The sequence below is a fragment of the Eucalyptus grandis genome, chromosome 7 (genome assembly GCF_016545825.1).
Source record: "Eucalyptus grandis isolate ANBG69807.140 chromosome 7, ASM1654582v1, whole genome shotgun sequence".
Taxonomy (NCBI): domain Eukaryota; kingdom Viridiplantae; phylum Streptophyta; class Magnoliopsida; order Myrtales; family Myrtaceae; genus Eucalyptus; species Eucalyptus grandis.
In genome coordinates, this window is record NC_052618.1 from 58,510,602 (window position 1) to 58,786,109 (window position 275,508).

At 40.0% G+C, this 275,508-nt stretch overlaps 36 protein-coding genes, 3 long non-coding RNA genes and 1 pseudogene across 65 annotated transcripts; 23 read left to right on the forward strand and 17 right to left on the reverse strand.

The window, feature by feature from the left end:
- The first annotated feature begins 1,245 nt into the window (after positions 1–1,245).
- LOC104454550 (translation initiation factor eIF-2B subunit beta) lies at positions 1,246–8,481 on the forward strand. The gene is made up of 11 exons (XM_039318134.1): positions 1,246–1,442; positions 2,453–2,540; positions 2,625–2,779; positions 3,444–3,731; positions 4,015–4,144; positions 5,259–5,366; positions 5,448–5,550; positions 5,633–5,758; positions 6,105–6,298; positions 6,681–6,799; positions 8,011–8,481. Exons 2-10 carry the CDS (start codon positions 2,479–2,481, stop codon positions 6,775–6,777), a joined length of 1,263 nt encoding a protein of 420 aa, XP_039174068.1. The 5' UTR covers positions 1,246–1,442; positions 2,453–2,478; the 3' UTR covers positions 6,778–6,799; positions 8,011–8,481.
- A 1,540-nt stretch (positions 8,482–10,021) lies between these two features.
- On the reverse strand, positions 10,022–13,339 carry LOC104454551 (F-box protein SKIP5). The gene is given in 6 exon segments (XM_010069442.3): positions 10,022–10,556; positions 10,907–10,965; positions 11,673–11,751; positions 11,829–11,884; positions 11,886–11,974; positions 13,080–13,339. Coding segments are annotated over 6 exon segments (774 nt in total). The 5' UTR covers positions 13,219–13,339; the 3' UTR covers positions 10,022–10,204.
- A 590-nt stretch (positions 13,340–13,929) lies between these two features.
- On the reverse strand, positions 13,930–19,864 carry LOC104454552 (protein LNK2). Of its 7 annotated transcripts, none has more exons than XM_039316310.1 (10): positions 19,735–19,864; positions 19,486–19,593; positions 18,369–18,705; positions 18,143–18,269; positions 17,465–17,753; positions 17,276–17,365; positions 16,248–16,946; positions 16,015–16,172; positions 14,860–15,231; positions 13,930–14,223 (listed from the first exon to the last, which is right to left on the reverse strand). In XM_039316310.1, exons 2-9 carry the CDS (start codon positions 19,507–19,509, stop codon positions 14,871–14,873), a joined length of 2,085 nt encoding a protein of 694 aa, XP_039172244.1. In that variant the 5' UTR covers positions 19,510–19,593; positions 19,735–19,864; the 3' UTR covers positions 13,930–14,223; positions 14,860–14,870. The 7 variants fall into 7 exon arrangements, with proteins under 7 accessions (XP_039172244.1, XP_039172243.1, XP_039172246.1 ...); XM_039316309.1 differs by having other exon boundaries at positions 19,702–19,861; XM_039316312.1 differs by lacking the exon at positions 19,486–19,593 and having other exon boundaries at positions 18,143–18,266; positions 19,702–19,852.
- A 1,675-nt stretch (positions 19,865–21,539) lies between these two features.
- On the forward strand, positions 21,540–29,315 carry LOC104455944 (CSC1-like protein At3g54510). Its single transcript, XM_039316566.1, is given in 10 exon segments — positions 21,540–21,823; positions 21,925–22,095; positions 22,650–22,713; positions 22,902–23,114; positions 23,765–23,959; positions 24,714–25,012; positions 25,802–26,081; positions 26,507–26,785; positions 27,634–27,867; positions 28,716–29,315. Coding segments are annotated over 10 exon segments (2,187 nt in total). The 3' UTR covers positions 28,884–29,315.
- Positions 29,316–29,746: 431 nt separating this feature from the next.
- On the reverse strand, positions 29,747–32,938 carry LOC104454553 (annexin D3). Its single transcript, XM_010069449.3, has 6 exons — positions 32,569–32,938; positions 31,947–32,092; positions 31,547–31,774; positions 30,679–30,891; positions 30,495–30,584; positions 29,747–30,086 (listed from the first exon to the last, which is right to left on the reverse strand). Exons 1-6 carry the CDS (start codon positions 32,642–32,644, stop codon positions 29,883–29,885), a joined length of 957 nt encoding a protein of 318 aa, XP_010067751.2. The 5' UTR covers positions 32,645–32,938; the 3' UTR covers positions 29,747–29,882.
- Positions 32,939–36,586: 3,648 nt separating this feature from the next.
- Positions 36,587–38,620, forward strand: LOC104454554 (annexin D4). The gene is given in 7 exon segments (XM_010069450.3): positions 36,587–36,710; positions 36,860–37,032; positions 37,400–37,618; positions 37,711–37,819; positions 37,822–37,928; positions 38,020–38,091; positions 38,185–38,620. Coding segments are annotated over 7 exon segments (987 nt in total). The 5' UTR covers positions 36,587–36,613; the 3' UTR covers positions 38,395–38,620.
- A 5,650-nt stretch (positions 38,621–44,270) lies between these two features.
- On the reverse strand, positions 44,271–45,450 carry LOC108954671. Its single transcript, XR_005552917.1, has 3 exons — positions 45,299–45,450; positions 45,066–45,155; positions 44,271–44,557 (listed from the first exon to the last, which is right to left on the reverse strand). It is a non-coding gene; the product is annotated as an uncharacterized LOC108954671 (long non-coding RNA).
- A 9,232-nt stretch (positions 45,451–54,682) lies between these two features.
- Positions 54,683–58,810, forward strand: LOC104454555 (U-box domain-containing protein 44). Its single transcript, XM_010069451.3, has 3 exons — positions 54,683–56,025; positions 56,131–56,431; positions 57,009–58,810. Exons 1-3 carry the CDS (start codon positions 55,255–55,257, stop codon positions 58,463–58,465), a joined length of 2,529 nt encoding a protein of 842 aa, XP_010067753.2. The 5' UTR covers positions 54,683–55,254; the 3' UTR covers positions 58,466–58,810.
- Positions 58,811–59,950: 1,140 nt separating this feature from the next.
- Positions 59,951–64,583, forward strand: LOC104454557 (U3 small nucleolar ribonucleoprotein protein IMP4). The gene is made up of 9 exons (XM_010069452.3): positions 59,951–60,204; positions 60,312–60,395; positions 60,797–60,906; positions 61,035–61,085; positions 61,386–61,529; positions 61,619–61,708; positions 62,314–62,420; positions 63,573–63,657; positions 64,047–64,583. Exons 1-9 carry the CDS (start codon positions 60,093–60,095, stop codon positions 64,143–64,145), a joined length of 882 nt encoding a protein of 293 aa, XP_010067754.1. The 5' UTR covers positions 59,951–60,092; the 3' UTR covers positions 64,146–64,583.
- Positions 64,584–66,745: 2,162 nt separating this feature from the next.
- Positions 66,746–76,429, reverse strand: LOC104454558 (RNA helicase aquarius). The gene is made up of 14 exons (XM_010069453.3): positions 75,914–76,429; positions 75,276–75,365; positions 75,007–75,069; positions 74,744–74,830; positions 74,446–74,598; positions 74,167–74,327; positions 73,578–73,812; positions 73,329–73,439; positions 71,109–72,167; positions 70,758–71,018; positions 70,485–70,670; positions 68,993–70,147; positions 68,051–68,401; positions 66,746–67,515 (listed from the first exon to the last, which is right to left on the reverse strand). Exons 1-14 carry the CDS (start codon positions 76,358–76,360, stop codon positions 67,180–67,182), a joined length of 4,695 nt encoding a protein of 1,564 aa, XP_010067755.2. The 5' UTR covers positions 76,361–76,429; the 3' UTR covers positions 66,746–67,179.
- A 1,009-nt stretch (positions 76,430–77,438) lies between these two features.
- Positions 77,439–80,077, forward strand: LOC104454559 (xanthoxin dehydrogenase). Its single transcript, XM_010069454.3, has 2 exons — positions 77,439–77,646; positions 78,959–80,077. Exons 1-2 carry the CDS (start codon positions 77,603–77,605, stop codon positions 79,755–79,757), a joined length of 843 nt encoding a protein of 280 aa, XP_010067756.1. The 5' UTR covers positions 77,439–77,602; the 3' UTR covers positions 79,758–80,077.
- A 3,860-nt stretch (positions 80,078–83,937) lies between these two features.
- Positions 83,938–87,367, forward strand: LOC104454560 (calmodulin binding protein PICBP). The gene is made up of 2 exons (XM_010069456.3): positions 83,938–86,874; positions 86,963–87,367. The coding sequence occupies exon 1, from the start codon at positions 84,294–84,296 to the stop codon at positions 86,853–86,855; it is 2,562 nt and encodes an 853-aa protein (XP_010067758.2). The 5' UTR covers positions 83,938–84,293; the 3' UTR covers positions 86,856–86,874; positions 86,963–87,367.
- Positions 87,368–87,805: 438 nt separating this feature from the next.
- Positions 87,806–89,664, reverse strand: LOC104454561. The gene is made up of 5 exons (XM_010069457.3): positions 89,534–89,664; positions 88,985–89,087; positions 88,688–88,809; positions 88,487–88,608; positions 87,806–88,348 (listed from the first exon to the last, which is right to left on the reverse strand). Exons 2-5 carry the CDS (start codon positions 89,085–89,087, stop codon positions 88,039–88,041), a joined length of 657 nt encoding a protein of 218 aa, XP_010067759.2. The 5' UTR covers positions 89,534–89,664; the 3' UTR covers positions 87,806–88,038.
- A 1,764-nt stretch (positions 89,665–91,428) lies between these two features.
- LOC104455945 (protein trichome birefringence-like 38) lies at positions 91,429–94,456 on the forward strand. Of its 2 annotated transcripts, XM_018877843.2 has the most exons (6): positions 91,429–91,783; positions 91,896–92,634; positions 93,236–93,407; positions 93,538–93,713; positions 93,798–93,956; positions 94,041–94,456. In XM_018877843.2, exons 2-6 carry the CDS (start codon positions 92,321–92,323, stop codon positions 94,330–94,332), a joined length of 1,113 nt encoding a protein of 370 aa, XP_018733388.2. In that variant the 5' UTR covers positions 91,429–91,783; positions 91,896–92,320; the 3' UTR covers positions 94,333–94,456. The 2 variants fall into 2 exon arrangements, with proteins under 2 accessions (XP_018733388.2, XP_039173054.1); XM_039317120.1 differs by lacking the exons at positions 91,429–91,783; positions 91,896–92,634 and adding an exon at positions 92,703–93,148.
- LOC104454562 (scarecrow-like protein 3) lies at positions 93,841–98,149 on the reverse strand. Of its 8 annotated transcripts, none has more exons than XR_005553034.1 (4): positions 97,611–98,147; positions 95,505–96,933; positions 94,240–94,324; positions 93,841–94,129 (listed from the first exon to the last, which is right to left on the reverse strand). XR_005553034.1 is itself a non-coding variant. In XM_039317119.1 (4 exons), the coding sequence occupies exons 2-4, from the start codon at positions 96,902–96,904 to the stop codon at positions 94,786–94,788; spliced, it is 1,275 nt and encodes a 424-aa protein (XP_039173053.1). In that variant the 5' UTR covers positions 96,905–96,933; positions 97,611–98,149; the 3' UTR covers positions 94,626–94,785. The 8 variants fall into 8 exon arrangements, 7 of the variants coding, with proteins under 7 accessions (XP_039173049.1, XP_039173050.1, XP_039173053.1 ...); XM_039317119.1 differs by lacking the exons at positions 93,841–94,129; positions 94,240–94,324 and adding an exon at positions 94,626–94,849 and having other exon boundaries at positions 95,505–96,708; positions 96,898–96,933; positions 97,611–98,149; XM_039317118.1 differs by lacking the exons at positions 93,841–94,129; positions 94,240–94,324 and adding an exon at positions 94,626–94,849 and having other exon boundaries at positions 95,505–96,708; positions 96,898–96,941; positions 97,611–98,149.
- Positions 98,150–101,918: 3,769 nt separating this feature from the next.
- LOC104454563 (crossover junction endonuclease MUS81) lies at positions 101,919–110,778 on the reverse strand. 2 transcript variants are annotated; one of them, XM_010069461.3, is made up of 15 exons: positions 110,372–110,778; positions 110,116–110,204; positions 109,767–109,845; positions 109,604–109,690; positions 109,393–109,518; positions 108,366–108,591; positions 107,324–107,525; positions 107,062–107,204; positions 106,484–106,632; positions 105,950–106,007; positions 105,040–105,198; positions 104,332–104,411; positions 103,423–103,660; positions 103,110–103,196; positions 101,919–102,599 (listed from the first exon to the last, which is right to left on the reverse strand). In XM_010069461.3, the coding sequence occupies exons 1-15, from the start codon at positions 110,566–110,568 to the stop codon at positions 102,495–102,497; spliced, it is 2,025 nt and encodes a 674-aa protein (XP_010067763.2). In that variant the 5' UTR covers positions 110,569–110,778; the 3' UTR covers positions 101,919–102,494. The 2 variants fall into 2 exon arrangements, with proteins under 2 accessions (XP_010067763.2, XP_018733384.2); XM_018877839.2 differs by having other exon boundaries at positions 107,077–107,204; positions 110,372–110,685.
- A 1,546-nt stretch (positions 110,779–112,324) lies between these two features.
- LOC104455946 (hypothetical protein) lies at positions 112,325–112,780 on the forward strand. Its single transcript, XM_010070651.2, has 2 exons — positions 112,325–112,658; positions 112,764–112,780. The coding sequence occupies exons 1-2, from the start codon at positions 112,325–112,327 to the stop codon at positions 112,778–112,780; spliced, it is 351 nt and encodes a 116-aa protein (XP_010068953.2).
- A 1,852-nt stretch (positions 112,781–114,632) lies between these two features.
- On the forward strand, positions 114,633–117,657 carry LOC104454564 (protein ARV 2). Of its 2 annotated transcripts, XM_010069466.3 has the most exons (12): positions 114,633–114,739; positions 114,952–115,050; positions 115,141–115,188; positions 115,287–115,376; positions 115,476–115,521; positions 115,635–115,717; positions 115,802–115,896; positions 116,404–116,470; positions 116,610–116,685; positions 116,829–116,905; positions 117,021–117,056; positions 117,131–117,657. In XM_010069466.3, exons 2-11 carry the CDS (start codon positions 114,964–114,966, stop codon positions 117,042–117,044), a joined length of 693 nt encoding a protein of 230 aa, XP_010067768.2. In that variant the 5' UTR covers positions 114,633–114,739; positions 114,952–114,963; the 3' UTR covers positions 117,045–117,056; positions 117,131–117,657. The 2 variants fall into 2 exon arrangements, with proteins under 2 accessions (XP_010067768.2, XP_039172301.1); XM_039316367.1 differs by lacking the exons at positions 114,633–114,739; positions 117,021–117,056; positions 117,131–117,657 and having other exon boundaries at positions 114,752–115,050; positions 116,783–116,905.
- Positions 117,658–120,322: 2,665 nt separating this feature from the next.
- LOC104454565 (protein JINGUBANG) lies at positions 120,323–122,158 on the forward strand. The gene has a single exon (XM_010069467.3). The coding sequence runs from the start codon at positions 120,435–120,437 to the stop codon at positions 121,752–121,754; it is 1,320 nt and encodes a 439-aa protein (XP_010067769.2). The 5' UTR covers positions 120,323–120,434; the 3' UTR covers positions 121,755–122,158.
- Positions 122,159–124,236: 2,078 nt separating this feature from the next.
- On the reverse strand, positions 124,237–129,157 carry LOC104454566 (ubiquitin carboxyl-terminal hydrolase 24). The gene is made up of 7 exons (XM_010069468.3): positions 128,728–129,157; positions 127,472–128,134; positions 127,140–127,327; positions 126,351–126,598; positions 125,823–125,968; positions 125,191–125,367; positions 124,237–124,750 (listed from the first exon to the last, which is right to left on the reverse strand). The coding sequence occupies exons 1-7, from the start codon at positions 128,740–128,742 to the stop codon at positions 124,562–124,564; spliced, it is 1,626 nt and encodes a 541-aa protein (XP_010067770.2). The 5' UTR covers positions 128,743–129,157; the 3' UTR covers positions 124,237–124,561.
- A 1,666-nt stretch (positions 129,158–130,823) lies between these two features.
- On the forward strand, positions 130,824–136,851 carry LOC104454567 (glycosyltransferase-like KOBITO 1). The gene is made up of 11 exons (XM_010069469.3): positions 130,824–131,293; positions 132,329–132,478; positions 132,773–132,825; positions 133,146–133,254; positions 133,330–133,464; positions 133,714–133,758; positions 134,339–134,526; positions 134,840–134,981; positions 135,551–135,597; positions 135,744–135,831; positions 136,179–136,851. Exons 1-11 carry the CDS (start codon positions 130,904–130,906, stop codon positions 136,467–136,469), a joined length of 1,638 nt encoding a protein of 545 aa, XP_010067771.2. The 5' UTR covers positions 130,824–130,903; the 3' UTR covers positions 136,470–136,851.
- Positions 136,852–138,020: 1,169 nt separating this feature from the next.
- Positions 138,021–142,709, forward strand: LOC104455947 (putative disease resistance RPP13-like protein 1). The gene is made up of 2 exons (XM_018876885.2): positions 138,021–138,099; positions 138,227–142,709. The coding sequence occupies exon 2, from the start codon at positions 138,271–138,273 to the stop codon at positions 142,282–142,284; it is 4,014 nt and encodes a 1,337-aa protein (XP_018732430.2). The 5' UTR covers positions 138,021–138,099; positions 138,227–138,270; the 3' UTR covers positions 142,285–142,709.
- A 1,212-nt stretch (positions 142,710–143,921) lies between these two features.
- LOC104454568 lies at positions 143,922–146,007 on the forward strand (the record flags this gene model as incomplete). The annotated part of the gene is given in 3 exon segments (XM_010069470.3): positions 143,922–144,223; positions 144,225–144,297; positions 145,579–146,007. Coding segments are annotated over 3 exon segments (489 nt in total), but the record flags the coding sequence as incomplete, so codon positions are not given.
- Positions 146,008–147,688: 1,681 nt separating this feature from the next.
- Positions 147,689–149,410, reverse strand: LOC104454569 (annotated as a pseudogene).
- Positions 149,411–150,832: 1,422 nt separating this feature from the next.
- On the reverse strand, positions 150,833–154,134 carry LOC104454570 (bifunctional endo-1,4-beta-xylanase XylA). The gene is made up of 2 exons (XM_010069471.3): positions 153,766–154,134; positions 150,833–152,181 (listed from the first exon to the last, which is right to left on the reverse strand). The coding sequence occupies exons 1-2, from the start codon at positions 153,869–153,871 to the stop codon at positions 151,163–151,165; spliced, it is 1,125 nt and encodes a 374-aa protein (XP_010067773.2). The 5' UTR covers positions 153,872–154,134; the 3' UTR covers positions 150,833–151,162.
- Positions 154,135–159,534: 5,400 nt separating this feature from the next.
- On the reverse strand, positions 159,535–167,340 carry LOC104454572. Of its 2 annotated transcripts, XR_005552776.1 has the most exons (7): positions 167,240–167,340; positions 166,202–166,259; positions 164,489–166,106; positions 162,566–163,890; positions 160,441–162,446; positions 160,116–160,319; positions 159,535–159,987 (listed from the first exon to the last, which is right to left on the reverse strand). It is a non-coding gene; the product is annotated as an uncharacterized LOC104454572 (long non-coding RNA). The 2 variants fall into 2 exon arrangements; XR_001988905.2 differs by lacking the exon at positions 167,240–167,340 and having other exon boundaries at positions 166,202–167,015.
- A 182-nt stretch (positions 167,341–167,522) lies between these two features.
- Positions 167,523–171,897, forward strand: LOC104454574 (probable glycerol-3-phosphate dehydrogenase [NAD(+)] 1, cytosolic). The gene is given in 6 exon segments (XM_010069473.3): positions 167,523–169,020; positions 169,778–169,999; positions 170,203–170,321; positions 170,323–170,451; positions 170,874–171,013; positions 171,410–171,897. Coding segments are annotated over 6 exon segments (1,398 nt in total). The 5' UTR covers positions 167,523–168,359; the 3' UTR covers positions 171,537–171,897.
- A 382-nt stretch (positions 171,898–172,279) lies between these two features.
- Positions 172,280–175,782, forward strand: LOC104454575. The gene is made up of 3 exons (XM_010069474.3): positions 172,280–172,670; positions 174,147–174,455; positions 175,282–175,782. Exons 1-3 carry the CDS (start codon positions 172,516–172,518, stop codon positions 175,349–175,351), a joined length of 534 nt encoding a protein of 177 aa, XP_010067776.2. The 5' UTR covers positions 172,280–172,515; the 3' UTR covers positions 175,352–175,782.
- A 2,024-nt stretch (positions 175,783–177,806) lies between these two features.
- Positions 177,807–182,932, reverse strand: LOC104454576 (zinc finger CCCH domain-containing protein 53). Its single transcript, XM_010069475.3, has 10 exons — positions 182,354–182,932; positions 180,646–181,902; positions 180,373–180,549; positions 180,064–180,249; positions 179,851–179,945; positions 179,505–179,759; positions 179,248–179,398; positions 178,891–179,112; positions 178,683–178,775; positions 177,807–178,580 (listed from the first exon to the last, which is right to left on the reverse strand). The coding sequence occupies exons 2-9, from the start codon at positions 181,620–181,622 to the stop codon at positions 178,703–178,705; spliced, it is 2,136 nt and encodes a 711-aa protein (XP_010067777.1). The 5' UTR covers positions 181,623–181,902; positions 182,354–182,932; the 3' UTR covers positions 177,807–178,580; positions 178,683–178,702.
- Positions 182,933–192,918: 9,986 nt separating this feature from the next.
- LOC104454578 (basic leucine zipper 23) lies at positions 192,919–195,229 on the reverse strand. 4 transcript variants are annotated; one of them, XM_039318315.1, is made up of 3 exons: positions 195,080–195,229; positions 193,904–194,739; positions 192,919–193,398 (listed from the first exon to the last, which is right to left on the reverse strand). In XM_039318315.1, the coding sequence occupies exon 2, from the start codon at positions 194,700–194,702 to the stop codon at positions 193,917–193,919; it is 786 nt and encodes a 261-aa protein (XP_039174249.1). In that variant the 5' UTR covers positions 194,703–194,739; positions 195,080–195,229; the 3' UTR covers positions 192,919–193,398; positions 193,904–193,916. The 4 variants fall into 4 exon arrangements, with proteins under 4 accessions (XP_039174249.1, XP_039174248.1, XP_039174250.1 ...); XM_039318314.1 differs by having other exon boundaries at positions 192,919–193,449; XM_039318316.1 differs by lacking the exon at positions 192,919–193,398 and having other exon boundaries at positions 193,595–194,067; positions 194,246–194,739.
- Positions 195,230–201,150: 5,921 nt separating this feature from the next.
- On the forward strand, positions 201,151–202,029 carry LOC120296304. The gene is made up of 2 exons (XR_005553222.1): positions 201,151–201,650; positions 201,949–202,029. It is a non-coding gene; the product is annotated as an uncharacterized LOC120296304 (long non-coding RNA).
- An 81-nt stretch (positions 202,030–202,110) lies between these two features.
- Positions 202,111–204,962, forward strand: LOC104454579 (pheophytinase, chloroplastic; the record flags this gene model as incomplete). The annotated part of the gene is made up of 5 exons (XM_010069481.3): positions 202,111–202,719; positions 203,048–203,274; positions 203,610–203,801; positions 203,905–204,061; positions 204,500–204,962. Coding segments are annotated over 5 exons (1,425 nt in total), but the record flags the coding sequence as incomplete, so codon positions are not given.
- Positions 204,963–205,664: 702 nt separating this feature from the next.
- On the forward strand, positions 205,665–207,991 carry LOC104454581 (structure-specific endonuclease subunit SLX1). 3 transcript variants are annotated; one of them, XM_039316549.1, is made up of 4 exons: positions 205,665–206,100; positions 206,918–207,024; positions 207,105–207,152; positions 207,262–207,535. In XM_039316549.1, exons 1-4 carry the CDS (start codon positions 205,790–205,792, stop codon positions 207,309–207,311), a joined length of 516 nt encoding a protein of 171 aa, XP_039172483.1. In that variant the 5' UTR covers positions 205,665–205,789; the 3' UTR covers positions 207,312–207,535. The 3 variants fall into 3 exon arrangements, with proteins under 3 accessions (XP_039172483.1, XP_039172484.1, XP_010067785.1); XM_039316550.1 differs by lacking the exon at positions 207,105–207,152 and having other exon boundaries at positions 205,668–206,100; XM_010069483.3 differs by lacking the exon at positions 207,105–207,152 and having other exon boundaries at positions 205,673–206,100; positions 207,392–207,991.
- A 2,345-nt stretch (positions 207,992–210,336) lies between these two features.
- On the forward strand, positions 210,337–212,257 carry LOC104454583 (serine/threonine-protein kinase-like protein At3g51990). The gene is made up of 2 exons (XM_010069485.3): positions 210,337–212,062; positions 212,118–212,257. The coding sequence occupies exon 1, from the start codon at positions 210,530–210,532 to the stop codon at positions 212,021–212,023; it is 1,494 nt and encodes a 497-aa protein (XP_010067787.2). The 5' UTR covers positions 210,337–210,529; the 3' UTR covers positions 212,024–212,062; positions 212,118–212,257.
- A 2,991-nt stretch (positions 212,258–215,248) lies between these two features.
- On the reverse strand, positions 215,249–230,357 carry LOC104454584 (protein transport protein SEC31 homolog B). Of its 2 annotated transcripts, none has more exons than XM_018877381.2 (22): positions 229,817–230,357; positions 226,477–226,531; positions 226,251–226,373; positions 224,826–224,922; positions 224,695–224,731; positions 224,482–224,587; positions 224,333–224,390; positions 223,283–223,380; positions 222,975–223,094; positions 222,100–222,142; positions 221,356–221,474; positions 221,150–221,277; positions 220,515–221,067; positions 220,280–220,372; positions 219,827–220,012; positions 219,529–219,742; positions 218,411–218,523; positions 218,129–218,281; positions 217,480–217,608; positions 217,116–217,398; positions 215,948–216,186; positions 215,249–215,847 (listed from the first exon to the last, which is right to left on the reverse strand). In XM_018877381.2, the coding sequence occupies exons 1-22, from the start codon at positions 230,131–230,133 to the stop codon at positions 215,752–215,754; spliced, it is 3,360 nt and encodes a 1,119-aa protein (XP_018732926.2). In that variant the 5' UTR covers positions 230,134–230,357; the 3' UTR covers positions 215,249–215,751. The 2 variants fall into 2 exon arrangements, with proteins under 2 accessions (XP_018732926.2, XP_010067788.2); XM_010069486.3 differs by having other exon boundaries at positions 218,129–218,299.
- Positions 230,358–238,842: 8,485 nt separating this feature from the next.
- On the reverse strand, positions 238,843–239,792 carry LOC104455948. Its single transcript, XM_018877384.2, has 2 exons — positions 239,379–239,792; positions 238,843–239,303 (listed from the first exon to the last, which is right to left on the reverse strand). The coding sequence occupies exons 1-2, from the start codon at positions 239,736–239,738 to the stop codon at positions 239,055–239,057; spliced, it is 609 nt and encodes a 202-aa protein (XP_018732929.2). The 5' UTR covers positions 239,739–239,792; the 3' UTR covers positions 238,843–239,054.
- A 1,608-nt stretch (positions 239,793–241,400) lies between these two features.
- On the forward strand, positions 241,401–246,086 carry LOC104454585 (EEF1A lysine methyltransferase 4). Of its 2 annotated transcripts, XM_010069488.3 has the most exons (9): positions 241,401–241,659; positions 241,758–242,033; positions 243,986–244,099; positions 244,190–244,258; positions 244,393–244,412; positions 244,510–244,562; positions 244,698–244,728; positions 244,811–244,892; positions 245,488–245,693. In XM_010069488.3, the coding sequence occupies exons 2-9, from the start codon at positions 241,841–241,843 to the stop codon at positions 245,691–245,693; spliced, it is 768 nt and encodes a 255-aa protein (XP_010067790.2). In that variant the 5' UTR covers positions 241,401–241,659; positions 241,758–241,840. The 2 variants fall into 2 exon arrangements, with proteins under 2 accessions (XP_010067790.2, XP_010067789.2); XM_010069487.3 differs by having other exon boundaries at positions 241,413–242,033; positions 245,488–246,086.
- Positions 242,072–267,985, forward strand: LOC104454586 (serine carboxypeptidase-like 40). 3 transcript variants are annotated; one of them, XM_039316363.1, is made up of 8 exons: positions 242,072–242,087; positions 264,717–265,154; positions 265,709–265,816; positions 265,913–266,187; positions 266,869–267,129; positions 267,231–267,442; positions 267,525–267,630; positions 267,718–267,985. In XM_039316363.1, exons 2-8 carry the CDS (start codon positions 264,773–264,775, stop codon positions 267,862–267,864), a joined length of 1,491 nt encoding a protein of 496 aa, XP_039172297.1. In that variant the 5' UTR covers positions 242,072–242,087; positions 264,717–264,772; the 3' UTR covers positions 267,865–267,985. The 3 variants fall into 3 exon arrangements, with proteins under 3 accessions (XP_039172297.1, XP_039172298.1, XP_010067792.2); XM_039316364.1 differs by lacking the exon at positions 242,072–242,087 and adding an exon at positions 259,062–259,068 and having other exon boundaries at positions 264,726–265,154; XM_010069490.3 differs by lacking the exon at positions 242,072–242,087 and having other exon boundaries at positions 264,687–265,154.
- Positions 253,649–257,617, forward strand: LOC104454587 (agamous-like MADS-box protein AGL15). The gene is made up of 8 exons (XM_010069491.3): positions 253,649–253,884; positions 255,495–255,576; positions 255,842–255,906; positions 255,993–256,092; positions 256,239–256,280; positions 256,609–256,650; positions 256,755–256,912; positions 257,267–257,617. The coding sequence occupies exons 1-8, from the start codon at positions 253,703–253,705 to the stop codon at positions 257,349–257,351; spliced, it is 756 nt and encodes a 251-aa protein (XP_010067793.2). The 5' UTR covers positions 253,649–253,702; the 3' UTR covers positions 257,352–257,617.
- LOC120296248 (protein BPS1, chloroplastic-like) lies at positions 257,889–258,791 on the reverse strand. Its single transcript, XM_039317982.1, has one exon. The coding sequence runs from the start codon at positions 258,789–258,791 to the stop codon at positions 257,889–257,891; it is 903 nt and encodes a 300-aa protein (XP_039173916.1).
- Positions 267,986–275,508: the final 7,523 nt, after the last annotated feature.

The window sequence follows — 275,508 nt, forward strand, 5'->3', positions numbered from 1 at the left end:
TTCCTTTTCCCTTCAATGATGTGATTGTATCTCCAAGCAAATTCGCACTTCGATCGGCTACTGATGGAGATGGAGGAAGGGGAAAGACCAGATTGCTACGGCCGATGATGTGGGGTCTTGTCCTGTCCGCTGAAGTTCAAGCTTTTACTGTCTGCTAACTGGAGAATTGATGTTTGTCTGAACGACAGCCGAGGCATAAATAGGCATATCTGCTGGACTGTATGGAGCGAATCTGTCCAGGTTCTGATCTGGGATTGTCTTTGGGGGTAGTGTTGGTCCATTCGTGGGCTTTGCTTATGGGGTGTTGGTTGGGCCTGTTGGGTCTTGGGTCTTAGAGAGTTGGGTTAGGTTGAATTGGTTCCTGGGCTTTTTAAAGAGGTGCGGTCTCCCTTTATTTTCTGGTTCTTGTGCTCAGTGACAATTTATTTACAAGAAAAAGGGAAAAAGTCGAAAAAAAAAAAAACATTAAACTATGCTTATGATGACATGTTTACTCTTCAATATTTTTTTTTATGCAGAAAATCCCAAATTTGTACATTGGCGACACATTTTACCTTCGGTTGATGAGCACCATTAAAAAATCCGATTATATAAATGATAGAAGGTAATCAGTGTTGGCAATGACGTCTATAGTATCACATTTATTTGAATTTTTTATACTAAAAGTACATGTGTGATACATTTTCCTTCCCACCGTGATTCCATCAATGAGCACTATTAAAAAATTTGCTAATATAAACAACGGAAGGCAAATCGTGTTGATATGACGTCTCCATGGTTTAAACGAAACAAAAACAATGTTGTTTGGTTGAAATATCGCCTGACAAAGTCTTGATGGAGTCAAGGGTATAAGTTTGAATTTTTCAAAATTTAGGGTAAATACGTCGTGATTGGCATAAATTAAAGTTGTCAAAGACACGAAAAAAATAAAGTAAATATTACGATAGACATAGTTTAGGATTTTTAAAGACTTTTTACCCTAACAAAAATTGAGAAAGAATCACTGTTGTAATTAGACGCCTCTTGAATTTATCTACTATTATCATCATCATCAAGTAATGTTCATAACCACTCGCCCCAACAAAATTATAATAATACTGTTAATTATTCATGTTTATGATTAAGAGGAAAAGAAAATATGGCATTGGGCCTGAACCAAGCCCAAGACAATATACCCGAATCAGCTCCGCGTCGAGAAAACGGAAAAAGCGGAAAAGGGCGTCGGAAGATAGGGAGAGAAAAAAAAGAAGCAAAAAAAAAACAGCACATTGGAACGGCAACTGACGGAAGCAAAAAGCTTCCCAAAGCGCTTGCTTTCTTCCTTTCTTTCAGCTGCGCGAAAAAACCCACGTCTTCCCCCCCGTAGTAATCAAAGACTGCCCCAGAAAAATCCTCGCGCTTCGGATTCGCGCGGCGTTCCCTCGATCCGCCGCCTTGAATTTGTAAGTGAATGTTGGACTCGTTTCGCTGTCCGAACAGCTCCTGTTCCTGAGATTCTCGATCGCCCCTCGCTCCTTTTCTTCTTCTTCTTCTTCTTCTTCTAGTTTTCTATTCTTTTTCTTTTCTTGTTCAATTAAGAAGCAGCGCGTTTGCTTTATGCACGAGATAGAATGCGAGGAAGTGTTGGGGTTTGTCTACCTTTTGTTTTTTTTTTTTTTTGGCCAGCGTGATTTTATGTTCCGCGGCGGATATATTTTTGGGATTTCTATTTGGGTGTGCTAAGTTGCACATACTTCGCAATCGAAGAAATCATAGCGTGAATTTGGAGTGAGCGCGTTGTTGGAAGACTTCCCCTGTTGAATTTCAAAGGGAGTTGCTGGCATGATAAAAAGAATAAATCAGATGCCTGAGAAGCGAACGAGAAGAGTGTTTAATGTCTGCTTGCTCTAGTACCAGTTTGTTGATATGACTGAACTAATGGGAAGGGAATAAAAGACAGAATTTTGTCTATCCGGGCTGGCCTTTCGGTAGGGGGTGGTTTTGGAGAAGGAAGGAGCAGCACAGAGGGACGGGGCCGGTGTGTTAGTGTAAGGTGGTTTTTTAGAATGGAGGAACAATAGAGAGTATTGAGAGTGAAACTGACATTGGAAGGAAAATATACTGCATGCGTGGGGACGAAGTTGCTTATGCTCTTTGTTTATAGGGCATTTGGCCGCGATTGCAGTTTGTTACCCTTGACTGTTTCACTAACTGCGTGTGTTTGCAATGGTACGGAGTGAACTAGAGAATAAAAGACTCTGGTTTAAAGGTGGTTACGGTAGCTGTTACATCTAGACTTACCAATTAGTGTCTCCTCAATGGCATTCGGTCATACGGGTTCACCAAAACTTAGCTCTTCGTCATGTTTCGTTTTTGTGCGTGGAAAAAATTCTGAGTAATCTATATCTCTGCTCTTCAATTGAATGGATCAAACTTTTTGGGTACTCCAGACTGATCTTTTGCTATCGCGTAGGTGAAAGTGGTGGTAGATCGGTAATCATGCCAGACGTGCAAGCCCTAGTGAATGAGTTCCTTTTCAAGCTTAAAAACGGTGAGATCCTGTCAAACTCCAATTTTTAGTTGTGAAGTTCCTGTAGCATGCTTGTAGGCGAGAAAATAAATTCATGTTCTCTATGTGGTGGCAGCAAGATTGAGGGCTCACATGCAACAGCAAGGCAGACAGCGATACTCCTTCGATCAGTTATTTCTCAGCAGCGAATTCCGCACACCCACCAGGCAGCTGCTTTGATTGATGCTGTAAAAGCAGTAGGAGAGCAGCTGGTTGCAGCAAATCCAGTTGGTATGCCACTTTTATTGCTTCATATTGGTTAATGCTAGTTTAAAATCACCAAAGTGTCTGTCATTGCTTGATATCAGCTTGCAGTTTGAAACTGGACCATACGTCCCAATACTTTATTTTAAGTATTATATATATCCGGTATTGACAGTAACGAAATTTTCTTCTGCTTTAAAATAGGCACTGTTGCCATGTCCTAGTACCTCAATTTCTTCTTGCTGGTGTCGAATAAAGGCTAGAGATGATATTGCGGCTTTCATTACCACAACAGGGCACTTATATTGCTCCATTTTCTTTTGTTCACACTGGCAAGGAGCAAAGAAGCACCATGCACAAGCTAAATCTATGTATCGGAAAATGTACCTTCTTAAAAAGTATGAATTGTGGATACTCCTGTTGTCAATGATATTACTAGATAGTGGCCATCCACATCCTCATCTTGCTAAAGTTTGTAAATTGTTTGATTTCTTTATGTACTTTATAATGCTGCTATCCTATAAAAGAATGATTAGTTCTGGTTTTTTGAAGTTATGTACTAATATTGTGTTGCAAGTTCTCTTTTAAGCTTTTGGAAAGAACTATCGTGATGATTTATGCTTAAGCATTTCTTTACAGATATTGTGGGTTCCTTGCTTTATGTATTGACAAGTTGTACTTGTGAATGCAGAGCTTGCTGTTGGCAATATCGTCAGACGTGTTTTGCATATTATTAGGGAGGAGGATCTTTCTCTCACGACAGTGGCTATGGCTGGGTTGAATGTATCACCTGTAAGTGATGACGAAGGTGAAACAGACCAAGATGATCATCCTGTGTTGTCTGCCGCTGCAGTAGCTGCTGCTTCAAGAAACACTTTGCGCCCACCTTCCTTGCAAACCCTTCTTGAGGATCTACCTGACTCGACGGCTATTCCTCATACTTCTTCATCAGGGGGTGATTCTGATGGAAAAAGCAAATGTGAGCTTCCTTTATCGTTCAATGGTCTGTTTGTTGATGCATGCTAACAATGCAAAAGATAGCTTGTGTTGTGATAAAGCATAGAGTCCTATCCAGTGAATAGCAAATTGCCATTGATGGCACATGGAGATTTCTTTTCCATTCACAAAATCACTTGCCAATTTGATAAGTCAATTTTATAGTATTATGTTAAAAATTGTAAGCAGAAGTGTGAAGGAAATAGCTGTTTCTGGTAGATTTAGTGACTTGCTAGTCAGTGCTAAGAAACTCTTTTCCTTCACAGCTGCTGACAAGAGTACAAGAAGCCGGAAGCTGAAGCATGATGTTATTGAAGCATTGAATGAACTCATTGGAGATATTGACACTTGCCATGAACAAATTGCTGAGCAAGCAGTGGAGCATATTCATCAAAAGTACTTCTTTTGCCTTGTTGACATTTGCTTGTTCCCCTTTTATTAGTCTGCTTCTTGTTTAAATGGTTCTTTGCATCAGTTTTGCCCTTAATTGAGTGTTAGGAAACTTGAGATGGGTGTCTTTTTAAGTATATTGGGGAGTTTATGCGTGGTAATGTTGATTTGGTTTATTCATTTTTGATTTTTTACTGCTTTTAATATAATAAACTTCTTCACAATTTAAGTAACCAACCTGACATGAAATAAGAAAAATGATGTGATGCTTTTGTCTTTTTCTCTATCCATAAATCTTTTAACTTTGTCTTATAGTCTGCAGTTTCCATGATAACCTTTGTGGCATGAGGTTGTTGCTCCCATATGCCGAGTTTTGGTATATTTTGGTATGATGTGCCAAATGGAATTTTATGTGCTTGTATAATTTCAATTTGGAAACGTGTCTGCTATATGTACTCTTTTTTGTATTGGAGGTCAAGCATCATTTGCTAGCAAATTGGGACATGGTTAAGCATATGCCAGATTTCCTCATCTTAATATAGTCTGTGGGTTTCTTTTAGATGAATGCATGCTGTTTTTCTCGCTAATGGCATGAATACTCCTCTACCTTGTTGGGCAGGTCATATGTCCATGTGATTGATAATTATCTTAGGAAATTCTTAATCTATGTCTGGTCTGATGGAGCCATCACCCTCAGACCGGTGGTGCAGTTTTGAGACACTGGTTATCTGATGATGAACTGGGGCATACTAAGACACAAAAATATGCATGTGAGCACATGCATTGGCAGAGTTTAGGATTTTAGGCAGGCCTTTCCAAGGAACTGGGCCTGGATTCAGGTGTCCTCATCCTTTTCTCCCCTCAAGAGAAAACCAATAAGTGCATCCATATGAATTTGTGTTTGTTTCTTTTGGGGGGTTAGCATGATCTGTCATGCTTTGAAATCTCAATAAGTTTTTTATACATTATTGACTTATTTGATTGTTCTTCCATTTGATTTCATGATTATGCCTTTTTTTATTGCTTAATTTGTTGCGAACAATGTCTGAGATGACTTTCCAGTTTGATTGATTGTCACTTGCTGATTATATTAGTATATAACAATGTCATGCGTTTTCAGTGAGGTAATATTAACTTTAGGAAGCTCAAGAACGGTACTAGAATTTCTCTGCGCAGCAAAGGAGAAAAAAAGATCATTCCGTGTGTTTATTGCCGAGGGAGCTCCAAGGTGAGTTGATCATAGGTCTTTGGTCATTCTAATATGTTTTCATCTCTTGTTGAGCTCTTCTAATCATGTGGTCCTGATCAGGTATCAGGGACATCTACTTGCAAAAGAGTTGGTTGCGAGAGGTTTACAAACCACGCTCATTACTGATTCTGCTGTCTTTGCCATGATTTCGCGTGTGAACATGGTACACATCTTTTTTATCAATTTTTTGCCCTTCAGCATCTGATTTACTGCAATGACTGTTTGAACTAAATTTATGCTGAAAGGTAATTGTTGGAGCTCATGCTGTAATGGCTAATGGTGGAGTTATAGCACCTGTGGGGTTGAATATGGTTGCTCTTGCTGCTCAAAGGCATGCTGTTCCTTTTGTGGTGCTCGCAGGCAGTCATAAGGTAAACTGGGGGAACAACGATTCACTTGCTGCTTACTTTAGTTAGTGTCCAAAGTAAGCTACAACAAGCGTTTTAATAATTAATATATTTGCAGCGTATTCTGTAGTTACAGCGGTTGCACAATTTGAGTAGCGCTAGACATTTGAATTATGGAGCAGGGTGGTTAAGAACGAATTGACATGTTTTTGTTATTTAGGCTAATTTTCTTCCTGTTAGATGTAGATTGAGTTGACAACATAGTGGGGTTTGGTTGTCCCTTGGATGCATGTTTAGTTAGCTGGAAATGTTTGATGACCTTTGATGAGTGTGCTGGTGCTATACTGATCACACAGATTTTGGATTGCAGTTGTGCCCCTTGTATCCTCACAATCCAGAGGTCTTACTAAATGAGCTGAGATCACCTTCTGAACTGCTTGATTTTGGAGAATTCTCAGATTGCATGGACTTTGGAAGTGGAACGGGCTCTCCACTTCTTCATGTTGTCAACCCAACATTTGATTATGTACCACCTAAACTGGTCAGCTTGTTTATCACAGACACGTGAGTACCTTTATTATGCCTATCTTGCCAGAATTCTTTTCTATATATAAATGCTATTTTAGAAATGAATTTATTTACGGGAGCATTAAGTAGAAGGTCATGGCAAATAGCAACAAGAGCTTAAGTTGATAATACGAGGCCTTTGAACTTGTTCTTATCTCCTAGACAGACTTGCAATTAACTGGGAACCTCTGAGTTTCATATAATCTTTTAGAACAGTTCTAGCAATTCTCAATTTGCTCACATTGCATATTCTGGATTATTTCTATCTGCGTTGTACCGGGTCAGGCTATTGTGATAGCGACATTGTTTAATTGTGGACTCAATTACTTCTAGTTGTATCATCTTTTGAGTTTCACTTTTTTCCCCCTAATATTTCCAGAGGAGGACACAATCCATCATATGTGTACCGGCTAATAGCAGATTATTATTCGAATGATGACTTGGTGCTGCAGAGGAAACCTGCTCCAACCAATTGAGTTCAGACCGGAGCATTGCCAAGTAAGTAGTGGCACAATTCTTAGTTTGATCTTTTCATTTTGTATTGCTTGAGAGTTTTGGAATGTCACTCAGCTCTGATGACTGAAGCTAATGCATAGAGATTTTAGTGTTAATTTAGATAGCGAGTTGTTAGGCGTATTCTTCCATCAGCTTCTATGATTGAGCAGCTGCTGATGTGATCATTTCATTGCTGATAGGACTGCATATTCATATCTTGTTCACTTACTGAAAGAGAGACCTTTGAGACGTGATGTTCCCAAGAAGGCAAGAAAGCTTTCATAGACTGTTAGACTCTTCTGTGATTGATCCATTCCTGTGTCTCTCATGCATGAATAAAAATTAATTAGCTCTCCAGGAGCTTGCTATGCAGAAAAGTGACTGCCTCTTTAGTTGCTGTCTTATTTCTTGAGTTTAGACACTGTTGTGGACGGACCCACAGGAGCAAGAAAATCTTATCTTTGATGAAATTTGGAATCTTGTCATCATTTTCGTTTCAAATATACGTTTGTTGAATTTAAATCAGCATTTCAGCTATTATGGAATTGTCTTTTGAGCCTAACAAACGCAGTTGTAATTTTTTGCAAAAGCCTCTCCCCAAAGAAATGGATATGGCATAATCATTAGCCTTTAATCTCACGCATTATCATCTTTGAGTGACGTAGTCATGTCCAGTCCATTGACCCATGACCAATTTGAGGGATCAGTGTGACAATTTCTTTCAAGTGTTTCCCTTTTTCATGTCAGGGTTTGTAACTTCCTCGTTTGTTTGTCTGATCCTCTTGTACTCTGGTCATCACTTCCCTCTCATACTCGGTCATCACTCAAAAACATAAGAGACTTGTGAATATGCAGTTCAATCTTTCTGCCCAGTCTAAAGTGTCATAAAAAGAGTAGTCTGCTCTATATTTTTCAAATAATCCTTCAGTGAAAGGGGCATTGATCCCATCCCACTGCCATATATGTATTGACGGTGACAACCCAATGTAGAGATGTAGAGAATATGTATTATTGTTTGTAACTAGATTCGGAGCTTCTTTATATGTGTTAATTTAATTGATTATGGACTTGGCATGAGAGGTTGGGTGCTATTTTGATGTAACAATTTACTTGCAAAATCCAAATCATCCTCCATAATGCTTTTCTTTGATGTATGATGTTGCTTCTCGTGGTCTGCTAACGTTTGCATTTGCTTGTCTTTGAAATTCATCCAGGAGAATACTACATAAGCAGGGGGACATGGAGAATATGAAGAGTTTAGTGCCGGTATATACCTTCTCTTCAGGTCGCCAAAGTCTCTGGAAATTCAAGAAAGAAAGGGAAAGGAGGGTGTTCCAAAGAAAGAGTAAATGGTGTAATGATTTGAAACCTCGAGGAAGGTGTATCTCAATTTTGTGATCGTTATTGGTTGGCTGCTGAAATCTTTTATGTCGAAATTTATGGGGAAGAATAATCAAAGTCAATGCTTTCTTTACATTTTAGGGAACTGAGAGTTGTAAGTTGGAAGAGAATAAACCACATAGCTGAGAGTTTGCTTGTCTAGAAATGTGCTGTCTCATCTTGCATATAGTGATCGTGCTGTAGTCATAGTTTATAGGGATTTCTTGCAAGACGTTCTTATGCCTGAGAACTCTTTCTTTGACCCATGTTTGAGGGTTGCATGGATTTTGTTATTTTGGCCCAAAGCTTGCATGATTGCTAAAATGCGTGTGAACTTGGATTAAATGGCTGTTTTACGTGTTAATGTTTGAACTGAGAGGGCGCCGTGTACTATTTTCAATTCATCTTTCTGAGCAATTGAACCACCTTGGCAGCTCACGAACGACAGTTGACGTTCCTCGTTTGGCTTAATTCTGGACTATTCCATCTCGAGATATAATGATCATCGGTTTTGTTTACCGGATAAGAGAAAGCACTGATGTGTTCATCTTGTCCGATAGGTGTCAAAACGATTCCTTTTCATATGATCATGAACTTGGTGATACCGGTTATTCAACAAAAGATAGAATTGGTGCAAATCTAGTCGGGAGGATTCCCTTTATAAAGCAAAACCATGAATTTTGCTTTGGTGCAAGATTTCATCTTCGTGTGTCTGCAAAAATTCACTGTGCGCGGTCCATTGTAGAAAATTATTCCAGCTCTATAAAAATAAATTAACACGTCAATGCAAGAAGCGCCTTGCAAAAGAGAAGAGAAAATGATACAAAAGTTCCAAAATTATGTTAAATAAATTAAAAGTTTGTAAATGACACTACACATTGAATCAATATTTACAAATTACATTAAACAAAGAGATATGTGTACTATAAGTTTTGAAACTTGTCACGAAAATGTATTTGAGTCATAAAATTTATAATTAAGCCCTAAGGTTAACACCTTCCATTTAGACTAACGAAAAATGTTGACGTGATTTTTTTAATATTTTATCTCTCTTAAATGGTGATGATGTGACTTATAATTTATTTAACCAAAACATTAATTGAATAAAATGAAAAGTATTCAAAAACAAAGAAAAAAAAATGAAACAATGGGCAAAGGCAACATGCCCTTGTTGCCGTTGCCCCTGTCACCAACCAAGGATGGTAGAGGTTGCTAGGGATCACCAAGGCCTCGGTCGAGGCCGGCAACCCTCACCCACAACAGGCAAGGGATTAGCGACCCTCACTCAAATCTGGGCGGAGGGCGTCCTCGCCGAGGGCCGATGACCCTCATTGAGGGCCACCATAGTTGGGTGAGGGCCGATGACCCCCATCTAGATCTAAGTGGAGGGCTATGGCACTTGTATAGATTTGGGCAGGGTTGCCAGCCTTAGTCGAGGCCTTAGCGACCCCCATCCACTCTTTCTGGCGATGGGGTGGCAATGGCAAGGCTATCTACGATCACTACAACTATCTTTTTAACTTATTTATCACTTTAAATTTTTTGCTATTATTTGAATATGATTTAAAGCAAAAAGTGATTTAAAAAATGCCACGTAGGAAAATAAATTAATTTAAAAATATTATGTCAGCATTTTCTATTAGGCAAATTGACAATAATAACGAAAAAATTCGTTTACACCAATTTAATATGTTTTAGGACTTAATTACACATTTTGTAAATTTTAAAATTTAATTACATTTTCATGACAAGTTTTAGGACTTGTAGTGTCCATATCCCTTAAATAAATTAAAGTCAAGAGATCATATCACATGCTATAAATTAAAGTCAAGAGATCATATCACATGCTAGATTAAAGTTCATGGATTATTTGTTAATTATCTCAAAAGAAAATAAGGATTTGGATGACAGGATACGATGAAAATTCCACAGTATCCACACCATCACAGCAATATTCATTAACATCTTTAAAAAGTAAAACTAACTGGTACTGATATATACTACAGACAACAGCACAAAGATATCGAGTCAAGAGGGACACTCGACGTCGAACCAGAAGAACATAGAAGTACGAGCGCATATAACCCGAACACGCTGCAATGCCAGGTCCCCACTAGTCAATACGGCTTTGGCACCACCTTCGATTCGTGTTCGAGAGACCGAAACACCATCGCCATGACACCCATTAGGAGAGGAAACGACCTTGCTGCCTGTAGCTGTGCTCACAATTGGGCACGAGAGGTAGTCTAAAGGGTCTGTCTCGCATTGGAGAATACAACCGTCGATAATCAGCCTTCCGCTCCTATGAAGCAGACAGCATCCAAGCTCCGCTTTCACAGTTAGATTCGACAGTTTGCAGGTGGAAAGGAACTCCAGGGCACTGCTTAAACAAAGGAAAACATGTCCAATTATGTTCCTTGTAATCGCCAAAGTTACAATATCTGAAACAGTTGACAAAGAACTAAAAATTCATTACTCTTGCAACTGCAGTATGATTTCAAGGTAAGTAAAGACTGGCAGTAGATTTCAAGGTAAGTAGAGCTTCACAGCATGTTAAAAAGTGACCTAAAATTTCATTAATTGACAGAAAGAGGGAGTCAATTCACTGAGCAGTAACCAATGCGAGAAGGAATACAGCATCTCCCAGATGCCATCTATAAGAAGAACTACTGACATTCCCGCTTTACTGCATCTGAAAAAGGTGCTTCACAAAGAGAAGAAGAAGTAAACCTGTCTGAACCTCGTGAACAGAGAAGCATTGTCTCGTCTGGAAGTTCACCTCCACCAATCTGAGAAAAGGAGGTAGACAAGAGAACAGGGTACGGATAAAAGTAATTAGGAGATGAAAGCTATGGTCAACTTAACAAGCATGCTACCATGACTTGCAGGCAATGCATAAGCAAATTAGAGCTTTCCTCAGAATGACTTATCCAAAGAATCCCTAAATCAACACTGCAAGTTTCAATCATTTCTACATTTACACATTCCAAGACCAACGAATCCCAACAATGCCACCTCCGTATGCTCCTCTTAACTTTTTAAACATTTACATTGTAAATCTCATGTTACCGAGACCCACTTAATTCACATACACGAGTAACATCTAAATGCCATTTGCCCCCAAAATAACAATCCCACCCTAACACAGGTTGGAAGTACAACTAAGAACTACCCAAGTAAGTTAAAAAAATCATCAAGTGGCTTCTCTAAGTCCACTTACTGTCTATGGAACAACTTTTTCTCTCTCAATTATTACTTGCATTTTTTTCTCAAAAAAGGCTAGTAGTTCTGCCCGATATACTAGTCAGAGACTCAAAGCCTCTAGGACATGCTCTAACAACAGTATAATGGGAATAACTAAAAATCATGCTAGAAAATGATAGTTATACAATAATCACATGTTCTTTATCAGTAGAAGATAATCATGCATAAATTGTCCATCCATGGTACAGGCTCTGAAAACTACAGCAGTTTTGAGTTAAAGTTGTGTAGGTACCAGGCAAAGTGGTTTCTTTATCTGAATATTAGAGGCAACATGACTTCCCCCTGCTGCAATCAGAATAGTATCTCCAGGTCTATGAGGGTAAAATAGCATCAGAATTCCATAGCTCATTAAGAGATCCAATTATCTACACAGAGGATGTTTATGGACCTTGCAGCAGAGACAGCCAACTCAATATTGGGGAAAACTCCTGGCTCTGATGAATCCCTTTACAGACCGGTCTACTCGTAGCCACAGCCGAGGGTGACATGCCAGGTAACACCATCTGTGGCAAACGAGGGCGGTGTTATAACGATCTGCAAACTCAACAGCAATTTGTGACAGACAACGCAACAAAATAACATTATGCATGTATTATTTATTCTTGGAGAACAGGGTGGAGTTAAAAATGTTAGCCTTCATAAGTATTTAATTCATGTACTTTAAAACATAATATAAAATACTACATATTGCACAAGCACGTGATATCAGATAATATGGAGAAAGATGCTCCACCAAAGTATCGGACTATTACTGAGTCCTAATGGGTCTGTGGCACTCCGACATAATACTGGATATCTTCTCTAGTATATACCCTTATATGAGAAATAGTTAATGGGTATTTAAATTGAGTAGCTTTTGGTCATTAGGCTCCCCAGATAGACCAAGACTTTGAAAAGGCAATTTTGCTCGGGAACTTGGTGAAAAAAAATAGGGTTTTCGACTGAGTGTAAAGTCTGCAGCCCAAAACAACCTACTCTTAATTGATATGGCAAAAGTGGTGGCAAGTAGACAAATGTATTAACAACAGAGAACATCTTCTTTTCTTTTTCTTCTCTTCTATCTTGTGAAGAGGAGTCCACCCAGCAAAACGATGCGGGAGCAACACCAAGCGGAAAGATAAAGGAACCGTGGTTCCTAGAATCCTAGCCCAGACCCTATATCTGAAACGGCCAAATCTAGAAGAAAGCGCAAGGTAAATCTCCAGTAGGATGGGAAATTCACTAAACTAACATATGAAATAGTCAAATTGTCACCGGTCGCCTAAACTACAGTAACCCCACATTACTCCTTCAAGGTCCAAGCATCATTCTCGTAAAACTCGTCATTTTCAGGGAAAATTCGATGAGCCTGCCCTGAAATGACCTGCTCCCCCAAGTTCTAATCAGCCAAAACTCTCAATGGACAACCCAGACAACATGGCTTTACGGAAAGACCCAAACTTTCGACGCCAGCACATAACAAGCACACGTACATTCGAACCATTCATGAAGACAGGAGTTCCAACACATAATTTTAGCGGAAATCAAGAATCCAAGACCTAGAGCGAAGTTCCCGAAACTATATACGCGGATAGAAGACATCGAAATGACAAATTAGGGGAAAGAGGAGCCGAATGGGGGAGCGAAATCGAAACGATACCTGGAATAGGAGAAAGGAAGCTGAAGATGTGCATGAGGCACCCGTCATCGAGATTGTTGATCGGGGCGGAAGAAGGCGCTCCCGATCTCGGTTTCCTCCGCTTCGTCGCCGCCGGCTTCTGCTCTTCTTCTCCTTCCATGAGCAGAAAGCCGCGAGCAATCCCACCAGCTGCTCCGATGGCGAGTGCCGACTTCGAAGCTCACGCAACCGGAATCCCCGGCCGTCGACTTTTGTGACCGCACGCGACGGACCGACCGACACGCAAGACCGCATGGACCGACGAGGAATGCCCCAAGAGAAATGGGTCCGAATCCGAATTTGTTTTTGGGCCGTGGGCTCTCACGAGGAAGATTGGGCCGGTGGACATGCAGTGACGGATGATCCAGAATGGCACCAGACATTGCAAATTCGATTTTATACTTGCAGTGGAAACATGTCGGTTTGCGTCGATCCACGGGGTTATTGTTTATGATTCGCATTTCGCCTCGTACTATGCTGTCGTGAAAATCGGTCGTGCCCAATATTGCTAACCTTGCATGATGGACATCGCCAAGACTCATCCGATATGCGCGAGTTATTGTTTGAGCATGTAAGCAAATTACGATGGAACCTAAAATAGATGCAAGAGGTATGGTAAACTGATGAATCTTGCGCGAAATTCTGAGAATTGGCAGAAAAAACCCGGTTGGAAGAAAGAGCGGTAAAAACTAATATAGATCTCTCCGTTTGTTTTTTTGCAAATTGAAAGGGGCAGAGACTTGGCAAGTGAAGAATAATAAGTAAGAAGGTTGGACCTGATATCTAAAAAGCAAACGGCTTTCAAGAACTCTTCGCAAGCCCAAGCCAAAACTTCAGAAAGTGCCTCCATGGCATTAAGGTGGTGAACCGTCGTGCGATTCTTGAAGGTGCATCTAACCATCGATTTGTCATACTACAATTCTTCTCACTCCTACATCTCCACAAAGATACCATCAAGAAAAAGATACCATCGACTTGGTTTGATTACGGCATAACGGATTGACTAGTACTCTGTGTTGGCCTTTGGCGTTTTCTATTTGGGTTGCTACCTCAATGGCAGATCGGTGCTGCTCAGAATCGCGAGTATCTATTCCTTCTTGGTTGAACTGGCTTGAACGGCAGGTAACTGGACGACGCCAAATGAGAAGGTAGTAGATTCTTTAAATAGTATCAAGGGAAGCCAAAAAGAGAAGCTAAGCAGAACACTGAAGCATTAATCAAACTGACTAAAACATGCATACATCCATGCAAATGAAGCATGTTCTGATTAAGGTATGGTATCCTGAATGACTGGGCGTACGACAGTTGTAGAATATTTGTATGAGAACGCTGATCTGGAAAAATGCAACTCAACAATCAGGTCAAGAAGGGAAGGTGACTAGGCCGATTGAGGATTGATAAATACACGGAAGTTGCCTGCTATTTGCTGCAACTTCTGCAATATAACAACTTTCAATGGACACCATCACTAACAATCGTCTTAGTAAGTTTTTTCAGTCATAAGAGTTCAGGTTCAGTCATAATGGCTAAAGTATCACATAGAATTAAGTTCCACATAGTAGGCATAATAAAGATGATGTTAATGAAATTGCTCCATTCCTGGCCTTGTCACCTAAACAAATGATTCTGACTTCGGTAATCACACTCAATGAAGCTTCAGCTGGCTGAACAAAAGAGAACCTCCAAATAAGCAGCAATTCCATCATACCCAAGTAGTGGAAGAGTTTATATGATCATGGATGAGACAAGAAGAATAAATTACCATAACGAATTTTACTGCTCTTGCAATGCTTCAAGAGCTCCAGCTCCGCCCTCTGTTGGCACATAGGCATTTTCGGACGTGTCCATGGAAGTGCTGTTTTTGAACTGATTAATCTGATGGGTATCTGTCATCTGGTCTGTGCTTTCTGATCCTTGAAGAGAGGACTGCGACTCAGTTTTTAAGATCTTGGACAGTCCCTCGTTCTGCACATTTGCCAACTCTTGTGCTTTGTGTTTGTGAGGGAGCTTTTGAGAAATCAATGATTCAGGTGTTCCAGGAAGTTTAGTGGAAAAAGGCCGATGAAAGAGCAAATGGGCAACTGCTCGGTCTATTGGATTGGTGTCTGTTTCAACATCAGCTGGCTTAACCTCCCTGTAACACCGAGTAATTAAAAATGGACAGTAAACTTATCTATGGTGCCAGATATTCGACTTGAAGAAAGTTATGCCAGTGATTTGAACAAGCTTTCTACTTCAATGAAGACAGTTTGTCAAGTTTAAAGTTCCTGTAACTGAAACTTAGTTTTGTGAACATTTGGGCACAAGTATAGATGAAATCAAGAAAGGAGTTGATCCTAAAAGATGTAGATTTTCTATTAACCCATAGCAAGTTATTGCCTCTGATCTTCTGCGTTTTTTGTCTTCTCTATTTCCCCTTCGTCCTTTCTCATTAACGGGTATGGTTTTATCATCAAGATGACTAATAACAAAGACGGGAGTAAATCTAAACAATCATTACACTACTTCAGGATATGAACATAATACCCAGGGCATCGAGAACTGTTCAATTATCTGCAATAGAAAACCAAAAGCATCCATCTTGCAGTAATTAATTTTTATAAATAGGAATCTGCTTGCTTCTTTGGTTGATCTAAGAATTTTGATCAAGGATAGGAAGTAAAATGTCACTCGACTGTTGAAACACAGAAATAGAATATCATACTCACACCAACAAATGCCGTTCAAACTTGATCAACCTAAGAAGGGTTCACATATTGGCAATCAATTCGCACATTGTTCCACAGAATTATGCTTGAAATTAGATGCCACCACTCAGACCAGGTGAACTGTCCTATATTAAGTCACCTTGACAATATAACTCTTTGCAAAAGCATTACATAAGTAAGGGAAACCACCAATAGATTTGTTAACTAACCTGTTACTAGCCTCTGATTCCTCCTTTGCTAAAACTTCATGCTCATCTTGCGGATGCACAACAGTGCCAATCATACTCCCAGTGTGTTGCCTTTTCACGGTACTTTTAGCCAGGCGATACAAGCTATCCCGTATACAGATTTTGATCCTGTCGTCCAACTGCACTACTCCACTTTATCATTCTAGACAAATTAAAACCCACTTGGAAAAGAAGCCACTCGAAAAATAACATACCTTTGCAATCACATCCTGAAGCTGATTAAGCACCACATCCTCAATTGAACTGCCATCAACAGCTGCAGAGACGAAAGTAGAACCATCCTGCTCTATTGAAGAACTTACGTCAATTGAAGGAAGACTGCTCAGATCATCAACTTCCAAATGGGCGCCCTTGCTATGCTGATTTGAAATTTCCAGAGTAAGGCCTTGAGCATCAGAAGGACAGATTTCGTCAACAAACTGCTGTAGCTGTTTCTTAATAGCAAGCATTGCTTGCATTTGCTGGCGCCGCCTCAACTTCTCAATTTTCTCTTGAGGCGTCATTGTAGGAGGTTTTCCTGGGGAATCAAGCCTCTTTCCTGTAGAGTCGACATAAGTAGAAGATGCTTTGTACCCAGGAAACACGACTGGACACTTGACCTCCCTGGATTGGAAGCTTGTTGGTGAAAGTATTGCTGGAAATGATTCTGCATAGTTCCTGAATGCAGAAGATTGTGCGTATGGATCAGAGATCTGCTGGAAATGGGTGGGCTCAGGTCCTCTAATCCCACTTAGTTGATTGATAGATGATGGAAATGGCGATGGCTGGTGGCCGCACTGTCCCCCCAAATCCACATGCGAAGACCAGGACCCGTAAATATCTTGGGCTATTTTCCCTTCAGCTTTCTCTCGGGACTTCTTCTGGCTTTTATGGAGCGTTTTGTGCCTGTAAACCTGCATAACGTAGCGAGAACCTGAAGAGATGGAAAACATCTCAATGGAGGGGACTGGAAACTCAATCGGCATAAGCATGTACAAGTAGTGATCTTCGCAGTCAAATTTGGTGGTTATTCACAGGAAGATGAAGATTGTCGACCTGTCAGGACAACTGGAACTTGAAAAATTTAAATGCTCAATCTACGTGAAGCAACCGATAGAAACTAATTTTGGCTTTCTATATTTAATTCTCGTGGATATATTAAAATTTGGGAAGCAGATTGAATTACTGATATTGGCAGAATAGACAAGGCAATTTCACTATTTTCCATGAGAAAAGTGAATACCTTATCAGCACGTTCATTCAGGGTAAAAGAACTATCAACAAAAAGACAAGAGTTTTCTGCATGGGTCTTTCCTACCATGGCCATATTCTTCTATAGAGAAAAATGAAAAAGCTTTACTTCACTTGTATAATATAAGGAGAAAATAGTCCAATTCAGATTGCACATTCAGTGATCTGATTTACACAGTACCTGATCGTTCACCACTGGTTCAACAGTTGCATTTCTTTGCTGAAAACTAATGGATGCAGGCTCATTCATTTTGTCATAGCCAAGGTTGAAAGACTGCTCATCTTGATGTTCATATTCTGTTTTCACTTGCGGGATCTCTGATGAACTCGTCAATGCTCCAGAAATCAAACCAGGAGAATCCGCAGAAATGGAAAATGATCTTACTGGACCGCTTGTTGCGTCTTTAGAAGAAGACCATATCTCATCAGCCTTATCAAGATTTGCTTGGCCAAATATTGGTTCATCATTGCTGCAAAATCATCACTTGTGAGAACATTCAGTCAGATAAATACCCGAGAAATGCGAACTAAGAATCTCAGAAGCAAAGGAGAGTGTGAGCTGAGTAGAAAGTAGGGATCTTCCAAGTCAAGAAAGCTCACCATGTTTCTTGATAAAGTAGGTCATTGTCATTAACTATTCTACAAGGCTGCCTTCTCATTCAACAGAAATTTGGCATGACTACGATAAAAAGTCTTAGCAGCAAAATTATAGGAGTAGCTGTTGCTCATCAATCATCCACAATTGAGAAGAGTTTTCTAGGTGTTACGACATATGCCAACCCCAATAAGCATAACTATCGAGTAGCGAACTACACAAATTACACAAGAGATATTAAAATTGATCAAGGTCAAGCATTACCTAAAGATTCGATCAAGGTCATCAAAGCTGCTGATATTCTCCCATCCATAGTCAGAAAAATCGGTATGCTCTTTATCTTGGGTGTTTCCAAATATATCAGCATCTGCATCGTGTTGAGCCGTCTCTGCTGGAAAAATTGATGTTGGGCGAGAAGTATTAGAAATATCACAAGTCAACTCAAAATGTGCCGTGTGCTTCATGTCATAAGAAATAGCATTTTCACCACCTTTAGATAAATTGCATTCGTTGATTTCTGTCACATTATCGGTCACTCCAGTACCAACAGATCCTTGCTCATCTTTAGCAGCTTCTGATGAAGAGAGATTTGGCCATGAGTCCAACCTCGATACAGCAATCCCTCCATTTTTGTTGCTTCTGTTGAAGCATTCCAGCTTCATACCATGGAGATCGAGTTTTGCCCCGAGCAGCTTCTGTTCACTAGGCTTAAGGGTCGTGATGTCTTCATTTTGGATTTTATTGGGCCGATCATCTTCCTTTCCAGCTTGATAAGGGACTATATGTTCGCCATTTTCACCAGCCTCACCCCATATGATGCTTGTGAGCTGAAACAGCAAAATGTCAAATATTGAGATGAACCGGTATATAAAACTAAGGACACCAAAGTCAGTTCTGCAAATAACAAAAATGAACATATTTCCAATTGCAATGGATGCTGCAAATCACATTTGTAAATTGCACGCCAGTGTGGGAGGGAGTAGCGGGATGGCATTTAAAAACTACAACCCCCAAACCAGCTGAGAACCAATGAAAAGTACGCCATTTTAAGCTAAGTTATTCTGCTCACAGGAACATGGCCAAGTCCACCGCCTTACACGATGTTCAAAACAAAAATCAAGACAAGAAATTAAATTCAGATGACACGGTCTTGCGCTTCAATCATGCGGCCACTCATTATTCTTGCCGAAATGCTTTGGCCCCAATCTTTTTATTGGACAATTCCCCATGCAGTTTTTATTCCTTCATTTATCATTCAAGAATCAGCCCGGCCACTTCTTCAATCAGTATACCTCCGTGGAGGCACAAAAGGATTAAAAAACAACAGAATCGCCCTTCGGTATATTCTATCTTGGATTTCTTACACTAGTTGGCGTTTAACGTTTGCGAATCCAAACGCTATGAACTTCTCCTTCTCAATGAGCAAAACTCCGAAGAGAATCACATCTTCATTCAACATGGGCCACAAGGAAATCTAGCAGACCAGGAACAAGCAAAGGCCAGACCTTCAAATTCAAGAACTCAAGCACAAAAGGAGAAGCAAGAAAGAAGCTGCCACTCCAAAGGGGCAAGAAATAAAAAAAAAAAACTAAAAAAAAGGAACTTACCTCTTCGTCGTTCCAATCAAACATATCTAGTGAAACAACACCAAATCTCTAAATGAAAATCCAGTTGAGGGACACACTGGTAAGTAACTCCATACATGGCCAATTTACCTAACAGATCACCAAAACAATCGAAAAGGCCATTAATTCTTCAAACCCGGGAAACAACAAGCCCACAAGGACACGCACTTAGAGAGAGAGAGAGAGGGAGGGAGTGACCTTTAGAGAGAGAAACAGGACATGCATACGTACAGGAGCAAGTCTTTTCCACAGAGCAACCCAGTTCTTTCCCCGAGAGAGAGAGGAGCTGGGAAATGCGGGGAGAGGAGGGCCTAGAGTTCACGTGACGTCACGTGCGGGGAGTGGTGGTAATTTCCCCGAGCGAGGGGGCTGCGTGGTTCTGGGTCGTCGACACGTGTGAGCGGGGGGGCATCTGAACTTGTGGCCAGGAGAGGCGGATCTACTTCCGCGACGTGATTGGCTGGGCGCCCCAGATTTACAGGACGAAAGTCGCAATTTGCGCTGCATTCGGGTTTCATTTCATTTGGGGCGGCCCCGGTGGGCCCCCCCCATGCGGCGACGGGTCGAGTTCGTGGTGCACTTGGCTCCGGAAGTCGCTTTCATTTTGGGAGACGGCCATAAAAATAAAAAATAAAAACGCCAGATAAAACCTCCTCCTCCTTTTTTTCGGTCTTTATTTCCATTGTTCTCATCTGCAGACCAGGTATATAAAAATGGTTTCCATTTTCACATTTTGTGGTGGATTAGCTACTTCACTGAGGTCCAATTGAGACAAATCTGTATCCGTCTGTCTAAATCAAAATTGCCAATTCTTCATGCTTTTCAGCTTTTTAAATTGCTCTTTGATTATGACCGAAAACGAAAATTGTCAAACCGTTATTGTCGTTTGTCAAATTTGGTTATTTTTTTTTTCTAAAGTTCCAATTCGATAAGAAATGGTATCGTTATAATATAAGTATTCAACCTTATTATTTGTACATGATGGTTGCTAAAATTGTACAACCTTCGGCATCGCCTCACCTAGGTTGCCCATGGTCATGCAACGTCACTGTCATCTTGTCCAGCATCTTTGATGGTTTGATTGTCGCTGGGAATGGATTTTTTTTTTTTTTTGGGCCAAAGCTGGGAATTGATTTGCTTTTGCCAAATTTGCTTCCATGATGGGATATCTTTATTCTCCGGTAGCCATACCTTTTGTTTTTCCCATTTATTTGTTTTTTCACTTCAAAACTACTTTGCCAAATATATATCAAAACTTAACCAAATGATATTTGTTTTGAATATATAGACCTCTAGTTAAGATTTTTGGGGAAAATGATTTTGCATCTCTTAAAAGACACATTTTGTGTGACATGCAAAACTTGGCCAGTGATGACTTTTTTAAACCCCAGTGGAACTTTAGGCTTTCGCACAATTTTATCAAGTTTAAGGAACAATTTGAGGGAAAAAAATGAACGCCAGAGGATACTTTGAAAATTGGCGGTCGATACGGGCTGCTAATCACGTTTTCTCCGTTGATTCCATTGACTGTCGCCAACTATGGAAAATACTAGCAGATGCAGAACCCATCAAGAAAAAGTTAATAAATCCAGGGACCAAATTGAACAAAAAAAGAGTTCACATCATCAGATTGGGAGAACGTAATAAATTCAAGATGAAACCGGCAATCCTAAAACTCCCGGGCAGAAAACGAAAAAGGAAAAGCGATCATTCAACCGTCGAAGCAAAAAAGCTCTACTGATATTCGTTAACATCCGTCGGATCAGATATCCAATAACCGAATTCTCAGGCAACGGCTCTGATGGGACCGCGAATCCTGAAGCCGACCGCACCGGATCAAGCAAGAAGCGCTGGGCAGTTGCAGTTGCAGAAGCCAATGCCACGTCGTCCGTCATGCAAAGGTGGCGACCGCACAGTGCACGACCCGACGGGCAGAGTCTCTCTCTCTCTCTCTCTCTAAGAACTTCCAACTTCTGTTTTCTCTCTCTACAGTCGCAGTGCTTCTCTCTCTCTCTCTCCTCTCTTCTCCTCCGGCCATGAATCCGCAGAGCCTCCTCGCGTCAGCGTCCATCAACATCGGGCTGGCCCTGGTGGTCCTCTCCCTCTTCTCCGTCCTCAAGAAGCAGCCCTCCAACGCCCCCGTCTACTACGCCCGCCGCCTCTCCCGCCGCCACCACGTCCCCTTCGACCCCCCGCTCGCCCTCCGCCGCTTCCTCCCCTCCGTCGCGTGGATCCCCCGCGCCTTCCGCGTCTCCGAGGACGAGATCCTCGACTCCAGCGGCCTCGACGCCCTCGTCATCATCCGGCTCTTCAAGTTCGGGTTCGATCCCCGGTCCCCTCGGTGCGGTCGCTCGTCGCGGTTACGCGCTTCTTGTTGATATGCCTCTGACGTGGCTTCGTTGTGCGGCGATCTGGTTGCAGGATCAAGTTCTTCCTGCCTTGCTCGCTCATCGGATTGGTGGTGCTTCTGCCGGTGAACTATAACGGCCAGGACGGACCGCCTGAGTACCTGTCTATGGACTCTCTCTCGATATCTAATATCAGAAGAGGCTCTGACAGGTGAGGGCTAGACTATGTACTTTCGCTTTTACAGCGTCGTGTTCATGTCATTGAGAGTGCCGAGCGATGTGCATGGTCCGAGAGTACGTGGGAACATGACGGGCTTTTCGCAACTGACATGTCAATCGACCAAATCCAACATTCGACACGCCATTTCCCACTCATACCGTCGCACGCAAGCAGACAGAGATTTTCTCTTTTTGGTTTTGGTTTAACTGGTAGGATATGGAGATGTTGGATCATACAGTAACTAACTAGTGAGGTCTTCGGTGTTGAAGATTTTATAGAAGGATCTGAAGCTCATACTAATGTGCTACTCTGTAGCTCCTGGGAAGATTTATCAAACGCATGATGAAATCGATGGTAATTTGGTCGTAGAGGTTGTCAGCACAAGCTAATGCCAATGCAACCTCAGATCATCATCCAAAGGATGATTGCCTGTTGCGTGTCATCTTTGAGCATTCTTTTTCGTCTGATGTTCGATCAGTGCATGATAGCTTCTAGCTAAATTAATGACAAATGAATTGATGAACCGGGTCGGCTGATGTTCTGAAGGTGCTTATTCGTTTTAATCTCGTCATTGCCAGGCTTTGGGTGCATTTCACTTGCTTGTGGTTGATGTCTCTCTATGGGCTATACCTTCTTTACAAGGTGGGTCTATGTTTGCAAATCTGGAGCATGACTAAAGTCCTCTCTAGATGAACTCAAGGCATCTTGCTCTTCATCTAGCTCACTCAACTGAAATTTTAGAGTCCTTTGATTGATGGAACGACCTTTCCACAGTGCTTTTTAACATTAATTCAAAATGTTGCAGTGATGGCTGACCATTTTCCCTTCAGGAATATAAAGAGATCTTGGGTAAAAGGATCCGCCGACTTCAGATTATTAGACATCGGCCAGACCAATTTACTGTTTTAGTTCGAGGAATTCCTCTTTGTACTGATCACAAGGCACGTGGTTGTTCTGTTGACCACTTTTTCTCTAAGCATCATCCTTACAGTTATTATTCTTACCAAATGATGTACGATGGAAGCCATCTCGAGGATCTTTTGGTAAGGAAAAATTGTATGATTTCACTTACTTTATGGCATTCTTTTGGACTTTTCATGTTCACCACTTCAAAGGAACTCCAGCAAGTTTACTTCTTGTGAACTTATCTTTGATTTGACAATGGCAGATCGCATTATTCTTTCTTGGCATCACTTTTCGAAAATTCTGCACTTCACATTGATGAGAGACATCTCTGATTGGAGCATCATAGTTGGTGGAGTTTTCAAGCCCTTATAAGATTTGTTCTTTGGTTGCTTATCGACTGTCCTGGGGGATTAAATCTGCAATAAATGAAAGATGTGCAACATTTAGAACTCTCTCTCTCTCTCTCTCTCTCTCTCTCTCAGACACACACACACACACACACACACACACACACACACACACACACATTGTGATGTCTGCTCATAACAGCCTGTTTCCTCTTTAGTAGAGTCGAAAATAATTGAATTTGGAAGTGTCCTGGTCCTTTCCATTTGACATTTAGACCATGGTTCTCCATTTTATTTATTTATTTGATAAATATGTTTCTGGTTACAGAAAAGAGCCTTTCTTTGCCTAGGATACTTCTTAGAGTACCTTTTCTGCTTTATGAGTGATGCATCTCATTTCTGGCTTATTTCCTTCAACAATCAATAAGTATGTTGTGCAGGACCGGGCAAAATCTACTGCAAGGAAGATAGAGGATCTTAGAAAGAGATCCAGTGTGGACAAACATAAGAGAGAGTTCCTACTCTTGTGCACTGATGGAGAAGATTCTGCTAAAGTAACCTTGCAAGAGGAGAAGCTTCAGGAACTTTCTCATAGGATCCATCAGTTACAGCATGAAGACATGCTTCGAGATAAGGTGCTTTACTTTCTGGCAACAATTACATCTGTTGACACTCATTTTGCTCTTGATGCATTTTTTGTAATAAGTTGATAAATGGGGGAATTGTACATATTTCTGACTTCAAATGCAAGTTGATATTGTGGATAGATTTGTATTCTTAATTATCTCTCTTCTTTCTGCAAAATGTACTAGCTCCGTCACTGCATTATTGTCCTAGGATTTCCGTAGAATGACTAGAATTCTGATAACAGTTAAAGCATTGTCCATATGTTGAAAATTTCAGTGCTGCAGATTTTTTGTGGTATTGAATGAAGAAAATTTTTGGGTAATGCATCAAAATTTTGATTTTGTAATGCCAGATAATCAGGGGATTGACTATAATATGCCAGACTAGGAGAAATAGGACATTCTTCTCTTTTTAAAAGAATTTTGTTCCCGAATCCCATCTCTTGGCCATGAGATGGGAGAGAAGGAAAATCAAATGGTATTCGATGCCTTAGCAGTTAGCATGCCTTTTTCTTCAGGTAAATTAGATTTTGATCCAGAGCTAGCTGATAGTATTTTTAATTTCCTCTGAAGCCAAAGAAGGAGTCTGGCGAATGTGTTTACCTTAGAAAACTTACAGAATAGATGAATGCCAGTGTGGTTTGTTATTTATTCTTGTGTTTATCTTGATTGAAAATAGTTCATCGGATCAAGGTCTTCATACTATAATTGCAGCTCCTTGCGGACCAAAATATCCAGTTTTCTGAGTTTTCCAATCTTGCAGGAGTTGCCTGTAGCTTTTGTTGTATTCAAAACCAGATGGGGTGCTGCCCTAGCTGCACAATCTCAGCAACATTCACATCCGCTCTTATGGACCACTGAAGTGGCTCCAGAACCAAGAGATGTATCATGGAAGAATCTGGCAATTCCAAATAGAGTTTTGCCACTTTACAAAATTGGAGTCATTCTTGCAGCGACACTCCTTACTGTTTTCTTTGCTGTTCCAGTGACTGCTGTTCAAGGAATAGCCAGATTTGAGAAGCTTAAGAAGTGGTTTCCTCCAGCCATGGCCGTGCAATTGATGTAAGGTTCTTATCTTCATCAAGCTCTTACAATATTTGAGTTTGTCAAGCACTTGAATAGTTTTATAAGTGATTATTGTGCAAGAAAATCTGAAAGAGAGTAGGGCGTGCTTTCTTATTGCTGGTTAAGGGGATGACATTGTGGTTTGCTAAATCTTTAACCATCATGATGCAGCAAATTTACTTCTTATTGAATATTTCCATGCGTGCAAGCCGAAATTGCAACAAACATGGTTATGGACTATGGATGCTGCCATTATACCGTAGCAGCAGCTTATGTATAAAACAAAGCATGAAGTCTTTTTGATTTTTAATCTGGTGAAGACAACTGTCTTTCATTCCCAATTGATGATTTCCCCAGTTTTCTTTTCCTATTCCTTTGTAATTTTTTGATTAGATGGTGAGGGTTAGTGTAGTACTGCAATATGTTAGCCCAGATGAGGGACTGCACCTGGCCTGCTAACTTGCAACAGGTTACGTAGTGCACCATCTGCCCAGTTGATGAGCATGCTGCTTCCAGGTCTCTGAGCTCTCTGTCGCACGCTAGACAGGATCTAAAGACCATACTCTTCTAAACCCAATATATTAATTGAGTTCAAATTGCCATGTTAATGAAGTATATGACTGTTAATTCTCGTGAATGTACACATTAGGCATGGCCTTTTGCAATATTCCTAAGACCAGTATATGGAGTTGCTTGACATCATTATCGTGATTTGCTTGTCAAATATACAGCTTTTCTCTGTGATACATACTTGGTCGTCCTTCTGATGAACTGATTGGTTAGCAGACCTGGCTTGAGTTCCATCGTGACTGGATATCTGCCAAGTGTCATCCTTAATGGATTTATATACGTCATTCCCTTTGCAATGCTTGGAATGGCTAAACTAGCAGGTTATGTGTCAAGGAGCAAGGAAGAGTTGAAAGCTTGTGACATGGTTTTCTACTTTCTAGTGGGAAATGTTTTCTTTTTGAGCTTGTTGTCTGGATCTTTACTCGATGAGATAGGAGAATCAGTTACGCATCCAAAGAACATCCCCAGTCATCTTGCTAGGGCTGTTTCTGCTCAAGTAAGGATAGCTCAACTCACTCATGCCTCTTCTTTTGTGTTTCCCTGAAGTTAGATTTCTTTTTACTGGCTAATACTTGATAAAGAATGAGGAAAAAACCGAAAATACTATAAAGCAAGCTACACTATTTCCTGTGTGCACATGGACATCCACTTGGTCATGATGTGCTCTTTCGAACATTGCACAATGTGTTGAAATTTAATATGAAGAAGTATTAAAAAAATTGTAGAAGTCAAAATGGTCAAAGGAACCCACATAGAAGTAACATTACCTTGTGAAATATATCTGGGATTAGAGTTACACTGCATCTTCTCTGATTTACTAGTTGATTTGCCTAATCTGCATGGGTGTAGGTATTTTCGTTTGTTTCCTAGCATCTGTTCTATTGATGATGCGCACATCTAAATTCTTTCCTTCTCTTTCAGGGAGATTTTTTCATTACATACATATTGACAGATGGACTGTCGGGTTTCTCGTTGGAGATTCTTCAGCCTGGATTACTTCTGTGGGATTTAATTAAGTCACTCACCTATAGGCATGGGAAGGAGAAAGAACCATATCTTTATTCTCTACCATATTTTAGAGTTATCCCTGTGGTCTCATTGGCAATGTTAATTGGAATGGTGTATGCACTAGTTGCACCGTTGTTACTGCCATTTCTCATTTGCTACTTTTGCTTGGGATATGTCGTGTATATAAACCAGGTCAGTTTTCTAAGCATCCTTCTGTCCAATAAAGTTCATTATGGATAAATTGTTTCTCCACCATCACCCATAATGTTTATTCAAGCATGGGGATTCCTTGGTTACAGCAATAAGAAAGTATAATGTACTGTAAGTAATATTGTGAAGAGACTGGACTAAGTCTAAGCAGGCTTCACGTCTATGTAGGTAGTTTTCTCAAAGAGTTTGTTCTTCCGAAAGTTGTAGTCAAAATTAATGCTCAAATCTAGCTAGGCCTTCTGCGTACAGAGTGGGTAGAATAAGAATCAATTGGTAGAGCTTTTGCTTGCTTTTACTTATGACCAGGTAGTAGATCAAAGTTGGAACTGCGAATTGTTTGAAAACATTCATATGTTATCCAAAATATAGTTTGTTCAGAATTTAGAGTGGGTAGACAACATCGCAAACTTATGCTTTGATATATGTACATGATAGGATTAAAAGGCGAGTATGTGCACTTCTTTCTGTCACTGCTCTTTTGGGCCATCCACGTTATAGGACATCAAAAGGCGTTGTTACTTTTGCACCAAGTGTTTTTGGAGGTGTGGCTAATGAGCAGAGTGGGATAAGGTGCCCGAAATTAGAAAATGAAACAACAATTAGGTCCAGCAGTGCTCTATCTGTGTAGGGGAAGATTTTGTGATTTGTTCTCATTTAAAGCTTCTTGCGTGTTGTAATCATTAGCATTTGCTTATGGTTATGCTTGGTGTAATTGTTATTTACAGAATTCTTTGTGATTCAGTTTGGCTTTTATTTGTTGGTGTAAAGAATGTTGATAATGAAAATGAAACTCTCATTGCATAAAGAACATGTGTTTCATTGCTTTGCAGATTTCAGATGTGTACGCAGTTACATATGAGACGTGTGGAAAGTATTGGCCATACATTCATCACTACATTTTCGTTGCTATAATTCTCATGCAAATCACGATGATTGGTCTTTTCGGACTAAAGTCAAAGCCAGCTGCTTCTATATGCACAGTTCCACTTTTGTTGTTCTCTTTGTTGTTCCACGGGTATTGCAAGCTTCGTTTCTATCCCACATTCCGCAACCACTCCATACAGGTATTCATGCAGCTTTGCAGTGCTATTTCATTTGTTATTCTCATCATATCCTAATGTTCTGCACATAAATTTTCTAGATGTTTGTGCTAGCTTCACAATTTGGCTTTCCCTTGTTTTTTGTGGCCTTTTTATGCACTGAAGACTATCTATGTCTACTTGGTCCTTTAGTCCTATCTTATTGGTCTGCGACAGTTTGATTGGAAACTCTTTCAGATTCTAGATGCTTGTCAATGTTGAAACTTGGACATAAAATACTGGATAAATATTTCATTAATGAGCAGACCTGGCTTATGATCACAGGAGTAAATTGGTGCAGTAGATTGGAATACTTCACAAGTAACTTTTCCTTATTTGTAGTCTCAATACAGCCTTTCAGAGAAGACAATCAAGCAGCTTGTTTGAGTTCTATATTTTCTAGAGGATATGTGCATATACTTTTGCATGAACATATGTAAACATTATGTAAATTTCAGCTTGTTGACTATTTGGTTGACTATGGCTTCTGTTGATGGGTGTTAGCAAGTTTTGTCATTGCGTTCATGTTTCACAGATCCTAATTGGGTTATCTCCCGACAAGTTTTCTCATGTTGGTTGCTTCATGCCCTAATTATGACTCTTTTAATTCGCTTGTGAAGATGCTGGTTCATAAATGCTTGAACTAAAATGGTGGAAAGAAATCTCATACCTACCTCTAGCTTTACATGCGGTAACCTGTGCACCTTATCTACATGTATTTGCAGTGATATGGCTCTCTTGTCTGACTTATGCACCCTACCGTTGTCCTTTTAGTTATTTACAAGTAGGATTACCCACACCTTACATGGATTATACTGCCCTTGCATGGACAGGAAGCTACTGAAAATGATGAATTTGATGAGAAGAGCAACCAGTTGGAACTGAGTTCTGAGATTGCGAAAGATGCATACTGCCCGCCATTTTTACGACCTATAAATCTTGTGGCATCAGAGTCAAGCTCGACGGAGCCGCTAGTGTCTGCTTCTGAGTCTCCAGCTTGAGTATTTTCACTCTGCCTTTTGAATATATCATTTTCGAGATCAAAAGAACCTTTTATAAAGTACATTTCCTTTATGGAACTCTCCTTGCAGGCTGTACTGTGTCTTCTTCCACTTGATTCTGATAGAAGTGATTGCTGGGGCGTAAATTGGCAGGAAAATGAGGCGCCTAAATCATACATAGATATAAGAGTAATTGTTTTCACCCCAGTATTTGATTCAGACATTTCCTTTGCGTGTGAATTCAGGGAGTTTTAGTTCATCCTTTATTCTCGAACTTGACCATCACCTTTTTTCCCCTTTTTTTCTGGGGCCATACGCACTTGACCTCCACCCTATCGGGTGATATATTCCATGCGGACTGGCAACTGATATGATCTGGCATCAGTTGGGCAAAGCAGCAGATTTAAAGCCTCGATATGAACGAACTCAAAGTACCGGCATTCAGACTTTGAGTGTCATGGTGAAATTTAACACAAGGTTCAACTTCTTGGTAGGGCCGAACGCCGGAGCGACGGGTGAAGACACATTTTTTCGCCTCGACGTTTCTCTGAGTAACTTTCTGAAATACTTTTCATGTTGGATGCCTTAAAGTGGAGGAGAGATTTCTCTTGGCTATTGCATTTATTAGAATTTCTCCACGAGAAAGTTGAGGAATCTTTTGCTAGCTCTGGTTTCTAGGAATTCTATCCTTTAGTTTGACACAATGGAACAAGATGTAGAGATGGACTTCAGATTGATGCATTAGAAACCTGTTGTTTGGTGATGCCATGGTAAAACAGATCTTCTGATGACGACATGAGAATTTGATTCGTTGATAATACAAACCTCCTTTGGAAAAAAAAAAAAAAAAAGGACAAAGGGAATGCCACAACGAATTAGGAGTAATGCACAAACAATTGGTTCGAGCACTCTGCAGAAGGTGTGTAAATACATGAGCGAGTTTTCAATATCAAAACAAGCACACTTAAGCCAGGACACACAAGCAGGGAAGAATGGAACTTATACTTTTGCTCCAAGCAACGTCAACAAGAAATCTTTGTAATCTCCCGATGTATCGCCGATGAGGGCACTATCTAGGCTGCTGTTATACATGTTGTTGTATTCCCCTCTGACCTTCATCAGGTCAATTTCAGCTCGGGTTATGATGGCTCTGGTGAGCGAATCTTCATCTGTGCCGAGCCCGATTATGGAATTTCTGACCACCTGGTGATATTTAAGGATCAAAGATCACTACTTCTTGAGCAGAAGCTATTGAAGTATGTAGACCAGAAAATCAAGCGCACATTTAACAAATTCAGATGCTTTATTTCACATTCCATGGGCTAAAATCCTTCAAAAGCCACAGCGGTTCGTATTTCATACTAGCGTAAGCAGTTGCCAGAGACGGCCAAGACAAGATGGTTTCAGGCATAACAAGAATTCAGGGTGTAGTGGCTTGCTGGCTTGTAAGAATTCGAATTTAACAGAAAACCGCACCCATATCCAACACTCATGTGCATGAAAACTATCTCACACGAACCGAGTCTTATTATATTCTCTTTTATGTCACCATGAATAATTGCCAGATCAGTAACACCCTGACACCGGAGGATTGGCAGTGGATTAACTGACCTCTGCGAAGTGTCTCTCGGGGCAATCTAGGCAACGTACTATCACTCCTAGCAGAGATTCCAGATCACCCTTCCCGCAACTCTTGATATCCTGAGTGATGCAAGACATCCAGATAAACTCTTCAAAAAGAAAAATATAAAGAAACAAAGGATTATGCGATGAGATAGACATGCGAATACTAGACCTCGTCAACAGGACTCCCGTAGTTCTGCTCGTAGCATTGGAAAGTTGCTCGGAGCTGAAAGATGTTCCTAGTGCCAAGAACCCACAATACAGAATCTTGATCCAATTGCTTCCTTTCAATTGCTTCGTGCAGCAGTGCTGCTTCTGAATTAGCAACATCCATATTTACCACTTCCTTATCATATCTATAGGGGCTCACCAATCCTACAAGGGTCTGCAGGAGCAGAGACATTGCAAATTATGAGGAAACTCTGAAATTGGAGCTGCTAGATGGAGGTGAACATGTACGGAGTCATACTGAAATGTAGAGGGTACTCAATGCGAAGAACTTCCCACTTTTACTTAACCGTTGAGTATGTACTGGACCCTTGCTCCTAAGTAAGCCTTAGTAGAACAATTCAAAGTTTGACTCAAACATCAGCTGAAGGCCATGGACGTGCGCCAGAAATGAAGCATTCACTAGAGCAAACAGAACTAGAATTTGATATGTTCTAAGTTATATTTTCTAGAATAGAAGTTAGAATTATTTTGGGACCAGATAACAACTTTTAATATCTGTAATCAAGTTAGAAAGAACAGCTAGCAACTGAATAGCAATTTACCTTATCCTCTTCAGTTGTACTCGAGCATTATGAATACAGTGATCTGATATTATTTTAGGATTATAGCATTTCATATGGTTACTCAATGGCAATTTCAAAATAGCATGCCAAACTGCAGCAGGTTTATACTTTTCCTGAAAATGGCCAATTAATACAAATTTCTTCTGGCAAACGAATCGTGCATGAAAGAAAAAAGTTCCTTTCGACTGCAAAACCTGCATATAGATGTTTAACACCATTCTAAAGAAGTGTTATATAAGCATTTACCTTTCGGAAGGGTGAAGATATTGTTGACAAGATGTCTTCCTCGAGCGAGCAATTATAGAGTGAACAGTAGGCCTGCCTTACGGCAATGAGATGGTGGGGAGATGTCGCACATGCGATCTCAACAATCGGAAGTAAGTGGTTTATGCCTTTCCTTTTAGTCTGCAAGGCCTCGTTTGCCAATATGGCATCCCTCACTGGAGGATCATATGTCCAAAAGATCACTGCTTTCTGAAAGAAACCAACCAATTACAGCACTCATATTGCCATATCGACGATATCACTTCAAATTTCTAGGTGAAGCTAAAGACATGAAGTCAGATTACTTGATGAGCATATCAAGTTTAATGATTGATAACATGTATATCTGAAAAGAACACTACAAAGAACATGACTAACGTACTCCGAAATCGCCAGAGAGTTCAGAATGAAGACTGTCGACGAGGGGTTGGTCATAAAGCTGCTGATAAGTCTCACTGATTAGCCTCCTCTGACTTGCATTCCTGTGTCCTAATACCCATATGATCGCCTTCTCGTCCGTTCCCCATCCTACACCCATCAGCCAATCCTCAGCTTATTTCAAAAGTATCTCTGAATCAATAAAGAAAAGCAAGACAAAGCAGGAAAAATGCTCATCAGTGCACGCTAGCGACGGCACGAAACGAAAAATGGGCACGAACATCAGAGGATCCGACAAGTCTTTCATTGTAATAAGAAAAACTGAACTGGCTTCATCATCATTCATTTGTCAGGACAGCGTCAATCGCTGCCATCTGGAGAACGTGGTCGAGGGATGGAGCACACTCCAAACGGAAAACACTCATCCGATCATTTCCCATGACTACGAGAAGTCGAAACTCACAAACCAAACAGCCGGAGATGCAGAACCACCTCAACCTCAACCGGCAAAACGACGAGCGCTAAATCGGGAACAACCGGAGTCTCGGAGAAGGAGAACGAGAAAACTTGGCCAAAAAACATCGTCAGCGGGTGGTCGAGAGAGAGAGAGAGAGAGAGAGAGAGACCTTCGAAGGCCTTCCGGAGCCTCTGGCAGTCGTCGGACGGGGAGGGGACGACGGCCGGGACCCTGAGGGTGGCCATGCCGGTCGCCGGCGGGAACCTGCCGGGGGAGCGCCTCGGGAAGCAGCGGAGGAGGCAGGAACAGCGGCGTCCGATCGAGGATTTCAGCTGCAGCTTCGCTAGGTACGCCTTGATGCTCCTCCTCTCCTCCCCCTCCTCGGCCGTCGTCGCGTTCTGCTCTCCGCGCTCTTCCGCCTCAGCGCTTCCGTTTCGGTTTCGGTTTCGGTTTCGTCTCCCTCGCGACCTGTTTCCTGCTCCATAAGCCTTAACCGTCGCTGGAATAAAGGAGCTTTCGTCTTTCTCTCTCTTCCGGATTTTTTTATTCCCAATTTCACTCCCTTAAATGTGTGAAAGTTTTCAATTTTCGTCCCTTTTCGTCACGAGGGTCGCGATAACTTAGTATTTGCGCTTTCGTCCCCCGGCGCTTTTTGCAACGAGGACCCTTGTCTTTTTGTGTTTTATCTGAATATCGTCCTTTGAAAATTTGGAACTTTTCTATTTCATTGCCCCTTCCAGAAATTCTGGACTCCATCCTCCACCAATGTGCGGTTTCCTGGACCTTCTCTTTATGAAGATAGTTCGATACTGCAAACATAATCTTAATTTTTATAATTGTCAAATGTAAAATCTCGTGCTACTTTCTTCTAACTTATATTCTTAACTCAGTTGGGTTGTACCTTGTATCAATTTTTATAAAACCACGTACCAGTGCCGGTTATAAAGCAATAGGTCATAGAATTCAGATCGTGAAAACAAATAAATCAACTAAACGTCATATGCATTAATTGGATCATCGTGTACACGATGATCATCTGCTTCACTGTCAGCAATCAATTTTTAGATGCAAATATGTCAATCGACCGAATAATGGAGAAGGCCTCCAGCTCATGCATGGACCACCTTCGTCCCCGCACGTCGCAACTCGAGTGGATAAGCATCAAACGAGGATCCGTGCTGCAACAATCATTCTTGAAAGCTTCTTTCTTCTGGGCTCTATGTGAATGGAATCGCCCTCCGCCGTACCTAACGTAGGACCAGCATGTAACACACGTATTGCAGAACCGACATGTTCGTATCCTCGTGTTTCAGCTGCCGTTAGCTTATTCTAATAAAACCCTAAAACAAGATCGTGTTCCACAATGAAATCTGTCGCACGTAGAGCGAAATAAACAAAAGCTGAGAATGACAATGCAAATGCAGAGCAGGGCTTTCCCCCATATCCTCAGCATGTGCGTAATAGCTAAGAACCAAGCACCGCCCATGCTTCTGTTCATTCATCTCCTCCCACACATGCAGCTCATGCACGTGAAAGATTTTCACTAAATTACTCATCGCTTGCTTTCTGCAATTATTGCGATGATGGGCAAATATGAAAGCTGGGTATGCATGCGCGTCCGGATCTGCTTTGATTTCGTGGCTGGTCAGTGCGCTCGATCAGCAACGAATCGTCTGCGTGGCCGGCCATGTTTTCTGTAGATTATTATCAGGATAGGTGGGCTCTTTAAAGTGTCCCCTTTCGTTTTCTTTCTCTAAGTTATCAGGACAATGCTCCATGATCACAAGAACGATCTGGAAAGTCAATCTTTACGACCCATCTTTATTCCCTAACATTTGATTAATCAGGCCGGATTTGATCCTGATCTTCTTGACTTGGACAACGAGGCTAGCCTGTTCCGTTCACAATCATTGATCTTTTTCTTTGCTTTCTGGAAAGTGGGAACCCTTCAAGGTCCTCTCCTTTCCTTTCTTCCACACTTGGTTTGGCTACTTCTCCGTATGGACAGGGTTTGTCAGACATTACTAGCTAGGCCCTAGTACATTAATTACGCATTCATTCAAGAGTAGCCGTGTGGGGAACACGCTCATAAGTTGACAAGGACAAGCCCTTCTATTTGCATTTTCGCACTTTTATCTGAACCAGATGTCGCACCTCAAGAAACTTTTTGTAGGTTTAGCTAATTGGTTTAGCAGTAGATGCATATCACGTCTTCAATGTCTACTTCAGACACAGCCGATATCAATCAATCTTGTCTGCAGAGAAACACATTCCATTCAAAATTCATCATAGTCAGTAACTTGTCTTCCGCAGATGCAACTACAATAGGACGAGGTATAGGAACTTTTAGGGAATTGTTGGGTATTATATGTGGTAATGTGCATTGAACCGCTGCATTGCGAGCTGGTCTCTATATTCATTAGGAACGAACAGATTAGCGTATTCATAGGCTCAATCCATTGATTTATGATATAATAATCCAAAGAGTCATAAATTTATTATATGAATACTAAATGAATTCTAAATTTCTTATTTAAATAATTTAATTTTAAACTTTTTGATAGTATTTAAAAAAATTCTAGATTTGTTTCATTTTTTATGTCGGATCGGCTATGTAACATAAGAGGGTCGGATCCATGTTAGTAATTTCAGGTTAAAAATGATTGAAACTTGAAATGGTTACATTGATAAATTGTTAAAAAATATATGATTAAATTTGTCAAATTAAATTATCATTGATATGAAATATTTAAGATTTTCTTAGTAATTTTTCCGTTGATTCATATATGCAATTTATCTTTGCATATGTCAAAGACATTGTACTTCTTTTTAACCTCAGCCATAAACTTTATCTACCCTACTAAACTAGAGACTCGATTTAAAGAGGAGTTGTCAACGTTCAAATCTTCTAGGTGTAAAAACCGTTAGTATTCCCTCTCCGTGGGGAAGAAAAAGAAACACAAATAATTAGAGGGCTTGGGGTGTATGGGCACCGACATATTAAAATAAGGAATGCAGTTTTGCTAGGCGCAGGTTACCGGATTAGTGGGGACGACCCTCACAGTAGGTGAAACCCGTACCTTCCGTTCAGCCACAAAACTTTATCTACCCCCTATTAAACTAGAGACTCATGCAACACTAATCCTAGACGATTCTAGGCTATCCTAGAAAGTTGGGTCCATATTTCAACAATCGTCCTATTGTATAGATGTCACATTTATCTCATGATAATTATAGTATAACAGATGTGGTGCCCAACCCATTTCCACAATGTCGACTCAACCATATTTATTTTTTATTGAATAAGAAAGAAAGGTGGGGACCAGGCATGTCTGTAGCGGACCATTTCCATCATTTAATTCGCGTGTTACTTATCATGAGAAGGCAAGAAAAATCCGGTCTCATTTATTGCACCCCCTCTCATCTTGATGTGCCTCAAAATGCAGGCCTGTAGGCCACAGTCCATCAAGAGCAAATAGAAAAAACAACTGTGAATTTACGAGGCTCGAATTGCCATTTTAGCGATATATATATGTAGTTTCTCCAAAATACAAATAAAAAGAAGAATTGAATCGAATGCTGTGGATTGACCAAATGGTACATCGACATTGGGAATCGAGTACTTCCATTGAATATCTTGCTATGTACAATTTATGTAAAGTCGTTATTATCGTGTCCATTATTAATTACTTGTTATCTCGATCATGCCAAGGGAAGAATAGTTGCATGGAAGGTTCCGAACCATGTAAAACTTAATTGAAATAGCATAGAAGCAATTTTTTGGGACGGAAACGCACCGTCGAGTTGGAGGGCTCACATGAATAGGAAGCTCCGTTTCGGGTGCGCATTACAAGACACAAAAAAGACACTGGGAGTAGGGGACTGCAAAATTCGTCAACCTGGGGGGCCGAACTGTAAATCCACCGAAGCACGGGGGCATCGCCGCAACTCAATCAATAAGTCCATTAATCTCTAGCTTTTTTTTTTTTTTTCTCTTAAAGCTAAGCTTTTAATCCATAACATCTCTCAACGAACTTGCAACTCCCCCGCTCATTTAATAACACTCTTATTAATTATACACAAAATCAGTTTCATCTTTCCTCGGTCGTGAAAAAGAAAAAAAAAAATCCAGAGATCCCAGGCAATGACGGAAATGACCTCGTGGGACCCCTATAAATACGGCAACTACCCGTTGTCGAGACAATCGTCGTTGCATGATCATAAAACCCGGCACGAGAAAGCGAGGAGACGACAGAGACGAGGCGATGGCTCAGTCCGACGAACTCGAAGCTCTCACCAAAGCCTTCTCAGGTCTCACGTTCGAATGATGGATCGCTGGAGCGGTCGCATTCTCGCGCGATCGAATCGTCTTCCTTTGAATTCTTGTCTTTTTTTCTTTTTTTTTGGTCGGCGTTGTTGTTGTTGCCGGGTCCGATGTTTGATGTTTTTTCGGGTTTCAGGACATGGAGTCGATGAGACGACGCTCATCGCAGTGTTGGGGAAGTCGCACCCGGAGAAGAGGAAGGCCTTCAGGAAGGGGAACCCGCACTTCTTCAAGGAGGACGAGAGGAGCTTCGAGAGGTGGGATGATCACAGGATCAAGCTCCTCAAGCGTGAATTCTCGCGATTCAAGGTAATCCCGAGTTCTTTTTCGGTTCGGTTCACGCTGTCACTTGTCCGCGGCATGACTTGTGCGCGTTTACTGAAATTGTTCGAACAATTGAATGTCTGTAAAAGATCACTCGATAGATAGCTCTTGTTTCTGGGAGATTAAAGCCCATTGAGAATGCCGGGATAACTTGAAAAGAATCAAATTATGAACTTTTCTGGGATGGGAAAAGAACACGATAGTGGCGAATTCAGAATTTGACATGTGCTATAGCGAATTTATGCCTGAATGTAGCTGCAAGAAAAGGTATTTGACGATTTGCTCTTGCCATGAATTGCTCGAGAAACTAACTGCTGTTGAATCATGTGATGGCTGCTTCGATGAATCTCAGAATGCCGTGGTGCTCTGGGCCATGCATCCTTGGGAAAGGGACGCGCGTCTCATGAAAGAAGCCTTGAAAGAAGGTCCAGATTCTTATAATGTCCTTATAGAGGTTGCCTGCACGAGATCGTCAGAAGAGCTACTGGGAGCAAGAAGGGCTTACCACTCCCTCTATGAGCACTCGATTGAGGAGGACGTCGCTTCCCACGTCCATGGCCCCGAACGCAGGGTGAGTAAATGCTCAAACCCATGAAAATTGGAACATGTTTTTTTTTAGCATCTAGCTGAATGAATCTGAGTTGTTTCTGGTTATAAACGCAGCTATTAGTGGCACTAGTCAGCGCATATCGGTATGAAGGGACGAAGCCTAAGGAAGATAATGCGAAAGCCGAGGCAAAGACTATTTTAAATGTCATCAAGAGCGGTGAAAGAAGACCGACAATGAAGAGGTCATAAGGATACTAACGACAAGAAGCAAGCTCCTTCTTAAGGCAGTCTATAAAGATTACCAGGAAATCAGTGGCAGTAACCTTGATGAAGTAAGAAATGAGTCTAGTCGACCCTTTTGAAAGAGTTGTTTTGATTGATAAATGTACGGAATTTCATGCCCTGTTCTTCTCTTTGTCTCAGGATCTTAAATCTGACTCGAGACTACAAGAGACGGTGCAATGCCTATGCACTCCTGAAAGATACTTTAGCCAGGTCATAGTTTGCCCGAGGCAATTGTCACTGCAGTTATGTGTCGAAATATGCATTGAGTTTCTCGGATATTGAACCTCCTGCTTTTGATTGCAGGTTTTGGACTTGGCATTAGAGATTGATGCAGACAAAAGCACGAAGAAGGCATTGACTAGAGTAATCGTAACCCGAGCTGATGTCGATGTAAAGGAGATTGACGAAGAGTTCAACAAGATGTACGGAGTTCGCTTGACCAAAAAGATTGAAGATACAGCTAACGGGAACTACAAGGATTTCTTGCTCAGGTTGATAGCTAAAGGAGACTGATCCTGATTGCAGAATCTGCCTTATCGATTGAGAGTGACTCGACTTTTGAGTCGTCCTGAAATTGTTGATGTAATTGGGATGTTCCCTGATTTTGCTTGTTCCCTTCTTGAGCTCATTATATCTGAGCTTTCCTTGTGCTTGTATCTGTCTTCTGTAACCTGATAGAGAGTGTAATAAAATCCGGAGCCGAAAACCCTTCGAGTTGGTTTTCAGTTTTCACTAAAAAGTGATGAATTTGTTTGGACAACTTCATCTGCAAAAAGACTCGTTGTCCTGCAACTGTAACTTCTTTCCCTAATATACATTCCTAGGAGCCCACAAGCTTTATTCACCTCGGCCCAAGACAAGAAACGAAGAAGAAAGTTAACCATTCACTTCTTTTCCTGGTAGGAAAAGAGAAGAAGAGAACCACTTCCTTGGCAACCTTTGAGGGTCAATAAAGGCAAGGTCAGCTTGGGATTACTGAAGACAAGTTGGAGGGTAGCTCAATCGTTCCACGACTAGTGGATTAGACTCATTCAATTAGTTTCGATATAATCTCGACTAAAACGGTTGTTCCAGATAAGCAACTAACTGCGAACTTTCCCTAATGTTCTAGGCGAGGAGCGTATAATGAGCCTTAATTTCCTTTGCTTCATTCCTCCTTCCTATTGTGTGGAGAAGCTCGACACAGCCATTTCGTTTGTCGACGGGAGGGCAGACCAGACGGTATCGACGATTTGTCAAGAGCAGACATGGCGTTATTCGACGTCCTTTGGTTAGGACATGCGAAAGGCAAAAAAACATGCATTGATTCTCGAGAAAGACGCGTAAATGTGGTGATGCTTCATCTTTAGCTTCGATTATTTCTCATGGTTTAGAGCAATCGGTAGAATTACATGTAATTTTTTGAAACTCAGAAAACTTTCATCCGTTGCATCTTCTTCCTCTTCCTCTCTTCCTCATCACACTCGCACGCTCGTCGAACACTTCACGCAGCTCCGGTAATCATCATCACCAGACACCATCAACAACTACAACCAGCATCTCTTCCTTCGATCCTGAGCTTCTCTCTCACTGATGACACAGCCGCCACAAATGCTCAGCCTCAGCCGTCATTCCGTCCCTCTCGTTTTAACTTACATTACTCTTAGTCGCGCTTGAGGTTCAAGCTCAAGCCATGGTGCAGCGCATTCTCTCTCTTGGCCAGCGTGGGAATCATTCTTCTTCGTCGTCGGAGATTGTAAGCGTGCGCAATTAGCTTTGTTTGAGCTCATTGATTGTTGTAGAGTGTCACAGTGCTCTGTCTCTAGTTCGAAAGATGGTTTCGCTCGAATTTTTTGAGCAGAAAATCTACGACTCATTGTGTATCCATAACTCGCCATAAATCAAACGATGAGAGCATTGACAAAATTACCAACCATCTAGATGACATTTATATTATGAGACCGATTAGAGAGATAGTAGAAAGGGCTCTATTGCTCTTGGTCAACATGGTCAGAAAAGGCTGCAACAACATGAAGAGAGAACTTGAGATCTTAACCATTAAAATGTGAAGGAACCCTCCTTTGTTTTTTTATAAGTCATCGAGGGCTATAATAACAAGTGCTTTCTCGACCACTCATCGCATGATATTTTTGTTTTGATAAAAGAATATATTTAACTTTCAAAACATTGAATACGCATTACATAACAAAACTTAATGCATTCTGCAATGTAATGTAATCCTTTTGTCAATTATTCAAAGGATGCTTCTTTTCTTATTGTATGCGTGATTCGCGATTTTAATATGTTGGGTATACCATTCTTTTGGTTTAAGTATCTATAAAGGGGATACTTTTAACGTGGAAGGTTCGAACGAGATGGGCGAGGTACAATATCGAATCCAAAAGTGATATAGGTGAGATGGGGGCCACTAGTGCTTTTGCGAATGACTTCTTAGAAAAGCAGTAGAAGCAAAAGGGGAAAGCAAATATTATGGGATTTGTCAAATGTCCGCGGCGTGTGTTTACTGACTGAATTTGCGATCCTGCGGTTCTGTCCACTCTCCTTTTACTCCGTCGTCAACAAAAGGAATTGATCTCTCCCTCATTCCGTCGCATCGCGTGAACCGCACAAGCCGACCGTTTCGAGTTGCCATCTTTCCATCAAATTTCAGAGACTTTTTCGGTAAGTGGGAACAACGGTGATGACAAGACCGGAGCTTGTCATGTTGGGAAGAATGTAACGTCGAACCACGTGGATTCGATTCAACGGTTAGCGCCAGATTTGAATGCAATGAATCTCGTGTTCAAATCACTGCATTTTTGGAGGCGATTAGGGATCTTGCGCCTTTGAAAATAGGATCGCCGCCTGCCTTCCATTATGGTTTTACAAGAGGAGAGTAATGTCTAAAGAGAATATTCTTTATGAATCCTTTAATATGAACACAAATCAATAGTTTACCATCAGTCGGACGAGAAAGTTATTTAAAATGGTTAATGTAAGTCGAGGTTGATATAAACATATAGAAGAAAGAAAAAATAAGGAGGCTACAAAACGAATGCATTATCTATTTACAAAAGCGTTAAGGATTACTAAAATTGATTTACAAAATTGATTTATAAAGTGATGTGTCATATTATTATTAGAGTCTAAATATGACTCGTTCGATAAGTGGTCACTTACAATCGGACAATTATTTAGCTACATGATCAGAGATTTGAGTAGTATCTTTTTACTTTTGTGCCATTGTCTTTTCTTATCTTTCCTTTTCAACATACTTAACTCTGACAGTGCTGTTAGCTGAGTCATCTTCTTTTTTCTTTTGTAGACTCTAATTTGTGTTTCTTGGAGGTAAAGTAACTAGCATAAAATGTAAACGTAATTTCTTGACGACTTTTCATTATTAATTTACAAGAAGTCATCCTTTAAATATGTTCATTAATTATGTACACAATCTCCTTATTTAATGTTTAAAAATAACACCGATGTTGTGGTGGCCTAGCAAATTTTGAGCCGACAAGGCTCGGTCTTGCTAGGGGATGGCGATGATTCAATGAGGTCGCCAACCATCTTTTGGCTGGTCACCGGCCATGGCCAAGGCTGGTGATCGGCTAAAGGAAGAAGAAGAAGAAGAAGAAAAGGAAAAGAAGAAAAGAAATAGAGAAAAAAGAAAAGGCTTGATGGCCGATGCCGGCAATTGGCTGAGGGAGGAGGAAGAAGAAGAAGTAAAGGAAAAGAAGAAAAAAAAAGAAAAAAAGAAAATGCTTGATTTTGGAGTTGTTCACGGGAATAAAGAAGTAATTTTTTTTTCTTTTTACCTTCTTGATTCTGCTCCAAATTTATTCATGGGAATAAAAACTAAACTAAATGAATTTTTGTTTTTTTGTTTTTTTGTTTCAAGAAACAAAAAAGAATTCTTTTCTTGGTAGGAAGAGAGAAAAAGAGAAGCACTTCCTTAACAACCTTTGAGAATCAATAATGGCAAAGTCAGCTTGAGATTACTGAAGACAAGTTGGAGGGGGAGTTCAATTGTTCCACGACTAGTGGATTAGACTCATTCAATTAGTTTCGATATAATCTCGACTAAAACCGTCCATCCAGATAAGCAACTGACCGCAAACTTCCTTCGCTTCAAGCCCTCCTTCCTATCGTTCGGAGAAGCTTAACGCAGCCATTTAGTTTGTTGACGGGAGGGCAGACCAAATGGTATCGACGGCTTATCAAGAGCAGACATGGCGTCGTTCGATGTCTTTTCTTTTGCTTAGGACATTGTCAAGGCCAAAACAGGGACGATTACTTCAACAACAGCGACACCCGGCTCTGAAAACTCCCTGGCATCTTCTTCCTCTTCCTCTCTTTCTCATCACACACTCGCGCGCTCGTCAAACACTTCCAGCAGCTCCAGTAGTCATCATCACCGCACACCATCAGCAACAAGAACGACCGGCATCTCTCCCTTCAATCCCGAGTTTCTTTCTCACCGACGACACGGCCGCCACAACAGCTCAGCCTCAGCCATCATTCCTTCCCTCTCGTTTTAACTTACATTACTCTTAGCCGCGCTGGAGGTTCAAGCTCAGGCCATGGTGCAGTAAGGTCTCTCTCATGGCCAGCACGGGGATCTTTCTTCTTCGTCAGAGATTGTTAAGTGTGCAGCAATTTGCTCTGTTTTTAACTTCCATTGCTCTTAGAAACAGCGCTCGGTTTCTAGTTCGAACTATGGTTCGCTCAAAATATTTCAACAGAAAATCTACAACTAATTGTGTATCCATTACTCGTCATAAATCTAAATTCCTAATCTTCTCTATTAGCCTTTGTGATTAAAAGAAGAGAGCATTAACAAAATTACCAACCGTCTATATGGCATTTATATTACCAAAGCGATTAGAGAGACGGTAGAAACGGCGCTGTTACTCTTGGTCAACATGGTCAGAAAAGGCAGCAATAACTTGAAGAGAGAACTAGAGATCTCAACTATGAAAATGTGAAGGAACCCTCCTCTTTTCTTTTCTTTTTTTTAAGTCACCTCTGAGGGTTATACTAACAAGTGCTTCATCGACCGCTCATCATATGTTATTTGTGTTTTGATAAAAAAAATATGGTCGACTTTCAAAACATTGAATACGCGTTACATAAAAAAAAAAAAAAATTAACGCATTCGGCTCAATGTAATATATCCTATTGTGGATCACTCAACCGGCACCTCTTTTCTTATTATACGTGTGATTCGCGATGTTAATATATTGGGTATATCATTCTTTTGGGTTAAGTATGTATAAAGGGGACACTTTTAACGTGGGAAGGAGATGGGACAAGTACAATATGGAATCCAAAAGCGAGATAGGTGAGATGACTGTTAGCACTTTTGCGCATCACTAGTTAGAAAAGCACTAAAGCAGTAAAAAGCAAAAGGGGAGATCAATTACGATGGATTCGTCAAATGTCCGCGCATGTGTTTACTGACTAAACTGTCGATCCTGCCGTCTCTCCACTCCCCTTCCCTTCCACTCCTCTGTCGTCAACGAAAGGAATTGATGTCTCCCCCTTGTCTCATTCTGTCGCCCGGCGTGAACCGCACACGCCGACCATTTCTCTTCGCCATCTCTCATCATGTGACTTCCCCCAGGGAGAAAATTCAGGGACTCATTCGGTAAGTGGGAACAACGGGGATGGCAAGTTGCGAAGGATGTACGGTCGAACCGCGTGGATTCGATTTAATGGTTAGGTCCCTCATTCGAAAGCAATGGATTCTGTCGCCCGGCGTGAATCACATGCATTTCGAAAGGTATCTTGGGGTTTCGAAGCTCGGGAAATGGGATCGCACTATACCCGTTAAACGGGTGGGTTGGGTCGGGTTTGGGCCGGGTCATAAACGGTCCGACCCAAATCGACCCATTAACCCGTTTATAACCCGTTTATTACAATGCAAAATTTTTGACCCATACCCGACCCAACCCATACCCAACCCATACCCGACCTATTTAACTAAACTTAATTTATTATATATATATATTAAAAAAATGGCATTGCTAAAATAATTTTATAAAACACAAATAATTATTTTAAAAATCGAATTTTAATTATTTATTTTAAAAAAAATTATTATTATTATTATTTATTTTTTAAATATAATTTTTCTTTTTCCTTTTTATTTTTTTTTTTTCTTCTTCTTTTGGCCGATTGCCGGCCATGACAACGGCTGGCGGCCCGACCCATTTAAACTTGTTTTTAAAATAGATGTGGCATAATGTGTGTGGAGTCCACATTTGATGATACACACAATACCCGACACGTTTGGATCCACATAATCTAATCCTTGACAGAAGCCCCAAAAAAGAAGTTACATGTCAAAAGTGCATTATTGAAGCAAATATTACGTGCAACAAGATATTAACTATGCACATCAAAAACAAAAAAAAAAAATGCTGGATTATGTGAGTCTCAAGGGGAACTTAGAACTATAAAAGTTAATGTCCTCATTACTTTGTCACGTTGTTGCACAATCTCATCATCACTTGCATGGAACTGTAGCTTTCCAGTCCTATAGAGGCCACAAACGTATACCAAGAATACATCATTATATGTGCTACTTCACTATTAGTTAGCTGAAAATCAATATCAGATTACTTCTTGTAGCTTCTTCAATCCTCCTCACAAACTCTTCTTTACGATTAACATCCCGGAGTTCCACCCGGCCCATCTGTTTTCCACCAACATCAACAAGTACTTAAATGAAAATACGCAAGAATCAGATGGAATAACCAAATAAACACTGCAAAAGAAGAATTGTTCATAGTAAGTTGTACAAAAAGGACAAACCATTTCTGGGGTTAAGGAAGAAAGCTATTGAACAGATTAACAAAGCACACTCGACAGCTTTAGCAGTCACCGGAGAAAGTGTACACAGAACTGTGCTGGACATCCATTAAGCCAGAATCTACAGAGCACATATAATTTAAACATAACATCTGCTCGACCCCAACAGGAAAACCATAAATACATCAAGGCAACTCGATATGCCCATTTTTTCTACTTTTGCCCTTCTCCCTATCTGCTGATGGGAGAATGCAAAGGACAAGCAAAGGGCACAAATTTCCCCAACCAGAGACAAGCAATCCAATCAGTAAGAAGCTAAAAATTACAGGGGAAATGGGTTCCGAAATCCGTGTCCAGACTAACAAAACGTCACAAAAGATAAGGGTATGTACTGGCGTGAATGATCTTGACGCTGGTCTTCATGTTGGGCTGCGACCAGTTGAAGGTGATCGAGCCCGCGATCCCGCTCAGCCACAGAGAACCTGCGAATCCCACCCCCCAAGAAGAATTCATCAAAAGAGAAGAAGAAATCGGAAAAACAGAAGAGAGCGAAAACGAATCCGGCTCCGGCGCAAGGAACAGCTCCAGATTCGAGTAGAGGAAACGAAGGGACCGGAGAGATTACCGACGGTGCGGAGCTTGTGCTCGACGATGGGCGGTGGCAAGCAGCGATGAGGCGACGATGGGTTCGTGGAAGCGAAAGTAGCCGGGTAGGGTAGAGTAGAGAATCAAGATCGCGGGACGTGGGTTAATCAGATGAACCCATCTTCAGACTTTAATGGGTTTTGTAAATGGGTCTTAAACGGGTACTCATTTAAGACCCATTTATTTTAGTTTTTTTTTTTTTAAAACCCATCAGGGTGTCTTAAGAAATGAGGCCGACCCATTAACGACCCATTTATGCTTAAATGGGTCCATAAATGGGTTGCACAACCCATTTAACACCTCTAGATCGCACCGACAAAATATCATTGGCTAGATGAACAAAGCATGCTGACACAAACGCATTGAAGAAAGAAAAGTAAGGATACTACAAAACGAATGCATTACCTATTTAGAAAACTAGGAGGGTTGAGGATTACTAAAATTGATTTATAAAATTGATTTATTAAGTGTTGTGTTGTATTATTATTAGTGTCTAAATACGACTTGTCCAATAAGTGGTCACCTACAGCTGAACATTATTTAGTAAGATCAGAGATCCGAATAGTACCTATTTACTAGTTATTTTTTTGTCCTTATCTTATTTTTCCTTTTCAATAGACTTACATCTAGCCTGTTGAGTCATCTTTCTATTTTTTTAAACTCCATTTTTTTTCATGGCCCAACACAACAAACAAAAAGAAAGTTAATGGTGCGTTTGGTGATCATTTTGTTTTTGGGAATAATTTTTGTTCAATGATGGTTTTTTTTTTATATTTAAATTATGTTCCTATTTTCTTATTCGATTCTCTAGACGAGTTTCTAAGTATTTCAAGGTGTTTGGTAACTCTTCAAAATTTATATTCTCAAAATAAAAATGCGCTTCGTACGACTCTCAAATTTTTTTGTGACTTAGAATTTCTTTTAATTTTTACATAATTTTATCACATTTTTCTCTTTTCTTTTTCTTCTTCTTCCTTTAGATCGGCAACCTCATTGGAGCGTTGCCGACCCCCATTGAGGTTGACCTCACCCAACACTGGTGAGGGTTGTCCTTGTTGGGCCATTGTGAGGTGGGCCTCATCATGCAACATCGACCTCATGATGGTTGGCAAGGCTCCGATGAGGTTGCTGGCTATCGGCCATGGTTGGTGACCGGTCAAAGGAACAAGAAGAAGAAAAGAAAAAGCAAAGAGAGAAAAAAAGAAAAAAAAATGCTTGATTTTGGAGTTGTTCTTGAGAATAGAGAAACAACTTCTTTTTTTACTTTTTAATGTTGTTTCAAGTCTATTTCGAGAAACAAAAAAGTTTACAAATGGATTTTTATTCTTTTTTGGTTTCGGGGAACAAAAAATAGAATCAGCTATTGTTTGGCATGTTATTAAACGAGCCCTAACCCATTGGCTTCTTTTCCTAGTAGGAAAAGAAAAAAAGAGAACCACTTCCTTAGCAGCCTTTGAGAGTCAATAATGGCAAGGTCAGCTTGAGATTTACCGAAGAAAAGTTGGAGGGTATTTCAATTGTTCCACGACTAGTGGATTAGACTCATTCAACTAGTTTTGATATAACCTCGACTAAAACCGTCAATCTAGATAAGCAACTAACTGCAAACTTTCCCTAATGTTCTCGGAAAGACAAGGAGTACATAATGAGCCTAAACTTTAGCAGAAGCTCCACGCAATCATTTAGTTCATCTGACGGAAGGGTAGACCAAATGGTATCGATGGCTTGTCGTGAACAAACACGGCATTATTCTGACATCTTTTCTTAGCTTAGGACATTGGAAAGGCATAACAGAGACGGTTTACTTCAATAATAGCGACAGGTGCTCCAACCCCAACTCGTCTCTGAAAACTCCCTTGCATCTTCTTCCTCTTCCGCTCTAGGAAAATTGTCTAAAAAGTCATAAATCTATTGCGTTTTTATCAATTCATTCATAAAATTTTTAATTTTGCCAATTTAGTGATAAATCTTTTCACTTCTTACCAATTGAGTTCATCTAGTTAGTTTTGGCCAGAAAATGCTAGCATGAATGTCAGCAGTGCCACCTAGGACCGCTAGCGTTAACGTAGATAATTTTTAATAATATTTTAATTTTTTGAATTATTATTAGTTTTCTCTATTTCTTTTTTTCTTTTTTCTTTCTTTTCTTTTTGTCTTTCTTCTCTTCCTTTTGCCTGTGGTCGATTGGCCTCGCCCGCCACAAAGGCGAGGCTCGATCGAGTAAGGGCGAGCCTCGACAAGGGAAGCCTTCGCCTAGGTTCGGCTCAAAGAATGGCTCCCTTCAACCAAGCCGATCCGGTGGGGTGAGGGGAGCCCTCACCGAGGCTCGCCCTCACCAAGGCTAGGGTAGCCTCATTAGGCGTCGATCCGGATCGACCGGTGGCCGGCCACCGGCAAAAGGAAAAGAAAAAGCCAAAAGAGAAGAGAAAGAAAAGAAGAAGAAGAAGAAGAAGAAGAAGAAGAAAGAAGAAGAAGAAGAAGAAGAAGAAGAAAGAAATAGAAATTCAAAAAAATATTAAAATTTTATTAAAATTTGTCCATGTCAAGTGTTGACGGTTTTACGTGACACTACCGGCATTTATGCTAGTATTTTCCCGCTAAATTGATTGGATGGACTCAATTACAAGAAGTGAAAAAGTTTAGGACTAAATTAGTAAACTTAAAAGGTTTATGACTGAATTAGAAAAAGTGTAATAGGTTTGGGACTTTTTGGACAATTTCCACTCTCTCTTTCTCATCACGCTTGCACCCTTACAACAACCAGCATCTCTTCCTTCAATCCCGAGCTTCTCTCTCGCTGACGACACGGCCGCCACGAAAGCTCAGCCTCAGCCATCATTCCTTCCCTCTCGTTTTAACTTTTTGGCTCTTAGCCGCGCGGGGGGTTCAAGCTCCAGCCAGGGTGCAGCGAGGTCTCTCTCATGGCCAGCACGGGGATTATTCTTCTTCGTTGTCCGAGGTTGTATGTGTGCGGCAATTTTCTCTGTTTTTAACTTTCATTACTCTTAGAAACAGCGCTCTGTCCAGTTTAAAATATGGTTTAGCTCAAATTATCTGAAAATAAAATCTGCAACTAATCGTGCATCCATAACTCGGTATGAATCCAAATTCCTAATCTTCTCTATAAGCCTTTGTGATTTAGAGGATGAAAGCATTGACAAAATTGCCAACCCTCTACTTCTGGCATCTATGTTATGAAACCGATTAGAAAGATGGCAAAAAGGACGCTATTACTCTTGGTCGACATGGTCAGAGAAAGCAGCAATAACATGAAGAAAGAACTTGTGATCTCAACTATTAAATTGTGAAGGAACCCTCCTTGGTTTTTATAAGTCACCTCCAAAAGTTATAATAACAAGTGCTTTATCTAGCGCTTGTTGTATGTTATTCGTGTTTTGATTAAAGAAAAATATATATTTAACTTTTAAAACATTGATTCCGCATTACATAAGAAAAATTATTGCATTTTGACGCAATATAATATACCCTTTTGTCCATGCTCAAGGGCCGCCGCTTTCGCGATGTTAAATATTGGGTATACGTTTTTTTGGATTAAGTATGTATAAAAGGGACACTTTTAACGTGGAAGGTTCGATGGAGATGGGGCAAGTACAACATGTATTCCAAAAGGGAGATAGGTGAGATGGGGACTACTTGCGCTTTTGCGCAAGACTAGTTTGAAAGCAGTAAAAGCAAAAGGAGAGAGCAGTTACGATGGATTCGTCAAATTTCCGCGCATGTGTTTACTGACTGAACTGGTGATCCTGCCGTCCTGTCCACTCCCCTTTTACTCCTCTGTCGTCCACGAAAGGAATTGATCTCTCCCTGTTCTCAGTCTGTCGCCCGGTGTGAACAGCGCAAACCGATCATTTCTCTTCGGTAAGTGGGAACAACGGGGATGACAAGACGGGGCTTTAGTCAAGTTCCAAAGGACGTTGTGAAGAACCGCGTGGATTCGATTCAATGGTTACCATCTGATTTGAACGTGACGGATCTCGTACTCGAATCACATGCATTTCAAAGGCGACTAGGAATTTTGCAAATCAAGAAATGGGGTCACCCCTGGCCTTCTGTTATGGTTTTACTTGACTTGAGTAATATTGAAAGAGAATATCCTTCATGACTCCTTTAATATGAACACAAATCAACAGCTTACCATCGATTGGACGAAGAAAGTGATTTAGAATGGTTAATGTAAGTTAATGCCAATATAAATACATAGAAGACAAAGATATAAGGAGGCTACAAAACGAATGCATTATCTATTTGGACAAGTGTTAAGAATTACTAAAATTGATTTACAAACTTGATTTATTAAGTGATGTATCATATTATTATTAAAGTCTAAACATAACTTGTTTAATAAGTGGTCTCTTTTCAATCGGACAATTATTTAGTTACATGATCAGAGATCTGAAATCTACAAAAAAATAAAATAAGTGGTCTCTTTTCAATCGGACAATTATTTAGTTACATGATCTCTATTTGCTTTTGTGCCCTTGTCTTTCCTTATCTTTCCTTTTCAATGAGAAAATGTTTAGTAGTTTCAAAGCGCCACATTAGCTGTTGATGGCCATGGACGGCCAGATTTGGAGAGCCATTTGCGTCACCGTCATCGGCCATGGTGGCTCGTTCAAGGTGAGTGCTTTGGATGAACGGGGAAGACGAAGCCAGACAGAACAATTTTGCATCAATTTAAATTAATTTAATACTAGACACATGTAAATTTTTAAGTGGATACAAAGGAAAAACTGAGTGCCACATGCAGTTTGAAACCATTGAATATTTCCTCCTTTTCAACAAACTTCCTCTGGCACTGCTGAGTCATCTTTCCATCTTTGACTTCCCACGGGAAGGAAATTCAGTGATTTTTTTGGTCAGTGGGAACAACGGGGATGACGAGATGGGGCTCATTTCATGTTGCGAAGGATGTAACGTTGAATTGCGTGGATTCGATTCAATGGTCGTTAGGACCTGATCTGGATGCAACGGATCTCGTAGTCAACTCACGAGTATTTCTAGAGGTGATTAGAGATTTCGCGATTGGAAAAATAGGATCGCCCCTGACCTTACGTTATAGTTTTACGTGACTTGACTAATATTGAAGATGGATATTCTTCATGACTTCTTTAGTATGAACACAAACCAATGACTTACCATTGATTGGACGGACAAAGAAAGTGAATTAGAATGATTAATGTAAGCTAATGTCAATATAGACACACAAAAGAAAAAGAAATAAGGAGGCTACAAAACAAATGAATTATCTATTTAGAAAAGTGTTAAGAATTACTAAAATTTATTTACAAAATTTATTTATTATTTATTGATGTGTCGTGTTATTATTAATGTCTAAATACGACTCGTTTAATAAGCGATCACTTTACAATCGAATAGTTTATATTTGCTTTTGTCCCCTTGTCTTTTATTTATCTTTCCTTTTCAACAAATTGACCCCTGGCACTACTGAGGCATCTCTCCATCATATGACTTCCCGCAGGAATGAAATTCAGAGAATTCTTTGGTAAGTGGGAACGAAGGGGATGACAACTCCAAGACGGGCTCTTGTCATGTTGCGAAGAATGTAATGTCGAATGCGTGGATTAGATTTAGTGGTTAGGCCCCTCATTCGAAAGCAATGGATTTCGTGCTCGAATCACACGCATTTCGAAAGGCATTTTGGGATTTTGCGACTCCGGAAATGAGACTGCCCCACCTTCTGTTACGATTTTCCATGACTTGAGTAGTATTGAAAGAAAATATTTTTCACGACTCCTTTATTACGAACAAAAACCAACAAAATATCATCGGTTAGACGAATAAAGTATGCTGATACAAACGCATAGAAGAAAGAAAAAAGAGGATGCTACAAAACAAATGCATTATCTATTTATAAAACTAAAAGTGTTAAAGATTACTAAAATTGATTTATTAAGTAAAATGTGTCATATTATTGTTAGTATCTATATACGACCTGTCCAATTAGTGGTCACTTACAGCTAAATATTATTTAGTAAGATTAGAGATCCGAATGGTATCCATTTGCCAGTTCAAGTTGCTTTTTTGCCCTTATCTTATATTTTCTTTTCAATAGACTTACCTGTAGCATTGTTGTGTCATCTTTTTGTTTTTTAAGACTCCATTTTTTTTTTTTTTTTTGCTTGGCCCAAGACATTAAATAAGAAGAAAGTTAAGAGTGCATTGCATAACCTTTATGCTCTTAGGAACCCTCTTTTTCTTTTTTCTTAAGTCACCTCCAAGAGAGTTATAATAGCAAGTGCTTCCTTAATCGCTTGTCATATGTTATTTGTGTTTTGATAAATAAAAATATGTTCGACTACTTTCGAAATTCTGCATTACATAAGAAAAATTAACGCATTTGATGCAATATAATATACCCTATTGTTGATCACTCAATGGGCGCCGCTTTTCTTATCATATGCACGATTCTCGATGTTAAATATTGGGTATACCTTTCTTTTAGATTAAGCATAGAGCAGGCACTTTTAACGTGGAAGGTTCGAAGGAGATGGGGGCAAGTACAACATGGATTCCAAAAGGGAGATAGGTGAGATGGGCACTACTTGCGCTTTTGCGCATGACTAGTTTGAAAGAAGTAAAAGCAAAAGGAGAGAGCAGTTACGATGGATTCGTCAAATGTCCGAGGCGTGTGTTTACCGACTTAAACTATCGATCCTGCCGTTCTGTCCTCTCCCCTTTTACTCCTCTGTCGTCCACGAAAGCAATTGATCTCTCCCTGTTCTCATTCTGTCGCACGGTGTGAACCGCGCAAACCGACCATTTCTCTTTGGTAAGTGTGAACAACGGGGATGATAAGACGAGGCCCTTGTCATGTTGCGAAGAACCGCGTGGATTTCGATTCAATGGTTAGCATCTGATTTGAATGTAACGGATCTCATACTTGAATCACGTGCATTTCGAGAGGCGACTGGGGATTTCGCGACTCAAAAAATGGGATCGCCCCTGGACTTCCGTTATGGTTTTACTTGACTTGAGTGAAATCGAAAAAGAGTATCCTTCACGACTCCTTTAATATGAACACAAACCAACAACTTACCATCGATTGGACGAAGAAAGCGATTTAAAATGGTTAATGTGAGTTAATGTCGATATAAATACATAGAAGAAAAGCAAATGAGGGGGCTATAAAATGAATGAGTCATCTATTTAGACAAGTGTTAAGAATTACTAAAATTGATTTATTAAGTGATGTATCATATTATTATTAAAGTCTAAATATAACTCGTTTAATAAGTGGTCGCTTTACAATCGGACAATTATTTAGTTACATGATTAGAGATCTAAATAGTATCTATTTGCTTTTGTGCCCTTGTCTTTCCTTTATCTTTCCTTCTCAATGATAAAATATTCAATAGTTTCAAACGCCACATCAACTGCTAATGTGGCGTGCATTTTTTCCTCGCATCCAGTCATATTTTGACACATGTCTGTTGACATGTAATTTTTTTTTTTTAAAAAAAAGAACTTCTTGCTCATCCGGCCATGGACATCAAACTAGCCGTCGGCCACCCGTGAACATCGTAGCTCCGAGTCGGGCCTCCAAATTTAGCCGAGTCGTGGCCTTGAAGCGGCACTGGATCTAGTGTATCTTCACTTGCTTCGAGCTCGTCCATGGCCGCCTCCAGATCTGGTCGAGTTCGACTTCATGCCGAAAATCGTCTGCCTTAAAATGGTTCGAGCTCAACGACTCCTCCCTGGCCATCGAGATCTTGGTCACAACGTCAAGCTTGCTAGCCATAGAAAGCTGTCACCTTCAAATCCAAGGTGAGTGCTTTGGACAAACGAGGAAGACGAAGCCAAACAGAACAATTCCGCATCAATTTAAATTAATTTAATCCTAGATATGTGTAAATTTTTAAGTGGATATAAAGGAAAAAATGAGTGCCACATCAATTAGCGATGTGGCAGTTTGAAACAACTGAATACTTTCCTCCATTTCAACAGACTTACCTCAATCGACCAAAAAAAAAAAAAAAAAAACAGACTTACCTCTGGCACTGCTGAGTCATCTTTCCATCATATGACTTCCCACGGGAAGGAAATTCAGGGACTTTTTTGGTAAGTGGGAACAACGGGGATGACAAGATAGGGCTCTTGTCATGTTGCAAAGGATGTAACATCACACTGTCTGGATTCTATTCAACGGTTTTTAGGACCTGATTTGGATGCAATGGATTACCTACTTGAATCACGCGTATTTCTAGAGGCGATAGGAGATTTTGCGACTGAAAAAATAGAATCGTCCTGACCTTCCATTATGGTTTTACGTGACTTGACCGATATCGAAGAATAATGTTCTTCATGACTTTTTTAGTATGAACACAAACCAATAGCTTACCATTGATTGGACGGATGAAGAAAGTGATTTAGAATGATTAATGTAAGATAATGTCAATATAAACATATAGAAGAAAAATAAATAATAAGGCTAAAAAACAAGTGAATTTTCTATTTAGAAAAGTGTTAAAAATTACTAAAATTGATTAACAAAATTTATTTATTAAGTGACGTGTTGTATTATTAATAAAATATAAATACGACTCGTTGAATAAGTGGTCACTTTTACAATTTGACAATTATTTAGTTGCACGATGGGAGATCTGAATGGTATCTATTTGCTTTCATGCCCTTGTCCTTCCTTGTCTTTTCATTTCAACGTACTTAACTCTGGCACTGCTGAGTCACCTTCTTTTTCTTTTGCAGACTGCAATTTGCGTTTCTTGCAGCGAAAGTCCAAATACAACGTCCCACGAAACAATTACTTAAACCAACATGCATTATAAACGCAAATTCCTGACGACTTTTCCTTTTTTTTAAACGAACAAGTCATCCTTTAAATAAGATCATTAATTATGTGCACGATCCCCTCGTTTAATTTCTAAAGAAACTCCGATTCGCAAGTAATTGACTTTTTCAACCCCCAAAAAATGAAAAATAAAAACAAGAATCAGTCCAAATTCCGTGGAGTTGCTCGTCATTACTCGGAAAATTAAAGAAAGACTCGAACTCAGTTGACCCCGGGGAATTCCGTTACACGAAGCTCCACGTAAAATAATACCAATAAAAAGCAAAATCAGTTAATTAAAAAAGAAAAGCGAAAAGGGAAAAAGGCCAAAAAGGAAAAAGGAAAAGAGGGAAAGCCACGTCACGCGTGGCGGACGAAGATGCAAAGCAAAAGCCGACCACAGAGAGATAGATCGAGTCGAGACAGAGAGGAGAGAGAGAGAGAAAATAAAGTTTGACGCGGTTGGGGTTGAACATCGACAGCGACATTCGACGCAAAGCAAAGGTTATAATAATAATGATGATGATGAACAATGTCCGACGGCGACGCCAGCGGGGATTGATTTCTTCTCCATCTTCACCTTCGCCATTCCCGAGTCAGAGACGACTGACGCTGACTCCAGGAGATCCCACGCCCACAAAACGCCAACCGCGTCCCTCCACTCGGACTCCCCCCGTCCGTCGCTGCTGTTGATGAGCGGCAGCCCCCGGCCGTGTCGTTTTCGTCTCGCGTGAAGTGAGGACGGAACGGGTCGTCCCGAATTTCTCACGCTCCATTGAAGGCGGGGGAAGATGATGACAGGCGAGCGGCCACAATAAAACGGTTTGAGCCCCGATGAATTGGTCTCCGGTCCTCTTCGGGTTCACTCGTTTTCTCTTTCTTTCCCCGTCAGGGACGGAGTGATCACGAGGGAGATGATGACGTACGCTTCACTGCCTGGTTTGCTGGGTCCTTTGAATTTTCTCCGGCCCGGTTCCTCGTGATGTCCCGTTGAATTCTCCTCTTTATATGTATATGATACTTTTTTCAGCTTCTCCCGAGTGACCCTGCTTTGTCTCTGAATTCCCCCGTTAGCTTCTTTTCTTGCCGATTCTCTCTCTAGAGTTAACATGTACGAGAGAGATAGGAGCTTCGGCGAGCTTGTATCCAAGCTCCAGGCGTCCATTCGGGATGTCGCTTCGTTGGCCAAGGGCTCTGAAGCCGAGAGCGAGGTTCTGTTAGAGTTCGGAGCTCTGGCGGAGAAGTTCGTGCCCATTCTCGACGATTTGAGCGGTAATGATGGGGCGAAAGGCTCGTCTCCCACGCGGAAAGCGGTCGAGTCGCTCGACATGGAGTTCGGGCGGGCTAAGGCTCTGATCAGGAGCCCCAACCCGAGAGAACCCGTGAAGCAGATTGAGGAGTTGGCTCATGATCTCGGTCGCTCCCTGGGGCTCGTGCTCTTCGCCAGGCTCGACATCTCCACGGAAATCAAGCAGAAAATCAGTGCTTTGCACAGAGAGCTGATGAACACCAATTTCGCCACCGGTCGAATTACCAGTTCGAGCACCAGCAGTGAAGTGGGATTCGATAGCGAATCGGAGGTGGAGGTGGAGGAGGAGAAGGATATCATAGAAGAGATAGAAGAGATAGAAGAGGAGGGAATCAATCTCGACATCAACGACGTGGCTTTGCAACTGAAGTACGGCGATGACGACAAGCTCAAATTCGCCCTTCTGGGGTTGCAAGATATGGTTAACGGGGAGGTGGTGAACCAAGACTGGATTAGTGATGAGTCCATTGTTCCTATCCTGATTAACCGGTTGAGCGTCGGTAAGCAGAATAGCCGGCTGACTGTCTTACGTATATTGAGAACCCTTGCTTCGCGGGATGCCGAAAACAAGGTACTTATGCACATGCCGATTCCAATTTAGCTCCGCAAATCGAACCTTTTGTGTAGTCTTTGAGATTCTTTCGTGTATAGTCGATAACATAACCATGTTTTACAGGAGAAAATGGCGGATGTCAGTTCTCTATCAGTGCTAGTGAAGTCTCTGTCACGGGACGTGGAAGAGAGGCGGGAAGCAGTGGGATTGTTGCTTAGTCTCTCCGATCTCAACACGGTCAGGAGGCGAATTGGCAGAATACAAGGCTGTATTGTTATGTTGGTGGCTATGCTCAACAGCGAAGATCCGGTCGCCTCGAGTGATGCCCGCAAATTGTTAAATGCTTTGTCTAGCAATACACAGAATGCACTTCATATGGCTGAAGCAGGATATTTCAAGCCGCTCGTGCAGTACCTGAAAGAAGGTACCGTCTCCCTCAAGTTTCTTTTCTACATATTTTGAGCGGTTGCGAAATCTTGAGTGGTTGCAGTAGCAGCCGACTCTGTTTAACTTTCACGGTATATCATGTGTTGGTTTCACGAGTCACTGTGCATGTACCTTCGTGTGGATCAAACGGTGAGGTCTATGAATTAGTGAATAATTGCCTGTTCTTAACTCTGATCAGCGGCTGCACCTAATAGTGCCTGGCTGGCCCTGACTTCCCTTCACTTAATTAATGTGCAATTGGATTGCTGAGGGTAGATATACGCAGTGAAAATCGATGATGAAGACATTTGATGATGTCTGAAACGCATTTATCTTTTCGATCCTCGGCACTGATATCAGAGTTTCTACAATATGCCTCATCGAAGAGTAAATCAGTGCTTCTGGAGTACGGAGAGAGTGATCGCAACATACAGTTATTAGTTTGTGTTGTGCGTCAATAAATAGTTGTGCATCCATATATTTTTTAAGGCTGACAAACTGTCAAACTCAGTTGAAGATCTCGCGAGATTTCAGAGCCTTATCTGATGTCATCTATTGACAAAATGCCTTTGCAGGTTCTGACATGAGCAAAATTCTTATGGCTTCTGCACTTTCGAGGATGGAGCTGACCAATCAGAGCAAAGCTTCTCTTGGGGAAGATGGGGCAATCAATCCCCTTGTCAAAATGTTCAGTACGGGGAAGCTTGAGGCTAAGCTGTCTGCATTGAGTGCACTGCATGACCTATCCAGCTTGACAGAGAATATCCAGCGTTTAGTCAGCTCTGGTATCGTGAGCTATCTACTTCAGCTACTTTTCTCTGTTACATCGGTTCTAATGACTCTCCGGGAGCCTGCATCGGCTATTCTCGCACGAATTGCTCAATCAGAATCAGTTTTAGTCAATCCAGACGTGGCTCAACAGATGCTCTCACTTTTGAATCTGTCGAGTTCAACAATCCAGTGTCACCTCTTGCAAGCTCTTAACTCCATTGCAGCCCATCCTAATGCATCCAAAATTAAAAGGAAAATGAGGGAGAAGGGTGCATTTCAACTACTCCTACCCTTTCTCACTGAAAGTAACACTAAAATAAGAACCGATGCGTTGAAATTACTTCACACTCTTTCTAAAGATTCACCAGAAGAGTTGGGAGAGCAGCTAGGCGAATCTCACTTATGCACTCTGGTCAGCATTACAGCAACCTCCATAAGTATGATTGAAAAAGCTGCAGCGGTTGGCATACTGAGCAATCTCCCTATTGCTGATAAGAAAGCGACAGAGACGATGAAGAGGGCTAATTTGCTGCCCATTCTGTTGTCAACAAAGAGTTCCAGTTCTGCGACTTCAACATCCACAGATCAGGCCGAGCTCTGGTTGGAAGAGAGCATTGCAGGTGTTCTGATTCGATTTACTTCTCCATCTGACAAGAAACTGCAACATTTTTCTGCAGAGCATGGGGCTATTCTATCCCTTGTGAAGTTGCTATCCAGTGGTTCACCACTTGCAAGAGCCAGAGCTGCGACTGCACTGGCTCAACTATCACAAAGCTCATTCTCCCTTGCAAAATATAGAAGATCGAGGTGGTTATGTGTGTCCCCTTCCTCCGATGCACTTTGTCAAGTTCACGAAAGCTTCTGCGGAGTCAAATGCACATTCTGCATTGTCAAAGCAGGCGCTGTTGCTCCACTGATTCGTGCGCTAGAATGCAAAGAAGCTGATGAAGCTGTTCTAGATGCACTTGCAACTCTTGTCCAAGATGAGAATTGCGAGAACGGAAGCAATTACTTGGCCAAAATGTCGGGTGTCCCAGCCCTGATAAAAGTTCTGGAATCAGGAATTGTGAAGGCTCAAGAGAAAGCATTAACAATACTAGAGAAGATCTTTAGATCCGATGAACACAGGCTAAAGTATGGAGCATCTGCGCAGATGGTGCTCATTGATCTGGCCCAGAGTACAAATTCCAGATTGAAATCGACCGTCGCGAGAATGCTGGCGCAGCTTGAACTCTTGCAAATCCAGTCTAGCTACTTCTGAGTGTGATGACGCATTTCGAGCGTATTTTCATCTCTTTGTTAGCTCCTTTTTCAGGAGAAAATTTGTTTGTGTAGCTTCAACTTGGTTTGTAATTGGTCTTGGCTGGTAGGTTACTTTAGTGGTAAGAATCATGAGTACTATTCGCTGGGTAAATATACAGTACACAACCGAAAAAAATTACTGTTTTTTCAAAATAATGTGTATTACAGATTTTGATAGGGAGAAAGTACATATGTAATGACAATAAAGTCTCACTGTATGTTTCATAAAGAAGTGAAAGTACGGATGTAATGATAATAAAGAAGTGAAAGTGTGTAATTTTAAAGCACTTCCATTTTCGATTTCTATTGTTTTTGAGATGGAGTGTGATGGCTTTACCTTTAGAGAAAAGAGAATCTTTATAATGACCATCAGTTTTGGAGGCAAATGCGATTGAAAGGACACCAGGCACCAGGACCTCCACTAAAAATCTGTCTTGCTCAAGGAACTAGTGACAACACCGCTACTTACAAGATCAACTACCTGGACGGTTTGACAGTTACAAATCAAGACGTATCGCACGTGCCATGGGAAACTGCCAATTACCGGGACCAGCCGACACTTATCATGATTTAGTAACTGCTTCCAACACTAGCTCAACAAGAGGAGTAAAAAGACCTATGAATAATCCTTCGGATGCTGGAAAAAGGGGATCGAAACTCTTGACTCTGATATGAATTCCTTGTATTTTCCTCCTCCTTCAAATCTTTGACATAAGCATCGGAGGGCAAATCCGTGTGAAAAGAAGGGGACATTCTACCCTATTGTTGATTGTTGCATATTCAATTAGAGGTGAGAGTTTGAGCATATCCTTAAAGGCCAAGTTGTGCATCAGCATGAATACGACTTGATAGCTTGAGTATCTGATGTGAGTCTCGCATTAAGGACAAGTTACTTTCATATGTCACTTCACTCAACTATTTATTTAAATCTCTCACTTATGAAAAGTTGAAACTTTGAGTCCCTATTCTTAAATCACATTATATTCAATTATTTTTAACAAGATGAATATGTAGTATACATACTAACGAAACATATAATGAGGGATTTATATCTGTGAGCACATATTAAGAAAATATAATCAAGGGTTGACGATTTGCTTGATTTTAGGAGTAAACTGAACATGCTACAATGGAATTACATAATGGGCTACTGTTATAATTTGAGGAGCAAATTACTCGAAAAATTCATGGGAGTTTTGGGAGTTTTGTATAGTTTCCTCATTATTTACAGATTTTGTTAAAACGCTAAAGAAAGTTTGTCATCCTCTCGTATAATTTGTAATTAGTGTATTGAAATTAATTTTTTTTTAATCAAGTGGAATTAATGAGTGTCCCCAGAATTACTATTTGCCTAGCCTGTTTGAGACGACAGGGAATGCGGTCAATTGGGACGAAAAGTCAACTGTCTAAACAACCTAAAACCCTTTCGAAAAAAAAAAAGAAAAAAAACTAAAACCCCGCCTCTCTTCTTCTTCTTCTTCCTCCTCGCAAAAACCCTAACTTTAACTGCTCGCGCCATCTTCCGCTAAATTTCAGGGCGAATCCTCGTGCCGATTGCGGCTCCTCGCATTCAGCAGGGCGAAGAGATGCTGCGCAGGAACATAAGGTTGAGGAGGGAGTACCTGTACCGGAAGAACTTGGAGGGCAAAGAGCGGTTGCTCTACGAGAAGAAGCGGAAGATCAAGCAAGCCCTTGAGGGTAACACGCGGAACCCATTTGATCTGTTCTGCGAATCCTCTGTGATTTATGTATACATTATCGATTCATCTAAGTGGTTGTTCGATGTTTTTTTTTTCTTTTTTCAGATGGGAAGCCGATTCCGACTGAGCTGAGGAACGAGGAGGCCGCGCTCCGGCAAGAGATCGACCTCGAAGATGAAAACACTGCCGGTACTGAGTCATCTGCCTTCTGCTTCTCCGATGAGAATGTGGAAACACGAGTTTGAATAATGGGAAATAGTTCTGGAGGATTCTCATCCGAGTGTTGCAAATGCTTTCTGTATTGCGAAATCTGATACTGATTGTAATGAGTTTCTGATTGCTGGTTACGACAACATAAGTCATGAAAATTTAGCTGTTTTGGAGTTTGGGTATTGCACATTTTCTGAGATGAGGTTTTATGTGAATACGAATTTTTTTACCATAGTTTTCGAATTTACAGAAGAGGTGTCTGAATTATTCATTTGACGTCGATGCCATGTAATGGTTTTCCTTTTCAATTTGTGAAGCTGATTTTTTTTTTTTTATAATACAATATTGCTGATATGCCTTTCGTGTTTGCTCAAATGTAGTTCCGAGGACACACATTGATGATGAGTATGCACATGCCATGGAGAGAGATCCAAAAATATTACTCACTACATCTAGGAATCCGAGTGCTCCTCTTAAACAATTTGTAAAGGTGGGTTTTGTCTATGGAAACCATTGGCTATTTGATTGATTTGAGGTGTCCATTAAATGGCCACTTTGATAATGTAGTGGCGGTTGACGTTTCCTGCCTAATTCTTGTTCGTATGGTGCTACTTACAGGAATTGACAATTGTATTCCCTAACGCGCAGCGTATGAATCGTGGTGGTCAGGTCAGTGGAATATTCTTTCTCTAACTGTGATATCGTTCCATATGGTTCTGTTTTGTTTGGGAATTAGATGCAGAATGAGGGCTGGTGAAATGGGGTGATTTTTTTTTTTTTTTTTGGGAAGTATTATATGATGTAAAACAAACTCGACTTTTCATTAAAATGAGTCTGAAGTTTAGTTTCATAGTCTTCAGGGGGGAGAATATAGGTGTGAGTGAAATTTGGAGTTTGGGGATTGTTAATCCGTGCATTAACATGCCTAAGAGAAGTTGGTAACTTAGCTAAATTAGATCCTCAATGCAGGTTATATCTGAAATTATTGAAACCTGCCGAGCACATGACTTCACTGATGTGATCTTGGTTCATGAACATCGTGGTGTGCCGGATGGTTTGATAGTCAGCCATTTACCTTTTGGTCCAACTGCATATTTTGGATTACTCAATGTTGTGAGTAAATCAGATTCTCTATTTTCCTCTTGATTTATGCCTTGAGCTTTCTCTTGTGAACGAAGTGTGCTAATTTAATATGTACTTAGGTTACAAGGCATGATATTAAGGACAAAAAGGCGATTGGCACTATGCCTGAGGCCTATCCTCATTTGATTCTTAACAACTTCTCAACCAAGGTAAAATTTAATCAGTGAAATCTCTGTTTTTCTGTTATTTATGCTTTGTTTATTAGAAACTGTCCCTTGACACCCAGTGGTGGATTGCCACCGAAGTTTATATCATATACTGATCAAAATAACATGTCTTTTGTGCGGCTTGCATACCCTCTGAGCACTTTTAGTGAATACTTATTGAACTTTCGTGTCTTTATTTTTTAAAAAAAATTTGGGACAATTCAGAGTATGCTCAAGAGTAGAGGACTGATTAATATTTTTGGAGAAAAGGAATGTGCTAACTAAACTGTTGTATATGATAAGCCAATATGATGTGACAAGAGTTTCACTTCGAGCTGTTGGGATATCTACATTGATGTTGTACAGATGAAGGCAACTGTTCAAATGTAGTTATACCGAATAAGTTGATCTTATCTGATGAAGCTTTTCATTTCTTTTATATGTTAATGGATCTTCCTCTCAGTCCAGCCATACACATTTCCTTGAATTGGAATGATATGAAGTAGTTGTTGCTAGATATTTATCCTTTGTAATTGGTGCCAATTAATGTATTAATCTTGGTTTGGCTTATGGGAAGTTATCGTGAATGGATATCCATTGTTATACAGTTGGGACAAAGAACGGCCAATATTTTGAAGCATCTATTTCCAGTGCCTAAGCCTGATACCAAACGCATTGTTACTTTTGCTAATCAGTCAGATTACGTTTCCTTCAGGTTTGTTCTGTGTTACCCGCTGGATATTTTCTGTTTACATGGTTAATATGTCTTGGGATAATTTTAATCGTGTCTCTGCCATTCCATCTTCTTCTTTTTTTTAAATGATTCTTCAAAGGCATTTCTGATATAATGGTTCTGAGTGGAGCATCCTTCTCATCTACACCCTAATGCAGGCTTAAGTCTGTGTCAATGTGCTAGAAAATGGATGATTGCAGATATATACTGATTATTATCTTCCTGTCTTTTGATAAGGACTAGGTTTCTGCATCTGCAGTCTTCCAGAGAATGTCTTTGTCTTGCAGCTAAAAATTGTTAGAATTGATATTTCTCAACTTGTCATCATCTGGAAATAAGTGATACAACGTAGACCTACATCCTCTAGTATGATTCCATGAGAAATGATGGACCTGATATTTAACCATATTAATAATCTTATTGGTGCCATAATGCATACGTGCAATGCTTTTCCCATGTACATTCTTTCCTCCTATCATCTTAAGGAGAATGAGTGTGCTGTAGGGCATCCATTTAATCTTAATTCCATGTTAAGAAAATCTTTGTTTCTTTGTATTTTTACTGCCAGCAAAATCGAGGGTTATGAGTTTTTACCCAGAGGAGTTTAGTCAAGATACTACCAAAAGATTTGTCCTTGCTATTAATCTCTTGGAGACCTCAAAAACAAAGTGAATTAAGAGAAGTACTATTCTGGAAACTGCATGACTTTACCATAATTAGCTATTGACTATTTTTAACCTACGAGACCTAAACCAAATGTCATCGCTGGACTGCGAGATTCATTGATGTTAAAGATGCTTGAATGATATAAAGAAGTTAGAAGCGTACTTCTGCAATCATAAAAACCCAAAAAAACCTGAAGGGCCAGAAATTTCAAATGTTGGAACTCCTCCCACCATTGAATAGATTTGCAGAATTCAAAGTCATTTCATGGTTCTTATGTATTGTGGTTCATCAGTCAGAAGCAACTTCTTTTTAGAGAGACCCTGGTCATCTAGGCTCCAGTTTTTCCTTCACCATCCTTTAACATGTGATAGCATTTTCTGATTGGTCTATTTATTAATGTCATATGACTCATACTTCATGGTGCCATAGCATTTTCTTTTCTAAATTTTGCCCATTTCATTCGTGCAGGCATCATCTTTATGAGAAGGATGGCGGTCCCAAAAGTGTCGAGCTTAAGGAAATAGGCCCTCGGTTTGAATTACGCCTATATCAGGTAATTTGGCAGAGTCAGATCGGGTGAGGCATGGAGAGCCGGTCTATTTGTTATCCCTTGTATTATGTTCTAGTAGAAGGATGTTCTCCTAGGGTTATGGCCCATGAAGCACAGATATATGTATCTCACTGATGTTGGTCACAGATTTCTGTTATTCCCCTTCTTCTCTGGAGAACTTTTGGAAGTTTAGTTCTTTTTGTGTAATTTTTGTTGGGATGCATGAACTTTTTGTTTTTGTTCTCAAGCTTTTAAAGTAACTCTGAATTTTAGGTTCTTGGAAACTGAGATGTTGGCTTTTGTTTTTTATGTAATTTATATTTTCTGGCCTGTCTGCATATTCTATCTTGGGGACCATTTGTCCCCTCTAATATCTTCCTTGGATGATGCAGGTAAAGTTGGGCACGGTGGATCAGACTGAAGCGCAAATCGAATGGGTCATCAGGCCATATATGAACACATCAAAAAAGAGGAAGTTCATTGGAGACTGATGATGGGTACCAGCAAATCTTTTGTTGCATTTGTCTCTAAGAAACTCGCCCAGATAGCTTGTGATCATCTTCAGCTGTGGATGCCTTGCCTATGAGAAGAATGTGGTGGAATTTGCACTCTGGAGTCCTCTTTATTTTGCCTCTGGTCATTAAATGCTTTCCAGGGCAACAAGAATGCAACCGCTGGCATTGTGATTGGAATTTCCTTTACTGGAAGTGAGAATTTGTAGTATGCTCCTGTTATAGGAGGGCTACTGGGACGTTTAATTCTCGTTTGGGCTGTCATTAACGTAGCATCCTACCCTGTATTCTTCATTTATTTTTTCTACACAACATTGAGATGTGTTGTATCTCGATTTGAAAGTAAGATGTTGCCCCTTAGGCAAAACAGATTTCCTCTCCTTTATCTCCATCACATGAAGGTGGGATTCTGCTGCATGTGCGACTCTTGCGAAGATTGACATACTATGTTCACTTCATCTAAACACTTGAATTGGTTTGAGTGATGATGGGTTTTGGCACTGCCATTTGAACTCACCTCGGAATTTTCCCAAACGGCATAGACAATATTGATGTCATGTCTTGTCCTCATCACTATTCACGAGAGTCCCCATAACTCCAGTTGAATCAATTACTTGTGAGTGACCCTGGTTCCAGTATTCTCAGCGGTCGGAAGGTTGCTCTTCACAGGAAGAACTTTACAGGTTTTCGTTTTCCTGTGAGTGAAGTTACTTAGAGTTTATGTGTTGTACAAACACAAAATTGACTTAAAAGTGCCAAATTTTGAGGGCTGTCGTGATGAAATTCCGGTAGTTGAACAGTCTTTTTTTGTTGGTTTAGCGTGGAAGTATCATAGAGCAAATGAAGTATAGCAGCTTAGGGGCATCTCCTGATATTACAAATAGATGTAATAATTCAAAAGGATGGAGGTACGAAGGTAGTCAAACAGTCTTCCCGCGATCATAATACCAGGCGACCTCCTGGTCCCGTCTCTTTTTCCCTTTATTAATACAAGGTTAACGTGTCGATAAAATTAGTTATGTACTTGTGAGTTTCCATTACTCAAGACTGTAGTACGGATATTTTCAAGATTGGTTTCAGAAATGCAAAATTGAAGGTCTACTGAATAATATACTTTAATATAATCCCACCACCTAATGGGAATCGTTCGATTCTCTTATCTGCTGGCTAACGAAGATGAAATAAATTAATATGTAAGGGGTTAAGTGTTCTTAGTTCTTTATTTTTTCTAGTTTGGCCAATTTTTGGTCCGTTGGGGCCACAAAAACTAATAGGTTGCTCCACAAGAGACACCAACGCCACCCCCATTGACAGCTAATTTTTCTGGATTACATTCCTCCATACCAGAAAGCAACAGAATGGCTGAGGCGGTGGTCGGAGCATTTCTCTCTGCTTCACTTCAGGTGTTGCTTGACCGAATGGCTTCCCAAGAGATTCTGAGTTTTGTCCAGGGAAGAAAAGTTGTTGATATTTTGCCAAGGAAGCTGAAGATAACTCTGCGTTCTGTGAATGCAGTGCTTAAAGATGCAGAAGAGAAGCAATTTGCTGACACGTAAGTCAAGAAGTTGCTTCATTCACGAGCTTAAAGATACCATGTATGATGCAGAGGACCTAACAAGATCACAACTGAAGCCTTGCAAAGCAAGCTAGAAGTCCGGCACCGGATGGGCCTAAGAGAGGTGCATGACATTCTCTTTACTACACTAACTCGTTCGAAAAGAGAATAGGACCCAAGGTAAGAGAGATTCTCGATAGGTTACAGTTCATTGTAGCAAAAAAAAAAAAAAAAATTATATATACATTATCAATTTTGAAAGAGATAGCTGAACCTAAAATGCAACAAGGATTACCCACTACTTCATTAGTGGACGAGTTCGATGTACATGGCCGAGATGGTGATAAAGAGGCAATAGTGAAGATGTTAGATATTGATCCGGAAATGATAACTGCTTATCTGTGATTCCCATGGTGGGTAAGCGTGGGTTGGCAAGACAACCCCAGTTCACTTCGTGTATAATGACCAGAGAGTCAAGGGTGGTTTGACATAAGAATGTGGGTTTATGTGCCAGAAGAATTCGATGTTCTTAGATTCACGAATGTGGATAGTTGTTAATTCAAAGACGGCCATGCATTGGTGCTGCTTAGGCTCCTGATTTCAGCTCGCGTGTTTGCTTGATCTGTGAAGATGGAGTTGTAGTTTATTTATAGTCTGGAACTGATAGTAGCCCACTTCCTCTTTCGTGATAAATAGATAAATGGAAAAGTAAAGTGGAAGCAAGTTACTCCAAACTTGAGAAGCATACGATTAGGCTCCATCGCATACATTAATCTCGCCCTCTTTCAATAATACTCCATGAACATGAATATATATCTCAATGAAACTGACCAGATTTCATCAATTTATCAACTCGCCAAGATTCGCCTACGTCAATTTACAACCCAACATCATGCTGGATCCCAGCTCATAAAACTGCGTCATTTTGCCCTTCAACTCGGTTCATGCAGTTGGCAGTTCCAAGGGAAACCGAAGATGCACGACCGAAGAAGAATATCTTCCACAATGACAAAAAAAACCGAAGGAAGAAAAAATCGAATTTCTTCAGATGATTATTGGCGAAACTTCGGAAACCAAGCCATGGAGAAGCAGAAATCAAAAGAAACAACATTGTCAAAGCTCAAAGATTGGCTGCATCTAATATTACCAAGATCGATAATTAGGTGCTGTACAGCAGAAACTATGCTACAATTTCTACCCTGGACCCTGAGGATGCACTTCACAATCTCTTCCAGTACGGTATTTCAAAATCGCCACGTGCTCCCTTGGGAACAGAGGACATTACATATTTAACTATTTGATGGTGTTCTCGAGAAACTGCTCATCTCGTCTACAAGTGGAGCCGACTATGAGAAAGAGGGTCAACCGTATCATTCCAACTCTCCGGGAACTGCTCCTTGACACTGCCGGATAAAAGGGGCAGCGGATCTTCAACCATAAATGGATTCATACAACAGACTACTCCTGCATCTTTGTCTCATCATTCGAGCTCTCTAGCATGTCTCCATTTCCATCAGATTTATGGACTTCCGGCTCAGTTTCCCCTTTCTGTTGACTCTGTAGAGATAATTCTCCATCTTTCTCATTAACAGGATCATGGACTGCTGCACTATCCTCTTCATTATTGGTGAGAATATTTCCGGATGTGTTGCTCGGAGGCACAGGCGTGCTAGCATTCTCAGTTTCCTGTGATGATGTTGAAATCATATGGTCATTAGGAGCTCCATTGTCACTCACGGCACCAGCTGCTTGTTCAGAATGGGCCATATATTGATCCCATTGGGGGTTCCTCACCTGCACACGGAACATGGGAAAGTGGAGATCATGTTTAGCTTCTCTGCGATAAAAATAAACTGAGAACCAGCTCATGAGAAACAGAAAATCCTAAAACTAAGTTCTGCAAATCTCCTATTGGAATGAAAACTAAAGCAAGAAGCAATAGTTGATTTCGAGCTTGCTTCAATTTTCCAACTAGATTTTCTCGACAGTCATTGTCTAATGCTATTCACCAATTTAGTCTCGCCATTAATCGAAGTGCCACGGCTTGCATTAGTTTATATTTCCCAAAACTATAATACTTAAATCTCAGGAGCTCTCCAATAAATTATAGAAATGTCATTTGGTAGCACCAGTTCTCTCATCCCACAATTAAAATTTAGATTAAGGGTGCTCCTACATAATCATAAAGAAAAATACAAACAGATATCTATAGCCACAAAATGCTCCATGGCAGCGACTTAAAGAACTCAACGTCTTCAGTATTAAGGCGCCAAAAAATGCCCGTACTTTAATTGCTCAATTGCAATGTTGTGAAGGAAGAGATAAATACCTGATAAATCCGATATATCTTATCCATGACAATCCTGCTCATCTCCTCAACACCACTGACTAGATACCTATCTCTTGTGTCTCCAACGTGCCGATCAGTATATGATGTATCCTCATAGAGATTTAGAGCAAGATGATCAGGCCTTTGAAGTAGTAGCCGGAATGTTGGCTGTAGCTCATAGCATTGCTCAAACAAGGAGCGGCGACAAAAAACATACAACCCAAGTCGGGCGCGAGACATGGCGACAATTAATCGTCTAACATCACGAAGGTGTCCAACAAAGCGGGTACGCACAAGAGACAGCAAGATGAAATCATTTTGCTGACCCTGGAACTTATCAACTGTAGTGACCTGTTGAAAGCGCGAGAGAATGGTGAATTATCATTTCAGGGATTTATTTATAACTGGACAGAGGAATAGAAGAGAATTCTAAATACTGTTGCCTTTGCATCACATTCATTGATCAATCCTGCAAGGTACTTTGAATAACTAGATGAGGAAAGTATATTTCATGCTTTTAACCCAAGTTTACCAACTCATCCCAAACTTCTGTAAATATACTCTTTCACTAATTGAGATTTCGACGCATATGACAGGAAAGAACAACGGAGTGAAACATGGAGGACAAATATCACTGAACATCCCTTTCCAGAGTATTGCCACTCACAACAGTTCGGCATAGCAAACAATCTTTTCACAGATACGTTCATCAAATTTGTTATTATACAAGCAAATCTGACAGAAAAAAGGTGCGGTCCACTGCAAAATTGTAACAGCATTCCATGAATCTAACTAAAAAGAAATCATCACATGAAACCATCAAGCAAGTTTTTTTGTCACTAAAAGAAAATCTAGTATCAAGGACCAAACTTAACAATTTCAATTAATTCATTGAAACATGTAAATAAACCATCACAGAAGTCACAGCCAGTCATGGCTTACCTTGCTGGGAGGACCGATGAAGTCATAAGGAACACATCGTCTGTTGATAACATCACGGATCAAAAGTTTCTGGCCATTGTAAGTTGTCAAGATGGAAATCTTATTTGCTGGGTACCCCAGTAAGCGCATGTACATATAGACACTAACTACATATTCAGCCTCTCCTTCATTTTGATAGAACCATGGCGAAGGGGCACTCTCACCTCTCCCATGGTAATCAGGCACATCAATTAATTGATAATCATAAGTGAACCCAGCATTTGCTTTGTGGAAGATGGCAGCCTCCTTTAGGAAAGGAAGATCTCCCAAATCACGGTACCTCCAGTTATAAAGCTTGGCAATACTTGGCCGGGCTCTACCCTGCGCATTAAGCTCAATGTAGGGTATCCCCAGACGAACAAACCTAGTGAAGAGGCTCTGATCCATGTGGCTATACTTCTGGAAAGCCATATTCTTTACAACTGGAGGCAACTGATGGTGATCACCAATCAATATACAGCGTTTAAGGCGTGCATAACCATCTTCCTGCCTCTGAAGCAACATTGGGATGAAAGTCTCAATTTCTAGTATTTGGGCACTTTCTTCCATCAATAAGTTGTCATACTTGAAACCTAATTGAAGAAAATCTTTCCTTTTAAGGGCCGCATGAGTGCAAGTCATTGCTACAATCTTTGCCTGCTTGGTCATCAGGTAATTTGCTCGATCAGCTGTTGACTTGAGCAATTCAAATGCCCTACACTCTTCAAGCTCCTGAAACATGGTTTTAAGATGGCAAAAGCACCCTTTCGCAGCTCGCATGTCCTTTTCAAATGACTGACCAGTAAAAACAGGCTGAGGAGTGTCAGAGAAGAACTCCTTAAAGGGGAAGCGATCTCGAACAAATGATGGTTTATCTTCATTATCAGCACATGCAGCAAGAAATTGCTCCCAACGTGAATATACATGGAGCAACCAAAAGTAACCAGCTGTTTCACAAGTGTAACCCACATCCTCAGGCAGTCCAAGAGATCTTGCAAGCCTTTCCACTTCACTAAGCAATTCTAATCGCCGAACAAGCATCGCATTGACACGACCTTGCCTGCTGAAGTCCAGATCAGTTGCCAGTTCTTGTTCTCCTTGACCTAGCCGAAGAAGATAGCGTGCAGGCACATCCCTCTGTAATCAACAAGGATGTCAATTGAAATCAATTTATATTTCGACTATAGAAGTCAATTTAAAACTTCACTGAGATCAAAGTTGCAAATATCCAAAAGCACAAATTAAATGAAAGTGCGACAAGCAGCAATAGACACCGAGGATAGGGATCTCCAATTTTGATGAGATGTGATTGCATAGGCTGGGTGCATGCACCTTAGGTCTAATTGCACCACTCAATAGTAAGCCCCATCGTGTGAAGCGTGCGCCCACAAAATTTAACTGTTAAAATGGAAGCAGTGCATGTACTCGGTCCATAGAAGACTCTTTCCATCTTGATATGGTTGTGAAAGCTTACCTCCATAATCTTCTCAAATAGGTCATTAAGAGCCTGATTTGAATGAGTGATTATCAATGTTCTCTGAGAAGGACAATTGTGATAAAGAACATTCAATATCTGCACTGCTGTATCAGTCTTTCCAGTACCAGGTGGACCAACAACCATCGTCAGTCCTGGTTGGATGCCTGAGATAATTGCCCCAACCTAAAACAGTAAGACATGAATCAATCAGCATAACATTCCTCTGACTTTTGGACCTCCTAATCTGGGGTAAGAAAAAAAATTCACTACCTGTGTAGGTGTGAATCTAACAGAATTTTGCTTTGGCTGATCTTGGGGATAAGGACCTGGATCAGGGGGGATATAAGCTTCAACAATGAGATTTTCCTTTTCAGAACCAGCATCTGCCACATTAACATCATCCATTGAAGTATCAGATTTCCTGTTCCCTGGAAGAGCATGGGTATTGGATTTCAAAGTCCTTGGAAGTCTTATGCGAAAAGGGGGTTTTGGTAGGGAGTTTTCCGAGCCATCTGGATTTACAAAGGACACCTAAAGCCAGGATTGGAAAAAAACTGTTACTAGATGACATTTGAAAATGTTTCACCAAAACAAGAAGAAAAGATCATCTTGATAACTGACCTCATATTCCGAGAAACTCTCTTTTAAATGGTTTGCATCCAGGAAAGTATCCTTAAAATCTACAACATCAAGAAGATCAGGCATATTAGTCCACTGTGCTGCAGAAGGATTCCCATAGCCCAGAAATATGTTGTGCAACCACTCAGGAACAATGCAATATTCATTCATAAGGTCCCTTATTGATTCCAATATTGCCTTGAAGTTGTTTTCCTTGGGTTTTCTCCTCATCAATATATTAAACGTGCCATAAACATCCTCTGAACCTTTCTCTGCAATATCAGTGACATCCATATGGTACTGCGCTGCATCCAGAGCAACAGTAACAGTCCTCAATTCACCCTTTGGGGGCTTCCACTCATCCCGTTTGATTCTTCCTGTAAAATCATTCATAAGAGTTCCGTCTTCATCACGGATCTCAATAATTTCACATCCCCTCACATACTGAAGGCCAAGCCTCTGTGGCACACTAGCCTTTGACGCTTCCTCTGCACTAAGAGGCTCAAATGAGGGGCGGATGGAGAGCAAAAATAGGACATCATGCTCTTTGAGGGCATTCCACTCTGATCTTACTTGAGCTCTATAACTGGAAATGCTAAAAGTTACTGCCGCTGTCACAGACGCAGGCTTAACCTCGCCAATATTCGGCTGCTTTACCTCTGTCATCTTAAATTCTTTGATTGGCACAGCCATCCTTGACCAACCACGGAATGCAGTTTCTCCTTCATTATTGATGTATGCAAGGAGGTGAGGCACAGCCTCCTGAATATCCTCGCGAATCTCATATGTGGACTCAAGACGAAAGAGATTAAAATTTCTTAGAAGATAGTCATGGAGTGTCAGGAACTGTAAATTGAGTTTGGGAAGAGCCAGACAACCTTCCCCTGAGTAATTTATACTAGGTACAAGACTTTCATCCCACATGATCTGCTCATTAGGGTAGAGTGGCAGCGCATTTATAGCTTCTTTCTGAGACTGTTGTTTTCCAAAGTAGGATACCATGACTTCAACAAGAAAATCCACCCTATCTGACCAGGGATCTTCCTTAGAGACCAGCTTAAGCTGCATATAAAAAAGGCACAGGATCAGAGCATGGTTTCCCAGTATAAATACCCCAAGGAGGAAGATATGTCTATGATCACATGGCCAAATATCCCAACCAGAAAAGAGATAAAAATTGCTGTAAGATAGGCATGTGAATTTTTTTTTTTTTAATGTTCTATATGTGTATCAAGTCCAAGAAAAGTACCTTACCAAAAAAAAAAAGTCCAAGAAAAGTACAAGTACACCCAAAACAAAGTGAAAACGATGACATGGCTATAAGCATTTAACATTGGAAGATTCAGCTAATTATAAGAATTAAAATAAGCCTCAGGTCTCAATGTTTTCAACAGTTGCACAATGCCTGTGATGAAGAAGCGCCCCGGACCCTCTGTATAATGACTGTTCAGACCTATTTATTTGTTATTTCTATCACTTCTTTCCTAAGGATGAACCCATTTACCACATAAAATAAAACCTCCATAAAGCTCCTTAAACATGAAATATTTTTGGTGATCAAGCTGCATTTTTTTGAAAAAATAAAATAAAAATCATAGCACATAACCAGAAGTTTTACAATTTAAATCGTGTCAACTTCTAAAATCTTTCTTATATGCCTTTTTTTTTTCCTGAATTCCTGCAAGAACTCATACTCCGATACTCATACACATGCTTAGACAAAGGTTATAAAAGCACTTCAGATACATCACATATATATTTCATAAAACACTTTCTTCTTCGTATGCCAATTAATTATCTTTATTAGCTTCACCTAATTTACAGATGCACTCTATCACAGCATACTTCATGGAACTGGGATCATCATCAATTTAACATAAAAATGTTTTCTGGAATGGCCAATACACATACAACTACGTAAGTGCTGCGTTATTATTCGCTCGATTCCGCTTATGTGTGTTATTCTAAAACTTAGCCCTCAGATAAAGTAACATACAATATGTAGCCTAAGGACTGCATAGCTCAGGCGTTGTCAGCAGTCAACAATTCATCTTTGAGAAAAAGAAGTGAATCTGATGCAACTAAGGACAAGTAGTATGAACCACACCAGATGCCCAGTAAAGTTGATCACTAGATGACAGAAAAAATCAGTACAGGGTAAAGTCAAAGACATAGCCAAAACAAGAAAGAGAGCAATAAGGTTAACATGTAATACTGACAAACCTTGTGGCAGACTAAGTCCCTTAACTCATCTTTGGTAAGTACAGATAATTTCTTTGTGAGATCATTTCTCTTGTGAATTGCACCGATGTTAGCCAATGCAAGTTCACGCAGCTACAGGAACAACAAAGAATCAGAAAAAGTTAGTTGATGAAAGAGAAGATTAAAAGAAAGGAAAGGAGATGAATATCCATCTTTCTCAGGATCCATGAATGAAGCAGCATTTTACATAAAACTGTGGCCATAACAAACCTTGGGGACCTTCTTAAAAGCTAGTAGCTGGAAAGACTGAAGGCGTTCATAATGAGACTGAACCACCTCATCATCTGTCAATTGTGTGCCCACATGGTCATTAATTTCAAAGCCTTCATAGAACTGTAGTAAGTCAACAAGTTGTGCAAAGAGCTTTCCCTTTTCATGTCTATACAGAGCACTTAAATGGCATTTGGCGACAATGGCCACATCTGCCACAAGAGGCCTCAGGTACCTGCTCATCCAAAATGAAAAGAAGGGTGAGGAATGCCGAAGCATAGTGGTAGTAGTAGCATAGTGCTGTCAGCACAAGGCTAACAACATGATTCAGCTGAATATTTCAGAAGAACCCTATGCAACCACCTTAAAGAGCCAACGATAAGAGAGAAGAAAGCCCTTGAACTGATATTTTAATAATTTTCAAGCACCATCCTCATGTTAAGTTCTTTTACAACTATCAAACTTAATTCTTTGCATTGTGATATAAAAAGCTTTCTATAAAACAACCTAGGCAGGTGACAAAAGAAACCACTTATCAATCTGGCAGCAGACTTTGATGAAGCGGACGAAGTAGAAAAAGACCCAATACCTTCTTGTTGGCAGCTGGCTCAGAAGATCGATGAGGAATTCTATAAACCTCTCGCAATATAGGACGGAAGCATCATCAACTCGTCCAAGACTGTAGGCACCAATTGTTCCATCATTCCCATTGTCATCATCTGGTTGGGGGAAAACCTTGAAGTCAAGTACCTAGAATTACCAAACAGGATATAATATATGTACATTATTTTCATTGTGGAGCAAAAGGCAAGGTATCCAGCTAAAATTAGCTATAGGTATATAAGCTCTATTACTTCACAGACAGTACCTCCAAAAACTCCTCCATGAGATTCCTCAAGAAGTTTGACTCCAACTTAGAAGAGGGATCAAACTGCTCACCACGTTTCGCGGCATCCTTGCTCTCTCTCTTTATCATCCTTTTCCATTTTTTAATCAAATCAGGGTTGAGGCAAAGCTCCATCTACAATTGTAAGAAAACCATGTGTAAGCTTCTTAAGATGCCCATCATAATTTCACACACAGCCTCACTTATCCCCAACGGGAATAGCACTTGTAAGTACATAACATAATTATTAAAGATTCACATGGAGCATAGCCAATATTACCTGGAAACGACCAAACGACAAACTGTGCCAAGATTGCAGACTTGCTAATCTCAAAACGGTCTCACTGACCATTTCATCTTCCAAACTCTGCCAGGTGAAATAGCAGGTCAACCAGAAAATATGGCAAGTAATAAGGGTAGTTCTAATCGCGCAGCTCACTAAAAGAAGGATTAAGGGCAATACAACGAAATTCCGTACTAAATGAAGTACGAAATTATGCCCTAATGCCAGCAATTCAAACATCCATGAGAAATGTAACATACCTGAAAAGCATTAATCATGAAAACCAAGTAATTAGTTTTCTCAGGAATACTTAAGTCCCTTCCCTGGAAAAGAAAAAGAAAAATAGGCATATGAGGCAGCAGCAACAAAGCAAGAAAATGATTAAACACAGAATACCAGCCAATTTTCCTAAATTACATTATGAAACATACAGTGGAGTCCCTTTGCATATTACTGGTAGCAGGGCCAAAATCCCCTTAGTGAAGAAAAAGGTTAATTACACGTTACGAATGAATAGAAGGATACAAACCTCCTTAAGACGGAGAACCCTGTCAAGAAATCCCTTGAACTGATCCTTCCGGTCATAAAAGCATGTCCAAGCTGCCACATTCTCTCGAAACTGCAGGAGTCATATATGCATGAATTTATTCAAGTTCAAAGGCACAATTTCTTCGAACAAAGTATAATTTTCCTATATAATGAGGGCAGTGCACATAGCAAAGAAAACCATCCTTGCTGCCTCATCACATTCCTAGCCATTGTCCAAAGAAGTTACCTTGATCAGCTTATTGACTTGGAATTCAGACAAACAAAGAGAAAAGGCTCGAAGTCATATTGCCATTGTTTATCAATTCCACTTTCCCAATTCACAAATAGACGTTCTAAACAGAAAAACCTATAATCAAAAGTTGTCGCTCTTCCTCGTTGCCTCAGATTAACCAGACCAATTATTGAATCTCTCATTGCAAACGGAAAAACCTAACTATGAGAATGCAAGAACCAATCTCTTCATCAATGTCACCTTCTTATCCTACCAGCTCGCGGATGCAGAAAAAACTTACTCGATGCCACACATTATGTTGCAACTACTCGAAAACTAAGTAAACTAAATCACAATCCTCAAATAAGCAAAACCTCTAAAGCTCCAGCAAGCTCCTCGCAACTCACCTTCTCATTGACCATGAGAATCATCGACATGACATGCTCGAACGTCGCGGCCCGCGGGTCGAAATTCGGCCACAGGTAGTTCTCCAGGTACTGGCTCACCTCGAGGATCATGACCCGCTGCAAGGGCACCGGCTTCCGCCCGCCCTTCACCACCAGCTCCGTCTCGTAGATGTCCTTGACCAGCTCCAGGTCGAAGGGCCTCCCGCCCCCGCCCTCCGCCTCACCGCCCCCCGCCTCGCCGCCGCCGGAGGAGACGAGCCAGTTGGCGGCGGCGATCTGGGTGAGGCGGTCGCGCTGGATCTCCGAGAGGGTGATGGAGGCGGGGAGGGAGGAGCCGGGCTTGGAGTCGGCCGGCTTGTCGGCGAGCTGGAGGGGCGGCTCAACCGGGTACTCGGCGACCCGATGGCGCTTGAAGTCGTAGGTGCCGGTGCCGTACACCTTCGTCATTTTTCGCCGGAGAGAAGAGAGAGAAGAAGAAGAAGAAGAAGAGCGAGGGTTTATGGTGGTGGAGAGGCCGAGCCCTCCGCCTTGTCTCGAAGGCGGCGAAGAGGAGTTCTTGGATCCTGAGGACGGTTTTGGCCCTCGGAGTCGGTGGTTTTTACGTCAATGCCACTGGTTAGTGGTTTCAAGTGATTTTTTTTTGTTTTGTTTTTTTTTCATTTCTCTTATTAATAGTTATTCTTTTTAATCCGGGAAAAAAATTGCCAGGGGAAGAAATTTCAGTAAATGATCAGAGGCTTTGTAAAATTCGAAAAGCACAATCTCAACTTACAAAAAAAAAAAAATGGCTTCACTACATATATACTTCAATTATTCCATTAAATTTTGACTATTTTATGGCGGGAATGAAAAATTTCCTTGTATACCATATATTTTTAATCATATTAATTGACTTTTAACATCAAATTATAGCTGTACTCGTTGATTAGTCGAGTTGTGGGAAAAACTAATCCGAACACTAATTATGGCTAAAAGGAAAGAAATACATAGTTTTCTTATGTATTGCTTACAACGAATTACAAATCTCTTAATACGGGTAGGAAAAGTGACAAAAAAAACTTCAGAACATGAGTTATTAAGTGAAAAGCTTAAACTTTTATGAGAAAATGACATAAATAATTAATGAATTTTGGCCCAGTAAGTAATATGGTCAATAAACATCTCAATTTATTTGATATGGTCTTTCAATTAGTCCTTAAAATATACGAAAATGTTCAATTTTAACATTTCATTAATTCAAATTTTAAGAACAATATTAGACATTTTTATAGAGTTTAAGGATTAAATTGAATATGTATTAAAATTTCACGAATCACTTTGAATGAATTTAAAAAAAAAACGATACTTACATTGAGTTGAATTTTATATATCATGTTCACAACAGGTCAAAATTTAGGGACTGCATACGTGTCATTATTCCAACCTTTATTACACTGAGGAAGTGGACTTCAATGATGACCAATGAATTGGTCAGTGTCATCTATCGAAGGAATGAACGATGATGTAAACGGCAAGGGAGAGAGAGAGAGAGAATATACTCGTAGGGGTGCGGACCGTATTGCGTGTCGAACAGCTATTTCAAGTAAATTGACAGCCATTAAAAGAGTGACTGGCAGCGGCTCTTCTCGCTCGGTCTCACTCCCGTCAAACGCGAACCGAGAACAGATCGAAGAAAAGAAGCTCACAACCATGTCCATCTCCGACTCTGGCCGCTCTTCGCTTTCCTGCCAAAGGTAATTCGGATGAAGCTACTCCTCCCGCAATCTCTCTCTCTCTCCGGGAATGGGAATTTCTCGTTTTGGGTCTGTTTGACTTTCTGCTCTCGAGGCAAGAATCAAGATCCCTTTTTGTGAAATCTCTCGGTCTTTTTACGTGGGTTTTTTCTCACCGAATATCGTTTTCTCATAAATGGGTACGGCTGTTTTGCCTTTAATAGCAATCCCGTGGCTTGTGGGCTTTTGATCTGCATCTTCTTACCGTCTTGAGGATGTATCTTTTCCTTTTATTCCAAGCCCAACCTTACGTTCTGGTTCATGGGTAGCTCGATGTTCTATCTGGGTTTCCTTTTTTTCTTTTTCTTTTTTAAACATTTGATTTGTATCGGCCGAGATCCTGTCTGGACTTCGCTTCATCAGTAGCTGGAGCCACTGCGGCGATCAGTCTGCTTTTGTAGTCGTTGACTAGAACTAGTGGTAGGAGTGAAGTTGCTAATGTCGTGTATTGGCATTCTGTCTTATGACAGTGAAATTTTTGTCCCGATTTCTTGCTGTTTTAACTGTAATGGTGTGCGCTAAACATGTCATGCCCCCATAATAGGTCATCAAAGAGAGCTGCTTCGGCCCTCGTTATCGGAAAACTACTATCTACCAGTGTAGCTATTGACTGCTTAGAATGCCTTATGAATCAGCTTCTGTTGTTAAAAAGAAAGAAACGATGTAATTCAGTTGTTCTGAGCATGTCAGCCTTGCCAAGCAGATGAGTACTACTGATGTGTTTGTACCCAACCGTGGATTCAATCGGTGGATGGTCTACTGCGCAGTTCTCCCGTACCTACCCACATTTCCTACTTTCCGCCTTCCGTTCTGGGTGCTAAGATGTCATGTAGGAGTAAAGCGTTGCACATCCACTCCATAAATTTACATTTGCCATGTGTTGAACAGTTAATCAATTGGTCGCGATTTTCTCTGCAAGGTCAATAAACATATCATGTTCATGCTACTATTGCCAAAAGTCAAGAGTCGAGGCCGGATTGTATCTTCCAGTAACAGTAGAAAAGAGATGATATTGTTTCCTCTATCGAGGCAAGAAGTTTCTTTCTTGCCTTAAAGTCCTTAAAGGCAACCGTCTCTCATTTATAATTCATGTAGTTGAATCCTATTGCTCGTTTGGGATTCATGTAGATGGGAAACCTATTCTCCTTTTCTGATGTTTAGCTGTCCTTTGAAAGGTTCTTTCTCTCATTTTGCAACTCTGTTTCCTTGGTCCCCTTAACTGAACAGGAGTCCACACTGTTTTGCTTCACTACTGATGCCTTTACATTCTCAGATTACATGGGAAGGTTGCCTTGGTCACCGGTGGAGCAACTGGAATTGGAGAGAGCATTGTGCGCCTATTCCACAAGCATGGTGCGAAGGTTTGTATCGCCGACGTGCAAGATAACCTGGGTCATCAGGTCCTGGAATCTCTTGGTGGGGAACATAGTGTTTCCTATGTGCACTGTGATGTCACCCTTGAAGATGATGTTCGCCGTGCAGTCGATGGAACAGTCAGTAAATTCGGTACGCTCGATGTGATGGTCAACAATGCTGGGACATCTGGCCCGCCATGTTCAGACATCCGTAATGTAGAATTGTCTGATTTCGAGAAGGTGTTCGATTTAAATGTGAAAGGGGTTTTCATCGGAATGAAGCATGCCGCCCGTATTATGATCCCGCAGAAGAGCGGTGTCATAATTTCTATAAGCAGTGTTTGTAGTGTCATAGGGGGCTTGGGCCCACATGCGTACACCGGGTCCAAGCATGCCGTTGTGGGGCTGACCCAAAATGTCGCGGCCGAGCTGGGAAAGCATGGGATACGCGTGAACTGCGTCTCTCCCTATGCAGTTGCGACAGGCCTGGCAGTGGCTCATTTGCCCGAGGAGGAGCGAACTGAAGATGCCATGGTGGGCTTTCGCTCCTTCGTCGCTAGGAATGCCAACTTGGAGGGAGTCGAGCTGACAACAGGCGATGTGGCGAACGCGGTCCTCTTTCTGGCCAGTGATGACGCGAGGTACGTGAGCGGGCTTAATCTCATGGTAGATGGGGGTTTCACATGTTCGAATCACACTCTCCGAGTCTTCAGATGATCAATTTGGGACTTATGCACTGTGCATACCATGCTGCATCCTGCCTCAATTGTTGTTACTTGGATCTTGGTGGGTTGTTTCATCAGGTATGGATCAAGGACCAACAGGGTGCACTGGATCTTAGCATGGCTAAGGGTATTTATGAGGCCTTTGCTTCTGCCCCACTTGTTGAAGATGAATTCGAATTGTTTTCCTTTACCATTCGCACATTTCCTGATCTTTGTTTTGACCTGCAATGACTTCTGTAATAAAGGGTCAACTATCGTGCAATATCAGCACCCGTGTAATATTAAGTGTAGTCGTGATTAGTGTTTTGGCTCCGGCTCTCTTTGCCATCTCTATATCATGCTCAGCCACGGAAGAGGGCAAGCAAAGTCCCCGTTCCCTCTCCCAGAATTTGTCTTGGGATGGAAAATTGGAAATCAGCTGAAGTTATACAATAAAAGGATGGAAAAAACCACCAAAAATCCCAAACTTTACTCGAAGTGACAAATTTACCTTGAACTTTTTTTTTTTTTTTGTGACATGAAAAACTCCGAAGTTTGCCAACCGTGACATATTTACTCCAAACTTTTTTTCGTGATACAAAAAACCTCTGAACTTCTATTAGTATGACACATTTATCATAAATTATAATATATTTTGGTTTTTTTTTTTTACTTTTTAAATTTTTTTCTTTTTTTTCTTCTTCTCTCTTCCCTCCGGAGCCATGACGAAGGGAAGCCGACGTCCGTTGGAGGGCAAGGGTCGCCCTTGCCAAAGCTAGCTAGGGTCGCCCTCGCCCGACACAGGCGAGGGTGGCCCTCATCATTGTCGGGCCCTAGCCAGCCTAGGCGAGGGCGACCCTCGCTCGACATCGGCGGGCGACCCTCGCCGACATCGCGAGGGCGACTCTCGCCAAATGCCGGCTTCCCTCTGCCAGCTCTGCCATGACCGATGGAGGGAAGAGAGAAGAAGAAAAAAAAATAGAAAAAATAAGACGAAAATGCCCTTGATTGGATAAATGTGTCGCAATTTGTAAAGTTGGGAGTTTTTCATGTCACAAAATAAAAATTGAGCTAAATTTGTTTGAGTAAAGTTTGAAGTTTTTGGTGATCTTTTCCCTAAAAGGAATAAAATAAATGACATATACTTAATTTTTAATGGAAATGAAACAATTTCATGCCAAAAGTTATTCCAAATAATTGTAATATAAAAAATTTGTATTAAAAAAAGAGAAGGAAAGAAAGAAAGAAATCTTAGGGCGTGTTTGGTAACGTTTCGTTCAAAAATTATTCTAGGAAACGAAATAGAAAAAATTATTTCTTACATTAGGGAACAATTTTGACCAAAAATACGCATTTGGTAAATTTGTTCCGGGAATAAAAAATGAACAGAAACACGTTTGGTAAATTTATATTCTTTTTTAGTTTCTTTTAATTTTTTAATATTTTTATTTTATTTTTCCTTTTTCCTTTCTTTTTTCTTTTTTTTTCTTTTTGGCCCGTCGCCGGTCTCGCGATGCTCCGGCGAGGTCGCCGACCCTCGATGGCGTCGCCGGCCCTCGGCAGCTTGGTCACCGGCCATGGCCGAGGCCGACGACCGGCCAAAGAAAAAGAAGAAGAAAAGAGGAAGAAAAGAGAAGAGAAAAAAAAAAATGTTCTTCAAAAGTGTTTATGGAACAAAAAATAACTTTTTTTGTTTCTCATTTCCGTTCTAATTTTGTTCGGGAACAAAAAATAGATTTTGAACAAGTTTGTTCTTTTTTTTATTCCCGAGAACAAAAAAATAAAATTTTTGTTCATAAACAGGAAAAAGAACATTACCATGCAGGGCCTTATTTTTTAACTGCACCAAACCTAATTCATGAGTGGACAAGTGTCACAACAAAAACAAATTTAAAGCATTCCTTTTGATAAGTTAAAGGGTATGGAATTTAAAGTTTGAGTCATAACTACTCCACATAACCTTTTTTGGTAGAAAGTATTGAAAATTGGCAAGCTCATCATTGCAACCCATCAAAATCTTAACAAGTGGTAGTAAGTCTCTTTAAACGAGGTATGCTGTGTTTAGGCAACGCAGCACGATCCGTTTAGAGGGTCGCTCAGGACGTGTGGAAGACAGGTGACCTTCACCATTAAGCCAACCACCTCGGTGGTGAGATGTGCTTTTATCTCGTGGATGTGTATTTATATGCACATCAAACATGAAGCGTATGCCATACGTGGACATACACAAGATTATGCAAAGCCCAGAATGTACAAAACGGCCGACCTGAAGGCCCGATATACAAGCCCCGCAAGACAACGTAACGCAGGTAAGCACGTATAGCCTGTATAACACAAACGTATAATCATAGTACTAATACCAGACAACATTTGGTTAAGTCTATTCTAGCAATTACTTTGACATTCCCTAATCTTATCATCAAGAAAAACCTTGGAAATCAACCCTTCATTGATGTCGTGCAGTCTTCCGAGAAATCATATCAACCCAAACCCGATTTCCTATTCGCGACCCAAAAGACCGCGAAATGATATAAGCATCCATAAAGCTCCCAAAGTGAATATGGTTCCCCCCCAAAAAAAAAAGACAGGATTAAGATTAAGCAGGGCATAAGAATCTCTTCTCCAGTTAAAATAAGAAAAATTAACAAGTTCTTGAGCAACAACTTAACCATGCCTGGTGCTTCCATCAGCTCCAGCCTTTGATATCAGTGGGAAAGAAAGTTGAAGAAACCCATTTTTAAATTACACGCGTGTGGCAAAGGAAGGCGTTCAAAGCACGAGAGCGTCACCGAAAGGCAGAGGGAGATGCTTCAAGTGTCGGCTGGAAAAGCAAAGGAAGATAAGCAATATCTAATCTACTCCGTGGGACATGTATACGAACGGATACGATGAGCCCCCGATTTTGAAATCAAGGAATTTGACAAATTCCCATTGCTATACGTGTCCGTTACATCACTGAAGATGGTTTCTTTCTGCTCTTTCGTCGAGTGACAAGGAATGTCCAATGAGAAGAAAGCTTGTTTTGTTGAATATGATAGGAGGAAAGAGAAGCGGATTCAGGGGGGAAGCGTTGCATCTAAGCTGAATTTAAGATCGTATTTTTCTTTATTTTTCGATAACTAAAGATTGTATCAACTAGTAACAAAAGTTGCCTGTAAAAACTCGAAATATTATGTATTGTCATTCCGATTCTTACGAACCGTTTCTAGATACTGTATAGTTTACGGAGCTACTTTCAAATCAATCACAAAGAATTCTCGAATTGAACGGTAAAAGGATGGGATTGGAAAGGTCGGCGTCCAAGATGTGATGGGAAGAAAAATGGGACAAGTTCGTTGAGAAGAGATAGCGAAATGTTCAATGTCAATGGCCTAAACTAACGAAAAATCGTTTTGAAAGATGGGGTCACAGGCCGGCGAGCGTTCTTGATAAGGGAAATTGAAATTGAAAAAAGGAAGCGTGGGTCAACTTGAATTTTCTTAATCTTTGCTGTTGCTCAGCCTTTTAGAGGGGATGAAAGTTGAAAAAACAGGTCGCAGAGAGCAGGGAAGAGGAGCGTCTGTCTGGATTTGGAGTTTTTCTCACGGTGGATCCCACCACCGCCGACCACCACCACCACCACCGCCCCCGCCCCACTTTTCTTTTTGGAAATTGCCGCCCACCCAGTTGCTTCCGCCTCCGGCTTCCCCAGTCAACAGTGACAATATTCGCATCAAATCAAAAAGAGAGAAGCCTTGCCAGTCTTTTTAAAGCATATACAGTATCAAGACTAGGCATTTTCATCCTTCCCCCGTTCAAGACTGATGTCAAGATCAATGGGTTTTACGTGCTTAGAAGGATCTATGTTGGTTGAACTGACGTTCAAGAAATAAAGAGCATCTGATGCGATCGCAGCATGATAAGCCCTGTGGGCTGTACCTACTGAAAATGAAGGTTTCAAACTACCATACTCGTACCTAATTGCAACATTTTATAATACCCAGTGGACCATAAGAGTACTCCAGAACCATTTCATGCGTGACACAGGGTTCAAACCGCTCTCTACAGTCTTTTTCTGTGGAGTTGGGGGGGCAAACACGTAATTATGAGGACATGGAATAGTCTAGGGCCTCTGTAAGGTGAACCCCACCATTACGGAAAGATCACCACCTTGAGAATTAAGAAACAGAGTGAGAGCCATTCTGCAGATTTCCCAGGGCACACGGACATAGCCAAAAGCAATTGAATCCAAAAGATGCCCTTGTTGAAAGGGTCCCAATAGCGACCCAACTGTACGTTAGTGCATGTCAGCATCAGGCTGCTATCTCAACCCCATTCAAATCCACCAAGCATTGCTCCCAGAAAGAACACATAAGGGCCAACCCACCTCAAGACGCTAAGCTTAACCACAAGGAATATTTTCCTTGTTTGGTTTCCTGGGATTCCGATGTGAAAACTTGCCTTTGGCTTTGTTATCCGAAGCTTCGCCTCCCTGGTACCAAAGCAAAGAACTCTCGTTTTCTTATTCCCCCTGGTTTGTCCGTCCTGGTGGTTATCTTTTCCTTCAAAGATGGTCCAAAGAAAGGTTGCCAGTAAGCTTGGAATCCAAGCTGATCAAATAAAGTCCGAGAAGCTATCGGCAACCCTCGGACCCTCTTCTCATCAGAACCATGATGGCAAAACCAGAGGGACTGACCTGAAAAAGAAGATGAAGAGGTCAAGATCGATGAAGCTCTCCAGCTTTGACGGCTCGAGATCATCTCTCTTCAGGAAGGAAGTCCCGCAACCAGGAAGACCGCCGCCCCGCGACGTTCAGATGTCCGCAGCAACTCCGCAGAAGCAGTCTCCCGTCAAGTTAAAGGGTGCTGTGCCTAACTATATGAAGTCCACCAGCTGTTCAGTTGCGAGAAAGGAGTGCTCTCAGGTAACCTCGCAGACAACCAAAACTGGTTCTGATAGTAAGAATCTGCATAGAAGGACTTCTAGTGCTTCAAAACCAACCCCTGTTTCCTCTGGTAATACATCCCCAGAGAACCTAAAAAGATCATCGAGTTTGAAACTAGTTAGGACTCTAACAAAGACCCCTAGTTTTAAGCCTGCAAGGTCATCAGTCAAAAGGTGTTCCAAAGTAGTTCTCTGTGCAGACATGGATGCACAGAAAGCTACCTGTTCTTCGACTCTGAAGGAGTCGAAGTTTCCTGAATACCTCACGCTTAATCCTGGTGGAACCGAAGCAGAGGGAACTTCAGCGATGAAGGTCTGTCCCTACACTTATTGCTCTCTCAATGGCCATCACCATGCTCGATCGCCTCCTCTCAAGTGCTTCCTTTCGGCACGGAGGCGATTGATGAAGACCCAAAAGAATGCAAAAGTAGTGCCTCTAAGCCCAAATGATGGGCGTATCGATAGTAAAGCTGCCAGTGAGGAGGAAAAAATTGGACTGGAATTTTTCGTAGAAATTTATGCTAAAAATGAAGATGAGAACTCTTCTTCCATTGGAAATGTCGATGATATTAAGGAAGAAATGGTTGAGTTAGAGGGGGGAAGCAAAGATGAAGAAACCGTGATTTCTAGTATGAGTGCAGATAAAGAAAAAGAAGAATATGCAGGTGATGAGCACAGTGATAAGAGACTGTCTGATGCATCCTCATGTTGCGAAGATGATCTTAAGCAAAACTTAGAAGGACGTATGGATGAGAGTGACAAAATGGTGGAAGGTGAGAGCTTATGTGAAGAAAGTGTCGAACTCCTGGAGTCCTGTTCAGAAGATTCGGATATGGAGTGGGATGCAGGAGAATATACTGATTCAGAGCTTGATGGAGAAGCGACCTACTCAACAGAAGAGGATAATCTATCATGTTCAGATTATGAGTATATATCAGAAATAGAAGATCCTACTTTGCACAAGATAGATGCTGTCGCTTGTGAGAATATGGACAGCAATTGGAAGGACATTTCCGATGATCAAGTACTGAAGGAAGGAAAGCATGCAAGCTTTGAGGTCCAAATGCCAAGCCTTGGTATGGAAGTAGAAGGCACAGATGAGGCACCACAGGATTCTGAACCCAGCCACATCTTTGATTACTTAAGCTACAGCGATGATTCATCCAAAGAGGATGAATTTGAAGAAGTGAAAAGCCTCAATGGAAGTGGACCGTCTTCAATAGAGGAGGTCATCGCGGAAGTAAAGTCATCCTTTAAGGAGGATGAAGAAGAAAACATTCCTGGTGCTGACAATACCAATGCCAATGTTCTTTTGAATGCTGTCAGCGATGGATCCGACAGCTTGGACATGATAGGGGATGCCCCATATGATCAGAAGAATACCAAACTTTCCGAAGCGTCTGAGTTTGATGCTTGTCCAGGTTTGACAGAAGATGAGGAGGCACAAGTTCATACGGATCTTACCACCAAGGGTAGCAGCCTCGACGAGGAAATCATTCACAATGATGTCGGAGAGACAACAAAAGAAACAGGGGATAATAATGAATCTGAGTCGGAGGCTACAATCCTAATTCCTGCTCAATCATCCAGACATTCCTGCAAAGCTGATGATGACGCTCCAACACTTGCGGTGGATGATTCTGAGGAGCAGGAAGATCCAAGAACTAAAAGATCTTACCAAGATGAATATTCTGGTGGAGAACCTGACGAAATGGGACGGCAGAAAACTACAGAGACAGATTCAGCAGATTCAATCCTTGAAGAGGACAGCTCCACTAAGACGAAGTCGACAAGGATATATACCAGGTTGAAGAGCAATCATGACGAAGAACCCATAGATATCTGTTTGAAGGGCACGATCAGACGTAAAAGATCCAGTGAGCCAACTGAGGACTCACGAGATTTTATGCCAAAAGAACCGAACTTTCTGCCACTGCCTCCTGAACCAGACACTGAAAGAGTTGATTTGAGGCATCAGATGACGGATGACAGGAAAAATTCAGAGGAATGGATGATCGACTATGCACTCAGACAAACTGTAACAAAGCTAGCTCCTGCTAGGAAGAGAAAGGTAGCACTTCTGGTCGAGGCTTTTGAGAAAGTCATGCCAACTTCAAAGTATGAAACCCATGTCCAAAGCACTTCAGCAAGCTCACCTCATGCAAGGCCCATTCAAGCTTGCAACTGAATAAGATCCCTAAAGCAAGGTAAAAACCTCCGAATGTTCCCTCTACTTGTTTCCCACTTCCAGAAATATCCTTCTAATTCATCTCTATCCCTAATATCCTGCCGCAGGTTATAAGCAACAGCGCGCATTTCAAGCAGATTGAGAAGTTTGGCAGGCACCGCACGCTTGACAGAGCATAACTTGTTCGGCTCTAACATTTGGATCGGGCAGCTTGGGGAGAGGATCATGGGACAAACATTGAACTGCTCCGAAGGCAGGCAAACTCCGACTGTCTACTAGGTGGCCAAAAAAAAAAAAAACTATTGAGTGTTAAGCTTATGACTACATAGGCACTGCCAGTGCAATATATGGAGTTTGAGTTTCCTTTTGTTCGACCAGGAAAAAAAAAAAAGAAAAAAATCTTTCGAATGGGTATCCATGTAGCCTCAGTTGTAGGGGCACTTAGCTCCAAACTCTCGTGACTTGTTCTAGTTGATATTTGTCTGAAAAAATGCATCGCAAGGTCATGGATATACTCTAAATTGGTCCGACAGTTGTTTTGCATTCGCTTACAGTTACAAAAACCTCGGTACTGAACAACAGACAAGGACTTGAGTGTCGCTGACAGAAAACACTACGTTGAAAATTTGCATATTGATAGCTATACTCCCAATGAAAAGAGAATATATACATAGCTATTTGACTTCATACAAGATTTTTAGAGGGTAATGTCACATTATGTTTTAGGAATCGATGACCAGATTTAGCCCATCATCGACCGTAGAAGCAACTCAGAAAGATCAGCTCTACATGAGGTGCTCTCATCACCTGGGAATCAATACCGAGCCTCTGCACAGGCATGCGGACTGTTACTGTTGCCTGTAGAGCAGTTTCTTTCTTTAGTCTTCTTCAAGATGGAAGAAGTTTGTGAAATATCCATTACTAGTCACAGGCGGAATACCACCCTAATATCAATTAATAAAGCCTGCGAAGTATTATCTTCTGCAAACTAGTCATGTCTCTTGGAAAGAACGTACAGCAAAAATTCTCGCACAATGGCATGTAGACCGTCAATGGTCACCAACTAACAAAAATTTACAGTGTAGTTGCTGGTAATATAAACAATATTTCCTAATTACCTATAATATAAATCCTTGTAAAGGTACAAAAAGAACACATCACTGAGAAAGCTATCCCCAACAAGCTAGGGAGACATATCTAATCGAACGTCAATTGCAGGACACTCAATAAGAAGTGATCTTAGTTCTGCAAAATAACTTCCCAAACGACTGGGTTCCAAACTTTGCACCTGGGAACCCGCAGTAAGGCCACTAGCTTCTGCCGCTCTACTTTGTTGTGTTGTTTTGTCAGACATGATTTCATCACTAAATAATTTGAGAGCATCTGGTGTAGAGAGAGAATTAACAGACTTATACAAGTCTTGAAACTTGTCCCTGTGTCCTTGATCTTCCACTAGCCTCTCTTTCAACTCATCAGGAAGGCAAGCAAATGCACTTGATAGGTGTTGCAGATGGTCAAGACAAAAATTTCACACGTCAATGATCAATGTCCCAGAATGTAGCTGGTCAAAACAAATCTCAATGCAATCTAAAAACATCTCATCATCAATTTTCATAACGCTTTTCTTTTACCTGGTGGCACCTTTAACAAGACCCCAGTTGTATCCGATGGGCACTGATTGCTTAAAACCAATATTGAATCCCTCTTGTGCAGAAGCCTCTTTTCCGGCTATTACTCCATCACGATAACCGATCTAGCATTCGACAGATGAAGATTATTCTCATCCAAGAAAAAGAAACACGAGAACTTACAAATTCAAAATTCCATATTACTGTGTAAAATTGATCGTGCCTCCTTTGCCACTCTCTGTCCAAGTCAGATGATTCACCGAATACCTCATCCGAATCATCCCATGCCAATCCATCTTTGTCCAACAAATCAGTCTCATCATTACCTGAAGCAAAACATATAAAGATTCATACTTCTAAAAATCGATCTTTCAAGCCTTGCTCCAGACAAAAGGCCTACAAAGGGACGTGATACTTTTAAGAAATTAGAAATTAACTGACAAAGGTAATGCAAACATATATTTATACCAAAACTGACTAACAGCTACAAACACCTCTTACCAAGAAGTTGGTGGTCATTATGGGCAGCGGAACTAGGACTTAATTCTAGTCGTGAGAATCGCAAACTCTCAGAATAGAGCTCTTCAGCAATGTTATGCTCCATCTACAAAAGGAAAGCAAACATTTTGTACAATTTTGACAGGACATGGCAGTAATATTCACAAAACACACAGCGAAGGCACACTTCAATTTAGCCCCAGCAATAACAGGATAGGAGGAAGACAACAATTGACTATCGATGAAAAAAACTCCCATCACATGAAATACATCGATATACACACACTCGGAACAAATCAAAAGTCGGGGGCCGCGCTATCCAAACTTCGGTTCAGGCAATTTATCAAACAGGTGGAGTGCGTGTCGGCGAAAGGACTCGCGTATCAAATTGCAGGCGCGAGTTATTCCAGAACACCTCAACCAACAAAGATTGGACGCCCAGATCATCCAAGTAGGACTCGTTCAACGTCGATTTCCGAATAATCACAGCCCTTATTTCCGGTAGCAATTCCTTTACGTGTACAAAAACCGTGACCTTTGAAGTAATCGTACCTCTGCTCAGAGCGAGTGTGCGATGGAATCAGCACTCGAAGCTCTGGACACGGCTCGACCGCAGATGAACTGAGATGGAGGTTGAGATAGCGATGAAGATGACGAATGGAGATGGTGAGTGGAGTTCGATTTCTGAGGAACTGAAAATGACAAAACCGAACGAGCTGGGCCTGATGGACCGATTCGAGTGGTTCCGGGCCGCACGAGATGGGCTGATGTAATGGATCTGAATTTGGTCTCTTTTTTATTAAAAAAAAAAAAATTCTATTTTGCATTTATTATTTTTGTTAAAAGAATGCTTAATTTGTGGAGTAATATCCAGGTGTCAACGCACCTGGTTGATGAAGTTGAGGAAACTTTACCGGACATTATTTTTTTTTTTGGAAAATAAAATGAGTTAATCCATTTTCAGGTGTCTTTCAACATCATGCAAACGGAACAACTAGCGACTGCAATAAGGCTTGAAGTTCGAAGGCCCGATCTGTAACTTTTTTTCATAGCTGGGGAGACCATCGTGCATCAGTGCCAAAGTTTTTCCTTTTTTAATTTTTCCTTTTTGGTGGGAATCATTGCCAAAGTTTGGGGTGGGGTAATCTGTTACTTTTTATAGTTCAAGAGCTATTGCGTGACGGTGCCAAAGTCGGGAAAGTTAGGTAATTATTCTTTATGTTTTTTTGGCTAAATCCACTAAAAAAAAACTCCCAATTTGAGCTCCAATCCAAATTCGGCCTCGTACTTGTTTAACGAAATATAGAAAAACTTTATCTTTAATCTCAAATTTGCCTCGCGTCTAAAAATCACCATTTGATTTTCTTTTTTCTTTTTTGGAATTGTCAAAATTAGGACTAATTAGAAGTTCACTATGAGAACTTGCGTGTTCACCAACATCTTCACCATTTCATCGACAGCCTTTCAATGCTAGTACTGATAAGCAATTTATTGCCTCATTCTTGTGCACTAGTGGAGATAACGAAGGAAAAGACCTGCTTTCCATGGATGACATTAGGAAATTCTTGATTAATTATTTTCTGATTAGCCTAATAAAAAGACTACGTTAGGACTGCACATTGATTCCGATTCGCGTAGTAGGTATGAATGTTACTATATTATATTGCGACTGGTGAATTTAATTAGTTAAATTGAGATGAGTGGTTGAGTTACCAACCTTACTAAAGAAATGAGGACGCACTACAGATGCGGTCCTAGAAATTTCGAAGCTTATAAAAGTACCTATAACAGGGTGAGAATTCTAAAGAAAGAGAGCAAGAGCAATTTTTTTTTAAATACTAGCAAAATTCATGTGTGCACAAAAAAAAAAAGAAAAAAAGAGAGCATCTTTTTTAATCTTTAGAAAATCGGATTAGCTTATTGAAGGAAGAGAAAAATTCGATTTAAAATTCCAGAATCCAAGAGGGGTTTATTAGAATGATATGAAATTGTGTTGGCTTTTTAAGTTACCTATCCTTTTTGCTACTTGTCTAATCATATATTTGCTTGATTAAATTGTCTTGAAATGTCATGGGAAAAAATTGAAATTGAAATGTGCTTAGAGTTAGTATGGAAATTAAAATATGAGATGCCCAATAGTTACCAACTTCTTTCTTCTACTTGTCATCATTGGATACAAAAGTCTATGTCACATGTAACCCAAATCGTTTGTACTACATCTGGATCTTTCTGCTGCAAACTGTTCTCCTTTTAATTTTTTAGCCGTTGCTCGGTTGTCATCATCTGGTCATTACCATCATTGTCTTCATCACGATCTTGACTCCACGACATGATTCCATCGCAAGATTTTGCTTCTTTCTTGATGAGTGGTTGCATATGATCAAATCGCTTTCCCACTACAATCATCAGAGCTGAAGTGGGGCTTCGGAACTTTTGACAAGACGGAGGGAAAGTATCAAGAGGAAGGGAAAATGTATAAACAAATGATGGGTACTCTGTCTCACGGGTGATTCCAGAGATTGCTCCGTGTCCATTCTCGTGTCTTCAAGTTCCATGCAAGTCAAAGCCGAAGCCTCTTTTGGTTCTCTCCCCGCAAAAACAAGCTTTGCAAAACCACCCCTCTGTCTCTGGCTCTGTCTGTCTCTGTCTCTGTGACATGACATGCATGATGCAAGCTGGAATCCAATAAGAAATTCCCGAGGTGGCTCCTCTTCCTCGGATGAGTTTGTTTGTCACGTGTTTCGCATGTGAAGAGACCCCAGATTTGCAAAATGCACGACATGGATCCGTAACTAAGATTTGGTACAGTCCACCCTCTCGTGCTCTGTTTCTTTGAGAGTGTTTCAGAGATCTAGTTCACTCAATGCCCACGTCTCTGTACTGAAAGTCTTCCCGTGATTTTCTCATTTTCCAGGAAAGAAAAAAACATAAGGGGGCCAAATATTTCTGTCCCTGTGCCGGAAAGGTAGTTTCTTGCGATGTGGTCGGTGACCAAAATTTGGCAGTTCTCTAAATATCTGCATTACAGCCCATTGAAGGCAACTCTTCTATCGTCAACTTATCTACTTCTGTTCTCTCCAGTTCATCACACAATGTGCCATCGGATCAGGCCAAAGGGCCATTTTTTTGGCATCTTTTTTCTTTTTGGTTAACTTCATTAATCACACACTCTGGCATTGGCTCGAGCCATTTATATTACCAACGCCCCCAATCAAACTTCCTCCTCTTCTTATGCAGTGCACGTATATTGATTTGGAAAACAATCTCTCTCTCTCTCTCTCTCTCTCTCTCTCAAGTGAAGAGTGAAGAGTGCAGTCAAGATTCAGTGCAGAGACAGAGATGGCTCCAGGGTGTCAGAGAATTGTGTTGGCTATCTTGGTTGCCATTTCTCTGGCACTCGACTCGTGTGTTAGTTCTGCAGGAGCAGGTCTGCTGCAGGGCGAGGGTGCAACTGGAGTGAAGGGTAAGAAACAAGAGCCGGAGGAGAACTGTAACGTGTATGAAGGGAGTTGGGCATATGACCCTTCTTACCCTCTGTATGACCCCTCGGCCTGCCCTTTCGTTCGCAAGGAGTTCGACTGCTTCAAGTACGGCCGACCCGATCGGCTCTACCTTAAGTATAGATGGCAGCCCAATGGCTGTGACTTGCCTAGGTACACCTCTCTCTCTCTCTCTCTCTCTCTCTGTGTTTGTGCGCAGGCGCGTCTCATGTCGTCGTCGTGTTCACACCATAATTCAGAATATTCATGGGCTAGTGGGTGCCAATCTTGCCGCTCACGAAAAGATGGGAACTTTGAAAAGTTCTCACCTTTTCCTGAACGTCAATGTTATTAAATCTAGAGTTTGCCACCCCGTGACAACTTTTAATTCAGCGGTTGGGCTTTAGAAGTGGACAGAAGTCAAAAAGGTACTGCTATCTTTTTGAGACCTGACCTAACGTTGGTGTACGGTGAAACTAGTTCCTTCGAGAGAAGAAGAAGAGCCTCTTCAAAGTTCAAAGTTGCGAACCACCTGGTTCCTTTCTTCTACCGGCATCGAATATTTTTCGGTTCATGTTAGTTGGGGAATGATTGTCAGAAGAAAGTTGGTACTGCCTCTTGGCAAATTTTGTGTCTTTGCCCTTCACGATGACTTTCTACAAACTCGTGACATCTGGAGGCAATGAAGGTGATACGAATGGATGGTTATGCAGAATTTTCCATAGTGTATGCATCATGTTGTCGGTGAAATACGTGTTTCTGAATGATGTTGCAGATTCGATGCTCAAGGTTTCCTATCAAGGTTTCAGGGCAAGAAGATAATGTACATTGGAGACTCCTTAAGCCTAAACAACTGGCAATCTTTGATATGCTTGCTTCATGCTGGCGCACCGAATTCCAGTATCTCGCAGGAGACGGAGGGCTCAATTTCTACAGTCACATTTCAGGTGATTGAAAAAATTTTACTTCCTCAAAGAGTTAGATCAAAATGTCTGGATGATTAGCTTAATAATGGACAACATGCAATGAGTAAGAAGTGAATGAGTTCATTGATCTTATGACAATACCATCGTGCAGGACTATGGAGTATCCGTAATGCTATTTCACTCTCTATACATGGTCGACATTGAAGTGGAAAGCATCGGTAGAGTTTTGAAGCTAGATTCGCTTAAGAACGGTGGTTTATGGAAGGACATGGATGTGTTGATCTTCAATACTTGGCAATGGTGGTACCGGAGAGGAGATAAGCAGCAGTACGTTGTATTTTCTATAGAAGTTGTGCTGTCTTCTACTGGATGAAAGATGCATAAACAGACCTTCTTTCTGGTCACCTGCAGATGGGATTACATTCAAGAAGGTGATCGCACATACAGAGACATGGATCGGATGGTCGCATTTCGCAAAGCATTGACGACGTGGGCGAAGTGGGTGGACTCGGATGTAGACACGATTAAAACTAGAGTCTTCTTTCAAGGAATTTCACCCTCTCACTACAAGTAAGTTCTTTTCTTTTCAATCCAACTTCAGTAAAGCAAAGAGTCAAATGTGTACTGATTGCTTCAACAATTTGATGAGTTTAGCGGGACAGAATGGTACGAGCCAGGAGTGAAGGACTGTTCGAAGGAGAAGCTACCGATGACTGGATCGACATACCCAGCTGGGTTGCCGGCTGCAGCATACGTGGTGAAAGAAGTGATAAGTAGCATCAGAAAACCTGTTCATTTGCTGGACATTACCACTCTTTCTCAGCTGAGGAAAGATGCACATCCTAGCACTTACACTGGTCTCCACGTTATGGACTGCACACACTGGTGTATTGCAGGACTTCCAGATACATGGAACGAACTCCTATCCGTGGCGCTTGCTGCTTGAACAGAAACACAATGCAAACATGAGAACTGAGATTAGATGATGGAATCAGGGGTAGCCAGATTGATCCGACCCATTGATGGGACGAATATGTCCTCTCCAAATAAGAATAATGCTCATTCTTTTCTGTGATAAGGACAAAAAAGATATGTCATTACTTTCATTTTTCCAAGTCATAACTTTGTCTAGGTAGGGACTGGTGCCACAATATCAGCAAAAGGAATGGCAACAGTAAGACCTTCTTCATCTATTATTCATTTGAATGTGAAGTTAATCTCATTTATCGAATAAGAGATCGCTTTGAATAGGGAGTAGAAGATATACTCCGCCAAAACCAACGAAATGGCAGCAGCTCAACAGAATAAATCACTTGAAAGACATGAAATTCTGCATGTCATCCACTTCTTACTCCAAAGCTTTCTTTTTTACTCTTCTTCATCACACTTCTCATATTTCTCAATCATTTCCGACCCAAAAACATATCATCACATAACAGTCCGGCATAAGCATACGTTCACACCTGGAAGAAAAAAACTAGCTTATCTTCTGTTTATGACATCCTAAGACTCAAAAGTCATGTAAGCTGGAAGACCTAGTGGCTTTAGGACTGATCAATAATAAATCATCTGAGAGTGTTATCAGGAATTTTTGGTCCCATGGAAAGTGTGCAACAATGAGAATGCAGATAGCACTCTTCAGGAACACCATGTATTTTCTCTTAATCAGAGAAATTACACTACATCCTAGCACATTACAAAACAAGCTGAAGATATAATCTAACAAAACAAAATTTACCAAGAACAGGTTCACTAGACAAGTAGGGGAGCAAGGATGGATGGGCACAGGATTCAGCATGTATTGTCATGATTCAAATGAAACAGAGAGGAAGAAAATCGAGTGACTATGTTCAAATGAACAAAAACCAAATGAGCCTATATATAGGCTAGATGCAACCAGGAGGCAGAAAAAGTTAAAGATTCCACCAAAAGGGGAAAAGTAAATTTAAAACAGTCATGGCAGAGAGATGAGTAAATTGGATTCTCTCCGTCAGTTCACTATGCACGTGCTGAGAAAGAAGAGCTTCAGTTTCTTTATACAAAATATGAAAGAAAATTGGAAAATAGGAGAAAAGAGAAGAACACAACTCCCACATGATACACAATACTATTTTCTACCTCCTAAATCTCCAGGCTGAAACTGAAAACAGGGGCCGGTCGTGCCAACATAAGAGGAGGCACCCATTCTCTTCTTTTAGGGTGTACCCATCATAACCATAGTTCTGCAGTAACCTCCCTGCCTGCAACAAACCATTGTAACTTAAGGACACCTTTCCGAACCCAGCTAACTCAAGCCTCAAAATCCACTTTTCAAGCTTCTCATGTCTCTCCTTCCTCTGAATGCCCTCGCAAGCAATGATATTTTTAATTTCCTCTCCGAACAGCATCTTCTCAACCTTTTGTCGCTCTACCGATGCTCTTGGAACAGTAGACTCCAGACAATCAAACAGGGAACCATAGAAATACAATGCTTCCACATATCTCTCCATTAAGGTGCCATTATGGTTTGACTCTTGCTCAGTAATCACCATTAGCTTAGGCGACAATCCCCAAAGGGAAGTTAAAAAGCCCCCCATCTTTGGTGAAGATACCAAGGCTGAGTCAGGACTAGCGCAATATAGATTGACCACATCTTTCTCAAGCCACTCTCCTAGAGTGCGCTGCTTCATATGCAAAGCTCTCTGTTGATGACTAGAATTTGAACTGTTGGATGCAGAAGGCGAGGTCCTCCGCTGCATCTCATCATCAGCTGCCAAGATGGTATGCAGCTGGAGAACAGAGCTAATTGCAAGTGCTTCACCAGTCTTAACGCGCAAACTTTCTAGATCAAGATTTTCCAGTTTGCAGACAACAGGATTGAACTGAAACGGGATATCCAATTTTTCAGCTTCTTCATTCAATCGAAGAGCCATTTGATCTAAAACCTCTTTCTGTTCATGGATACCTGTAATCCTCAAGTGAGGTGGGCCTTCTGGCCTACCACTTAGTGACTGAAGAAGATTGACCCACTGGGCAGGCTCAAATGAGTTGAGGTCGATAATGTGAACCATCTTCTCCCCATCCATCGCTTCTAGTATGGCCTGATTAGTGATTACATATGCGAGCTTCAAGAAGGGGCAAAGCTCAAAAAACCATCGTTTGACAAGGATTTCCTCGGACACTGGGGATATTTTCGTGGAATTAAGGGCTTTATGAAGGCCTGGCCAACCTTTGAGTATCCGGTCAGCAAGTGCTTCAGTGAAGTAAGCAGCGATTCGCTGCATAGTATCGCCATCTGGAGAAGCATGATGGGAGATTTGCTCAAGGCAAATATTGGCATTATCTACACTACCAGCAGCGACATGGTTAGCGCAGCCAATAAGATAACGGATCAACCACAAACCCCTGTCTTCAGGACTAACTTCCCTGAGCAATGGGTATGGTGATCCTATGCCGGGAGAAAGTGACATCAACGAAAACATTTGAAGTGGGGATGAAGTTACGGGTGATGATCCCTCGTCGTGAAGCATACCCGTCATTGATGAACCTTGAAGTGATGTGACCTCACCTGCACCACTACAATGAAATCAGATCATGCAAGAAAAGTCAATCCCAAGCAGTCACACCAAAGTTCCTTTGCTTTGGAAAAAAAGGAAGGACATGAGAACAGATGCAAGCCAGGACTCCTTACTGCAGAACTCAATTTCAGTGAGTAGCTCAACCTAGAAAGGCAAAACAGTCAAAGTAAACTCCAGAAATGAACAACATTAAACGACCTACCAAATGACGTTGAGCATCTCACCACTCACAGAACAAATTAATAAAAGGTAGTCATCCACCTTCATCAACTTCCAACCTCTTATACTGAGACGGTTGGAGTTACAAATAAATTGATTCCTCGATGAGACACTTCCTCATTTAATTGCCGATAAAGAACACAACAGCTAAAACGGAAGCCTTTTCTACTGCAGCTGTCCGGTTTCTCACCGAGACCTGAACAATTCACACCATTTGTTGCTCAATATAGTCAATTGGGCACTTCTACTTCTTGGTTCTTAAAGTGGTTTGAGCTTTCCAAGATCAAGAAAGCAACTACTTTCATTCCCCAAAAGAAAAAAATGAACCACATCATTTACTTAAGATATTCAAGGACATGCTATGATTCCTTCTTTCTATTAAAAATAAAAAATAAAAAAATCACCCCCAAGCCATACTCAAAGAAATGAGCAGGATCAAAAGACTTACCGGATCAAATGCCGATGGATGCTTGCTTCTTGAATCCGTGCTCCAGCGGAGCAGCAGATATCCGTCACTGAGCTGGGAATGTTGATGAGCCACAAACCCAGAAAAGACTCCAAGAAAACTTCTGAGCATCTAGGGTTTTATTGCAGAGCGAGCCAATTGGGATAAAAGCTCTTGTCTTGAAGAACTTTTCCATGGCTGCGTTGGCGACAAAGCACGAGGTTGTGTTTGTCGTCATTGTTTTGTTGTTTTTTGTTAGGACCAGAGGAATATGGAATTTCTGAAATCCAGAGCCCCTCCTCCTCCCTCTCTCTCCCTGTCTGTTCCAAAAAATTGTTTTGTTCTCTCACTCTCTCACTAGGCAGAGCTTTGTCTGGACATGAAGTGGATGAGAATAAAAGCTGGCCAGAATTTGGGGCTATTCTCAAGAAAACTGTTGATCCAAGCATGTCATAACAAAACAAAACAACACCTTTTCTTGTTGCTTAGTGGGGGATAGTGGGGATTGCAAGGAAAGCCTCCCAAGTCCCTCCAAAATCTGCATTTGGATTCTTTTCGAAAGGCAAGTGAGAAGAGACCATCCACTTGGTACTTTGTTTTTATTTCTTCCTTTTTAGTTTTAGATGCTAGGAGTCTGAGGACACTGGGACAAGGAGATTGTGGAACAAGCCAAAAGTAGATATAAAAACATTTCAACTTTACTGGTGGAGTTTTTGAATGGGAGGGTTCTTGGAATTTGATAGTTCCATTCCTGAGAATTCCTATGCACATTCTTTCAAGAGGGAAAAAGAAATAATTAAAAAAAAAAACCCATGAACAATTTGTCTGAAGCAAGCAACAGGTTGCCCACATAATCTTGAATATTGGGATATGCAACCCAAAAAGAAAGCCTTTTAATATTGGGTTAAGAGTAGTGGTACACCACATCATGGTTAATTAAACAAATCAATGTGTTTCCTTAGTGGAGGGTACTGCAAGGACTTATGTTTATGTCCAGTCCACCATCTGCGTTGCCAGTAGCATGCTGGACTTTTGATTAGGTATCTTCATTATAATTTGGAAAAGTAAATAAAAGAAAACAGGACTCATGGTTTTTGGTGGTGGCATGGTGTTGGCATTATTGGTTGCCAAACATGCCTTCAGCACTAAAAATAGGGTGCTAACGTTGCTTTGTGCCTACCAAGTTATTCACCTTTTACAAGCAAGCCTTTCTGTCGTTGATACATCATGTGCAATTTCAGCTACAAGATTCTGCTTGCCTTCAAGCAAATAAATGTGAGCATACCTCTTTAATGGAGGCAAGATTTCCTTCTTACATGACCGGTTAATCCTTCTGTTTTGTTCTCTCCGAACGTCCAAAGCCCTAATCTTTTCTCTCTCCCCTTTTTTTCTTTCTGGCTTTGGGTTGTGAAGACAAAAGCCATGTTTTCTTGCTTGTTGTAAATCGGTCAACAATTACGCCCCCCTCAGATATGCCAAATTCGCATGTGGACAGACGAAAGCATCTGTCTTCGCTTCACACGCTCCCTCAAAAGTGGATACAAACTAGAGATAGATGATAAAGCAAGGGTACAGAATTCTCTGACAATTTTAGTTTATGTGGCAGGTTTTCCCCATTGCCAAAGGCAAGCAACCTTGTTAGCAAACTAGTGACTGGTTTTGTTCATCCTAGTACTGAATCACGTAAACCCTCTTCAGACAAAGAATCAAATAGACATGCCTTAAAACTACGCAGGTTAATTAGTATGCAGTTAATCAAGATGTTTAGGTCTTTTTTCTCTTTTCTTGTTTATGGTCTGAACTCCATGTTTGACCAAATATTATGTTTGATTACTTTAAAGGTCTTCGTTGGTGAGAGATTGGTGAACTAAGGTAGGTAATTCCAAAGAGCAAGATACAATCATTGAATATTGAAAGGGAGAGGTGAATATTGCTTTTGGAAATTTCCTAGATTTGCTTGTTCCTAAGAAAGACGATTTGTCCTCTCGTCATGAAAGCTAACTTCTTGTCCTAAGCGGTAAGATGTCGGTCCTAACAATGTCTTAGTGAGGGTGTTTTCATAGGAAGGACATTTTGTAGCTTTGTAGGCATCGTTAGCAAATATCTCTAAGTCAGTCAAGCAAATATTTTAAGTGCTAGTCCTTGGAGTCAAGTTAAATGATAAGGATGTCATCATAGAATCGAAAGAAAAACAAATGAATGGAAGGCCCCATGAGGAAGTGTTAGAATCAAGGAGGACAAAGTTAGAGGAGCCGTTTTCACCCTCTAAGATAAAAGACAATCTCGACGAAAGACAGACTTTATAGCACCATTTTACTGGTGAGGTGATGAGCAAAATCAATCATCATGTAACATATATAAAATGGGTAGAACGGGCTTTTCTTATGGAGTAATGGTGGTGACTTGAGTATATCTTGACATATAATTTGTCCAATCTGATGAAATGTACTTAGAGAATGATTTTGTTAATGAATGTAGTATTGCTAGTCAAGTCTTAATAAACAAAATGTTTCACTACTTATTTTTGCTTCAACTTGTCATTAACTTCTACTAGATGACTATAACTCATATGAATTACAATCGAAATAACCAAGCGGCCGATAAAGATTATACCTTTGAAAGGACGGAGAAGGACCATAAGAATATGCTAAAAATTAAGATAATGCTATGAAGTATAAATTGTTCTAACATTTGTTTATGAAGAAAAATGGACAAATAACGAGGTCTTTTTCGACACACCGAATCAAAGGGAATCCTATGCCACGCGACAGCCTGATGGGGTCTTTTGAGGATGATCACTTCATCACATCAAAAGTTACGAAGATAATCCACACGAAACTAACGACGAACCATTGGTTTGTACGGGTAGGGAAAATTCCTTACTCTTGTAAGATGATACGGATATTCTAAGAGCAAGGAGCATCGTTTCTCTTTTGTGCCGAAGAGACATGTAGCCCCCCCTCCATATGAAAGCTCAACAAGGAAATGGATCCTTAAACACGCGTGGACATAGAATAGATCGCAAAACCATAAAGACAGTTTACATATATAATATACGTGGGCTAATTGTCCAAAATGTTTTAAATCTATTATGATGACTAATTCATTCCTAAACCTTTTAACTTGATTAATTTAGTTCTTATAATCAATTTTGGTTGGAAATTGATAATATGGACATGATTGATTTTTCAATTTTTTTAAAATTATTTTTCATTTTTTTAAAAATAATAATTTTAAAGATAATAATAATAATAATTATTATTATTATTATTATTATTATTATTGTTCTTCTTCCTTGAAGGGCTGGCATGGGTCACCGGGGCCTTGGTGATGGCCAATGACCCTTACTTGCCACAAGCGAGTGTCGTGATGCCCTTGTCAGTCACTAGGTGGCCCTCGCTAGTGTTGTGCGAGTTGGCTATGACCTCGCCTTACTCGTAATCTACGAGGGTCACCAGCCTTCGCCCAACTCTGCCAAACTTTTGGGGAAGAAGAACAACATAGAAGAAAAGTAAAGATAAGAAATTTAAAAATTCATAAACATTCATAATTGTCAAAAGGTTAAGTATTAAATTAGTTAAATTGAAAGGTCCTTGAATTGTTTGGACAAATTTCTCTAGTATACACCGTTTGTGTAAAATTACACTAAACAAAATATGATTCATGTTCTTTTGGATATAAAGTATACATGATATCAATTAAGCACCAAATGACAGGATCCGCAGCTCCCACTAAGCCTCCTCAGTCCATCGTCGGACCCAAGCTCATCGTCTTATCCACGTAACGAGCACGGAAAGGGGCACTGTTGGTTCACGGAAAGGGGGACAGGGACGTTCATGCAATGCCCCTGGTACATCCTTCCTTGAGGGGCTCTTTCACGTAGTGTGCTCCAAGCCAGACGATTCCCTTTCTTCTTTTCCCTTGGCATTTAGTGAATTGTCGTTTAGCAAAATCAGCGATGGCGAGCCGCCTTCCCCACCAAGCATCCGACATGTATCATCAAGCTTTCGAGAGTGAAAACCCCAAGAAAGTTAGAATGGACCAGGGGCGGCGAAGATGCAACTTCATCACAATTTTTCTAGATGCCGCTTTTCACTGCAGTCCTCCCAATTCGGCTTGGTCCTTGGTTGCATCAGGTTCGTATTTTGTCTCGCCGCACGGGTTTAGGAAGGATCGACGAGGAAGACGATGACATTTTCTAGGGGATAATATGTGTGCGGTGACATGGGTTTGAGACATTTGAATCAAAGTAATGCAAAATAATTTACAGTCGAGGTGAAGAGTTTGACTATAGTCGGATAGATGAAAAAATTGCAAAATGGATTACCGCCGTGTTTCGACTTTCTTTCATTCTTTAGAAGTTAAAAACAAGCTGTGCGCTCCAGAGCACCTATCAATTTCGGAACAGGTGTTCCTTAGATGAATCTTCTGTAACAAAACTCCGCGAGCTCATATTTAGCTCCAAACAAGTCGTGCCATCATTTTAGCATTTGACTAAATCATACAAGACATAGAAGGTAGACGTCTCGCCTTCAGCTGTACGATCTCTCGATTTCAACAGGTTTCCCGTCCTTGGTGAAATCTTTAAAATGCTAGGTTGTCAAACTGAGTCAAAAAGTTCCAGTTCTTGATATGCCATTTCCAGCAGCTATGCCACATGTTACCAAACATTCAATTGATCACCATCCAGCAAAGTAGGCATATTCCTGCCCTCAAGAGCATTGGATTGATATTGGAAAGCCAAAATCATATTACTGTGCACATCCTAATGCTCAAGCATCGATGCAGAGTTTTTTTCATTCACATCTTCCCCCTTTTCTTTTCAGTGTTAGACGCGTAAATCTTTTGACCAGCATCATATCGTCAAGGTTTAAGAGGTAACAGAAATCAATCGCCCCACACCAATCGGAAGATGTTTTTACTGGCAAGCTTGTTGACAACATTGTTGGTCTGCTTCGTTAGCATTTCCTCTTGAGCACATAGGTCGCCATCCTTCCCAATTATGGAACAGACGAGGAATCAGGATTACAGTGAAAGAAACATATCAAAGTACTGTTCTGTTTCAATTGCATGACAAAAACATTGCTTCGATTACACATTGTGCTATGTCACTCTATGCACGTTCTCAATTTAGAGAAGGCAACTCTATCATGAAAAAAATTCAAGGACTGTGCTCTCATTAGACAGAATAGACATGGGCAAGAGATAGACTGATTGGAAACATGTCAAGAACAGGATCCAATGCATAGATACAGAAGTGTCGAAGAAATGTAGGAATGGCTTCAGAAGCTTCTTCAGTCCTACTATGGTTACTACGACCTTTTAACTATCATATCCTATTCCAGTCATATAAGCTAATATAGTTTCTACCCGCACTTTCTAAACTATATAACTTGAAGATTATTTATATGTTTTACACTGGAGAGAGCTGCCATTCTTGTAAATCATGTAATATATATTTGCAATGTGAAAATGAATAACTTCACGTACATCAGCACTCACCAGAAGAGCGTAGGCACGGGCAAGAGAGAGAAGTGTTGGGTACATGTCGATAACAGCTATAGCAGTTTCTTCAGTCACTTGTGGAACCTGCACACACAATCTCACATAATTTGATCATCCAATTGGGGAAAATTTTATCAACAATTCCAGCAATTAGACATAGAACTCAACATTTATCCAGTAGGTAAAAAAAGCCTAAATATAACTCCTGAGCAACAGAAAGATCGACCTTTATTGTTAATAGAATCTTTTTCCAGTAATTTCAGTTTTACAATATGACCAAATCTATCCTTACTATGAAAAGAGCAAGTACCTGCATGAGTTGTATCGCAAAGACATCACTCACAATCATTTTCTCCGCATCTTGGCAGCTTTTGATAAAATCATCGAAAGGTGGGCAAACCCCAGTGCATTTGAACTGGTCATCTTGCGACTGTGATGTGTAATAATGAATAATTGCTTGAGTTAGATGACCATACTTCTTAAGTGTATCAGCTAGACCGCTTGTTCTCTGCACGTCAAAACCCTCCAGAATCTCTGTCGTGAAACAACTGCATGGGATAAAATTACTTACAGTTTAAGAAAAACTCATAATTAACTGATCAGACAAGAAGTCATCAACACAAGAACAGGAAACCTTCAGTAGGAAAGCTTGCTACCAAAAAAAAAAAAGAACATCCTACATAAAATGAAAATCCACTAACCAGCAATTACACCAAGTTCACATTAGTTGCACAGAAATTTCACTTATATTATACAGAAAAATCACATATCAAATGCCCCAACTGCATTATTTTACTTCACAAGGAAACTGGCAAATGATAATGTTACAGAACTTTTCGCTCACTTCGAAAATTTTCCATCTTGCAAACTCATCTGCATATAAAGGATTTCACAATTAAATAAAGTGCAAGGAAACTACATCTATCCATGCCCTAGAAACTTCTGAGAAAACGACAAATTAAAAGAAGGGAATCTAAGAGGCATTTCACAACTGTTCTACTCCGCTTTGTTGTCCCCTTAGTCTATCCTTCTCTTCTTCATCATGCATTCTCTTAAAATCTATCCTTCTCTTCTTTCCACTTTCTAGCCTCTACCCTTCCCTCCCCATTGCCAGCTTAACAATGATAGTCTTCATTGTTTTAACATTCCATAATTTCATTAATTGAATACAGAATGGCTAGAAAGAATCAAGGTACGGTACCTAGGATGAGATACTTACGCTGTCTTGATGCTTTCGGCAGCTTCACACTGATTTGGATCACCTTCCACAAGGTAAATCAACTTCTTAAGCCCACACCTCTAAAACATTTGTAATACCCAGTGTCAGCTTAATCATCAGTGATCACATCAAAAGGCTAATACACAATGCATGCTAATGGGATTCTCATCTAATTCTGAAGCTACGATTTCATCAGTTTCATCCAACAGAACAAAAACATGACAGGTCAAACCTATAATGGACGTCAAGTAAATACAGCAGGAACCATAAGTTCTCTTATTAAGCTTTGCTCTCCTGGTTATTTTAATCACATTAGCTGATCAACTTTGGTGAAAAATCATCATTGTTGTTACAAACTATTGATACTAATATCAACAGCAAAAGTTTTTCTCCTATGAATACTTTAACAGACAGCATCTTTTTGTCCCAACTGCCTCTACATGTCAAAACATGAAAGAATGCTTTGCCTACACTGCCAAGTCACCAAATCAAGATAAGACAAGGAACACACAGTTTAACTTCACGCTGCATGTTGAAAACTTAGGTAAAAGACCATCAAAACAACACAAGAAATGACAACTCTGCAGGTGACTATCAGCAACATTATTAGACAGGTCAACCGCATTATAACATGCAATTGCACAGCTAAAATTTCACAACCAGGGATTTCACAGTTACTTGATGATTTAAATAACTGAAACTAGGTACCAGAAGCTTGAATTTCTGATCCTTATAGCGATTGTCTCTGATGGAAGAACGCAAATCCTCAACCTTCTTTCTCTCTACTATAAAATCAAGAACATATTCAGAATCATGAAATTTATGACGAGCTATCCAGATTCCATCTCCTACTGGCAGCCGCCTGACCTGCAAATAATTTTGGTGACAGCAATACGAGGGCAGTCAGACAAGTAAAGCGCAGGCACCTGTTGAAGTATCCAATATCACTTGTCAACGGAATTTATATAGGCCTAATATACATATAGTCTCCCTCCACCTAATAGCTTAAATTTTTAGATTGGACTCCCTCACGGCGTTTACACAAAATAGAAGACGCTATTCTTGGCACACTTGGTTGACTCACTAAGTGTCAATAACTCTTAAATTTTTATGGCATGAATGCTACCTTGACTAGTAAAATTAACTTCCTATTCTTCTACTTTACATGATATTCCCGAAGAGCAAGCACTAACTCGTACTATCACACATCACAGGTGGAACTCCCTTCATCTGCATAAAATGACTCCTACATAAAAGGCCTTCACTTGAAATTTTCTAAAGCATTTGGACATTCACTTTCATTAAACTCATGCTTCTTCCATCATAGTGGAGAAAATACTATCAATATGACCATGAGTTGAGCATCGTTTGCAAAACTACAGGATCAAGAACATAATTCAAGCCATGCACCATAGAAATAAAGCCAGATGAGGATCATAAGAATTCTCCAGACGCATTTCACAAAGAGGTTATTCCTTTATTGCACATAATTTCAGAGCTCTTATGTGTAAAGACGAAAAACACATGAAAACCATATTATTCTACCTACAAACCTCACAAAGAAAGAATAAAAATTGTTTTATCGTGCAAAAGTGGTGGATTACTCATGAGCACTAACCTCTACTTTGATGTTAAATTGGCTGCACATGTTGTCAATTAGTCTCCGAGAACGTGACCTGGCAATATCACGATAGCAGCATCAATCAATAGCCTAACATTAATGATAGACTCAATGGAAAAGTACCACATTTGTGAAGTTGAGAAAACAACTTATTGGCAAGAGCCGAAAATTTGTTTGCAAAATTATAGTTTGATGTGAAGTTTCCTCAACACAACCAACCACTTGGAATTATCTGATAGTTTCTACTATAATGATGACTACTTTTGTACAATTAGTACCATAAGAATCCATCACCTCACTAAATAAACTACCCCATATACTGCAGATATTGAAATTCATGGAAACAACACTGTTAACCGACTCCAAGAACCACAGAAGTTGCTCAAAATGCCATCAAAATAAATGTTAATTTGCATCTACCAAAATAAATGGACATGCAAAATCCTAACAAAAAAGTAGAGCAAAATGCATAGTACAAACTTGCCAAACAGGACAGGGGAAGATAGAGAATCAAGCTCAAAACTTACTGACCCACGAGTAGCAAATTGCTCTCGGTCGTCCAATATTAAGATTACTTCATATACATCCTGAAACCTCTCTCCAAAATTCAGAGGCGGCTTGCTTAAAACATTCATACTGCCCTCCACATTAGAAGAGCCTGATCCACTTGCTGGATGATCCTAAGAATTTAGGTGCAAAAGAAAATAAGAATTTGCATCACCACCAACTGATCGACAAATATTTGCGGAAAAAAGATATCTGATAAATAAAAAGCCAAAGCTGATATCTTATATTGATGCAGAAACGAAAGAGGGATAAACATATAACAACTTGAAAAAAAACCTTGCAATATTATTCCCATCTTAGAAACTTGAAAAAGAATCCCAGATATTTAACTCAAATAATATAGGTTCTGTCCTTATCATAGTATCACCGCCAAAAAAAAAAAAAAGGAATATTGAGAGAGGTTAAATTTGTCCCAGATCAAGGATCAGCATCATTTGGTAAAAAGGAATACACAAAGAGAAGCAGTAATTTCTCTAATAATGTATTTAAAAATACAATCAGAGACTGCAAATTCATGAAAAGATGTATAATTTGTCTATTACCCAGTGCAAACATACATTTGAGGAGCAAGGTTTCACGGTGAAAGAGTTCTGTGATGAATCAGTGAAGGTGTATTTGGTCTTGGTCGCATCATCACAGCCAAGCTCCTCCCTTGTACTCTGACTACCTTCGATGTCTACTTGACCTAATTGTAGAAAAATAAGAAATTCCCCAATTAGTATATTTATAATCCAAAACTGTATGGCGATATATGTGGTAAATTATTAAAATTATCATCAGTTTAATTTCAGAGAAAGTGATTACCATGTGCCACCGCAGATCTGGTTGAAGTTGAACAACGTTTCATGGCAAATGTGGTTGAGGTGGAGCAACCATATACTTGATCCTCTCTAAGGTGACATAGAATTGCTGGCCATAGAGTTGAAATATCCCTCCCATTGGAAGTTTTTGAAACTTCAGCAACAGCACGAAGAACTTGCTCCTTCGCATACCCCATGCCCAAAAACTGGAAGATGAAGATACAATATTCCATATTAGACAAAATGTGAAGCTTCCATCATGCAAAAAATGCTACCTTCATAGTAGAAAGATCATTTTCATGATTAGGTATTCATAAAAGTACAAGCAGTTTTAAGATCAAACAACGTGGATATCAACAAGTCTATTTTCCAATTGACTTCAGCAAAATGAGAATGTCTCCTCACCTCATGTCGTGAATGACACTGTTCATGAGAATAACTTACGAACAGTTTATTTCAAAGCCTTGTCTATAACACAGCTTCTCCAGCTAAAATGTTCGAGGACATGGATGTCTTTTTTCCAATTTCAGCATTATAGAAACAAGATCAACAAAGTTTCCTAGAAGATTACACTGCTGAATTGCCATCTCATACCAAGAACATTAAGATAAGCACTCGATTAGTAAGACCAGTTAAACCAAAGATACCACACCTTGCATCATACATCATAAGTGTAAAAGGAGATATAACTACACAGACCCATAAGTATCCCTAAGGAGACAAAAATTTGCACTACTAGCATGAGTAAGGTTTTGACAGTACATAGAAAAATTACATTCTCAACAAATACGAAAAAGGAAAAAAAAAAACAGTGAAAGTGCCACATTCTAGACACATGATAGCAAGAAGTCAAAACAAATCCAGAACTAATAAAGACACCACAAAAAAGCCCAAGAACAACTCAAAATAATTTGATGATTGCTGAATGATCAACAGCTGAAAGACCAATATGCCTGAACTGTTTGTGCATATGCTCCTTCACTGTGGTATCTGACATATGTCCACTCTGTAATTTACTTAAGCAATATTAAGAAGAAATAACTTACTCTCTCAAGAGTTTCAGGGGGAATATCGGTTGGGTTTTGCCGCTCTCTCACGAAGATAGGTTGGACTGTCAAATCTTCAGAAGATTCAGGGCTCACAGTCTTCAGATTCACCCCATTGACAATGTCCTGGTCAAGAGATCCATTGTCAGAGTGAGCTGAGTCCCCCAAACCAGACCTCAGCAGACAGTCTCGTGCTGCATCCTTGCCTTCCTGAGAAAGCATGTATCTGTTTATGGACAAACTCTCATCAAGCACTGAGCCAACTACAAAGTTATCACATGATAAATATCAGTCCAGATCTGGCTCCCCCAACTAATTAATTAAATGTTCACTAGGCTACTGACAGATGATTGAGAGAACATGATCTGCACAGCCATTAATCTAGATGCTTCTACATCTTATCTGTTTAGGAGTTACTACAATCAACGAAAATAGCAGATGCTCATTACAACCAGTGCACCTTCTTCCTATATTTCTTACTCCATGAATTGCAATTTTTTATAACAAGTAAGATACCTTAGCCATTGCAGACATAGGCAGTCACTCGTGAACAGAAAGTAGACTTTTCACCTGGTTGCTCTATGATTGAATAATCACTAATATCAGAAATTGACTACATTTACATAATCCACGAGAAATGGAATCTCCCAAATCCCCATCATCATTTTATTTCAACAACAAACATAGCTTTGAATGGTTAGTAGCAGATTGAATATTATTAATCTTTTCACCTGGTTGCTCCATGGTTGAATAATCACTAATATCAGAAATTGACTACATTTACATAATCCACTAGAAATGGAATCTCCCAAATCCCCATTATCATTTCATTTTTGAATGGTTAGTAGCAGATTAAATATTATTAATCATTCAAATATAAATGTGCTGAGAAGTTTCAAATGGGAGTGCAATGAAGGATAGATCATCCAACATTCTGCAAGGCCACAAACCAATGACAGAAAGCACAAGATAAGCAGATCTTAGCAAAAGACATTAACGAAATTGCAAGATAAAACAAGTGCTATACTTTGCTGGACAGCTAGATTTCATAACCAATCCCTTAGTTATCAGTGTCTTCATGCAGCTCCATCCACTGTACCAGTCCCTTGGAGAACTTCCAAATTGACCAGCTTTCCCTTTTCCTTTTTCTGGACTAAGAATAGAGTAACGTGGTTACAGAATGAACTGTTAGCTCCCCATTCATAGAAAAAAAGAAATTTGATGAACAAATGACCTACACGATCGGCACCCGAGAAAGTCCGCTAGCTTCAGCTGCATCAATAAGTTCTTGCTTACGCATGTATTCATTCCCGTTTGAGGTTCCCCTGAAGAATAAACAACTTAAAAATTAACTTCACAGCCACTACAAAATATAATTCGAGAAGATGAGATATTCTCTACCTATAAAGAGTAATCAGCAATGCATAGGCAACAGAATTCTTTTTGGGAAGATAACGTTTGGTTCCTTTGGCATTCTTACCTGCGACAAAAAGACGTTGCTTATTTCTCGGAGATAACCAACGAATTCAACATCTCCATCTACGTGAATCACTTTCGATCACTATGCTATGTAAAATACAGAGCTTTAGTTCAAGATGAATGCATTCAGTTCCCGGTGAGGATTGCTATATCTTACAGCGAAACATAACTTGCAAGTATCATTACACTGCATTTTAAGATTGGAACAAGAAGAACATGAATTGGGAACAAATTAGCTGTAAGAATCAGAAAGAGAAGGGACTGATAGTACCCTTGGTGATCAAGTCTTCATTGTCCGAATTGGGCGTATCATTCTCGAAATATCCTCGCACGAGCTTCAAAATCCACTTCCCAACGCCCCTAATCCAAAAGGCCCACAAGAAATGCACAAGTAAACATCGCGCTAGAACTTCCCAACATATTCACAATGCCCAGGATGCTTCGGCAAGGGGAATTCTATCCCCAAAGACCAATTAAGCCGGCCAGAACGATTCGAGACTCTCCGAGAGAAGGGCGGGAGAACTCACTTTACTTGCGATAACTCCTTGAGGGAGCTTATCGGCGACTGGGACTGGGAAACGTTGCGAATCGCCCTGGCGAGAGTGGCCTCCGTGTTCTCCGACAAGCCCTTGGGGGTCTGCGAGAGCTCGAGCCTCTTCTGCAACATGAAATGCACGAGCCCTTCGTTCGACGGACACGCCACCCCTCCGGTCTGGCCCTCCATTCGAGAGGCTCCGGCGGCGGCGGCGGCGGCGGCGACGGCCCTCCGGTTTTCCCGATCGTCGATGCGAGGACGATCTCTCTGCTTGGCTTGACGAGAGGGGTTTTGAGCGCGGAGAAAGAGACGAAGAGAAGTAGCGGTTAATTCGAAAGATCGAAAGGCCTCTTCGTGGGTCGGGTCTGGATCGGGTTTGACGAATCTGGATATGGAATCGGGACGGGCCCGCGGACTCGGGTCAGGCCCGACGGGTCGAAATCAGGTTCTAATTGGACCCGTTGCCAGGCTGATTGAAAGCTTTAAGAACATTGTATAAAATACCCAAAGGTGTTGGGTCGGATCTCGCATCTTCCATCCCTACTGAAGAGTAGTTATCCGGTGTTAAGGTCCGAGAAAATAATTTTCTAGTAAATTCTCTCGAAGAAAAATAATAACTTTGTGCCGTGCATGATGTAAGGCCGTGCTAATTTCACGTCTCTATTGGCTCCATCCCCATTTCGATGAAAAAGAATGACAAAGATACTCTAGCGTTTATATTGTTCATCTTCCTGCCACTTCTTCTATTCTAAGTATGATTTGAACTAATGATGAGTAGAGTGCCTGAATCACTTTAAAATACAGAATTTCAAGGAGTTTTATATTCAAGAGTTGATTGATTTTCACCTAATATTTTTCATTCATCTTAAATCTATGTGGGAACTTTAGAATCTCCCTTCAAGAACTTTCTTTTGGATACCCAAATTATCATCAAGTCCACTTTCCATGTTAGCAGCAACAAATTTCATTCATTGCAGCACCAACAGCCACAAATCCCCCTCATCACCATTTAGGCCCTCGTGGCAAACATCATCACTTCGCCAACAAGTTCTTTTTGCTATCATCCATCACCGACACTCAAATTCTTAGCCAAATCCACCTTGCCATCAGACGTTCAAATCCGGAGCCACCATTCGGTTGGTTAAATTGCCCTAACCAATGCCATTGCCTCTGGGCCAGGCCACAAGTCACTAGTTACCTTTACTAGATTTTAAATAGATTTCAATAAGTTGATCGCAATTGATAACTGATCTCTCACTCTCCTCCATCTCTTCCTCTCTCTGCTTGCACCACCTCATGCTTGGTGACGCAGGTCGTCGCCAAGACCTCACAACCTCAGCCCTAGGTCAATCTGAGATTAACCACCTCAATCGGCCTCAAATGTAGCAATCATGACGGCATAAGCTTAGAGCCAAAAGCAGCGAAGGGTGGTGGCCGAGGGCAGAGGCATCTGCACTTGCGAGCTAGGGTGGAGGCAAGTGACGAATAATTATGATGGCAACAGTGTGTGAAGGCCGACACTGGCGGCGGCATGCTATGAAGAGGCGAGTTGAGCGAGCTGAGTGATAGAGAAAGAGATTAAGGACTCATGAGGGATGGAATTATCGTGCCCATAATTTTGTAGAGTAATCATGCAGAGAACAAAATTTCTCAATCTAATTCCAAAATCTTGAGATTGACCAATGAACACTTTTCTCATGAGCATGAATTCACGTCCGTTTCCGGTCCAAATAGCGGGTCACATGAAAACATCCATTTTCTTAAAAGAGCATCACTCGTAGCATCACCAATTGCATGTCCCTCCAAGTTGACAGTTTTCAAGGAACGATGCAAGGGCAAGTCCCCCACGACTCCCTTTCGATCTCCTATATAAACCCTAACCAATTTCACTCCCAAGACGCACAGCATACACAAAAGCACGCACCGAGAGAGAAGCGAAAAGAAAATGGCAAGGTTCGAGCTTCATATCGCCGCGGCGGTGGTTTTGGCTGTGATGGCCGGTATTGCGACCGCAGGCGAAAACAAGGCACGGGTCATGGCTCAACAGTCATGCCAGGGCGACATGCGGGGGCTATGGAATCAATGTATGCCCTATGTCCAGAAGGGGGCGCCGCGGGAGCAGCCTTCGCAAGGGTGTTGCGACATGATCAAGAACACCGATTTGTCGTGCGCGTGCAAGCACTTGTCCCACCATGTCGAGCAGCAGCTCGATATGGACAATGCCGTGTACGTTGCGGGGTACTGCGGGAACCCCCTCAGCCATGGCATGCAATGCGGAGGTAGAGCGGAAGATTAACTCGTTTCTCTAGCTTCTGCATGCTGCTTAACATTCAAATTCAAGAACCCGGTCGTAAACCTTATCCTAAATTGACCACTTTTTGCAGGTTATACTGTCCCATGAAGTCCATGGATGTTGAAGAAGCAGCCCAGACAAGAGGCGAGAACCTAAATAGACCAAGAATAATCTGTCCGTTTCCAATGTAACTTGAGTTATATATTCCATGTTGCTCAAGGAAAAAACATAGTGAGAATAACACATGAAAATAACGTTTGCCATGTTTCTCAACATATCCAAACTGTAGCGGATCCTTTTATGTGCACACATCTATATGTTTAACTTATAAGTTTGTGTTGGAGATGGATGGGACTCAAAGCATTTACCTACGAATCTATCTATCTACTCCTTAGCAAGATAGGTCCCATGATTTTTTTATTTTGTTTTGTAAAGTTGCTAGCTCATTGGTTGGCTGACCTACTCATAACTAACTCACTGAGTCGAGTAGCACTATATGATAATACAATTCCATGTTGATATTGAATTAGCAAGATTTGGGTTCACATAAATTTAATCAATGAAAAAAAATACATACACGCGTATACCATTGCCAAAATGGTGTTCATTGATCCTATGTTAATTTATTGTCTATCAAGTCATCTATATAATTCCAAACTCATAATATAAGAAGCAGTGATTTTTGTTTTGTGAGAAAGGGTTATCAGCAATATCCATTGCGTAAATTATCAATTTAAACAAAAGATATCTCAAGCTTTTTAAAAATATGTCTTACTTACTAGAATATTTTTGTTCAAAAGATTAAAAAGACAATACTCTTGCATATCCACTCAACTCGCTGATAAAGACAACAGGCACGTTTTCATGATAGATAATTCAAAAATTACCAAATTTTTAGACAAATATGATAAAAATATGAATTCTTTTCTTATCTATTGATTTCTACTTTTAGAAGTCTATTAATAATTTTTTTTTTATGATTTAATTATATACTTGTTTGCATTCCCATCAAGCCGATAACATGGATTTACTTCGCTTCATTAGAGAAATCAATATGTAGCAATCAAATTGCTCAATCAATTTCTTAGAGTGCATTTATTACGCGAGAATAAATAAAAATTATTATTGATAACAATTAATTTATACATTTTCCTGGCCATTGGACATATTTTGTTTATTCTTTTTTTTTTAAGTCACACAAGAAATCGTATTTTTTTTCAAATAATATATTTTATGCAAAACAAACAAACCCTTAGTGCCTCTTGACATCTCTCTTCTTCATCACTCTCTCCTTGTACTAGCATTGGGAAATTTCACTCTCTTAAAATTCACACAAATCTCAAGATCATATCAAGGTTATTACTAAATAAAGTTATTAAATAATATCATTAATTTTGATTGAGCCATGCCGATTGGGAAATACAATGGACTTTTTCAACAATCAACTAAAATTGTTACATCGCGTGACAAGCACATTTTAGTAAGAATAATTTAATATTTCATGCATTTTTTTATAGGGGAGAAGACACATTCACAAATTGAGGTTTGAAGTCATATAAGAAAATAAGTAAGGGGGGTGACTTTTGCTTCAAACTCTTAATATGCGTATTTTCTAACTTATATATATATATATATATATTTATATATATATATATATATATATTGTTTCCCATGCTCTATATTCTATTATTAGGGCGTGTTTGTTTTGGCTCAACCTAAAATTTAAAGGGCAAAACGTACTTATTTATTTTCCTGTCAAAATTTAATATATTAGGTAAGTTCAAAAATGCTTTGCAAAAAAATTATTTGAGACTAATTTTCTTTCAAAAGTCTAAGTTCACAAGGCGTAAGTTTTTTTTTTTTATAAAAAAAGTGAAATTAAAAAAAAATTAGATTAGGTTCTTAACCTAGTTACTGATCTATCTTATTTTTCTGTACTTTTTAAAAACTTAGTTTTTTTTTTGGTTCCCAAGCAAAACGAACGAGCTCGAACTCGAAAGGAAAAGCTGCAAGCCGACGCTCCGGCCCAATCCGAGTCTTCTCCCAACGTTGTCAACTCGAACTTCGGTAATTGATCTTCCTTCATAATCCAATCACCCTTTCTTGCCTTTCTCTCTCTCTCTCTCTCTCTCTAAAACTCCTGTGAAATCCATCGTTCCAATCCAAAAAGATCATTTCTTTTGCGTTCGGGTTCGCTTCTTCTTCGATCTCCGATATTGGGTGATCTCGAATTTTGTATTTTTCACCTTTTTTTTTTGACATTTCATTTGGGGATAAAGAGAAGGCGAGAGATGGAGTACAGGTGCGTGCAGTGTGGATTCGAGATCAAGAAGTTGTACGTGCAGTACTCACCCGGCAACATTCGCCTCATGAAATGCGTAAAGCTCTTGACTTTCATCTCGTCTCCTTTCGAACGAGCTCTTTTAGGTGGGATGAGCTGAATTGGTCATCAATTTATGGTCTTTTAGGAGAACTGTAAAGCAGTTGCTGATGAGTATATTGAATGTGAACTCATGGTGAGTAGTCTCTCTGGTGAATTTCTTTTTTTCTGCTGCTGATTTCGGTTTCTTAGTATCTGTAAAATGAGTGTAATTCAAGGTTTCTGTGTGGTTAGATTCTGCTGATTGATTTGATTCTACACAAGCCGAAAGCATATAGACATCTCCTTTGCAATGTACTCAATCAAGAAACAGGGGAGTGCAAGGTACGCCCACCTTGCTTTTAGTTGCTCTGGTTTCTTGTGCTGGTGCAAGTGAACATTTCATTGATATGGGTTTAAAAAATCCATTGATGGACGTGGCAGGGCTTGTTGTGGAAGTCGGCCTTGGGTTTTCTTGCTTTGGATGCTTGTATCCTTTTATGTTGAAGATTTAATCATTGACCAGATTGTTCCTCATAATGTGTTTGGTATGTTTGTCCACGAGCTATACATATAAAGAACAAAGTTCCTTAGCAACTCAAGACAGGTGTCTGTTGCTGGAAATGGCTCGGGAAGGATGGGATTCATCATTGAGCTTTAGTTCTGTTACTTGGACATGTGTAAAGGTCTTTTTTTTACTTGTGTTAAATGGATAGATTAATTTTTGAGTTGTTTTGAGATCTTAAGAAGTGGCATTGTCAAAGCTGCAGATATTGGTGGATGTCTTTCTTGGGAACTTCTTCCTTTTTTATTTCCTTCTACTTATGACGAGAATCTCTTTCACTATACCGGCTGGATTTTCCAGGTGAACCTCGATGTTAGTTTTGTATACTTCACCTAGGTGATAGTCAAGACTAAAACACTTCCATTTCTGCTGTAAAATTAATCCACTTTCTATTTAAGGCACAGTTGCTTTTGTTTGAATGACTCAGCCCATTGAAGATGTGTCATTTGTGGATCACTAGAAATGATAAATTTGATATGAACACCCCTCTATCTTAGGAAGAAGATGTTATAACCTTGTCTTAGAGTGGGTCGACCACAAGTCTGTCTTGTATTGTGGCCACAGGATGTTTAAATGAGATGAAGAGAGCTTTTGCTCATTTAATTGGATGGACAATCGTTAAATAAAATATTTACTCCTTTTAAACTATGTAATATTATCCAAGGATGTAGAGAAAGCTATTATGTTGTATTTGGCCTATAGCATGCATTAGGTACTCATTTTTTCTGCTTGAAATTTGCTCTGTACTCTTATTAATATGTTATTTGTTTGAGATTTTGATGTGCCTTTTATTTCCTAACCACGTAGGCACAAGGACTTTACTCTCGCAATCCTTGTTTCAAGCTACTTCAAGCTTTCTCTATTAGCCATGATGGTAAGGCTTGGGCTTGACAAGTCTCCAGGGAACACTGCTTACAATGATCATCTTCTCTCTCCACCCCCCTCACACACAAAAAAAAATAAAAATAAATAAATAAATAAATTCTCTGATGTTTGGATTTGTGATGCTACAGATCTGGGAATTTCCATCGTCAGTGGTTTTCATTATTGACCTATTTGTCTTGTCCTCCAATGCAATGGCTTTGAAAGGTCAGATAATTGGACAGTTGCACAGATGATCTATGTACTCACTTATATTTGTGTGGCTCCAATGAATGAAACTTGATACTAGATTCTGTTCTGTTAGTGCCTTCTCCGTTTTCCTTGATTGGCATCTTTGCCTTGTAAAGCAGTGATCACCGAGTCAACCACAGAAAAATGCATTGGGGCTTGTTTCACTGCACATGCTGCCAAATATTTTGTCAGTCATGTAAGTATACTTATTCAGATCCTTGCTAATTAAACTTAGAGCTAGCTTTCTTAGCTTCTAGCGATGAATGATCGAGTAGTTTATTAATTCCTTGTCTGATTGATTTTGGTTCCAGCTTTTGAATTGGTGCTTTGCTTGACAAGCCCGTGAGGTATGCAGCAATCTCAATATCATGCATTATGCCATGTTCACAAATGAATTCGACACATTGGGAAACTGTTTTAGGATCACCACTTCTCCTTTTCATGGCTTCCACTTGGTGGAGGAAGGACGAAAAGGAAAGGCTTCAGTTGATATGTCCCGACTTACTTTGACTTGTCGGCCTTCTGATGTCACATATGGAAGAGCGGTTTCAGATGAATGCTTCAAAGATAATGCAAATTGCTGGCATCTCAAGTTCTGAAGCAGTGTTTTGGACAACCAAAGCCTACCTCACCACTTCATTGTCTGTTCAAAGCAATGGTAATCTTTAAGTGAACACTTACTATTTCTGCTCTGTCATGTATCCAGCTTTGGCTCCAACTGTTTTCTCATCAGCAGAAGTCGTTAGTGAGGTTAATCTGACCGATGACCCAGTGCTTGCTTCAAGAATATTTAAGTGTTAATAAAGGTGATTACTGAAGTTGGCTTGGTTACTACTCTGTTGATATGGTCAGCATCGTATTGTTTGTCAGCCCAAGTCCAATGTAGAGAAGAGAGAGTAGTGTAAAAAACTCGAGTGTTTAAATGGGCCGGGTTGAGCCCTTCCATCTCGTTGGCCGTTTTTCTCTCGCTCTTTAACCCAGCATAGACCGGAGAGTGATGGTTTTTACTGGGATCCACGTGATCTAAGGGATGTGATTGCATTTGATTCGTTTATCCTAAATTCCAAAAAGTTGTCCTGTGTTTTACACCCAAAATTTTTTTTTGTCCTGTGTAAGGGCCCTTGGTGGCTGCGCCAAATCTACCAAACCTAGACAGATGCTTATGCTAATGACACTAGTAGGAGTGGAAGATGTTGAAAGTGATGCGAGAGAAGAAACGACACTTTGCTTATGCCAATTGGTAACGAGTGCTTATGGTAAATAACAAACTGCTAATCACTGTTATGTACTGTTCATACAATTATAACCCTGACAAGGTCTCTGTCGTTACAAACCACCCACCTGACTGCGGGGTGTTTGCTGACTTAATGCGACTCTTTGCATGCATTGAATCTTATGCCCTAGTGCACAAACAAAAATCCGTACCGCTAGCTACCAAAAAAATAAGTTTGTCATATGCTATTAGCATCTCTTTTAGACCTGACTTAGAGAAAACCCGACCAATGGCAGTCTTGGAACATGGAAAACCACTAGCATACGCATTCTGGATAACATGAAATACCCAAATTTTGGAATAGGTTGATACATCATGTTACTCTCTCAGCAGCTTGCTGTTACTCGGAACGAGAGAGGAAATCACGATATGCTTGCTTAAAAGGAGTTTAATAGTTTCTTAAACGAATATAATAGCATTTTTGGATCGAAAAGACATTCCAAACCCACCGCGCACTCCTCATTGAAAGAAGATTCGACAACTTTTCATTAGTTTATGATGACGCGGCTGTGTTATTAATCAAAACCGTAAAATGATTCTTTCATGTGCCTTGTTCATGCTCCAAAACATAGAATTAGTGTTTTATAGTCTAAGGCAACTTTGGAATTGTAATAGACAGCCGACCACCATGTTTCTAGGACGAATGTTTTGAATACTTTGGAGCGCAAGGTAAACGAGAGACGTTTGTTTAATGAAATTTCTTCAGTGGAACAACTTTTAAGTTATGCAGGCGTCCTTATGTTGAAAAGTCAAAACCTCTCTCCTGAAATTTCTGAGCTTGAATAATCTCCACAATCCATGCCAAATTATTCAATAATAATATATAATACATTTACAAAAAGAAAAGAAATAAAAGTAATTGATTTGTCGGTCAATCTTTTTTTTTTTCTTTTTTCTGGGGAGAATCGATTCTATTACTATAAGTACCAACTCAATTCCTGATTAGTAGGAGAGAAGAGTCCAAGGGGGGAATAGAGGGAAAAATAGGTCCATCATTAGGAATATAAAAAGAAATTAGGTGCATAATGGTGTAGCTTAGCTCCAAGAAAAAGAATGCCTTATTTACTAGAGGGTGTGACCCATGTGGAAAATTGATAATCAGTTAGGTCACTATTCACTAACTTGTAATCTTATGTCGAATACTATAATCTCCAACCAAGATTCCCACATAAAATCTGTTGAATTGTTATAACTAGCTAGATGGATGAGAAGATGCTTCGAAAAATTTCTGAATTTTTTAAGAGAGAAGATACAACGCTAATCGTGATGATTTCCTCACACATCTTTTCTTTTTCAATAAATTGGTCTAGTTGAGATAATTAAACCAAAAGGGGGAAAGCCATTCGGTTTGCCAAGCGCAAATTCATGTGTAACTTTCACTTGACCTGCAGGTGAATGACCTAACCCATGAAAGGATAAGCTTTGATAAGACTAAATGAAATCAAGAAATGGGTCATGTCCAATGTTCATCTATCTAGTCAAATTATGAAATTTTGGCTTGAACAACCTAACCCTAAATAGTTTATGGACGTAGAGGAGACGGTAGGAGCGTCGCCCTCAAGGGTTCATATCTTATCCAAGATTTGCAGAGAGGTGTTTGACTTGTGTCTTATTCTTTCTATATTTCCGCCAAATTCAGGAAAAGTGTTTGACACGGTTTGCATCTTTGAACCTTCCCACGGCCAGTCCGTTTGAAGATGCCAATTGATCGACCGAGGAATTATAAAAGATTGAACGAACGAGAAAAAGAAGCTCTGAATCTTCCTGCCCCTAATGTTGAATGGAGAAGCAATGTCGCATTGGTGCCGACTAAGGCTCCTCTTCTGGATTTGTTTAAGGATGACAATTGACTCGTAACGATAAACATGTCGTCGCCTGCACGTCAGTTTTCATTCCTATCAAATCACTCTTATGGATGTGAATATGCATTCTCTGCTTTAAATAGGCCAATCACGACTAAAAAGCATTGGCCAATCACGACTAAAAGCGGAACGCCATAGCTTATTCTTTGCTTTGTACAAACTCTGTTTATAGATTCTTCCTCTGAAAGATTTATTTTTGTCGACGTTGTTTAGTTTTGTTGCTTTTTGCCATGCCATGGCCCATGGTAGGCCTAAGACAACTGGTTCACCAAAACGGACCAACATGACCTGACCTCGAATTCTCGGAATATTCTAAAGTAACGAGGAGGGGGCGGTGGTCCCTTTCTTCGTAACCTAATTTGCGTGGAGTAAAGTAACGATTTTTCAAAGTAGCCGTTGCACCCACACCTGGATATAACGATTTTTAAAAAAAGGGAAATCATGCAAAACCCTTTCCCTCAAGAAATCCGTGTGTTTCCTCCTTTACAACTCCGCTCCACTTTAGAGAACTCCTCTTTATATAACCTACCCATCTTCGTTCAACACAGTTGTCTCTCTTTAACGTCTCTCAGAACTTCCCCACGTAGTCTATGTTGTGTTTCTTAATATCTGTATTAAGACATCAACAGAGAAAGTTCTTTCCTCTTCTTTCGATGGATCTTCTTAATGTTCCGGATGTTGCAGTCTCCATTCCACTGTTGTCTGCAACAATAACAAGCGGTAGCTGCAGCAGCAGCAGCAGCCTCGGCAGCGAAACCGACGAAAGCCCTGCGAGTTCGCGCCGGTTCGAGCTCCTGGACGCGAAATATCAGCTACCTTGCTCCCCCTTTTCGGGGTTTCAGTCGCACAAGCCGTTGGCAGTTTTGTCTGGCCACATGGGTTCAGTTTCTTGCTTGGCCTTGTGTGGGGAGTTCATCTTGAGTGCCTCCCAAGGGAAGGACATCATAGTGTGGCAACAGCCTGATCTGAAGCTATTCACGAAGTTCGGCCAAGGGGATGGCTCTGTGAAAGCCCTTGTGACTGTGGGCAACAAGGTGTTCACGGCACATCAAGATAGCAGAATCAGAGTTTGGAAGGTCTCGAGGAGATCGGAGAATATTTTCAGGCTTGTCGATACGCTTCCCACCACGAAGGACTACTTGGGGAAGTTCATGAAGCAGAGCAACTATGTGCAGACAAGAAGGCATCACAAGAGGCTGTGGATTGAGCATGCAGATAGCATCTCTTGCTTGGCCGTGCATCATGACTTCATCTATTCCGGGTCTTGGGACAAGACCCTCAAGGTGTGGAGGATATCGGATCTGAAGTGCTTGGAGTCCATAAAGGCACATGATGATGCTATCAATGGGCTGGCGGCGTGCAAAGGGATTGTGTATTCAGCTTCTGCAGATGGGAGAATTAAAGCTTGGGGCAAGGAGGGAACAAAGAGCTCACATTCCTTGAAGGGCATTTTGGAAGGCCACAAGGATGTTTCTCTGAATTCGGTGATTGTTTCGGAGGATGGGAAGTGGGTTTATGGAGGAGGGTCAGATGGGTTTGTTATGGGGTGGGAGGGAAGTAGTAATTTTGCGAGCTGGAAGCTGGTGTGCGAGAAAAAGGCCCATCAGATGGCTGTTTTGTGTATGTGCTTGATGGGAGAGTACTTGTGCAGTGGCTCTGCTGATAAAAGCATATCCATATGGAAGAGAGAGGCCTTTGGTCAGATTTGTAAGGTTGGCCTGATCAGTGGCCATGAAGGGCCAGTAAAGTGTGTGCAAGCATCACCTCTCAGAGTTGGTGAAGGATTCATGCTCTATAGTGGTGGTCTTGACAAAAGTTTGAGGGTATGGTGGGTTCCCAAGTACTCGGCCCAGAAAGAGGACACAGCTTCAACACCAGTGAATACAGAGAAAAGCTCTATTTTGTGTTAGAAAAACTTTCAGATTTCTGCAAGTTATGAGGCACTGCTGCTGCCTTTTTCATTGCCTGCAGTGCTTCAATTTAGTTTTGAGACGTGTCCATAGTTCTTTGAAGGATGAAGAAGAGTCGCGATTCATTTTGTCGAGAGTCTGAAGCTGGGTCTTGGAGGTCTTGAGTTATTTTTTTCCCTTGTGCAACAGTTAATGATAGATAGGGTTCAAGAAGATACAGTTTTTGCTATTCGTTTTTGTTTTCTCTCTTTGTTTGGGACAAAGTTTAGGACATACCAGTGAAGTGTGGATTGTTTGTTGTTTCTCGTTTCAGGTGTCACAGAATTCTGAAATACTCTGTATATGAAACCGGTTTGTTTTGAGGATTTGTTCAAATTATGAATAACATCCTTTCTTTGGTTACATGATCAAGTTGTAGCTTTTCCTTAATTTATGCTACTGATTCTTCTTCTCCAACCAAGCCTTTTCGTTTGGAGTTGGGGCAAAATATAATACCAGAACGAACAGGCATCTGGAACATGCTTTGCTTCCTCCTACCATGACAATGAGACCCCACCAATAACATAAGAAAGACATTGATGCTAAAAAGCCACAAGCAAACACAATTTAGAGTTTTGACCAAAAAAAAAAAAAAACACACACACACACAATTTAGAGTTGTGACCAAAAGAATATCGCCTTGTCCTTGGTCTCACAAGATTTTCCCGTCATTTGTCAGATTTTCCTCAGCAGATGTCCCAACCTAAGGTGAATTTATACCAAGTATAACTGGTTATGTTATTTCGACACTGTTCATGTTCGAGGAGACTGGATAGCTAGCCCTACTCACTTCGGACAATTTTTCTTTAAAATGAAATTGATTCTACCTGGCTCGAGAGCTTATTTGATTCAATCACAAACTTCAATTAGAAAATATCCCAGGGACCGTATGACTCCTCTTTGCATAGTCACTGGACAAGGGTAGATCATCACTAAACAAGAATAAGTTTTCGAAGCCAAGGAGGAATTACAATTAAATCTCTGATCCCTTTCCCTTAATTAGTACATTATTGTCACGATTTCATCATGAGGAATGATAAAATGAATGAAGGGAATTACCGACCTCATACCCAGAAAATGGTTTCCTTTTCTCTGCATCTCCGGTCAAATCCACCCCTTCCAATCAGGACCCCCATAGTCTAAAAGTCTAAGAACCAAATCCTTTATCTTTAAGCAATCACAGGATTGCTGAAACCTCAAGGAGTGAACCAGCTGGGTTCATTCATCAAAAAATAAGAAGGCGGTAGGGTTCAACAACCTGTCAAGGTTTTCTCTAGCCGCTTGGAATTTGCTTTTTAGCCACGCCATTAAACCATAAAATATGTCCTATAGAAAGGGAGGGAACGCCAGGTACTAAAAGTTTAGCTTGGCTCTTTGATTCCTGCCAAAGGAAACAAGCCAAGCACAAAAGTCCCAACTTCCTCTGTTCTCTTAATGTAGTTTACATATAACAGTACTCTGAAAACAAACTCAAGAATGATTCTTTGATACATGTGAAAGTAAAGAAGCTACCAAACAAAACCCATGCTCTAACAAGGCTTCTTATTTTAACTATCGTGGGGGCTGGCGTGCTAATTGGAAGTCCATTCAATTATTCATGAGAAGCTTCTGATTTTCATACCAGAGAAAGTAAACAAAGGAGGTCCAACCTGGACCGCCCTTTTGCCTTTTTCCCAAGAAAGAACAGTTCTTTGAAATATCTAAGAGAAAAAGCAAGCATCCACTGAGAAATATCCAGGGGAATTCAGCTACTGGCTTCCTCCATCATCCACATTTGTCTACTGCTACTAAAGATCTGGAGGGACCATTCAAAAAGTTCAAGCAATAATACTTAGCCCTCAAGGGAAAATGAAAATTTTATTTCTCAGCTGTGACAAGCTGACTTGACCTCCACCTTAGCCGGCATTTAACGAGAAATTCGATTCACAAAATGCACTGCACAATGCGTACCTCGATCACAACGCAAGTGGCAAGGAGAACAACAAGAGTGAAATGGCGCTAGACTTAGTTGTGCTCCAATTTAAGGGCATGTTATATGAAACACCGCAACCTAAATGATGGTTAATACTTCATTTGAAAATTAAGAAATCGACGCCTGATAACAAAAACTGAAGGGGCGGGCTTCCATGAAGAATCCAATGGACCAACGTGAACCGACCCAAAATTTTCGGGTCTTTCTGGGCCGGGTCTTCTTAATGTTTGGGTAACAGGTAAACAAACAGATATTGCAAAAGTTTCTGTTCGGTTCGGATCATAAACCCGACATCACACAATCACATTTCACTGAGTTCAAACCTTACCAGATCGTACTGCGTAGAAGGCCAAAAATGATACTATCAAACAGTCCTCAACCTCAATTATCAACATCCAACCTCAGCGACTCAATATAGTCTGTTAACAACCTTCCAAGCACAAAAAATTCATTCTGTATCCGCAACACCACTTTTAAAAAAGGAGAAAATTTAACCATATCAAAATTGACTATTAACTTACTCCAAGTAGCAGAAATTTCATCCATGCTCCCATTCATTAATAGTACGTCAAGCCCCCCAAAGAAATTTACAATTTACCCTAAAGATCATCAGAAAGGGGAGGCCAAGAACCACCTCAAGTTTCCCAACATAAATGGACAATGGTACACAGCGGCATCCATGCCTTTTGGCAAGTGATACATAGTAACAACTTTGTTATAAACTGATAACTTTATTCAAATCAGCAGGCCTCTTTCTTTTGACACAGGTGCAGACATCCATAAACATTCTCCACCTTTACACCTGCTTGTAGAAGAGGACATATGCCTGGTCGTGCAATACCTTATTTGTCTCAATAACAGTCACAGATGCATCATCAAACCGTAACCACTGGCCATTAGCATGCAGAGCATCGGCAGTATAGTGACCCTTTGTGGGCTCCCTGCCATGGTGGGTTACCGTAGCAACAAGCTTGTATTTGCGGCCCTGTAAAGGCAGAGTACAGCAATTCCACTTGTTATAGATCATAAGAACCCCAACTAATAAAAACACCTAGCTGTCAGGTCCTAAAGTTGGTTTACAAAACATACAGCTATATCTCATATACATGCACCATAACAAAAATTCTGGAGAGACCGTGACGACAAAACAGGTAGTCAGGAATCAGAAAAAAGCATGAAAGGATGAGTCAGGAAATGGGATTGTGACAATGATTGCAAGAACAGATTTAGTTTCGAGTTGCGCAGCCATCAGAAGGCATTTTCTAAGGGCACTCTAATGCTTTAGGATAACAAGATGATGCCAACACAGAATAGGCATCATAATTTATCAATTCAAAACCTCAAAAGTTGACAAGAATGCAGCATATAACATATTACAGAAAAAATAGTTAAGACATGAAATTGATAAGTGGAGAAAAGCATCACCTCTGTAGATGAAGATACAAGCAGCTCACGATTCAAAACCAATTCAAGAGGAAAATACACCGCTTTATGCAGCTTGGTGCTTCCTTGTCTTCCATACCCAAACCGCTTCAGGTGCAGAATCAACATGTTGGAAAGTCTTTGAATTTTGATGGATTTCCTAGCAGCCACCACACCAGCCTGCAAAATAATGGAATTAATTAAAAAACTCAGATGCATATCCTATGACATTTGAGGTTCCCTGATTCTATCTCATGAAAGTAAAATTTCAGGGAATGCTACCTAGTAGCTTATTAGAGTTTGCAAAGACTGCTATACCAATGATAATTAATAATCATCCCTACCCTACAGACAGCACCAGAAAAGGCGAGACAATCATACTCATAGTCCAGTAAGAAAACTTGTAATGCCATTAAGGAGAAAACAATATGCAGAAAGGAACAGAAAGTGGAGATGCAATAATGTTAACATGACGTGATATCAAAGAGTTACATATGCTTTGTGAGGAATATGCATAACCAAAGCAATATGGTTTCAAAATCTAATGACCGTAAAAAGTTTTAGTCCATCAAAATATCATGTTCCACAACAAAGATTAAAACAGTAATATGTAATGAGCTGTTGGCTCAGACTACCTTTCCACTTGCTGATGGTTTATATCCTTCAAGAGTTTCTGGTGCTGAATACAATCGAAGCGCATCCTCAATAGTATGAACAGCCTCTGGGTAAATATCTAGATGTAGCAAGAGAAAGGGTTGAACAGTTGCAGAAGCTTTACTCCCTGAACCAGAGACACAAAGATTGCAAATTATCACTTTGACAGTGCTTTATTGACCAAGACAAAATAATGATCAACAAGATTAGAAAATCAGCTTGTAGAAGCAGCTCTTCCATCCATAGTTTAGATATTGCCAACACCAATTAGATTCAAACTCAGCTCGGCCAAGCAGATAGAAGGCTAAAATGCCCAAAAAGATCGCGGTTCAACAGTTATGGAATAGAATCAAATTAAAGAACAAACTCAAGTTTCTTTCTTCTGAACAAAAAATCAAATCTCTAAACATAACTACCGTGGTAAAAAGCAGTAATCAATGCATCCGATGAATATACGAGGACCTAGAGAAAGCACCTAAGTACTTTAAACCAGTAATATAGTGCGCTACCTCTTGCCTTCACCTCACTTCTCAGTTGGCCACCAAAGATATCACTTAATCCTGATGGGACAAAACTTTGTGTCCTAGTCACTGCCGATTTGTTCTTTGGGCCAACCATCTCCCATTCATCATCTTCCACAGAAGAAACTAAAGATGATCTTCCCCCATTAAGTAACAAAGAATTCCCACCAAGCTTAAGTAATTCATCATGTATTTGATCCATGATGAAGCTTAGAAATTCCTGCGCATCTTCTTGCCTACAGCAACAATAAAAATAGAAACCAACTTAGAGACATTTTTTTATATCACTGACGCAATGCTTAAAAAAAAAATTAGAAATAGATCTTTTATAACAAAAGTATTTCATTCTATTTTCAGCAGGATACTAGCTGCCATTTTCTTGCGTCACCAGGATGTCTAAGCTCAATTCTTTCCTTTGCCAAATTAGACATTATATCTCAAACACCTTGATTGCTTAAACATGCTGTCGAAGTCTTGCATAAACAGGAGGGCCAACCAAAATATGCCACTCATGACAAGGAAGATCTTAAAAGTAAGAGAATCTTAGGGCATTGACATATCCAACTCAGTCATCTAAAAAGCACTGGCACCGAGATTAATGCATCGTCATTGAACAAATCCCTTTACCTGTGTTTGAATTACATTCTTCAGATATGTACACTGAAGACAGCAATTGACAGAACTTCAAGGCAACATGAATGTAAGCAATAGTTATAGGCCAATAAACGATCCTATTTGCTAAAATAGTTGAACAATTAATTAGCAAAATGAACAAACCTTGGCCTTGCTAACATGCTATTTGGCACATCCGGAGTAAAATTCTTCAGCACAGCTCCAAACATAGCAGGGTTAAAAGGCCTTCCAGTCTCCAGAGAATTGAGTTCCTTTCTGTTTAAGCTTGAGGCAGCAGGCATCTCAAATTCAGAGATGAACTCAGTGAATGCAACTAAAGTGGGATAGCCAACCTAGTTAACCACGTGCAAGGAGAGCACAGTGAGTTGAATTGAAGCAATGAAAAGTTAATAGAAACTGAGGCATCAAATCATCATCATGTTAAAGCTCTGCAACAGCTCCAGTAAATGTAAACAACTAAGATAAGCGCAACAAACCTTTGGGATGTCTTGCTGCTTGAGGTCATGCAAGAGCCGCACAAAAGGAGCACAGGAGAGAAGAGCTTGTAGAGTCGCATTAAGAAAGCACAAGTTACCCGAATTAATTAAGCCTCGTGGAAGTATGTCCTTCAAACATGGGACAGACCCATTTGATTCCTTCAAAATTCCCCTATTAGACACCATCCGTGGCAAATCCCCAGTAGCACAAGTTAGGTCACCATCTTTTGCTTCTCCGTCATCCAGGATATGAAACATTGACTTTTGAGAGTGATTAGAGGGACTGTCTCCATTTAGGGATCCACTTAGGGATGTTGAAGTAATACTGTCTACTTCTACTTCTTTCACCCCATTACTACTTGAAGAAACATGGATTTGATTGGAGTTTCCATTTTCTATTGGAGTATCTGAAGCTATTGGCTCATGGCTCTTTGTGTTCGCTACCTCTGATTCTGCATGTTTCTCTAAAGGTTTTAAGCTCCCAAAAGCAATTGACCCCTTCGAAGAATCCACGTTTCTGCCAGATTGATCATCCTTATCGACAATGGAAAATGAACCTAATCGTCGTTCTATCTTATCAGCAGCCTTTTCAGCACTTTTGGAAGACTGACCTAGCAGCAATGACTTAGTCTCGTCTTCAGTGAATGAACCAAAGAGAACTACCTGCTCAAGCATTAAGAAGAGAAGAAAACACCATATCCAGATTAAAATAAGCCAGCTAGAAAGTTCACAAAGTAAATTATAATGGTTCTTCATACATATTTTTTTGCTAGGATCATGTGAATATACACCAAAAATATATGATTTTTCAAGGGAGTGACATTTTTTCCCAGTATCATTCTTTCCAAGAAACAGACTCTGTCGGAAGAAAGCGTCTCAAATAATACATTACGCATCAAAATACTGTCTCCTATCGGTATGGGTACAAAACAAGAAAACAAAATTACTACGCACGGGAATTCGATCCGGGGTCCTCACACTAATTGCGTCTAATCATCAAAATCCAGCCCCACAACCTCAAAAGCCACGCATCTTCATCCGTCATCGAACCCACTCGAAATCGACCGAAACATACCCACAACTTGGAACAACAAGCAGCAATCGAAAAGACAAAATTTTCCAGAAACCCACAAACAAGGAAAAATACCCAACTCCCCAGACCCAGGAAAAAACTCAGAAAGCCCCCTCCTTTTTCACGTCAATCATCACACCCACACTCCCCCCGCAATCAAGACCCCAGCAAAAATCAAACGCACCTTGGAATTACTCATTTCTGGGGGGGCGCGCAGACGTCCCTGTAAGTTCCGAAGGATCCCAGATCACCACCCCAGCAGCACTTCCGGCAATGCCCGAATCGTATGGGAAAGGAATGGGAGATCAGGGGTTTTGCGAGCCCGGGAGCGAGAGAGGAGGAGGGGGCATAGAGGAAGCCGATGGCGGTAGACATGAAACTCGGGCAGCGGCGGGAGGAGAGGGAGGGGGAGCAGAGCATTTAACAACGGAACCCTCTCTTAGGCCCTTCGCTGGCTGCTCGCCGCGACGGAGCATTGACCGACTGTAGAGAGAGAAGAGAGAAGAGAGAGAGAAAGAGACGGGGGCAAGAAGCTAAGCTAGGGTTTGGATTTTGCACTCTGGTTTTCTGGACGATGAGAGAGAGAGAGAGAGAAGGTTATTCCCTGAGATTCTTGTGTTTATCATGGTATATTTGATTTAAAGATTAATATTTTTATATAGGCAAGAAATGTAATCCTTCTTAGGAACTTGTTCCGTAAGTAGACAGAACTTCCGTGCATATTTTGATTGCCGGAGATTATATGTTGTTATTATATGTACTGTGTAAATAGCGAAAAGATTAAAATAAAAAATAAAAAAATCTTCGAATTAGGATTTTGTCACTTTTTCTAACTTTCTTATGAATCATCCTATATGAACCCTCGCAGCTCCTTAAGATGCATTTTCAGTTTTTATTATTGAGCAGTATATAGGATCACCAATCAAGATAAATTACGATAATTAAAAAAGATAAATTACGATAATTAAAAAAGCGATTCCATGAATCTCGCATACTTTTTGAAATTTAACGATAGCCTCTAATTGCTTTCATAAAAAGTCAAAATTTTACTTCTTCTTTTCTTTTTTTTTATTACAATGCCGTCCGAAACACGTTGGTGAGATAATTGTAGAGAGAGAAAAAAATGGTAAACTTGTTATTGCATGAACAGGTGGAAGGAGTAATGTGCCAATTATGCCCTTTTTATTATTTTATTTGGGACAATTTTAAATAAGATTAAAAAGTGAGCCTAAGTTTGCTTTTCCAATTATATATTAGATTAAATCTTTAGGAGTTACTTATTGAAGAGTTTCTTTTGTAATGTTTCTTTGCACGTGGGCTTATGCTCTTTTGCTAGTAAAAAACAAAATGAGAAAACTAAACTTCTGAAATATGCAACCCCCATGAAAAAGTCACTTGTAATTTAAGTATTTATCGAAAGGGAGGACAATGAAAAAACAAACAGAAAAACGGGAGTAATGGACATTAGGGATAGTGATGTGATTATGATTTTCCATTTTATTTTTGGAAATTTTGCAGTTTCGATTTTCGTCCACAAATATATCAACCTATCTATGCTAATTGTCGGAGAGAACTAGTTTCTGTTTTTTGAGAATCTATTATTCATCCATTTTTCATTCTATTGTTAAATAATCAAATTGCATGGATTAAATATTTAAATTTATCCTTTCAAAGTATTAGACAATTGCTGATCTTTTCAACGATCACAGACTTGCTTTCTTTATTTACCTTTTGTCTCTCTATCTGTTATAGAGTAGACCTAATGCCATTAAAATTAACCATGACTGATATCTATAGATAAAATGGCAACTCCAAAATCTCTTAAACATTCATATAATTTCATAAGTCTCTCACAATTTCTTTTTAATCTTAGGCAGATGCGAAAATCAATTATTATCCTAATATAATTCAGTTCCGAACATTAAACCCATTTTATCGTATAAAAATGTTTCTCTTTCTATAACCATAATACATACATGTGAATAACCTCTTTATATCACGTCGACAATTTTCCCACTAATTAATAACTTTAATATTCTGTATGATTTTATGTAACCAGTTAAATGTTAATGTTTCCCTTACATGGAAAGCCGTGGGGTCTCACTTTCACCAGTTTGAATTAAATCCTCCACGTGCAAAACCATGAACAAATTGGAGAGAATTAATAATAATAATAATAATAATAATAACAATAATAAACATAACTTGATGATTAAGCTTAATAAATTTCCCAACCAAACATGATGGTGCTGCTCAAATAAATAAAAAATAGTTTTAAAAAAAGAATTCAAAAGTCTTCGTCTTCTTCTCTGCCTCTCTCTCTCTCTCTCTCTCTCCTCGCTCCTCCGCCGGCGTCCGCCATGCCGAGCCACCTCCACACTTCGCTCCGGCCAAATGCGGCTTCCCACTACTCCAACTCCTCCTCCTCGGCGCCGTCGCCGTCGCCGTCACTCGCCGCGAAGCTCCTCCTCCTGCTGACGCTCCTCCCGCTCTCCCTCGCCCTCCTGGCCTTCGCCCTCCAATGGCGCGGCGGCGTCACCGACCCCACCACCCGCTGGGCCCCGCCCGGATCCGCCCACCTCTTCCCCGGCATGGACAACGCCTCCCCTCTCTCCTCCGTCGCCCGCCACTCCTCCCTTTCCTCCTCCTCGTCGCCGTCCGATTGCGCCCATCTCGCTCGCAGCGCCTCCCCTTCCTTCCCGTACTACCGCGATTGGAAGTTCGATTTCGGAGCCAGTTTGAAGCCGAAGGTTCGTTTTTTTCCCTTCCCGCCAGCCTCGTTTGGCTTGATTGCGTTGATCTTGGCGTTGATTGTGCTCTGGAGGTTCAGCTTTTGAATTTCGAGGACGAGATTTGCGATGTCGATCTCGGATCGGACATTTTCAAGATATTTGTTCCTGTGTGAAGGCGAAAGTTTGAATTTTTTTTTTCTTTTTGCTTCCCGCTGCTTGTGTTGATCCCGATCTGGGTTCTGTTTTTGTCTCAGTGCGTGTGTGTTTTTTCTTTGGTCGAGTACGTTAGCCGTATATGGCATTCTGGATGTTCAGAGATGTCGATCTTGGGGATGGTTCGCTTTGGTTGTCTGAATGAGTGTCGGTGACTCCTAGTACTAGTCATTGGTCTCGTTGCTATGTGAGTATCTTGACATCATTGATCGATAGGTTTCAAATTATGCGTCTGATCTAGGGTCATAGGGTGCATCCGATGATAATTAGTAGCGGTATTCTCTTTTCTATGTTCAGAACTGGAATGAAAGGAAAAAATTATTTTTAATGACGGACTTTCCATATATAGTTAATTTTGATCCCTCATCACGAAAAGGAAAAGAAAAATCTGAACAGTTTCCAGAAGTGTTTCATGAAAATGAAAGAGTTGAAAATTTCATCAGCTGAATTCGCCCATATTTTTCTGCATTGGATTGTGTATACCTTTTGGACTTTGTATGCTGCACGTGTACCAAAACTGTTGGTGTCATTAATTTGTCAGAGTGATTGGTAGACGTCATAAGGGAACACAGAGAACTGTGGGGGAAATGTGCTGGTTACTGATCTTCAGGTTGTGAATATTCTGGCTGGTTTAATTGTGGCAGAGAGTCAATTAGGTGAGGAGAACTGAGAGTTGGTGCGAGCATTTTTATCATTATGTTTGATCGTGTGGTAGGGTCCATTCTCTGTTAAATGATTGCAGATGTATGGACGATGTGCTGTCATCCGTAGATGCGGAGGCTTTTTTGGATTTTCAACTTGCATATGACAACCTTCTCAGATTCTCTTTTTACTGTGTAGATATGCATAACAACAAGCACCTCAGCTGGTTTGGATCAGATTCTGCCATGGATGTTTTACCATAAGGTTATTGGAGTCACAACCTTCTTTTTGTTTGTGGAAGGGAAGGCTGCATCTCCTAGCATATCCAAAGTTCTTGAATCTATTCCAGTAAGTAAACACTTACTTTAATTTGGTTGGCTTTAATCTCTCTTCCCCTTTTCTTCAGGATCTATATCATTTGGATTTTAAGATTCATGTGAAGCATTGAAAAGTGTGCTTATAGAAAGATATGATCTCAGGGGCAATTATGTTCTTTTACTACAACATAAAGAAAACCCAACATTCAGATATACCATGGGGTGAAGGAATTCTTGACAGAACCCTGGACTTGTTATGATTCTATTTGTTTAGTTTATGGTATGGCAGTTCTGCGTGAACATTTATTACATGCTGCTTTTGCAGGGTGTGAAAGTGATATACAGAACAAGAGAGCTAGAGGAGCAGCAAGCTAAAAGGTGAAATTTGCCATTTAAATGTTGGATCGTTACACACCACTCTAACAGGCTGACTGAGATGATTATTGGCAGATAAACCTTCCTCTGTTGTTATTTCTTCTTTGTTATTATCATACTTTGATCATATTTTCGTTTAGTGTAGTGCAATTGTCTTTTGAATTGAGATACGTTGACTACATAATTAACATATTTTCTGTGGTCTGTGTACATGACATGGGCAGCCCTCGGAAGTTGAAAGTTTATGTATAGTGGTTATTCACTTAATGACCTTTCTAAATCTAATTGTCTTTTATGTTCTTATTTTTCTGTGGATCCATCAGTCGAATCTGGAATGAGACTTGGCTATCAAGTTTCTTTTACAAACCATGCAATTATGAGCTATTTGTGAAGCAATCTCTCAATATGGAGATGGCCATCGTCATGGCAAGGGTATCAATTTACATGCATTGTATTGTATAAATTTTATCACAAGAATCACATCTGACTCCGCTTGTGTAACGTCAGGATGCTGGAGTGGACTGGATAATTCATCTTGATACAGATGAGCTGATGCACCCTGCTGGTGCACGAGAATATTCTCTGAGGCAATTACTGATGGATGTTCCTGATAATGTGGACATGGTTGTATTTCCAAACTATGTAAGTGAAGGGTTTTGACATTATATTGATGGTCTTGTAGGTGCTTCTTTTAGTTCTTTTTATTATTTTATTACATACTTATTTGTAGCCAACTCCTGAAGGTGGGTGGTTTTTCCAGGTTGACATTGATTTTGATTTGTGTTGTGAGATAATGAGGGACAGAGATATTAAAGTTTCACCTTTCTCTTTGCTGCCTTTGGTTAGCTCTGGTGCCCAATATAATTGATATTTCCTCTGATTGTTTTTTAGGAGAGCAGTGTAGAGCGTGATGACATCAAAGATCCTTTCAGTGAGGTAAATGCTTCTATCACACTCAAAGTTTCTTGATGTTGGCTTCATATCTTATCCAAAAGTCTGTGTTCACCATTTTAGGCCATAGCTGTGCCTGAATTCCTACTCTTCTGTCTTTTTTAGATTGTGGCATTATAATTTCATTTCTGCTGTCAGTCAGAATGCTGTTACTTGTTTATTTCCGTTAAATCTTTGATTTTGTCTTCGTTACATTGTATACTTTCAAACATTAAGCCCTTTTTTCCAATGAAGACATGAGTTTTCAACTTTGCAGTAATAAACAAAGTCTGTATTTTTAGACTGTGGCATTATAATTTTATGACTGCTGTTAGTCAAAAAGCTGTTGAAATTGTCCATTACCATCAAATCTATGATTTTCGTCTTCATTAGTTTACATTGTATAGTTTCAAACATTATGCCCTTTTTTTCCATGAAGACACAAGTTTTCAACTTCGCAGTCATAATTGTAGTGGTTTGTCATTGCTCATTAAACAGGAGGATTCAAAGCATATTTCCAGCTAATTCTGGATGTTTGTGAAAGATATTCGCTTCTTTTGATTTGTATATGAACTCTGCTGAGCAGGTCTCAATGTTCAAGAAAAATTATGACCATCTTCCGAAAGATACTTACTTTGGAATGTACAAAGAATCGACTCGTGGTAATCCAAACTACTTCTTGACTTATGGAAATGGAAAAGCAGCTGCCCGAATTCAGGATCATCTCCGACCTAATGGAGCACACAGATGGCACAATTACATGAAAACCCCCAAGTATGGCGCTCTTATCTGTAAATGTTAGGCTTTTGATTGGCAGTCTACTTCATAGGCTGCAAATAATGCATCTCACTTTTTTTTTATTTCCTTCTAGATGTTAGTACAGTTGTTTGGGTAATTTATCTACAGATCCAGCTCCTTGAGCGTCAGTAGGCTGATGTTACTAGTTTTTTTTTGTTTTTTAAAATATATAATGAAGGATGTTTGCTGGATTTATTTGTCATCTGTCTATTTGTCCATAAATCTTTAGCACAAAGTCTTGGTATCTGTTCAGGTAGAATTTAACTATGCCATTTGCTTTGGCTGTTAGTGAGATCAAGTTGGAAGAGGCTGCTGTTCTTCATTACACATATGCCAAGTTCTCAGATTTGACTTCTAGGCGTGATAGGTGCGGCTGCAAGCCCACAAAGGAAGATGTTAAAAGATGCTTCATGTTAGAATTTGACAGATCAGTGAGTGATCTCTCTCTCTCTCTCTCTCTCTCTCTCTCTCTTTCACATGTATGTTTTCTCATATAGACATTTCTTTCCCTCTTCTTCTTTTGTTGGGTTGAGGAGTGAACTGTGGGTGGCTGGTGAAACTGAGCTGCATTTAGACGTAACTGGCTCTTATTTACTTTTGGGGAGACCACAAGTTGTAGGAGGCCATTACATTGATTTTGATTTAAATTGGACCCATGTAGCAACAAATAAGCTTCCATAGTGATAAGCTATGTCTCGCCTAAGTGTCAAGGCTTCTACACACACGTGCGCACAAATGATGTGGGATTTTCAGCAAGGAATGAACTTTGCTCAAATGGAAAATCATCTGTCTTGTATTATGATGATGCTGGGTAAAAAGTGCTCTCTATAACTTGGTAACATCTGGGAGTCCAATGTAGTCACAAGTCTTTATTTCTCATCCTAATTTGCATGTATTATGAAAAATTATCCAGTGGTTGAACTGTAGAGTCTATGTTTATGCTATAATAATCTGTTTGTGAAATTCCTTTTGATCGATGAAGCAAATGTAAATGCTGCAGGCATTCATAATTGCTTCGACAGCTACTGAGGATGAAATGCTAAACTGGTAACACCTGGATACCATTCAGTTCTTTTCTTGTCTCATTTCTTTTAACGACGCTTCAACTTTAATATGATGAGGATCAGTCTGCTCAATAGTATTGGCTCACATCGAGTGGCTCTTTTTGGCAAATTATGTGATTTTTGGTTTAGGTATCATGAACATGTTGTCTGGGGTGACAAAGACATAAAGATAAAACTCCTAAGGAAAGGCATTCTAACTCGTATATATGCTCCCATGGTAAGCATCATTTCTAGTATTTTCTCTACTGAATAGTACTATAAAAAAGGCTTTCTGCCCTTATCTCTAATTATACTTTGTCAAGATTGGACATGGGTGGGGGATGATAGAGCAAGTTTGGATTTTGTAATGCTGGACACATTTATATGCTCTAACAACTAATGTCTAGTAGGTGGATCTATACTAGATAAAGTGTAGTTGCATAGGTAAATCTCTGAACCTTACCCCACTTTTGGGGAAAAAAACGTGCTTTCTGCTTTTGGAGTTCAAATCGACAGTCTTTTTTCTCCTCCTAAATTCTTTCTTCTCTCTATTGAATCCATTTGGTGCGATCTCTTTTACATCAGGCTATTATACAAGGCCTGAGGGAATCTGGTGTCTTCAGCTCTGTCATTGCATCCGCCCCATCAGTTCTATCAAGAGACAAGTTCTTATCTATGATTGGTGGTGGTAATTCATCTAAAGCAGCTGCCTCGGAATCCCTACCATCGAGAAAGGCTGGAAGAAGCATGGAACACCACTCAACTGCAAGGAAGATCTTGGATATTGAAGCCAGTGCTGCTGCTTCTCATGCATCAGCCGTCCCACCGCTATCGCCCCCAGGACTAGGGGGATACATCATGGATGAAGTATATTAGTGTATAAACGGGTCTATGGTGATCGTTGCCTCTGCTGCTGCCACGGCTTCTCATTCTCGTGTGCAAGTTTTTGGTTGAGAGGAAGAATCAAGAGACAAAATTTGCTAGCTTATGGTTCTGGCGGGTGTGACATGATCTACTTTTGTGCTGTCTCCTTTGGTTCTTCCCGATCATTATCCGAGTGGCCTTTGTGAGTCACGCATTGTTTTGAACTGAGATGCAGTCATCTCAGTGGAAACTGAAGTGATGTAACTATATTTCATTACATGTAAAAGTAGATGCTCAGATTGTTTCCCTTGTAATTATTGGTTGCCTCTTTGACTTCGCTGTGATTTACTAGTGACAAGAAAGAAGACGCTGGAAGCATTTCAGCTATACCAAATTTTGCATCAGGAGATCGGGCATTACCGTGCAATATCTCTATATTATCCAGCTGAGATTAAAACAGGACGAGCTTATATAAAACCGAAATATGACCATCAATTGATAAGACAAGCGACGGGAAGACGAGCTAAGCCTTTCCTAGCTATCAAAGTCAACGAAGATTTCAACCAAAACAAAAAAGTCAACGGAGGTTGTCCTCTTTTTTGGGTCCCGAACTATTTTCTTTTTCGTTTTTCTTCAAAATTTGAAAGGAATATAGTTTTCAACCATCTAGCTATTAGAGGAGGCATGATGTGACGTCCGGGATTTAATTTACTTGAAATATTGTTTACTTTGACCTATTTCATACTCAAGATCACTTATTATGAAAGTGCATGCATGTGTGCATAATTAACTTTGGAGTTTCAAAGTTAAGTACTGCCATTATGTCAAAAAGCACTTTCATGATTTATTGTAGTTTTTGCGTACATATTTCATAATCATTCTTCTTATTTAATGCACAATTCAGTTAATTCCTAACCCCTTAACTATTTTAGAAACTTATCAAGAACCACTTCTCGTTTAAGTCCGTTGGTTCAATGACCACTCCTTGCCCTCATCAGAGTAGGTCATTACAGGTCCACCATAGGTGATATCACGGGCGAGCACCTTCTCAAATGGTCACCCATTAGGAGAGTAAAAATAAGTATTATCGTTATGTTAAAAGGTATTTCCGTGAATTTATTTTAATTTTTACATATATATTTCAGAATAGCTCTCCTCTTGTTCAATATGCAGAGGTCTGTGTATTCCTGCCCCTTTACCATCTTAAAAGCCTACAAAAAGCTGCTCCATGTTTTAGGCCTTCTGGCCCGGCGACCCTCCTTGTCCTCGTCGGACTTCAATTTTTGTCTGCATTTTGCAATTTCGGTGAACGAGTCAAAAGTGGATAGAAGGAGAATGGTGGGTGGCATAGCAGGCGGCGGAGTTCATTGTGGAAAGTTGAGTATGGAGACTCAAAGTCGCACAATTAATCAACTTCTAGCCATAATGATTTTTTTTTTTTTTTGGTCTTTTGCCGGCATTGCCACCAAAGCAAGAAGACTAGAAACTGTGAATGATTAGAGTCAACTTTCAGCAAAAGTTGGAAATATCAACGAAAAGACACCAACTTGTCACCCTGCTCGCTTTAGCTGTCTCAGTTCTGCGTCCGCAGCCAAAGCAAAACATGGTTTGGTGGGAAGCAGTTCTCTCTCCGGCCCTGCAGGTGCTTTTTGACAAGCTAACGTCTGGAGATATCACGGAGTTTCTTCATCGCTCAAACATCGATGAATTCCTCCTTGAAAAGCTGAAGATTACATATTTTACGAACATTGCTGTTCTTGATGATGCAGAGGACAAGCAGTACGATAATCCGGCCATCGAAACCTGGCTAGATATGCTTAAAGAAACGACCTATGAAGCTGAGGACATATTGGATGTGTTGGCCACGGAAGCATTGAGATGCAAGTTGCAAGTCGGCTCTAAAAACACGAGGAATCAGGTGCGCAATTGGAACTTGGTACCTCCTTTTAGATCATTTGATGACACGATCAAGTCAAAGATAATGGAAATTGTCGATAAATTAGAATACATTGCAAAACAAAAAGATTTGCTTGGACTAAAAGGTGAAGGTGGGAGGAAGTTTAGAATCACGCGAAGAATGCCAACGACTCCACTACTCGTTGAGTCTCGTGTTTTCGGTAGGGATGATGACAAAGAAGAAATAATTAGGTTACTTTTGGGCAGTGATTGTGAAAGGCAAACTAGTGAGTTCTCTGTAGTCCCTGTTTTGGGGATGGGTGGAATTGGTAAGACTCTGCTTGCTCAATTTGTCTTCAATGACAGAAGGGTGGATGAGTTTTTTGATGTGAAAGCTTGGGCCTGTGTGTCTGATCAATTTGATATGGTAAGGATAACAAAGGCAATTCTTGAATCAGCCACTCAGAAGTCGTGGGAAACCATGAACTTGGAGCTACTACAGAGTAGCTTAGGACAGAAGCTAAGTAAAAAGAAATTTCTCGTCGTCTTAGATGACTTATGGGATGACAACTATGAGAATTGGCACGAGTTAATGGTATCTTTGCTTGCTGGTGCTCGTGGAAGTAAAATAATGGTCACAACGCGCAATGAAGCTGCTTTGTCATTTATGAATACCGGCGCGCCTTATCGTCTCAGGGAATTGTCAGACGATGCTTGTTGGTCATTGTTTTCTCGACATGCTTTTCCAAATGCTGACTCAGGAACTCGTCATCAGCTGGAAGTTATTGGTCGAGAAATTGTGAAGAAGTGCAGAGGCGTGCCTTTGGCTGCGAAATCTTTGGGAAGCCTTCTTGGCTCCAAGTTAGGGATTGACCACTGGCAAGAGATCTTGCATAGTAATCTCTGGGATTTGCCAACAAGAAGAAACAGCATCCTTCCTGCTCTGCAGTTGAGCTATCAACACCTTCCTGCAAATCTAAAGCGATGTTTTGCATATTGTTCATTATTCCCAAAGGACTACGAATTTGACAGAGACAAGCTAGTCTTGCTATGGATGGCTGAAGGGTTCGTTCAGCAAGGAGAAGATAATAAAAGAATGGAAGATCTAGGTGTGGAGTACTTTAATAATCTGTTATCAAGATCATTTTTCCAGGAGTCAACTGCAGATAAATCACGGTACGTCATGCATGACCTGATTAATGATTTAGCTCAGCTAGTGTCGAGAAAGATGCGCCTAAGCTTCGAGGGTAGATCAGGGCTGCAAAAGCCAACTGGTTTTTCGGGAAAGGCTCGTCACTTCTCCTATCCTCGTGGTAGATATGACGTGTACAAGAAATTCGAATCCTTAATGGAAGTTGAGTGGTTGCGGACATTCCTGCCGTTGTCTCCATATGAGACCGGATTTTGTTACTTAAGCAATAAGGTGGTCACAGATCTTTTGCCTAGGTTGAGATGCCTGAGGGTGCTTTCTTTGAGTGGCTATTGCATCACTGAGCTACCCAACTTGATCGGTGATTTGAAAAATCTCCGTTACCTGAATCTCTCACACACTGCCATTAAATCTCTACCTCAATCTGTATGTACTCTATACAACCTGCAGACACTGATGTTAAATGATTGTGATTCTCTTGAAGAGTTGCCTACAGATTTGACAGACCTAATTAACTTGCATTATTTCGATATAAGCGGGAGCATAATATCGTGCATGCCTTCGCATATGAGTAGACTGAGAAATCTTCACACTTTGCCTGAATTTGTTGTGGGCCCTAAAAGCGGTTCTGACATAGGAGAGTTGCGCGATATGGTGCATCTTCATGGAGCGCTTACCTTATCAAGGTTGGAGAACGTTGAAGATGCTTGGGATGCAAGGAGGGCCAATTTGACAAATAAGAAGCACCTGACCACATTGACAATGGAATGGAGCAGCAACTTTGAATTGCAAGACGAAAATGTTCAGATAACCGTCCTTGAGATGCTACAACCTTATTCGAAAGTAAAGAAGGTCGACATAAGAAGTTATGGAGGCACGAGGTTTTCGTCTTGGTTGGGGGACCCTTCCTTCTCTAACATGGTGTTTCTCAGCCTCACAGATTGTCGAAGATGCATGTGCTTACCCCCATTGGCTCAGCTATCCTTGCTGAAACATCTCTGCATCGAGGGACTGACTGCTGTGAAGAGCGTTGGTGTGGAATTTTATGGCTATGCCTTATCTCGTGGCAAGCCTTTTCCCTCGCTGGAGACACTTATTTTCAAAGACATGTTGGAGTGGGAGGAGTGGTCTTGTTCTCTAGATGATAAAGGAATTGTAGCGTTCCCGAGCCTTCGCGAGCTTTATATTGAGAGATGTCAGAATCTAAAAGGAAAACTATCCAACCATCTTCCTTGCTTGGAGAAACTTGTGATTCATGAATGCAAGCTCTTGGTATCTCCACTCCCAAGGCTTCCTCTGCTCTGTCGACTAGACATTAAAGGATGTGACGCATTATCACTTGGAACCGCCCTCGATATGAGCTCACTTCTCTCCTTGCAAATCAGTGAGATCTCAAATCTCACTCATTTCAACCCGGGTCTGATGCAACATTTGACACGGCTCGAGCATTTAAATATCACGGACTGCACTGATCTTAACTATTTGTGCGAAGATGATGGTGGGTTTCAACAGTTGACTTCCCTTCGGAGTATGGTAATTCGCTATTGTCCACAATTGATTGCTTTGACCAAGAAAGAGCAACATCTGCCGAAGGATATTGAGTATCTGGAGTTGGAGCATTGTCATAGTCTACAGACTCTGCCGGCCGCGCTTCACAGTCTCACATCTCTTCAAGAGTTGACAATCAAGCACTGCCCTGCAATTGTATCATTCACCGAGACAAATGTTCCGTCCATGCTAAGGGGACTGGCAATTCGCGGATGCAACCTGGAGTCCCTGCCTAGAGGGATAATTTATAACAGGCATACATCGCTCGAGTATCTGTACATAAGCGGATGCTATTCCCTCACCTCCTTTCCGAGAACAGGTGAAGTCATTCCCACCTCTTTCCAGCAGTTGTCTATCGACCTTTGTCCGGATTTGGAGTCGCTTCCCCGTGGAATAATGCTACGGGACAATGTCCTTCTCAAGGTCTTGGAGATCTTCGACTGCTCCTCTCTGATATCCTTCCCGAGTGGCCAATTACCGCTCACACTGAAGACGCTGACCATCTGTAGCTGTTCGAATCTGGAGTCAGTAGCCGACATCCTAAGTCAAGATGGTGAAATGGTTCTCGAATCTTTTCGTGTCGGCAACTGCACAAGTCTCGTGTCCTTACCCAATGGCCTGCACAAGCTGGCTTCTCTTGATTATTTGGAAATCGAAAAGTGTCCGAGTCTGACATATTTCCCTGAAGGAGGACTTCCCATGGCCAATCTCAAAAGGGTCCATATTGAGAACTGCGAGAACCTCAGGGCATTGCCAGAGCAAATGCAGAATCTGACTGCTCTTCAGGAACTGTGCATTTCAGACTGTCCACGAATTGAGTCCTTCCCAGAAGGCGGCTTACCCATCAAACTAGTATCCCTAGAGATCAAAGATTGCGAGAGCATTAGCCCCTTGGCCGACTGGGCCTTCCATAGACTGAACTCGCTCGAGAAATTATCAGTAACCGGGGGATGCTCGACTCTTTCGACTTTCCCCGAGTGGATGCTTCCTCCCACTCTCACCAGCCTTCACCTGGAAAGGCTTCCGAACCTGGAGTTTCGAACTAACTGGTTGCAGAACCTGACATCCCTGGAAGATCTTAGGCTTAAAGATTGTCGGAAGCTCCACTCTTTGCCCGTCGAGGGGCTTCCCGCCACTCTTTCACGCCTGGAAGTCAGTGGCTGCCCCCTGGTCGAGCAACAATGCGAAAGAGAATGGACGAAGATCGACCACATCCCGTGCATATTAATGTAGACTCTGCCGCAAAAACTGATACCAGCATAAAGATGAAGCTCTCCGTTTTCGCAACTCCCGAATCTATCATAACGAGTGAACAACTGAGGTGTTAATTCAGCCCGTCTCTTTTTCATTGTCCAAGATGCGCACTGTGTATTATTGGGTAGTTGCTAGCCAGTCGGTAGTACTGGAAAGTGGTCAAGCTAGCTTGCTATCATTCATCACACAACACGCTTGGCTCATCAAACACAAGAATCTATTGGCCAAAAACATGTGCTGTTCAAGTGTTCATCATCTGCTAGAGTTTCCAATTCCAGCAAGTCTTTCGACAGATGCTGGGGTTTTTCTACTTGTCCCATTTTGTTATATTCCCCTCCTTTTCACTGAAATTGCATTTTCAGAAGCTCGCTTGAATCGAGATAAGGAAACTATCAAAAAAAGAAAACCACGAAAATTCTTCGAGGATGAACTTTTGATCCGTGTTAATAGTAATGCAAGATGGTAATTTTACAAATGCAATATTAATTTTGTCTACTAAATTCTATAACTCCATTGCTTCCCATAAAAATTCATATATTTAATTATGGTATGTTTATTCTAAAAAAGATTCATGAAAAAAGAAAATACTTTCTGTCGAAAATCATTTCCACAGAAGATAGTTAGTGTTCATTTATTTAATAACATGCTGAAAAATATGACTGAATGTTATTAGGTGCTTGCATCTCATCTGGGTTAAAAGGTATTGTGTTTGAGCCCAGTGTGGCTTTTCATCCTAGAGTTGGAATCATTTGTACCATTTGAGTTCTGCCAAAAGACTTGTCATGCTTGGGAAAATGACTTCCTCTATTTAAAATTAGAAATTTGATTTCCTAATTTTAAGTATGAGTGTTTTAGTGGGTCGTTAATATTTTTGTGTTAACTAAATAAATTGAAACTAAGTCCAGACCTTTTTATTGGATATGATGAGGTCAAATAGGATATGGGCCAGAAAGGATAAAAATGGGATTTTTAATAACTTGCACAATGTTTGACAAAATGTTAAATGTATTTAGATAGATGGAATGTCAACATAATGGCTCTGGCCGCCAATAAATCTCACCTCACTCTCCTCACCGTACTCCACCTCCTCCTTCCCCTCTTCGCCCATGAAAATTTTCAAAGTCCTCGCGGACGTCCAAGCTGTCTGAGCATCACCATCGTGCAAAATCTTCAGAAAGCACCAATTCATCCTCCATCTTCATCGTCGGCCAGCCAGGCGCGAATGCCCTTGCAATGCAGGTGTGCGAGACATGGGGATGACAACTCTTGCTCAAGATCAAGCCATGGAGCTCCTTCGTGGCCAAGATTGAGGCTAGCTGAGTGAAGAGACATATGCTATGGAAAAATAACACAAATGATTCTAGAATTTTGACCTGATATGCAATGTAATAATTATACTTTTGGTACATGCGTAATATAGTTCATCGACTATATCAAAATCTAGGGAAACAGATTTAAAAATTCATGAACTACATGGCATATCGAGCAAAAATTTAAGAATCATGTTGCATATTAAACTAAGATTCATAAATTATTTATTTCATTATCCCAAATAAAATTTGGTGTCTTTCTAAAATGTAGAACGGCGTCGGGTATAGCTAGGGGCGTTTCGGTAAAATGGCATCGTGGCGCGCTCTGTGAAAAATGAAGAGATAAGACGACGGACGGACGGACGGACGGACGGAGTCGTCCCCGCGCCACCGCCATGGCGAGCCTCCTCCCCTGCTTCAACTGCCGTTCCCCTTCCCCCCCCGCCCTCCCCCGCACGTGCGCCCCTCGGGCCCCCGCACGTGCGGGTCTCGCCGCCGGTCGTTTTCCCCGGCGCCGGCGGGACGCCTCGCCGCGCCGGCAGGGGCGCCCGGCTGGTGGCCGCCGCCGGCCCGAGCGGGAGCAGCTACGTGTTCGCGTTCGTGTTCCCGCTCTCTCCTCGTCGTCACCGTCTTCGCCTCCATAAAGATCGCCGATAAGCTCGACAGGGACTTCCTCGAGGAGGTAGATGATGCTCCCTTTCCCTCGATTCTTAGCTCGTTTTTCTCCCGATTTCATGCTGCTTTTTTCTCCCGGTTGTGTGGAGGTGATGGCTTTCCGAAATGCTTGTTGTTTCGCTGGATTGTTGAAGTACTTGTGTCGATGGTATGAGGAAATCAGTGTGTTAAAAATGGTAACTTTTGTAAATTGGTTTAACGAGTGACCTCGAGGAGCATTCTCCAAGCTTCATTATTTGAAGCCCGCTTCGGAGTTCGATTTCCGAGGGACGAAACCTTCTAATCGTGAATCAATTTCGAGTTTTTTGAGTGAAGTCTTGGCCATTTTCTGGGTGTGGTGTCGCGTGAAACCGGTTCTGTTCTGCTTGTGGAAGACTGCAATTCGCACGACTGTATGTATGTAATTTTCAGATTTTCTTCTATATTGGAGAGTTGCTAAAATGCTGATGACATCCATTTCTTGCGGGAATGGAAATGGAAGATTTAATCTTCTTACAGTGTAAAATTAAATGGGCAATTCATGTTTTGTTGGGCAATGGTGCAACTCGTGTTTCTTATCTTTTAGCTTTAGCTGATTGGTTGACAGCTTTGCTGCTCACCACGAGGATTTAATGTTACCCGCATAACAAAACTCCTCGCTCTTTTTCGTTTGGCATATGTTCTAGTCATTCTCAGCTAATTCTGCTATATTCGAACTACTCAAGTGTTGCTATCACCTTAATTTGCACGTCAAAGGACAACAATAAGTTGCCAGCAAATAGAAGAACCAATAAGGATATACTTTAGTTTGTGAATTGCAACAACATAGTCTGCTTTTCCTTTCTTTGTTTTGAGTTTGCTACCTTGAGATACAGAAATTTTGCTTTGCAGACAGGATTGCGTGTCTACATTGGGCTACTGTCTCATCTAAGCTTTTGCTACCTTTTGGATATCTCTCTGCTCTTTTCTGTATGGTAATAGCAATAGGAATCATAACCTTTCTCAGATTTTGGAGAAGCCTCCGATGAAATTTTTTTACCTTCACAATTTTAATGCCAGACAAAGTGTGCGACCGCTTCTTTCTTCCATGTTTTTAGATGGTCCTTTGTCCTTGTAGAGGGTGAACACTTGTATTACATAGAGATGTGGGTTTTCATATCTTTGATGGTTGAAGACCAGCATGTTGATTTGATCCGTCACTTGGAACAAACCATACAAAGAACTTTTTAAGATAGTCTGTTGATGTTTCTATCTGTGTTTATGAAGAGGCTCACCCTAGTGTAACAGAATTTACATTTCTCTAATCCAGCTTGCAATCAATCAAGCAATAAAGGATGCAGATGAAGGTGATGATGCCGAGGTCTCTTTAGAAGAAAAACCTGTTCTTTCCCGCACTCGCAACCGGCCGAAACGAGAAGCATAGGCTGCAGCGGCATCATGTGCAGTTTTGACTTTAGTTGAGAGACCAACACACCTTCGGGAAGACCAATCTGGAGAGAGCCATAGCATGCTTGTAGTTTCATGTGATTCATCTTGGCTTTAAGTAACTGTAATTTGGTTATGATAGAATGCACAGAGTTGGCATACTTCTTGAGGATAATGTGACAGGATTGAACTGCAACCCGAACGTAGTGGATTGAACTGCAACCCAGATGTGCTAATGTCGATATCAACAGTTATCAATGTTCCATCTTGTAACGTTGCTTATCCGCCATTGTGATCTTTCAAATACGTTCAACTTGTTCTTTCTTTTGGTAGTTTGTAATCCAAGGATTCTTTCTTAAGCTAGTGGATTCATGACATGGGTTAATTGCTAATAAACAACAGAACCTCCCTTTATTGATTAACCCTTTCGAGTAGATGCTACAGGATTTACTTTTTAAATGTCTCAAAACAGATCCCCAAAGAAAAAAGGTCAGAATTTAGGATCAAACGCAGAAAATAGCAGCATCAAGTGATAAGTGTCATAATTATATCTATAACCGCATCATCTCCTCTTGCAAGATGTTCATAGCACCTAGAACTCCATTGATGTCTTTCCCATGAGGAAAGATAAAAACCACTTCCTTCTCGGGCAGTTTCCAAGCCTGGAAATAAGCAGCTTTCCCTAGCCGAAATCCGTCATATGAAAAGACAACCTCGACCAGGTACTAACCATGAAGGTGCAAGCAAGGGACACCCTTAATCGGTTTATTTCAAAGTAATCAAGCCGACCTGATCTATCTACCTGTGACCATCCTAATTGCATCTTAAATTAGCCCCACAGTGAGCAAAAGCGGTTTATCCCTGAAAAATCGAGTGTGCTGCCATTACTCCATTTCCAAGGTACCATCTGGGAAGCGGTGGCTCTAATTCAGAACACACGTCGATGGCAAAGAACATCCTGGTTTGTTGTTCAGGCAGCATATTCAGAGCCCAGCAATCAATGAAAATGCAGAGAGTTCAAAAAGTCGTGCATTTCTTCCTTTCTCCATTTTCCATTGCCTTGGCATTAAATTTTTCGATCTTTCCAGTGTCAATGCAGAAGGAATTGTACGGCAGTTACTTATTTTTGTAGACATTGGCGGTGTTAGACCTGTCTTCAATCTCAGCGAATTCCTTGTGCGGGTAATGAATCTTTGGCGGGTTCCTGGATTTGAGAATGGTTCTGTCTAGGAATGATGGAATGGATAGAGGCAAGCCCTTGCTGTTTCAGCCCATGAGTTGATGGATTCCATTACTACGATCCCATCAGACATGCAACGGTTCACACACAGACCCAGTGTTAAATATCCACATTTGAATTTTGTCACGTGTTCGATGTCAGAGGATGAGGGCGACATGCTGAGGTCTCTTTCGTTCGAAGACGAGCCTGTTATTTTCCACTCACAGTGGTCTGAAACAAGAAGTGGAAACTGCAGCTAATATTGACTAGCTTGAGAGATTGAAACACACCATGGCAAAAACCAATTTTAAGAGCGCAGTAGCGTGCTTATAATTTCATGTGATTCTATCTTGGATCTGAATGTTTGCAGCATAAATTCTGTAGAATAAACTCTGTTACGCATGATCTGTTGACCAGTCTGTATTTGGGTTTGGTAGGATGCACGGAAGAAAAGAACTCGAGGTATTCCTCAAAGATAATATGACATGATGCAAATGACTTCTCTGTAAAAAGGCCAATTAGATCACTGCAATCCGAATGTAATTTATTAGTCTGCAATGAAGACGACCTAGATGTCAACTTCATCAGTCATTATTGTTCCACTCTGCAGTGTTGCTCATCCACCAAATTGATCTTTCGTGCATATTTCACCAATTCACAAGATGGGTTAACGGCTAATAACTCACAAAACATCACCTTTATTGATTATCACACCCTGTAAAAGGAATACCAAAGGATTTACTTTACAAATGTCTCAAAGCAGATCCACAAGAAATCACATCATAAATCTAAGATAGAATGCAGAAAAAAGTGAAGGGGTCTGAATCATCTCCTCCTGGAAAATCTTCATGGCAGGGGCAGGTAAACCTAGAACTAGACTGATACCTTTCTGATCCTTCCCATCAGAAAGGAACAACATAACTTCTTTCAGAGGCAAATTCACAGGCCCTGACATAAGCGGTTCTCCCCAGCCAAAATCTATCTTATGAAATGACAACCCTGACCAGGTTCTCATCAAGACGGTGCAAGCAAGAGAAGGTTGCGTTCGTTTTATTTCAAAGTAATCAATGGCTGACCTGACATAGCTCTCGGTGACCATCTTGATTTCATCTTAATTAGCCCCACAGTGAACGATAGTGGCTTCTCCACAATTTCACCTGCCCAGTGGATCAAATGGGCTGACATTATTCCATTCCCAAAATACCCTTTTGGAAGTGGGGGATCAAATTTGGCACGCATGTCGACAGCAAATAGCAGTTTGGTTTGTTGGTCAGGCAGCATACTGAGTGCTTTGATTCAGCAATCCATACAAATGCAGAGAGAGTTTCAAAAGTGGTCCATTTCTTCAATACTCCATCTCCTATCGCCTTGGCCTTTAATTTCTCGATCTTGTCAGCATCTAAGCAGAAGGAATTATACAGCAGCTCATTATTCTTGTAAAGATCCACGGAGTTAGACCTGTCTTTGATTTCAGCGAGTTCCTGGTGTGGGTATTCGACCTTTGGTGGGTTCCTGGATTTGAGAATGGTTCTGTCCAAGAATGGTGGGATTGATAGAGCCAAGCCTCTTGCTGTTTCAGCCCATGAAGTGACAAATTCCATTGCCGCAATCCTGTCAAACATGCAATGGTTCATGCACAGCCCCAGAGAAAATTCTCCGCATTTGAACTTTGTCACCTGTTGGATATATAAATATCAGAACTCAAATTTTTCATGAATTATCGAGAGGATATGAGCCTTGTTGAAGAGATGATGCATACACAAAAGCACATGCTCTCCAGCCGATAAGGGAAATAACTGAATGTCCAACACTTAATGGCAAAGTGAACATTCTTGGAGGGATCTTTGTATCAAGTTGAGTCTGACCACCTCTTCTCAATCATATACTCCCCATGATACAGTAATACTCCATGACAAGATGCGCATAGTTGCACATTAAGTCTCAAAACCAGCAAATGCTTAGACAAGAACATATTCAGTAAAAGTTACTGACATTGTAGGGATACATTGAAGGGACAGGTATCAGAAAACAATAGTGATGAATGTTTTGCAAACCTGAGCGGCAACAAGAGGCATCTCAAGTATGCTATTTGCCCCAGAATGTCATAGGCCAACTTCCCAAGTCTCTCAGTTTCAGGCTTGGTCATGTCCCCGAGCTCATTGAGCACGCAATTCACTTCAGCCACAACAAAAACCACACCTTCTCCTTTGCAACCCACCATCAGCCTTCCTGCGGGGCTGATGATGAGCCTCCCTGCAAGAGGGTAGTAACGCACAAAAACTTTTGCCAAATTCTTGATCACCTCACCAGCCTGTTCATTCCCTTTTCCATTTGACTTGAAGCAATATACGGTTCACACTACCGAAACGAGGACAATGTCCCTGTTCGTGAGGAAGTACAGTTCTCTCTTTGTTTCTTCTGCAGGAGAATTTAGTATTGGCTCACCTAGCTTTATGCCAAGCTGAAGCACTTGGCCATTGGAGTAATAATTCTCCATCAAAGAAGAATGTTCAGGCTAGTTTCAGAAACTAAGGCACAAGCTCAATAAACACTTGACGTAAGAAGAACGTGATTTGAGAGAATTATGGGTATGAATGCATACCATAAAGCTAAGAAAAAGTCAGACCACGTGAATGGGTTGAGACAGATCCATAAGGACTTCTCTTATGTTTTATTTCCCCTTTTCCAATAAAAAAGGAGGCGCCTAAGGCTAATGTTCCTTTCACGCTTACTCACCTCACTGCAAGAGGTTGATATATCTGGACAATGGATCAACGAATTTTGTTGGATTACTGAAGTAATTTCTGTGTATTTGTGATATTAAATTGGCAATCCAAATGTGATAAACATGAAAAAGGAGATGAATTATTTCTTTTGTGAAACCATGTCCATCTTGACATTGGTTTTACTCCAACGTTATCTTATTTTATTATAATTGCTTCTTTCATGAATGTAATTCCTTGCTATGATTCCTTGGAGTTGAAGAACTCTTGTTTCAGGCACGGCATGATGGATTCTGAATGACTGGGAAGACCTGTTATTCAAACTTTCCATGCAAATTCTCAAACAAGTTTTCTTTGGGTCACGTGGTTGGCTTTGGTCATGACAAATGAGTTATCTCCAGGAGTTTTGCAGAGGCAGTCCATTTTGAGAGGCTATCTCATTAAACTGACCAACAGTTTTATGATGGTATCAAAGCCTATCCGTGTTTATAAAACTAACAATGGCTCGCTACATCGCAGTCCGTTGACATGGTGAAATTGTCTTCATCGGATCTAGCTTTGATTCAGTCAGGCGGCCATACCAAATTCGCTCACGGACTCATTCTGACCTCGTTTGCTTTTTACTCCAGCATCATGTAACAGACGTGAATGAACCTTAATCTTAGATCTATAATTCTATTGTTCTGATGCTGATAATGCTCTTTTATTTTCATATTTTCAAGTTGTTGGATTTTTTTTTTTCCTTTTTGGTCAAGAGTTGTCGGATTGATTACAGACCAAGGCAGCAAATGAAACAAGTTGCTTGAGTCCGAGAAAATTATCTCTCGTTTCCAGGATCACTGTCGCAGATCATCTGAATCCTGACAATGTTGTCATTTTCCATTACTTATCATTAATTAGAAATTGAGAAAAGAACAAGTTAGAACATCAAATGGAAGACTGGGTCTTGATGCAGGGAACTCAAATAATTTAAATGTCATTAGGAGTATAACGTAAATATATTTAAAAAGAGATGATGGATACTGTAGGACAAGAAAATTCTGGACAACCTTTCATTACATTTGCAGATGATTACTATCAGCAATTAACAATTTGGATCATCTTGGAATTCCAGTGAGTCATAGCTACTCAGTGCTAAAGTAGTGGCCAATATGCATATATGTTCAGGCACTACATAGTACATACCAAGATTAAGAGGGCAAAACCAAGGAACATTGTCAGTGATGAAAATGATACTCCTGCTTATATATCTTTGCCTCTGTTGAAACAAAAACAGGTTGAGGCATTGTATACAGACACTTTTCTGTTCAACAAGCAATTCTACTACCATAACATGGATGAGACCATCAGTCATTGAAGAGCCCATCAAAATTGGACGTGCAATCTCTGTTCCCCAAAAAAAAAAAAAAAAGAACGATTATAATTCCTGATTGCACGAGCCTCTAACTTGGGATTCTCTATACAAACAACTTCATGAAACCTAAGATTCAAAAAGCAGTAACCCCACACAAAAAACCGGCTATAGATTACTGCAGTGCAAGACTAACCCTCTTGTTATCTCTTTCGCTGCTCCAATATTGATTGGCTTGCTTATCATCCCCGCGGAACCCAGGGCTCCTGTACCTTGACATGTGCTGATGAGAACTTCCCCTCTTGCGTGAGCCCTCTCCATCTCTGGGAACCCAGGTCCTTCTGCTACTTTTTCGCTCATCCTTGTGCTCATCCCATTGTTTCCAACCTCTTGAAGTGATGGGCACATTCTCTCTCCATCTTCCATTTGAAGCTCTATCTTCTCCAATATAGCCATAGTCCATAGCATCAGGATTGGAACCCCACTTCCTCGACTTTTCAGCATTCCAGTCTGACGAGTTAAGGGCAGTTTTGGCCCATTTCCCATTGTTCTCAGAATTCCCACTGTTCTGCCGATTAGAATCGCCTCCCCCCTGGTTCCAACCTGATAATTTGACCCCATCATCCCACACATTTTCCTTCCTCACCCTATTGCCCTGACAGTAGCCTTGTTCCCATGGATTGTCATCACTACGCTGACGTCCTGGTTCACGAATTTCATTATCCCATGAGTTTGTGCTCCATGCCAAATTCTTCACATCCTCACCATGATGTAAATTGTTTATTTCCCAAGAATTTTCGCTGTTTTCTGGATTAACATTGCATCTATCAGATAGTGAGCCAACTAAGTTCCCAGTCCTTTTTATTTTACTCCCCATCTGTTTGCCTTCTTCAACATCGTCAGGATTAAAATACTGCTTATCAATGTCCTCAATAAGTTTTGGGTCAATGGCTTGATTCCAATTTATCTCGTCCACAAAAATATCTGGATCAGGCAGAGAGATATCACAAGGGAGGCCATTGATCTCTGCCCAAAACCGTTTCTTGGCATTTTGGAATGCCTCTTCAGCAGCAGAATCATTCCAGTGGAATATATTGTCATGGTAGTTCAGAAGTGTCTTCGAATAAACAATCTTCCCCCATGGAATTGTTCCGACCAGTCTACAAAATCTCTTCTCCCATGAAGGCACATTATCTTGCCAAACAACATTAAAAAATTAAACCAGTTGGTGAGAAGACATAAAAGCTATGAAGAATCAGATTTTAGAGGATTGCTGACAAGCAATCTTCTAAAAACAGAACCCAATAAAATAAAAGAGATGGCTATAGAATATTGTTTCATTTGTTTGGAAATATATTACAAGCATACTGCAGGACTTTTGGAATGTCAAAAGTTTTTCCAATCAACCTACCAAGTACAGCATGCTGCTGCTATATGATTGCAGCGCATTTTTGCAATGCCAAGTGCTAATAAGAATTCCCTATTAGAATCCAATATAAAAGAGACATTCAATTAACTTCTACTACAAAAACCATCTGCCAGCTTTCAGAAAATTGACAATGTACTGAACCATGAAAATCATCTATCAAGTTCAAAGAACATAGTTAATCAAGGCAAGAGGGAGAGAAGCATTAAGAATTCAAACAGCCATTTTATATTCCTTCACTAATCGGAGAATGTGCACCAACTCGCTTTGTGAGTCTAAAAGACAAGAAAAGAAAGACTCCAGACCACAATACACTACTCAATTGGATGCATATGAGGAATTCAATTGTCTGAAATAGAGACAATATGATCAACAATTTCAAACTACGCTACACGAATTTTATTCACAAATGACAGACAGGGTAACTCAAGACAGTGAGATTTAGCCATCATGATTGTCCACATTGTATATAGATCAAGCCTATTAAGTAAAACCAGCAATGTCCACCGGCTGTAGAAACCACCATAAAGGAGACAGTGCACAAGTGTTTCTCTTGCCACCGCATTCTCTATAAGCAGCACTATCTTTGGACAGACGAGTAATTCCTACTTGCAAAGGCTTGAACAAGTTGAACTCCAGGATCACACCATAGCTAAAACTAACATCACAAAGAAGCCTTTTGAAACCTCAGTATAATATGAGGAAAACGAATCGGTGCAATCCATCGAGATGAATTTATGCATAACATAATCAAACCCTAATGCCTCTTTATCATTTGATCACCCAAAACTACAACTCTTTCCTTTGCCAAACCATGAAATGGGAGCGCATATGGCTACATATACATAAAGACGGCAACCATAAAGAATTTTAGTTTACAAAGTAATCTTTTAGAGCATTGAAAACACAAACTTCATTTTCAGTGGCAATGCAACTGAACAACAACGGCTCTATAGGCAAAATGACCCACATCGCGGAATGACAACCAAAATCACCACCACACACGAAGGAGTCACCCGAAAACTGATCGGGAACAGTTAACGAATTCCTCGCACAGACAAGCAACAAGATCCTCAATTCTCTCTTGGCAAAACCCGCAAAACATTAGGAATTGAAAGAGAGAGAGAGAAGCTGGGTCAATCAAGAATCGAGGAAAAGAAATCTTGCCCCCCACAGATCACGAATCGAAGAGCAACCCAGTAATGTCAAGCTAGTTTCTTAACCCACCTTCTGTCCAAGTCAAAATCCAGAGCCGATTCAGATGACCCAACTAACAAAAAATCAACAAAACCTTACCAAAAAAAAAAAAAAAAGGGACAGGAAGGATTCTTGCTTCTACTTGCGCAATGTACCTGGAGTAGATTGGTCGTGGTAGGAAGGGTGAGCGCTCTCTTGGTAAAGATAACGATTGGGGTCGTACTTCCTCCTGCGAGGAGGGCGGTTTCTCCAACTGCCCATCCCGACCCAGAAACCAAGACGGCCTCAGATTCACTGTTTCATAGATAGACAGACCACCCTTCAGTCCCCTCCCCGGTACCGATCAGAAGCAAGGCCAGAATCCAGGAGACGTGGGCAGTCGTCCTTTGTAGCGTCCGGACACGGGAGTTGGGAGGGTCTTCTGAGCTTTCGGCTTGATGGAAGTTCGTGGGCCTTAAAAGGCGTTTCCTTTTTGGTCAGCTTCTTCCGGAGGCAAAACGAAAGATCTCTCTCTCTCTCTGACTCGATGTTCTCGGATGTTCTTTGCCCGATCGAAAGGACCCGACTGTTTCGGCTTTGTCTGCATCCAGTTTTTCCTTTTTACCTTTCCTTTTATGGATCTCTGTCTCCAATGCTCCAAAACTGTATTTTCAAATGCAGAATATATTTAGTTTGTTTGATTTTTAAAGGATCAATACTACATCATAAACTGTTACATCTGTAATAAACTTATTATAAATTAATTTTCTGACCATCAAAAACCTTAAATCAATAGATTTATAATAAATTCATTCTATGTTAGTCTATGTTAAATTGAATTAATATCATAAAAAATAACAAATTGATACATCGTTGGTAAGTAGAGGATAAAATCCCGAATATATTGTTGTAGCTCGAATTAGATTATATCATATAGTCGTTCGTATATATTGTCGATCATTCTCCTTTGTGCATAATTCACTTAGGATAAAGATTTTTCTTTTCAGACTTGTCTTTGCTGCATTCCGAAACATACATGAATGTTTTTACGTTTTTATTTTCCCATTTTCAGGTTCCAAAATTATATTGGCGCAGGCCTTCTTGTAAACCCAAAAACAAGGTAGAAGAAGAAAATGGGCCCAGAAGCAGGAAGGGTTGGGCCTAGACATATAGTGGCCGCCTCGTCCAAAAAAAAATATTCATTGAACTAAGTTGAGGTCCAATTCGAAGATAAATGGTCTTACAAGGCCCACCAGCCATCATTGAGCCTAGTTACTATATTGTCGGTGAATACAGTTTTTTTCCCTCTCCAATTTCATTATCGACCACAAAGCCGATGAAATACCCCACCAAGGATAGATCGAAGTCGGAATTCCTTTTACGGTATTTAATGTCACGGAGAATCGAACATGTGTCAATGTCATATTAGTAATTTCCGAGACTTGTCTCTATTTCCTTGCCACTAAACCAGTTTATGGACTAGAACAAATTGCAAGATTCTGCCGACGAAAAGTATGCAAGAACTTTTCTTGTATCCATTTTAAGATCTTTCAAGAGTATGGAATACTGATGTGTCGAACCTCGATTCCGATATTCATTAAGTGACGACCGGTTTGGTTATTGACTATTGTTTCGCATGTAAAGAACCAACTTCTTTGTTGTCTTGCCCTATCTCTCGACTATATGCAAAAAGCTTAACATATCATTCCACGTAAGAGAAGCAAACTCCTTAGCCCCACTAAAGGGAAGCGGCATTTGAGGAATCGAACATGAGGTGGGGGGAGATGGCTAGAGCTTCCGGAAGACTATAATCGGTCAATTAGTTATTATCCGGGCAAAACAAATGTTTACGGTAGATGTCTTATGTGTGAAAATATGGCAACTTTATTGACTACTCAAAATTTTATTCTCAATGATGAAGAAAATTATTCAAAAAGTCATAAACATATCACGTTTTTATCAATTCAGTTATAAACATTTTTAATTTTGCCAATTCAATTTTAAACTTGTTGCCAATATCAATTTTAGCCAGAAATTACTAACATAGATGCCCGTCATCCTACGTGACACCGTTGGCACTAACATTAATAATTTTTAATTTTATTTATTTATTTATTAATTTTTTTTAACTAATCCTAGGTCGGCAACAAGCGAGGGCATCAGCCTCATCTCCCTTTAGTCGGTGAGGGCAGCAACACACTTGCCCAAAACCAAGCGAGGGTCGTGACATCCTCACCGGCCCAAGGTATTGGCGACATGTGATATCAAAGGCACTGAGGAGATACAATTAGATATGAAAAAGTTAAAAGAGTTTTAAAGCCATAAAACAACTGTCTTTCTTATCTGCTGGGATCATAATTGGGGTTGAAACCATAAATTATTGCCCACAGATTTCGACATGATTAAAAAGATCATTATTCTGTGAATGGGGGTAAACATCACATTATGTTGTTTAGAGAATCCCAAAGTCCAAAAGGCCTGTGGGATAGCTCAAACCTTCCAGGCCACACCAATCTCCCATTCGTCAAAGCAAAGGGTTGTCTCCCATCACGACCTGTAAACATCAGGGATGTCCTCACTGCCAACGCATGCATTCTCCTTTGGAGTTGCACCTAACCAATCTACGGCAAGCACATGGTTTGCTCCATCTGAGCTGCAAAAACCCACATTGAATTGACTGAGATAGATTGGTCAAGCCCACTGGAGAAGAGGCAACGTCCGTCCAAACAGTCAATTCAACGAGCTGCCTTTGTGGGGTTGCTAGTGCTTTTCCTCCTCCTCCAAGATGGACTCCGAATTCTCGCTCCAACATAATGTCGAAAGCTAAAGACAACGGTGTTGCGCTTGGAAATTTCATGCTTGTAGATCACTCCCTCTTCATGCATGAACGCAAACTATGGAATTGACACCATGTCTCTGTTGATGTACGAAAAGCTTCGTGGTAGACCGTCCAAAGTTGAAGTCCCGCGGGCACCCAGAACTTGTGTACGAGTTCCATGTGGCAATGAAAATGAGAAGCCATGGAGCACTGGTGGTAGCCATCATTGAATTGGAGGAAGACCGGATTCATGTGGCCACCACCTTTTTCTTAGGTTCCTTTTGGATTTTATGGAGAAAAGGATCGGTCTTATGTCGGAGGCACGCCATTAGGCAACGAAAAGTACTGAGAAATGGAAATGGAAGCAACTACACGCCAATGAGTCCCATAATCATTGAGATGTGGCCAAAGCACAGTTGGTTAATCAGCTTCTTTTGAATGGAAATCTTTTATGAATCGGGGTACTTCCAATTTCCTATAAAAAGTAATTAGCTTCCTTCTAATTTCAATGGTGAACAAGATCTAATTCAACTTGGCATACGACTCTCTCTCTCTCTTTCACACACGAAAAAGCATTTCCCATGAGTAGGTTATGAGAAACGTGGCTAAAGAATGAAGTCTACTTCTGCAATGACCATGAAGGTTGTGATGAGTGGGACTGGCGAGGAAGCAAAAGCTGCATCATTCGGAGCTAGAAAGGGACTATAGATAGGAAGACCTTTCGGGAAGGTTTTTAAATTGTTGACCTCACAAAGAGTGGACGAGAGAAGTTGCAGAAGGAAAAGATGGTGATAGGCACATGGGATTAGAAAAAGGATCCCACGCATGTCCATAAAGATATCCCATTTATTTTTTCTTTCTCGTCTAAGCACTCAAAACGAGAACTAAAATTTATATGAAAATATATGGCAATCGAGTGAAATCGACACTGTTCCAATGTTTGGTACTGATGTAGAAATAATTTGGTCATCCAGAAATCATTGGAATCAAATATCAACTATATCATTAAAGACACTTGACAATAAAAATAAAAAGGAACTCCATTGCTTTATTCGAGGAAAGGTTTAATGAGAGTTTTCATTGAAATGCGCATCCTAGCTAAAAAAATTTCACTAGACAAATAAAAATGAATGAAGATCGAATTGGGATTCCATGAGGACTTGATTCGACATACTTTACGGTTACTTTTATTTTAAATTTGACTTCTTGAAATTTTGCAGACTTAACCCAAAATACTTTAAAATTTTCAAAAATCAAAATGTAAATATTCATATGGTAAAGATATTCTTTCAAAACTTGAATAATATTTTTCATTTTCAAAATTCTAAGGAAAGGTAGAAGTAGAAGTAAAACAAAAAGAAAAAAAGAAAAGAAAAGAAAGTTGCCCCAGATAAGAAGTCTAAGTGGCTTATTCTCACTGTTCATGCTCAAATTATACATTTTTTATGAGAGGAAGCTTGTCTTATATATAAAGGTTGAATAAAATGGATATTCATTATCCTCACATGTGGATTACACTCTTGTACCAATTCTTTTTTCAACCCTTTTGCAAAATCTAGAATATTTCTTCATGGATGGGGTTTCGTGAGGTATCTTCGGGAATGGGTATGAAGTGGTACTCCACGTACTGAGGAAGTGGGTTGACGACCTCTTCAATTAAAGTTCAAACACCACTGAATACATCCCACTTTTAATCATAGTATAGTAGTCCTAAGGGCATAAAGAAATGATTTTTGATCCATTTTAAAATGTGGATCAGTGCAATACACTCGAAAAAGCAAAGATGTGCACTGTCCACGGCACGACATCTGCTTTTGACGTCAAATGTAGTTGTGGTCTGCTTCCCCACATTCGAATGCCCTTGCACTGCCATCCTTAGGAAGCAACTTCCATGGAAAGAAACCCTTTTTCTCCTCTTCCTCTTTGGCTTGACATTAATGGAATTGTCATCCCAAGAGGGAGATTTACAGTCCCACCAGAGAGATGGGTAGGGACGCACAGATCTCATAGACTGTCATGTTTGCTTTGTTTTTCTTTTGATTTTGAACGACAGGATCTTCTCTTTGACGAGACTCTCGCTCATGCGGATGCTTTCATGCACATGCATTTAGTTTGCCACGGCAACTATGGTCCGTCTAAAGTAACATTTTCCTTGGACAGGAGACCTCGGCTTCCTTAGCATCTATCGTCGGGTGTGACCTAATTCATGATTAACTGTTAAGGCCTTTCGAGTCAATATGAATGTACGTTGATCCATTTTTAATTCAAAATCAAGCATCGCCATCTTTGGATGATACCCTGCAGACGGATCTTTCTGTAGTATGTCACGAGTGATCAATGCTTCGACAACAGAGAAAGATCACGACAAACATGTTTAAAACACGAATAGAAAAGGTCGAAGCTTTCAAAGATTTCACCGCATAAATGAAAGAGGACAGTCCGACATTGATTAGGGTCGAAATGAAGATGGATGGGGAACATGATAAGAGTGCTTTCATCTCTAATCCAGAATTGTTTTTCTCAGCACCCTCAAAATCAATTCTGCACCCCACCTACCCGCCTAACTCCCATTACTTCATTATCACCGTAATCCTGATCCAAATCGAACCAACACCGCACGTGGCACAGGACATAGATAACTTCTTGGATCTAATGGCCCTCAAAACGACGCTAGACGATGCATTATCTCCGTATCTCGATCCGCCCAATCGAGTACCTCGAATCGCAATCAACATGGCATGTTGGTGTCACTTCAATTGATGATTTGATGAGGCGTGTTCTTGAAAAGGCTCGATGGAGCCCCCGGTTCGCCGCCCCTTCGATTTACTAATGACAATTGGAGACGCTTAGTTTTTAATGCCTTGGACTTTCATGACCCTTTTTTAGGTTCCACAAACATGGCATTATGGAGACATTAGGCCCACAGATGGGCCAACCGTAGTACGTGTAATGAGATGCTCCAGCACAATAATTACTCTTAGGAAACCTGATCTACGATTTAATTATTATGGTCGGTCTCCTTCTAGAAAGCATGGAATCACAATTAGGTTTTTCACCACAAACAAAGGGGGGTGACTATGTTCCTAGTTCACACTTAAGACACCATGATGGCCCATTACCCCCCTAATAAGAATATGAGAACGCCATATCCACTCTATAGATTATTCAAATAATCTAATGAAAGGTGAGTCCAGATTTCGACAGTCCACAATGATTAACGGCTAAAATTCCATGATCCTAGTGAAGATGAAACGTCATTTGGATGCATTAACCCGCTACCGAACGAAATGAATCGTCGCGAACAGAGACAAGCCATCCAAGTTTTTTGTCGAAGTGGAGGTATCGCTGTCGGAAGAACATGAGAGAAACCCATCGGTGCAGCAATTGAGAGAGAAAGAAACAGACACAAACATACCAGTTCAATCCGTACTTGCATACGAGTGATTTAATGGTCAATACTGAGCCCCCCCGCTGACATGGACATGTGAAGACTGCAATCAGACAAAACTTAACGAGCAAGAGAGAATATTTCAAAGGAGCTGAACTGCATACTGCCATCATGATTCACGAAAATCCGCTCCTACCAAACAAAGAAGAAGAGGTCAGATGCATTTAGACACGTAACAAGAGAATCATTCATAACTGCAGGCATCAGTGAGCCTTTTGAAAGGCAAAGAGGAAGTGCGTAGGGGAAAAATAGGGACTTACAAGCCGTTTATCACCCTCTTTCTCCTTCCTCTTCCAAACCATTGCATTGGGCCCCGTTCAGGTCCCAGACGCAACCAATCATATCCCTCCGCCCCACAACGCCCACAGCCATTTGAAAATTCACGTGCCAGTCGGACCCATGGACCTCCAACACTGGTCATCCCTCAAGCTTGCAAAAAGAATCATGGAAGGCCCCGGCAGTCCCTGTCATTAGATCTGCAATTAGATACGCGATTTTTACACTAGGACAACAATAGGATCCAGAAAGAACAAACAACTCATCCCGCATCATACATATGAATAAAGACACGACTGGGGGAGGTACCTGTCAACTGGAACAGAGGAATGCTGATTCCATCCCAAGCTTATTTTTTGCTATAAATGGCAAAGGTATCCTTAATATGATTAACAAGAAACCATTGGAGATAAAACCCTCTGATGCAAAATGTGATGATGTGGTTACAACTGTTTGAAAAAGGGCAAAGATTTGTAAGATCTTCCTTTCTTGTGACTTTTTCCTCCTCAACTTGGCTTATTCGTGATGGCTTCTCCCTCAAATGAACGACACCAAAAAAGGAAGAGCTAAAAGCAAGCTCCTAAGACTTCCACTCAAGTGGGCAGTCTTCATACGTATTCTTGCCAACGTAGATAAGTTGACTCTCCCAACAAATCTCCTCCCTTTAAATTCCAGCTTTCGACCATTCTTTTCTGCCTCGGTTCTGCTAAACCTCTCCTTTGTTCTTTCTCACGACAAACAATATATATGGAAGTAAAAGTCTTCCATCTTCCACTTCTTCTGACTCGTCCAGTGAGAAAAATGAGAAAGCCGGCAGCAAGTTCCCCCCAGCCAAAGAACTTTCTTGTAATAAGAGGCTTCTTGCTCTTGTTACTAAGTTGTATAGCTGCTAAACTGAGCCTTTGCTTTTCGAATATCCCCTCTTCACTTCTAACGCTATCCCTTGATGGGCATCTCAATTTTGATGAAGTCCAACACGTGGCCAAAGATTTCGGCAATCAATACCAGTTGCTGCCTCTTGCAGTATTGCACCCCAAGACGGTTACGGATATTGCAATCACCATAAAGCATATCTGGCAAATGGGTCCTCACTCAGAACTCACCGTTGCAGCCAGAGGCCATGGTCATTCACTTCAGGGTCAGGCACAAGCCTACCGAGGTGTTGTGGTCAATATGAAATGTCTTCAGAGCCCAATAATGCAGGTCCATGGGGGGAAATTCCCGTATGTTGACGTTTCTGCTGGAGATTTGTGGATAAACATACTGCGGGAGAGCATGAGATATGGTTTAGCACCAAAATCATGGACAGATTACTTACATCTAACAGTTGGCGGTACTCTGTCAAATGCCGGGATCAGTGGGCAAGCATTTCGACATGGACCCCAGATTAGTAATGTCCATCAGCTGGAGGTTATTACAGGTACTACTGATGCAAAAGTTAAAGAAACCAATGGCCAACATACTTCATCATGATATATAAGATGAGGGTCAATATACCAGCATGAACACAAAGATGGAGAAATGACACAAGCAATCATCTCAGCCTTTGTTGCCCGACACCCACCATCTGCCCCCCCCCCAAACAAAAGAAAATGCTTTTTGTCCCATCTGCACTATTTATATACCCTAGGTCCTAGTTTATCTTGACCCGCCAGGTTCTCCATAACAATCGCCAAATTCTCTTTCTTATTGAAGCACTCCTAAGTTCAAACATGATAATTTTGGTCATTTTGTAAACAAAATGCAGGAAAAGGGGAGGTCGTAAAGTGCTCAGCAAATCAGAATGAAGACCTCTTCCATAGCGTCCTTGGAGGACTCGGGCAATTTGGTATCATCACTCAAGCAAGGATATCTCTGGAACCAGCACCTGACAAGGTAAACGCACACCATGTACCTGTACCTACATAATGCTACATACTTCTTTACACTATATGCCCCCATAGAAGATTAGATGTAAACATAAGATAACAAGATCCTTGGATCACAGATAAATCCAGACATACTCATACTTTAGACATATAATTGCAAGATTTAATGCAGTGGAGTTACAAATTATTCTAATAATTTTACGATTTGAACAGGTGAAATGGATTCGAATGCTCTACTCAGATTTCGACACATTTACCAGAGATCAAGAGCATTTGATATCTTCAGAGAATACATTTGACTACATTGAAGGATTTGTGATAATTAACAGAACTGGCCTTCTAAATAACTGGAGGTCATCCTTTAGTCCACAAGACCCACTTCAAGCGAGCCACTTTAAATCTGATGGACAAACTCTCTTTTGCCTTGAGGTGGCCAAGTACTTCAACCTGGGGCAGACAGATACTATAATTGAAGTAAGATATCGGAGTCATAATTTAAATTTCATTCTGAACGTAAGAGCCATCATTAGTTGAAAAAAGAAGAAAATTTTAACAAGTTATTTTACATTTCAGGAGGTTGAGAGGCTATTATCCCCGTTGAATTATATCTCCTCGACGCTTTTCCTATCGGAAGTATCATACATAGATTTCTTGGACAGAGTTCACGTATCTGAGGTGAAACTCAGGTCAAAAGGTCTGTGGGAAGTTCCACATCCTTGGCTTAATCTTCTCATACCCAGAAGCAAAGTTCATCGATTTGCTGAAGAAGTCTTTGGCAATATCCTAAAAGACACGAGCAATGGTCCCATTCTCATCTACCCAGTCAACAAATCAAAGTAATGGCGTGCAGAAACATTAGTTTAATCTCCAAGTTTCAAGAAATTGCCAATCTGTACTGATAATTTTGTCAATTCATTGCAGGTGGGACAATAGGACTTCTGTAGTGATTCCTGAGGAAGATATTTTCTATTTGATGGCCTTCCTTTCCTCTGCAGTTCCTTCTTCCACAGGACCTGACAGCTTGGATCACATACTATATCAGAACAAAAGAATATTAGACTTTTGTGAATCAGCCCATCTAGGGGTGAAGCAGTATTTGCCTCACTATACTAGACAGGAAGACTGGAAGGCCCACTTTGGCCCACACTGGGAAGCTTTTGTAAGGAGAAAATCTGCTTATGATCCCTTAAGAATACTGGCACCTGGCCAAAGAATATTTCAGAAGGCAGTGCCCTTCTCATGATACTCCTTTTCAGGTTCCCAAGTTCCTTTAGAGAAGCAAAGCAAAAGAGGAAGACCCTTGCCAAAGGCGCAGGGGAATGCCTTAGTTACATATACTGTAAAGCGTTGATTATACTATTTATTCTAATTCCTTGTATCTTCTCATATATTACAAGTAATGAGGAGGAGAAGCCTGTATTAGATATGATTAAGAAATCAAAATGCTTGCTTAGCTATATAGGTAGAGAGGAAAAAAAGAACATGATCCATACCCCTTAGAAATGATGCATATGACAAATTGACATGAAAGCAAATCGTCATAATTTAGGTCATATCGACTATAAATGGAAAGGAAGGCCATTTTGGCCTTAAAATTACAAAAAAGGTGGGCCACTGATATACCCTTTACTAAGGAGAGACATGAAGAGTGGCATTTCAAACAGGAATACCTCTATGCCAGATAAAGGCCAAGTACAGTTGCACCAGCAAGAGTGCGCACGCGCGTGAGAGAGAGAGAGAGAGATTATTTTCCATCTGCAAAATGAACAACCAATTGCACAAGCAGCAAACACTGATGCAGTTCATCTCCAAAGAATTTGCAGTGCTCATGATGTGGATCGTATGGACAGATACTAGAAGTTGATCTCCCGCATGACTTTTCTTCTACATTCTGAATAACACATGCATAAAGGCCTTCAGACAAGTAACAATGTTATCTTAACAAGTGATTATTGCTATTATCAACGACATCGAAAATTCAAATATATCATATCCCTGATTATACAAACATCTTTGAGATGAGCACGCTGTGTGTAGGGGAACCGAAGCAATAAATACTGTTTAAATGCACTGGTGAAGTACGAGACTGGGAGGAGTTTCACGTCAGATAATTAAAGTTTCAATAGATAGCTAATTAAATAAGGTTGCTAATTTATCAAATTCTAGGCTCGTGCTAGTGATCTTCCGTTATGAGGTACAGACTTTTTTCACTGAGTCTTATAGGTCGCATGAAAGCAACTAATCTGAGTATAGCCCCGGTGACAATAGGCATTTAAAAATATCACAGCAAGAATCTTGTGCAACATAGCTTCACTGAGTGAGGCTGCTGTCAAGGTCATCACAGTTCAGTCTAGAGGAACAGAACATAAGTGAACGAGGTGTACATATTGAGAGATCAGCGGACTTTGAATTTTGTGTATCGCTTGAGGTGCCACACAACCCTGGGAACAAACAATTTAACTATAGTATACATTCATTAAATATTAGACCTGGTAGTGGGTGGATATTGTCCTCGAGTTGCACAAAACCAAAGGACAAGATGTCTACCCAATGAAGGAACAGAGCTTCAAATGCTGCACGTACAGTCCATCGAAACATTAGAAGGTTAAAAAAAAAAAAAAAGTGGAGCCATGATTGTTATTTTCCATTATCTGTTTAATCATTAAACTTGCTCGCTTTGTTACAATTGCACTGTGAAAGAAGATAAACTCCCATGTTTGACCTTTATCATCACTAACAAAGAGCAGAATCAGCAGACAAATTACGCATCAGCATTTAGTATTTATCCAAAATTACATCATGAGGACTTCACATCAAAACTTTTTTCTAATATTCAACTCGATTAGCATTGTCTTTTTTTTTTTTTTTTTTTTTTTGATTTCTAGTGTCACCAACAATCATGTACCTTATCTTCTATCCACCCAACAATGCCAAAAGAAATACATCTTTTGAGCTACACAAAAAAGAGATTTAAAAGAGTGAGAAGATCTTTTTCACTAAAAATATTCTGGAATCTGTTTCTCAGGATGACTGGGACCATGCTAGTCAATGGTGCTCAGAATCCATGTTTCTGCTGAGTCACTGCCCAGTCTGCACTGGTAGATATGTTCCAGTTGATGTGGACGGGCCCCAGGGGCCAACATACTGTACCTAAAATGTAGCGGCTGAAATATTTCCCTTTACTTTTCAGACCATTGGAACTGCCAAAGGCACTTGGCAGATCAAAGCATCGCCTACTAATGGAACGGCCCAATTGCCAATCGAAAGGGAATATTCGCTTGAAAAGGACATATTGTACAATACAGGGCATGCGCATAAAGACCTGAAAAATCTAAAGAAAACTATGAACCATTCATTCTAGTCATACTGCCAATGATTCAACAGTACTAACCTTACCGTACATGAACAAGTGGCATTTGAATGCTTCTGTGACATTCTAATCATAAGACAGGTGTTTACTTCACTAACATCAAAGTTGCTTGCTGAGGTTCCTCTTTGGGAATACTACAATGTAACACAGTTCCAACTTCATAGTCAACGAAAAAAGCAAGTGACACAGGAACCTACATTATTCCCGTTTCTCCTAGAACGAGGGCCTGCATTGACCATGGAATGCAACGCAGCTGTCTCCTTAGCACTTGCAAAACTAGATTCTGCTTTCCCTTTGACAATGCAGATCTTTCTGAAACATTAGACGCCACAATAACTGATCCTCCACGCCTATCCTTTCAACATCCATCAATCACGGATGTCTTCTTCAAAAAGCACCATCCCTTCAACTCAGTTCCTATTACCCACAAGGATTATCGAGGGTCCCATAAAGATAACCCTTCGAACAGTTTCTAACTCAACTAGGGGAACTTCAAGAAAGGCCTACCCTGCGCTTGCGGACAGCCATAGAAATCCAACACTCCGACGTTGCCACTTCACCGGGGTCTTTTGTCAATTTAATTCACACCCAACTCCCTGCACGTATATCCAAGAAGACCCACGTTGGTCTCGGAAGCATTTAAGCAAACACCTTGTCCTCGTGCGTCGAAATGACTTTGCCCTCCCGCGAGAGAGAGAAAAACACCTTGTCCTCGGGAACCGATCTCCTCCCTCGTTCTGGATCCCATAAAAAAAACCCAAGTTAAACCGTCGAAAAACATGCAAACGAGCGTGGAAAGCAATGGAGTGCAGGAGGGTATGGTCGGATTTACAGCGTTACATCGGACACCCAGGAAGCTGGTGCGCGGGAGTTTTAACCGAACCTCTGATCTGATGCAATGATGTCATTGCGTGGCGGTAATCCATAAGCCCAAAGGAAGAAGATAATTGTTAAAATATGCCGCTCGTATTATTCACTACAATCGCTTGTTATTACATCAGCCGAAATATTGCAACGCCTTTCTAAAGATTACCCACTATTATTTTATAATTACATTAATGAAAAATCACTAATCATCGATAGAAGTTACCGAAAAGACAGTTCATAATCGAGATAAAATTTGTTGCTTGAATTCTAAATTAAGGCCCCTTTACAATTCTATAAATAAATAATCACAATCTTAGTTGGAGAAATTATTGTACTTTTATAGTAATGACTAAATATATTAAATTAAACACCAATCACATATTAATGTCACTAACGAGATTAATATTAATAATTCATTTTTCACGTTCACGATTGAGATGAAATTCGTGGCTTGAATTATAAATTGGGGCCCTTTTTCTTTTTTCAACTCATGGCATGAAACCAAACTATTCTTTTTTTTTTTCTATAGAAAAGATTGCCATCAAAGTATTATTAGTAATGTAAAAATACTATTAACTGATGATAAGCATTTATTCAATGTGAAAAAAGGAAGAAGCTATAATTGCAATATGAAAGGAATTTAACTTAAATCAATTTTCCATTTCATTTCTTGCTAGGAACATCCACTTCTCTACCATTTCTTTTGCTTTTATTAAGGCTTCATTTGTTTCTTAAAAAATTAATGATTTACGAAATATCTCGTTTATGAAAATAAATAAATAAAAGATATATTTATAGTTCGTGAAATTATTTAAACATAAATTATTATAAAAAAATAAAAACATTTTTCATTGACTAATTAATTTTAACAACACAAGCGATCATTTAAAAAAAACAATAATTCTTAAATCAATCATTTTAAGCAAAATAAATGACACCAAAATAAAATAATTCGTATAAATCGTATCTTCTTCTTAAATTGTCTGTCTTAGATTTTATTTACCAAAATTCCGGCTGGATTTCACCGCCGGGGAAGCTCGTCGGCATCGCGAGCTATGCACGACGTTCGCAAGCATCGAGTCCGGAATGTCTGTCCGGCGAATCGAATTCGAAACGAGCGAAGCAAAAGGCATAACACCCACATGGGCCGCCACCTCTTTTCCCTTCCGACAATATCATTCTGGCGCGACGAGTCCGATGAACATGAGCTGGGCCACGATGTAAAAAGGAACGTTCTTGTCGCGCGATTTCGTCGACGAAATTCGAGCAGAGCCCAAGGAGTTTGTGCATCCTCCGATGGCGGTGGGCGAAGAAAGCACGAGACTTTCGACGCGGGTCGCGTGACATATGTTCAGCCGTGTACGCGACCGCGGCATCCTGCATTTCGTCGGAGGCCCCGCCTGGCGGAGCTGCTGCTGCTGCTGCTGCTGCTGCGTCGTCACTTCCACCCCCGCAAGAAACGAGAAACGTGGACGAAAGCGTCGCCTCGTTTCCCTTCTTTCGTTTTCTGCTTTGCGTCAAAGATCGCGTTTTTAATCGGGAGGATCGCCGCAGGTTTCATTCCTGGTTTTCGGACACGAAAGCGAAAACGGTGGGACTCCGAGAGAATTACGCGATACACGCGCGTTGCGACGTGGGTCTTTGTCGACGGAGAAGACGTGGAAGGATCGAAGCTTCTCTCTTTCCTTTTCCTTTGCCAAGTTCTCCCCCTACGCGAATTCACTCGGCCAGCTTTCTGTTGCTCTTTTGGATGGCACGAGCAGATGCGGACAAAGAGCGCTCGAAATCGACGTGGCCCGCCTTGAGTAATCCGCCGAATTGAATGTCGAGTGCATTTCTTTCCCACTTCTCAATCTTTGTTTTTTCCTCGTTCCCTGAACAGTTTGGTTCGGTGGGGTTGACCCAAAGGAGGGTGACGAATACCGTGTTCCCAAAGCTGGGTCTTGTTTTGCATGTTTTTTTATTTATCTTCCCCGCGGTTCTTGAAGTCATAAACCCTGTCAAATCGAGAACCTTTTAGGAGGGATCTAGAGTAATTGCGTAGGAACGCGGGTGTTCAATTCAACCTGTGTTCCTTATCAGCCCTGAGCGTTGAGCTAAACTCAGCTTATAGAGAGGAGGAGATGGGGGAGACCTCTGAAGGGATGACTGATGATGTCTACTCAAATGGGTCGATTCAGAGTAGCAATGGGTCTCTCGAAGAAAAGCTGGATGAGCTCCGTTGCCTCATGGGAAAATCAGAAGGTGATCCGCTCAGGATCGTTGGTGTCGGAGCTGGTGCTTGGGGCAGTGTTTTTGCAGCTATGTTGCAAGATAGTTATGGTCACTTGAGGGAGAAAGTTCTGATTCGTATTTGGAGGAGACCCGGAAGATCAGTCGACAAGGCCACGGCCGAGCATTTGTTTGAAGTGATCAATTCGAGGGAGGAAGTGTTGAGGCGGCTCATTAGGAGGTGCGCATACTTGAAGTATGTCGAGGCGAGATTAGGTGATAGGACGTTGTTTGCAGATGAGATTTTGAAAGATGGGTTCTGCTTGAACATGATCGACACCCCTCTTTGCCCTCTGAAGGTCGTCACCAATTTGCAGGAGGCTGTGTGGGATGCCGACATTGTAGTGAATGGGTTGCCTTCAACAGAGACCCTCCAGGTGTTTGAGGAAATTAGTAGGTATTGGAAAGAAAGGATTACAATGCCTGTTATCATATCATTGGCAAAGGGTGTGGAGGCAGAGTTGGGGACTGAGCCCCGCATAATTACTCCCACCCAAATGATTTATCGAGCGAGTAAGCCCTTCTCCTTTCTGGTTTCTTGACCAACTAGACATTGCTGTCTGTTACATGGTAGGCCTAGTAACCATTTTCTTGGACTAACATACTTAGGCTGTTGCATTTCTGTTGTATTAACAAAGTATCTCATTTTTGGTATGGGTGATAATATCAATATATTTGTCTGATTAGGATAAATCACATCACAAGTGCTACAGCAGCCCCTTCTTGATAACTGGGCTTTCTTTGTTCCACCTGTTATTCTTCTTAAAGGTTAAGGCAGAGAGCTTCTCTGCTCGTAAACTATGCGAAGTTGGTTTCATTGTGATCTGGCATTTATGTTTCAGCTGTAAAAGGCTATCAAAGATTATATGTTGGTGTTAGTTTTGTTTTCTCATTTGCTTATTGAGGAGCACACTGTGTAATGGAACACTGCATTGAAAACATGAACACCGGTTTTGCCTCTGGTCATTTCAAAATATCCCATGCCATTTCTTGACATGGCATAATCTGCTTTTGAAGAAAGGAAGAATTAGCATTGTTATTTAGAGGGTCCATTCCTGTTACTTGCAATGCTTCGGCTCACAGAACTTCAAATTTCAGTTTCCATTTTTCATGGAGAAAGCTCTTTTTGCAAAAAGAATTATCTAGAGAAAGCTTGACACTATTTTTTTCTGTGTCGGTTCCTCTTTTGTCCTTTGTCTTTAAATGTTGAACAAGTATCCTCTCAATGGTACTATCTTCTCAATATTGTCTCTATCATTGTTCTTTGCAGCTGGAGTGCCACTAGAGAACATTTTATACCTCGGAGGACCAAATATTGCCTCTGAGATATACAACAAGGAGTATGCCAATGCTCGAATATGTGGATCTGCAAAGTGGAGGAAGCCTTTAGCAAAGTTTTTGAGGCAGCCCCACTTTACAGTGTGGGACAATGGAGACCTTGTTACTCATGAAGTTATGGGTGGTTTAAAGAATGTTTATGCCATTGGAGCAGGTAATATTGTTTGCTTGGCAATTTTACTCTTAGGCTTGGGAAAATGTGGTTCTGTCAAAATGCCCTTTTCTCCTGACACATCATCGATAGTTCCTTCCTCCACTCTTGTTTACCAGCATTAGTATACTAGGTTTGAGGTTGTGACAAGCTACACAATTCTGCAATTGCACCCCTTACAGCTCCTCTCAACTTGAACTTCACAGGTATGGTTGCAGATCTGACAAAGGAAAGTGCCACCAGCAAAGCAGTATATTTTGCACATTGTACGTCAGAGATGATATTCATCACACATCTGTTGGCAGAGAACCCTGAGAAACTTGCAGGGCCCTCTACTGGCAGACACATACGTAACTTTGCTGAAGGGTCGTAATGCATGGTATGGACAAAAGCTAGCTGGTGGGGAAGTGAACCTTGACATGGGTGATAATATCAAGGGGAAGGGGATGATTCAGGTATTCAATCTCAATCACCTTTAGGTGCCGTTGATAGAAACTTTTGAATTTGAGCCTGTAAATATGAGAAGTTCTATTTCAGAATTTGGTGGATGTCTTTGAACCGAAAGAGCTAGTCAAAAGAGGGTCTTCCAGCAATCATATCTTTAGGATAGATCAATACCATGTGTAAACAATTTCAATTCCTAATTAGATGGATGTATGACCAAATAAAAAAGTATATGATATCTTATTCAAAGTACTGGATAGTTCAGTGCTTTCATGTGATTAATGTTGTGATTGAGAGGGCTTCAGTAAGAAGTTCTTTGTCCACTGTTAAATTTCTTAGTATGATACTTTGCTTTATTGATAGAGAAGGCATGCGTTCTAACTTCTAATTTACTATGTGATGCAATTGCTCTGCCTTGTGTTTGTGATTGTAGGGAGTCTCGGCCGTGAAAGCCTTTTACGAGCTGCTGAGCCAGTCATGCTTGAGTGTACTGCATCCCGAAGAAAATAAACCAGTGGCTCCTGCGGAACTGTGCCCAATCTTGAAGAAGCTATACAAAATTCTTATTCTGAGGTAACAAAAGCTCTTATATTTCAAGCCTCTTCTGGGTCCTTTTTCTCTTTCCTCACATCAGAGAAATTGAAGGCAGCGTACCCAAGTTAATCGATTGATCTGTGTCTTTCATGGGCTTGATAGCCACTCTCCACGAATCGTTTGCACAAATATTTGAAGATGACTGGACTGTATGCGTGCATACTATATCTCTGAGAATGGATGAGTTGTAGCAAGAATGGTGAATTCCATCTATGAGTAAGCCCTTTGGTGGTAATGTGCCTAAATGCACAGTCCGGTGAATCAGATAGACTTCGGCATAGCATTCCATTAAATTACTTTGCTCTGTACCATTGATATGCCATTGATGTTGTGTGAGTACAGCAGCAGAATGTGATATTATCACTTTGTTTGCAGGGATTTCCCACCGGATGCTATTCTTCAGGCAATGAGAGAAGAATCTATGAATGATCCTCGAGATCGCATCGAGATAGCTCAATCCCACGCGTTCTACAGGCCATCGCTCCTCGGGCAACAGCCTTGATAAGATGCGCTTCCATCTGCATGAAGTTGCAGTCATTTTTGGTCCTGGACTGAACAATCGATGTGAAGTGGACGGTCCATTGTTGCTTGTATTTTTCTGAAATGGTGTTCATTGGGAATGTGTCCGGTGTCGACTGGGATATGTTACTCGTGTACTAACTCGTCTCTAAAATTGGTGGTTTGCGAGTCATGATGCATCTATTGCTTGTTAGACTTTTAGGCTTGTTCTGGGGGAAGTTAAGAAAGTAGCCCGGTTGGCAAGGTAGGTTAGGAATTGTACAGTCATTATCAACTTTGTCAGATCGAAAGCTTTTTTGATCAAAGAGCGGAATCAAATTGAAAGGCTGCACCAGCTTTTTCCATTTCCATATCCACCCGCCGAAAATTCAACAAATAATCTGAATGACCCGCTCCACAAGATCTATGTATCCGGTTTTCTCTCCGGCAGTGTTTGACGCACGAACTAGAACTATTTTTAATGCGATGACAGGCGAACTTCAAAGTCGGTCCAATATTTACAAAAAAAAAAGATTAGAGGTGTGATGGTATGCATGGTTTGGAGAGAGGCAAGCAACTATGATCCACTCCAACCATATAGGCCAAATTCTTTCAGCTATCGTTCACCGTGGATGCCAGAATTTTAAACCATCTAGTGAGATCGATAATTTCACAGACCGACAAAATCTTCTTTAATCATCATGTACCAAGAAATGATACGGGTGATTCTGCTGAAAAAGACAAATTGTCATGTAGTTTGGTCCATCATTTTGTTCCTCGAACGAGAGAGCGTCTGCACTTAAATTTTCTCCCGTTAATTTGAGCTGAAAAAGCATTCGTTTTGCTGGTTCTCGGCTTCCTCGTCCGCCGACATGGGACGGGTCGAATAACAGGCGCCCCCATCCCCTTCCCCCACAACCCCACAACCCCACACAGACAGAGGAGAGAGAGAGAGAGAGAGGAGAGAAGAGAGAGAAAGAGAGATGTCTCTGGTGGACTACGACGCTTCTTCAGACGAAGACGCTTCGGACGTTGAAGACAAGGAGGCGCAAGAAGGAGCGGAGGGAACGGGGCAGGACCCAGAAGCCCCGAAGCCCTGGCCTACTCAATCCGAGCCTCCTCCTCCGCCTCAGACCCGGTAAGTTCGATCGGGAAAGACTGCGTTTTTCCCCCGTTTATCTTGGGTAGAAGTTCTTCCGACATTTCGGACGCGGGTTCACCCAGCACCTGGCGATTGTTTGTGAATCCTGCATTTAGCAATTTGACGGCATAGGCAGCGTCGACGATGGTGTCCGTTCGCTTGGTCTAGTGTTTTGTATCCTGATTGTGTGCTGCGTGGCAACATGAGGCTTAGCAGCTGTGCCCTAGATCCCCTTGCTCGGATAGAATTAGTTAGTTGGTTGGTTAGTTTTGAGGGGTGTTCCGGTTGATGGTTGTTCATAGCTCCTAGTGACAACTCTTCTGATAATCTCAGTCCACTATTGGTCTGCCAAAATCGTGGTGATGAGCCTCAAGTTCTGTCCTTTTCTTTTGTTTCCATTGCTTGGAGCCATGCGGTCGCGTACCAAGTTAAGCTGATTATGTTTGTGATCTTCTGATTATCTCATAAAAGTCTTGCATCAGATTTTAGTTGATTTTGCTTCGAGCTCCAACATTTCAGTGATTCGATCTTTACTGTTTGTGGTGATAATGATTGAGCAAATACCGTTCTCGTACTTGAAAGTGCAAACTTCCTCCTCTTCCCTACTTAGGGGTTTCCGCTTTTAAAATTACATAAGAGGTGGTAGCTTTGGAGAACTGGTTAAAAATAGCTCGAACGTCTTGATTTGTAATATTTGGACATTGTGCACCATGGCCAGAGTTGGTGATCTTGCCCATGCATTGTATGTTTTCAGAAGTCGATACACTTTAAATTACATCTTTATAACCTGAGAAGTTGTTCTAAAAGAGAAGATTACATTGCTTAAGAGGTTGATGCAGATGGGAACACTCTATAGAGTTCCATTCGAGAGTAAAAGTTTAAGCAGCCAATAGGAGAATAATTGTCTTATCCCACTGTCAATTTGGCTAATATGATTTTCTATTGTTTTACCATGGTGAGTTGTTTTTTTCACTTTGTTTAGAAGTTTTGCTCCCTGCCTTAGCCTGTTTGAGTTGACTGATAGTTGGCATCAAATGTTTGTGTCACTTGTATGGCGAGGATCTAGGGTTAATTGCTTTATGGGTCAATTACAAGTATATGAAGCTATAGTGGTATCAGTCAATGAAATGTCTCTCAAAGGTCAATGGTAGTGAGGAAAAAGAATGAGTGAGAGAGAGAGAGAGAGAGAGAGAGAGAGAGAGAGAGAGAGAGAGACTCTTACTTTCTGTACTTTGGATAAGTTGCCTATTACTAGCTATATTAACATGAGAGATTGGAAGGGCCAAAAGTTGCACCAGTTATCCAGTTTATCCATTTCAGTTAGCATGGTCTATAGGTAGGACTGTTTTTCCTAGTGATCTTGAAGAGATTCAGTATGTCTTTCTTGTGATCTGCCATAAGTTTATGATTGTTGCTGTATATGATAAGGTTTGAGTGTTCTCATTTTGTAATCTTCACTTGCGTTGTGTATAGGGGAACATCATGTGCATCAGATCATCAGCTAGAATCCACTGCAGGTTTACCAGCGCCCCCAATTGAGAAACTTCCTGATGCTTCCCTCTTGTTGGATGCTCCAGCTGGATTGGCTTCTCCGTTGAGTGGTGGTGACCATGCTTCTAGAGTTGCAGCAGCAAGGGCTGAAAGTGCTCTGCGAAAGAGAGAATCTCATTCGCTATCTTCATCTGTTCCCCGCAGCAAAGTGCCAAGGGGGACATTGCCCCATTTGAAGAATGTTCCAGATACTGTTGAGGGACGACTGGTTCCTCCTCAGCTTAGTGGAAGGTTAGTTCATTCTAAACTTTGACATCTGCATTACATTGTGTCCTTTGCTTAGCAAATAATTTTTTTTTTCGTTCTTGTCAAAAAAGTGCTTTTTCCTTTTTTTTTCTACCTTCCCTAATAAATCTGAAGGCAGGAAAATGAATGATATAAGTTCAGAAAGTCATGAAAAAATTATTTATGATTCTACATGTGAATATTTGTATATTTCGTTAGATTTACGGAGTATTATTTTAAAGAAAAGTCAATTTGTGGAGCTGCAGAATTTGGAAAAAAATTAAAGCTACAAAGCTCACTGGAAAGTAACTTTAAAACTGAAGAGATGATTATATTAATATTCTAGACGAATTTCGAATAGTGGCGGGTACCTACACAAGCAGTTACATAGAACAAACACTGAATGAAAACAGAAAACACCTACTGAGTCGAATCAGTGTTGACTAAGTGAACTCAGATACCCTGATACAAGCACCAATATGCATTCGAGTACCCTAACATGAGTACGTGCCGTACGACATACGTTCAATCTATCTGCGGGACTTCTTAGATCAACCTCCTGAGTGAACTTCCACATTCTGTCTCCTTAGAGTTCTTAGATCAACCTCTGGCCCAACATTAGAAGTGACTGGTTTAGAACTGTGATTTAGAATTTGGATGGTTAGTGATGCTGGACCTTGATAAATTTAGTCTTCAGCGGTGATTCAAAGATAATATTTTCATCATGCAACTGATTGGGAGTTTTAGTGGTCATTTTCTCAAACTTAGTTTTGTGTGAATGCAAGAAAGTATTTAGACTGATGAGTTGGTGCTTGTTTTTTTTTTTTCCCAGGAGCAATGTTGTGACTGAAGATATTAGCAAGTTATTTGTAAAGGGTCATGCTGAGAAATCATCTCATTAGGGAACTTACAAACAGGTCGTAGTTTCTTCTCCGTAACCTTATCAGACCTCTCTTATTAAAGCCGTGAACATGTTTACTTTCTGGAGGGTCTGGCATGTACAGAATGGCGAGCAATGTTGTATAAGAATGACCAGATAAAGATTCATAAACCCGACAGGATGATATCATGGATTGCGTCAAAACGGAAATTTTGTATGTGGTGGAGTATGGATGTTGCGGGAAACTATTTGACTGAACCTTTCTGTTGGTTTAATGGTGCACATGTAAGGGATGGTCCATTTATTTACTTTGGTATGATAGCGGCTTCGATAAGCTGAATCTACCTTGTTGATGGAGAATAAATGTGTTGCTGAAGTCAAATGATTTGGGGGGTCAATTATTGCTGCGATTGGCTGTATCTCCTAAAAGTAAATTTGCATCATCTCTTCTCAGCCGGCCTCTGTGTTCTTTTTTCCTGTTAAAAGAATATACATCTACCTTCACATAGTTATGAGATTTTTCTTTACTTGCAAGATGATATGGCTAGTGGCCTGGCTATGGTTTCAAAGACTTCAGTATCTTTTAACAGTTCTTCATCAATACCGTCTTGACACGAAAGAGTATATCAAGGGATATCTCTAAAGAATGTCAATACGATGGTTCGAAATTCTTTTCATGATGTGGACTCCTCTTCATCTATAGACTGAAATTGTTTGTGATGATTCTGATAAGACGGCAGAATTGAACATCACCAGCCGAGGACACCCGTGTCAATATGGAAGAAAAAATGAGTTAATCCATGTCATGTCAATATATCCATTTGCAAGATGAGTTAAACTTGATAAGTCGTGTAATTTTGGCCAACAACAAAGATAAGGGGATAAGCCAGAGTTCAAATCCTTAATCAGTGAAATTGATCTCATACCATATTTGACCCTGCTTCGCTCTTTAGTAGCTTTGTTAAAGTTTAAATTAGACGGAGGAGTATCTCATGGATCCGGAGTTTATTCCTTTCTGAAATTCCATGGGGCTCATCCAACGGGCGACTAATTATTCTAGTGATATGCGTGTTCAGTCAAGAAAGGGAAAATATTCTGCCAGATATGACGAGCTGTTCCGTGGCCCTGATTTTGATTTCATAGACGACTAACCAAAGCCAATGACCCTTCAGCAATTCTTTATCAGTATTGCTATCTTCCTCCTGCGTAAGTTTTCACACCGGGCGTTGGATGTAGACTTAACAGAGACTCATTTCATTGAATCAGGAACCGAAAGACTAGCCACCCCAGGAGCAATCTTGCCAAACCCATCATGACACAGAATCGTAAGCCACCATAACTCTAGCTCCAAACATATTTTATTGAGCCGGGGACAAACCCGTCTACATCAGATTGTGTACATGATTATCTTCTTTAATAGAGCAAAAACTCTCCTGGGCCATCATCACCCCCTCAACGTTGAAGCCCCCCTAATCATGAAGAACCTTTTTTTTTCCTCATAAAAAAAAGGACAGCCTCCGCCAATCAAGAAAAGTTCACCTTGGTCACCCCTTTGAAAACTTCCACTAAAGTTTGAATCAATCACTCACTAACACTAAAAGAAAAGTTAAAAACAGCAAAATAAAAAATAATGATAGATTGGGCATTTGCATGTCTCTGTCTTTACTTTGCCAGCCTGTCTCTCCCCCCCTCCCTTTCCGTACTTTTAACTTTTTTTTAATCTTTGGCAATGAACCCCTTTTTGTGCCACTCTCCAATTTCTCAGCTACTAATGATAAAAGACTCCTCCAGTAGGGGAAATTTGTAGGCCAGTCCCTTTAATTAAGTACGTGATCTGTCTAAAGATCAGATTAGGTTAGAATAGCAGAATTTCTAGCCTTTTCTGGGTTCAAGGAGTGGGGAAGAAGTGATGAGATATAGAAAAGGAGAGAAGAAAAGGGAATCACAAGCTTCACTGACTGTCACACACACTCGCAACTGCTGTTCACAGAACCAGAAAAGATTCCTGCAGCAACAGACCGTGCACTTTTGTCATCCGTGTGGCGTCAACATCTACTTTTAGATCTGTGCACGTCCTTTCCTCTCGTTCAAGAACCCCATTAAAAGATTATGCAGCAGAGAGAGTTGCAGCATCTCTCACATGGGTGCGTTGTTGGTGTGTGAGGGAGAGACCCTACACAACCTGGCATCAATTATATTCAGTATTTTAAGGAGGAAGGGGGGACCCGCGGTGAATGTGTCAGCACCCCCATGTGAGATCACTGTGACACACTGGGCTCTGTGGGGCCCATTCACTTTATGAATGGCACCGTGAAAGGCCTGCTCTGATGATGACCCCACCACCCACATACATTTGCCTATCTTATCATGTCACTCACCCCTAAAATATTCATATATGGGTAGATAATAATAAAGAGACAAAACTTTTCTATATTTAAAGGCAGCAGCACATCCACCCAAGAGGGACAGGGGAGAGAGAGAGAGAGAGAGAGAGCCATTTCATAAATTGTGAAACTGATTTCTTTCTTTCTGGTTGCTGATCTTTCACTAGTTCCTTTTCTGTCTCTCTGATCCACATGAGTAGTTGAACACAAACTGTTGTATAATAAACAACTACAGTAAACATCAAACATTTAATAATCGACCTCACAAATTTGTACCTGAAAACTGAGCTGACTAAAATTCTATTCATCTCTGCCTCTCCCATCATCCGTTCCTCCCCTTCAAATCTCTCCCCTCCTTTCACTTCCAAATTACCATTCACGGGGATGAAAAATCAGCCCTTGTCGTCACTTCTTGCCTTTTTGGCCACTCCCTGGCTCTTTGAATTCTTCGATTCTTCTTGCTGTACAAAGATTTGATCTTTCTTGTACCCTAACAACACAAACTAATAGAAGACTGTTGCTAATTATGGACTCCGCCACCCTCCCAAAGGAGGGGCCGTAGTAAAAACTTGAAAACGGGAAGAAGAGGAAATTTACAGCTCTGTGAGTTTTAAAATACTGCACAAAGACTGTAAAGTTCTCCTGGTGGTCCAAACTGCAACTAGAAAAAAACATGTGAAAATAGCACAAAGGAGATTGGGCTATCCCACTTAATTTAGTCATTTTTTTTACGTATGCATTTTTGTATGGTATCCAGTAGTATAGTATGGATAATCGAGGTAGTGGTGGAGGTGATGGTAGTGGTACGGATTCTCTACAGATCTGGTCTTTGATAACGGGTTTGTTTGGTTATTGTTGTTAATCTCCCTGCAAATGTTCAGACAAAGCAGAAAAGAAACAACTATGTTCAGTCAAAAAGTGAAACCTCACAAAGCCTAAAGATACAAGGCGGATATGAGGGAAAATTACCTCAGTCAAGGAAGAGCTAGCTATATACCCACTGGGCATGTTGGCCCTCCAGCACCGGCATACATTCCTATGGCTCCATGACCAGAGGAAAATCTGACAAGTTTAGAGGACAAATTATCGTCGTTGCTTTCTCAAAAGCATAATAATTCTGATCTGTTCTTTTCAGTACGTAAGCTTTAGATTATGCAATCTTGGGATACCATCTTACCTAGGAATCTGGCAGTTGAAAGACGTGAATGAAGCCATGTCCATGGCGGAGGTGCCCGGGATCAAGGGTGAAGAGACTGGGTTATTGCTGTTGGGAGAAGATGAGGCCGAACCTACACCATCCTTTTCAGCCTCGCTGACTACATTGGTTAAGGAAGAGAAGTGCTCTGCGGAGGCTTTAGTAGGAGATGCAAAGGGACTATCAGGAAGGTTATGCTCCAAACTGCATCATTTTACAAAAGTTGGTTATTGTTAGAAAATGTGCCAAAGCAGTGGTTAGAAAACTCATGCAAGCACAAGGGAAATTGCTATTTGCTTAAGAAAAGTCAATTCATTTCTCAAGAGCAGAAGCATATACCTTTCAGCCAAGCCTTTATCTTCAGTATGGGAGCTTTCCTTGTCATTCCCATTACTCTTGTCACTTCCAGTCAAATCTTTCCCAGCAGAGACAATCACAGACTGGTAGTTCAAGGGCTGACTGTCGGATAAGCCAGGGCTAGAACCATTCTCTGATTAAACAAAAAAAAAAGAGAACCTAATCTTAATACCACATTTGCCAAAGGAAATCAACTGGGCAAAATTTGAATTAAGAGCGCCTAAGAGGAACACGTATACCTTCTGTGACGCCCAGGCTGCGAACCGAAGGAATGTTGAGGAAGGTTGGATTGTTGAACAAAGTAGGCGATTGAGCAGGAGATGGAATGGGGGAGCCAGTTGAGAGAGCCCTCTGATGATGATGCTTCTTGACATCTAGAAGCTGCAGACTCATCAGCCGTTGACTCTGGTATTCAAGGGCTTGTTGAAGATCAGCTTGCTCCTCGAATCTCCTCCTCCACAGCATGTCCTGAGAATTGTAAAACGGCCTCGCTCCTGCAATTTTAGATCAAAACAAAGGGAAGTTAAGAACAGCCCACGACTCATCTCACAAAATAAAAAATCCCACTCAGACTAAAATTCTAACCGAGGTTGAGGTCAAATGGTCCCCCCCTCGAATCCAACCCAGTTGGAGTTCCACAAGGCGAAAAATCACCCCTTTCCACCAGCTGGGACTGCTTCCTGTAAAATGCCCCAACATACTAAAACTTGAGCTCATTTCCTCTCATCAACTCAGGCAAACAATGGACAGGCAAATGGAAAAGGAACAACCAAACTGAGGAAGAGCGAGAAAACGTGCCTGAACTTGTCTGGCACTTTTCCCTTCTCTTTGTAAGGCTTGACGAGAACTCTAGCATCACAAACAAAATGAGGGTTCCCTTTGGCCAAAATGAGCTTCACCGTTTCTGGGTAAACAAATGTAACAAAGCCAAACATCCTCTTCTGCTGGTAAGGAATTCTCACATCTTGCACCGGCCCAAAGTTGCTTCATACAACAGCCATATAAGACAATTGAACAGTCAAAACAAAGTTCTTGATTTGAATAAGATCAGAAACCGGAAAACGAGGAACCTCCAAATGAACTTTGCTAGCGAAAAACATTACTCACCTGAAATAGTTGGAAACATCTTCCTCCTTGAAAGTACTGTCGGCTGGGAAAGTCAAGTAAATCTGCCTAGAAGCAGGATTCACACAACCATTCACTGAAAAATCACTCCTTTCTAGCCTTGATCTGCCATACTTGTAAAAGTCATCACCCATCATCAGCGCAGCAGCAGCAGCAGCCCTGCCCACATATGTTCCTCAACATATTATAAGAACATGAAAGATAAGACTTTATGGATACATTTCTTACGTCCCTTTACTGACATGCATAGCGTACCTATGAGCATCATTTTGCTGGTGATGGAGAAGTAAATTCATGGATTTGGGAGTGTAAGGGAAGGTTGCAGAACCTATGAGCTGAGAAGCAGCAGCTAGTCTCTGCTGCTGAGCAGATTTGGACCTCAGAACAGCTTCATGGCACTGGCCCATCATGTCCACTTTACTCGGGGAGCCGACCACCGCGGACGCACTGCCGTCCGGGCTGCCGACCACAGAAGCGGCATCGCCAAGTCCACCACTGTGCAAGAACCTGCAGCTGATCCCATTCTTGCAGTACCCTCTAGCATAATACAAGCATGGCCTCCACCCGACTCCACAAGATGGGTCTTCTGAGGAACCCGAGCACACATCGCTGACCGAGCAGCTCCTCCGGTGCACCGGGGCGCCCCAGCCCGCGGCCGCTCCGCCGTATACGGCGGTGGGACTGGACAGCAAGTCCTGCTGGGGGCAGAACATATCAGGGTTGCTGTTGGGTCCAAGGGGTGGGGAGTTATCGTTGAGGAAGGAAAGCTGGTCTTGGAGCTGAAGCTCATCAATCATGGTGTCACTGCCTCCATTTCCATACAAACAAGAGGAAGAATTGATCAAATCATCTCCACTTGAGAGATCAGAGAAAGAACCACCACCACCACCACCACCCCCCCAAGAAGATGGGCTGGGGATATTTGAGAGAGAAGATGGCGAAAAGTTGCTTCCTTTAGGCCTGGAGGAGATGGAGATGGGGTTGGTAGACATGAAAGGAGAGGGAGAAGAAGGTGTGGAGGGCGTTGAGGGAGAGTTTGACGGAAGGATTATGTCCTTCCTTGCCTTGAGGACCACTGAGTGAAGCAGAGTCTCCGGTCCAAGAGCCAGCCTGATCATCTCCTTCTCACCATGATCTTGGATGAGGAGGAGACCCATGATCTTGGAGGCATTCTCAGGGTCTAAACTTTGGATTCTTGAGAAGACAATCCTTGTGGCTTCATATGCGTCCATGGAAATAAATGGAGTGAAGTGAGTGTTTCTGTTTGGTGGCTGTGTGGCCTTCACCTTTTCATACCAACCCTCTTAAAACCCGGTTTTGTTGGTGATGATCTTTTGAGTTTAGTGTGCCTGCTAGAGAGCGGGCGAGGTTGCTCTCTCTCTCTCTCTCTCTCGCTCTCTCGGTAAGTAAAACTTTCTTTCTCAACCACAAACCCCACCTACTACCAACTCAGCTTGTGAAGCTGTGTGATGAGTTCTTTTGAGTATTCCAGTGTCCATCTTTCTCATACACCTGCAGAAACCAAGAAAGGAAAGGAGAAAAAAAGGCAAAGAAAAGAAAAAGGAGGCGTTAAAAGGAGTGCTAGAAAGAGCGATTCTCGTGTGTGGGGGGAGTTGGAACTTGAAAGCAGGAGAGGAGGAAAAATGAGAATGAACAATATAAGAATATATATATGTGAAAGAGTTTACTTTTCATTATCCTTTGTTAAAAAAGAGAGAAAATAGGACATGTTGGTTGTGCTGAATTTCTTCATAAAGAAACCAGCAAGGGCTAAAAGTAGCAGCAATCAATCATATGAAGAAATAACGATAAATAATACTTAACACGCCTTCCTTTGCTAATATTGTTTGTTTCTTTCTTCCCAAAATTTCCCTCTGGTTCTTCCCAGAACTGAAATTCAAAACAAAAGCTCTCTGTGCATGAATGAAGTCTGCAGCAATAACTGACTGCTCCTGTGGCTTACCATCAAAATCTGGTCTTTCTTCTTTCACTTCTGACGAGAAGATCAGGCTCTCTCCTTCTTTAATGCTCTCCCTCTCTCTCTCTCTCCCTCTTTCCCCACCGGTCAAAATTCAAAACTTTATAGCTGCAAAAAGCAAAACCCCAAAGCCCTTGTTTCTAGGCTGGTTTCAGCCATGGCAGAAACCAAAAACTATCAGCTCAAATTTGCTCAGCGTTGTTTCTTGGGAAACTGAGGCCAAGTTGGTGGCAGTCAAGCTGAAAAGGAAAGGAAAAGCTCAGCTCTCCCTCTCTCTCTCTCTCTCTCTCTCACTACCCACCTAGAGTTCTCTACCCTCTCTCTCTCTTTCTCTCACTAGCCACTCTCCCTATCTCTCTCCTTTGAAAACAATAAAAACAAAGACTGGTAGGAGAGGAGGAGTCGCCCACTGTGGCAGTGAGTGAAGTGATAGAGAGAGGAGAGAGAAAGAGAGACAGAGAGTATGCGGAGAGTTGAGTGATTGAGGATCGAAGTGGATCCAGATCTGTGCTTCAAATAGTGCACGTTCTCTCTGATGCTCACTCATACCCTCAATGACCCAAGAAAACTCTTTTTACCTGATCTTCTGTTTCATCCTTATATATTTAAGCTTAACCACTAATGAAATCTGAGGTGACCCGGTGACGAAGCACAAGCCCACTTGCAGTTCCTGGACCGTGAACAGCACTCGCTTATGGAACCGGATACGACTTATCCCCCCAGACATGCTTTAGTTTTGAATTGGATTGACCCCATGAGTTATCACACGTACAAATTATCGTTTGGCTTTCACCTGATGCGAGGCAAAACTTGCTCAGTTGCTTGTCCGATAAACAAATGGTTTTGCGAGTCTGTTCTTGTTATGTTTGTTTCTTGAATTTAAAACACAGTTGAAGCTCATTGATATAGTGCTTGAGGGGGAACTAGGATAATATTCAGTTGAAATATACATCCAATAAAATCTGGGTTTTTTCTAAATTTCCTATCATGAGCTTGGCATCCTAATCCTAGGGAAGAAAAAGAAGTAGCTTATTAGAAATTAAGATCGTAGGCTGATTGAAACATGATGTAGGGAAATGGGGCCCATCTCCCTAAAATCTTTAATGTCTAGTAATTGGAGAGTGAGTCATTTGATGCTTAGTTTTTTGTTTTGGTTTGATTGAGGCATTATGGATTTTGTGGGAGAGGGTCAATTCTCTCTCTCCATATCTCTCTCTCTCTCTCTCTCTCTCTCGATCTCTCTCGAAAAGGTGTTTTCTTTATTGATCTCCTCCATCCTCTTTTCTATATTTTGCTTCTGTTTGGCACCATATTCCATGAACATCATGAAGGATCGACTTTTGGCCATGTCCCACCACCACATGTATGCTCCCTCTCCTTTCATCTCCACGGGGCATGTTCTTCATTGCCTTGAATAATTGAAATTATGGTGATTGATGATCATGATGATGATGGAAGTTTTATAATCCATGATTTGATTTGTGAATGTGTGAGGGAGAGGAGCAAAAGGGTGGACCCTCATGATAGAAAATAATAATCATGAAAGTAAATTTATAATGTTTTGGGGATTTGTATCTGGCCCATGTGTTTCTTGTATTCTTCCTCCTTCAAGAGTTCAAATATTTGTTTAGAGTGAGACCAAATATGCTCTCTCTCCCCCTCTCTCTCTCTCTCTCCAAAATAAAGTTCAGAGAGAGAATCATAATAATTGACACCACAAGGTTGAGGTACTTTTTCTCCTCTTTTCGCAATATTCATTTCTTTTTCTTGGAGACGTGTACGAAAGTTAGAATTTTTGAAGAGAAGAGGGGGAAAGGAAGGCGGGGAAAGAGAAAGAGAGTAGTACTAGCTGTAATTTTTCCCCTCGCATTCACGAGAGTAAGAAGAAAATGGGACTTGAAAAGTGGAGCTTTTTCCACGTGGTAGGCACAACTTTCCCTTTTAGCAGACGGGCAAAACTAGCAACACAGCTCGAGCGAGGTAATCCAATTTATCATAAATGTGATGGCAAGAAATGTCTAATCAGAGGGTAACTTTCATGATTGGTTTTTGTGCATGATAAGGTAAAGTCGATATGATTTCCAATGCTATATCTTTGTGACTTCGATGCAATTACATATGTGTTTCAAGATTTTATAAAGTAATAATAAAGGCAAACCAAAAGACTGTTTTTCTCGGCACCATTTCTACTCTGATCATGAAAAGTTGTTCATATTTGTCTAGGCTCAACAAACTTTGAGGCATAAATTACCTTAACGATCCTCATAAAGTTCGCGTTGCGCCGCCTTTTATAGTAAAAGGGAAAACAAGGAACCTCAAATCAATAGGATCGTTTATACTAGCATCTATCTTTGATTGTGCAGATTCACTGGGGAAAATGATAAAATGATCGTTAAACTTTGATTTAATATGTAATGTGGTTTATGAATTTTTGATTTATTCAATGCTATCTTTAAATTTTAATTTAATGCATAATGTGGCCCTTAAATTTTGGTCCAATATGAAATATGGCTCGTGAACTTTTAACCATTTATGTATAATATTGAACTATATTGAATATCTACAAATAGTTTGAGGACCATATTGAACAAATTAAATATCCAATAACAACATTGTAAATTGGGTTAAAGTTCGGGAACCTTATATAAATTAAAAGTTCATAGACGACATTACACATTAAATCAAAATTCATAGACCGTTTATGCTATTATTCATATGCCTTGCATCGAGAGAGACTTCATTCAATCATATTTCATGTTTTTATGATCCTAAATAAAGAGCATCTCACAACTTAAAGAAATAACCAGGGTTAACACCAGCAAAAAATATTATAGATATATATAATTCTAGCTTTTTATCACTTGCTCATGTTGTAACTAAAATCGCACAAACTCATCATACCATACCCTTGTCATCCTCAATGAACCAATTGTAATGTCTTGTGAACAATTTGAATGGCAAAAAAAGTTACATGAAAATGAAATGATTATCACTCGTCACATTGGCTAGAACCCATATATATGACCGCAAAAGGTGGGTTGCCATTGTAACCACGGTCCATGAACACGAACCCGATGATGTTACTCATGCTGTCAAAACTTGAAAGCCTTGAGCTCGGTAATTGAATGTGACTTCTCACTTATAAAACCCTCCACTGATTTAGGGCCTTCTCGAGAAGCCTTAAAAGCAAAAAATAATAAATAATAAATAATAATGTTGACTTTCTCGCAAACATAGGTGCAGCATCTTTTTCCTTCAAAATTTACCAAATACTTGTGCCGTGATTTCAAATGGCTGTAATCATTCACGTAAAATGCAGGGTTTTAGAAAAAATTTTTTCCAAAATTTTCCAAGTGTAACAACAAGTAAGAGACGCTCGAAATAGATATTTCTTATTTGAGTCCCATAACACGATTGCCATGCAGATCTATGCAATATGCAACTTGTCGGAGACGATGAGAAATACGGATGCGGGATATGCCATTCTGCTGAAGAGTGATTACAGATGCCAACATAAACTTTATTGCATGCAGTGGCCAACGAAAGAGACGTGGGTAGATACGAGGAAGGCAACGAGGGTTAACTTCAGACCTTTCACTCCTCGATTCTAATAAGCTCTTCACTTGGTTTGCATTGACTCGAATACTATTCTAGAAAGTTCAATCGAGATTTCAAGTTAGGAAGCAAAAGTAAATGCAAGATGGCCCTACTTCGTGCAGGAGAGACTAGGATGATTGGCCAGAAAGAGAGAGACAGGAAGCAATAATCCATTAGTTGAGTTGTCCGAGGGAAGAGGGGCCATCGGGCGACGGGAGTCCCTCGGACAATAAAAGAGCTAAGAGGGTTTATGTTCCCCAGGGGAACAACTTCTTGAAAAGATGGGCATTTCTGCTCCAGTTTGCATGCACTCTTAATTAACACAAACCGCATCATTGGACCAAGATATTGTCTGTCCCCTAATCACCCAATCGAATCCCTCTTTGATCGGTGGCTCCTGTTTCCTTTTTCCTCCTTTACATTAAAGATCTTAATCGATCTCTCTTCACTTTCTACTGCTTCTAGTCCTCGTGTCAAGAACAGGCAGCAATTCATGCAATTACCCTCCATCTGCAAATTTGTCGAGTGTCCTTGATTGCAGGAGCAAATTTTCCATGGTGCTCGCGACATCACGACGTGGAATGCCATTTTGGAATTCGTTTCTGATATCTGCTTTGAGCTAACTCAAGTCAAGAGTCTCTGCCATGAAGTTCCTTCATAGCCTTCTCACGTCTCGTGACTGTTGCCCGTGGATCAGTCTTCTTGCTCACCGTGTCCGTTCCAAATATACCAACAGACAAAAGCAATCCCGTCCAATGACTCCTTCAACCGAACATAATAACAGACTAGCTAAATTTCTGATTGATCCCCCCCGGTCAACTCGCAAACCCAATACCCCCCAACCATACACACTCAACCCCGATCACAACCAAATAGCAGAAGCTCCTCATCCTCTTCAAGGTACAAAAAGGGCATTGAGCATGCTCCACCACTCTTCTTCCACAAAGACATCAGTTAGCTCTTAGTCAACAGCTTCCAAACTGATCTGTCAATCCTCTGGGGAGAGATGGGTTCTGTTTATTATCCCCTTAGAGCCTCCTCTTCATGCATAAAATGATATGCTGGCCCCAACTGTGCAATACAAATAGATTATACATCCAGTTGACGATTGTCAGGATCAAGAGAGAGTAATCACAATGAAATTGCAAAGCTCGGGACAAAAACACCAAAGTCGGATTGAAGAGAACGAAAAGCAAGACAGAAGGCGCTAAAGAGAATGCATGAAAGGACAAAAAGAAAACTTGTCCCATTTGTGAGAGTGGGTAGAAGAAAATCTCCTCTCCCAAACAGGGTTCTACATCTAGTCTACGTTGTCAAAATCGTTTGTCTTATTTTCTGACCCGGTCGACTTTTTTTTTTTTTTTGGGGTGGTTGCCGAAAGTTGGTCCCGATCCGGACAGTTTTGTTTCCATTTGAAAAGTTGGTCCGCTCCGGCTCCTATTTTTTATTGTTATTATTATTATAATTCGTGATTTAAATGTCCTAAAGTTCCCAATCCAGCTCATTCATTAATTTAGGCTTTGCTGATTATTCCTCACCTGAGTCAATTACTTAAATGATGCCGCATCTCCGCTCACATTACTTTCAAATTTAAAGGGCTCGTGAGGCATTTCCCAGTTCCAGCTGTTTCACTAAACATCCATAGGAACATTTTTGTATGATGTTGACCTTTTGTTAGCATAGCTTTAATACATATTCATACGACAATAAGTGTTATGTAATTAACACAGTGAATTTGGAATCGGAGATATGATATTGTTCAACCTATTTACAGGGATATCTCTCAAGTTTGAAATTTTCAAAGTTTTGTAACGAGCACTTTTCATCATATTTTCTTTACCTCGAATTGAGCTGTGAAACAAGTTTCATACTATTAATATCATACAGAAACAAAAACTTCATATCATTTTGTGATTTGGCATGAGCTGCTTAATCATGTCTTTGCTTAAGGTTGACCTAACGATTGGTATATTCTTTTTAACCAATTTGTGATTCGAGACCATTCAGAGGGTGGCTGGCCGATGTGGGGGTTTAGTGGAGTTCACCATCAAGGTGACAGTAACCCGTCGTCCTTTCGTGAGGTAAGTACACCATCCAATTCCATCAACCAACATCATTTAGATTACAAACTGTATAATAAAAGCTAGGCTGAAGAAAAAAGTGTGCCGAGACGGTCTTGGGTTCTAGTGTGTGTGCCTCTATCCTATACCCAGATGTCTACATAAATATTTTTTCCCCTAATTTAATCTCTCTTCTTGGGATCATAGTTCTAGCCTAATAGATAGAGAGAGAGAGAGAGGCTCCCCCTACCGTGTCTTTTAATATTGGTGCATGTATAATGCAAGGGATACTAACACCAGTCATTTAAAAAATTATTTGATAAGTGACGTGATACATTTTGATTGAGTGTTTGATCTAACCTACTTATTTAAATGACTAAGAGCCATTCCTAAAGCTAGGACATATGGAAATAGAACACTATGAATGCACATGACTTTGGTTCATTTTCAAGGAAGAACGATTAATCTCAAAATTAACTTTTTAATTTTTATATTTTTTTTAAGGCAGTTTTTTTTTTTTAGCTAGAGCAACGTAAATCACTATCCAAAAGTCTAGAAACCTATAGAATACTTTGTAAGTCTTACGAATAGATTAAATCGCCGACATGGACATCGATTTATAAGTGTTCTAAGTATTCAAGCCTTACGTCTTACCACTTTGTATTTCATATTCATTCTTTGTTCCTAATCCTAATATCAATCATGACATCGTAAGAAAATGGAACAATCACTTCATTTCCATTTTATTGCTCTTATTTTCAATCAACTAAAAGTCCTTTAGGGAAACCAATCAGATACAAGCGATGATACGTCATTATGAGTTTATTGCGCCCGCACGACGTGTGATGAGTGTGGCTTCTCTTGCAAATGCTTATGCATTATGCTATTGTCATCCTTTGTCTCTATTATGGAAAAATTATCTAGTAAATCTCCAGAAATGATCCTTTTCCTCCCCTGTTCCCTTTGGCTCCTGGTTATCAACAACTTGAAATAAAAAATAAAAAATAAAAGTCAAGATGTGTTTTGATGAATTCTACTTTAGAAAAATTTTCCACAAAATTTTAAAATTATTATACATTAGCAATTTGTTACCAAAATTAACCGAAATAACTACATTAGTAAATTGTTAAAAGGCTTAGAACTAAAATAGCCAATTTAAAAAGTTGAAGACTTTTTGAACTGTTATCTCCTCTTGCTTTCTACCTTGAGTTCATATATAATTCAATATTCAACATGGTTCATATCTTGTTCAATATTTTTATTTTAATTTCAATGATGATCACTTAGAAAATACTTTATTAATATTGATAACACAGTAAGCACGTGAATTTTTTTGTCTAAGTTTAGCAAAAAGTTAAACATAACATTTTAGGTAAGCAAGAAAGCAAAGAGTGATGAGTGCAAGCAACTTATTAAAAAAAAAAAAAAAAATCATATGCATTACAATTAGAACCACTTGTGATCGAAGATATATAAGGTTAGGTGTATAATATTGTAAGATCAGTATTACAATTTCTGAAAGTTTAATTAGAATGTTATGAAGGTACTGTCAATTTTAGAAAAAAATTATGCTATCATATGAAGAGATCATTTGATATTTAAACATTTTGACACTCTGGCCACTCCTTCTCAAGTGTAGACTAAAAGCATGGAAATTACTAGTAATAGGAATAGATGGAGAGTGCAAAAAGATTCGAATTTAGAAACTTCTACTTATCATACAATTTTCTAATTAGACTACCCTCAATTATCTAAAACACATGAATCTTTAAAGGAAATTCGCTCAACAAGAGTATCCCACTTTTACTTTATCAAATATCAATGTCAAAAGTCCTTCGATTTTTTGATCCGATGGGCACCCATGGTATCTAGTCCTTATCTTTAAAAGAGTGGGAAAAGGGGAAAAAAAGGAAGAGAAAAATGGGAGCAATCATGGGGGGTAGATGGAAAAGAAAGAGGGAGAGAGACATTGAGAGGGGAGGATATAATTGAGCAACCACCCCTAGAAAAAGGGTAGATGCGGCACCTAAATGCGATGTAACTGGCTGCATGCAATGGACCATTTATATCATGTCTCTTTCTTTGGACCAAACTCCAAATAAACAAATAATTTCATAAATAAATTACATATAATAAATTTATTAATCGATGGGCGTTGCGAATAGACTTTGTTAAGCAACCAATGTAGCAGGAACTTCAAGCTCTAATGCTCAATTTTCTTTTTCATGATCGGTGTTATGAAATTAAAACTTTTTTTATAAGACGTTCTTATTGTAGGGCACTTGTTAATTATGATCCACACATAATAATCTAATTAATAAATAGTCTCTTTCAACCCGTGTTGGATTGCCTTTCAACTCTTCTATGGATGGTGCCTTCTTTATTGTCTGGTACGATGAACACTAAACACCCGCTTCTCGATCTTGGACCATTCTTCGACTGTGCCTTTCTTTGATCATACTCCTTCCATTGTCATCTAATAAAAGGTGGGGATAATTTCATTATCCGGTAGACTCCGATAACGTATGGAAATTCGGCTGAAACTTCTCACCTTAACACGAAACAATAATGTACTCAATCCTACTTTGGTGGTTTCGATTATCCTTTAAATTATGAACGGCATGCGATTCAATATCTCTTTTATTAAAAATTCGCTCTTGATTTGGAATTTCAATGTAAATTAAGCATAGGAGTGTCATGGACTTTGTTCACGGCATTCCGCCACGCGAAAATTTTGTCCAAAAGCAAGACACATTAAGGAAATTTCCTCGTTGCCGTACTATCTATCTTTTTCTTTATTAATTATTTTCTTTTTGCAAACTCGAGGGCTTACTAAAAGGGAGAGATGGAGGGTGAAAAACCATGTGCCCTCTCTTTCTCTCTCAACGATAATAAATAATGGGCATGCTCCATCACCGCCCTCCAAATCTTTTATTCATGTTGGAAAATAAAGAATCTTCACATGTTCTATTCAAATGCAATTCTTCTGCACAATTATTATATAAAAAAGGGGAAATTATTGACCAAAAGAATTAGAAAAAATATATATAAAAAGGGGAAGTGGAGTAGAAACCCATGTGGACTCTGGTCACAGTACATCATGAACTAAGGGGAAAAAAAAAAAAAACAATAATAGTGTACTGGCAGCGGGCAAGAACTGAGTCGAATGGGTCCAACGCACGACTGAATCGGACAGGCAGCGAGACAAGAGCGGTGGCTTTCGTGGATGTGACCATGCACTGTCCGAATGAATTATAATTGTTTTTTTGTCTCCTTTCGTTTCGGAACCATCTCCCAAGACCTCACTTACATTTCTCCATAAGCTCAGTCAATTTTCATTTAAATTAGGAATTACACGAGCTGTTTTTCCTCATCACTGTTGTCATTATGGTCAGATTAATGTGATTCTTTTTTTTGCGCACGACGATGGAAAGGGACATACATTTCGGATCCGACAAGATCTTGCCGGACTAGAAATTAAAACCCATGTGTTGTGGCAATGTCAAATGCTAGACTCTCTCTCTCTCTCTCTCCCAATTTCGCACCACCGTACTGTCATGCATGCACTTCCCCACCTCAACTATTTGCTCAAATATCATGTATGCCACTAGTCAGTAAAAAATTGTATCAAGAATTAGAAATTTTTCTGAAGAAAAACAGAGAGAATTCGATTCTCATACAATTATACCATTGAAATATTGATGGGCCAACAAAGGCCCGGCGTAGCGCATGATGGCCCATTTGATTTGTATTGGACCTGAGCCCGCCAGATGGATATGGATAGCTTGGGTCGGCCCTTGTTTGAGTTAAAAAGTAGTTTTCTCCCATGTTCCATTTCTTCATCACAACATTGATTCTCACCGATAAGAATATGCTTCACATATATATTATGTTATTGAGTGTGAGGCTTGGCACTCTTATTTGTTGATTGTCATTTGACAATTTAGTCAGAAAAATTATCCAAAATCATAAATTTATTTCATTTTTGTCAATTCAATTTGAAATATTTTACTTTTACCAATTGAGTCTAAATCATTTTCATTTTTTTTTTCCAATTGAGTCAATATGACTAATATTGGCCAGAAATCACCAACATGGACACCGGTTTTACCACATAGGACGACCAAGGCTAACGAGGATAATCTTTAATAATATTTTAATATTTTTTTGAAATTTTATTTATTTTTCTTATTTATTTTTTTATCATTTCCTTCTTTTCTTTTCTCTTTTTTTCTTTCTTTTTCCCTTCACTGGTCCTCTTTGATGGCCGGCAGAGATTGTCAGTCTCAGGCGAGGGCTTATGAGGTCCACCCTCGCTGACCCCTAGCGATGGTCGCCCTCCCCTAGTGAGGGAGAAAGTCGCTTGCCAAGGTAAGAGTTGCCCTCGCTTGAGGTCAACAACCTCTACCGGCTGTTGACGTGGTTTGGCAATGGGAAAAAGAAAGAAAAAAAAAGAAAAAAGAAAAAGGGGGGAAGAAGGAAAAGAGAAAAGAAGAAAAAAAGGAAAAAAAAATAAAAATTCGAAAAACATTAAAATATCATTAAAAATAATTCATATCAGTGTCGATCATGCCACATAAGACGGGCGACGTTTATGTTAGCGATTTTTAACCAATATTAGTTGGATAGACTCAGTTGGCAAAAAGTGAAAAGGTTTAGATCTCAATTGGTAAAATTGAAAGATTTAGAACTGAATTGGTAAAAACGTAATAGATTTGAAGACTTTTTTTTGACAATTTTCCCAATTTAGTTTGGGTTGCTATGTTCAACATGATCATGGCCTGCAGAGTGCATTTTGTACGAAAGGCCCAACCAAAAGAGGCCCGGGACACGTTGTTTCTCAAGCCGGACAGCAATCACCACAAGACTTCTTTCGAGGATTTACCCCTGAAATTGGCCCAGAAGGTCACTTTTTGTGACTTTGCTTTGCTTTAAGATGCGGAAGTTTGAAAACCTGAGTTGAAACCAAGTGAGGTACAGGTTGAATTAAACGACAATACGGGCAATCTACTGGTACAACAAATACTCCATTGCGGAGGAGTGATTAGCTCGCAAGCAAAGACGACCTGGACAGTTCTGATCTCACTGACGAGTCACAATTAATCTTGATCACCTTGAAGCATCTCATCTGATAGCAGACCATGATCGGAAGCATTTCTAGCTTAGGTATTGACATCTCAGCACCGCCTCTTTGCTGGATAGCCACCCATTAGCCTAGAACAAGCCGAAACAGCGCAACCCTTTCCGGTACCGATCATACGTAACTAGCTTCTTCAACTTCCAGTGGAATCCAAGTTTCTTACAAAAACATAACCCAGCATCTACGCTACAATATTGAGCAAACCCTCCATTTTCAGTTCTCCCTGAGAGCAACTGTTGTGCTACCAGTTAAAATCAGAACTTTACAAGTTCGGCCTTCTTCATCTGTCATCAGAAATAGCAGTAGAGTACAGCTGCTTGGGTTTTTACAGGTTACAGGTTTAAACGTCGAAACAGATCAGAAATGACATAGGGGACAACCTTTCAGTACATCATGGAATCTTTAGCCAAAAATCACCCTCTCCAAAGATAAAAGAAACTAGAGTTTTTTCTTTAAGGTTGTGTATCTATCAAAGAAGAGAAACAACATCCACAGGATTTAGTGTACAATCTGTTCAACAAGATGAAAATATATATTTCATTACATAGTCACGCCCAATTTGGTATGTATCTACCTATCTGTGTACATGTATTTAGAGAGTCATTTCGCACTTTTGACTAACATTATAAACAAACTGCTATTGGGCTCCCCCCTGATCCCAACTAAGGAGCTGCTACACTTAGGCTATGCAAGAGAGTAAAGCATCCATCAATGTCAGCAAAATCTGGGGGAACTTACAGAAAACCTGCTATTATTCGACTTGAGAAGTGGTTGATGCGATTTTTTGGACCGTGTTCGAATTGTGACCATCAGAATTCATGCCAACATTTGCCTGGAATTGACAATCACCAATTGCTGGCTGGCAGTTTTCCCCGGCCAAGGAGACCATCGCATCATCGCTCCTGCCAATACCAGCCAGAGATGACGAGCCCGTGTGAGGATGAAAGCACGTTAAACCAGTCGAACACTGTAACCCAACCGGTTCGCTGCCAGACTGGACCCCACAGTCACCTTCCTTAATAGACGTATAATTGCAAGGCTTCTGAAAGGGCATAAGACCTAACTCATAATCAATTTTACCTCTGAGGTCTAGCAAAAGCCTTCTAAGCCTTATGACCTCATCGTAAAGATTTGCTTGAACATGCAATCTTCCATTCAATTGCTGATTCTTCATGCGCAATTCCTGGACTTCCTGCTCTAAGCAAGCTGTGTGAGCCTTCTTTTTCTCCCTATACTTCCTCACCGCCACTTTATTACGAGCATTTGTTTTCACCTTCGTGCACGGGTTTCTCCCTTTGCGCTTTTCATCGTCTTCGGACGAGAACATTTGGGTGTGGGTGTGGAAGCATGTGTGAGTGTGAGCAGCGTCTGGACCAGGAGGATTGCAAGTGTGAGTGTGAGTGCAGGTCCTGGTATTTTTCAAAAACTCTTCTATTAAAGAGTCCACAGAGGCCGAGCTCTGTAAACTGCTCGAAGAGCTGGCATTCGGTACCAGGACAGGATCCGGAACCTCCACCTCCACCTCCCCATCATCCATGTCCTCCCTTCAAATGCTTCAAGAGGAGCTCTGGAAGCTGTCAAGAACAGAACTTTTGTCAACAACTGCAGTCAATCTAGGCTCCTGGAAATCCTGACCATCCACAGAACTGAACGGAATGGACCTCTACAATCCCTGCTAAAAAGCAGACCCTTTACAGCCAGGGCCATGACACCCCAAGAATATATGCAAAGGACCAGAAAGACAGAAACAGAAGGTAATCTAGCGATTGCCCATCTTTCCCACGATCGATCAAATCGCGTATGTACCAAAAAAAAGGTCGACTTTGTGCGGCCCCGATCAGGGATGAAACCAAACCCCCCTCAGAAATAAGGCAATTCGACGAGTGTAAACAAGACTTTTCATATCTGAAGTACCTAATAACTGCAGAAGAAGAATCCCGAGCTTGCTTCAAGTGGGTGCAAAGCGACGGGACGCCGAGAAAAAGACCGCCTTTTGCACAGAATCCCGATCAAAAGCGAGCAACTCAAGTTTATCTGGATTGTATCGCATCAAGATTCGATATTTATGGGCAAAAAAGGAAATATATATACATATTTTTTGGGCTTGCTTGAGCGTGATGCTTCAACCAATCGCCACCTCAGTGTTTGACCATTGGGAAATCAACTAATTAAAACCTTCTCAGGTCTCGAGTGGGTAGGTTTCCCTTTCTTGCTTTTTCTATGATTTTCCATCTTTTGAGGCCCGAATACAGCAACAGCAGCATGCTTGATGACTTTGCTTACGTTGGGATCAGATTTAAAAAAAGATTCTTAGATTTTGGATGTAAAGAGAATTATTTAAACTCTGAAAAGAAATAATAACAAAGCTGTACGTGCATCTTCAGCCATCATTAAAAAAAAAAAAGAGACCTAGATAGCGGTCCTGTATTTTCGAAGATTTGAGGAATTTGAAGTAAAAACTAAGGGGAAAGGCCTCCAAATCCACATGAACAATTTATTTCTTGTTAGCCATTGAGTTACGACAAGTGGAAAATGTTTTAAATCTATTGTAATTGTGTCAATTTAATTCTAAATTTATTTTGCCAAATTCAATTCTAAACCTTTTAACATTTTGTGTCAATTCAATTTATTTGACCAATTTGTTGACCATCCAGGTAATGTTGATGTGGACAATTTTTAGCAATATTTTTTTTTTCCTTTTCTTGTCCCTACTTCTTCCTTGTTCTTCTGGTCGGTCACTATTGGCTAGAGGCGAGGGCCGGCAAGATTAGCCTCGTTGTCATTGGGCGAGGCTTGCCCCCATTAGTTCGTGCCTCTAGTTGGCGGCGACCGGCCAAAGGAATAAGGAAGAAGGAGGGAAAAAAAAAAAAAAAAAAAAAAAGGAAAAATTAATTAAAAATTCAAAAATAAAATATTATAAAAATTATTCACGTAAGTGTTGACCCTTCAAAATTGGCCGAATATATTGAATTGTCACGAATATAAAAGGTTTGAAGCTGAATTGGTAAAATAAAAAAAAAGTTTATAACTGAATTGACGTTATTGTAAAAAGTTTAGAACTTTTTTTTTTATAATTTTCCCTAAAACAAGTCTGTTTAAAGTTTGAAATATATGATGATTGACATGTGTGGATACTTCACATCTATGCATAAACTTAGTTCTTTCCATTGTGGGAGGCTTAAGTTATCTAATATATTGAGAGTTGCAAATTTCTTTTGCCCAATTCAATCTAAACCTTTTAGCATTTGTGTCAATTCAATCTATTTGGCCAATTTGTCGACCATCCAGCCAATGTTGACGTGGATAATTTTTTAACAATATTTTATTTTTCCTACTTCTTCCTTGTTCTTCTGGTCGGTCACTATTGGGAAGAGGCAAGGGCCGGCAAGATCAGCTCACCGTTATTGGGCGAGGCTTGCCCCCGTTGGTCTGTGCCTCTAGCCGACGGCAACCGGCCAAAGGAACAAGAAAGAAGGAGGGGAAAAAAAGAGAAAGGATAAAAGGAAAAAGAAATTAAAAATTAATTAATTTTTTTAAAATTTTAATATTATAAAAAATTATTTATAGTGTTGACCTATCAAAATTGACCGAATAGATTGAATTGGCACAAATGCAAAAAGTTTGATACTGAATTGGCAAAAAAAAAATCAAGATTGAATTGACGTAATTGTAAAAGGTTTAGGACTTTTTTTTTTGGTAATTTTCCCTATAACAAGTCTGGAATTGATCCTTTAAAGTCTGAAATATATGATGATTGACAAGTGTGGATACTTCACATCTATGCGTAAGCTTAGTTCTTCCTGTTGTGGGAGGCTTAAGTTATCTAACATACTGAGAGCTGCAAATTATGTCTATCTCTTTAGTTAATTTTAAAAATACCTCCAATGTATTTGAATTTTCACCCGAATATAAAATACGTACATGCATTTCCAAAATTGAGATCTGCACTTTCACCTCCGCTGGAATGACCTCAGCACCGTCCTTATGTAAAGTCCTAAAAAAAAAAAAAAAACATTTACGGCCTTAATCATTCCCACCAGGTCCCTTGAAGTCCCAATTCAAGTGTGTTGCCGGATCCACCACGCAGCCCCACCACTGACGGTGCCACCAACGCCACCAGTCATGCCGACCAGTTTGCTCGGGCAGGCGGTTGTTCCTCGGCGGTGGTGGTGGAGTCAACGACCGGTGATCGAGGGCTTCAGCGGCTGGTGGCTCACGGCGACGGAGTGGGGGGATTGGTCGGAGGCGGTGATGATGGGGGTATGTGGTGCCTAAGTTAGGGGGTTTGCCGGGTATGTTGGATGAAAGGAAAAAAAAAATTGTGGATGATGGTACTTTTGAGTAGAAAAACGATAATATTGTGTATAGATGTGGAATTTTGCCATTCGAGGGATGTCGATAGTCATATTTTAAAATAAAAAGCGTGGCGTGTGTTCGATATTTTCCAGACTAATTTGGGCCCAAGTCTTCAGCTCGATAAGACCTTGTTGTTTGCTTCGCAATAATGGAACTGTAAATAATCAAAGTCTTACAAAAAAAAAAAAAAAAAAAACTCAAGGGTCCAATAGGCAAGAATTCTCAAAGTCAAACTCATAATGGAGGTTACTTAATCAATGAATTAATCATGGTTAGGCACAAAACCATCTTTTTATGTTATCTTACATAGTTGACCTTCCTACTTCCCGAAAAAAGAAATCACATCTGCAGGTCTACATAGAGTCCTTAGTCACGCGTGATTCAAGAAAGACTCGGAGGACATCACAACTTACAAGTTGTTAATAATAACTGTGAAGCCAACAAAAGAAAAAGAAAAAGAAAAAGAAACCCAAAAGAAGGAAAGAATTCCCATCAAACCTCTTTCAAATTTGTGATGAGGTTTGGCTCCAGTTAGCATGGAAATTCTGCTGAATTCAAGGAAGGTCATATTATAACTAGGCAGCTTCAACTCAAAGAGCACAATAGCAAATACAACTTAAACATTTCTAGGTGATTATTGATTGGCAACCCTCCTTCTATTGATTGCCTTATATGAATGGTTTTCATTGTTGGGGATGCTATTTCAACCAAATTGATTTTCTTGCCGAATTATCTATGATAGAAGTCAAAGGAAAAATTCAAGCCATCGATGCCATGATTGAGAGATATTTGTACACATGGCGTGTCGAATACTGCAATCCACGGAACATGAAAGTGCTCTTCCGTGAAGGAAAAAAAAACTCCCTAGGAAATGCTTAGAGGTCAAGAATTCCCACCGGCTACGGTGGAACTGGAAGGAAAACTTCTGTATAGAGGGTGTTGCTTTTGTCTACAATTGCATGCATGGAGAATTACCCAAAAAAAGTTTTAAATCTATTTCAATTATATCAATATTAATTTTTTTAAGGGTCAATTCAGTCCTAAATATTTTACATTTATGTCAATTCAGTCAATTCGGCTAATTATGGTCAGATCCCTGACGTGGATGATTTTTTTTATATTTATTTATTTTTTAATCTTTTATTTTCTTTTCATTTTCCTTTTCCTTTTTTCCTTCTCTCTTTCTCCCTCCTTCTTCCTTCTTCCTTTGGCTAATGACCTTCCCATTGGCCAGCAAAGTTGACCTCCTTGGCTTGAGGAAGAAGGAAGGAGAGAAAAAAAAAAAAAAAATTTAAAAAATTTAAAAAATGAATTATTAAAAATAATTAAAGTAAGCACTGGCCAAATAGACTGAATTGCACAAATGCAAAAAATTTAGAGTTAGCTAAACCTAATTAGGACCGAATTGACACAATTACAATAGGCCTAAGACTTCTTTGGTAATTTTTCCCCATGCATGCATGCATGCAATACAAGACCATATCCATTTTTGCTTAAGATAAAAAATTCCCACCTTTTGTAGGTTTTGCTCTTGTCTCCAATTACGGAGAATTACCAAAAGAATCATAAACTTATTATAATTCAATATATATATATATATTTTTTTATATTATTAATTCAGTCATAAACTTTTTACATTTGTGTCAATTTAATATATCCGCCCAATTTTGGTTGATCACTGCTAATGTGGACGTTGACTGATGCTGAGGTGGACAATTTTTTAATAATAGTTTTATTTTTTTTTCCTTTTTTCCTTCTTCCTTATTCCTCAAGCCAGTGAGGTTAGCCTTGCTAGCCAATGGCGAAGTCAATGCCTCTAGCCGGCAATGACCGGCCAAAGGAAGAAGGAAGCATAAGGGAAAAAAAAAAAGAAAGAAAAAGGAAAAATAAAAAATTAAAAAATTATCCATGCTAGTACCGACAAACCAAAATTGGCTGGATAGATTGAATTGACACAAATGCAAAAATTTTAGCATTGAATTGACAAAAAAAAAAAAAATTAGGATTGAATTGCCACAATTATAATAAACTTTGAAATTTTTGATAATTTTCCTATTGTATGCATGCATACATGACCATATCCATTTTTGCTTAAGGTCAAGAATTCCCACTAGTTGCGGGTGTTGCTTTTGTCTACAATTGTAGAGAATTACCAAAAAAATCTTAAATCTATTATAATTATATTAATTCAGTCATACTTTTTTTTTGACAAATTCAATCTAAATCTTTTGTATTTGTACCAATTCAATCTATTTAGCCAATTTTTGCTGATCAGCATTGACATGGATGCCGGTTGACGTTGACGTGACAATTTTCAAATAATATTTTATCTTTTCGATTTTTTTTTCTTTTTTTTCTCTCTTTTTTTCCCTCATTCTTTCTTCTTCCTTTGGTCAGTGAGGTCACCTCACCAGCCAATGGCAAGATCAATGCCGCTAGCCGACCATGACTGGCCAAAGGAAGAAGGAAGAAGGAGGAAAAAAAAGAGAAAAATAAAATTAAAAATTTGTCCATGTTAGCACAACCGGCCAAAATTGCTCAGATAGATTGAATTTGTACAAATGTAAAAGATTTATAGCTGAATTGGCCAAAAAAAATTTAGAGCTAAATTGACATAATTAAAATAAGTTTCGGACTCTTTTAGTAATTCCCCCCCTGCATGCATGCATGCAAAACGTAACTATATCCATTATGCAATATGCGACTATATCCATTTTTGCTTAAGGTGGGCTGGGGTGTTGCTTTTGTTTGCAATTGTGGAGAATTACTAAAAATGTCCTAAACTTATCGTAATTGTGTTAATTTAGTTTTAAACTTTTTTTATCAATTCAATCTAAATCTTTTATGTTTGTGTCAATTCAATCTATTTGACCAATTTTGGCCGATTAGCATTGACGTAGAAGCTAGTCGAGATTTTTAATAAAATTTTATTTTTTTTCCGATTTTTTTTTTTTTTTTTTTTTTTTTTTTTTCCTCATTCCTTCTTCCTCTCGCTGGTGAGGTCAGCCTCGCCAGCCAATGGCAAGGTCGATGCCTCTAGCCGGCAGTGACTGGCCAAAGTAAGAAAGAAGGAGGAAAAAAGGAAAAATAAAAAGTTAAAAACAAATATTATTAAAAAATTATCCATTAGATCCGGCTGACTAAAATTTATTGAATGAACTGAATTAATGTAAATGTAAAAGATTTAGCGTTGAATTGGCTAAAAAAAATTTAAGATTGATTTGACACAATTATAATAAGTTGTGGACTTTTTAATAATTTCTCCTTCGCATCCATGCATGCAATAGACGATCATATCCATTTTCACCATGCATCATCATACGTTGGTCCCGTATTTAGTGCGCTGATGAGTACCTTCTTGGGAGGAAAGGATCGACTGAGGCAAATGAACGATGACAGACGGAGCAAGGAAAACATTTTACTCAAAAAACACATTTGTGTATATAATTGTAATATATAATGACGAAGAAAGAGACGGACGAAAAGGAAAGGTCAGATGGTACTTAGATTTTTCTGTGGCTGGGATGAGGTGGCACCTCGCTGGAGCTATCTGCGGTCGATTCTCGAGGGGACTTCAAAAATTGATATATGGACGAAAAACGAAACAGAGGAGGTGGGATCGACGATCCCTTCTCATTGAAAAGGAAAATTCCTTCGTTCTTGATTTCTTGGGTGCTGATGGTTGTATTCATTTGAGCAAGAATAACAACTTGAATATGCGTTTGTTCTTAAAAAGCGATGAATAATTCTATACATGGAAAAATTTTGAGGAGTTGGATTTAATTTCAGATAATCAAGAAGTGCGAAAATATGGTTTTTTTTTTTCGAGAAAGATATCGATATTCAACACATGAAAAACGGAAAAAAACGGTGGAGAAAAAAACAAAAATAATGGAGCCACTTTTTCCTTGTTTGGCCGTTTAGAGGAAGAAGAAGCTTTCAAGCAACCTAACATCTCCCTTACTCTACGCGTTGCTCGAATTCTCCCAATAATTCGGTGGGGACAGATTCAAGTTTTTGCTCTCCATGAATCTTCCTTCTGCAAATTGAGGGTAAAGCCTCTCTCTCATTCTCAGTCCCTCGCGTTGCACTTTCCATTTAGTTCCAGTTCTTTTTTTGAGTGAATAAGGTGCTATTCCTTTTCTTGTTTTTGATGGGTCTGTATGCTGTGATCTTTGAGAGCTGCTCTATGTCATAACTGGGAAGCTTGTTCATTTGCAACTTCTTTTTTCCGCTACTTAATTCCCTTTTAAGTTGCCTGGCATGTGATGGGTGAGAGAAGAGAGTGAAGATTTGAAGATTTCTGGTGTTCACAGAAACTGTTCAACGAGTTCCTTTCCTTCTATTTTTGCATTGTTTTAGTATAAATTCTTTAGCTTTTAGGATCAATCCCACCCTGGAGAATTGATCAATATCCTTATCTACAGGACATAGATTCTGGGTATGGAAATTCTCTCGCACAATTTTGCACCCTGCCGTCATGTTGCGGATACGAGGCAGAATTTGAACAATAAGCATCTGAATTCTAGGCAGGCTAAGCTTTTGGGTGGGAAAAGAAGTAGGGTTTTGCTTGTCAGGATCCATAAAAGAGTTCAGTGTGCGAGTTTTCTGCAGGAGGTCATCTTGGCCTAAACCATTCCGGGACCAATAGTATTGTTAAATCTTTTAAAGCGCCCCAAACTTCCAGGAGTGCAGATTCGAAGGTCTTAAGTGGAAGTAATAGTGGGTATGTGATTGGTGGGGAAGAGGACGCGAGCAGTATTTCTGAAGAAGGGGAATCAGAGGCCAAGGTATTGATTCCGGCTTTGCCTGATGAATCCAATGGTGAACGGGGAGCTCTTATAAGCAGCTGTTTTTGGGAGTGGAAGCCGAAGCTAACTGTGCACTATGAGAAGGCAGGGTGTGAAAACGTAGGGTCTCCGCCAGTCTTGTTTCTTCCTGGTTTTGGGGTTGGTTCATTTCATTATGAGAAGCAATTAAAGGATTTAGGTCGCGACTTTAGAGTATGGGCATTGGATTTTCTCGGACAGGGAAGGTCATTACCATTTGAAGATCCTGCACCTCAGTATAACAGAGAAAATGACCTAGAAGGGAAGGAGACTCTGTGGGGATTTGGAGAGAAAACGGAGCCGTGGGCAAGTCAGCTGGTTTATTCAATTGACTTATGGCGGGATCAAGTTCAATACTTTGTGGAGGAGGTACCTTAATTAGCTATGTCTTTGCTTATTTTATCCTCCAGAAGTATTCCATGACATTATTCACACACTGCTATATGGAAAATTTATGGAGCTTTAGAGTTCTAATAATTCACTCGTGTTTGTTAAGCCTTTTTCATTTCTTCTGGATATATTGTTTCAATGTGAAATTAGGAAATAAAATTGTACTCACATTCAATTCTCTGTGCCAGTGAAACATGATCTAGAAAGTGACTGTTATGTAGACAGATCTGGATATTTCTTGTGTTTGGAACTGAATGGATCAGAATTCATCTTAATGATTGAATTTTGAACGATTGTTTTTGTTCAGGTCATTGGAGAACCGGTTTATGTTGTCGGGAATTCACTTGGAGGATTCGTCGCACTATACTTTGCAGCAAGCAACCCACACTTGGTCAAGGGTGTTACCCTGCTGAATGCAACCCCCTTTTGGGGGTTTCTTCCTAACCCTGTGAGATCTCCAAGACTGGCTAGGATATTTCCATGGGCTGGGACATTTCCTCTGCCTTCCAGAGTTAGAAAGCTCACAGAACTCGTGTAAGTTGGTCAGCTAAATTTGTCACCTTCTCTTGTTTGCCACTAAGACCAGGGAACTTGGTGGTTCTGCCTTGATTGAATTAAACAATGTCTTTTCAAAATCGGCATGTAAATACCAGAAACATATACTGAGATTTTTTTTTCCTCTCATTTATGATTTACTCATCCAAAATGGGAGACAAAGATGGCCAAAAAAACCAAAAAGATCAGAGGGCAATTTGTAATTGTCAAGATGGGAAAGTCACAAACAAAGTCATTTTATTCTCATTAGCTTCATGGACCATATCGATATCTTTTACATTCCATGATCCTGATTGCCTCCTACACTGTAACAGTTGGCAGAAAATAAGTGATCCAGGGAGCATAGCCGAGGTGCTCAAGCAAGTTTATGCAGATCATTCAACAGATGTCGACAAAGTCTTTTCCTGTATACTTGAAACAGCAGAACATCCAGCTGCTGCTGCCTCGTTTGCCTCCATCATGTTTGCTCCTCAGGGACAATTATCCTTCAACGAGGCTCTATCTGGGTAAAGATATAAATCCTGATTCTTAATGGTGGCATTAGCATTATACAAGTATAACGTGCTTTTTTCCTGCATGACGCATTACTCTAATGTGGTTACTTTGTAGATGTCGGAAGAACAATATACCTGTCTGCCTTATGTATGGAAAAGAAGATCCATGGGTGAAGCCTGTCTGGGGCCTTCAGGTTAAAAGACAAGTTCCTGAAGCTCCATATTATGAGATCAGCCCTGCAGGTCACTGCCCTCATGATGAAGTTCCTGAGGTATGGTTTGAGAAGTTTAGCTAATATCATGTGCACGTCATCTCCATTCTTTAGGTAAACCTGTGGAGACAACTGTCATGGAGGACTTTTTTTCCATGTACTAGTGTTTGGTTGCAAATGGTCAACAATAGAGATGAAGGGTTGTGTATATATTTACTGTTTTCTGCATACTTGAAAGTTGAAACTGATGAATCAGTAATCCTTTATGTAGTATATTATCAATCCTTTACGTGTGGTTCCTGTCTTCCTGCTATCAGATAAATGTAGAAATCTCATGATCAAACTCCCCCGATACCCATTGGCTCAGGTTGATAATCCAATATCTGGAAGACCAAATCAATTTCGGCAACATAAGATTCCTAGGATAGCTATCGCAGGTTGTATTGCAAGTCTGTCTTGGATGCTGCTGGTTCTTATGTCGCGTCAATCTATATGCAGGTGGTGAATTATTTGTTACAAGGATGGATCAAGAACCTAGAATCGCAGGGCTCAGTGGCATTGCCTCTGCTTGACGACCTGGAAACTATTCAGCATACCACTCCGAAGGATTTAGAATTTGTCAGAGGAGGAGAAAAAAGATCCGTCAAAGTGAGATTCATCGAATCAACATCCTTACCTTGGAATAGGATAAGCTCTTTTATCGGATCTCATGTTGGGAAATTAAAACTGAAATCTTGATTTTGGAGCCTAGGTTGGGAGAAGAAATGTGAGATGAATACTCAAAACTGCAAATGTAGTCTTTTAAATTGATATTTTCATCTGTATGTAAAGGTTTGTAATCAAGGGCTTTCTATTGTTTCAGATTAACACGATGTAACTAGTGAAAGGGAAATGTTAATGTCGTGGTCATCACTATGCACAATTACACATTTCAGATTTAGAATTATGATCTACTTTTAAAGACCATTGGTTGGATTATCCTTGAACTGTAGAAAAGGCTACAGAAAGAGTTTGGTCAAGCCAATCCATAATGCTGGCCATAAAGAAAACCCAATTTTTGAAGCAATGGGGGTAATTGGTCCTATGCAAGGCAAAAGCTGCTTTGCATAGAAGATCCATCAAAAAGTTTTCCTCTGATGGGCATCATAAGCCACGGTGAACGTAAGTTTGGAAAAGGGGAGCTTTCCCTTAAAGGAAATGTTCCAATCATGAAGCAGTTCAACTTTGTCACGATATGAAATTTATTATTGCAATACTTGCATCCCAAGGAAAAGAGGTATTGATTCCTCCTAAACAAATATATATTACATATGTTGGACCAAAGCATGCATTTTTGGAACTAAATACCAATAAAAATTATGTTTTTTTGCAACATATTTATCTATAGTTCTTGAAAAGTCACTAACTCAATAAGAGGATGGAAACTAATAGTAAATTACTAATGTAGACTCGCCCGAGATCCGGCGAGCCGAGCTATAGAAGAGATTATCAACATATTATACGAATTTATTTTATTACTAACTTTTTTTGTTGAAATTAGTTTTATTTATCTAAAATGATGAAACTATTTGGCAATATTATACGACCGACTTCAATTATGAATTTTGAAATTTAAGCTTCACTTATTTAGTAAAAAATAAATTGTTTAATTTTTAAATTATCCACTAACCTCGGACTACCCTCAATTCATCAAATAACCGCAGGAATCAACGGCCTGTCGCCGGCAACAGAGACGGGGCGTCCGAGGTTTCGGAAGTACGGTACGATTGGGCAGGAGCTGTCAGCTGAATGAATCTGAATCTGAATCTGCCCAAGATCGATCTCAAGATGACGAGGCTTCTCTCCAGGACATTTCGATCCGTCAAGCACCCCACCTCCGTTCCTACCAAAACCAGACCCCCTTCGAGATCATCATCATCATCATCGTCATCCGCCGTGAAGCTCTCGGAATCTTCGCCCTCGGCGTCTGCGTCGGCGATTTCAAGAACGGGGTCGGAGCCCATTTCGGGGGATTCAAGAACATGGTGCGTCTACCTCATCCTCTCCACCAACCCACCAATCAAGACTTACGTTGGCGTCACCACCGATTTCCGTCGCCGGTAGGTAATGTTTCGCTCCTCGATCGAATCTCTCCTTCGGGGAAAGTTCGGGTTTTTTGTGCGTCGATGGGTGGATTTGTTGGTGTTTGTGTAACTGGGAGCAGGAAAAGATTGAACATTTGAACGGTTTGATTCATTGTCGAGGTACCAAGTAATGTAGCTAATGAACTCCCTTGATGTGATGTGGATTTGCTTGTAATGTTGAACTTTTGCACATAATTGCTCAGACGCAGCCTTGCAATGTATTAAGCATTTGACTCAAGTGTGTGTTGTAGGAAGTTTTGCATATGTGACTGAGTCGTGTGGTACATGTTGATATTTCCAATGCTTGAAATGCTACTATTGGTTGATGAAACTATTTTGTTCTCTCATACAGTAATGTGTCCGTGTGCTATGTACTCCTCTGTTTTGACTTCCCCTAACTTGGAAATGTTCTTGTGATCTTTCTTGTCCTCCGATTCTCTGTAAATTAGTATCTGAAATAGCATGCAGATACTCGGCTTCTTATCGCTACTCTTCATTTGGGTTGTATGTTTTCTCATTGAAGGTCATGTAATACACTGCTCGAATATTTGAATCTGTATGCCTCATTGAATCTGCGGTTGATCCAATAGTGTACAGTTTTCTGTCTGCATGCCTAAGTGCTTATTTATTTTTTTTGGTAAAACCTAAGTGCTTATTTATTTCTGTTGGCATATCTCAAAGTTCAAATATTTGAATCTGTTATGCCTCATTGTATCTGCGGTTGATTCAGTAGTGTACAGTTTTCTGTCTGCATACGTAAGTGCTTATTTGTTTCGGTTGCCATGTCTCGAAGTTTGAAGCAACATAATGGGGAACTTAGCGGTGGTGCCAAAGCATCTCGAGCTGGAAGGCCATGGGTCTGTGCCTGCCTTGTTCAGGGCTTCAAGGACCGAAGTGAAGGTATTTTCTTAACTTTCTTGTCAGTTGACTAGAGCACTAGCTTGAAACTCATGTCTTCCTTCCACTTCTGCAACTACAAGATCACAACCATGTCTCCGAAAATATGCTACTCTCACCAATTGTGACATGTAAGAAATCTAAGCAACATTCATTGCTCAGCATCCTGCAATAAGTCACCTTCTGCAAATTGGGGGTGTCCTCACTTATGTTTTACCCTTTTGCATGTTTTTGGCACAGATGTTTCGTTTCCTCATATCATGACGAGAATTATTGAGTCATGCCACTAGTTCAAGCGTCCTCATGATTGCAGAGACATGTCTCAGTGTCTGATAGTTTTGAGCTCTAATTCTCTCTGCATATTACGCAGCCTGTGTTTTTGAGTCAAAATGGAAAAGTTTATCAAGGAAACTACCTCGCCAGAGGTCATGTGGTGACATGGAAAAGCAAGCAGAAGATATCTCTCAGTTATTGCTTCAGCATAGACAAATGGCTTTAGATAGAGTTAAAGGTGAACTTGACTGCAGTCTTTTGGAAATTGATTGGAAATTGAATCTTACTTGATTTCATGGGTTGTCGCTTTCACCAAGGTACGGAATGTTAATATGTCCGAAATTAAGTTACAGCCCTATGAAATGGCTAGCATGTTGTGAGACATGTAAATGCTATTGGCAGGTGCATGGTATGCTGGTCTTTTATTCTGTTTTACTTGTAACTTTATGATCATTCAAACTGGCAAAAGGTATGGGGTGAGATTATAGCCAAAAAGATGTCCCTTTCATACACATTGTAAAGTGAAATGAATGAAGAAAAGGGTTTTTAAGGTTCCATGTGGAGGGAAACTGTTTTCATACCATCTTTTCAAATAATTCTGTATCTGCCCCCCAATTGAACGCTTGATTGTACTCCTTGTTTTGAGAAACTACTGAAAACATCATTGTTTAGAGGCATATAACTGGGCATATTTGAAGCTAATTTCTTTGAACCATTTATTTTCAATTTTTCTTTTTTTAATTCTACAGGCGAATTGGGAGACATCAAAATCAATTTACCTTTCTTTATGTGTTTTGCTAGGCTTCAGCCTTACTCTATATTCTTGTAAATGGAACAGAGGTGTGTGTATTCATGCTCTGGAACTTGCAATTTTCTGGTGAAGTCACGCAATCTTGCACTAATCACAAGAATGTGTGACTCATGTTGTTGGGTGTTTGTGTGTGGGTGTGTTGTCATCCTGACATTTAATATGAAAGGCACCGTTCACCTTCTGTGTGATGCACCTAACTGCTGCAGTTAGCAATTGCCTTCAGCATAATGGACAATGTTTCTGCATGTTCGAGAAGAAGAGATTGAGCTTGGTTCTTTGATGCAAAGGCTCAAATTTTTGGACTAGTAAGCCAGAAAAAGTAAGATACAACTATGCAAAGCAGTATCTTTCGAAATTCATTTCCAAAAAGAAGAGGATAGCTGTCATGATGAGTCGGCCATTCACAGTCATTGACTGTTAAAACTTGGATGGCCACTCTACAAGCGAAAGTGATGGAAAAGTGATGAAGCTTTTTCTCCTTTCGATGTGCAGCAGGGGGGCAAACTTTTAACTAATGACGCTCTGCTTCCGATAATTAACTAATGACTTTATGGGGGGCCGAAAGTAACCGGTGCATCGATTCGCTTGCCCGAGTTGCGTTATAACCAGTACAACTAATGATATGGATCTTAAGGTTTCGTTCTCGTTTGATGATGAATAAGCGAGGAAAAGAGGGAACTACTTTGATTTCACGTGGTGTCTCAGCCAAGGTTGTGCCTTTAAGGCACGTTGGTTGGGTCGTGCCTTATGGGTGAGCTGTGACCACCACCATACGGCACAATTATATGTACCTCCCTAGCTTTAGGCCTTCATGTGGGCGCAAGAACTGGGTGGTTACGCTTCATCTTTTCACTTCTATGGTGACCACTTGGGGGGAAAATAGAAAAAGACAAGAACCAAAGAGAGAGAATTGAATTTCGTCTGTTCACCGAACTGGGTTTTTTTTCCTTTTACATGAAATGAGACCGACGGCTACGTTCTCTTTTGCCTGAAAATCCTATGATAAAAATGTCTAAAAGGCAGGAGTAGCGTCGCTCATTGCGGAGTTTGGCAATATCCGATAGGAGTAAGATACGGGTTAGGGCAACCGAAACATCATGACCCGTTCAAAAAGCTATGATTTACAGTATTCATCCACTCAGATCTCCGCAAAAGGGAGCTTCTGCTTTTGTTTTGTCTTTGCTTTCCACTTTTGTAGGTAGCATTGTCGTTGTATAGCTCACAAAAGGTTCATAAAGAAGAGGCGGACGATAATGGAAGACCCACAACGTTAAGAGCAAGCAATCTGATAATTTTCTCGAAGCTGGACCAGAGTATCAACCACCTGATAATATAATGCCAAAGCCGATAAATATGCACGTGACATAACAAGAACAAAGGTCCTTTTGTATTATTGTGTATAGACTTCCCTGCTGCTAGCTGCGACATTAATGGATGCTGCAATAATGCCTAGCGGCAGCGTAAGGGCAGCGGTGCTGCGTGGTGGTGAAGAGGAAGTTCTTCTGTCCGGACAAACGAGTTCACCGAATTCTGGATTTTGCGTCTCATCCCTCGTCTAGCTTCCCTCGACAAAGGGGAAAGAGTTCAGAGAAAGTTGGAACGTGGGTAAAAAAAAAATCAAATAATGAGAAATGTAAAATTTTATAAAAGTTTAGGACCAAATCAAATCTAATAAAACTTTTAAATTTCAAAAAGCATGAAGTATCGGTGTCATTCATATCAGTTTTTGCATGGACAAGAATAATTTCTCCTGTAAACTTTATTCTTATATGAATTGTTATGGTAGTTTTAAAAATAAAACGATTTAAGACGAAGAGCTATACAATGAAAATTTATTGAAGGATCAATAATCACTTCTCTAAATACAGAAAATGTTTAGATGTGAAAATTGAACCGCATCAAGGGTACCAAGTCACTTATTTCCCTTTATCTAAAGACGGGAATTTAGTAATGTTAGAAAAAAAATTGGTCAGGAAAAACGTGACCGGGAAGGTAGAAAAAGAGGAAGGAATAAAGCAAGACGAGGGAAGAAGAGACCAGAAAATTTGATGGAAAATGACTAGGTGGAAAAGAAAAAGAAAAAAAAAAAAGGGTGTACAGAGTCCAGATACAGTAAAGGTACGGCGTTGACCGTAAGGTAAAAATACAAGGTCTGCGTACCATGAAATGTAAGATTAATTGCTTATGTAATAATCTTACCACCTTAATACATGCCATAGATTCATGGGGGATTGTCCTTGGGATTCCAATTTGGTAGTCCCTCTCTCTCTCTCTCTCTCTCTCTCCCCCTTCTGAGACGCCATTGCAGCTCTGTTCATAAAGTCATCAAGAACCAACGAAATTTATCTCCATAAATTCTCTCCCAGCTTCTCAAGTTTCTATACCAGCCAAAAAAAAAATTCAATCTTTTTCAGTTTTTGTTTGATGGGTTATCTTTCTTGCAAAGCTGAATCCTCCATTTCCATTTCCAACTCCCACGCCCGTTCGTCGTCGTCGTCGGCGGCGGCTTCCAAGAACCAACGCCCCCTCAAGCAAGAACGGGAGAGGCCGATCAAGATTCAGCAGTTCGAATACAGCGACGTCGAGGCGGCCACCGATGGGTTCTCCGACCAGAAGCTGCTCGGCAAGGGCAGCCACGGCTACGTCTACAAGGCCTTCCTCCGCGGCCGCCACGTGGCCGTCAAGAAGCCCTCCAAGGGGCTCGAGATCGTCTCCGAGGTCGACAACGAGCTCGAGATCCTGTCCAAGATCCAGAGCCCCCGGCTGGTCAACCTCGTCGGCTTCGCGAGCGACTCCAAGAACCGCCTCCTGGTCGTGGAGTTCATGAGCAACGGTACGCTCTACGACATCCTTCATTCCAACACGCGCGTCTTGAATTGGGGTCGCAGGATTAGGCTGGCCCTGCAGATCGCCAAGGCCATCGAGACCCTTCATACTCAGAACCCACCTATAATCCACAGAGACATAAAGTCTGCTAACGTGTTGATAGATAGGAACTTCAATGCTCGTTTGGGCGATTTTGGATTGGCTCTCAGATGTCACGTCAATGATTTTAGGCTCCTGTCCACACCCCCAGCTGGGACTCTTGGGTATCTTGATCCGCTCTATGTGACCCCTGATAACTTGAGTACTAAGACTGATGTGTTTAGCTTTGGGATATTGCTGTTGGAGATTATCAGTGGGAGGAAGGCCATCGATGTATCGCACTCGCCGCCGTCCATCGTGGACTGGGCAATCCCCTTGATTAAAAAGGGAAAGCTCCCTTGTGTTTATGACCCGAGAATGGCGCCCCCAAAAGATCCCGTTGTCAGGAAGCAAATAGCTGTTATAGCTGCCAAGTGCGTGAGACCTTGTAGAGAGAGGAGGCCGGCGATGAAGGAGATTGTTGATTGGTTGACCGGGCTGAGCAAATTGGTTCCCCTTCATTCGTGGAATGGGTTTAACAATCCGTGCCTCATGGTGGAGACGATGGGACGGCCGGTCGAATCCAGGAATGTGCAGAATAATTCTAGATTAGATAACACGGACACGGGGTATCTAGATGCTCTGGATGGGAAATTTTCCAAACCAGCGATGAGAAATTCACGAAGAGTGTACTCGGATTTGGGGTTCAGGAGTGACTTGATGGATCTCATGGCTGCTAATACAGATGAAGAATCTGAAGTTCAGGGGGAGGCTAGGGGACTTGAGCCTACTTCGAAATTGCCAAACCAGTCATACAGTTCTAGATTCGGTAGCGGAAGATATGTGACCAGGGTAAGAACTCAATCTCAATCCCGCCGTCGCAGAGATGATGCTGCCTTCATTGTGAGGAAAAACCGTTCGGTCGGGGGAAGTCCCAAAAACTTTCCAGCCATAGATGATTCGGTGGCTCGTTCACAAACTCAGTCATTAGAGCTTGCTCACGAACTGCATTGATGTAGATATCGTGTCAGATCTTCCTCAAGAAAGAGGGTTCTAATTGAATAGTTCATGTGTTTTCTTTTATTTTCTCATTATGTTGGGGACATCACTGGTGTCTCACCACACCTTCCATAGGATGTCAATTGTACTTGTTACCGATCTTCATACCTGGATGCTGCAAAAATTGTGTACGAGGAAATTGCTATTTAATACAAAGAGAGCGCTAGGCTGACTTTCGAAGTCCTTTAATCTTGTCCTAGTCTCACTTTTACAGTCGATATGTTTCTTCTGTCGAAAGAAGTAACTCAAGCTGGATTTTTATCTATTACCCTCCAAAGAATTAAGTGATTCTTGTAGAGCAAAGTTTCTTCTCTGGTCAACAAAACAATGGCGCTCCTAATTGGAACGGTTTGAAGAACTAGTTTTTGGGTTTCTCCATCTGTGCAGCAACTTCTTGTGTTATAATCCCCTAGATCACGGTGGTCATAGTAGATCAACCAGAAGCTGCAAGTCGCAGATAGGGACAGCCCATTCATGATCTATCAGAAGAAAAGTTCGAATTTCTTTTGGCCCAAATAATTTTTAGTTTAGAAAATCATATATACATGTGTCATGTCAACCACTCAAGCATAATTATGTGTCTAATGATAAATTATCAGTGATTGCGTAGGTGGCAACCTAATCTCAGCCATCTGGTAACAACCCTAATATGATAGCGACGCGGTGTCACTGACACCATCGCATCGCCAACTTGGTCACCTCTATGATTTTTTTCCTCTCTCCTTTTCTTCGGTAAGTTCAAGCTTAGGACAGATGAAAGACATTCAACTTCTACAAACAACAAAAAGGGGAAAAAAGAAAGAAGAGGAAGCCTGAAAGAAGAATCTGGTGCAAGATAGGCAGATTAATCTTCGCTGTTATGGGCCGGTCTACAGAATTTTAGGACTATATTTAAATTGGAAAAAGAACAGCCGTGTGAGACTCCAGAAGGCAAGAAATCATGGTTGCTGCCAAGACCAAAAGTACCCTATTGTTCAAATAAGTGGAGTCCTTGTCAATAGAGGAATTTGAGGAAAAATTGATATGTCGGAACCCTAGAAATAAGAGGCATGCTGTCTATCAGCTAACAGCAGTTAGCCGCCGAGGATGAAAGTATGTGTGGATCTTTTCCTTATATCAAGGCTTTACAGCTAATATAGTTTTATATCAGCATGTGCCTCTCCTTTTCTTACATATCCGTTTAAGATCCATCGTCTATGCATGGACCTTTGACCTTAACGCCCATTTTCTCGAAGGGACCACCCAATTGGTGCAGGCAAACCATTAATCATTCCGGGAAAAAAAAAGAAACACCTTTTTCTTGTTAGAATCTCTCAGTGCTCCAATCTTCTTCTGAGTGCTTCGATGGGGAAAAAGGTACTTCTTTGAAACGTAAAGGCATGGACTAAATTGTATGAATAGAATATTTGACAAGGACCCATCAAAAGGTCGATTCTTTTTGGAATGCCAGTATTAAAACGGATTCATGAGAAGAAGCGCTGCTGTTGAAAATAGGGGTGTGCAACGGGAACCGCCCGAACCAGGGAACCGGCCGGACCGGACCGAACCGGTCGGTTTTAGGGCGGTTCCCACGATCAGCGGTCCGGTCCCGGTTCCTAATCTTGGAACCGGTGGCCGTCGGTCCCGGTTCCGGTTTCAAGGTGGGAACCGGACCGAACCGGACCCGACCGGACCAAACCAAACTTTTTATATATAATTTATATACATAGAATTAATAAAACATATAAACATGATAACTTATTGCAACCAAAATTGCAATTTGAGGTACCAACCTCTTACGTGGCCAAGAGACCATTAAAATCCTTTTCATTACTCTTTTATTTATAGAAAAATCTCATTGATAGTTTCGATGTGAGACTAAGACTTCAAGAGTTCCTGTGAATCACACAAGTGAAGTTTGAATATTTTGCACGTGGAACACGTGTGATTAGTTTTGTTGAATTGCCAGAATCGAATTGAATTGATCGGTCGAGCGCGGTCACTCTTTAGTTCTTTAGTGCAAAAAGTATAGTTGATTTTTGGACCGGACCGGACCGGACCGAACCGATGGAACCGATGGTCGGTCCGGTTCCGGTCCTCGGACCAAACGGTCCGGGTCCACGGTTCGCAATTTTGGGAACGGTGCTCCCGGTCCGGTTCCCGGTTCCAAGGTGGAACCGGACCGAACCGGGAACCGATCACCCCTAGTTGAAAAGCATAGGGATGCTTATATAGACATAACAGTACATCGTGATGCATTCGCCAAACAAGGGAAGATGTCGAAGATATTATTTCATCTATCGAGGGCGCACTTTTTGTCCTCGAGCAAGTTGGCCTTTTTTGATGATTGAATGAGTTATGGGTCACTTTTTCTAGGTTCTGAGAGTGTCCAGTCACTTCACCCACTCCATTGGTTTTGAATTTCACCTCACAACTCGTGTAGACTAGCACTGATAGTGTGAGCTTTGGCTGTATATGGTTGTTGTTTTGCATACATTGCTACTTCCTCCCTTCACATGCTCTTGAAGATTCAAAAAGAACCGCCTCCTTCCACACTTTTAAGTTTGCGCACCCAAGTATCATGATGACCAGCCGTTCATATGCTTTGGAAAGATAACTAAAAAACACGAGTCTCTGGTTCCCGAACTTTAACCGAGTACTCCCTCTGCTAGGAGAAAGTACTTTCTGAATCGATTACAGGACCAACGCAGTACAAGTGATCAATGACGTTATCCCCTTCGATGATTCATTCAAACCGACTTGCTTCTCTGTCACATGTCGCACGCCGCACACAATCCACCGAACAAGCGAGTGAGGTTACAACAATGCCCCCAAATAAATTTGAGATTGCAGAATGAGACTACGAACCTACCGGAACTAACATCTGCACAAACAAAGAGGTCCTCGAAGCAGAGCACCGTGCCTTCATTCTTCCACCATGCTTAGAAGTGAATAGTCATAATACTAAATTACAAAGCTAGCCTATAATTCGCAATCCTTCTATTCTTTCCAGTTGTTGCAAAATATTGACTTGATTACAGTGGCGAGTCAGAAAATACGAAGGATCGATTTGCTCGTTGGAATAACAGCATCCAATAATACATCCTACCGAGTCTTCTCTCAACAGTGTCAAAAGCAAGGTTATTTTTCAGCGACAACATTTGCTGCTGTCTTCCTTATCCAGATAATGGAAAAAGAAAATACAAACAAAACGAAGAATCTTCAGCCCCACACCAACAAGATAATTGATTGTTTTCTTGTGACAAGCCTCTCTCTCTCTCTTTTGACAAGCTATCACTCACCAAAAGCATACCAAAAATTCATAAATGATCACTATAACACTAAGTCATGAACAGACGTCGGGCATCTCAGAAGAGACCAGCCTGGGAGAGTAACTTATAGTGAAAAATAGTGTCAAAAACATCCACCAGGGCTAGTAAAAAGCTCTCTAATTCCTTGACGCTACATATATTGGGTGGAAATCAATAATCACCAACTCCTTTAAAGACTATCCTAACGGCTTTCAGAAGTCAGCATCAATGAAAAAAGACATTCTATAACAAAAGACCAAAAATTACTCCAGTAGCAATCTAAGAGAGCCATGCTTTCCAAAGAAATGATCAATTCCCCTACAGAATCCACCACACAAGGCTAAGGAGAGAAAAAAGAACAAAGGAGATGCGTTGAGAAGAATTGGCCTCTTCTCAACTTAGTCTCACATTCTGCCTTGTCTTGATCATCCGCTTCAACGTTGCCAACCAGAAATTGCACTCATCCCACTCGCTAGTCGTGAGAAGTACCTGGAGAAGAAAGATTGAAAGACACAAAAATCATTGAACACACTGCTCCCTCGTGCAATCGCAAAGATAGTTAAGAGACGGCGGTTTGCAGGAAATGCACCTGTATTTGCAGAGCAGTGCTATAATCACCGTTGTCTAAAGCCTGACATAGCTGGACAAGCTTATCAGCTGCGTTTTTAGATATGTCTCCACTGTTGAGCTTTGCAAACAAGGCACCTATTTTCCTTGAATTATCTTCTATCTCACGCTTCTTGGCAGGATTTGCACGTGAGCCTCCCAATGCTTCTGATGTCTCATTGTAGAGTCTCGTCAATGTTGCGATGACAGGTTTCTGGGGGGCTGGTGCATGGATGCAGAAAAGACTTATTCAGTTATTTGTCAGAAAGGAATGCCATCAAGCCACCACAAAGGAAAGCTGAACTCTTATCGATTTTAAGGAAGAACCAAAATTTCCACATGCAATCTTCACTTAGCTACTTATTCAGCCAATGGATGCTAACTCCAGTGTAAAGGGCGTAGAGTTACTAGTACATATGGGATGGAATTAAAAAGTAGCATGCAAGTTTGCCCTAGCCCCTTCCTAGACTAAAAAGCTCAGCGTCTGTGGTTGCATACTTCATGGGTTGTAACACTTTCATAAAATTTTTTTTAACAAAATCAATCAAATCACTAACTAGATATTGCAATTGACTCCGTATATACTAGCTCATGTGCCTAGTGGAAAACCAAATGATGGTATAGAAAGAAAGCTCCAAATTGAGATTAAGGCCTGGTTTCCATGCACCAAAAGAGGTTATCAGTTTCTTCAAACTTTCAGGCACTATTGGCATAGTCATGACCATTTTACCAGGAATGAAGGATTAAGAGCATCAGAAATTATCAGTCTACTACTACAAGCAGAATCAAACAAGCCTTGCTTACTGAAAACAGAAACAAAAACACAGCACGACCAAGCATGCAAGCACAAAGGCATGTTTGGATTGACTTTTACGTTTTACTTTTTTCTTGACCTAACCTTTATGAAGAGCAATCTTTGAGTATTTTTAATCCACAACACTTGAAACTTTCATGACATATATATGTAGGCGCATATATTTCTACATAATTTCTTCATAATTTCTGAAAATTAGATGATAATTTTTGGCGAGAAAGCAGAAAAGTGCTCTTTACTCATCTTCAAGTGGAAACAAACAAAGCCCTCATAAATCGTAAATAAAGAGAAAGGCAGCTAATTTTTCAAAACCAGACAAAAGAAAGGTAGCTCTTACCAGGAACGTTTGAAGTATCTGCAGTCTGCACAGTAGGTGGGGGTGCAGCAGGTGAGACAACTGGTTGTGCAGCTGCTGATTCAATGGGAGTAGCCGGCTGCATGGAAATTGGCCCGGGATTTTGAACAACCCCCGGATTAGTAACTGGCATAAACCCCCGCATTTGAGTAGGAGCCACAGCTTGTGGCATATTCTGGCCAGGAACAGAGCTCACTTGTGGTGGCACAGGGGCAACCGGACCAGGTGCATGAGGCAAAGGTTGAAAAGTAGGATTAACACTTCCCTATGAGACATGCCAAAGAGAACCGAATCAGTCAAACTAGACGCTTCTATGATCAAAATTGGAACTGAAGGAGATACATACCGGATACAAATGAGAACCCAATGTTGGCTGCTGATACTGCTCTGGGTTCCTCAGGGCAAGAGGAGGCGCTGGTATAAATTGAGATCTCGTCGTGGGCTGACTGGTGACAGGAGTTGGAACAAAACTTGGCTAGAAAGAGAGAAAAATGGTCAACCCAGAAATCCTTTGCAAGAAATCAAGGTCATGGTATGCAAAGCGAACATGACAAAACATTGTATCATCCTTGCCAACACAAGTTTTCATTCTTAGAAGATACAAGTTCATATGTACAAAGTTCAAGTATAAACAAGGGTGCCAGCGCATTATCTGACTCAGACTCCACAGGGCACAGATAGCAGGTAGTTATTTTTCTATTTTTTGGGGCAATTAGAGACAGCAAATGAAGAAAATTCTTTTGTAGATGACGAAAGAGTGAATGACGATATTCACTATAATATGCCCAAATTAGACAACCATCGCTCCTTCAAACAATTCACCATTTATCCTCTTAATTCTGAGCTTTTTATAATCTCGCCACTCTTTTCCATTGGGTAAAGATAGGCAAAGGCTGTGATAGAGCCCAGAGTAAAATAAATTATCAAAAAACTCAAATAAAGCAGCATCAACCACCTCCTCATGGCAATGCAGATTATTTATAAACCAAAGATACCTGGGCATTCTGAGGTGGCTCGGATGGAACAAACATAGACGCCTGTGAAGGAGCCTGATATTGCATGGGAGTATTGTATCCTTTCCCAAATGAAGAGCCAAAAGGCTGCTGATAGTTTTCACCATAAGGACTACCAGGAACAGTATGCGGCACCTGTGGTTGTGCAGCTTCCTAAGCAGTGATAAGAAAAAGCCAAATATTGACAATCATAGAAAAACATAGTTGCAAAAGAAAGGGAGAGAAAAGAGGAGACCAGAAAACTCAACAACTAGATGAACCCACCGGATAATAGTGCTGAGAAGTATCAACCATGCCATAATTGGATTGATCGACACCATATACTGCACCTCTTGGATCTTGAGAGCCATTAAAAGCAGAGATGTTGGCTCCTTTTTCTGCAACAAATTCAAAAGAAACCTTCAACCGCAATTTTAGCTTCAAAGAAGCATAACAGTGAAGATAAAAGAAATATCAGTTTTTATCCACTTCGAGTCTTGTTTGTATATAAAATGACTATTCTAAACTAGTCCAGATATCAGGATCACCTGTTGGATCCTTATCAAAACAATGTTATTAATGGGGAAGGAAACATAAGTATCAAATAATTGCACTTCCTACAGCTGCTTCTCAAGACATATTTCATTGCCAAAAAGTAGCAGAAACAACCCTGAGTATCAACCATTCTCGAAGTAACTAGCGAAAATAAATAGATAACTACAAATGAAAAGCGACTCTTAATGTTCTTAAAGAAAATATTCAAGACTACATTCTTAGCCATCTCAAGCTACTATATGAAACAACGAATCATTTCACAAAACCTAATTCAACCCTGTCCTTCTAAGGTAGAAGGAGGTAGCAATTGCAAATACTTCCACTACCCATGATTAAACTCATGTTCCTAACGCTCATGTTGCTCTTTTGAGCTTTTGGATTCTACTACAGAAGAGACGAAGCAGAGAAAAAGGAAAAAAAACGCGACAGCAAATGTTCTTAGTGGACAGCAAGATAGTTCTACATATAAATTATCAACAGAGCTTTGAATCCACTCCAGAAGTTGCTTTCCCTGTGTTTGGCTCTGAGGCTACTTCTATGAAACAGGGATGAGACTTCCTTCCTAGTAACTCCCAATCACTTGAAAACCCCCTTGGCCGTAAAAAGAAGGACCAGCAAATGGTACAGACATCTCATTCATTACATAAAGAAATGGAACTGCTAGTAGACAGGACAAGCGATTCTCTCTGGAAACGTATGCTAGGAACAGAACATACAAACTATAATGCATGATCGGATGTCCATTTTTGTATCATAGCTTCGATATAAGAAAAAAATGGACTATTTGGAATTTGTGCATGCAGATCTGTCTTAAAAATGTGTAAACAGATGCTATAGCAAAAGCATACCAGCTTCTACAGAGAAGGCGATACGATCTCTCAAGACCGCGAGTTCAGGTGACAAATCATCTGTCCCCAACAGCTTCAAATAGTCCATCGCTGTTGTCAAAAGCCCTTGACTAGCCAAAATCTCTGCATATTTTTCCACAAGCTTGCATACTGAAGCGCTGAATTGTTTTTGGCCGCTAGCCAATGCAAGAACAATAGTCTTTTCCATCAAATCCTGATCCCAAGAAAACATGTATATGAATAACTCTCCAGTTGATACGAAGCTAATGGCGTAAAACAACTAAAAGGAGGTAACCACCTGAAGAAGGTCCATGTAGGACATCCCATCATGTTCAGTTGCCAGGCTTCTCGACCAAATTTCCACTGTTTTATCAATATTCCCAGCACAAATGAAACAGAGTGTTGCTGCCAACATGTTACCAGCTGCCATAAGTTTTGAGGCTAGAGAGTTGCAGAGCATCGCCCACTCCTCCCCCTGTGCAAACTTTATATAACCAGAATTTAGATGCATCAGTGGATGTCCGAAGCACTGCAAGTTAGATCAGCAACAGACGACCAATATAATATGGTTGAAAATCACAATTTCAGTACATCAAAGATGTAAATGAATTGATCAGGGCCATAACAAAAGTCACTTCCAAAGAAAGTTCCTATCACAGAAACCCCAACTGGCATAGTTTCTTAACCAAAAAGAAACATGACACTTAAATTCATCTCAACCAATGTATTCCTCCAGTATTAAGAAACTTACACTACATAGAATAGCGAGCGTCTCTTTCCAGAATTTGAGGGGCCTGGTATCCACAAGGCTCTGGAGATCATTATTCACCATTGCAAAAACAACCTGAAAGTAAGATGATTCATTTAACAAGCGGCATATCACATAGATTTAAAGAAATTTTCACTTACCAAGGTACTACTACCAAATAAAAATGTATCCAAAAAGAGAAAGATAAACAAATTTAAGTTATCTTAAAACATGTCACCTTCAAGTAAGGTGAGCGGCTCATTTTGAGGTACTTATCACGAGTACTCTCCCATAGGGAGGCACCTCCAACATGTGCAATAACCAAAGCATCAGCCAATTTATTAGCAGACATGCACAATGCAACAGCAGCCTTGTAGTCTCCAACAACCAAAGCACGTTGAACACTATCATCAAACGATGGGTCAGAGCTCTCCTCAAGTCCATCTACTTCGTCTTGCGATGGTTCCACGGCAGCATTCACAGTAGGAAAGCCATCAGCAGAAGTTGATACAGGTGTATCGGCCCTGGGACTAGGAAGATTGTTAAAAAAATCTTCGCCATTATCAGTAGGAAACACCATGCTTTCGTTGTTGTCCTCCTGCACTACTTTATCTGCAGTCACATCCTCGAGCCCAAGAGCATTAACTTGCTGGGAGAGATCCTCTTGTGAACCATCATTTGTCTCCGTAGGAATATCAAAACCAAGGTGAGCAAGTAGCTTTGACCTTGCGGTTCCATCATCTTCTAACAAAACTTTCAAGAATCCCCATGTTTCTTGGTCATCTGTAGATCTGCTAGGGAAAATTTTGTTATTCTCCAAACACGATAAAAGAAAATTATAAGAAAAATTATTTAAATGAATAAGTAACACACTCGCAATGTTGAGACTTCTTTTCACATAATGCTCTCAATGAAGGTCTATCCCCACTTTGGATTGCAGCTTCAAATTCAGACGAGCGGCTCACCAAAGTTTGTTCTGTAATGATATCGTGTACAAAAACCTGGAAAAGAACACAACGAAAAAATAAATGTTAAGTTCTTCTAAATAGCAAGAGTACTGAAGGGGAATAAACAAGCACCTCTGAGGAATTGACTGAAGGACCTCCTGTTGACCGAGTATGAAATGAAACCACCTTGCCTCCAAAACCAAAGGATGCGCCAACAGGTCGTTTAAACCATTTTGGAGCTCTCAGAGTTGCTGTGTGGGAAAGGAGAGGTTAAACTTATGGTGTGTGAGAGAACCACAGCAGACAAATTAACAGATGTAAAAAAGGATGCCAACTGATCGTTGTCCGTTAGCAACAGAGTACATGAATTGTTTGACATCAGCGTCCTTTCCAATGAGTGCACAATTAATTTGAAAAAGAACATAACTAATTGAATAATTCTTTGGTGTGCTAGTAGCATAATGCTGTGGTTGTCACCTTATAGAACCTGACCAGAACAGGTCCTGTTACATGAGAGAATCAAGTATCTCATTTGTTCATTAATTTCTGTTGTGTTGCTTGAGTCTGGACATGCAACTGGCAGAATCAGCCCGAGATGAAGAGAGACCATATCTAATAAGCAAATTATAGAGGAAAGAACGAGAGGAGGACACCAAGCAATTGATAAACAAACTCTCATTCTCTCTTCCCCACTGACGGGCATGCACACACGCAAACAGATTTTAACCTGGCTAATGGTACTTGTGTTGACAAATCATTTCTTTTCAGACAATGTTAGACTATAAAACCAAATGCAGACTAGCAAAAACACCGGACTATTAATAAACTTGAAAGTACTGACAGAAATGTAAATTCTAGCCATTAGGATAGAATTACCAGCCCCGAATTCATTTTCCCTGACACCATAGCGGCTACAACCCTGCAAAATAATAGGAGATTTTTATGATTACATGTCTATATTTACAAACAAAACTATGCATCTATAGGCAGATATATAATGGATGTGCAGGTTTGAATCCTGCTGGCTTCTAAGACTTTTAATTTTTTCATTTTCTTCTAAGATATTGTTCCTTTTTTCTCAATAAACATATGATTATGTGACCAAATAGAACATAAGGTGATCCACTATCCCCTTTTTTCATTATTTTTGTTTTCCTCTTTATTTTTTTCTTCAATCTATTCAAAAACAAATTTATTTTTTCTTTATTTCTTTCCCAACTTATCTGTTGAGCATAGGATTGTACTGTTGTTTTTATATATTTCCATATCGAACTCAAGTATAATTATTTTGGTGCGCCTTCACATATCTCTGATAAAAAAGTTCAACAGTCCAATCTATAGTCAAGTGTTATATGCCAATTTGTCATAATCAATCATAAATCTCAATCTAATGATAACTTAAAATGGCATCACATATGTTATTCTTCTATTTTGTTAGTAGAAATAAGTGGTGATTTAGCGAACCTTGGTTGCTACGTAAAAAATTGGTAAATTAAAACGATGACAAGAGATTAAATGTCATTTGTCTATTATCAAGCAATCTCTTTACAGTTTATGGATAATATCTCAAAGAAATTTATAATAGGAAAACACATTTGGTGCCAATTTTAGTTATCTGCATCATATGAAAGGTAGTCTCAAGTCTTTCTCTACCTCGTCATCTCTACTATTCTCGAATCGAAATCAAAAGCCCTCAACAAGGTGCAGCCAGATATGAACCTTTAAACACAGAAGAAAAGAAAAAGAAATACCTCAACATTGTAGATGCCAATCTTTCCATCAAATGAAGATGCTGATATAACTCCGGGTATCTTAGGGTACCAATGCACATCAAAATTCCAGTTGGATCCAGCAGGCAATTCACAAACAATCTATGACAAACATGAGTAAATGAATGTTGTCAGGATAACATAAGCCTGACATACTAGCAGCCAGAATTGCCAATAAATGAGCAATGCAAAATAAAAACTAGACACAAAAATGAGCACTAGTACAGGAATAAATATTAAGATAGAATGCAAAAAGAAAAAAGGGGAAAACACAGCATCATAATAAGTACCTCTCCAGTAACTGTATCCCAGCATATGGTTCTATTGTCTTTAGCACAGGTGACCAAATAGGAACTATCATTAGGACACCAGGACATTGCAATAACACCTGGTGTCAGATATTCAAGCAGAAGAGGTGAGAAGAGAAGCCATTGACTCAGTTATAGCAGAAATTCCAATGGCGGAAATGAAAAGATATAAGAGCAAATGCTCATTGGCATGCAAGTGGATGATGATACGTTTTACTAACAGACAGAAGCATTTCAAAACAAGCTGCTGCAAGAAAAGTAAGCCATACCAGGTATGCAAAGAATAAACTTGGATTATATGTAGAAGCAATGGAATTACACATTGCATTACATATGTCCAAGCAAAAACATTGATATTCATCAACATAAGGAAAATAAGTGAAGAAAGGATCAAAACAAGTCAGAGATATTGCATCAAGTTGACAATTCTAACCAGATAAAATAGTCATTTTGTCACATTAAGTTAACTCTACACAAACATCAGGGAAACGGTTTGTTCTTACAAGAAAAGAAAGCTAAAAAGGAAAGAGAAGGAAGTCTCCTAGAGGTGGTAGTTAAGCGCAGTGGCCGCTGCTCGCACATGCAATCGACAGTGATCACCGTGGTGGTTTGTCACCACCAAGACAATGCTATGTTTGTCTGTCTTCTATATTCTCAAGGTTCCGTTGCTTAATTTTTGTAATTCAATTGATTTTTTTAATTTTTGACCAATTTTAGTTAGGCCTCCCAAATCTCAATTGGTTAGGGTACTGTTCTTATACTCAGTAGATTCTAGAAAAAAGCTTAAATCCGATCCTATCCTATATGATTTTATTTCTTGGTGACCAAATGCAACTGAAGCTACTAATTCATACCCTTTTCCATATCAATTCATCTAAAAGATTACAATGAGAATGACACTAAGGATTCTGCATTTTAATGCTACAACCAAATCAACTTCTCCCTCCTCCCTGCCTCTATCAATATGGCATTAGAAATGATAAGATCTTTAATATAACAACAAAAGATAATACTATTGGCATAGATGTGTACCTCTTGTATGCCCCGCAAATTCTTTAACAGGTGACATTATGTTTCTCATATCCCAAAGCTGTGCAAAACATCGGCACAATGAGAGATTATACATGCTCCATCTACCCTGAGTACGTATATGAGATAGCAACAACAAGTCAGGTCATTACCCTTAAAGTAGGAGAACTATCTTCATCTGATGCAACAACAAGTTGAGTAGCCAGGTCAGGGTTCCATTGCAAAACTGAGCAACGCCTTCTAACTGAATCTGAAAAACTGCCATTTGGTAAAGTGTGAATCATATTTACTGTTGTCCAGATCGCTACAAAGATAATAAAGACCAAGCAAATATACATGTGAGGAAGCGAGAGATCGAAGGCTACCTTATGACTGGTTTTTGTTTCTTGAGATCCCATACAACTGAAAAGCAAAAAATTAGACCTTTGCCCCGAGGAAGATAAACATCACTTTAGAATAAAAAAGAAGAAAGGGATAATATCCCTTTTTTTCTCACCTGTTGTCCCGTTATAGGAAGTGGAGGCTAATATATGTTGAACTTTGCTATTCCAAGATAAAAATGAAATTTCACCTTGAGCAGCAGAACCACTACCCTGCAAGAAAAAATATAAAGACTTTGGTCAGATGCCTCAGCAAGTCCACCTTAATCTTTATCTTCTTTATAGGCATCATAGTTGACCCATACTTTTAACTTATAAAAGCCTTTATGGACAAATTCAGGGAAAGGCCACTACAAGTGTCATGACTTTCATATGGCGCTTTTTTTTTTTTTTTTTCTTTTTTCGATCACTTATAGTTTTTTCTATTTCTGTTCCCCGGAACAATTTTTGAACAAAAACATAAATAAACGCGCCCTTAATTGCCATGACTTATGAAAAAACGTTCACTTAAGTACCATAATTTTAAATCAATCACTTGATTGTCACAACTAAATAAAAAAAAAAAAAGAATGTTCAGCCAAGTGTCAAAAATCCAACATGGCACAACACTTGTGGTGAATTTTTTTACAAAAGTTATGGCACTCAAATGATAAAAAAAAGAAGAAGAAGAAGAAGAAGAAGAAGAAGTTATAGTGCTCAAGTAATCGCCGTTCGAAAGTTATGGCATTTTTGGTGTCCTTTTCCCACAAATAAATAACTACAAGTTACAGAAATCTGGACAAGACACATGAAAGACCAAACCATGAAAATAACATTTTCGACAATCAGCATCAGCAAAGAGATGCCAGACAATTGGAATTTGGCAGTTCCACAATATAAGCAGGAGATCATTTGGTACCATAGACCAGAGTAATAAGCAAAATGTCAAGGCCAGACCAAGATGCACGTTATTTGGGCATTATTTCATGTCATGCTGGGGACAATGCACCATGGATCATAAATGATGCATTCCATGCAGAAGTCTAATTATGTTCCGACAATGAGCACACTTTTTAGAAAAAACTGCAGAAAGTACCATCAGAGACAGACCAGCTCACATGCAAGGGTAGAGCAGTCGAGAACCAAATATTACCAAAATAGGAATTGTCTTTGTGCCTGGATGGCTGTGACAGCCATCCAAACCTACTCACTGGCAGGCAAATAGCTGAGAAGTGAAAAAGTTAACTTCTCTCATGAATCCAAAAACACATCAGCATGCTTGCTGCTCACTACAATGGCTTGTGGGCAAAAAAATCCTCAGATACATCTGCTTAGCCCAGAAGTTAAAATTATACCAAACAAATCGAGACCTTAATTCTTCACTGATGAACGCCTTGATTAAAAAATCCATGATGTCCCCACCAAGTGGTGTAAGGTTTGTCATAAGGAAAAAATATCCATTCATCACATAACATGACAAGACAAGCGTGAATAATATAAAAGCATATAAATAAATTCCAAAGCAAGTGAACTGTGTTAAAAATCCTCAGATCCCAACATACCCTAAGAGGAGGGAAATGAGAAGGTTCTCTTGGTGCAGCCAAATCCCAAATGCAAATTTCACCATCATCAGCCCCAGAAGCAAGTAAGTTTGGTGCAATGACGTTAAACTCAAGACCACGAACCTGGATTAAGAAATCAACATAACCATCCCATAAACCTAAGCATCAAGAGACAGAGAGACAATAACAAGCAGTGAACAGGAAAAGACGAAGACAAGGGACTTACAGGTCCTTTATGCCTAGAAAGGTGTCCTACGATTGCCTTATCACCAGCCTCAGAACTGAAAAGGGAAAAACATTAAATACAGAATACTACTGTACTTCCTACAAACAAAGCAATAGTGTCAATCCAAATAAACACCAGCTGAGACTGTTATTACAAATCAATAACAGCACAGAAATCCACAGGAATAGGCAGCTCAGCTACTTACGAAAATAATGTCAAAAGCATGTGATATTTATTCAGCCTTACAAAAATGGGGATAGATCTCATTACCCTATTGATCTTACCAATATCCCGGCTACATTAACAACCATTCACCTATGCTCTTTACTCATTGTTCAAGTGCATGGATTCTTATCATTTAACATGGTATCAAATGGGCCATGTAATTGGATGAGCTGTCCCCCCTTCTAAAACCAGTTTTAACTGGCAGTTATGAGGCTACTTTGTGATATGTGCTATACAACTGCGTCCTATCACAGAAAATACTTTCCGCAAGAATTTGCACAGAAAACAAGTACAGATAGTCTTTCAAACCTCATTGTTGTTTCTGTTCTTGAGAATATGTTACTACAGCAAAAGGGAAATTTTTTCGAAAATGACGACTGAAAATAAGTTCAGTCTAAGTAATTTCAGACATGGTGTGAAAATATTTAAGAAATGAACGTGATAATCATGTGTCTCAATTGAGAAGCCAAATGCCAGCTAAAACCCCTCAGCAAAGGGAAATCGAGGAGGTTACACTTCAACATGCATCTAGATCACTGAACTGAAACCTAATACCAAAACAAACATTTCCAAGGCTAAAAAACACACCACATAACAAGCTTGAAGAAGCTTCATGAAACGTCCCCAAGATTAACCAAAGCTTCAAGGCTAAAGCTACTAAAGCTTAATGAAGCTTGGAAATGAAATTTCATTAAAAGCTTGCTTTTGATCACTCTCATTAAAAATTGACACTTGACAATTCAGGGGATGCAAATCTGGATTCTTGCTATTTTTCAAAAATCAAACAAAGAAGAGAGAAATCACAGGCCAGCTTCAGAGAAATAGCAGGACTTGAACGACTAATTTACTAGGTCTAGAGGCACTTTCCGTGACTGGTAAACAGATGGAGAGAGAGAAAAGAATAAATAGTAAAGGCCAGGCAAGACTTATTATATCGGTGTCCAAGAGAAAATAATGAAAACGACAAAAAGTTAGTATGGGGAAACACTACTCCCACGTCTCCAAGAGAAAATATTTCCAAAATGAAACCAAACACATCCTGAATTGCTAACAGCAACATAGTAAAGGCCAGGCAAGACTTATTATATCGGTGTCCCAATACACTGTATAGGATGGAACCTTCATATCCTGAACAGAAACATTTAGACGAAGGTCAAAACTAAAGCCAACACGACACACACAAGCAGCTGAATCAAGATATAACAAAGAAACCCAAACAATATAGTTCTTGTCCATCTCTTATGGTGAAAATGGAGATGAACATCTACAAGTTTCTCTTTAGAACCAATAGAAAACCACTCAGTGATCCTACGTCTTTAATCTCTGCATAAGGCACACCAACCAAATGACACCTTCACTTAGCAAAAAAATGACCGCAGTTCTGAAAAAAGAGAGAGTACTAAAAATATGGGTTATTTGAATCATCTTACTCCGGATGACTAAATAAACTCCACCAAAGAATTTGAACATCCACTCTCTCTGTTTTCTGGTTGATTTGGAAGGAACAGAACAAGAGAGCTTTTCATGGAAAGGAATCTTCCATTTTTTGTTTTGAAAGATAATTGAATTGAAGTTTTAAGCTTTTGGTATCGTAAAAACTTGCATATGGACGTTTATGCCTTGGTGTATATAGTTAACATGAGAGCTCTCTTTGGTTTTGTGAGCTTTTCATATATGGGTTTCGTTTTTTGAGCTCTTTTTGCATATGGATTTCCATGCCCTGGGTCCTCTACAGTTAAATATTTAACCTATCAGAAAAAAAATAATAATAATCAAACTAACTACCTAGAATTAAAATGGAAAAATGCAGCTTGAAAAAGAACTTTACTACTTTACTCAGTTAAACGAGCAACTTAAAATTGAAATTAACCTCAATCCACTACTTCTCTTGATCATATCTCTTGAAAGAACATCCATTGCTCAATTCTTGTCCAACTCATTCATCCTATAATGCCCCAGCAAAATGAGAACATGGAGGGGCTTTTTGGTTCAAGAAACATTTTTGGATACCTTTTCCATAAAAAATGAGAATGATTTCATTCTTCACTATTCTGAAAAGATGTTTAGTAAGTCAAAATGAGAATTTCTACAGGAAAGAAATTTTCAAAACCTGTTTCATGCATCAATTAAAAAAAAAAAAAAGAAATTCTTTCCCTTTATTAGCCAAAAAAGTTCAGTCCAAACGAATGTGCTTCCATTTTGGACTGAAAGCAGTGAGAAACCAGAGAGGTGTTTTCTTTTTTGTTCCTAAGAAACAAAAACGAGGTTACTGCATCTTTTTCTGAGAACTTCTCTATAATCCCACCAAACACGGTATTAGTGATGTTTTATTTTTTTTTTTTTTTTTTTTTGGGTAAAGATATTAGTGATGTTTTCATTCCCAAATGAGAACAGAATGGAAAATTTGAAATTTTCCATCAGGGAAATAGACCCTAGAGTACCATAACATGATTTCAAGTAAGACCCAACAAGTGGGCAATGATAGAAAGGACTTCCCTTCAGATATCTAACCTCAACTAACAAATTACAGATAGATTCAATAAAACCACTAACACATAGCTACATACAAGTAGTACAATTTGTAAGGGACGCACATTACTATAGATTTAGATGAAGGCGAAGAATTTGTAAGCCAAACCATTCGATTCAAAGACGAATTCTTCAAAAATGTAATCTCCTATTCTTCTGAAACACGGCAACAATCCTGCTATACAGAAGCTACAAAGATACAGAAACTAGATAGCAGTCCTTGATGCTTTATTCTGCAACTGAGATTGTTTAAGAACTAGAAATGCGAGGCATGTCTAGGGACCCTCCATTCGTATGGATACTAATATCCAGACTAACTGGCGTTTCGCAACAGCATTCACCAGCTCGTGACGAGAAGGTTCGGACTTGAAGAAAACTTATGCCGATGCTCAACATTCCCACCATCCTCACACATCATCACTCCAATAGACTAGAGACCTCAGATTCCCATTCCGTTTCCGAATCAAGAAACGGGCGATTGCATCCAAGAAGAGACGTTCACCAGCCAAACAAACGCTCGAGCTAGATCTCAACTCCAAGACGCCAATTTCACACTCGAAACCGAACCAAAACAATTGGGAATTACCGGATCAGGGAGAGCGGGTTCCAAAGGCCAATGGTCCCGTCGACGAGGCCACCGGCGATCAGGCCCAGGGAGAATTCGTCGGAGCCGGATCCGTTCTTGCCCCAGGAGAGCCGGTTGAAGCGCTCGGAGCTGGGGGATTCGGCGATGAGGGGGAGATCCCGATCGTCGGACTGGAAGTCGAGGCCGAAGATCTCGAGGCTGGCGGAGGAGCTGAAGGAGAGATCCACAGCCCCGGCCATGGTCCCAGTCGCCAAGTACCCGCCGTCGGGGGCCATGGCAACCGACGCCGACCGGCCCACCCCCTTTATGCACGCCATCGCCGGGAATTGCACAGAGCGCAAAAGCTCTCAAGATTACGGATTTATTGGTACAGTATAGAATCAATCGGATCAATCGGGGAATGGGAAGAATGAATCTCAGATGGGGCGATGGGGGTGGTGATCTGGCGATGGGGATCTAGGGTTTGCGTGATCTGATCTTGTGCATGAGAGGGAAGGGAAGGGAAGGGAGAAGGAGAGGGACAGGGGACTGCTTTTCTTGTATATCGCGGCAGGAATTATATCATCGTCCTCCCCCGTCGCTGTATCATGGTGTTTCCCTTTTTTTCTCTTTTCTTTTTTCGCGTATAAAGTCATTTTATAATTGAGGAAACGCAGTTTCTGCGTATAGTAACGCCCCTGGGAAAAAAAAAAATTTACATTTTGTGTAGGATTCAACAATTATCTTAAGAATTCTTCGACAAGACTTGTTTATTCGCATATTGTTTATATATATATATGATCATTCTCGTAATTTTTTATCAGTGGATCCATTCGAGGTTTAAGTTGCAAAGCGAATATTTTGGAGCTTCATTTCTACTGACCTGAGAAATTGTTTTTGCACGATTTGTAATTCATTAATGAGATTTGATATAGGAGGAAGAGACAATATTCGCATAATTCAGTCCATTATTTTGTTGAAGACTATTGTACTTTATGAGGACTTAAAAGATTAAAATGCGGCAGATAAAAAGAGTTGTTTCCGAAGCACACGAAATTTAAATACAAAAGATTATTTAGTGTACGATAAGGAAAGCCATATTCGAGATATGTTTGTTTAGAAAGCCAAATGTTAGTATAAGAGAAGTGATGTATTCTTTTAACAATGTTGCGACATAATTGTTTTTTCGTTTAAATATTTTATTACGGGTTAGAAATGAATATTAAAATTTTCGGAATACTATAGTAAGTAAGTTATTTATTCATTTAAAATACCCATAAGTTAATGAATCGTGTCATAAACTAGCTATAGTTTATTGAAATTATTTTATTTTTCAAACTAAGTAAAATAATAAATTTACTGAAATTTTTTTACTGGCCTAAATCAAATCACTCAAAAAAAAATAATTACACTTTAGTTAGCGGTAAAGTGTTATGAATAATTCGATTCGACTATCAAAGAAATAGGCTATAAATGAAATCCTAAACGCAATTATTTTAAATGATGTACATTTACTTTTTCTAAGCGAGACTTATCAAAAGACATAAGTTATATTTTCAAATTATACAAAAACAAAATTTAAACAGGGGGAATAAATATACAAATTGAATGGATTTCCTTAAATTCATTATTGTAATATTTTCAAATGTTAACACTACAAAAAATTCTAAACTATTGACATTAATACTCCAATTTTTTTATATCCCAAAAAATTCGAAACTATGCCCATTGGCATATTTACTACTCCACACTTCTTTTGAGTATCACTAGAAACCCTAGATTATCTTTACTATGATATCCTAAAAAATTCGAAACTATGCTCATTGGGACACTTAGGGCCTGCATGTTTGTGTTTCTTTTTATTATTCATGAACAGATTTTTCTGTTTTTTTTGTTCTCGGGAACAAAAAAAAAAAACAAAAATGCGTTTATTTGTGTTTTTGTTCAAAATCTGTTTTTGTTCGGGAACAAAATTAGAACAAAATAAAAAACAAAAAAAAGGTTTTTTTTTTTTTCCAGAAACACTTTTTGAAGAATTGAAAGAATAAAAAGTTTTTTTTCTTCTTCTTTTCTTCTTTTCTTCTTTTTTCTTTGGCCGATCGCCAGCCCCCGGCGAGGCTGAGCGTTGCCGGCCCCTAGCAAGGCTCGGCCTCGTTGGCGCAGGGTGAGGCTTGGCAGTCCGAGGGCTTGGCCTCGCCGATGGGCGGGCGAGCTCAACCTCATCGGGGGGGCGAGCCTCGCCGTGGTTGGGCGAGGCCATTGGCCCTCGTTGGTTGGTCGCCGTCCATGGCCGAGGCTAGCGACCGGCCAAAAGAAGAAAAAAAGAAAAAAATAAAATTAAAAATTTTAAAAAATTAAAAGAAACAAAAAATATACAAATTTACCAAACGTGTTTCTATTCATTTTTATTCATATAACAAGTTTATCAAACGCGTATTTCTAGTTAAAAATCATTCCCGAAATATAAATAACATTTTTCATAAAAAACACAAACAAACGTGCCCTTACTATTCCATACTTCCTTTGAGTATCACTAGAGACCCTAGATTATATTTACTATGATATCCCAAAAAATTCAAAACTATGCTCATTGGGACACTTACTATTCCACACTTCTTTTGAACGCGACGAAAGACCCTAAATTATATTTACTATAATACCAATATGCTGAAAAAATCCTATGTGTTATTAGAGACTACATTATATTTACTATCAAAACCACAAATTTTTTTGGGTTAATACCCTGAAAAACCCCAAACTAGTACACTTGTGACAAATTTACCCCAAACTATTTTTTTGACCACCAAAAACCCCAAACTGGTATACCTTTGACAAATTTACCCCAAACTGGTGCACTTGTGACAAATTTACCCTACGTTAGTTTTTGTTAAATTTTATTATCAAATTATTAAGTTAAATGACACGTGATAGTTAACCGGTATACCAATTTAGGATTTTACGCTCCATTTGTCACAGTTTACAATTTTTGTGATTTTTTTTTGTGGTATTAATCCAATTTAGCAGAGAATATATTTGTCACAAATTTACCAGTCTAGGGTTTTTTGCAGTTGAATAAATTAGTTTGGGGTAAATTTGTCATAAATGTACCAGTTTAGGGTTTTTTATAGTCGGTCGGGGTAAATTTGTCACAGGTTTACTAGTTTGGGGTTTTTCATGGTCAAAAAAATAGTTTGGGGTAAATTTGTCACAAGTATATCGGTTTGGGGTTTTTCGGGTATTAACCCTATTTTTTTATATACCAAAAATTTGAAACTATGTCTATTGGAACACTTAGGGGTGCATGATAAAAATTATTTACATTCAGAAATGATTTTTCTTGTTCAGAACAATTTAACAGAAACTTGTTTGATAACGCTTATCAAATTTTCTATTTACGGAATAGATTTCTATTCCCGGAAATAGAAAATGGAGGAGAAATCAATTTCGATTTCTCCCAACTCTAATTTCACTCTTCTCTCCCTCGTACGCCTCTTCTTTGCCTCCTCCTCCGCCTCTGCCTCTCCTCCGCCTCTGCTCCGCCTCTACCCCGCCTCCGCCTCCGCCTCCGCCTCTCCTCCGCCTCTCTCCGCCTCTGCTCCGCCTCCACCTCCGCATCTCCTCCGCCTCTCCTCCGCCTCTGCTCCGCCTCCGCCTCCGCCTCCGCCTCCGCCTCTCCTCCGCCTCTTCTCTGCCTCTGTTCCGCCTCTGCTCCTCCTCTGCTCCGCCTCTTCTCTTGCTCATCCACATCTGCTCGCGAATCCACCCCCTCGCCGCGACCCACTGTCCCCGCTTGTTGTCCGAGCACCCCTCGGCAACAGATCTCCTCCGCCTCTGCTCCGGCTCTCCTCCGCCTCTGCTCCGGCTCTCCTCCACCTCCGCCTCTGCTCCGCCTCTGCTCCGCCTCTTCTCTGCCTCTCCTCTTGCTCATCAAACGAATTTCTATTTTTGAAATAGAAATTTTATTCATTTATCAAACAGATTTTTTTCCTCAGAAACTCGTCCAGAAATAGAAATAGAAAAATTCATTTTTGTTCCAGAAACTATTTCTGGAACAGAAATGTTGTCATGCGCCCCCTTACTACTCCACACTTCTTTTGAGTGTCATTAGAGACTACATTATATTTACTATCAAAACCACAAATTTTTTTATATACCAAAAATTTGAAACTATGTCCATTGGGACACTTATTATTCCACACTTCTTTTAAGTGCCACCAATGACCCTAAATTATATTTATTATGATACTGATATGCCAAAAAAAATATTTGCATTATCAAAACCCCAAACTTTATCCTTCTACCACCACCAACTCCTGCAGTTTGGACTTTAAGAAATTCCCGATGAATTTTGACTAAATATCCTCCATCATTGGTACAAGTTTGGAGCATCGGTGGCATGAAAAAATGTTTTGTGCAAAAATTTCAACATGGTCAAAGTTTAGGATATTTCAGTGGTTAGAGAAAGGGTATTTTTTTATCATACAAATACAATTTTTGTGTTTCCGTGACAAGAAAAATGCTTGGCATACTAAAGTCTCGGTAGGTAAGTTTAGTTTTTTTTTTTTTTTTTGGTGGTAAACCTATGGTATTCTTCTCGCATCAGTACAAGTTTAAGGGTTTTGTTACATAAGAAAACATATTGGTATTACGGTAGGCATAATTTAAGATTTTCATTGGTATTTTCCTTTTTTTAAAGACAAATGACATCATTTAAGCACCATTTGAAAGATATTTTTATATATTCATTTAAGTTTAAACTCAAGTATTTTCACCAATATGGCTTAAAATTTTTTGTTTGCAATTACATTTACAAAAGGGTTAATAGTATGGAAAAACCTAAATTTGTACATTTATGATAAATTTATCCTAAACTAATTTTTTACCCTAAAAAACTTATATAACATATGATTGATTTCAAAATTAGATGATGCAAATATTTATGCAAGAAGAGAGGATCAATCTTTTTGGAGCACCCACCCAACTTAGTTGATACTTTCGAATTATATTTTTTATTTTTTTGATAAATTTAATAAATAGGGTTGGTACTTCAATTAAATGTGGGTCGAGTGTTATTGTGGCCCTATTAAATCGTCGCACAAACATGATCATTAATTCATTGTTGTCAATCCTCTTTAAATGAAGTTAAACATATACACTCAACTCCATTAACCAGCACAAAGATAATTAAAAACTTACTTGCGTCACGTAAAAGTTAAAATAATAATAACTTAATTAGCACATAAAGCATATCAAGTTATTTCTAAACAGCAGCTTGGGGATAATTTTGTCATTCCGCCAAATTTCCAGCTTGGCTGTCGTGTGGTGTGACGCGTAAAAGTTAAAAAAATAATAATAAATTAATTAGCACATAAAGCATATCAAGTTATCTCTAAACAGCAGCTTGGGGATAATTTTGTCATTCCGCCAAATTTCCAGCTTGGCTGCCGTGTGGTGTGCGGTGGCGTGTGTCAGCATTGCCAATGGAGAGGTGCCAAGTGTACCCACACAAGTGTGTAATTTTTGGATTGTGTTTCCCTTTTGACTTTTAGTCTCAATTTTCACCTTTAGGTTCATGGCCGTTTACCTGAAAATAACTTTTTCGGAAAATGTTTGGATTTTCTCAGTGTTCGTTTCACGGAAAATTAATTACTCAAGGAAAATGTTTTCCATCAACAAGAAAATTACATTCAAAGCTAAGGAAAATGTTTTCCACTTCAAAAGTGGAAAATTTTCCATAACTTCTTCTGTCTTTTTTTTTTTTTTTTTTTTTTTCTTTCTTTCCTTTTCATTTTTCTTCCTTAGCTTGGTCGGTGGCCGGCCCCGATAGCGGCCGGCGAGGCTCCGCCTAGCCCGATCTGTGGAAGCTCGGCGAGCTCGGGCCTCGCCGGCTTGGGGCGGAGCTGGCCTCGCTGGATCTTGGTCGGCTTGCCATCGTCGGGCGTGCGGCGGCGGAGGAAGGAGGAAGGAGGAAGGAGGCGGAAGAAGGAGGAGGAAGGAGGAAGGAGAAGGAAAAGAAAAGGAAAAAATAAAAATAAAAAATAAAAAGAAAAAGAAAGAAATTAGTTAATGAACTGGAAAATGTTTTCCACTCAAAATTTAAGTTTCAGGCTAACACCTGAAAATATAGCTATTTTCCTGAAAAATGACTTCGAGAAAATATTTTCCGGAGATGGCCAATTTTCCGTGAAACGAACGCAGCCTTAATTATCCCAACACCTCAAGCCAACAATAAACGTGAATTTTGAAAACTGAATTAAATTTCCAAATTTTATAGAAAAAGCCCCCTTCGGCTTGACCAAATAGAAGTGCAAAGAAAATTTAATCGTGAAAGCATAGCTTGTTGATTCCTTCTAGGAATACCACACAACATACTTCAATTCAAAAGTGGTCTTGAAATAGTTGATGAAATTAGAATTTGATGATATTTTTTTATTATTTTCTCTCATACATTTAAATCATAACACCCGATCAAATAGGAAAATCGAAACATAAATGCCCAAATATGGGTTGTCAATATAATATACAACTTCATCGTTATAATTTCTTGCCAAGAAAAAAATATTATAAAATAAACCTAAGTCCATCATCCTTAATCTTAAGGGTGATATTGCATTTTCAACTAAAGATCTCAATGATGAGTTTGCATTTTGAATCAATCTAACTAACCACTAGCAAAAAAGCACTTTCCGATGGGGATCATGTGCCGAAAAGTGGAACTTGATCTGCTGTCATAACATGGAGCTTCCAAGTGAGAAAATTGAGCATGTTGAAATGAAGTAAATGAAGCCAAAATAGCATTCACAAATAAATAAATAAATAAATGAAAAATTACGTTTAAGGGTACATTTTTTTTGAGTAAAAGAGTTTCATGATTTTCACGATAAAAATGATGCTTTTCGAAATCATAAGGTCTATTGATAAAGTGTAGAAATTTGTTTAATAACAACGCAAAATTTCCCCCTCTCAGGTGCCTACAAACAGTAGCGGTGGGTGGCGGCGAGCGGATAAAGATCCTAAGGATGATATTGCATTTTCAACTAAAGATCTCATTGATAAGTTTATGCATTTGAATCAATTTAACAAATCCACCAATAGAAAAGCACCTTCCAATGGGAATCGTGTTCCGAAAAGAGAGACTTGATCTGCTGTCATTATATGGAGTTTCCAGGTGAGGAAATGGAGCATGTTGGAACGAAGTAAATGAATCTAAAAATAGCATTCACAAAAAAAGAAGTGAAAAAGCATAATTAAGTTGAAGGGTATGTTTATTTGAGTAATTAGTTTAAAGATTTTCACAATAGAAAAGAACATGTGAGACCGTAAGGTTTATAAATAAAGTGTAAAAATTTGTTTGATAACGACATAATTTTTTTTTCTTTCAAGTGCTGGCGAATGGTGGTGGTGAGCAGTGGTGACTGGTGATGGGATGGGGCCGGCATGCAAATAGTGGGCCAGCGGCAGGCGGGCAGGCATATAAAGATCTTAAGGGTGATATTGGCTTTTCAACTAAACATCTCATTGATGAGTTTGCACGTTTGAATCAATTTAAGTGATCCACTACCACTAGTAGAAAAGCACTTTCTAAGGGGGATTGTGCTCCAAAAAGAGGGAGTTAATTTGCTGTCATAACATGGAGCTTCCAAGTGAGAAAATGGAGCATGTTGAAATGAAGTACGTGAAGTTGAAAAAGGCATTCGCACAAGAAAAAAATTAGCAATGTTAAGTTTAAGGAAATCTTTGTTTGAGTGAAAATGTTTCAAGATTTTCATGATAAAAAAAAAATGCTTTTTTGAAATCATAAGGTGTAAAATTAAGTGATTAATTTTGTAAGTATCAAAATTTTTTGAGCAATCACTCGAATGCCAAATTTGTCAAAAATTGTTAATTTGAGTGCTATTAGTGATGTAATATTCATTTGTTATATAAATTCCAACATGACTCACTAGTAAGATGAAGTTAATTAGTGAAGTAAGATGAGTGAACTTCCAAGGGTTTGTTTGGAGTCAATTGGTAATTAGTTAATTCTTGGCTAGTTCAATTCTTTTGTCCAAAAAAAAAAAAAAAAAGAAATCTGTTTGGTAACGCCAATTAATTTTCGAGATAGATTTGGAACTGAATTGAGAAGTAGAAAAATATTACTTTTTTATTTGTTGGAACAATGTTAGAATCAAGCAAATTTCTTTTTTTGTCTTTTGTCTTCTTCTTTTTCTGTCGATAGGCTAAATGAGGAAGAAGAAGAAAAGAAAAAAAGAAATAATAATTTATAGCAAAATATATTTGAGGGTCATATCAAACATATTTTTGTTCTTTTTATTTTATTTTAGTAATAGAATTTGTATAATTACCAAACGCATTCGAATGCTCGAAATTCATGTGAGGAATAAAAATAAAAATAAAAATAAAAGCAAAGGTTAAATTGTTCCCGGGAATTGGGACAAATTAAGGTTCTTAATAACCCTAACCCCAATTTGAGAATCACCTTATCAAATTGGCAATGAAGATTAGAAAGCAGGAGAAACGTCTCACGATTAGGAAATGTTTAAAGCTTGCTCAAGATGCAATTTCACCGCAATGCCTTTTTCTTCGATCCTCCACTCATGACCCCATCTTTCCTTGCAAGACCTCCCAACACTTCGATTCCCTCAAATCTAACACCGCTTTTAACATAAAAACAAACTCTTTCTTCCAATTTCCCGCCCTAAAATCGTGATTCTCCGCTTCGTTTATTTTTGTTAGAGCAGTACATTGATTCTCGAATCAGTTATTGATTGAATGCTACGAAGATAACAGAGAAGAGCTTCTTTTGTGGGGGAGAGAGGGAGTAAGTTTTCCCAAGCACGGTCGCTTTGTTCACTTTGCCCCTTGGACAAAGAATTTTCCACATTGAACTTCATTTTCTTTCCAAGAAACAAAATACCAAAATTAATTTAAAAAACCATGATTAATTGCAGGCACTAAAGTAAATTTTTCCACCGACGTGGTGATCACTCACAAAATTTAGGCATTTTCGATGTCTTTTAACCCCATCTACTCTAATCAACTTTAAATTTACAAACCAGCCATTTTTTTTTCCCGAATATGATAATTAACAGGTTACATCTGTCACCCATCGACCAAGTAAAATCCAATATTTGGATAGAGAAACGTGGACACATTCCTAACAACGCAACTTTCTCCATGCACGGCCTAAAACTAAGCACTCGAACACCAGCCTATCTCAACAGATCGTTCCCAGGGGTCTTCATAACCATGACCATAATCAGCGCTCCTCCTTGTTTAACTCAACCGGCGGGTTGTGCCGGTCGAAGGGGAGTTTGATCTTGCCCATAGAGCCGGCGGGAACGAGCTTGAGGTTCTCGCAGTTGCAGATCTCAACCATGAAGCCGTCCGGGTCGGTGAAGAAGAGCTGGTCGATGGACGCCCCGCTCTCCTCGTCGTCCACCGTCCTCTTCTTGTACTCTATGCTCATGTCGCGCAACTTTTGCTCCACCGCACCCATGTTCTCGCACTAGTGTCATATGATATCAGATTAGAAGGTTGTTATTATTAATGGGTCATACGGGGCAAAGTTTGAGATAATAACCTGAAAGGAGATGTGATTGTCCATGGGGTCCAAAGGGTGAGATTCCGAGGGGAGGCGGTCCTCGTCGTGGGACTGGACCAGGTGGATGCCGATGCCGTAGTTGAAGAGCCACGCGCCTTCGAAGTCGAGGGCCTGGGGCCGCTCGATCTCCACGAACCCCAGCACCTTCGTGTAGAACTCTATGGAATCCTTCACCGACCGGCACAGCCTCGACACGTGGTTCAGCGCCATCAACGGCATCTCCTCCTCCTTCTTCTCTCCTTCGCTGCCGCCGCCGCTGCCGCCCACTTTCTTCTTCTCCTTCTCCTCGTTCGCTCGATCACGGGACTCGTCCTCGACTCGGTACGCTTTGCTTTCCATGTTTGCGTTCTATGTTATCCTCGCTTCTTCACCTGTGTTAGCCGGGGGAAGACATGGCCGCATTTCTTATGCTATTCATATGGCGGCACTCGTTCTAACAGAGAGAGATGAACTAGACATGGGGAGGACACGTAGCGTCGATAGCATTTGGTGCAGCCGGACGTGTGAATACCGCAAGGTGACTTCTGTCCGGTGTCCCTTTACACTATACGTATATGTTGTGTTTTCATTTGCCAAGTACGTACGGCCTCGTATATCCAGGAGGGCGTATCGTGTGATTCGAGGGTTTGAACTTTGGAGCAAATTGAATCAAGTGATATTTCAAATATTGAAAAAAATGTCGGTCGAAATGTAAGTTAGAAGTCCCTAAAGATATTCTTTTCTTAAGGGTACCTACACAGAGTGGAGAAGGACCAAGGAATAATTCTTAGAACTGTTAGATTAAAAGGAGGACAACAAGGATCTATGGTGTTTTTTTTTTCTAGCATCGTGGTGGTCAAGGAGGAGGATAACTAGGGTACACCATGCCGATAGATGGCGTGACGACGGGCAATTATGTGGTTGTGGTTCATTTGTTGAACTTTTGGGGGGAAGTAGAGTATTTATATCAATTTAGATTTAAACCTTTTAATTATACTAATTTCGTGTAATCTAGATATTTTCATATCTTGTCAATTGAATCCATTCAGTCAATTTAGATCGACAATTAATGATATGGATGCTAGTGGATGGTCGATATCAATAAAAATATTTTATGTAATTTTTTCCTTTGTTTTTCTTGCCCTTCTCTTTCTTCGAGTGGCGTGATCTTCGATAACTTGTCTCGAGCCATGGTTGGCAGTGGTCCAGGCGAAAGTGAGTGCTGGTGAGGGCACCCTTGCCTAGGTGACGCTTACGGTTGGTAGTGGTCCAGGCGAAAGCGAGTGTTGGTGAGGGCACCCTTGCCTAGGCGATGCTTGACGAGATTGCCCTAACTTGGGTGAGGTCGGCCTTGCTAATTTTGGTGAAGGAGGCCTCACTGGTGCCTACCCTCGTCAACCATGACCTGTGGTCAAGTCAAAAGAAAAAGGGGAAGGAAAGAAAGAAAAATTATAAAAAAACAAATTAAATTATTACAAAAATATTAACATTAATGTTCGTCACATCACATAAGACGGTTAGTACTCATGTTAACGATTTTTAGCATAAATTAGTGAATGGACTCAATTGGCAAACGTGACAAGATTCATGAATAATTGACACGATTGAAAAGTTCATGATTGAATTGACATAATTATAATAAATCTATGGCTTTTTTGGCACTTTCTCGGAATGGATAAGAGATGATGGCAATTGATTCATGAAATTAGAATGTACAGATATTTGAACTTTATTTGAGAGCCTCAAATAAGAACTGTCTTATACAATTACTGTACTATAGATGTAAAGAAGTAAGATATAATTACTCTTCCTTCAAGTAAAGTAATGAAGTTCGAAAGAGGAAAATTCAATCCTAACAAACATGTTAATCCCTAGATTTATGACACTTTCATATGATCATGTAAAATGCTTTCAGTGTCAGTTAATGTCTCGAGTCCCTCCGTTCATTTTGATGGTCAGGAATTGGCGGGGGACGGGAGAGTACAGAAAACGGCGATTTCCAATTTCAGTTTCGATTTCAATTTCGATTTCTTGCCCTCCTGTAAACACCGTGATAATCGCGCCGTGATTCTTACAAAACATCGGAATTCTCGAAATCCTTTAGAATATTCAAATCTTTTGGCATCTTCTCGAAACTCAGGAAGAATTCCGTTCTTCCTTTCTTCATTTCTTGAACTTTCGAGAATAAAGTAATAAACCAAAAATTCCGAAGCAGGCACCAAGGAACGTACGGTGAAGATTTGACGCCCCCACAAAAAACCACCGCCTCCGCCACCACCAGGTCCACCACCACCACCACCAACAACCTCCGTCGTTACCGAACGACCATCGCACGCCCGGACAACTAACCCTCTCATCTTTTTACCTGTCTCGCCGCAGACCCAACCGAAACAGCAGAGCAGAGATCCCACCCGAATCGTCACCTTACTCGCTCGAAAGCGAAGGAGGAAGAGGGAGGGAGGATGTACAGGGACGTGTCGAGCTGCAACACGTACAACTATGGCGACGCCACTTACTGGGACGCGCGCTACGTGCAGGAGGCGGAGATGGGCCACTTCGACTGGTACCAGCGTTACTCTGGCCTTCGCCCTTTCATTCGCATGTACATCCCCAGCTGCTCCTCTCGCGTCCTCGTGGTCGGATGCGGCAACGCCCGTATGTGATTCCGCCTCCCCCTCTTCGCCTCTCTCTCTCTCTCTCTCTCTCTCTGTGCTCATCACTCATGCCTCGTTTCCTTCGTGCCCTTTTGTCTTGTATCCTCTGCGGTCGTTGTGGTTGTTTCGATCTGCTTGAATGCAAACGGGTATGGGAGAACGGGTTCAAATTTGGGATCTTTAGGGAAAAATTTGTGATCTTGCCGGTGGAAACCCCCTAGTTAGTACTTGGATAATTACTATGAATTGAGGGGAGGATTATAAGTCATTGGTCCGAGTTTGTTTTCCTGATTTGATTGTGCTGTGGACTAAGAACCTTGGACCTGGATCAATCTACGTGGTTTTAATTGCATTCTTGATTTGGATTTTTCCGAATTCTGTTCCCTCGAGGTCATGCAAATTTGTGTTTTTCTTTTGGGTTGGAGTTGATAGTTGGCCTGGTCCTAAGTTAAACTCGCTGGTTGTTATACGTCCAGTACCTGTTCCCATATGTTTTTGGTGAAAGTCTGCTCTTGCAAGGCGTCGAGGAATTAAATCAAGAACATGGTATTTGAGGCTTTGAGCTTTACATCTTCTGCATTGCGATTATTATGGGAGAGAAAAACTCTTAGTCAGACTGTAATTGGCATATAGCACTGAAAAACTTGGAAGACAATTATTACGCTACAACATAAAGGAGGTGACTCTTCTGCATGAAAGTATGAGAGCTTTGAATTGCATCTGTTGTTGTAGGTGTTAGCTATCTCCATTTGGTCATTCTGTAGGAAGAAGAGATGGATGAGTGAAAAAAGGGCCCAAGCATTGTGATGTCAATGGTTAGCCATTCTTGAAGTTAGGCTATCCTGCCGTTTCCTCTGCTTAATTACTGTTCATGCTGAGGTTGAGAGGATTCTGTCACTTCTGGCAGTGCTTTTAGATGCTAAACTGACCTCATCGCATACCATGCTTATTTTATTATTTGTCTTGCTCCTGCCCTTGTTGTTCATGTGGATATTCAGGAAAATTAGAGGCCTTTTTTAATTTTGCAATTAGATTATTCTTTCCTAGGTTTTTTGCCGTCAGGTGATTCTTTCCCTTACCATTATTCAATTTTCTTATTCATTATTGGATTCATTGTGGAGCTTGGTTTATCTCATTTTCTTTTGGCAAGTTCTTTTATATCATTTGTGCAGATATTTCATTGTATATCTATGACTGTCTTCATGATGGACTATTAAAGAAAATTGGGTGCATTGTGTTGGAGTGTTGTTGGGGATGTGAGAACTGTAAATCAACTGTCTGTCTTTGATAGTTAGATAAATGGCAATAACGTGAGCATCCCCTAGATAAATCTAAATCATTGTGGTTCATGATAAACATACCTTCTCTCTATTTTTTTTTTCAGATGTTGAATCCACGCAAACTTTTGTGCTTGATTGATAGTGCTAGAGAAATATAAATTTTCTTTTATCAATTGTAAAAGAGGAAATTAATCTTTTTCGCACTTTGGAAATCCTGGGTTTGATCCCTTCATCTCTGTCTGGGTTCTTATTGAAGACGCAGGAAGGAAAGTAATGCAACTCTAGATTTCTCGACCATAAAGTAGAAACGCCTCTCAAGTTTCCAACCTCAGTCCTTTTTTTTGGCCATACACCCTCCATTGCTTGTTAACCACTCTTTTATGGTTAGTTTATTGCAACAGAGGAGTACCTAGCTGGTCTTCTTCAATGCAGAAACATATCTATAGTCACTAAAGAATGAAATTTGATTTTCGAGTCACTATTTTGTTTCTCACTAACAGACTGTTGACCAAAGTCATCTGAAAGTTTTGGATTTTGGATTTGTGGTAGTGATAGAAGAAGTAAAATATATTATGAAAGCTTATGGAGGTTCTGTAGAAGTTACTACAGCAGAGTTGTGGCATTCTTCTGTAGTTTGAGATGTTCTTCTTATGAAAATTCTTATTATTTGCAGTAATGTCCGAAGACATGGTAAAGGATGGGTATGAAGACATAACAAACATTGACATTTCCTCAGTGGCTATTGAAATGATGAGAAGAAAATACGAATCTATCCCTCAGCTTAAATGTATCCTTTTAGCTTTCTATATTTGGTTTCGGATACCATTCTCCTGCTGCTTCCAAATTCTGGTTATTTTTCCTTCATGAAGCTTGATAGATATGCAAATGGATGTTAGGGACATGAGCTTCTTCTCGGATGAGTCATTTGACTGTGTCATTGATAAAGGTTAAAGTTCTCCCCCTCAATAAATACTCTTCTAATTCTCAAGATTTTTGGCATGCTGATTGTAATCTTTTTTTTTTTTTTTTTTTTCTTTTTCCTGAGATATGCATTCACGTGGCTTGTTGATATGGGACCAGGAACTCTGGATTCCTTGATGGTATGTTACTTATTCAATTGTCTGAGTAGTGAGTACATAATATTTCATGCATTGGCATTTTTTTTTTTATTTTTAAATTTGTGCTTTTCTTGATTAGTGTGGCACTGATGCTCCGACAAGTGCTGCTCGAATGCTAGGAGAGGTGAGCAGGTCGTGTACATGATTTCCCTTGCTGACTTCTTTTTATGTTCTTATAGAATTTCTTTGGTATTTTTTCTGGAAGATGCAGTCCATCTTCTCTTTTAACTGCTTCTGTCCTCACTTGTGTTTGTTTCTTGCTTTTAGACTTCTTAAAGCTGGAGGAATCTACATGCTGGTAATTAAATGCAACATGTTAAGCTTATCTTGCCCACATCCATTTCTGGTTTTAGGTTAAAAAAATAGATGATGAATTGCAGATTACATATGGGGATCCAAATGTGAGGATGCTACATTTGGACCAACCAGTATACAACTGGCGAATCATTCTGTACATCATACGTAAGTCCTTCTGATCTGGAGAGAAATCCCTTTTAAAATGGAAGAGTATGACCAATATGTCCTGACAATCTGCAGAAACTACTTGCTGTAAATGAACTTTTACCATTAGAAACATCTATTATATCTACAGGCATGGGGACCGTTGTTTAGGTTGTTTTATATCCTTTTCTTTTCTGGCCAGTTGTTTTATATCATTTGTCCTTTAAAAGGATACGATCATCTGACTACTCTAATTTGTCATTACTAGGTTGGTTCGGTGGTATTGTGTATTACACATGCATTAGTTCAAATTACAATGTGGTGCTTCTGACTGGACTTGTTATCCCTGTGGATTTTTCCAGCATAAGTATGTTATTTTGGTGTTTGCCATTCCAAAGTGCATGACAGTGAGAAGAATCAAAAACTAAATTTTGTCAAGTTACTTTATAGCAAATTGCAGCTCATATTTGGTTTACATTGCTGGTTGGGACTTTCCTCGATTTCTAGTTTACTAATTAGTCATTTGCATTGTATAGTTCAAGTTAATTTTGTTTTGTTTTTCTGTGAGGTAAAGTGAGAATTTGTTCTTTGTATTATCTATTCATTTTTTCTACAGCCAGACCAGGATTCCAGAAGCTAGCAAACAATAGTTCAACATCAAGGTCATATCTGGAACCCGTGCCTCTTACTGAGAAGGGTTTGCTTCCACCTGATTTTGTGGTGGAAGATCCAGATTCTCACTTCATATACGTGTGCAAAAAGATGGACGAGACAGAGCTGAGTAGCATAACAACCTACCCTTTGGATGTTGATCACTTATAGCGGCTTCTCAGAGTATTTCATTCTGGTTAGCTATCCAAGTGTACTCTTCACTAGTTTTGATGCATGTTATAACTCATCACATTGAATACTGCTGATTCAAGTAGCAGGACGATATTCCATTAATCCCCTAGGTATTCGTAGAGCTCTCTGCACTGAAATGGGTGATCTTGGTACTATGATGATGTTTCTGGATGTGGAAAGTCAAATCGACCGAAGGTCCCTTGACATTTTTTGAATTACGTAGCGGTCTTGTAATTTGCATCATTAGTGGGTACTTAATTCTGTTCTGTCCTAGTCCCTGTCCTTGTTGTTGTGATGTACATTGAATTGATAAAGATGCTGATTAGCTTAATAATGTTGCATGGTCAGATCACTGTCCTTGTCTTTCTTGCAGATGTAAGTTCTGTCTCCACGCATGTTAAATACATGTGCGTTGTTTTTCCTTTACCCACAGACAAAAGCATGCACAAGTACATATGCGCATGTGAATGTACGTTATGAATGGTGGGAATGGAGAAGGGATGATTTAAAGTTTAGCAGCTCTTAATTGGTGAATTGCATATAAAATTAACTCTCAATAAACTTAGGAACAATTTCATTGCTGGATCCATTGGCTTTACTAGAACAAGGGCAATGCGTTTCCTGTGTCTTGCTGGGCTTCTACTCAATTGATACATGCATAGAGTCTATCGACTTGATAAGCAAAATATGAAATTATAAACTGGGGTTGAGAATGTTGGAAGGGCAAATTCAGGGCTCATCGAAGAAAGTTTCTCTCCAGAATGCAAATTCATATTGGAAACTTGGTGGTTGGAGGCATTTGCATGCATGGACAGTGCGCGTTGGACCATGTTGATTCTTCACGAAATTAAGCGTATATAAAGCTGCTTCAAGAGGATATATTTTTAGCTTATAATTGATAAAATAATAATCCAAAAGGATCGATCACTCTGGTCTTTTCTCATAAAGCTCTTTAACATATTTTTCTCGTATACCTTATTCCTAGTTCAAATGACATACTTGAGAGTGTACGGTTTTAAATTCGCTTCCTCCTAAGCGTAACTTGTTAGAGTTAGATCTTGAGGAAATAGTTAAATAATAACTGACGAACATACTAGTCTTGACGTGAGCAATCGATTTCGGACAAAAGCGCAGAAACATATCTATTTTTGAGTGTGAAAATTAAGCAGGTCGCTATTTGACACAAAAAGGAATTAAGTTTAAGGCATACAGGGTCCGTTTATTTGAAAAAAAAAAACTATTTCTAGACCTTTTTTTTTTTGACTTTTCGGTGTTTGAATAATAGAAAGCTTTCGACAAAAAAAAGGGAATAATAGAAAATTAATCGATTCACGGAATATGTTTTGTATAAACTAAATACAAGAAATTTAAATTGGGGTGAAATAACTTCCTTTCATAATAAGAAGGAAACAACTTTCTTTAAGTTATTAACTGAAAAATATTTTATTTTATCATGAAATTTTTAGTGAAACAAACATACCTTAAGTTCATTATCAATCAAGGCTCCCTTGTTTACGGAAAGTGTTACATTTTTTAAAATACTTTCCCAAAAAATGACAATATTTTCTGGTAGTTGACTGAGATCTATAAAAAAAACTAAAAAATATTTTTCACCATTTGAAATGAAAATTTGATATGATTTTCCTAAATATACATATAAATTATTTGGGTGTTACTAACTTGCGCATTGGTAATTAAAGAACCAAAATCTCTAGTCCAACCTCGATGTTTTACAACTTGAGTGTTGGGGACCCAAACATGGGCACTTGGGTTTCGAGCAAGAGCATAGGCATTATTCCTAGGTCCATAGAGGTTGGCCTTGATCCTTGGCACCTAGGCCTTGGTTTGCAAAAGCTATGTGTGGGATCTTAGTACCAAGTGGCTAGGATGGGGGAAACTAGTGCTCGGGCTTGAGTCCTTGACACTTGAACTTTGAACAATGGAGGCTAGGCCTAGGATGCTAGCAACGATTGAGCTTGGGTCCTTGGTGCCCGAGCCCATAGCCCAACTCCATAAAGGCTAGGCTGAGTTCATCAAAGCCCAAGCTTTGGACCCATCCTTGTGCTTGTGCTTGGGTCTTTGATGCCCGAGCTCAAAATGTCCATGCCTTGGATCTCTAGTGGTCGAGTGCTAGCCTCGATGGACACATGCACTGGCAATGGATTTGAGTTGTAACCTCAATGGACCTAGGCTCAAGTGCGAGGGACCTTCGACCAGGCTCTTGGGTATTAAGGCTGACCTTGATGGACTAAAGATTGACCTTGGTGGAATAGGGTCTAGGCACTGGTGACCTAGGCATAGGCGTCGGAGTCTCGGGCCTCAGCTTTCATGGACTTTCACTTTGGCGCGAGGAACTGGGCATAGGCACTAGAGGCTCAGCCTCAACCTCGATGGACTTGAGTTGGGATGCCGAGGACCTATACCTAGCCACCGGGTTCCCAAACCCGACCTTGATGGACCTAAGTGTGGATGTTAGGGTCTTGGGCCTCAGCCTTCATGGATCTGGGCTAGGGCGTGGGGGATTTTAGCACGAGTACTGAGAACTCAAGTTAGATCATTGGGGACTGAGTGCCAAGGACCTGGTTAAGAGTTTTACGGACTCGGGCTTGAGTGACAAGGAGCCATGCCAGGGTCTAAGCATGGCTATCGAAGTCCTGCCCTCAACTTTTATGAACTCAAGCTTGTGTGTGGGGGCATCGGGCGTAGGCGCCGAGGCTTTGGGCTTGGCTTGATGGATTTGGATATTGGTGTCGAAGACCTTGGCATGAGTGCCAAGGTCTTGGGCCCAGCCTCGATGGACTCGGGTTTAGGAGTCGAGAACCGAAAATGAGCATTAGGATTTCCATGTCAAGCCTAAAGTTTTTGGCTCAAGTGTTAATATTTAATTATATTTTGGAAAATGATTTTTGATTTTTAAAAGAGAAAATTATTTTTCTGAAAGCACATATTTTCTCTAATTAGAAGACTCATTTTTCTAAGCGATTCAAATGGCAGAAAATGAGGAAATTATTTTTCACATAAAACAAAGGGAGCCTAAATCTCAATCAAATTTAGGAAATCAAAGAGGTCTTGATTTTGAAATCCCACGGTTAAATTGATTTTTACTAAAACCCCGTCAAGAACGGGCTATATAAGTACCTAATAGATGAGCTCAAATAATTGTGCCAGTAGTTGGTTACATTAAGAATTAGGCCTAAATCTATGCCAAAATAAATTATAGGTAAGAAAAAATTGTATGTGAAAAAAAGAAAAGGAGCTTGGCATTTGTTGAAAGTAGAAAGTCTGGCTTCTCAATGATAATCATTCTAGCTAGAAATTGATTTACGGAAGAGAAATAAATTTTTCCAAATTCTATTTCTAGATGAATTTCTAAGCAAAAATACTTGTTTGATAACGACACAAAATTTTTACTCTAAAAATAAAAATTTGTTTGATAACTTCACAAAATTTTTCTCTTTTAGACGGCAACGACTGTCGGACGGCAATCGGCGACTAGTGGACGGCGACAGCAGATGGTGGCGGTTGGGGCCGGTGATCGGTAATTGTTGAGGCCGCCAGACGGCGGCCGGTGATCGGCGATTGACGGCGGTGACCGACGACCGGTGGACGGTGGCGGTGGCAACCAGCGGATGGTGGTCGATGAGAAGAATTTTTATTTTCATTTAAGTTTCAGAAATAGAAAAGTAAAAATTTTTACTTATGATTTCTATTCCAAACCTATTTCTGGAACAAAAATCTATTTCAGAAATAGACAAATGAAATGATTTTATCAAACGGATTTTTATTACAAAAATAAGTCTAGAATGGAAAAATTATTTTTGGAATAAAAACTGAAGTTTGTCATGCACCCCCTCAATGTTGCAACCAAAAGAATTACATCGGCTCCCATCTAGCTATAGGCTGTTGATAAGTGTATCTGATGACAAATAAAGAAAGAGTCATCTTTTCCCTCGCCAATATTTGGTAACTGCTGAAAATTAAATAACTAAATTGGCAAAATCATACAACTCATACTACAAGCTAAGAATGATGCTGTCAGCAACTCTTGGCAACTGCCCAGCACTTAGACTAATTTAGGCAATATCTTAAATTAACTTAATCAACATCAAGAAAAGGAAAAGAATTGGATTCTAGCTTGCCAATACAGCAAGAAAATTTGAAATGACTCCTCTAGTTATGGTAATGGTTATCCCAATACATTTGAAAAGTTTGGGGATTTGTTGAAATAAGGAGGTGGACCCATATAATATGAGGATATGTTGAAAATTTGGGGTATGTTAATATGGCAATGGATTATCCCAATTAAAGGAAATTCTAGAGACAAAGTTTACAAAGACACTCTCAATAGTACTTACATTGCTCAAATGTTGGATGATTCAAATGAAAAAGAGGTTATCTTTATTTATGAGTTACCCTCTCTATAACTATCGACTCCCTCCGTTTGATCTAAGGGATTAACCCTACCCATTAATCCCTTAATTCAAGGAAGATCAACCCAAAGGAGGAAATTGTTTAGAGAAATTGTGGAGAATACTTGTATTTTTCAAATGAAGGTAAGGCACCCTATTTATACATGAGTGTATCTCTTTACAACCGTTAAATCCATTTGATCTAAAGTTAAAGAGTTCGATCTTCCTATATATCACTATCCATTAATCACAAGTATATATATATATATTTTTTTTTGGGTAAGGTAAGAATATATAGAGCATTAGCCAACTACACAAAAAAAAATCAGCGCAAAAGTATGAGCAAAATGAGTGAAAGGGAGCCGATATAAAAGAAAAACAAAAGCAACGGAAAAACAAAGAAGTCGAAACAGACCGACAAACAAAAGAAAACCGCCACCAAGCAAACCAGAAAAAGACTGTCAGCGAGGTAGCACAACACAACAACGGGGCCGCAAACCCAGAAGGAACAACACCAACTGACCAACCCTAGCTAAAGAAGCACCACTAAGGAGAATGGCCAAGCCCGCCAACAAAAATAGAAGGGTCAAAGCCCCACCGACGTTGAAGATGCCTGTTATGAAAGTTGTTTGGCACATTGCTGAAGGTCAACACTTTATCTTTAACAACTTTGACAAGATGATTCTTCAAAGCCGAAGAATCCAGCGTTTCACCTCGGAAAATGATGCTATTTCTTTTCTTCCAAATTAAATGGCACATGGCCCCAAAAGAGAACTTGGAATGGAAGAAATCCTTACCAATTAGGAAATTCAAAGCCCAAAAGAGATTATCCGCCCAAGATCTATTACGCCATGGAAGATTACATCTATTGGCCCAAAAAAAAAAAGCAAGAGTCGCCGAGACGGGACAAGAGATGGTCGATAGAGTCTAGAGTGACATTGCAAAAAGCGCATACTCTACGTTGGTAGGCGATTTCTGGTGATTAACCAAAGGTGGAATTGACGTATGGGAACAATGGCATTGTTTCAGATAAACTTAGCCCAAGGGACCCTATTCTTTTTGCTTCTTATGGCATCCCAAGCAGAGGCCACCGAAAAATACTAGGAACCGTGCCAAGAGAACCGGTCAGGCACCCGAGTAAGAACCGAGATGGAAGAATCCCAACACTCCAAGAGCGACCTGAAGACCCGCCCCGCCGGAGAATCACAAGTACAGATTTTCCATTATACCCTTGAAATATTCTAGAGTCTCTTTGAAAATGTAAATGTAAGAAGATTCTAGACCTCATGGTTCTCTGGGTCAACTGATGGGCTATCTTGGGTCATTTCCTCGATCCGTTGGGTTTGAACAATATGTACATCATACAAATTCGCGCTTCACGAAATTCAGCATTCATAAAGCTCTTTCAAAAGGGCATTTTCTTTATACCGAATAATAGGTAACAAACAATTCAAAAGGATCAATCACTCTGGTTTTTTCTCATGAAGCTTGATTATATTCTAAATTTAAATTAAATCTCGTTCCTTTACCCGCAACAAAAATTCGTCTCTTTAAGTATTTCAAATTACACTTTATTTCTTCTTCATTATTTTTTTTTTATTGTCTTCTGTATGAGTACCTCTTTTTCTAGTTTTAATAACCATGCTGGAGAATGTACCATTTTAAATATGCATCCTCCTAGAGTTAGATGAGGAGGAAAAAGTTTTACACGTATCAACTAGTTTTTAACTTGAACGACGCATTTTCGGCGAAAGGCCGAGATAAATTTGGTCCTGTGTGCGAAAATTAATCACCTAATTATTCGACATGAAAGGGAGTTTGGCCAAAAAAAGTCAGGCTCGGCTGAGAAATGTTCCAAAGAAAAGCTTATAAGTGCTGGTCAGATGAAAAGTAATTAACCGACGCGTCCGATGGATTAAGTTCACTGTCAATGAGAATTCAAACAAATTTAGGAAGAGCCAAAGAGAGGTCTTGATTTGGAAATCTCACGGTTAAATTGATTTTTACAAGGATCTCGTCTGAGACCGACTATATAAGTTGGTTAGATTAAGAATCCGGTGTGATCTATGCCAAAATAAATTATGGCTTGACGGATCATTTGCATCGACCACTTAAATTGGAAGTAGGAACAGATTCTGAGAAGCCGGAATGGATTGGAAAGATTTTCTTTCCGAAATTCACGGTAAAACTATCTGAAAAACTACCTACATAAAATAATATACATCAACTCGAAAATTTCTTATTGACTAAGTAATGCCAAAAAAGGGATGGCTTAGCTAGAAAGGAGCACCGGTTAATACAGAAATTACAAAAAGAAAAAGAAAAAGAAAAAGGTTTATTGACTGGCATCTCAATAGCAACCCCAGATGGGCAAACATTAAATGGAATGTACCTCGAAAAGAGAATTTAATTAAGGAGCAGAAAATGGAGAGATGTCCATATTTTTTGCAAATTCCCAAATTTGGCAATGATTTTTTTTAATCGGGTCAAGAAATTTGTGTGTGAAAAGGAGGAGTTGCCATTTATCGAATGTGGCACCTCAGCATTCTAAGTAAAGGAATTGCATTTACTCTAATTTGCCTTTTCCAGGCTATGGGCACTCCAAATATGGCAATAAGACTATGCAGAATTCTAAAACTAGAAACAGCAGATAACAAATAAAGAAAGAGTCTTCTTACCCTCACCAAAACTTGACAACTTTTGAAAACTAAATGACCAAATTGGAAAAACCATACACCTCATCCTACAACCCAAGGGCGATGCTTTTTGCCTGCTTTAACTCCACAGCCACTTTTGGCAACTCCCCATATTTGACTAATTTAGACGGTTTCTTGATTTAATCTGCATATAAAATAGGAAAAGAATTGAATTTGGCAAGGTATCCCACCACATTACACACCAAATCAAGTTTCTCTCTCTCTCCTTTTTCTTTTTTTGGTTTCTCACATCTCTAAATACAGCAAGAAAATTAATACAAGTCCTCTGATTATGGTAATGGACCGTCCCATGTATGGCAATGCATTTACAATAAAATGGAAAATTTGGGATCTCTTGACATAAAGAGATGGACCCATAAAGTATCAATATTCATAAGAATTTGAAGAGCAGGGGAAAACCGGGGTGGGCCCACAGGAGAGACCTATTAAAAGCAAAACACTCAAAGTGGCAAAAGAGAGAAGCATGCACAACTCTATCTTAGTCTACAGAGCCATGCAACTTGCCGTTTCCAGGCAATATTGCCATTTGGTGCAAAACGCTCTTTCTCTCATCACGCCCTTTTATTTTCTTCTCCTCTCTGAATTTAGTACTTCCTTCTTTGCCATCTATAGCACAAGAACCCAGACATTAAAGCCCAGTTTTTTTTCTTTTTTTGGTTTTGAAGGAACGGAAAAAGGGTTGCTTTTTTAAACAGCCCAGAAGGGAGATTTTGTTTGGGATCACCAGTTCTGTTCTCTCTCTCTCTCTCTCTCTCTCGTTTTTTTTTTTTTTTTTTTTTTTTTTTGGTGGGAGGGGGTTTATTTTCTGGGTTTTGATTTCGATCAATTGGGTTTCGTTCTTTCTTTTGTTTGAGAAAGAAAAATGGGGAGAGGGAAGATTGAGATAAAGAGGATTGAGAATGCAAATAGCAGGCAAGTTACATTCTCGAAAAGGCGTTCTGGGTTGCTCAAGAAGGCGCAGGAGCTCTCTATCCTCTGTGATGCTGAGGTTGCTGTCATAATCTTCTCGAATACTGGCAAGCTTTACGAGTTCTCCAGTTCTGGGTATGTGTTGCAAAGTTTTGATCTTTTCTGTCTCTCCGAATCGATTGAGTTGCATGTTTTGATCTGTTTTGCCTGACCCTTTGTATGGACTTCCTTTTTGCTTTGTTTTTTGTTTTTGGGCTTTGCAACCTGAAGTGGTCGTCTGATGATATGCTGCTCGTGTGCCTTTGCTTGAAGCAGAGAGTGAATTTCTTTTTCCGAAAAATTGCATGTGTTAGATCATGTCTTCACTTAGCTCTGTTAGTCAAAAAGCTTTTTCATTCCATTTAACTAGAAAAATGTGATTTTGGTTGTTGCACATGTCCTTTGGTTGTTGCAGGTTCTCGTATTTTGCCAATCCAGTGGTAAATTTAGGAACTTTATAGCGGTAGTTTTCTGTGAGTTCTATTTCCTTTTAAATACCAGGGAGGGTTGTGAAAATTTGAGAGACTTTTTTGTATAAATTTTAGATCATATTTACCTGAATAGTCCTCTGTATTTCCAGGAGCTCTTGTGTCATATAGTTCCAGGAAGTTTTTGTTAAGGTTTCTAGAAATTGGCGGTAATGGACTTTTTTTGTTCATTCATCTTGCTGTGTTCCTTTGCCAGTTGATGTTAGAATGCTTTGAAAGGCCGTAGTAGAATTTGGTAATCATGTTCTCTTCTTGGCAGACTGGGATATTTTTCTAGGACTTTGCAGATGTTCTTCTCATGCTGAATGGATCTTTGCAATCGATGCTAAATTTTATCATTCTATCCCTTGCCAATTCAGATTTTGTAGACACTTGTATTCTCAAGTTTATTAAGAGTCTTCTTTCATGTTGTGCATACCCTGTTTCAATATAGAACAATTCAAGAGCTGTAAATGCTAAATTTTGTCGGCATTATAGGTATTTATTCTCAAATTTTATTATTTAATCACTTTCCTTACCTCGAATGTGTCGCCCATTTTGTTTCTTGTGCTTTTCTGGGACTGACTTAAGCTTGGTCTTTCTCGTGGCATTGCAAATTAATTGTGAAAATCCAATAGGAATCCAAAAACTGAAATTTTGTAACAGCTTATTGGTGAGGTACTGACCTGACAGTCAGGAGTTCAAGGTCTAACTCCTCAACTTTGCGCCTCCCCATATCTCATTAAGTGTGGAGAGAGGGGTTGGCTCACACACCTTGCTAGTTTAATCAACCTGAGGACCTATGTTGGTATGGTTTGCCAGAGAGAGGGTGTCTCATGCTTTGAATTTGAGACTTCAATGCACTTTTGTAGAATATAGATATAGAAAATGGAAGCCTGGGTACAAAATAAAAATGCTCTGTTCTAGAAGTCACTCTGGAGATCTTTGCAGTGAGTATGACTTTATTGAACCCAAATGAACGTCGAAGCAATGTGATTTAGTTAGCATGTAATGATTGATTATTATATCTGAGTCACTTTGTTACCTGAAGTTAATGTATAGCTCTCTGTCAACTCATCCAATGTCACTAGCAGATTGGTTTCTCACTTTGAGGTTGGATTGTTTGCTTTTGATGTACTCCGACATTTTATGAATTCAAAATATCCTGTTATTTAAGTAGTTAGCCAGTGGAAGAGACCGTGTTTGTTATGAGTTTTCCACTTGCATCTTGTATTGCAGAATGAAACAGATACTATCAAGATACAACAGGTGTCAAGATTCTCCAGAGTCCACTGTTGTAGAGTACAAGCCAGAGTCTATGGTATCATTCTCATCACTGCTCAACTTGGTTCACTTGCTGCTCTTTTTATTTGTTTTAAAGTCAAACAGGATCCATTGAATGCATTATCTTTGGAAAGGGTTGCCAGATTATTACTATTATTTTTTTAAATAAGTGCCTTTTGCTTACGTTAATATGCTGGTCCCATGTTAAATTACTAGAGATATTTCCTCTAGTATCCCTCCCATTTAGACTGTACTCATATAATTAAATCTACTTTTCTGACTTAACATTTTTTCACCTGAAGAAAGAAGATGATAAGGTGGTAGACACCCTAAAAGATGAAATCGCAGAGCTGCAGATGAGACAACTGTGAGTGTTTTTTTTTTTCCTCCATTTTTTCTTGTCTGTTCCTTTCTTTAGTCAATACTTCACTGTTCATTTCTTGCAATTGATAGAAGGCTACTGGGCAAGGACTTGAATGGCCTGAGCATAAAGGAATTGCAGCACCTGGAACAGCAATTGAGTGGGGCCTTATCATCTGTCAAGGAGAAGAAGGTTTTCATAGAATCAATCTTCTTTTAGTCTTTCTTTTCCTTACAGTTGAAGCTCATTAGGAGAAGCAAATTTTAAACTGAATTCTGCATTCTGGGTTCTGGATTGCCTTTTCTTAGGTTGCCTTAACGTAATTTGTAATATTTCAGGAGCAATGGCTTCTGGAGCAGCTGGAGCGTTCAAGATTACAGGTATGCCAGATTTGATATAATTTTGTGAAAGACCATGGCTAATTCGGAATGAAAATCCCTAAAGTTGTGATTTGGTACTTATCATGGTATAGAGGGAAAAATTGAAAATTATACTTGATTCAATCAAGAAGCACAGAAACACTACAAACCTTTTCCATCTTTCGAACAATCTGATAAGGTGCTTTATGAGCAGAGTCTACTGTTGCTTCACGTATTTTCTTCACCCTCAGGGTTTGAGTTACTAATTGGTATCGATGCATGTAGCACACTTTTTTGTTGGCCACGTAGTTCTTACCTGCTAATAACTAGCTCGATCTCTTCTTTGCAGGAGCAGAGGGCTATGCTGGAGAATGAAACTCTGCGCAGACAGGCAAATATGCTCATCCCATCTTTTTTCGTCCCTATAATCCTCAGATAATCTGTCGTACTTGAGAATTGAGACTTCTCTTTTGGATTTCCTGCATACCATTGCAGGTCGAAGAGCTTAGAGGTTTTCTTCCATCTACCCATCAACTTGAATATAATCCAGAAAAAAGGAGGAAAGCCCTCAACAACTCTGGCTCTGGCAGTCCTGATAAGACCTGCAATCGCACAGCTGAAAACGGAGATTCTGACACAACATTGTATCTAGGGTACGAAATCCCCCTATCATTGATTGAATAAGCCAAAATTAGTTAGTTTAGTATAATTTCAGTTTCATTTCTGTAGTTGACAAAAGAAAATGGTAAACCACTAAGGGAGTTTACTGAATAAAATGTTCAGTGTGGAATCATAAGGAGGGTTGGCAACATGAGACACAACCTGACCGACCCTAAACACAATATACTGAGAGAAATCCTTATGGCATAACACTGCATTTTTAATCCAAATATCGACAAGCTGACACTATTTTTTAGGTGCTTGATAGTTTAATTTGCTAGTGGTCGTTGTGGCTACATCTAGATGCTGATTTGTATTGAGCCTAAGCCTTCTCTTTGGCTGTTCAGGCTGCCATTTGATGTGTACCACAAACGGAGCATGTCTGACAAAGAGAACTACAACAGCAAAGGGAATCAAAAGGGCCTGCCGTGATATGCTTTTGGCATTGTTTTCCTTCATTCCCTAGGAACTATGGCTTCTTAGATTGGTGTCAACAGTTAATGAGATTGATGCATCTTTTTAGAAACTAGGAAAAAGTTAAGATCTCAGCTTTACTCCTCCCTCATTTATTAAAGGGAGACAGACAATTTCGCCTCAGGATAATCGGAAGGCTAAGCGTTTGCCAATCTGTTTTTCGAGATGTGGCTTTGGGAATCGCAGATTGTTGGCTTACTTTTGGGGCCTGAATTTTAGTCGTTTATTAGCAAAATTTTCCTTCATTGGCTTGAGATTCTTTTTTAATCATCAGTCGTGCCTGAAATCTGATGATAGAGTTTTGGCAAGTGGAAGATGAAATGGAACTTCGCTACCTCTGAACAGAATAAATAAATAAATAAATAAATCGCGCTTCTTTCTGATGAAGAAAATACACTTGAGAACAATTCGATCGGAATTTACAAACAAATTATATGTACGACTGAGATCTAATAATGAACACAAAAGTATTGCGGTATGCCCTTTTCGGTCCCCCTAATGCGTTCCTGGTCTTGAGCAATCGATCATTTGATTTCTGCTTGCCAAGACCTCACCGAAGAGAGCATCCACCTCCTCCCTTAATCCATCCAACATCTTCTCTAATCCTTCCAATATCATCTTCAATTCCCCAACTTCATTACTGGTTTTCCCATCTTCCAATGCAGCAACAACGCAAGCCACCGAACCATTAATCTCCCGAACCTCTTTCAAGACACTACCTTTCTCCAGCAATTCTTCGTAAAATCCTGCTTCCAGACTGACCAAGGAAGAGCTGAGAACCTTGGTGGCCCCTGTTCTCATTTCGATGTATGGTTTTACATCTCCAGTGAAAGCAGAAATCAAAACCCCACAAACCCAAGATTCAATACCCTTCATAACAATCAAAGCTTTCCGAACTAACAGGTCCTTCCCAGAACAAGCCCTTTCTTGGTCACCATCTTCTTTTGTTTCTTCCACTTTGAGATCCTTGGTAAAAGCTTCTTCTGGCTGAAGGGCCTTCAAACGCTGCAGGGCATGAGACGGTGAAGCATCAGCCAAGCTCAAAGCATGGGTGAGACAGACCCTGGCTTGGCCCAGATGAGAAATACTTGAGCTGATCAGATTCATGTGCTCCAGCACATTCAAGCTGTAACTCAGATAAGCCCCCGCAGTGCCAGCTTCCCACTTGCTCATGGGGTGGTCCAATCCCACCACCAGCTGCGAAAATGCCCTGTTCATGTGAGGCAAGAGCTCAAAGCATCGGCGAATCCAAGAGAAGGAGATGGGCTCCGACGCGGGTCTTGGATTCAAGAACAGGCTCTTGAAGCGGCTCGAAACATCGGACTCGAACGATTCTAAGGAGGAAAAGAGTTGGGTCTGAAGGTGGTCGGGCTGGTGGTGGAAAAAGTGATCTTCCATCTTGGAACGGAATTTGCCGAATCTTGCCAACACAAGAATCATCCCTCTCTCGCTAATCTCAGGCTCAGGACACAACAGGAGGATGTAGAGGAAGGTTAGGTTTGACCGGCACGGTTTCTTTTACCATAAGGGTGCGTCTGGTAGATAAATATATAGAGAAGAGTTGACGAGAGGCGTGTATGTCGTGTTTCTCGGAGGTTGCTTTTCAGCCTGGAAGACCAACAGGTTGGAAGGAAACACTGCTTTGACTTTTCCAGGAAACAAGGCCACGGCTCCTTCCAGGGGACGATTAGCACCAGGTTTTTTAAGTGGCGAGTGGGGTATCTGGCGGCGGTCAAAGTCAAACGGTCTTATCCTTTCGTTTCGCTGGCGAGTCATCGCATCAAAGCGGAACCAAGCGGCGCATTTCTTGCGGCCATTATAGAAAGTGACAAAGGTAGGAACCGCTGAAAGCGTGTGTCGGCCAATACGCTTTGAACAACTCGTTTCACCTCCTGCCCAGGGACCGAAAAGAGCCCGCGTGCGTGAAGGCACAGGGGGCCTGATGGGGGGTCGTTCTCATGTTTCCTTTCTGCTGGTTTGAGGGCATTGCGGCATCTGTCATCCACAATAGATGCTTTAAGCGATAGAGTTGCAAAAAGATTTGAGTTTCGATTTCTTTTTGTTTTTCTCTTTTCAGTATGCATGACTAGAATACCAAATTGAGCTGAGCTGCTGGTTGTAAACGTGTGTGACTAGAACTCTACAAGGATTTGTGAGCTTAATAAAAGTATTTGATTCCATATGACCGGAATGAATTATAATCCTTTTATTGTACTTTATAATAATGCACGTGCTTAAACTTACTTGTCAGCTCGATCTATAGAGTATGTGTTTTTAGCCCGAGACATTCATCGCGCTTTTGAATGTATCTTTTGTTTGTTCAAGTTCCATAATCTACTTTGCTTGGCTTATAGCTCGATTGCGAATCCAAGATGACTTGATCATAATGTAACATGTACTTATTTCAATAGCTGAGATAAGTCACTAAGAAATGATTTGAAATTAAAATCTCGAATTCCTTTGCGCCACTTGCAGAATTCTTACTTTTTCACACGTCATAGGCTTGTTCACATGGAAAGTTCATTGGATACCCTGAAAGTTCTTATGTATCCCCCAAGAAAGCAGAATGCCTTGGCAGTTGAAAAAACAGCCACAAAGAATAATTCTATGATAGACTTGTTCATAATTTTTGTTGGGGTAGTCAGAAATGGGTTTCTGTTGCAATAGCAGATCACTTGCATGGCCCATTGTGGCTTATCAGTAGCCCAATTTTTTGGCCATTGCATCAATTTTCGTGGTACAAAATCTAGGCTTGATTTCAGATCAAAAAAAAAAAAATCTAGGCTTGATCCAATCATCTGAGGGTAAGCCCTTAGCTAAAGGCCCCATCCAATAATTGAAGGATCGGCTTTTGTTTTGTTCTTCTTAAACTTTATAATTGGGAACTTTCTTCACCGAATTATAATTGTCTTTTTGTTCTTTGTTTAAATAGTATGTCCTACTCACATTCAATATTTTTTTTTTCTCCATTTATGCAGACCGGTCTGACTATGAATAGAATGTCATTTTCGAAAGGACAATCTAAAATTTAATTATATATATGGCATTCATCATGAACAATAGTATCATATTTTCACATTATTGGAGAATGGAATTTATAATTACCATCACAGGACACCCTTTGACCAAAATCATCTTCCATTATTCTCAACAAGAACAGTCCAGGGACAACCTATAATAATGCATCGCCAAAAGCAAGTTCTGCGGAGGTTCAAGACAAAGCAAAGCGGAATATGCTCTCTGCATAATGGCTCCATGGACTTGATAACAACCGGGCGGCGTTGATAAATAATGATGTGGATGAGGAACATAATCATTGTACTTTTTCTTTTTGCTCCTTCACATGACATTTGATGTTTGTCTATACAATTGGAAGGTTCGGCACGGACACAGTATACTTCAAATGAGCCAAAAAAAGGACGGCAGGGAGAGAGAGAGAGAGAGAGTGGAAATCTCCTACCAAACTCGTTACCGTCCTCGGAAATCAAGTACCTCCCCCTTGGAAAAATGTGCCGCTGAAATAGGATCGTAGACTAGATATTTTTGGTTGAAATTTGTTCTTTGACCTTTTCAAAGATTGAGATAAGTTCTACGATGATTTTGGATAGAAATTATATCAAAGGACAAAAGAAACACACCCTTTAACAAAATTTAATCAATGATGAATTTCGATAACATAAATTTTTTTGTTGTAATTTAATTAACAATAAAGTGTGATGATAAAGATAAAATGCCAGAATTTAATGGATCGGCCGATATTTGATACGGTGACTAAAGTATTGGAATTGAAAGATATTAAAATTGCGAAATAGTAAAAATAAAGATAAATTCATGAGAAAGTTGAGTTTTATGATTGATTGAGAGAAACTCATAGAGTATAATGTTGCTATATATAGCCCACACTTTACGGTTACAATTTTAGATTTTAAATAACAATAATTTCCTAATGGTAGTTATAAGAAGTTGTGTTTTCCTCTAAATTCTATCATCTAGAATAATTATCCACAAGAAGTTAAAGAAAAACCCTAAATTAGCGGCAACAGAACATACCTCAATAGTTACGTTTTCGTGGTGATGACTTCTTTAGTGAATTGTCAATTTTTCTATTCATTATTGATAAATTCGGTTCTTATTGACTAAGTTTGATACTTATTTATAATAATAAAAAATTTGGTTATTTTTTGGATGTCTAACAGTATTTCAAAACCGCAATTCAATGATGATATTTTAGCTTAAATGATTGCATCACCTGTCCATATCCTAATGGTCCCTCCACATTCCTTCTCTTTGGCTAACCCGCTCCTTGAAATCGAAACACCAACTATAAAGGTTAGAATAAAACACATTTCTAATGAGCGTGAGCGCTCGTTTTCACTCTCTTTTATGTCATACCAAAATATCACCGTACCTGAAATTCCAAAGTCTATTTATTTCTACCTAACCTACGTGACTCTTTGCTAAGATTAAAATATTTTAACAATCGATTAAAATTATTAGCTATTTTGGGGGTACTCTTAGTAAAATAATATCAGTATTTTTAAAAAGCAAAAAATTATTTTGTATTTCAGAATAACACCCAAGGTTTGCCGATACAACTTTTTTTATTACAATAAAGAACAAAATAATTTATTGTGAATAGATAAATTTTTGTTTTTCATGACATAAAATGTTAATTCATATATCTCTATTAGTTCAAATTACTTGAGAGAAAAATGAACCGCCAATTTTTCTTCTGTATCTTACACTTTTTCTATTTAAGTGACTTGTTTCTTTGAGTTCGCAAAAAAAAAAAAGAAGGTGGTACATTGATAATTCCTTCATATTATCTAATCAATATGTGTTTTTTAATTCTATATAACTGATAAATAATTTTCTTATAGAATATTTAATGATAAAAAAATCTCACATATCATCTTTGACGCGTTTTTTTTTTAATGAATTGTCATAAACCATCAAATTAAGTTCATTTATAACAATACTTTTCTAACCTTTTCAAAATTTCATAGCATTTTCTATCGCCCAAATGTGATTCTTTCTAACTTTGTTCTTTTTAATTTCCATTTAATTGAAAATGATTTCATTATTTGGAAATTATTTCAATGCAACTAACGTTGCAATTTCCAAAGAATTATTTATCACTTCATTTTCTAGAAGTTCCAAAATCATTTTTTCTTTTTGGTTTTATTAACCTATTTTATTGTCTTATGAGTCCTATTATCTAATTCCTTAATTTTCTCTCACTTCTTTGTAGTAACATTGGCTGCCACTCCTTTTTTCTTTTGAAATGCTATGGCACCAAAGTGAGCTTTGTTCAAAAGTTATATCCTGTTAGTGGGTTGGTAATTCTAAACAAAGTTGGTATGTAAGACAATGGTGGGTAAAGTTGTTGAAAAACAAAGATTGGTAAATTGATGTAAAAATTGATAAATTTGAGGTGTGGGTAAAGAAAGACAAGTAAAAGATGGTGAATATAAGAAAAAAGCGAAATGGCACTAGAGTGTCATAATTTTCATACAATACTTACTTTCGTGCTAAAACTTTTTGTTGGATCACTTGAATGTCACTTAAAAAAAAAGACCATTTAAGTACTAAATTTGATATGTGTCGCCAAAAATCTGACGTTGCAATATTTTATCAATTTTCATGACCAACGTGGCTCTCCAGTGTGTTAAGCCAGCAATAATAGCCCTAAACGATGTTGTCCACATCTTTGTTCCAAATATAAACCCTAATTTCAATTGTCCAAATTAGGATTTCTGTCTGCGTTTGGCATTAATATATATATATATATATATATATATATATTTTTTTTTTTTTTTAAAATTTGCAAACAATCAAGAAAAAGAAAAAGGTGGAAGATGATGAGATGCTGAAGCAAATGAGGAAGCTAATGAAGGTCGTCGCCTCAGTCGTAGTCGGATACGCCTCTTGGAGCGGGGCTCATCCCCAGTTTCAACCTATCGATGTTTGACTCCACGGCCATGAAGAGCTCCATCTCCAGATTTGGAAAACATGCTGCTAGTCCATCTCTAGATTAACAACGATGGCAATGGCGGTTCGACCAAGGCTTCATTGCAAACTCAATTTTCCCCTCCTCATTGCAACCAACGGTAATGGAATTTGGCAGACAGCAAGAGAACGAAAAAAAAGTGAAGAAATAGAAAGCGGAAGAAAAATCAGGAAGGAATTGAAGTCATATAATTTATCGAACTCCATATACAACATGGTTTATGGTCTCATAGTCCATGTTGGACTTGTTTTTTAATTAAAAAAGTCACGTAAGATTTTTGGTTGGACTTGATCGTTGGAGGCACTTAAATGATTGTTTTTTTATCTGGTTTGTCAATTGAGTAATCTAGTGAAAAGTTTGGCACCAAAGTGAACACTGAAAGTTATGGCATTTATATTATCATTTTCCTTAAGAAAATTTGGTAATTTGCAAACTGTCACATTGAGTTGGAAAAACTAGGTGACCGTTAATTCGTCCTACTACCGTAAGAGTAGGTGTTTAGATGGTTCAAAAGATCAACATAGTTGGCGATGGATTTATCATATAGAACTTGGCTTGTCTAATAAAAATGAAAATGAGTGCAGAAATTTTTAGGTACTGAAAATGAAAATAAAAAATTATGGAAAACATCTGAATTGAATGGTAAGTTTTATCGTTCTCATACGAAACATGGAATAGTGAGCATTATCCGAAGGTTTTGACAAAACAATTACTAAGATTATACTTTCCATTATCACTTAATCAATTAAGTCATCCTTACTTATCAAAATAAGTGATTTTTGACTTAAACCAATTTATTAAGTTGTGTGTATTGAGTGGTAATCGAACCCTACCCCCCCCAAAAAAAAAAAAGAAAAAAGAAAAAAAGAAAAAAGTAACAAAAGGAAGCCCAAGATTAACATCTTGCCATTATTTATCACTCCGTTATTCACATGGTAACACGTATACCCCACATATTTACTAACTGTAGATACTTCATCAGTATAAAGACACGACATCCATATTTAGTAACAAATCGTCTATTATATCTGTAATCATCGTTGATTAGATTAGATTAAATTAAAGAACATATAGATTAAGCGGCAGGTGTTTTCATATGACAAAACACTATCTATATTGGAACCACATGGCACAACATGATTCCGAAAATAAAAAAATCTCAATTGCATGGACATTATTATGTAAATATAATCAAGCTTACTCTGGTTGTTGAGACTTTCCCGTTCATCAGGATTGCCTTCTTCTCTTTCATCCGATCTTCTATATATACAGCCAATTCGAATCCAATTCAAGTAAAACCACCAATAAACTCGCTCTCTCTCTCTCTCTCTCTCGTGGCTCAAAGAGGAAGAAGCTGAGAGCAAAGAGAATGGAGAGAAACTCTAAAATCCACTCTTCTCTTCTTCTTTTCTGTTTATGTATCTTGTCAGCCCTAGTTCAAATCCAGGGAAGGAAGCAAGGAGATGTTCTTGATTCTCTGTACAAAGCGAAGTCGGAGAAATCAAGGATCGACACGAGCCTTTTTCAGGCAACCGATCACCATGGAATTCTCAACTCAAGAATTTATAGTCAAGAAGGGCTGAGGGAGAAAGATAGGATCAAAAGGTTGCCTGGACAACCGTCGGTCAAATTTGATCACTACGGCGGATATGTCACCGTAAATGAATCGGCCGGTCGAGCATTTTATTATTATTTTGCTGAAGGGGTGAGAAATAAGGAGTCGATGCCGCTTCTTCTATGGCTTAACGGAGGTGTGTGCTTTAGTTTTCCCGTTTTCGCTTGATCTTCAGCTTCTTTTTCTGATTTAGAAAGCAATGTAAAGTTTTCTTCTCTTTCAATGCAAGTACAGTATTCTCTTTACTTAAGAATTTATCATGGGTTTTATAGTCAACACAGATAATTGCGTGGTGGTTTCACGGTCACTTCAGGCTGAAAGTAAACTTGATCAATCGATATAAGTACTTTGTCACGAAAGCTAAGCATGTCTCTATTTGTTGTGGTTGGCTTTTTATCACTTTTTGAAGCACTGCAAGCTGTCACATTTCTTTCATATTTTCACATACCGTGTACAGGCGAAAGTATACTAATACAAGTTATTATCAGGATTTTCCACTTTCTAATCTACCTTGTTCGATACTCTTGTCATTTTGACATTGGAAGGATTATCAGTGAAATGAAATGTCGCAGATTTAAATGTCCTCTTAATTTTTCTACATGTAGGTCATTATACTGTAAATCATCTTAATAATATTTTCCTGTGCTCTTTAGTAAGTAAATTGTTAAATTTACGTTGCTGATTTTTCAGGTCCCGGTTGCTCCTCCCTCGGCTATGGAGCAATGCAGGAACTCGGACCATTCCGAGTCCACAGCGACGGGAAGACTCTTTACAAAAATAAATTTGCATGGAATAATGGTAAAGTATTTAAAAATATAGTGTAGTCTTTGCAAAAGCATTTCACCTTTTCTTGTCCCTGACAGAGCGGAGTAATTATTTGCTTTGCGAGGCCAGCTGCGAACGTGTTGTTCCTAGAGTCTCCGGCTGGCGTCGGTTTTTCTTACTCTAACACGACGGCGGACTATAGCTCGAGCGGAGACAGCGAAACAGCCGCGGACAATTATGTATTCTTGCTAAATTGGCTGGAGAGGTTTCCCGAGTATAAGGACCGGGATTTTTACATTTCAGGCGAGAGCTACGCGGGTCATTACGTGCCTCAGCTCGCTCACAACATCCTATCCAACAACAAGAGGGCGAACAAGACCCTTATCAACCTCAAAGGGATTATAGTAAGTTGTTTTTCGCGAATTGCATAGTCTCTTACCTATATTGAATATTGAACGATGCGTGTTTGACCATTGGAAACACCTAACGTCTATACATTCACACCTGAAAATGCTTTAAGCTTTTCGTGTGGTTGTTGGCTTTTTGCGTTCTGATGAATGATTAAAAGCTAGAAGTCATCATGCGCGTCTTGGTCATTATTCTATTTTCCACATTGAACATCATCGACATGTAGAAAAATGTTTCTAGCTGTCGTAATGAGTAGAACAAGTGTCTTTGCTGGCTGTTTTCATTATTGGAGTTGCTGGCTCCTACTCAATTGTTCTATTCGCTATCATGGATTTTAACTAACAACTTAGCACGTGCTTATTATCGTTGTCAACTCGAGGAATATTTGGTACCGATGCCGCGTCTTTTAATAAATAAATAAATAATATGGATGCTGCATCATCATCGCTGGAGTAGGTATTGGACTGTTAACTAATAGCGCCATAAAACGCACCGCATGTGATGCTTTTTGTCTTTCCTTTTGTCTTTCCAGCGTATCATAATTTCGAATTTGGGTTCGTTGAATCTGGTCCTTCTAAATATTTATCTCTGGTACTCCATTATGATTGACCATTTTATGGCCAAATGGGGCCCTTGGGCCCAGAGAATGTATATGGATTAATCGAACACGCATGCAGATTGGAAATGCAGTAATCAACGACGAGACGGACCAGCGTGGGATGTACGAGTACTTTGCTACGCATGCATTGATATCGGATGAAACAGGGTTTGCGATTCAAAAATATTGTGACTTCTCACCAAATGCCACCAGTCAAGTAAGCCAGTGCCTTTCGGCCGCGCAGGATGCGAGTGACGACGTTTCTGCCTTGGACATTTACAATATCTACGCCCCTTTGTGCTTCTCTTCCAACCTTACATCTCATCCCAAGAAGACCAACGTGAGCTCAGATCCATCTGCCTTTTTGGTAGGACAATTTGAAAAGCCTCAACTCAAATTTACGTTGGTCATCCATTTTTGGGTTGCGTTTTGTTTTCTCAGATCATGGACTTAGACCCGTGTGGCGATATCTACGTGCAAGCGTACATGAATAGAGAAGATGTGCAAGAGGAGCTTCATGCTAACGTGACGAAGCTCGATCACGACTGGGAAGGGTGCAGCAATGTAATCCAGGCCTGGGTAGATAGCCCTTCCACCGTCCTCCCTCTCCTCCGGGAATTCATGTCCAGTGGACTCCGTGTTTGGGTGATCAGGTGAAAACATAAAAAAACAGAGACAAAAACACAGTTCGGTCACTGATGTGGGGGTATGTCTAACGAATCTTTGAAAATGCAGTGGCGATACGGATGGAAGAGTGCCGGTGACTTCGACCAGGAGATCCCTTAGCAAGATGAAACTCCCGACGAAGAGTCCATGGCGTCCTTGGTTCCTTGGGGGCGAGGTGAGGCGGCTCACTTGTTTTGATGCCAATTTTAGAGGAAAGTGACTCAATTTGAAAAGTAATCCGCACCGTCTTTGACGCATGTAGGTCGGAGGGTACGTGCAAGTGTACAAGGGAGACTTGACGTTTGCGACCGTGCGAGGAGCGGGGCATCAGGTGCCAAGCTATCAGCCCAAGAGAGCTCTCTCTCTCATCTCCCACTTCCTTGCCGGCTCTCCACTCCCGTGGCAATAGACACTTCAAGTGCTTGAAGATGATGATACAATGCTTGGGGACACATGTAATTGTTCAGTTATTTACGATTTGTACAACTCGATTGATTCTTGTTTAATAAAGAAGTTGGTGCAGAGAAGAATGTGAGAAAGCAGGGAAAATTGGCGAAGAGACCGAAACACACAGAAAGAATAGAAATCGTTTGTTGTTTAGGGCTTCAACAAGAGAGATGAGATTTGTGAACGAAGAAAAAAATAATATTCTGTTCATTGACTAATGAATAGTACACATGCCTATGTATAGGCTTTACATAACGATTACTAAAGTAACAAATAAGAATGAATCAAGGAGAATATATAGAATCACATAATAATATACATAATCATAGAATATCCTAAATATATCTCTAATATCCCCCTCAAACTCAAGATGAATTGAAAGATGTCAAGGAGAATTACCAAAAAAGTCATAAACCTATTACAATTGTGTCAATTTAGTCATAATTTTTTTAAAGCCAATTTAGTCCCGAACCTTTTACCATTGTGCCAATTTAGTCCATCCGGCCAAAATTGGTCGGCCGTGCTGATGTGGACGCCGGCCGTCCAAGAAAAGTTGACATGACAATTTTTAATTTTTTTTTTCTAATTTTTAAATATTTTTTGAATTTTTGAATTCTTTTTTTTTCTTTTTTTTTCCACCTTTTTCTTTCTCTGGCTGACGAGGTCAGCCTTGCTAGCTAGTGGCAAGGCTTGTCCCCGTTGGCCACTAGCGAAGGCGAGTCTCACCCAATGACGGCAAGGTCGCGTCGCTAGTGGCTAGCAAGGCCACCATTGCTAGATCTAGCGAGGAGCCTCACCAGCCATCGGCGAGGTCGACCCTTGCCAGATTTGGTGGGGCCTCGCCAGATATGGTGGGACCTCACCCAGCGATGGTGAGGCCGACCTTGCCGGCCCTCGCCTCTGGCCAACCAGCGTTGGCCAAGGAAGGAGAAGGTGGAAAAAAAAAGAAAAAAGGAAAAAAAATTCACAAATATTTAAAAATTCGAAAAGAAAATTGCCATGTTAGCTTTCGTCGGACGATCGGCGTCCACGTCAGCACTGATCGGCCAATTTTGGCTAGATGGACTAAATTGGCAAAAAAAATAAAAAAATTTAGGACTGAATTGACATAATTGCAATAGGTTTAGGACTTTTTTTGGTAATTCTCCCAAAGATGTCAACTTAAAATTGGAAAATAAATCCAAGTAGAGATAAGTCGACCGGTGTGATAAAGAACGTGATGTCGGATGAAATGAAAGTTTATCTTAATGTGCTTAGCGTGTTCATGAAAAACATCATTATGTGCAATTTGGATAACACTTCGGTTGTCACAATGAATGATTGTTCTGCTATGATGATGCACTCCCATATCTTTTAGTAGCCACCATAACCATAGTAACCCCGATGTCGTATTGGGCAAGAGCTCGATATTCTGCTTATGTACTAGAGTAAGCGATAGTGGTTTGTTTCTTGCTTAGCCATGAGATAAGTGAGTTGCCCAAAAAAACACAATAGCCCATAGTGGAGCCACAATTGTGAGGGTCATCAGCCTAGTCAGCATCATAATAAGTTGTCAACTTCAAGATAGAATGAGCAGAAAAGTGAAGATCATGAAACAATGTACCCCTGATGTAGCACAAAATTTGAAGAACTACAACAAAATGAGGTGTACAAGGCGCATCCATTCACTAACTAACAATGTGAATGTCATAATCAATGTTGGGACATGTAATAGTGGGATAAATAAATGGGACTAGAAGCAATATTGTTATTAGTAAGGCTAGCTCAATAAATAAGATTAGTGGCATATTTTGCTTGTGAGAGATAATAAGTAGAAGCATTAAACACAACCTCCAACTCTAGAAAATAGTTGGCTTGCCCAAGATTGTTCATTTCTAATTGATTACTAAGATACTGCTGGAGTTTGGTAATGCCAGTTTGATCATCGCTAGTAATAAACATATCATCTTCATATAAGAGCAGCATAATGTATCTATGACGCGTGTGCTAAGCAAGTAGAGTGTGGTCATAAGGACTAGATCTAAAACCGGGAGATTCTGTGGTTGCACTAAGCTTGGAGTACCATGTATGGGGAGCTTGCTTTAATCCATACAATGCTTAACATAATCGGCACACTTGATTAGATGGATGAGTGTAGCCAGGAGGAGGTATATAAGCTTTGTTTGTGAGATCGCTATTACGAAAAAGATTTTTAATATCCATTTGAAATAGAGGCCAACGCTTAACAGCAGCAACAATAAGAAGGCTGTAAATAGAAGTAAGATGAGCAGTAGGAGCAAAAGTCTCATCATAATTAATACTGTACTCCTAAGTCAAGCCTTTTGCTATCATCTGAGCTTTATACCGATTCACAGTACCATTTGCCTTATTTTTAATCTTATACACCCATTTACTACATATAACAAACTTACCAGAAGCTAATCAACCAAATCTCATGTGTGAGAGTTTTCCAAGGTTTGCAACTCATCTGCCATTGCTTACTGCCAAAAAGGATTGATACTAGCTTCTTTGTAGGTGTGAGAGTAATTATGATAATCACAAAGATGACTTGGAGGTTGACTTATTCTAGTGGAATGACAGATGAAAGTGGATGGAATGACTGAAGGTATAAAATCCTTAGTTGGGGCAAATGCGTTAGAAGTTGCCAATGTGGGATTGCCAGACGAGCTTGCGTCAGGATGAGAAGAAGACAATTGCAAAGAGGATGATTCACAAGTGGATGGTAGTACAAGATCTTTCGGAAATAAGTCCACTGAAGGATTGATAAAGAAAGGGACATAAGTAGAAGATTCAAAGGGAGAAAAGGATGAAAACATCTTATGTTTCCAAAATGAAACATAATGAGATACATGAAGACGATTAGAGATAGGGTCCCAACATCTATATCCCTTATACTCAATGCCATACCCAAGGAAGCAACATAAACGAGCATAGGGTTCAAACTTCATGCGTTCATGTGGAAAAAGACACACAAAAAGAAGCATTAGCAAAAACTCTAGGACGATCGTAAAAGAAAACCTTGTCATATAAGCACTCATAAGGAGAAATGTTGTCTATAACAAGAGATGGGCTACAATTAATATTATAAACAACAGTAAGGCAAACTTGCCCCCATAACTTTTCTGGACAAGAGTTAGAGATTAAAAGAGTTTGAGTAATATCTAAGATACGCCTATGTTTATGTTCCGCATGACCATTTTGTTGGGAAGTGCCTAGACATGAGCGGTGAATAATAGTGCCTTGTTGAGATAGAAGTCTAAAAAATTTAGTGTCTCGATATTCCTGGCATTATTAGTACAAAAAACCTTGATGTCTTTAGAAAATTGTGTTTTTATCATGGCAATAATTTCATGATAGATACAAGTAAGCTCAGATTGATATTTCATAAGATAAAGCTCGGTATGATGAAAGTAATCATCAACAAAAATGACAAAATTGTGAGAGCCTCCCATGGTGGGTGTTGGAGAAGGTCTCCAAATGTTAGAAATGGAGCATGAGAAATAGATTTACTAAGATCAAATGGCAAGGCATGAAGTTTTCCTAATTGGCAAGGCAAGCGATCGAAATATTTGTCATCAACAGATCCTAAATGACCACTAGAAATCAAAGATTTTAGTCTTGAAAAAGAAGGATGACCTAACAGTGAATGCCAAGTTTCAAATGACAATGTGACAGTAGAACCAACAAAAAAGTTGGGAATATTTAAGTAAACAAGCTCAAATAGGTGTCCCATTCTATAGCCAGTTTCAATAGTTTGTCCTGTTTGTGGATTGTAGACATGACAAACATGGGGAGAAAAGTGAACTTCAAAGACAAGTTCACATAATTGTCCAACTGAAATTAAATTTAGAGAGAGTTTGGGAACCATAAAAGTGTTAGGTAAGGACAAGGTAGATGTGGAAATGTGTCCTGTATGGCTAACTTGCATTAGAGAATTATCAACTATATGAATAGTAGGTGCATGTGAATGGAGGGATTTTGACCGAAACAATTGGAGTTTGATGTCATAGATTGCAACAAGCAAAGTCAAAATACCATGAATTAGAATTATCTAAAATGGTAGACATAGTAGGAGAGATAGAGGAGCTAAAAGTATTAGATTCTTGAAGAACGGAATGAAAATCCTCTAGTGAGAAAGTGACCAATAATTCATTGGGAGAAGGCTCTATGGCAGCAACATTGGCAGATGCATGTGCACCTTGGCTTCAGAGTTGATTGTTCAACCTTGGAGGTTGCTTTTTCGTAATCAATAGACGTGGGATGTCATATGAACATGTCAGCGACAATGCTTACATAATTTCTCCTTTATATGCACTTTATTGTGTTAAACACGTTAAATTGGACAATAAATATGGTGAAACTAGAATCTGGAGAGCAAATATGGAGAAATCAAGACTAAAAATGAATTCAGTGTGCCGAAATACCTCAGAAACTAGTCACAGATTATCAAAAGCTGGTTTAAACTAGATCGAACCGTTCAAAAAAGCAATGGAATTGATTCGAATGGTCTAGTCTGAACTAGTCAACGATCTCACCCGATCTAGTCAACGATTTGATCTGGCCTGACCAATGGCGAACGGTCAAAGATGATGTGGTGCTTACATGTCAGATGATGTCTACCACAACCTTTTTTTTTTTTTTTTTGGCACTTGTATTGAGGCGGATGCCGGCGGAGGCTAATGGTTCAGCTATATCTTTTAGGCTTAGCCTGGACTCTCCCAAGTGCACTATTCACGACTTAATGGTTCGAGTTTTTAATCTGTGAGTAAATTTAAAAATGAGTCGCCACTAATCGGTTTTGGGTAAGTCGATTAGAAACCCAAGTGAAGTATCGGGAGAAATAATCGTTCTCGAGCAATCAGAGAAACTAGGTTCGGGGGTTTGATTATACTAGTTAATCACTAATGCCCTTCCGGTATCTAATCTTATTTAAACCCTAAGACATTTTGGATTTTTGAGAGGTTTTTCATGCATTTGTGGAAGAAAAACATTTCTTGGGTCATTTTCGCATTTTTGGGCATAAAAATGATTTTTTTTTTTGTAAATTTTAAAATTTTTTTGGAAAATATAAATCTTTTTTTTTTGAATTTTTTTGGCTTTTTGGGAAAATAAGAAATATTTTTGATTTTTTGATTTTATGGAAAATAAATTAATTTTTTAATTTTTTTATTAAAAATATTATATTATATTATAATAATATAAAAACAAACCGGGTTGGATCCTTGAGTTGGGTCTGACCCGGGTTGTCCACTTGAAACCCAGATGGGCCTGCCCCGGGATTTTTTTCTTTTAAAGAGCCTTAATCGATTTTAGCCCACTTAAAAAAAATCTAGCCCAACACTACCTAGCCCACGCATGCCGACTAGGGGAAACCTTACCCGGAAACAAGGAAATCGGGTTGGGTAGACTCGCGAATCGACTTAGTTCCTGGCCTCCTCTCCCCTTTGCTCCCTCGCGGCACTAGTGAGGGGGACTGAGGTGTCACCGGGCAGACGGCGACGACTGGCTAGACGGTGACGACAGTGGCGATGACGGGCTTGACGGCGATGATGGCAGTGATAGCAGCTACAAACCGCTTATGAGGACGATGAGGATGAGCGACAATAGGGTTGTGCTAGTGTGGTTAGTGGTGGCACGATTCGAGAGGAGGAATGTGACGGTGACAACGTGACCGGCGGCGGTGGCGGCTACTGTTACCTGTCTGTGACGAGGTGGCGAACGGTGGCGGTGACAAGGTAGCGACGTGGCACGGCTTTGGTGGCAGCTGGTGGATCGGTCATAGCGATCGTATCGGGGCGGGGAACGGCAGTAGTGGAGTAGCGGTCGCGACGGCAGTGATGGCGAGCTTTCAGCTTCCCAGATTTGACCCTTCGTCCTCCGATTCTTCTCTCGCTCAGCCCCTACCTCGCGGATTCAGAACCCACTTGCCCAGAGCTCCTCCCCCTTGGGCTCACTTGCCGCCAGCCTCCCTCGAAGTCTCTCAGTGGGAGGTCGGCTGAGCTCGCGATCCGATTTCTCTCTCGCTCACTCTTTAATCTTCCCCTGAAGTCTCTCAAGGGGAAGTTCTCGGAGTTCACTGTGTGTCCTTCGACGAAGGTGGTGCCCCGCTATTTATAGGCGAGGGGGTCCGGTCAACGGAGAACCTTGGCCACCGGTCTTTGGCTTGCTGACCGGTCCCCCTCGGTTGAACCGGCGTCCCATCTAAGCTCCTCCAACAAGGTGTGCTCGGCATTGAAGGCAGCTAATAATGGCGCCTGAGATCTGTCTCTTCTAGCCGACATTAGCCTACCCTCCTCGGTCGTAGGTTGTCTTCGAGTGCGTCGTCGTGTTGGATGTGGCCTACAGAGGCAGAGAAGGAAGGAGCGAGGAAGAAGAAGAAGGAAGAAGATGGAAGAAAGAGGCTGGGCCGGATTTGGGGAAAAAAAGGGGTTGGGCCTGGGCTGGCGCAGGGGGAAAAGGGGAAAGAAAAGGGGCTGGGCCTTTGTGGCCTCCGACTTTTTGTTTGTTTGTTTTCATTTATTTTTGTTTTTGTTTTTTTGTTATTTATTATCTATTATTTATTATCCGAAAAAAAAGGAAAAACAAAGATTAAAAGAGACTAAGGCCTAACTTGAAAAATCTAATCAAAATTTATGCGTCAATAATGTCAATAGATCAAAGATGACATGGCTGATGCATTTAACCAAGCGGAGAGCCGTGGCACGCGTGTTGCTGGCAAGGCACGTGGATCTCATGCGTAGAAGCTTCCGATGGTGCGTGTAGGCACGTCCAGTGGTTTTTGGTGGCGAAACTTCATGGGCAGCCTCAGCGGATGACGATGAGTCAAGGGTTGATGTTTGCTTTTTCGAAACAGCCCTCAGAAAACATCCTAGTCATGATGGAACAATGGCGGGTTTCTTGGGTCCAAGATGCGACGGCACGTATGGCAGCATCCGACGGCGGTTGGTGACAAAATTTCAGTACTTCTCGTCTAAGGACGGCGAGTTTGATGGTCGTGACCTTTTTCTGAAATGATTAGCGGAAGTGTGTTGAACAGCAACTCAAAGCTTCGGTTTTGATGTTGAATTGGTAGAGACGTAGCCAACGCGGGTGGGTGTCGTGGTGGCCACCTTGGAGTAGACTTAATGGACGCACTTCAGGTAATAATGATTCTGATACCAAGTTGAGATGTGTGAATGAAGAGAAAATTAATATTCAGTTCATTAACTAATGAATAGTACACGTGTCTATTTATAGGTTTTACATAACAACTATCTAAAGTACAAATAAGAATAAATTAAGGAGAATAAACAGAATCGCATAATAATACACGGAATCATAGAACATCCTAAATATATCTCTAACAAAGACAATTGTAATATTGTATTAACAACGTTCACGTGTTAAGACTACATATTTTGGCTTTGCTTTCGTTATTGAGTATTATCTAGATTAATTAAATTTACCTCATTGAGCAAAACACATCAAGAAATTGTGGAGCTCACAACAAGTCTCCCTGTAAAAAAGTATATTTTTTAATGTAATTCCCGCTTTGAAATTGGTTCTTCAAGATTATATCATGTTTAAAAATGAGTTTGAAACAATGGTAATGGATTCGTTTTATTTA

Coding starts and splice junctions, on each gene's coding strand:
- LOC104454583 (XM_010069485.3), top strand. CDS start 210,530: ATGGGTTATCTTTCTTGCAAAGCTGAATCCTCCATTTCCATTTCCAAC.
- LOC104454587 (XM_010069491.3), top strand. CDS start 253,703: ATGGGGAGAGGGAAGATTGAGATAAAGAGGATTGAGAATGCAAATAGC. Junction 256,093..256,238: donor CATCTGTCAAGGAGAAGAAG/GTTTTCATAGAA, acceptor GTAATATTTCAG/GAGCAATGGCTTCTGGAGCA. Junction 256,281..256,608: donor TGGAGCGTTCAAGATTACAG/GTATGCCAGATT, acceptor TCTTCTTTGCAG/GAGCAGAGGGCTATGCTGGA.
- LOC104454576 (XM_010069475.3), bottom strand. CDS start 181,622: ATGGACGCATATGAAGCCACAAGGATTGTCTTCTCAAGAATCCAAAGT. Junction 179,946..180,063: donor AAAGTGCCAGACAAGTTCAG/GCACGTTTTCTC, acceptor GGCATTTTACAG/GAAGCAGTCCCAGCTGGTGG. Junction 179,113..179,247: donor GATAAAGGCTTGGCTGAAAG/GTATATGCTTCT, acceptor AAAATGATGCAG/TTTGGAGCATAACCTTCCTG.
- LOC104454553 (XM_010069449.3), bottom strand. CDS start 32,644: ATGGCCACCCTCAGGGTCCCGGCCGTCGTCCCCTCCCCGTCCGACGAC. Junction 30,892..31,546: donor TATCTTCACCCTTCCGAAAG/GTAAATGCTTAT, acceptor CTGCTCCTGCAG/ACCCTTGTAGGATTGGTGAG. Junction 30,087..30,494: donor CCGAGAGACACTTCGCAGAG/GTCAGTTAATCC, acceptor AAATATCACCAG/GTGGTCAGAAATTCCATAAT.
- LOC104454570 (XM_010069471.3), bottom strand. CDS start 153,871: ATGGGCAGTTGGAGAAACCGCCCTCCTCGCAGGAGGAAGTACGACCCC. Junction 152,182..153,765: donor CCACGACCAATCTACTCCAG/GTACATTGCGCA, acceptor TTGTTTGGCAAG/ATAATGTGCCTTCATGGGAG.
- LOC104454557 (XM_010069452.3), top strand. CDS start 60,093: ATGCTGCGCAGGAACATAAGGTTGAGGAGGGAGTACCTGTACCGGAAG. Junction 61,530..61,618: donor ATTTTGGATTACTCAATGTT/GTGAGTAAATCA, acceptor ATATGTACTTAG/GTTACAAGGCATGATATTAA. Junction 63,658..64,046: donor TTGAATTACGCCTATATCAG/GTAATTTGGCAG, acceptor TGGATGATGCAG/GTAAAGTTGGGCACGGTGGA.
- LOC104455945 (XM_018877843.2), top strand. CDS start 92,321: ATGGCTCCAGGGTGTCAGAGAATTGTGTTGGCTATCTTGGTTGCCATT. Junction 93,408..93,537: donor TTTCTACAGTCACATTTCAG/GTGATTGAAAAA, acceptor ACCATCGTGCAG/GACTATGGAGTATCCGTAAT. Junction 93,957..94,040: donor ATTTCACCCTCTCACTACAA/GTAAGTTCTTTT, acceptor TGATGAGTTTAG/CGGGACAGAATGGTACGAGC.
- LOC120296248 (XM_039317982.1), bottom strand. CDS start 258,791: ATGGAAGATCACTTTTTCCACCACCAGCCCGACCACCTTCAGACCCAA.
- LOC104454586 (XM_039316363.1), top strand. CDS start 264,773: ATGGAGAGAAACTCTAAAATCCACTCTTCTCTTCTTCTTTTCTGTTTA. Junction 266,188..266,868: donor TCAACCTCAAAGGGATTATA/GTAAGTTGTTTT, acceptor ACACGCATGCAG/ATTGGAAATGCAGTAATCAA. Junction 267,130..267,230: donor CTCATCCCAAGAAGACCAAC/GTGAGCTCAGAT, acceptor TTGTTTTCTCAG/ATCATGGACTTAGACCCGTG.
- LOC104454561 (XM_010069457.3), bottom strand. CDS start 89,087: ATGGAGCATAACATTGCTGAAGAGCTCTATTCTGAGAGTTTGCGATTC. Junction 88,810..88,984: donor TAATGACCACCAACTTCTTG/GTAAGAGGTGTT, acceptor GTTTTGCTTCAG/GTAATGATGAGACTGATTTG. Junction 88,609..88,687: donor GGCACGATCAATTTTACACA/GTAATATGGAAT, acceptor GTCGAATGCTAG/ATCGGTTATCGTGATGGAGT.
- LOC104454560 (XM_010069456.3), top strand. CDS start 84,294: ATGGTCCAAAGAAAGGTTGCCAGTAAGCTTGGAATCCAAGCTGATCAA.
- LOC104454566 (XM_010069468.3), bottom strand. Junction 126,599..127,139: donor AGCATGTTAGCAAGGCCAAG/GTTTGTTCATTT, acceptor TTGTTGCTGTAG/GCAAGAAGATGCGCAGGAAT. Junction 125,969..126,350: donor AAGTGAGGTGAAGGCAAGAG/GTAGCGCACTAT, acceptor TCTCTGGTTCAG/GGAGTAAAGCTTCTGCAACT.
- LOC104454585 (XM_010069488.3), top strand. CDS start 241,841: ATGTACAGGGACGTGTCGAGCTGCAACACGTACAACTATGGCGACGCC. Junction 244,100..244,189: donor ATCTATCCCTCAGCTTAAAT/GTATCCTTTTAG, acceptor GAAGCTTGATAG/ATATGCAAATGGATGTTAGG. Junction 244,729..244,810: donor CTGGAGGAATCTACATGCTG/GTAATTAAATGC, acceptor GATGAATTGCAG/ATTACATATGGGGATCCAAA.
- LOC104454565 (XM_010069467.3), top strand. CDS start 120,435: ATGTTGTGTTTCTTAATATCTGTATTAAGACATCAACAGAGAAAGTTC.
- LOC104455948 (XM_018877384.2), bottom strand. CDS start 239,738: ATGGAAAGCAAAGCGTACCGAGTCGAGGACGAGTCCCGTGATCGAGCG. Junction 239,304..239,378: donor ACAATCACATCTCCTTTCAG/GTTATTATCTCA, acceptor ATATGACACTAG/TGCGAGAACATGGGTGCGGT.
- LOC104454555 (XM_010069451.3), top strand. CDS start 55,255: ATGTACGAGAGAGATAGGAGCTTCGGCGAGCTTGTATCCAAGCTCCAG. Junction 56,026..56,130: donor CGCGGGATGCCGAAAACAAG/GTACTTATGCAC, acceptor CATGTTTTACAG/GAGAAAATGGCGGATGTCAG. Junction 56,432..57,008: donor CGTGCAGTACCTGAAAGAAG/GTACCGTCTCCC, acceptor ATGCCTTTGCAG/GTTCTGACATGAGCAAAATT.
- LOC104455946 (XM_010070651.2), top strand. CDS start 112,325: ATGGCAAGGTTCGAGCTTCATATCGCCGCGGCGGTGGTTTTGGCTGTG.
- LOC104454575 (XM_010069474.3), top strand. CDS start 172,516: ATGTCTCTGGTGGACTACGACGCTTCTTCAGACGAAGACGCTTCGGAC. Junction 172,671..174,146: donor CCTCCTCCGCCTCAGACCCG/GTAAGTTCGATC, acceptor CGTTGTGTATAG/GGGAACATCATGTGCATCAG. Junction 174,456..175,281: donor CCTCCTCAGCTTAGTGGAAG/GTTAGTTCATTC, acceptor TTTTTTTCCCAG/GAGCAATGTTGTGACTGAAG.
- LOC104454558 (XM_010069453.3), bottom strand. CDS start 76,360: ATGACGAAGGTGTACGGCACCGGCACCTACGACTTCAAGCGCCATCGG. Junction 71,019..71,108: donor AGAGTTTCTCGGAATATGAG/GTCAGTTATCAA, acceptor TCCTGGCTTTAG/GTGTCCTTTGTAAATCCAGA. Junction 67,516..68,050: donor AGATATATCGGATTTATCAG/GTATTTATCTCT, acceptor TTCCGTGTGCAG/GTGAGGAACCCCCAATGGGA.
- LOC104455947 (XM_018876885.2), top strand. CDS start 138,271: ATGCTTAAAGAAACGACCTATGAAGCTGAGGACATATTGGATGTGTTG.
- LOC104454584 (XM_010069486.3), bottom strand. CDS start 230,133: ATGGCGTGCATAAAGGGGGTGGGCCGGTCGGCGTCGGTTGCCATGGCC. Junction 224,588..224,694: donor AAACAAAAACCAGTCATAAG/GTAGCCTTCGAT, acceptor ACCAAATGGCAG/TTTTTCAGATTCAGTTAGAA. Junction 221,068..221,149: donor AAGAAGTCTCAACATTGCGA/GTGTGTTACTTA, acceptor TTTCCCTAGCAG/ATCTACAGATGACCAAGAAA.
- LOC104454563 (XM_010069461.3), bottom strand. CDS start 110,568: ATGGAGGGCCAGACCGGAGGGGTGGCGTGTCCGTCGAACGAAGGGCTC. Junction 107,205..107,323: donor CAGATCTGCGGTGGCACATG/GTAATCACTTTC, acceptor TTCTACAATTAG/GTCAAGTAGACATCGAAGGT. Junction 103,197..103,422: donor TTGCGATACAACTCATGCAG/GTACTTGCTCTT, acceptor TTGTGTGTGCAG/GTTCCACAAGTGACTGAAGA.
- LOC104454552 (XM_039316307.1), bottom strand. CDS start 19,728: ATGCATGTCCTGTTTCTCTCTCTAAAG. Junction 18,706..19,701: donor TCCTGTTTCTCTCTCTAAAG/GTCACTCCCTCC, acceptor TTGCTGTTTCAG/CTCACAAGCATCATATGGGG. Junction 16,947..17,275: donor TGAATGAACGTGCTGATAAG/GTATTCACTTTT, acceptor TACGTTATGCAG/GTTTACAGGCACAAAACGCT.
- LOC104454562 (XM_010069458.3), bottom strand. CDS start 96,904: ATGACGGGTATGCTTCACGACGAGGGATCATCACCCGTAACTTCATCC. Junction 94,850..95,504: donor TCAGCCTGGAGATTTAGGAG/GTAGAAAATAGT, acceptor TTTTTCTTCCAG/GTGTGAACGTATGCTTATGC.
- LOC104454567 (XM_010069469.3), top strand. CDS start 130,904: ATGCCGAGCCACCTCCACACTTCGCTCCGGCCAAATGCGGCTTCCCAC. Junction 131,294..132,328: donor GAGCCAGTTTGAAGCCGAAG/GTTCGTTTTTTT, acceptor TTTACTGTGTAG/ATATGCATAACAACAAGCAC. Junction 133,465..133,713: donor TGGTTGTATTTCCAAACTAT/GTAAGTGAAGGG, acceptor ATTGTTTTTTAG/GAGAGCAGTGTAGAGCGTGA.
- LOC104454581 (XM_010069483.3), top strand. CDS start 205,790: ATGAATCTGAATCTGAATCTGCCCAAGATCGATCTCAAGATGACGAGG. Junction 206,101..206,917: donor ACCACCGATTTCCGTCGCCG/GTAGGTAATGTT, acceptor CATGTCTCGAAG/TTTGAAGCAACATAATGGGG. Junction 207,025..207,391: donor CTTCAAGGACCGAAGTGAAG/GTATTTTCTTAA, acceptor CATATTACGCAG/CCTGTGTTTTTGAGTCAAAA.
- LOC104454559 (XM_010069454.3), top strand. CDS start 77,603: ATGTCCATCTCCGACTCTGGCCGCTCTTCGCTTTCCTGCCAAAG. Junction 77,647..78,958: donor TCTTCGCTTTCCTGCCAAAG/GTAATTCGGATG, acceptor TTACATTCTCAG/ATTACATGGGAAGGTTGCCT.
- LOC104454550 (XM_039318134.1), top strand. CDS start 2,479: ATGCCAGACGTGCAAGCCCTAGTGAATGAGTTCCTTTTCAAGCTTAAA. Junction 2,780..3,443: donor GGTTGCAGCAAATCCAGTTG/GTATGCCACTTT, acceptor TTGTGAATGCAG/AGCTTGCTGTTGGCAATATC. Junction 4,145..5,258: donor GTGGAGCATATTCATCAAAA/GTACTTCTTTTG, acceptor ATGCGTTTTCAG/TGAGGTAATATTAACTTTAG.
- LOC104454578 (XM_039318315.1), bottom strand. CDS start 194,702: ATGGATGATGGGGAGGTGGAGGTGGAGGTTCCGGATCCTGTCCTGGTA.
- LOC104454564 (XM_010069466.3), top strand. CDS start 114,964: ATGGAGTACAGGTGCGTGCAGTGTGGATTCGAGATCAAGAAGTTGTAC. Junction 115,051..115,140: donor ACATTCGCCTCATGAAATGC/GTAAAGCTCTTG, acceptor ATGGTCTTTTAG/GAGAACTGTAAAGCAGTTGC. Junction 115,897..116,403: donor ATACCGGCTGGATTTTCCAG/GTGAACCTCGAT, acceptor CTAACCACGTAG/GCACAAGGACTTTACTCTCG.